Raw genomic sequence first — 288,358 nt, 5'->3', positions numbered from 1 at the left:
AACTGGATGGCTGCACCTCCATGCCTGATGGAGTTTCATGGTAGGCTTTGCAAAATGTGATTGTGGTTTGCTGTCTAGTTTGGACAGGTCAGTCCAGCCATTCTAAATCTATGGGGTGGTCTTCTTGTGAAGGCAGAGATTTAGGGATGGGAAATTTTTTTTTGAGAAAAGTAGAGGAATCTACCAGCCACGCAGGAGATCCGGATTTGATCCCTGGGTTGGGAAGATCCCCTGGAGAAGGAAATGGCAACCCACTCCAGTAGTCTTGCCTGGAGAACCCCATGGTCAAAGGAGTTACAGTCCATGGAGTCACAAAGAGTCAAACTTAACTGAGTGACTAACACTTTCACTTTCAGAGGAATCGAATACTGGGTCCCTTAGTACCTGCTTTGACCATGGGTGCTAATTGAGAAACTGAGATTTCCTAATCATGAGTAACCTATTCCTGAGAATAATAAGGGAGACCTGGGCCTCATTCCTAATCTCTCCAGAGAGGTGTAGCCCTGTATCTGTGATTGACTGAATTAAATGTTGGCGTGGAGGTCAAGTGCAACATAAACAAAATCAAAGGCTCAACCAAGTTCTCTTAGTGGCCTTCCTTGTCTGTGAGGCTCTCATTCCTGTAAGCCTCAAGTCCGTGAAATGATTCTTGCTGCCTCTCTTTTTCCAAATGGGCACCAAAATACTCAAATCACTGTCTAATTTTATGCTCTTAAGTCTCTCCTGGCTGCAGGAACCTTATTTTAGGCATTTCTTATACCCGTGGACCTCTAACATCCTCAGCTTCTTCTCAATTTATATCTAGAATTGCTTCCCCTACCTCAATTAGTGCTTAATCCCAGACGAATTTTGGACATTAGCTTCACATTTGTTAATTTGCCTTCTGGTTGTAGCACTGTCTTTCAGCCCTCAGTTTTAATACTGTTTTGGCACTGATCTCTGGTTTCATCTCTTGCTAAAATTCATTCTTGCTCCTCACACAGCCCTGCCCTTGGTTACTCTGGGAAGAGTTCCCTTTTTTGAGTCCCTCGGGCTCCCAGAACCTGGTCCTGGCTCAGACACTGTAGCCAGTGTTACAGGGAGCTTGGCTCTGTGCTGGGAAGGGAACTGGACTTTATTCCCCTCCACAGAGATGCCACCACCCCATGCATGCTTGTGTAAATTCCACCCTTCTTTTCAACCTGCTTCAAATCCCACCTGCTCCATTAAGCTTCTCAGTACTGCCAAACCACAGATTTTTTTCTCTTTTCAGAATACTTTCTAGAACACTTATGAGCTGTCATGTTCTCTTGATATTTACTGTTATTGTTTAGGATATGTCTAGGCACAAGGGTGATCAGTGGTAAAGAATCTGCCTGCAATGCAGGAGATGCAGGTTCGATCCCTGGGTCGAGAAGATCCCCTGGAGAAGGAAGTGGCAACCTACTCCAGTGTTCTTGCCTGGAGAAGACCATGGACAGAGGAGTCTGGTGGGCTGCGGTCCACGGGATCACAAGGGTTGGACACGACAGTCACGAAGCAACAAGGCACAAGGGTGAAGTGAAATTACTATTTATGTATATTCACCCCTTCCCCCAAATCTATAAGCATCTGAAGGACAGCAGTCACACTATGCATTTTATCACAGAGCTGGGCATTTAACAGACAGGTATCTCTAAACCCTTCTCAAAGCCAAGAGGTCATAGGAAGAAAGATAAACTGACCCTGAACACCAAGTTTTAAAATTCTTCCCTTCTCCCCCCACTTCGTCCCAGTACTGTATTCTATAAGCTAAAAGTCCACACTAGCTGATGAGCATGGCTCTAATCCATTCCATGAATTCAGTATCCTGAATCTGGTCCTCATATGAACTCTGCACAGGCTAAAAAGTGCAAATAATTTTTTTCACGAGTGCATCACATAAAGCAAGGCTTGAGCAGATTTTGATCTCTAAGGCAGAAAATCTTGCAGCTCATTTTCCCTGACTCAGGAATTTTTAGAAGTGAAATTTATACTCCTTACTTGCCAACTTGACCTAATAATTGATGTCTGCCATATATATTGCTCATTCCCAGTATATATCATATACATACATAAGTGTGTGGTATATATGTACATTTGAGTAAGCAGTTGTAGCTTCTATTTCAGGATTTGTCAGGATTCAGTCCTTAGGTGCTTTAAAAACTTTACCTATTCCTATGCACGCAGGGTTTCGTTTTGTTTTGTCCTCTTAGGAAAGTGGAGATTGGGGTGAAGTTACTTGTTTGGAGGATTAAATCCTTTTGAAGTGAAGAATAGGGGTGGGGAAAGTTGGGTTGCTGTCCGTGGTTCTGATTTATGTTGCTGCTAGAAAAGACAGATTTATTTGGCAAATGCACCGTGATTGTGGTTTACAAAGGGATGATGATAAAAGATAAAAAGAGAGAACTACTTTAAAACAATGCTAAAATTTTAAATATTGACCATGTTTCACATGTGTGTGAAAGAGTGAGTCCATGGAAGTTGTTCTTAAGTAGCATGTTTTGATCTTCAAGGATGAAAGGATAATATGCCTCAAGGATAATGTGCTGCCATTTATGTAGAAAAGGAGAACATAAGCACACATTTAACGCATACATATACATACATGTATGTAAACATATACACATACTTTTATTACATACTTTCAAATACATTTGGGTGTTTGAATGATATAACTTTATTACCTGTTAAACTGTTAATTTTTTAAAGTTTATACTTTCTATTTTTCATATTTCCTATTTTAAAAATTCTGCAAGAAACTAGAACTGTTTCAAAATAGAAATGAAAGACCTCTTACCTTGCCTTTACCCCATTGTGGTCTGGCAAACTCTCAAGAAGTTAGAATGAAGTTAGGTAGTCCTACAGATGACAAAAAGGGATGAAATGTGACATAGATATATGACAGCGTGGTGTCTGAATTTGTTATACCTAATGTAAGTAGGGAAGATAAATTGAATTCCAGTGTATTGGTATTCTTTAAAGACCCATTGAGAGTGAAGCACTGGAGAAATGATGCATTTTTTCTCTTATTATTATACAGTTCAAAAAAGAAAAATGGAAAATATATTAAGAAGAAATAGACATTGATTTCACATCTCAATTCATTCAAAGAAAGGAAGCCAGTTGATTAGCATCAACCAACATGTCATGGTCAGTTTTCTTCTGATGGTTTTCTAATAGGGTCCACTGGCTGCGATACAACTAGAGTTTGAAGAAGATAAAAGTAGAAATAGAGGGCCCTGGTGGCTTAGAGGGTAAAGCGTATGCCTGCAATGCAGGAGACCTGGGTTCGATCCCTGAGTCAGGAAGATCCCCTGGAGAAGGAAATGGCAGCCCACTCTAGTACTCTTGCCTGGAAAATCCCATGGAAGGAGGAGCCTGGTAGGCTGCAGTCCATGCGGTCGCAAAGAGTTGGACATGACTGAGCGACTTCATCTTCACCTTCAGAGGATAGAGGAGCAAAGTCCATGATATTGCAAACCTGAAGTGAAATTTCAAAACCAGTTCAGCTAATGCATCAAGCTTGGTGTGCAGAAATCAAATAATTATTTTTCCGTTTACCCATCCTCCCTCCAGCCTGGCCCTCCTGGTTGATCCCCTGTTTCTGGTAATAGTTGTTCTCCTGGCCATCCAAGCTCAAAAGCTTTAATTTCTTTCTAGCCTTTCTTTGTCTTCCAAGTGAACCCAGTAGTCAGTTTCCTGAAATCTTGTCTCCCATTATCTTTCTTATCTTCCCTATCTCTTTTTTTTTTCACATAAGCAAAAAAATTTTAAATGAAAATTATTTCTAGTTTTTTAACCTGTCATCACTTTTATTTATTTATTTCATTTATTTTTATTAGTTGGAGGCTAATTACTTCACAACATTGCAGTGGGTTTTGTCATACATTGACATAAATCAGCCATGGAGTTACATGTATTACCCATCCCGATCCCCCCTCCCACCTCCCTCTCCACCCAATTCCTCTGGGTCTTCCCAGTGCACCAGGCCCGAGCACTTGTCTCATGCATCCCACCTGGGCTGGTGATCTGTTTCACTATAGATAATATACATGCTGTTCTCTCAAAACATCCCACCCTCGCCTTCTCCCACAGAGTCCAAAAGTCTGTTCTGTACGTCTGTGTCTCTTTTTCTGTTTTGCATATAGGGTTATCATTACCATCTTTCTAAATTCCATATATATGTGTTAGTATGCTGTAATGTTCTTTATCTTTCTGGCTTACTTCACTCTGTATAATGGGCTCCAGTTTCATCCATCTCATTAGAACTGATTCAAATGAATTCTTTTTAATATCTGAGTAATATTCCATGGTGTATATGTACCACAGTTTCCTTATCCATTCGTCTGCTGATGGGCATCTAGGTTGCTTCCATGCTCAAAATGGATTAAAGATCTAAATGTAAGACCAGAAACTATAAAACTCCTAGAGGAGAACATAGGCAAAACACTCTCCGACATAAATCACAACAGGATCCTCTATGACCCACCTCCCAGAATATTGGAAATAAAACCAAAAATAAACAAATGGGACCTAATGAAACTTAAAAGCTTTTGCACAACAAAGGAAACTATAAGTAAGGTGAAAAGACAGCCCTCAGATTGGAAGAAAATAATAGCAAATGAAGCAACAGACAAAGGATTAATCTCAAAAATATACAAGCAACTCCTGAAGCTCAATTCCAGAAAAATAAATGACCCAATCAAAAAATGGGCCAAAGAACTAAACAGGCATTTCTCCAAAGAAGACATACAGATGGCTAACAAACACATGAAAAGATGCTCACCATCACTCATTATCAGAGAAATGCAAATCAAAACCACAATGAGGTACCATTACACGCCAGTCAGAATGGCTGCTATCCAAAAGTCTACAAGCAATAAATGCTGGAGAGGGTGTGGAGAAAAGGGAACCCTCTTACACTGTTGGTGGGAATGCAAACTAGTACAGCCACTATGGAGAACAGTGTGGAGATTCCTTAAAAACCTGGAAATAGAACTGCCATATGACCCAGCAATCCCACTGCTGGGCATACACACCGAGGAAACCAGATCTGAAAGAGACACGTGCACCCCAATCTTCCCTATCTCTTAATCTGCTGCACTCCCCATGGCTCTGACCCTTATTACCTCTTAGAGTCATGGGTAGCCTCTTACCCGGCTGCCACGCCAGGTAGTAGAGTGCAGGGGTTGCAATCAGATTCCTGGGTCTGTCTCTCCACCCCACTACTCAGTAAGATAGAGTCTTCTCTAGCTTCAGTGTCCTCAGCTCTTAAATAGACATAATAGTGGTAGTCACCTCACTTTTCCCCAGGTCTGTGCTTACATTCACCTCCTTAGAGAGGTTTTTCTTGACTTCCTTCTCTGAAATAGCATCCATATCACTCTGTCCTTTTACCTTGCTTTATTTTTCTTCAAAACATTTGTGACCACCTGACATTCTGTTAAATGGTTGGTTGGTTGTCTGTATTCCCCCCTCGAATGTGAGTTCTATAGACATAGGAACCTAGCCTGTGATTTTGTTCATGGGTATATCTCAGTGTTTAAAAATTCTGATTATGAGAGGATTATGAGATTGGCCAAAATGTTTGTTCTGGCTTTTTGCCCCATCTTCTAGAGAAACTCTAGACTTTTTGGTCAAACCAATAGTAGGTGCCCGATAAGTACATGCTGAATGAATGAATAGATGAACATACAGTCTCGTGAGGATTAAATGATATCTTGCACCCAAGTGCCTGCCCAGTGTGTGAGCTTTCGCAGTCACCATCACCATTTTCTCCTCTAGTTGATCCTAAGTCCGCACTGATAACTTGACCTTTCCAAAAACTGCTCTGCTTCAAGCCGAACACTGACTTCCTGTTGCCCCTCCCAGTTTGGGTGACAGGTTCTTAGCTCAGTGCCCGGCTCTCACTATGACAAAGACCCAGTTATGCTGTGAGATTCTGAGATTTTACTCTCCTTACCCCAGATTTCATGAGAGGGCTACTACCAAATCCTTGTCCTAGAGAGAGTTATTACATCTGTTACCTGGACCATGAGACAGATCTGGCCTCTACCTCATAAGAGACATCACCTGTATCGTCCAAGGCTATTTTGCCATACACACATCTTTGTAAAGACAGTTTAGGACTCACTCGGTCACAAGTAGAAACTTCATGGGGAATTGCTCCTTAATTCTGTCTTTCTACACTTATCTTCATGACTCTGGCATTTAACCTGTGTTACCCCAAACTGAAGCACATGTCAGTTGCGTCTGTATCATGTGCTTTCCTTGCTGTAGGCCTCATACATGCTTTTCCTTCTAAGCTCTCCCAGGTAAAACCTAATCTCATCTTTCAGATTCATCTTTTTCCGTTAGCTATCTGCAGAGTCTCCCATTGGCTTCCTTGAGGTCTGTGTACTTATTACTGAAACCTTTCTCTGATCTAAATAGAAGCCTGGCCCTGCCCAGGAATGCCAGTCCTTTGTCATTATCACTGTGACTTGTATGTACTGGTTTATGGTCTGTCTGCCCCTTCTAGTATCTAAGCTCCTTGCGAGTAAAGACTTTGAATGTTTGATATTCTGCTACAGCCTCAGCACCCCCAATCAGGATCTGCCACAAAGTATATGGTAAATAACTATCAGTTGATTTTGTGAGTTAATTTTGTATTAGAGAACAAGGCAGTAGGAGACCAAGCCCCCCCACCCCCAAAAGTCTGAGTACCTTCATGAAACGATTCTGTTAAGGAATAATTTTTATTAAAAAATTTAATATTATAAATTTACTTTATTTTTTAAGCTGTATTGGGTTATAATTGACAAAATTATATATATATGAAGGATTCCTCCCATCTAATGGACACATTTGTCATCTCAAATATTTTTCTTCTTTTCCTCCTTTTCAGTGAGAACATTTAAGTTCTGTTCTCTGTGAATTTCAATTATACTATATGGTGTTATCAATCATATAATACTGTGCTGTACATTATATATAATGACTATACAACTATAGTTGTATATAATGTATACAGTTGTAGTTGTCTATAATGACTATAGTTGTGACTATATAACTATGTAGTCACCGTGGTGTACATTCGAGCCTCAGATCTTATTTATCTCATATAATTATATTTACTTTAAGTCAGTTTATGAAGTATTTCTCTTACTCCGTGGCTCTTTCCAGGCTTCCCGGTCTTGCCATCTGCTGAACCTTAATTCTGCTTTTCTTGTCCTCCTCTGTGATGATGATCCTGTTCTGCCTTTTATTATAGATGTTTATTCCCCAGTAGACTGTGAGTTTGTAGAGGACAGAGCCTTCCTCTTACTCTCGGTAGCTTCTTACAGTCCCTTTAGTCTAGTGGACACTGAACGAAGGTGAGTGTATTTCAAGGTGAGTGAAGAGATCAAGTAGCTGGAATCTAGCACTCTGTTTGATAGGGGTTCACTTAGTTCTGCATTTTGGGTAATTGGAATGTACTCTTCGTTAGAATTTGGAGGAAGTAACTGGTGCCAATTGGTAGAAACTGAGAGAAAAGAGATTTTGGCTAAATGTAAGGGAAAACAAGGGCTTCCCAGGTGGCTCCATGGTACAGAACCCACCTATAATGCAGGAGATGCAGATTTGATCCCTGGGTCAGGAAGATCCCCTGGAGAAGGAAACGGCAACCCAGTCCAGTATTCTTGCCTGGAGAATCCCATGGACAGAGGAGCCTGGCAGGCTATAGTCCATGGAGTTGAAAAAGTCAGACACAACTGAGAGACTAACAGCAACAAGGGAAAACAAGTGGAATTTTACAAAGGCAATGACTGTCTCAAAGACAGTGCACACCCTATCTCTGAATAAACTCAGTCACAGTACTCAGGCTGGGTGATTACTTAGCAGAAGATTGGCAGCAGGTTCAAGTACACATAGGGTGTGGGGAGTATGGTGTGGTTTGACCAGGGGTTCAAGGAAGTCCCTTTCACAATATGGATTTTATGACTTTTTAAAATAAATATTTTTATTTATTTGGCTTCCCGGGTCTTAGTTGTGGCATGCAAACTCTTAGCTATGGCATGTGGAATCTTGTTCCTTGACCAGGGATCGATCCTAGGCCCTCTGCATTGGGCTCTCAGAGTCCTAGCCACTCAACCACCAGGGACGTCCCCTCTGACTTTGATGTGCGTGTAATCTACCCATCAATCACATAATGACATCGGGCAACATATCCTGAGCCTAAAGGTACAGTAGTTTCTTTTCCATCCATGAAGGTAGGGTGTCAGTTCTTTTGTCCTTTAAACCCCACAACATTTGGAAAATATCTCTTACACTTTTCTCCTTTTATTTCAGTATTGCTTTAAAATGCCTGTCTTTCTAGGAAACTGTGTACCCCTTAAGAATGGGAAGGGAGTCCAAAAGGAAGGAGATACACGTATGTGCACGGCTGATTCATTTTGCTGTGCGATAGAAACTAGTACAACATTGTAATGCAACTGTACTCCAGTAAAAATTAATTTAAAATTTTCTCTAGAGGCCATATCTTGTTTAGATTCCCATTCCCAGTACCTGACCTAGAGTCTTAGTTGACGTTCATTGGATTTTTGTAGAGTGAATGAATTACCAGCCTGAGGTTGATCTTTTCTGTATCATTGATAGTCAGCTTGTTTGACTCGTGTGTGTGTGTGTGTGTGCTGTCTGTGCCCTTCTGAGTGGCCCAGAAATATTGGCTTTCTTTCTCAATTGTTATCCCCACTACCTTGCCCCTTCTAAAACAAATGCATCCTTGAATCCCTGATAATGGTCTTCTGCTGCTGCTAATATCAATGCCTTTTGAGAGAAGGACAGTTCTGTTCTCAGAACAAGCAAGGACGTTCAAGAAAAAAGCATCTCAAAGTCTACGCATGGGGAGGGGTATTTTAAAAATTAAATAGCAGTTCACTCTGGCTCTCTCTAAAGTGATAGGAATGGAGCAGCAGGTGGAATTGTGTGTGTTTTTTTTTAATTTATTTTTAATTGCAGGATAATTGCTTTACAGTATCATGTAAAGCAACAAGGTAAACCAACATCACGTTGGTTTCTACCAAACATCAACATGCATCAGCCATAGGTTTACCCATGTCCCCGCCGACTTGAACATCCCTCCCGCCTCCCTCCCCACCCCACCCCTCTAGGTGGTTACCGAGCCCTAGGTTGAGCTCCCTGAGTCATGTAGCAATTTCCCATTGGCTATCTGTTTTATAAATGGTAATGTATGTTCCTATGTTACTCTCCGTTTATCCCACCCTCTCTCTCCTCCCCCCCAGCCATGTCCATAAGTCTGTTCTCAATATCTGTGTCTCCATTGCTGAAGACAATTTGAAACTCTGCAAATTAGTTCATCAGTGCTGTCTTTCTAGATTCCATATACATATATATATATATATATATATATATATATACACACACACACACATATATATATGCGTGAGTATACGATATTTGTTTCTCTCTTTCTGATTCATTCACTCTATATAATAGGCTCTGGGTTCATCCACTTCATTAGGACTGACTCAAATGTGGAATTGTATTTTAAACCACTGGGAGGCTCAGGTTTCCTGAGAGTGGCACCTTTGAATTTTGTGGAGGTAATGAAACTTTCATTAAAGGTCTTTTCCCTCTTCTGTAAGATGGAGCCTCTTTTGAACAGATTAATTCCCTTCTAAGGTTCGTTTTTTTTTTTTTAATTAATCAGTAAACATAGCTCTTAGATAGCTATCGCTATAATAAGAAAAGTATTGAAATTCAGAAAGCTGCTTTTGAGAAAAAAGAAGGCATTGTACTTTTAGTCTCAGGAAGCATGAAGGTGAACAGTACCTTAGTGTTGTTCATTCTCAACTTGATTTTTCACTTCTCTAAAGCAAGCTTACTTTTCTTCTGCTTAAATCTGAGCAATTTCAGAGGAAAAACCAGTGTTGTGAGCTTGGTTAAGATTTAGTGAATGAATGAATAGAATTAAAAGAACAGTGGATTTCAGGAAATTGTCATGATTATTAACAAGTTAGAGTGCACGTGGGTTTGGGGATGGAGATTAATAGACTCTACAAAGGCTTTTATGATCTAAACTGACAGGAATCAAGTGAGACAAATGTTGTTAAAAAGAACAAACTTTAATTCATCCATAAATGGAAATAATCCTTTGCCACTTGAAGATGTGAATACGGTTGAGCAATAAGGTGTTTCAAGGCTAGTAATTCAATTGGAATGATTGGTGAGTTTGGCAATTAAGGATTCATTGGTGCTTTTCTTTCTGGTGCGTTGAAGAACTGAGAATTCTCCAGAGATGTTGATAACCAAGACAAGCCCAAAATGAATCCACAAGATTATGCATACATGAGCTGGAAAGATTAGTGTAGAAGGAGAGGATATTACCTTCATTTTCTAAATTTCTTAAATAGCTATTGCTTTGTTTTGTAGTAAAGAATATGGAAGGAAATAGCTGGACTGTCCCATTATTTTATTTTAGAGTAAAGAATATGGAAGGAGATAGCTTGACTGTCCCATTATTTTATTTTAGAGTAAAGAATATGGAAGGAGATAGCTTGACTGTCCCATTAAGCACATTTAGCTTTGGGGTTGAGGGAAATGTGTTTGTGCTTCTAGAGCACCTTCCAGGCATCATGGTTGGAGATACCTTGTGAAGTGTTGCTGTACCAAGTCTGGAGTTTTAACTTCTTATTTTTTTACATGATCCTTCTCATTCTGATGGGCTCCTACCCAGTCCACTAGAGTTCCGGAGAGAAGGGTATCTGTTCCCGTCATCTTTGTATCTTCAGAGTCTGACATAGTTCCTGACAGGCAGAAGACAGTAAATGTGGAACTGAACTGAACTGGTGTAATCATAAGGGACAGTGGTCGAGATGGTGTGCCCCCATGCAAATCGCATAATTTGAAGGAAAAGGCAAACCTCATGCATAATGGAGGAAGGGATTAACTTAATCCTTGGAAGGAAAGGGAACATTCATTAAAAAAACAAATGAAATAATGGAGTCTAACCCTCACATGTCAAGACTGCCTGAATGGGTAGATTTCCTGGCAGATAACAGAAATGGTACTGGGATTCTTAAAGGCTGTGAGCAAAACTATTATTTTGTCATCTTCTGAGGTGGGTCAGTCAGTACTTGATGGGTTAGAAGCAGTATTAAAATTAAAATCAGTTTTTCTTGATTCTTACTCAAATTTAATTTCTGCTACATCATTGCTAGTATTTAAGTCCACCAATAATGTAATAAATCCATTGGTGGACATTAGACTTAAACACTACGCCTGTGTTGAGACTTCTGTTTTTGGATGTGCTTATTTTCCTTGTGTCTGCTCTCCAGCGGTTTTTTTTAATAAATCAAGATATTTAAGGTTGATTAAGAAATCCTATTTTTCTCTATTCCACAGACTTAATTATTTAGAAGAGATTAGTAAATGATCAACTATTAGTGGGCCAAAAGAATTTAATGATGACATGGGATATGTGGTAAATTTTATTGAATTATATAATGAAAGTTTAACAATGTATTAAACGAAGTAAGTACCAGTTATGTGCTGGAGCTGGCTTAAACCAGCTTGTTAGAGCTGACTGTTAAAATTTCAAGAGTTTTCTGAGCTAGTTGTTCAACAGATGGTAGCTTGAGGTTGGTCATAGATACCATGATGGTAATATTTACACCACAGACATCAGCGGTTGCTTCAAATCAAGACTTCCTCACAGTCCCCACCCTGAAAGCCAGTTGTTCAACGTTCCAGCTGTCCAGTGGCAGTAAGTCTTAGTTTTATTAAATGATTTTTAAGTCAAGTAAATACTTTAGGGGCCTGCCCAGGTGCCTTACTGCTAAAGAATCTGTCTGCGGTGCAGGGAGACATGGGTCGGGAAGATCCCCTGGAGAAGAAAGTGGCAACCCACTCTCGTATCCTTGCCTGGAGAATCCCATGGACAGAGGAGCCTGGCGGGCTGTAGTCCACGGGGTCTCAAAAGAGTTGGGCATGACTAAGTGACTCAACAACAAAAATAATACGCTCAGTCAGTTCAGTCGCTCAGTTGTGTCTGACTCTTTGTGACCCCATGGACAGGAGCACACCAGTGATGTCCAAAATAGTATGTTAGAGTGATTATTTTTCATTTTCGTCATGGCAGTTCTATGATTATTGCCACTTTTACTGTCTTTCCATAGGGTAAAGATCTATACTTTTTTTTTTTTGAAAAATACTTCTTAAAAACTGCAAATAAAATTAAATAAATTATATAATTGAATAATTTAGCAGATTTTCTTGCCATCTTTAATTTTAGATACAATTTTCATGAAAGAAATCTGTTACACACAAAAATAATGTAAAAGGTTGATAGATGATTAAGATAGGAAAAACAAGAATTTTCATTTAATCTTTAAAATAGTAGTTGGCACAGAGTTCTGGTAGGCCACATGGGATAGCCAGGGAGCTGTGTTAAAGGACTTGGAGCATTAAAAGGTAGCCTGGACAAAGAATTGGGAAGTTTATTTTAGAAAGTAATACTTTAATGGAAGGGCTCTAGCAACAGCCAGACTCTCACAGTACGTTCAGTGTCTCCTGAAAGTTTGCTGCAAGCTTTCAGATAACTATCTCCCCTGTCATGTCATTAGGGTTTGGAGATAGATTAGCAAATTTTCAGAAAATAATCAGAATACGCTCATGTTTCTTAGGAGACCATACTTGCCTGAAACGGTCAGGTGCAGTACCAAACAATGGAGAATAATACGCTCAGCCTCTTCAAACCAGCGTCTTGTAATCAGCCAGCCCAGACAATAATGGCCTTCTTTTTTTCTGCAGTGCTTTGTTACATTTTCTTGGGCTTGCCATTGTCTTTGGAAAGTGGTGTGCAGGAGGATAAGATCCAATGTGAATGGGAGTTATGAGATAGAGTTTAAAGGGAGAGGGAAGAAGCAGAATGGGGTGAGAGGAGATAAACAACTAGGGGTAGGAAATACAGGAAACTGCTCCCAGTCACCCTTGCTTCCAGCCCAACACTCCTACTGAGTAGATTTATGAAACCAGGGACATTTCCCCAGCGGAAGGAGGCAGAGAACTGAGTCTTGCCCACAGGTACTGTGACCCCTGGCTGATAAATACTAAAGAATGTTTCAGTCGTAAATTTGAATGCTGTGAAGGCTTTTGACCAGACAAGGAAAATGAGTTGATTTCCCCAAGAGCTCACAGTTGATTCTTAGTAAAGCTGAAACGAAATGATGAGATGTCTTTTATTTCCCGACTTAGTGCTACTTCTAGTGTCTAGTGCCTTGTGCTTGTAGGGCACTGAATTGAATGCATAACCTCATTTGTTTTACGTCTACAAATTCCCTCGGGATTGAGTTGAGTGAGACATTCTACCTTATGCCTCTAATGGGCTCAGAGCCCCACCCTTGTGAGGGAAACACAAGACTGAGAACATACCTACAGTCCTTATCATCAGGGGAATATTCTGAGATCAGATAGTTGAAACGTAATTTCTATTCCGTAAACATGCAGAAGGAAGTATGAGCAGAATTATTCCATGGAATTGACAGATACCTGCTACTTCGTGCGTGTGTTCTCGGTCGCTTCAGTCCCAATAAGATGAAAGTGTTAGTCGCTCAGTCATGTCCAACTCTTTGTGACCCCATGAACTGTAGCCCACCAGGCTCCTATGTCTATGGGGTTCTCCAGGCAAGAATGCTAAAGTGGTTTGCCTCCAGGGGATTTTCCCAATCCAGCGATCAAACCTGCATCTCTTAGGGCTCCTGCATTGGCAGGCAGGTTCTTTACCACTAACGCCACCTGGGAAGCCCCATCCAGAGCTATGTGGGTTTTCTTGGTGACTGAGATGGTACCTCAGTATAAAATAGATAACTAATAAGGACCTCCGTATCTCACAGGGAACTCAGCTCAATATTCTGTAATGGCCTATATGGGAAACACATCCAAAAAAGAGTGAATATATGTGTCACTGATTTCACTTTGCTATACACCTGAAACTAACATAATGTTGTAAATGAACTATAAGCCAGTCGAAATTTTCTTTTTAAAAAGTATTACTCCACATAAAGTAAAATATTGTCTTCAGGTACTTATAATAGTTGTTGACTCCCCAAACAATATAAAAAGAGTATTTTATAATTTTTTTTCAAGTGGTTTATTTCTTGGACCAAAATGTAAACTATTTTGGAGAACTTTAGCAGTAAAGGCTTCTTCCTTGGTTAATGGTTTCCAGTTTTAGCCATATCCAGTGCTGAATATATCAGTTGGCTCCGTGTTGGCTCCCATGGAATATTTAGCCAGAAAAAGCCATGATTTCAGCCATGGAACGTGGGGTTTAGCTGGCTTGCAGAAATGTCTGTGGTTCTGGCAGTCCCTTCTGTGGGCAGATGCAGCTGTCTTTTCATTCTGACAGCTGATTTTCATGCATGTGAGCTCTGATTTTGCTTTACTCACTAACCACCATTGCTGGCCTTTTGGTGCCGTATTTATGGGTTTGGAATTTCCAATTTAAATTTCATTCTGGTGGTCTGGTCTCATTAGTCCCAGTCCTTCTCCCTGAAGTTAGTTATTGCATATAATTCAAGTCAGGTGTTTCTAAAAATAGGCAGTGAAGAATCATTAACTTGAAAGGAATGGGGTCATCACACACGCCCCCGAGGGCCCCAAGTCTTGGATTTCTCTGTTAAGAAAATTTGATGCAGTCACTTTGTAGAAATGTCCCACTTAATTTTCTTTGCCATCACCTGTTTTTCACGTGCTCTATCCTGGCATGGCCATCCGATTTCAGAGCAGAGGGTTAATGAAGTTTCAAGCTGCCGATTTACTTTTTGGCTTCTTTGGGGATGTGATTTATGGATCTGGGCAGTGCCACAAAGTCATGGGAGTATTTTAAGGAATGTGCCAGATTTAGCATTGTCTGTTAAACCGCAGTCATAAAATTACCACTGTTCAGGCACTCTGGCTGGGTATATTATAATTTGCATTAATTTAGGTGCCATTGAATGATTAGAGAACCATAAAGTGCCATTAAAATTACTTACCAATTGATATTGTGACATTCAAGTTAGTCACATGTTTCTAGCTAAATGTTAGGCCACAGGAAAGTATGTGTTTGCTTCTGCAAGCTTACCAGGCAAGGAGGGGAAATCATTGGAAAAGAAAGTAAAGATTCATCCCAACCAGCTCTAATAACTTCTTTCATCAAACCAACCATTAGGATTTTGTAATGATATTTGAGGAATCTTATTTAATTATAAACTTAGGATTCATTTTTAAAAGACCACACTGAAAAATGGACACTAGTCATCTCTTTTGGAATTGGGCCGTAAGTTAACTTAAACCGTGCTAAAAAAGAAATTCCCGTTTATTTTAACATGCATTTACTAGGCTCCTTTTTTGAGCAAGGAACTTGTCTCTGAGGAACAATTATTTGATGAGATAAATTTTAAAACTGAAATGTGCAGAGTCAGATTTTGACTGAGATTTATGCTGTATTGAAATCTTTTAAACTTATATTTTAGCCATTAATTTGCTTGATTTTTATTTTATTTTTTTCTAAAAAAAATATATATCTACTAAAGTACTTGCACTGGTACCTGCAATCTACTTGGAAATGCCTCAAAAAAGAAGATGGATCTTGGGGAGATAGAGCAATGGCTAGGTAGATAGATCTTCATGAGACAAAGTATGGTGAAATGTCAGTGGCAGAATCTCAGTGTTGAGTATGTAGCTGTTCACTCTTTCTTTCAATTTGACTATGTATTTGAAGTTTTCCAAAATGAAATTTTGGAAAAAATAATACCCCCATTCAGTTTAGAAATAGAATACTATTTCTATCTCTGAAGCCAGTTCAATTTTAATGTAAGGAAGATACTTATTTGTAACAAAGTTATAGATATAGGTACTTAGGAATCAAATAGTAGTGTAAGATTTATTACAAAGCAGAGGGTTTGTCGATCCTACCTTTTTATGCAAGTCTTCTTCCCTAGGCTTTCATTTTTTAAAAGCTATTTACCTCCATAAACTTTAAAAATATACTGATTCTTCTGTTTCTTGACTTATCTTCCTTATCTTTCCCTTAATTTTCTCCCTCATCCTGAGACATCCTTATCACAAATGTTTATTAAGTCAGTAGTTAACATGTGAATTTTATTGCTGAGTCAAGTAGTACACTATCATTGTTTCATTTATTATACAATCTGCTGTTTTTGCTTAGTTATTAATTGTTGGATTTTTTTAAAAATGTTTTAGTTTTCTGTGTATATATCCAAATGTTTCTGAGATGTGTGAAACACTAATCAAATGATTTTCCATCAGAGTATCTACTAATTCTATTTCTTTTGGAAACCTTTCTTAGAAACCTCCATTCTCCTACTCATTAGATTGGGTTGAGCTCTTGTTGGCCTTCTACACAACTATCATTCCCTTCAGTTTCCTTGGGACCCTCCTTCTGACCTTGTAACTTCTCTATAGTAAAAATTGGATGCAAAACCAACTTAACTACTTAAATATTAAGTGTGGGATGCTATTCCATTTAATTTTTCTTGAAATTTTTGATCATCTTTGCGGCATGTGGGATCTTAGTTCTCAGACCAGGAAAAGAGCCCATGCCCTCTGCAGTGGAAGCTCAGAGTCATACCTCTGGACCATCAGGGAAGTCCTTCCATTTGATTTTTTTTTTTTTTAAATTTTTTATTTTTATTTTTTTTATTAGTTGGAGGCTAATTACTTTACATCATTACAGTAGTTTTTGTTATACATTGAAATGAATTAGCCATGGATTTACATGTATTCCCCATCCCAGTCCCCCCTCCCACCTCCCTCTCCACCCGATCCCTCTGGGTCTTCCCAGTGCACCAGGCCCGAGCACTTGTCTCATGTACCCAACCTGGGCTGGTTATCTGTTTCACCCTAGATAATATACATGTTTCAATGCTGTTCTCTTGAAACATCCCACCCTCGTCTTCTCCCAGAGTCCACAAGTCTGTTCTATACATCTAAGTCTCTTTTTCTGTTTTGCATATAGGGTTATCATTACCATATTTCTAAAGTCCATATATATGTGTTAGTATACTGTAATGGTCTTTATCTTTCTGGCTTACTTCAGTCTGTATAATGGGCTCCAGTTTCATCCATCTCATTAGAACTGATTCAAATGAATTCTCTTTAATGGCTGAGTAATATTCCATGGTGTATATGTACCACAGCTTCCTCATCCATTCGTCTGCTGATGGGCATCTGGGTTGTTTCCATGTCCTGGCTATTATAAACAGTGCTGCGATGAACATTGGGGTGCACGTGTCTCTTTCAGATCTGGTTTCCTTGGTGTGTATGCCCAGAAGATTTTTAAATTGATCACAATTTAATATGAGTTACCAAATAGTATGCTTGTTTGGAAGAAAGTAGCTCATCTTAGTAATTGAATATTAGATGTATGTTAAATGCATTTGAATGTCGTCTCACCAGAACTAATTTACCTCATTTACCAAAGAAGCTAATGAAAATGGAGTAGTATAAACAAAACATTTTTTCTTTTTACTTCATGCTTTGACTTCATTTAAAGTGAATGAATCTGAGTTCTATTATGATCTCCTTTGCTTCCTCAAGACACAGAATGCACCAGCACAACTCGTGTGAGAGGCTTCACGAGATGCCTCCTTGAGGCTGTCCCACAAGGGAATTCCTCGCTCTCTCACAAGGGAAGCCCCTGACTTGGCAGCGGCGTCCTTGACATTGAGTTGTGTTTTATGGGTTCCTGGCTGGTTATGCCCTTTGGGTAGCCATGTGCGCAGCCCTGTTATTTGAAGGTTCTCTCTCCTCAGTGATTGACACTCACTCTCGCTGTCAGTTCTTTTCGCAAGTCAAAGTTCATGCGCAGAAGAGCAATAGCTAGTGCTTGCATGGGACATAGAGACAGGTCACTGAGGCTGGGTAATTGTGATTTTCTAAGGCTAAGTGGTGGTTACCGACCTGGCCACTAGTTTCTTAACTGAGTTAATAGGCACATATCCTTTCTTTTTTTGGAGTGGTGGGGACTGGGGTGGGTGGGGGGGGGAACTTCCCTGATAGCTCAGTTGGTAAAGAATCTGCCTGCAGTGCAGGAGACCCTGGTTCGATTCCTGGGTCAGGAAGATCCCCTGGAGAAGGAAAAGGCTACCCACTCCAGCATTCTTGGGCTTCCCTTATAGCTCAGCTGGTAAAGAATCCACATGCAATGCGGGAGACCTGGGTTCGATCCCTGGGTTGGGAAGATCCCCTGGGGAAGGGAAAGGCTACCCACTCCAGTATTCTGGCCTGGAGAATTCCATGGACTATACAGTCCATGGGGTCGCAAAGAGTCGGACACAACTGAGCGACTTTCACTTTCACTTTGATTTCCTGATGGCTCAGACAGTAAAGAATCTGTCTGCAATGCAGGCAACCCAGGTTCAATCCCTGGGTTTGGAAGATCCCCTGGAGAAGGGAATGGCTACCCACTCCAGTGTTCTTGCCTGGAGAATTCCACGGACAGAGGAGCATGGATCACAAAGAGTCGGACACGACTGAGCGATTATTACTTTTATTATCCTTTCTTTAAATCAGGTTGCAATAAAAAGAAAGGAAATGTGAAAATTACTGTACCCTCACTTTATATTGTGAGACATAACACACGTTTCTGTTGCTATCCGGAAGTTGTTTTTGTTTAATCACTAAAGAGGGTTCAGATGAAACCTTCCATAAGCCAAAGCAGCAGTTACCTTGGAATGCGTGCTGCTCATGGGTGCACAGAGTAAATCCAACATAAGGCGCAAATGCTCACAGACACAGTTCAACACTACGGCGACTTGATGCTGAGACACCAAGTGTAGTTACCGGGGGGGAAGTTTGGCGGGGCCACTGTCTCACTGCTCAGGGTGTGCACTGCCTCTGGAAGAGCTCGCTGCAGAACGAATGCTGGGGACTTCCCTGGCAGTCCAGTGGCTAAGACCCTGTACTCCCAGTTCAGGGGTCCTGGGTTCGATCCCTGCTCAGGGAACTAGATTCCATGTGCCACAGTTAAGGGTTTGCATGTCGCAGTGAAGGCAACAAAAGATCCTGCATGCTGCAACTAAAAAAGGTCCCATGTGCCACAACTTGCAACTAAATCTGGCACAGCCAAATAAATAAATGCTAAATATCAACAACAGCAACAAACACTGAATACTACTTTAGCCTTTACGTTTTCTTCATGAAAGTGAAAATCTTCTCTGAATTTCTTTCACTTAGTGAAAACAGAAGCTAATGTAGTTCTTTTGTAAAAGCGAAGTGACATAAAGTGAACTTTGGAGAAAAGCAGGGCATACCTGTGGTGACTGCAGCCATGAAATTAAAAGACACTTGCTCCTTGGAAGAAAAGTTATGACTAACCTAGACAGCATATTAAAAAGCACAGACATTACTTTGCCAACAAAGGTCCATCAAGTCAAAGCTGTCATTTTTCCAGTAGTCATGTATGGATGTGAGAGTTGGACTATAAAGCTGAGCACTGCAGAATTGATGCTTTTGAATGGTGGTGTTGGAGAAGACTCTTGAGAGTCCCTTGGACTGCAAGGAGATCCAACCAGTCCATCCTAAAGGAAATCAGTCCTGAATATTCATTTGAAGGACTGATGCTGAAGCTGAAACTCCAATAGTTTGGCCACCTGAAGTGAAGAAGTGACTCATTTGAAAAGACCCTGATGCTGGGAAAGATTGAAGGCAGGAGGAGAAGGGGATGACAGAGGATGAGATGGCTGGATGGCATCACCAACTCAATAGACATGAGTTTGAGTAAACTCTGGGAGTTGGTGATGGACGGGGAGGCCTGCAGTTCATGGGGTCGCAAAGAGTCAGGCATGACTGAGCGACTGAACTGAACTGAACCTGTACAGACATCCGTGTTTGAGAAATTTTGACTATGCTTGGAACTAGCTTGTGACACAGTCACACGGTGACTATCTTCAGTAAGTATATACTGGTGGTAGTGGTGGTGGTGTTGGTGGTTTAGCCTCTAAGTCATGTCCGACTCTTTTGCAGCCCCACCGACTCTTTGGCAATCCCAGGGACTATAGCCTACCAGGCTCCACCAGGCTCCTCTGTGCATGGGGTTTCCCAGGCAAGAATATTGGGGTGGGTGGCCATTTTCCTCTCCAGAGGATCTTCCTGATGCAGGGATCGAACCCATGTCTCCTACATTGTGGGCGGATTCTTACCACTGAGCCACCAGGGAAGCTTCATCCACACCTGGAGAATGCCAAATGTCCCATCACGAGTGACTTATACTTGTTTCATATGTCACCAGCCCTTTAAGCACCGAAGATCTGAGCCACTGAAGCAGAGCTGAGACTTTACCCTTTGTTCACAGCCCCCATCTGTCCAGTCATTAATTTGAAGTGGAAGAAGCCGAGTAGCCAAGGCAATATTGCCCTTGCCTCTATTTTAGGAAGTAGGGAAAGAAGAGAGAAAATAATTAAAATCCTTATAGTTGCAATCATTTTTGAGTACATTTTATATTTATAGCCTTTCTAAAGCATAATGCTTAAAGCTACAGTTTATCCTGCTAGAAGTTAAACTATAAAATGTTTCCACAGGTGGATTTATAGAAACTTTCATTATAGGGGATGTATTTAAGTATATAGGTGTGTGGAGGGGGCGAGATAGGAGAAGCATGGTGGAAAAACTCAATGACCACAGAGACTAAATATAGTGTTCAAAATACTTGCGCATCTAGAATAAAATATGATTCTGTTTTAAATATTCTGGAATTTAGATTAAGATAAAGCAGCTTACTACATTTAATTTTCCTTTCTTTCTAAAGTGCAATGGATTGACAAAATGATCTAAGTCTATTACCCGTGAAACAACCTCCCTAATAGAGATGGGGGAACAGTGTTTCCCTAAGTGACTTACGAAATTAGTGGAGTCTGTGAGATTCAAGGCAGAGGAAACGGTCCATAAGCACTGGTTGTAGTTGATGAAGCTGTTTCCCATGGGCTAGAGGTCAACAGTTCTGATGCATCTACACATATATTCCAGAACTGAACAATTGGGCAAATGGATAGCCAATGATAGGAACCAGCTTTCTCACTGTTGGACTGGAATTTTACAGATTAAACAAGCAAAGAAGACAACCCACATGTTTATAAATTACAGTTGGAGACATCAGTATAACTCATGCTGAAATTAATATAGATGCTGTGTGTGTGTGTGAAGTCGCACAGTCATGTCCAACTCTTTGCAACCCCATGGACTGTAGCCTGCCAGGCTCCTCTGTCCATGGAATTTTCCAGGCAAGAATACTGGAGTGGGTTGCCATTTCTTTCTCCAATAGATGCAGATGGTTACATATATTTATAGATATGTGTATGTAGATGGGTTAGCACACGTATACATATTTCCTTGCTCTATCAGATGAGAAGGTTGGAAGCAACAGCAACCCAGTAGCAATGATGCCTCTAGTGCTCAGATCTTGTTTTTCCATTCTCTGATAAAAGGAAGTAGGGATCCTTGGAGAAATGGCTGATTTTAAGACTGGAGCAGGAAATATATATAATGAGTCTGGAACACACCTTGTATTGCCAGAAAGTAAGGAAGTGCTCCAAAAAAGACAACAAACCCACCCCCAATGATAGAGGTATGTCAGAGGAACATGGGGGCCCACGGAAAGAATTCCCAGTGGCCAAGTGACATCAATTTGAGCAACACATAAGTAAAGTGTCATTGGGTTATAATCAAAGGTAAAAGTGAATGAATCCTAGTGATATAAATAATTATTTGCAATAAATAAATGGGAGATAAAGGGCAAATTTTCCATGCAAAAGAATTCTGAAAAATTTGTGTAGATACTCTCACCAGTCCCAGGTTCTTTCATGTGGGCAGCACGTAGTGACTTCCTTCCACAGGGAACAGCATGGAAAGGAGAATAAAAGCTGAACTCTGTGGTTGAGAAGCTGAACAAACACCACCTCAGCCAGGTGACCCAGGTCAGCATCCACCGTGATGAATCACTTTGATAGCATACACTTGTGATACGATATGATGAGACTGGCACATTACCTCTGCAGTCTTCTTCACTCAAACCCAGAGCCCCAGTCTACTGAGAGAACCATCAGTTAATAAATACCTCGGCAGTACCCATCAAAAATGTCAAAGTCATCAAAAGCAAAGATTAAGTCTAAGGAACTACCATAGCCAAGAGAATCCTAAGGAGACAGAGACTAAATCTCATGTGATATCATAGATGAGATCTTGGAAGAGAAAAAGTAGCTAAAGTTAAGAAGAAGAAAAAAAAGAGACTCTGAATAAAGTGTGGACTTGAGTTAAAAATATTGGCTCAGTCATTGTTATATAATGCAGGGCCAAATAATGTAATAATAAGATATTAATAATAAGGCAAACTGGCAGTGGAATATATAGGAACTCTCTGTACTATTTTTGCATTGTTTTCTGCAAATTTAAAACTATTCTAAAAATGAAGTTTTGTTTTTTTTTAAGATAGGTGATTAGATATTCATAGCAAAAATCAAATAATCAAAATCAATAATAGATATACAGGTTTAGTTTACATCTGAGGCTTTTTCTCTCTCATTTAAAACTAGAAAAAAACTGTAAAAGAATATTGGGGAGTCCAGCTGCTTGCCACTCAAAAGCCAATAAAGAAGGCAGGTTGGTGGAAAGAAAAGAAAAAGAAAAAAAAGAATATTGCGGAAACCCCACCTAGAAAAATCCTGTAGATTCCAATAGGTAGGAATCCATTCTGGGTTTCTAACTGATAGGCTGAAAGTTTTTCGTGTTATATAAATGTCTGCTACTTGGTGGGACTATCTCAGTTTTAAATTTAGGGCAAGTAATGTATGCATTGTTAGACATTATTAGACACTGCGTTCAGAAGACATTGAGTGCATGTTCAGTTCGTGCAGCAGTGTATTTATGGCTCTTAGTCATGCCTTCCGGATCTTGTGGTAAAATTAGGTCTTTGTCTAATGGAATCAAAGAGTGTTTTTTGGCCCTGTAACTTGTTTTGAGGCTGGAAGGGCAGTGCGTTTGTGTGTGTACATATGTGTGTACACACATACATGCTAACCATTTCTATAAAACACTGTAAACAAAATATTTTACCAAGAAAATTGACAGACATTTTAAATTAAAAAGGAATTTTGAAAGACAGTGTTTGCCCTCCTGGTTGAGCTTTAGAAGAAAGCAGTGCTGGGGGGAAAAAAAAATCACCAATGTTCACACATTTTTGAAGAGTGTGAATTTTATTCACCAATTTGCTTTTTATACCAGAGGCCAGCTGCTGCCTTTGGACGGGTACAGCGTTTCCACCAGGATTGTCTACAGCTCAGTGTGGCTCTAATGCCAGAAGAAATCCAACCAGATTATGTCCTTTGCTTTTCACAGGTTTTCTTTGGAAGATCTGGCGATGGGTTGCATTTTCACACTTCAGAAATACACGGTTGGCCAGGAGTTATTTCTGGAGTTTTCTTTTAAAGCCTTATGTGTTTGTGAGATTCTCTGTGTTCCTAAATCAATTTCCTAGTCATTCTTTACCTGAAGTGAGAAGTTTATATATATATGTGTGTGTGTATATATATATATATATGTTTTTTTTTTAAACTAAGTCACTTTTAAAGTTGAAAACTGCATTTTCTAGAACATCTGAAAAAGTTCTCTCCTCTAGGCATCCTGACTAATGAATGCTAAGTCATGTAAACTACCTTTTTCCTTCATAGACTATGGTGCTGCCAATCATAAAATGCTGGAAATAAATTCTGCCCCCAGGGGGTTACTTCCTAAAACAGTCGACTGAGATTTTTCACTCTGGAGCCAGAGGCACTTTATTCAAGCCTCAGACCTGCCACCTCCTGGTTAGGTGAACTTGGGCATCTTTCCCTTGACTTCTCTTTGCCTCAGTTGCCTTATCTGCAGAGTGAAAGGGAAGAAGAGTGTCTAATGCACAGAGTTGTCTTTAGTCTTAAACAAGATAACTTTGTACCGTGTTTGTCATAGCACATAGTAAAAATGAAGTAAGTGTCATCTATGTTCATTATCATGACATTGACATCAATAGAAAGCATGCCAGGACCTCCCTGAATAGTGCCACCAAGTGTCTGACTTGGGAACGATCAACTGTGCATCAGCTGCTTACGAACACAGATGAGGAAAGCCTCTGACACTCTCTGTTTGATTAAAAGAAAAACCGTGTGTCCCAAGAAACGCCAGTGCTTCTTTGGATCTTGACGTACAAGAAAGCTGTGTCCCGTGAGCCCTCAGTGTTCCATTTCTTTCCTCCCTTCTCTGTCCAGAGCTGGGCTCTAGAACTCTTGTCACCGCACTTGGATCTTGGGGTTCTCTGCCTGCTTTCTTTACCCACTTAGCACACAGGATGGAAGGCTCGCCGTCCCACAGCCCCAGAGTCAGCCTCGGGAGCAGGGGTGAAGCCGCGGCACGCCGCCCGTCCCCTTGGCTCTGATCCCTCAGGGCGCAGAGCGCTCCGCCGCCTCTCTGAGCCACACCTGTCACGGAGGGCCACCAGCTCAGCAAGCAGGGTGACCTCGGTCAAGCTCTGAGCTGCTCTGGGACCAGGCTTCTCCTCTGTAAGATGACGAAGCTGCAAGGGAGGATGCGGTGATCTCTTCCCTCTCCATCCTCTCAGATTCAGTATATTATTGGACTTACATTAAATAAAAATAAATTAACATCAGCTACGTTCAGGAGGCTTTTTTTGTCCATGAGAACTTCCTCTCTCTGCTGCCTCGGACTACAGGTCACTCACTCTTATAGCTTAGTGTATCTGTGATCCACAATGTTGTACTTTCAGTTTCCATTTCAGTTCTCTAGTTGTTTCACGGATATAAGCCATAGTTCCTCAGCAACACTGGACCTTCTTTAAAAGTGGGGGTAATACTCTGTTTTTACTCCCCTAAGGAAACTTAAGATCCCCCCAGAGAAGGAAATGGCAACCCACTCCAGTATTCTTTCCTGGAGAATTCCATGAACAGAGGAGCTTGGAGGGCTACATTTCGTGGGGTTCCAAAGAGTTGGACATGACTGAGCGACTAACAGGTTTAAGGAAACTGAAATTATGTTCAAAATGAGCTTACTGTTCACTAAAATATTAACTCTGTATGTAATATTTAACATGCATGAAGCCTGGTAGCCTAACGTGTATATGTAATGTGGTTTTATACACACACACATACATACCCTTTTTGGTTCAAAAGCATATATAAAATATAAGGAGTAATTGTTATAATCTGCAGCAGATGGTGAGGTAATGTTATGGAGAAGATGAAGGTATTATTAGATTTATTCAAGAATTCCAACAAAAAGTATATCCATGGAAAATAGTATCTATTTTATAATCTTGATATCTTTATATATGCTAGCATGTGGCCAAGGAAAGAGAAGATCTATAACTTCCCTTTTTAAAAAATATTTGTTTATTTGTCTGTTCTGGGTTAGTTGTGGCATGTGGGAACTAGTTCCCTGATCAGGAATCAAGCCTGGGCCCCCTACTTTGAGAGTGTGGAGTCTTAGCCCCTAGACCATCAGAGAAGTCCCCGATCTATAGCTTTTCTATACCACTTTTATGTAGCACTTAAGTCAGATTTTCCTGAAATCCATATTGACTGTAACCAAACACTGCTTTTCTAGGAGTTAAAAGGATACATTAAAAAAAAAAAAAAGTCAGCGGCATAGCTACCGATTTCCTTTTGCAACCAGAATATAAAAGCACAGGTTGAATATTTGGTAAACAACTAGATTCAGTCTTTAAATTGCTCGGACCCCCGATACCACTTAATAGTCATATCAATGGAAAATGCTGTGAGGGAAAGAGCAGGAAAATTTAAAAGAAGCCAGTTACCAAGAGTTTCATGTATGCTTATGGTGAGCATAGTAAGATTGAAATTTCTAAGTTAAATTTTTGATCTTTGGAGGTCAATAGAGACCCGCAAAGATTATTCAGAATATGACTTTAAAAACAATGTCAACTAGATGTTATTAGAAGAGAAGGGAGGGACAGAGATCTGGGGGGATGTGGGTAGAAAGGAAGAGACAGAAGGAAAGCTAGGGAGAGAGACCGGCCTAGGGACAGAGACAGAGACTGAGAGAAAGAGAGGTAGAAAGGGAGATGAGAGTGCCAGAGGTGGGCAGAGAGAGAGAGAAAGGACAGATGGACGGGGAAAGAACACGAGAGGAGGAGGGAACTAGATTCATACAGTGAGAAACACAGTGAAGACAAAGAGGCAGAGATGTGGTGGGCAGACATGGTTGCAGGTGCCAGGGTTTTACGCTGCTCTGGGACATTTGGCTGATATTTTCATGGTCAAAAAGGGGAGTGGGCTTCAGCTAAAGATGAAGCTGCATGATGTTTATATTTTAAAGTAGAACTTAGAGTAATTGACTGCCAACTCTCACAGGCTCTTATGTATTTATCTTTCTAATACTTCACAGCAATCCCATATAGTAGGTGTTATTTACCTCCTCTCCCATTCCCTGAAGAGTTAAGTTACTTGCTCAGAGTTACTTCAGTAGTTAAGTGTAAGTGGTCTAAACTGTTTCATTGCAAAGCTTAAGTTCTTAAGCCTGCCATACATTATGTGATTTTGACCTTCTTGTTACCTTGGGAAGAATGCAAAGCAGGTATTATCACTGCTTTATGGGCTATGTTTTATAAAAGGCTTAGGGGGCACAAGTGACTTAAAATCTGACAGCTCGAAAGGTCTTCTGGCTTCATTTCCAGTGTTCCTCCCCAGATGACCACAGTTATAAGCGCAGTAACAAAATTAAAATGAGGTCATCATGTCTGACTTACTGTGAAACTTTAGTAGGACATTATTGAAAATTCATAACAGCTTCTTCTGAATTTAATACAAACTGTGTGTAAATGCTTTTAAGTGGTTCCTATTTCAAAAGCAAGAGCGTGGACTGAGAAAGAAAGCTTCAGTTGCTGTTTCCCTGCTTCAGTCATAATGGGCTCGGCACAGAAGGTGTTCTGTTCATCAGTCCTGTTGCTTCTGGGGAATACCCGGATCTCAGCCATCCACCCTTCCGTCCCTGGGCCCCGGACTCAGGGAAAAGGTGACATTTCATTTTTGTTTGTTCATTTGTTATTATTAGGAAATGATTCTTAATGACTTAAAAAGTATTTCATCTCAGTCAAGGAACTTTAGTTGCCCAAGTTGACACCTTGTATTTGCAATGAAAGGCAGCAAGAAAGTGGAAAAGGGAGAAAAATGCAGAAGACATCGAAAGGGCGTTTGCCGAGAGGGTGTCCATTGATATAGCTATGATCCTTGAATTTCCAGGATCTCTTGCCCCACTTTCCTTTCCTGGGGCACTTCAAGGGATCACTAGAAAGGGGGACTGTCCCTCCCCGGGAGTTTGCCAAGGCCAAGTTGGAGTCCAGTTGGCCTTTCCCCATTAAAACTGCCCAGAAAGGGTTTGGTTAGAACAACCATTTAGAGAGTCACAACTGAATGTCGTGGTATGAATCTTCAATTTTTTTTTTTCTCCTGATGATCAGAGTTGCAGTGAATGCTGGGGCTTAAAAGAAAAGCTGATTTTTAGAAACATAACACCTCATTTCCAGTTGACAACCCACTGTTGGCTTCTGAGCCACCCAGAGCAGCGGGAGGAAGTCTCATCAGTGGTGTGGAAGGGGCTGCCTCCCTCCTGGCCCCCGCAGACCTGTCCCCTGCCTTTTGTTTTCCGCATCTGCCTCTCCTGCTGGGCTGCAAGTGCAGCCTCCTGATCCAACCCTTCAAGTCTAACAGGTGGAGCGGGAGCCGAGGTTCGGTCCGCAGGGGAGCGCAGCCAGGCTAGGCAGAAGCAGCATGCGGTGACAGTCACAAATTCTAACCACAACAAAAGATTGCTCTGCAGTCTCACAGCACCCAGTTACTAGCACCTCCTCTTTAACTAGCATCTGTTTGTGTCACTGTAAATAATTTAAATGAGGCCATGGTGACAGTATTCATCTTTACAGCTTAACCAATGATATCCTTAAATTGTCTATTAAGAATAAGGAGCCTTTTTATATTATCAAATGTATTACCAAGAAATAATGAAGGGCTTAGTGGCAATTGAATCACAGGACTGATATTTTAAAAACAAATTTGATGACATATAGATAAAGTGCATATTCTGTATACATGTGATTCATAGATACGTGGGAAAGTGTTGGTCTCAGTCTTGTCTCAGCCTCTTTGTGACCCCATGGACGGCTGCAGCCCACCATGCTCCTCTGTCTGTGGCATTCTTCAGGGAGAAGGCTGGGGTGGGTAGCCATTCCCCTTCTCCAGGGAATCTTGCGGACCCAGGGATCGAATCCCGATCTCCCACATTGTAGGCAGATTCTTTACTGTCGAGCCACCGGGGAAGCCCCAATATATATGTGTGCACGCACATCAATCTAAGTGAGCCTGATCCCTTTGAAACCATCGCCACTGCAGAATTCAAGCTTCTTGCAGCCACATTGTAGAAAAGCAAAGCATTTTTGAAGCCCTTCCTTTTTTTGTGGTTGGCATTGGAGCCAGTCTATAAGCCTCATAAGAAAATTACTCTTGTATATTTTTATTCTTTTAGTCTTAATGGAATTATCCAGTTCAGTCAGACATATTATTTGCTAATCTGATTTTGGCTAGTTTCCAAAGTCAAACCCCGATTCAGAGAATGATAACTCGGCACTGTGCAGGGATTTAAGGAAATGATCCTGGACTGTGAAGGCCTAGGACTCCAGAGATGGGGTCTGAGCATTGGTGGTGGCCTTGGGGATAGTGTGGAGGTGAGGGTTTTGTATAGAAGATAGAATGTTCATGCTCAAAAGTTCTTTAGAAATAAGTTCTGTGGCTTTTGCAGAGCATAGAGTACCAGTTTTTCTTCTAGGTGCTAAGGGAACAGAACCTCCAAAGACACCGAGGTCTGAAATACCGAGGCACTTGTGGTGTTATAGGAAGTTTGGCGTAGTGATATCACATGAATGATGAATTGGTTGAGCTGATTAGCTGGTGAGGTCTGAGATCTGATTAGCCCTGAGATCTGCATCCTTCCACAAGCAGAAAATCTGAGAAAAGAGACATAAAGATGGTCACTCAGGATGGTAACTTTCTGTAAGTCTGATCTACAGCAGACTGGCTGCCTGGGCTGTTTACTGCAAAAAAGGGCTTGATTTCCTGGGCAGTTTGCTGCAGGTAGTGGGTCAGAGTTCAGTTTAGATATTCGGTTTGGCCATTGTTTGTGTATTCAGTCTTTCAGTGGAACTGTCTTACTTTTTCTCTTTTCTTTTCCAGTGTCTTGCCCTGAACCAGGCGATATTTGTTGAATTAATGTGTATATCTAATATTATCCCATTACCTTAAAAATTTTATCACTGTTATGCCAAGGTAAATGACATGCTGATTTAAGGTAAATGTTAGATTCTCCTAAAATAGAAACTGCACATGACTTTTATTTGAGAGATAGAATCCAAATTATCTCATAGGAAAAGTATAGGATAATCGCATTGAGAAGGAGCTGTTAGGAGGCCCTGGCTGTGTTTGGAGGCCATTATATTTTGGTTGTAAGTTTATTTCCATTGTTTAAACCAATGGAAGAACAAGAGTTGCTAGATGGAATTTGCATTTCAAATAGCATTTTAGACATTTACGTGTTTAGTAATAGCTCCATTATGTTTTCTTACTGGGGAAATATCACCTGAGTGCCTCCTCCATGCAGGCATCGTCGTGTTCGGACCCAAATCGTTAAATTTCTTCTTGTCCCCACAATAACCTGAGAGATGAAAATGATTAAGCTAGTTTTACAGATGTGATCCAGAAGGGTTCAGTAACTTGTTGAAGATAACACAGCTAGGGCTTTGTTGAACTATGGCATTGACCCAGATCTATAAATGCAGAGGCCAGAACTCTTTCATTGAGTTATAGGTACTTGAAAATGGAATACATTCAAAGGAGGCTTCACCCAATCAAAATCTTGCAAATGTTAACCAAAGCAAAGAGTTAAGTCCTACATTTTTCATTATTTAGCATCTTAATGCAGAACAATAGAATGTACTTGTCTGAACCATACTGTCTCACTCTGAGTTCACGTTGGAACATTTAAGAGTTATTAAGTAACCCACAGTCTTTTGCTTTGTTCCTGTTTCCCATTTTGTTCAAATGAACTGGATGGATAGTACTTAACTAATAGGGGGCCAGTCTGTTCGGTGGTTTACATTTAGGGAAAGTACCTCTTTGGCCCAGCAATCCCACTGCTGAGCATATACCCTGAGAAAATCATAATGCAAAAAGACACATATACTCCAATGCCCACTGCAGCAGTATTGATAATAGCCAGGACGTGGAGCCAGCATAAATGTCCACTGACAAGTGAATAAAGAAGATGTGGTTCATATATATATATGTGTGTGTGACATATAGATATAGATAGATAGATATGAATATTACTCAGCCATGTAAAGGAACAGAATTGGGTCATTTGTAGAGACATGGATGGACCTGGAGTCTGTCATACAGAGTGTAGTACATCAGAAAGAGAAAAATTATCATATATTATAACGGATATATGTGGAATCTAGAAAATTGGTAAAGATAAACCTATTTGCAGGGCAGGAATAGAGACACAGACATAGAGAATGGACATGTGGACATGGAGTAGGAAGAAGGGGAGGATGGGATGAATTGGGAGATGAGGACTGATACACACACACACACACACACACACACACATATGTATACTACCATGTGTAAAAGAGATAGCTAGTGGGGACCTGCTAAAAGCACAGGAAGCCCAGCTCAGTGCCCCGTGATGACCGAGGGTTGGGGTGGGGAGGGAGGGAGGCGCAAGAGGGGACATGCCCGCATCCAGCGGGTTCACTGCACTGCACAGCACAAGCTAATGCGACATTGTAAAGCACTTACGTTCCAATAGAAAAGTAAGTATCAAGCTCCAAAGTTTTCTCTTGTTTATCAGAGAAAAGCTTCCCTTTTTTAAAAATTATAAAACTGTCCCATTCCTCAGCCTGCCTGTAAGTTTCTGCCAAACCACAAACTCAGAATAAATCAGACTGGCTTTTCCCATTTGTTGGTCTTCTGGTTTCACGGCAGACTCTGCTGTCGTGGCACTGATGCTCTCTTGGGGAAAGCAGACACCCATGAAATAGTACAAATACATGCATAACTGTCTCTGTGATGGGTGTTATGAAGGTAATATACCTGGTGCTGTCAGAATGGGCAACAGAGTTTTGTGACCTGATGAGGGAGGTTGGGAAGCAATCCTTGAACTGGGGATTGAAGAAAGGCTAGGTGTCCCCTGAGTAAAGAGAAGGTGAGGGCTACCTCGGACAAGGGAGAAGCATGTCCCCAGGCAGGAGAAAGCCAGGCAAATGGAGGAAACAGTGAAGTACAGCGTGAGTGAAGTAGGATGAGCAGATGGCCCCCTTGGGAAACTGGCGAGATTGACAGAGATTGGACAGGGAAAGGCCCTGAGAAGGAGCAAAGGGAAACCATTGAGCATTTAGGCCCATGAGTGATGTGGTCATATCAGCATTTCAGAAGCCTTAAGTTGGAGTCTCCCCTAAGTCTGTTTGGAAAATCATAGTAGAGTATCTGTCTTGAACTTAGCCAAACGTTAAATAATCATTCTGCCATGCAGTTGAATTTGAATTACATGTGGTTTATCTATTACAAACAGCCACTGAGCTGCTATTTCTGTAGTCAGTAGGTAAGTCCACAAGAAATGTAAATTCCATCTTATAATAATTTAAGGAAACCTGGAGGACTGAAAGATGAGTCTTTAAAAGCATCAACTTAATTAACTTAAAAATCAAATATGAATCTGTATTACCACCCTTGTCAATAGGAAATAGGTCATTGATTGCTCTGGCTGTTGTACTAGGTAAAGAGATATTTTTCTTCACATATAGAAATGTATGGTACTCAAAATACTTATGCACCTGTTTTATCAATACATGGACCCCAGAACGCAGTCATCATCTTGGAGGGTCAGCAGGTGACACATTCTTTCCAAACAGGCACCTATTGAAGCTATAAAATTTACCCACTCATCCGAAACTCTGTAATATTTTCAAGGTCATGTCTTAGCAATACATGTCCCATTTCATTACATTTAATATTATCATGGAGAATAATGTTGCAGTGAAAATCTCACTATGTGAAAATAGTTTGAAGCCTTAGATATTAGCTGCTATTTAAAATTAGAAAGCCAATAAATATTTTTAATGCACCTTAAGTTTTTTAATAAGATTTTATATTGTTATCCCAAGAATAGATAAGTCTCTATATAAATATACCTTATTTATGGTCAGTGGAGCATGCTAGTATGTTTTCTATTATATTAATATATTAAAAGTAACATTATTTCTAACAATCAAATAAATTATCCTAGTTCATGATAATAATGCCTGCAAAGCTGTTGACTAAGGAGAGTCCTGCTCATTGAATTTTGAGGAGTTTTGTTTCCAAGGAAACTAGTTCATTGTCAGCAAAAGATGTATCTAAAGCAATGCAAATATTTCAAGTATTTGCTGAAAATAATCAGTAAATTATAAAATGTGATTTCATATGTCTCCCACAGCCATAAAGCAAGAATTAGAAGAGACTTACTTTTCCTGCAGAAATGACTCCATTTGATAAACTCATCATAAAATACATTTCAAACAAACATTGATGGGATACAAAGCAAATGATTCACCTTTAGGATGTCTCCACAGTTTTGCAGATTAACATCTGAGATGTGGTGTGGATTTGCTAATAAAGAATTGATTACACTTTTGCTTTCTCTACAGATAAATTTATAATTGTATGTCATGAAATTCATGGAATTGGATGTGAGTTGAGTTATCATTTATTTTTGTATAATCTATGAAGAAAGTCTGTTGATGCAAATTTCTTGACATATTTAAATACTTTTTTGCATGACTGGTATTCAATATTCGCTACTTTAGGCAAATTTTAAAAAGGTTAAAAAAGAGCTAACAAGTGTTGGGTTATTTCCATCTTGGACAGTGCAGAGCCAACACATTATTTCCTGATCAATGTTAAAGTCATCAAAGAAAGCTCAAAATACCTAGTTCACACACTCAGTTCAATAAGCTTCATATTTTATCTGTTATCATATCTATATTATGACATATGAATAGGTAGCATGATAGTTTCATTTTAAAATGTTTAAATATAGGTAAATTAACCAACCAAATAGAATTGGTGGGAGTTTTCAAAAAGAAGATGGCATATTCCAATTCATTTCTTTTACTCTCTCCTCTGGTGATACCCTAGCTCAGATCTGAATCATCTCTGACTTTTAAATTTTAACAATTTTTCTCCATTCTCCTCCATGTTGCTGCCAGAATAATATTTTGGAAACACAGATTAGCTCTCCTTAGCTTCTGACTTTTTACAAACATTTAAAATCTTTTTAATTCTTTAGAGTAACATAGACAATCCTTAATGATGGTGTTTAAAGCTTATCCCCACGTCTTTCCCATGCCACTCCCTTCATCATCCTTGGCATGTCCTGCTGTAGCTTTAACCTAGACCAAAGATGCCAAACATTTGCCTCTTCAGGGCATTTTCATATTGATGGAATCGTAACTATAAGTGGCCTTCTGGGTTCCTACACTTAACATATTTTCACTATTTTTTTCATGTTATATTCTCTATCTGTAGTTCATTCCTTTTTAAGATTGAATAATATTTCATTGAATAAATTACCTCATCTCTTTATCCATTACGGACTTGATGGACATTTGGGAATTCCACATTTTGTCTATTAGAATTATGCTCTTATGAACATTCATGTACACATTTTTGTAGGGCCATAGATTTTTCAATGGAAATATACCATCATTGGTATATACCATCTTTCTTTTGTATGTGGATATCCTGTTGTCCCAGAACCATTTGTTGAAAAGATTGTTTTTTACTCCATTGAATTGTCTCAGCAGCCATTTGAAGATCAACTGACCATAAATATATTTCCTTACTCTCAATTCTACTCCATTGATTTGTATATCTCTCCTATGCCTGTACTATACTATCCTGATTGATGCAGCTTTGTAGTAAGTTCTGAAATTGAGAAATTTCAGTCTCTACTTTTATTCTCATTTTCCAAGATTGTTTTGGTTCTTCTAGCTTCCTTGAATTTCCATAAGAATTTTAGAATTAGTTTGGAATTTCTCCAAAATGAAGATAGCTTTCTGGATATTACATTGAATCTGTAGATTGATTTGAGGGATCCTTCTAGGTTCCTTGAATTTCCATAAGAATTTTAGAATTAGTTTGGAATTTCTCCAAAATGAAGATAGCTTTCTGGATATTGCATTGAATCTGTAGATTGATTTGAGGGATCCCTGGGTTGGGAAGATCCCCTGGAGTAGGAAATGGCAACCCACTCCAGTATTCTTGACTGGAAAATTCCATAGACAGAGGAGCCTGGCATACTATAGTCCATGGGGTTGCAAAAAGTCAGACACGACTGATCACACAGTCATCCTAACAATATTAAGACTTCAAATCCATGAATACAAGATGTTGTTTCACTTACTGAAGTATCCTTTAATTTCTTTCCCTGATGTTTTGAAGTAGTTTTCATTGTACAAGTCTTGCACTTCTCTGTGAAGGTATTTTATTTTTTTCATGTTATTATAAATAAAATTATTTCCATAAATTCATTTCTTGATTGTCTGTTGCTAGTTTAGGGAAAGACAGTTGGTTTCTGATTTATAATTTTATGTAGAATATACAAATTCATGTCGTCTACAGATGGAGGTAGTTTCATTTCTTCCTTTCCAGTCTGGATGGCCATCATGTCCTTTTGTTGTCTAGTTGACTGCTTAGAACCTCTAGTCCAGCGCTGAATAGAAATGGCAGTAGCAGTTATCTTTGTTATGTTCCTGAGCTAAGTGAGAAGCCTTTCAGTCTTTCAGAAATAAGTACAGTGTTTCCAGGGGTTTCTTGTAGATGATTTTTTAGCAGGTTGTGAAAAAAAGTCTAATCCTACTATTTTTTCCCTAGTAGTCATAGGAGAGTGTTGAATTTTGTCGGATGCATTTTTTTCTACAGATACTTTGAGATGGTTATGTAGGTTTGTTTCCTTTATTCTCTTAATGTGGTATGTTACCATTTATGATATAATATGGTATTTATTGATATTTGGACAGCAAATCAATCTTGTATTCCTTGATGTAATCCCAGTGGGTCATGGTGTATAATCTTTTTTATATGTTGCTGGATTTAGTTTGCTAGTATTTTCGTGAGTAGTATTATATCTATATTCACAAAGGATATTAGCCTGTAGTTTTCTTTTCTTGTGATATCTGTGTCAGTTACACTTTTTCAGGCTTGGCATTTGAGACTATAAAGATATATTTCAGTAGAAAGATTCATGGCTTAAGATCTCAGTGGCTAAGACATTTGAAAATTGAGTTCTGTTTTCTAAATGGGTCTGAATGTTAACAATACAGAACAGTTTGTTTTTAATCATGGAAATCATCTTATTAGTTCCTATGATAGCTAAAAGAACACAATCGGAGAAGATATTAAGTTCTTGGAGAAAATGGCAGAAAGAAATTAATTCAGAGGATGTCTTTGACGTCAGTCATGGGAAAAATGCAGCTCATTTTGATGGAGTACTTAGAAAACACAAAATGAGAATAAATTTGCATACTAATTTGATAAGAAGATACTACATAGACCTAAAGATAAATCTAAAATCCAGAAATAAGCAATTGAGTCTGTAGTGTTCTATGATGTATCCATTTGTGTATATGCTATCTGAATTTTTACTGAAAGGAAATGTATTCAATCAAGGTCCATATGGAAAGTTCTGTAAACAGTTTTCTCATTACTAAACTGAACTTGGAGAAAATTGTTCAAGTTCACTTAGAATTTGGGTAATTTATTTGAAAGTAAACTACATAGGAACAAGAAAAAACATTTGGATTGGAAAAGAGTAAGACTTTAATTGTTTAATATTTTAATATTTTATAATTGTTGATAGCTTACTTTCTTCTTTAAAACATCATATTCTTCCATACATCATACCACATGGGAAAACTTTCACATATGGTCATAAGAAAATGTCTGTAGTAAATTAGCATGTTTGAAACCAAAATTGAAAACAACTGGTTGTGTATCAAAGGAAAATGTAAATTTTGATTCATGAAATTTTGTTCAGTTGTGCAAGTATCTAAAAAATAATTACAAACCTTTGACAGACTCCATTAGAGATGGCTAAAATGTAATTAATAATTTTTAAATAGTCTTAGGAAAATATTTTAAACTGATTTCTTCAGAATGCTTAAAATAATGATTAGAGTTATAGTCTCTACAAGAAAAGAATTATAAATTTTAGACCATAAATCAATTTTATTTCCTTAAGAGGGAAAGTTTTTATCTATATTTAATAATGTAGAATCAATAGAATAGTTACATACTGAAGGTGATTTCTGTGTAGGGGATGTGTATAAACTCAATTCTCGGGCATACATGACAAGTTAGTTGTAATTTTCTAGACATAATTATCTAGTGTAATCGCTGGACTGGAAGAAGTGCCCTAAAGCTTTGGAGTACTTGCTCAAATACAAGAGTTTCTCCTATTGAATAACAGAATTTCAAAACCTTTGAATAGCTGGAGACGTTGTTAAGTTTTCCTGGCAATGGCAGAACTGGTGACCAAAGGTGAACCATGCACTTCCATTATCAGTGGGAGAAAGAATAAAAGTTGCCCAAATCCTAGAGTCGACCTAGGAAACTTGGGAAACTGAATCTCCCAGTTGCTTGCTAATGACTCTCCCTAGTTAGAGATATCCCTAGCAATGGGTCCGTGTTTCAAATCTTTTCTTATGACAAAGGAGTGTGTGTGTGTATGTAGATATTACCCAAATAAATATATGAAAGCCATTCAGTGTCCTAGCTACTGAGTGATTTTCTGGTTAAATGAACATTCTGACTTCTAAACCCGTTTATACAGAGATTTTCAAAGCATGGTGGAATTTATATGGCTGAGGGACCATCTTCTAAACAATTGATATTTTTCATTTCTAGTCTGAATAAATACAATGAAGGCCTGACTAGGCAGTGAGGGAGATGGAAATAGCAGTTGCATAAAAAAAACACTTGGAAAGTAAAGTCACAGCCTTTGGGGATGAGTAACCAGGTGTGGATGAAGAGAGATGGTAGCATTGGCTAAAGGCTGTACCTTTTACAGAGCAAATGCTGCTTTAAGGCAAGTGGGATTAGAGAACGATTTGGGACAATCTCAGTGTTAGGAATGTTGAGATCATAACATCACAGAAGCTCTGAATTGGCAGAATACTTAAAACTCATTGAGTCCAATAATTTATGATCATACTGGTAGTTTACTATTATATTAAATCCCTTCTGTTTCCGGAGTTCTGTGCCAAGCACTGGAATCCACTGGGGGGGGAGAGTGGGGAATAAAATAAAAATGTCTCATTTGAAGGTTCTATTTATTCAAATGCTAGCTTACTGAGGTTTTATTGTACAACAACCTAGGATAGTCCCTCTTTTCTTCCTTCAGCACTAAGACTTGTCAGTAAGGAAGAAATCATACCCAGGGAGTCATTCGCCCTCCAGCTAAACAAGAAGCCTTCAGAAAACACAGGCTGCAAACACACTGCAGATAGAGGTGGCACTTCATATGTCTAAAGAGATTGGGAGGATGTTGGAGTAATTAATCTTCATTAATGTATTGAGTCACTGTTATATGCCAAGGACTGGGAGTGTATTGCTGAATGAAACAGACATCACTGGTCCACGGATCAGATACAGTCAAATAAAGAAGTGGGTATGTGTGGGTGGATGTGTGTGTGTGTGTGTGTGTGTGTGTGAGAGAGAGAGAGAGAGAGAGAGAGAGAGAGAGAGAATAGTTGGACATTAGAATGTGGTAGGAAGAGGCGATGTTTGAGCCGAGATCTGAAGGATGAGAAGCTGCTCACAGGTCTATGTGATAATCTGTGGGTTATTGAAAAGGGATAAAGTTGAAAACATGAATTTTACTTGAAAGAAGCATCCTGATGAGTCTGCAGTTTAAATTTAAACATCCACTTTAAAAAAATATTAAAATCTAAACATGCCATTATATTGAATAATTTGATTCTTTTCCTCAATAGTGTTCTTTCTGGAAGACTAAAATTTTTGCAGGGTAGTAAAATGATTGAGAATTACAATCAGTTTATACCCGACTTACCTGCTGCTTTTATTTTTTTTCTGACAGCTCTAAGAGGATTGCAAATGCTTTACCAACATTTCTCCTACAGATAAATTTTCTGGAAACCATTTTTCAGGACTGGGTTTTCATCTATATTAAATTTATTGTCATTCACAGATTGTTAAGTTACAGTCTTAGGTTACAAGTATTTCATGTGTGACAAAATAAGGTAAACGGCTTTTTAAAAATTATAAATGCAGCAAAATAGTTGCTTTCTGAAATATAGCTCTGAAGAATGCAAAATAAGCTTTATTTGAATTGTGAAGTCTTACAAATGGCAAAAATTAAATTTGTTCATTCTTTTAAGCATGCATTTTTGTTTATATGACTTTTAGCTCTCTATAAATGTTGGGGAGATAATTGATGTTAAAAATAGTGTCCTGTTATTAGTTAGTTGATTGGAATTGATCAAAACTGCAATTAAGTATAATCAGAAATATTTTAATTGTCAGAAGGAACCTAAATATATACATGGGTTTTCACAAAATAATGATTTTATTAATTACTCATGAAGGATCAATTCTACAGTATAGAAGATGCAACATTTATAAATGACACTCAAAATAATTATTTCTGATTTCTTAGAAGTCAACTGAAAGTGAAAGTTGTGTCCGACTCTTTGCGACTCCATGGACTATACAGTCCATGAAATTCTCTTGGCCAGAATACTGGAGCAGCTAGCCTTTCCCTTCTCCAGGGGATCTTCCCGACCCAGGAATCAAACCAGGATCTCCTGCATTGCAGGCAGATTCTTGCTACCAAGACAGACAAAAATACACAGACTATGACATAGCTAAGTATTTTATGGAGAAGGAAATGGCAACCCACTCCAGTACTCTTGCCTGAAGAACCCCTTGGACAGAGGAGCCTGGTGGGCTACAGTCCATGGGGTCGCAGAGTCAGACACGACTGAGCAACTGACACATACACACAAGTATTTTATTAAATTTTCTCTAATGTCCAAAGTGATTGGATACACATGCTGTTCAGAAAAAAGTCCATTTCATCAGTTATTTGAAGGTAGTAATTGCTTCTAGTTTTAAGTGTCAGTGAGTTTTGGTTGTTGTTGTTGCTTTTTCTCTCTTCAAGCATTTCTTTATCCATGAATAGTATGGATTTGGAGAATATTCTACAGGAAACCTTATTTTAGAGAGTGGAATATACTCAGTGCTCTTCCAATATAGAATATATTCTAGTTCCCTTTGGGTAGCTCACCTGCCTTCACTTGCTGCCAGTAAGACTATTTAAATACTTCAAGTATCAGTGTTCATCTCTATTCACAACCTCATCATGTTATGAAGATTCACAGGAGACATATGGTGGGATTTTGCTAGGAACATAGAAGACTTGAACAGAGATATTGCAAATACAAGGTTGGATGATTCTACCTTCAAATATGTGTTAATGCAGCCTGTAGCCCATGAATCATATTCTAGAATATAGAAATTACATCTGCTGGCTGAAGCTTCTGCCTGTGAAATAATAATAAGTCCCCATTAAGATTTAGTTATAAGAAGGCACTCTTGGCCTTTATGGATTTGATAGTCATGATTTCAGTGTTTGGGCCTGTTCGCAAAGGTTCGTGATATATGGTAATGTGAAATTTCTTTTGAGGCCCAATTGGAATGGTGGGTAGTCAATCTGTGCTTTTACAGGGCAGCCACATGCCACAGGGTTGAGAGAGGGCCCTTGCTGGATACCAGGCGTCACTGTTCTCTCCATTCTCAGGTGCCCTTACTTCCCCTAAGTGGTAAACATTTGATTTCTTTGTCTTAACTTTTCATCAAGTACAAAACTACTGTGAAAGTTGAAAACAGTTGTTATTAATCTAAGCATAGGGACTAGCAATTCAGACATTTCCATATTTACAAGTATTTAAATTTAAGAGGCACTGAAATATATTCTTTAAATATATACAATTTTATCTAATTCTCAAAGTATTATCATTATTCCACTTTACAGATGGAGAGACGTAGCTCAGAGGCTGTTGATGACTTGATGGGGTCAGCTAACTTTGTGCACCCAACCCGGGTCCCCTGGCTTTAAAACTTCTACTGTTGTATCTTCCTTTATGCTCCTGGATCCAGGTCACTTCAGACAGAACGTTCTTTGCCCAAGAGGTTGAAAGTCAGTTTCTCAGATGACAAAGTGAAGGAATTTTTTTCTCCTTGTTGGTTTCTGCTTTTGCGGCTCTGACCTTTCCTTTGCCCTCTCCTGGGAAGCCTTGCCTTCCTGGGCCTTTTTCTTCCCAGGAAGCTGCAAAATGGCTTTTGCACAGCAGGAAAAAAATGTGTTGAGGGCCACACATTGTTTAAAAAGTGAATGTAAGTATATATGCAAATCTGCTAATGTCAGATACAGTTGTCGTGTTTCCGGCTTTATTTGATGGAGTCTCACAAGTAGATGTGGCTCTTGTGGTCCTTCCTTGTTTCATTTCTCAGTTTAAAAGAGGTTCCCATAGGATTTCTCTAAACTGAGTTTTTATCAGTTTGGCCCCCTTATCACTCCCACCCCTACCTTTACTGTGCTTCCTATCCTTGTTACAGCTTCCTGGACAATGTGCTTGCCTTTGGGCATCCTTCCTCTTTCTTTGTTATTGTTCAGTTGCTAAATCCTGTGTGACTCTTTGCGACCCCATGGACTGCAGCGCACCAGGCTTCCCTGTCCTTCACTATCTCCCAGAGTTTTCTCAAACTCATGTCTATTGAATTGGTAATGCCGTCCAAACATCTCATCCTCTGCTGCCCCGTTCTCTTCTCACCCTCATCTTTCCCAGCATCAGGGTCTTTTCCAATGAGTTGGCTCTTTGCATCAGGTGGCCAAAGTATTGGAGCTTCAGCTTCAGCATCAGTCCTTCTGATGAATATTGAGGGTTGATTTCCTTTACGATTTACTGGTTGGATCTCCTTACAGTCCAGGGGACTCTCGAGAGTCTTCTCCAGCACCACAGTTCAGAAGCATCCATTCTTCAGCGCTCAGCCTTTGTGGTCCAGCTCTCACATCTGTATGTGACTGTTTCTTTAACCCATGATTTCTCTAAGCATTTCTGGATCATCCAAACCTCCTTCCCCTCCTGCAGCCACACAGGAGTGCTGCTATGTCGTGGGTCATTTCTGCTGTTTGTTATAACTTAGCCTGTAGCACTTAAACCTTTTGTAGTTGAATTGCATATTTTCTTGGATCCTTTTGTAACATTTCCAAAAGGTACTTAAACAAGTGATAGTGGATATCTTTATAAAACACCTTGCCATCTTTTTTTTTTTAATTGAGGCAACCTTGGTTTATGACATTATAGGTTTCATGTGTAAGCATTGCAATTCCATTTCTGTATACACTGCAGTGTGCTCAAATTCAGAGTTGAATTTCCATCCATCACCATGCGGTTGACCTAGCTTTACCCATTTGCCCCCACCCCTGAGCCTTCCCCTCTGGTAACCACTGCTCTGTTCTCAGTACCTGCCTGTTTGTTTAGCACTTTGACATCGTTTTAAAAAGAGGCTTTGATCTTTGACCTTTAAGAAGAAGTTAGTTTGACATATGCTTCTTGTGCTGCAAGGTTATGTATTGAGTTTTTTGTTTGTGCTTGTCATTGTGTCATTATCTCCTGGCCTCTTTGATAGCTGCCTTTGGGAATTCTTTTTACCCATTAATTTGTATATGTTATTCTTTACATTCAGAACAAATCTCCTTTAACACAATATTCATTTATCCTTTCACATACTTACTCTTTGCCAGTACTTTTAAATTATCATCTATTAAAATCAGCAAGCACTTAAAAAAAAAATCAGCAAGCACTCCAGCATCTTGCATGGGTTTTATGACACATATGAAAATTATTTTGTTTAGAGTTTCTAAATAAGTATAGATCTTGAAATATATATTCTGTTCTTCTGTTGGAAGGACCCTAAGTGATGGTATTTCACTTAAGTCCCGTTGGATTTAACAATCTCTTTGTATTAGTTTTATGCTAATTTTCAAAAATTCAGTGCCACAGTTCAGTTCAGTCCAGTCGCTCAGTCGTGTCCGACTCTTTGCGACCCAATCGCAGCAGTGCCACAGTTTTGTCTATAAGTATACTAATACTTAAAAGAGTTGTTGTAACCATTATATTAGATAAACCCAGTCCCTGGTATACAGAAGACAATAAATGACAGCGTTATTACTATTAGTATTTAAAATTTATGAACAGTTTTGTTCCTCTGTATTTTCTCTTTAAGAAAATAGGAAAATTTTTCGTATCTTACCTTCATCTTCTCTTTTTACTATCACCCCCTTTAGCCCTTCTTTTTTTTAAGCAAATATTTATTGAGCCCCTACTCTGTGGAAAGTCCTATTTTAGGATATGGAGGTTTGGCAGTGAATGATAAAGCCCCTACTTTCATAGAGCTGGTATTCTAGAACCAGTGTGTGTAATATTTTCATCTTTGTAGTTTCAAAAAGTTATTTGAATAATGTGCTAGAAGCTATATTGTTAAGTAGTTTGTGGAAGCCTAAAGACAATGGAAGACTTTTGTGACCATGTAAGAAGTATTAGAAACAGTTCAGAAAGTGGTCTTGCTTTTTAAAAGATCAGGTAATGCTGAATCTCTTGCAATAATCAAGGAAAGACACATTATTAAGGCAAAACATCAGGGTAATGTATTGTTTTGTTCTTGTCAGTTACATGATTTTTCCTAGTTAAATCCTGAATTTTTTTTTTTGCTTCTTTTCAGAACTAGTAGTATCATTTTTTAAAACTTTATTGAGGCATAATTGGGAACTATTGGTTTTTAGAGCATAAAAGCACTCTAATAAAGTTAACATAAAAACTTAAATTTGATTACTCACTACTTTCTAATGAGTAAACTTTAATTTTTAATTTCAAAAGCAATTGTGCTCTACTAGAAAAAAATTTAGAAGCTTTGGAAACTGCAGGTAGTTAAATCTTAAAAGTCATAACTACTTACATAAAATATGTTATATCCTTTCAAAGTTTTCAATGCATCTATATCTTATTTTTAAAAAAGAGTAGTGTTCACTTGGTTTTGTAACTTTTTCATTTATTAATGTATTATGCAAATTTTCATGCCAACAGTCAATATCCTTAGCATAATTTTTATAGGCTTTATATTTTTTATTTCAGTTCAGTTCAGTCGCTCAGCGTGTCTGACTCTTTGCAGCCCCATGTACTACAGCACATCAGGCTTCCCTGCCCATCTCCAACTCCTGGAGCTTGCTCAAACTCATGTCCATCGAGTCGGTGATGCCATCCATCTATTTTTTATATAGATCTAACTTAGTTTGTCAATACCCTATCGTTACCTCTTTATTTCCTGTTTTTCTTTCTTATAAGCGATCGTGCCATGAATTCTAGTCTCCTTGCAAATATTTTGTGGAGCTTCAGACACTTGCTTTTGACAAAATTATTAGAAGTTAAATGGATAAGCTTCTGTGGTTCTTGTTTTGTATCATAAAATTGCTCTCCATAGAGATTTAGAAAATCTGCATTTCTCCAGCAATATCTGAGAATATGTTTCTCCAAACCCTTAATAATTGGAGCAATGGCCAATACACGCACAGAAAACTGGAAATGCAGTTCTCATCATCCCCTTCCTAGTACCATCCTTTCTTCATGGCTGTCTGTGGCAGAGCAAAAGTCTTCAAGGTCGTTTTCTCCTCCCCTGGTCTCCAGGGTTTAGCTCCGGGAACATTCAGAGCTTGGAAAATTGAGCTCATAGTCACCAAAGTCACATGGGACTGATTGGAATCAGTTTGGCATTAGAAAGTTCATTCAAGAGTTTATACAAGTGGCTTTCCAACATCAGATGAGATCAGATTGTTTAGACAATCTGGGCAGATGGCTGAGAACACAGAGCTAGCCTGCCCAGCTCCCTGGACCACACCTACCTGCTTTGGTCACGCGGTCATGGGGTCACGGGGTCACCTGGCAAGGCAAGGCAAGGCTGAGTGAGCAGAGGCCAGAGCAGTTTGCAGGCGTCTGTCCTGATGACGTATCCTCTACCCCTGAGGATGAAGCTAAAGCTTTCCTTACACTTCGAGTTGCTCCTTTCTTGATTTCTTAAGAACTGTGAATCTTTTAGAATATATAATGTATCCAGTTCATCTTCCATAGGATTTAAAACAATGGATGGTGAAATCAGACAGTTAGTTGCTACAGGGATGTTGGATTGTTGATCAGTAAATCCTGGAAGAAAACATATGTGTGTGCACGCACATATGCACACAAACATACACATGCCTGCATATGTACACAGGCATTTGCAGATGAGCTAAAATACAGCATTTTCCTGCTGATCTCAGTATTTGTTTTGTAATTCTTGATTCTCCAGTGAAGGTTAATTTTCCTTGTGTGGCCCATAAAACTACACTCGAATTTTTAATTTCTGTTTATTACTTAAAATGCTTCATTGGAAGAACATAATTTTGTGTAGCTTTAGCTCTTGAATAACTTTTCAAATCTTGAAAAAAAATAATTTGTACTCTCATCTTTCAACAAGATGTTGTTGGTACTTTGAAGTATAAGCTTACCTCTACGATTATTTTAGAATGTGTTTAGAGTTCATTTTATTTTCTAGCACATATTATTCTAGCAAATATTTTTCTCTAGGTTTTACTAAAGAAATGCTTTGACTTACATTGGATGGTACCAAGTTGAAACTGGAAACTATTTAAAACATTTAAAAGTTGTCATCTCATTTGCTAAATAAAGGACAGATCTTGAAAAGGCCAAAAAGCCTATGTTTTTATATCTTGATTTTTGCCTAAATGAAGCTTTCTGCTGATCATTGCCAAGAATGAAAATTAGATTTTTTTCCCACACATTATACTTGGCCTTGTGAGTACCCCTGTTGTCTTCAAAGAGAGTTTTCCCCCACCCAACCTCATCATACTTCTTTCTAAAAGGGGATAAGGTAGATAATCAAAGCTAAACTGGTTCTTTGTACAACAAAAAGGCAAGAATGCATCCAACCTTCATCTAGCTGATCCTGAAAAGAAACGAAGCAAAGCTTCCAATTGGCTTGATTTATACAATGATGTGCTTTCTTTCCCAGTTAATTAAGAGGGATTCAATAAGATCCAGACCATGTGTTCTGACCTTTCGTCTTCTAAGAAAAAAAAGTAAAAATTACCCCACCAAATGAAAACAAACTAAAAGGAAAGCTTTGTTTAGAAATTTTCCAGGAGGTCGAGTCTTATATATATTTTTTCATCTTGTTTTTCTTAAAACAGTCCTTCTCTGTCTCATAACTTGGGCATTTGTAGAGTACACAGCCTTTTTCATGCCTCACATCTTTTCCATTAACCACCCCCCGCCCTGTTAATGAGATGTCCCCTGGCAAACAAGGGATGTTTGCTGCAGGAACCATACAATCTAGAATGTGAGGATGGAGAGAACCAGAAGGGTATACTGAGTCTTAGAGAAGTGACATGACCAGCACAAGACAGTTGGTACTGGAGCTTGATCTGATTCCTGTCACAGCTAGTTCTTTCCACTAAACTCTGTTGTTTTGATGTTGCTGGAAGAATTAATGTCCGTTCAAAAAGGTGGCACTCTGCTTTGCTATTGGATGTTTCTTTCAGATTGTGTGTTGTTCTGCTACTAAAGCATCACTTACATATGTCTATACTTTTATAGAATAAATGTGTAGGGTATATACATAGTTAATGCATTGAGAATACAGGTTTATGTGAATAAAATTTATATTCATTCAGTTAACTAACATATATTAAATGTCAGCTGTGTGCTAACAGCTGGTAACAATTAATCAAATAATGGATGATCCCTGCATTTATATATAAGAAAGGGCTTCCCAGGTGGAACCAGTGATGAAGAACCCACCTGCCAATGCAGGAGGCATAGGAGATGCGGGTTCAATCCCGGAAGTAGGGAATGGCAACCTGCTCCAGTATTCTCGCCTGGAAAATTTTATGAACATGGAGCCTGGGAGGCCCCAGTCTCTGGGGCCACAAAGAGTCAGACATGACTGAGTACACACACACACACACACACACACACACACACACACGAAAAAGATACTGAGGGCTTTTTGTTTTGTTTTCTATGGTAAAACATAATTTGATTAACAAGATGTGATTCTTTTAGATGGCTTCATTTTATTTATGACCTCTTAATTCCTCCATAATATATTTCAGATGACCTTTACAGACTTTGAAGTTAGAATGCTTCCAAATCTAATAATGTCAGTAATGGCATACAGTGGTGTGTAAATGGAGTATAATGCCAATTTACATAATATTTAAAGATGAATTCTTTTTAGACATCCAACTTGGGCGTCCTTGTCTTCATGCAGCTTTGCAAACCAGAGTTTTTACAAGCAGACGGCAGTGCTGCGGTGTTGGTAGCTACCGATGTCTGGCTTAGTCAGACCAAGCCAGAGCAGAAGCCTGGATTCCTTCATTCCCACCCCTAGGACCACCACCACCTGGGGCGTGCCAGAGTCTGGGCTAGGAGCTTGGGATCCAAAGAGAGCTGATTTGTTTTTTCTCTTAAGTTGTGAAGCTTTAGGATTCCCTGGCAAAAAGACAAGACAGTCTGTAGACAATCAGTCCAAGGAGGGCTCTCAGAGGAGGGCATCCTCTAGAATGAGGAGAGTGGGATCCTTAATTTGGCCCTTTGGGGTGTGTGTGGCTTAAGATTCACCTTGAGGGTTAAATGGAAGAACTGAGGCAGGCCAGACACTTCGAATAGAGGGATAGTAGTCAAGGTTAGGTGTTTCCCCGGTGGCTCAAGAGTAAAGAATCCACCTGCATTGCAGGTGATACAGGTTTGACCCCTGGGTTGGGAAGATCCACTGGAGGCAGAAATGGCAACGCATTTCTGGTATTCTTGCCTGGGAAATCCCACGGACAGAGGAACCTGATGGGCTGCGGTCCATGCGGTGGCAAAAGAGTCAGACACACCTTAGCAACTAGACACCAACTGCAACACCAGGTCAAGGTTAGGAGTGAAGTGGGAACAGACCTTGTTCCATGTGAGGTTAACAATTACCTAGTTTCCTTCCTTTCCCAGCCACTTCAGGTAATTCACTTCTCTTCCCGAGATCACTGTCTCAAAGGCAAAAGCTTTGCTCCCTGGAGTTTAAGGCATGTGGTAGATGGGGAGATTTCAGCAGTTAGTTGTTGTTATTTGTGTACAGTCAGTAGTCTGTAAACAGCAGTCTAGGACTAGCCGACCGGAGACCCCGGCTCCCCAAGCATCACTGTTCCAGGCCACCTGCCAAGCAGAGAGGTCTGCTTTCACCAGTTTTCTCAGAGAAGAGTTAAGTACCCGGGCATAATAACACACCAGGTGTCCGTCACAAGGAGAAAGGAATGCAGTTTATTTTCATACTACTGTTTTTATATTCCAGCCTCATATGGGGTCTCTGTTTATGATGAGAAAATCAATGCCGGCGAGAATGGAAGGCCAAGGCCTCAGGATAAAGGCTGCGTCTCCTTGGCAGTGGGCAGGATGCCCCGCTCGGGCTGGTGGAAAGAAGGCAGTTTCGTGCTGGGCCTGAGATGAAAGGGCATGTTTTTCTGTTTCAAAATGTCCTTGAAGGGAGAGACACAAAGGAAGAGAAGGGCAAAAGGCTGTGGCCACTGATATCCCGCCGACTTTCACCTTAAGAATCGGTGCTGACGATGTTTGGGAGCCGTGGGAGGCCCGGGTGCAGCTCCCGGGTCAGGCCCTGGTGGCTCCCTGGTGCCAGCTGTGGTCACGAGGGCCCTGGGTCATGCTCAGAGAATGTGGTGTCCTCCAACAGGGCTAGTGTTGGTAGCAGAGATCTAGTGGGGAGATTTAAAAATCATACCGAGAAATCAGAATCCTTTATCACCATTAAAATTAATAGATACCCACCTTGGGCGTCCTTAATGTCTCACCCCCATCTATTTTGGATTTGCTGCCTGCAAAGTTATAAATATTCAGTACATTTTAGTAGTAAAACCTTGGATGATGGCAGCTTCCTTGGGTGACTGCACTTCTTTCTATAAGACACATTTGTCTCTCATCTGGAAATAGTCTGAAAGATAAGGATACTTTTTCTTTTGAAGCATAATCGCAATACCATTATCTTATGAAAATACATAGTAATGTCTCAGTTTGGGCACTGCACTTTTAATAAAAATATTAATGATTAAAAAAAAGACTCTTATGAAAGATTTTCTTATAAAGCTAGCTTGGTGTAGTGTTTCATTCATTCTTTCATTCATTCAGATCCTGCTCTGTATGACTGGGTGCAGGTGGGGAGCCCCTCATGGTATAATCATTGAGTTGTGACAAAGCACATTGTAGTTCTTAAACCCTCTAGGATAGTATTCTATCACCATTTTTAATGTTCATAATTTGATGTATGCCCCACAGGATTTTTAATCCACATCCCCAACATACACTTATTGTCACTTTATTTCAGCAGATATTTACTGACTGTCTACCACATGCTTGGCTGGATTCTGTGGGGGAAACGGTAGCCTAAAGGGTAAAGAGAGAAAAGAACTGTCTGTGTCTATGGAAGAGAAGGGAGGATGAGGGGTGGTGAGATGTCTCTTCCTTGACCCCCCTCAAATTTTCAGGAAAATCTTGGATTATCACAGGATGCTGTTGAGAAGCCAGGCAAGGAGCAGACACATCCTCTGTAGGCACCGGGAATGCTGGGTAAGGTGTGGGAAGAAATGGGGGCACAAGAAATTGCGCTTGTCACATGTTAGGGCCCTGGACTCAGCCCTGGTGCAACTAGCTCCTCAGATGTGAAGCTCCCAGTTGATGAGAGTGAAGAAGAAGTGGTGTTGAGGAAGCAGATTTTCAGAGGTTGAGAGGTGGAGGTGGACAGGTGGAATGGACTTGTGTACTCCGCAGGTTTGGTGGAGAAATGGAAGGAGCCCGAGAGGCAGGGCAGGTTGAGAGTTCTTTCTTGAAGTAAGGGAGATGCGACCAGTTCAGTGTCCAAGGGAGAGAGAGAAGAGAAAGAGGACTCCTGATGGGAGACACCATGAATGAACATTGAAGCTTTTGCCTTTGGAAGGTGAAGGACAGGTGAAGCCGTTTTCCAAATTCAGAAAGAAGGAGAAAAGCAAGTCCAGGAAATAAACAACTCTAGGAAGTTCTAGAGGGAGAGGAGGTAAGCTTGTGAAGACTGTGCTGAATGTTTATAATGGTGTCGTAGGTAGGCAATAGCTGCTGAAAAGTGATTTGTTGTCGCCCAGTGATGAAGTCCATGGGGGCCCAGCTGACATGCAGTTTGGTTCCCAGATGTGCACAAGAAAGTGGATCCAGTTTTGGCTTCTTCCAGTAAAAATTTTTTTCCAACCAAAATTTTAAGATGATGCTGTTTACCTTTAACTAGAGATTATGAAAAATAGTAGGTGAGAGATTCTCTGGCTGCTATGGAAAATATGACAGAAATGGCCAGTCATGGGCCAAACAGAAAGTGTGATGAAGCCATGATAAGGATAGAGGACCAGTGAAGGTCAGGACTGAAGGAGGAGGAAATATAGAAGCCTGTGGACAGCGAGGATCTTGGAGTTCAGTATCTAATACGTGTGATGATTCTGAGTGATTGAAGTGGAGTGAAAGGAAGAGAGGTGGAATTAAGGAAGGTGGAGAACTAGCACCCAAGAGGTAGGAGGGCTCTCCGTGTGGGAGAGATGCTGCCCTGCAGTCATGCCAGTGATGAGTGGGGAGGAGGGCTGGCCCCTTCCAAAGGACCCTTTTATAGGATATTGTCAGTCATTCTATTAAAAAATGCTCTCATTTTAATGAATATTAAAGTTTTTAGTATTTTATCATGGTAGGAATATATTAGGTCTTATTTATCTACTTTATCTTAACATTTGTAGCTAACTTCTTTCCTGAGATTCCTACAATTTCATACAAATTTTAATTTTATTCAAATTTTATTTTTTTAACTTTAATTCGCTTAAATGCATACAAAATGTCAAAAGAGGATCAGTAACTAAAGTCACTAAGGAAGGTTCAGATGAGAGGACAGTACATCAAAAGAATTTTTTGAGTGATAACTTCCAGAACAATGGTCTGAAACCGTGATTGAAATAAGAGAAACTATAGACCGTACTCAGCAAGAAAACAGACTGGTTGTATTTTAGATACATTTTCAGTAATAAAGCTCTTGACACAAAAAATGGTTAACACTGGACCAGTGCGCCAAACTGATGAAAACACCTTTAACCCGTGCATTTGATTAGTCGAGGTGTTTCTGTATCCTGGAACAGAGTAACTTGTAGTAATTAGTTCAAAAGAAGCAAATTTTGTTTTTTGGTTTGTTTTGCCTCCTGAATTATAACCTTATTTGAAATTTTCTGGATGAGAAAGGATATTTTTACTCCAAACGATTCATTTTTAATTTAGTCAAAAAAACCTAATGAGGCCAACACCATCCCATGACCATTGGTATTAAAAACTACTGATAGATGTAAACATGTGATTGGCTGTTGCACTGTTTTCCTTTGTCAGAATGAAATCAACCCTTGAAATCAGATCCATGTGTGTTCCATTCCCCCTGGAAAAAGCCAGGACAGTGAAAAATGTCCTTTGGCCCCAAAGCAAGCTTTCAACCTTCTGCTCTGCTATAATTTCCCAGCACCTACCCACCTCTTACCTTTAAAAAGAGAGATGAAGGAAGATGTTAGAGGTGATCGTATCTGTCTAGGTTTTGGTCAGATTGGGGCCTATCATCATCAATAATATAGCTCATATTTCCTCATCATTAAAGGAACTTGATCCAGATAATATGTGTTCATATTCAGTGGAGAGGATCATGAAGTCATTGAAAATGGACTGTCCTTGGCTTTGCATTTGCATATGGATACATCTGATCTTGGAATTAATTTTGATTTACAAATTTTAAATTTAAAAGACCCCAGAGAGAGAAGCCACTCTGGAAACTGGCTGGCATTTTCCATCCCACCTTTTAATCAAAGTTCCACTAGACTCATTTCCTAGGGAGGAGGAGACCGTTTTCCCTTGTGCAAATGCAAAGAAGTGGTTACTGAGCTTTAAAGGACTTTAAATGCATGCAAAATATATGACACAGGAATAAGTGTTTCAAAAAAAAAAAAAGCTCAAAGTAAATACCTGTATACCTTTGTGGTCAAGAGATTAAATGGTTACTCTCAATATTAAATGTGTAAAAATAAAGTTCTGCTGTCCCTATTGATGAAAGCAAGATGTGGACAGAAGATGATGCAGAGTGGATAATAACCCTTCAGGTAATCAATGTGTTAGTCAGAGTTCCCCAGAGAACAGAACCCTTAGGATGGGTATGTATAAAGAGAAAGAGATTTATTTTAAGGAATTGACTCATGTGATTATGAAAGCTGGTAAATCCAACATCTTGAGGATGGACTAGCAGGTTGGAAGCCCAGGGAAGTACCAATGGTGCAGGTCAGGTGTAGAGGCCATCTGCTTGCAGAATTCTCTCTTGCTCGGTCTTTTGTTCTATTCAGACCTTCAACTGATTGGACGAGGCCCGCCTGCGTTATAGAGGGCAATCCGTTTTACTCTAAGTTACTGATCTAAATGTTAATTCACCCAAAACACCCTCACAGAAACATCCAGAAGAGTGTTTGACCATGTATCTGGCTACTGTGGCCCACCCAAGCTGACTCAGAAAATTAACCTTCGCAGGTAGGACTAGACGGCATTGCACAAGGTACTGTTTGCAATGCTGGCACAACGGAGTGAATGCTAAGGCAGGGACGTCTTCACCTGTTTCTTCTACTTAGAGCATTGATGACTTTCCTTAAAATCAAAGTAGATCAAAAATACTATTAGCCTTAAATTCAGGAAAGTCAATTTAGAAGACATTTTAGGCCATCTGTTTTAATCTGGTTGCTTGTGTTTGAAACATTTCTGCTAGGTTTGCATTTACAATACCAATGAGGAAACACAGATTTATGGAAAATATGTATGATCTCATATACCTGGATTAATTAGTATTTTTTCAGGTTGTCTATCATAGCTCACCAGTAAGAATAAGCAATCTTCTTCTATTATTTTCCCACCTGGGATTTAGTCAGAAACACTGATGTGTTCTATCTAATGATTTAGAAGGAGAAAAAGTTTTTGTTCTGAATGATAATTTCCTATTAATCATTGCTGACCTTGAAGAGCCTGCCAGACTGTTCTTCAAGGTTTGAATTGGTCTCAGTAAAAGTAAAGGAAGATAAAGGAACCTATAAAATTTACAAGGTTCTTATTCATTCTAGTTTTGCTGATAAAATTACCAGAATTGGTTTCTTCCTTATCTCTCCCTGAATTCTTTTCATTATCTTGTTATATTTTGGTATGTGTCTGTCTCATTAAAAAAGATTATTAGCAGAAATTAACACAACATTATAAACCAACTGTACTTCAATAAAAAAAGAGTGTCACATATTTAAAAATTAAAAATGTATAATATTAGATTTAGTATAAAATGAACTTAGTTCACTCAAACATTGAGTTATTTCCCCCACTGAATGCTTTTAGACACAGGAAGCTAGGTCTTGTCTTTCCAATATGATATTGGAAAAAAATGAGGGCATTTTGGCAAGTTACTGTGAAAAAGGCAATCCTTACAGTTGTAATTGAATGTAGAAGCTTTGTTTTCATGGTCTCATTCTTCTAGGGCAAAGGTTTAAGGAAGAAACCCTTTGACTACCAAGCTACCTCTGAAAACACTTGGGGAAGAAATTGTTCACAACATGCGCTGCTTGATAAAAAGTCACAAATTGCTCTTCATGCTTTCTGAATTTGTAGCATATCTGCCTTTTCAAACCGAATATGCTATAGCAGCTGTAACCTGTATGCTTTTGAATGGATCTTAAAGTCAGACTGTTTCTTCCTGCCGTCTTCTTTGTCTTTCTTTTTGCTAAATTATGTCACTTGCCTTTAGCTGCATTGTGATTTGGGGCTGTGGATGAGATAGCAGTGCCATCACATGCGGCTGCTTAATGAAGCAACTGCTTGAACAGTGTAAAGCCCATGATAGCTTCAGGTCAGGTTCAGAAGTTCATGTACAGTTCCAGGCATTTGAAGACTGAATCAGAGCCTGGGCTCTGCCAAAATAATGCCACACTTGTCCAGCTTGGACTTGGGCAGAAGCCGCTGGTTGCCTCTTATTCTTCCAAGCCAATCATTGATAACAAAGCTTGAAGAAATGTGAAATACTTTTTTCTAAAGAAACAGACAACTCCACCAGTTTGCTGCCTTCTTTTATTTTTAGTATAATTACCAGGGGCAAGCTGTCTTGCAAAATTGGTACCTTATATTAGCTGAGAGTCTGTATCCTTGTGAGCTGACACAGGGGTGTTTTATTAGTTAAGACTATGCGGCTTGAGGTCAGTTGAGCATTATTCTTTCAAGACTTTTCTTGTGGGCTGTAGTGCGATTGATGATTCCGCAGCATGGGAAGCTGACAGAGAGGCAGCTTCAGAAGAACCACTTTCCTGCTTTTACACTTGGAGTATATCTGACTAATACATGTGTCAACACACAGATTTCTGCTACATGGAAAGTTCTAGAACAGCTTGGTAGCTGAAATACCTCACCCAAGCATGAAGTTGAAATTGTAAAATGTGGTTCATTCCAAAATCACCATACCTTCCATCTACCCCAACTAAGTAGCTTAGTTTGGGGATTGGTTTTTTTTTTTTCTTTTTTTGGAGATGACTTGCTTTTGAACACCTCAGTCATTTTTCAAAGGGCTCATAATACTGGTTCCAGTATCTCAAAGAAATGTTTTGCAGATGAGAGAGAAGGACTTGCAAGTAGTCTAAAATGTTGTAAGAACTTAGACCCTTTAGCGGGTCCCTCCCCACCTCCCTGTTCTTCCTGTTTTTCATACTCAGTCAGCTGTTAAAAGACATCAGTATTGGAAGGGGGAAATGAAACATGGTGGCCTGAAGACCCACCCAGTGCCTGGATCCTGTTCGTGAGTATTCAGAGAAGGCAACTGAATTTGAGCCCTGTGACCCCTGCCCAGGTGCAGTCAGCCCAGGTCCTCTTGCTGAGTCAGAAGCATCATGTGATGTGTAGTTCTGACTAGACTGTGGCTAGACAGCGTTGTTATTGTTGCTGTTTTTGTTGTTCCGTTGCTAAGTCGTATCCAGATCTTTGGACAGCATGCCAGGCTTTCCTGTCCTTTGCTCTCTCCTGGAGTTTGCTCAAACGCATGTCTGTTGAGTCGGTGATGCCATGCAACCATCTCATCCTTTATCATCCCCTTCTCCTCCCACCTTCAGTCTTTCCCAGCATCAGGGTCTTTTCCAGTGAGTCAGCTCTTCGCATCAGGTGGCCAAAGTATTGGAGCTTCAGCTTCGCATCAGTCCTTCCAATGAATATTCAGGGTTGATTTCCTTTAGAAGTGACTGGTTAGTATTATCAATGTCAAAAGTGTTGATTAACTCCCTATGTTGTAGGACTTTGTAGTTTATAACAGATTCACATACCTGCTCCTCACAACAACCTGGTCATGAAGAAAAGGTGGGTGCTCTTATCATCATCAATCCCATTTTACAGATGTGGACACTAAGGATGGTAAGCTCACCTCCTTCCCTGAGCTTTCACAGTCAGCAAGTGATGAATCTGAGACAAGCTGTGCTAGGTCCCTACTTTTCCTATATTTCATGTTGCATCCTGCCTGCTATGAGCAGACTTCGGTGACTGTTGAGGACAGAGAGAATTCTAAGGTGAATGGAATTCTTGGTGAATGGACGGTCGCCTTGGAGAGACTGAGTAGAGACATGAAAATGATGGAGAAGACTGTCCGGTGGACCGTGAGAGGGGTAAATCACTGGCCAGAGGATGCCTGCAGTGGGGCCATCCTGTGAAAGTGGTGACTGCAGGAAAGCTCTAAGGAGGGAGTAGAACTTGAGCTGGGTCTTGAAAGAAGGGTAGGTCTTAGATAAGAGAATGCAGGGGTCTTCCCTGGTAGCTCAGCTGGTAAAGAATCCACCTGCAACGTGGGAGACTCTAGTTCGATTCCTGGGTTGGAAAGATCTCCTGGAGGAGGGCATGGCAACCCACTCCAGTATTCTTGCCTGGAGAATCCCCATGGACAGAGGAGCCTGGTGGGCTACAGTCCATGGGGCCGCAAAGAGTGGGACACGACTGAGCGACAAAGCACACACACAGGAGAAGGCAGGAGCTGCCTGGGCAAAGATCCCAAAACCAGGTGCGCAGGATGGGGCAAGCTGAATGAGCCGCTTTGTGGGACTGATGTCATGTGAGGAACTAATTGGCAACAAGGTTGACAGTACAACAGAAGGGCCAGAATGTGGAAGATCCTGAATTTGCACTTTAGCCATTAAATTACACAAGGACATTGAGAGTTTTAGAGCAGTAGATTCGTGTGTGTTAGTCATAAGAGACTGAAGATCACAGGAGGGCGCCTATCCTATCAGTGCAGTCGATAAAAATGGGGGAGTTGAGATGAGGGAGTGGATGACCAAGTACCACAAAGGAAAAAGCAACGCGATCTGGTGGTGGGGGTGAAAGCTGTCATTATATAATTTATTGTCTGGGCTTCTGGTGGCTCCTTGGTGAAGAACCCACCTGCAATGCATGAGATGCAGGATCAACCCCTGGGTCAGGAAGATCCCCTGGAGAAGGACATGGCAACCCACTCCAGTATTCTTGCCTGGGAAATCTCATGAACAGAGGAGCCTGGCGGGCTACGGTCTATGGGGTCGCAAGAATCAGACATGACTGAGCAACTAAACCACGGCTAACTTAGTATCCAATCAGGAGCTCTTCCCAGGACAGACACTAAACTGGTCAGAATGCTGAGAAATTGGGCACAAACTGGGACCATCCCAGGCCACACTGGACCTGTGATCATACTGGTCTAGAGAGAAGATGCTGAGGTTCTGAGACTAGGATGGCCGTGGTGTCGCTGGCAAGGGAAGGAAAGCCAGTAAGGAAACTTGACTTGGGGGATGGCTAATACTCTTGACTCTTAAACTTTGAGATAACAGTGGAACGTTGTTCCTCCTTGACCCCAGACTTAAGAGAGAATTTTCTCTTAAAGCAAGAGAAGTAAGAAATATGTCCTCTTCCTGGTGTTGCCGACTTGTTGCCCCCGGTAATCCCGAATATTTTAGAAACTTCATCCCAGATGGACTGTAAGGATCTCATCATCAGTGTGTCTTTGGCTTGCTGAATCACAGCTGTGTGCATTTTTCCTGCATCGAAAATGTGCAGGGGATTATTTGTCTCCTAAGTGGATTCAGCCTGCTTTGAGTTTCCAGAAAAACAGAATTGAATGTTGGCTATCACTGAGGCTTTTAGGAGAAAGAAGTATAAACTTCTTTCTGAGAAGTATAAACTTGGGAACCAAATGATTATCTGTGATTCCGCTGTGCATTAGAAAGAATTTGGCCATTTGTTATCGGTAGCCTTGAGATGTCTCAGAGTGACAATTAAACCAAAATGAATTCAAGCGAGTGAAATCCTAGCACAAAATTTTCATGATTAGAGATGTGATTTAGCTTTTTATCTGACATTTTAGGTGATCTTTGTGGCACTTTTGGGCATTTATAAAAGCTTTATCCGTGTTATGTTTAAGATCCTCTTAGCTTTCATTCCAAATAGATGAATAGCCTATTACATGAGCTTAGCATGGGGCAGGCAGTTTGAAGCTCACAGAAGGTTCTTGAACCAGACCTGGATTTTTTCAAGGAGAAGGTAGTCCTCTTATCCATTCCAGAACCTAGTTCATAAGGGAAACAGAGGTGATCACTGCCCTTCTCAGAAATTGAAAATGTCATACTGCATAGTCAGGTGTTTATTCTCCAGGCCTGCTTGGTAGACATGATGTCTAAGAGAAGCCATCAGATCCTAAATAATTTGATTGAGATGTTCAGAAATAGCTCTCTAAAAAATATTTCCCAGTGTTGGTTATCTGTTTAAAAACCAACAAAAACCACTAACATGTGAAGTCTTCACTTGGAATTCAAAACAAGCTTGGAAACCATCTGCCCTGACTTAATCAGGGGTGGTCTTTGAGTGTAGACAGCTCCACCCAGGAGCTGGGAGAAATCCAAAGTTTTTCTTTTTTTTTTTTTTTTAAAAAAAAGGAATCCTGGGTTTCCACACCCAGCCTAACGTAAAACACATTTGCTGCTGTTTAATTGCTAAGTTGTGTCCAACTCTTTGCAACCCCATGGACTGTAGCCGGCCAGGCTCCTCTGCCCATGGGATTTTGCAGGCAAGAATACTGGAGTGGGTTGCCATTTCCTTCTGTAGGGGATCTTCCCGACCCAGGGATCGAACCCATGTCTCCTACATTGACAGGCGGGTTCTTTATCACTAAGCCACCAGGGAATACATGTTTACCTGAGACTATAGATTTTGTGTCTAGGAACTGGCGGTGGGTGGGAGGGAGGTGTCTGTTACAGTGAGAGCCACTGTCTGGAGTGTGAGATTAAGTTCCAACAAGGGCAGAAATGTGTGGTGGGGAAGGGCCAGGAAGAGCCTGGGGTGGAGACAGAACCTGGGGGCCTTGTGGCTGGTGGACAGAGGGACCCCAAGAAGCTCTCCAGGCCGAGTGGCTTGCAGGGGCCAAGGAGCCAGATGCTGTTGATGTTCAAGGGCACCAGAGAGTGTCCTGTCTGTGGGAGGTGGTCTGTTCCCAAGTCCTAGGAAATACGGAGCCTTTCTGAGGATGTTGGCTGCCTTCCTGCCTGGGCCAGGTGTGAAAGGTACTGTCTGTCTCTGTAGGAAACAAGGTCCATTTCCTTTCCTACCTGTTGCCACGTGTTTTGGGTTTCTTTCAGTACTTTCAAAGGACGTTGCTGCAGTCTAAACCCCTTTCCTACCCAGAAATGGTCTCTAGCCTTGATTTATTGGCAAAACTGCTGAGCTCTGGAAAATCTTAGACTGCCTGTAAAAACCTGGCAGTCTTTAGTACTCTCCAGGGAAGAACGTGGAAAGAATGGTTCCACAATATAAAGAGTAGGGGCTATTGGGCTCTGATGTTTCAAAATATAGGTAGTAAACTGATACCTTAATATTCTAGTATCAGAAAGTATATTACACGCAGATATTAGCTCTTTAAAAGCTTGTATTTTAGTATTTAATATTAGTACAGATTGTATTTTGATATTAAGTCTGTTTTTATATTCTTGAGGACAGTTGAAACATGGATTTGAAAGAGAGACATTGTTGGGAACTAGGACCATAAATGTATTTTCTATGCTTATAACAGTCTCTTTACAAGAGTCCTGCCCTCGGATACAATTTCCGTATTTTTATTAGACATATGGAAAAGGACATAATTAAGATGGGCTACTCAAGAGTTGTGATTTCTTTAAAGAAAAAAAAAAGTAATTTCTGACTTAGACAATCCCTTTCCTACTGCAATTATTATATCTGGCGTCTATCAGTTCTCAGTTGCTCAAACAGTAACGCATCTGCCTGCAGTGCCGGACACTTGGGTTCGATCCATGGGTGGGAAGATCCCCTGGAGGAGGGCATGGCAGTCCACTCCAGTATTCTTGCCTGGAGAATCCCATGGATAGAGGAGCCTGGAGGGCTACCGTCCATGGGGTTGCAGGGAGTCGGACACGACTCAGTGACTAACTCATTATCATATATCAGTTGTTTATTTATTTGGCTGTACCCAGGTCCTAGTTGCAGCGTGTGGGATCTAGTTCCCTGACCAGGGATCAAAACCCGGGCCTCCCGCATTGGGAGCACAGAGTCTTAGCCACCGGACCACCAGGGAAATCCCTATCAGTTATTTCGTTAAGATTAAAGATTATTTTCTTCAAAGATGAAAAATGTGGAAAAAGTCCCTATAAGGGTCACATTTTCAAATTTCAAAACATGTTTCTTTTACAGAAATTAAACTCACAAACTTTTCCAGTATGCATGTACTGTAAGGGAGTCATCATTGTGAAGAGCAGGGGAAGTCAACTCAGAGAAGAACAGTACTTCGTGGGCTTTGGAGGGGGTGAAGATACTGTATCCCAGTATCCTCTAAATCAGTCATCCCCAACCTCCGGTTCATGGACTGTGAAACCGGTCCCTGGTGCCAAAAAGGTTGGGGACCGCTGCTCTTAAGTCATGGGATAATTTGTAAAGTTCCTAGCTTACGTTGAAAATCCAGATTTTCATTGTGGGAGACATGCTGGCCCCCAGGAGAGAGCCAGTACGGAATTTCCGACCACTCTTTAAGTCCCAGGGCTGGAGTCCCTCCCGGCTGGGCTCTGGTGATGCCCCGTGTGCTGTTCTGGGCGGCCGTGCTGATGCAGGCCTTCTGAAATGTTCTGGGCTGCAGCCATTTCCTCACTGCGGATGAATAATGAATGAGCTGTGGGTGAAAGCCGATGGCTCAGGATGCAATCAGAAGCTCACTGCAGCATGGGTAATGTTCCTTTGTCATCTCCATGGCAACTGCTACTTATCAAGACACGCCGGTACTTCAGAAGACAGTGAGGAGTAACCAGTTTCGGTAACTTCGGGTCAGCTGATGAAAAAAAAAATCCATGGATGGAGACAGAACAAGCAGAGAGAAGGCCCTCTGCGGGTGGTGGGGGGAACCCCGTTAGGCCATTCTTGGGGGTTTTCATTAATGGTAAAAGAAATGGGAAGCTGGGAGATGTAGGTCAAAAAATGAGTTAATAACCTTTTCCCCCCAAAACCTCTGACTTGGCATCTGGGAGGGTGGCGTGGGGATGCAGTGCTCAGGCATCTGCCAGGTGCCCTTCCTGGGATGCAGGAGCAGGGCTGGCATTGGGTACCAGGATGCTGAGAGCAGCTGGCTGCACAGCGCTGGTACCACACGGGCTCCCGGCCTCATGCATGAGCGACACGCCTCGCCTGCTGCCTGGGCACCTTGTCCCCACCGCGGGCGCGGATGTCAGCCTGCTGCTGTCACACTCAGAGGCCAGTTCTCTGCTGCCACTTAGGCAGCGCACTGGGCCAGCTGGTCTACCCAGGCCTGGAGGACAGTGGTGCCCCAGTCCCTGGTAGATAGAGGGAAAACACAGGGGCTGGCTGAGCTGGCAGGTGTGGGGAGAAAGGAGAAGTGATGAGGAAGGGCAGGGAGTCCCTAAAAAGTGGGGCCTGAAAGTCAGTCCCGCAGAGATTGGACCTCGAGGCACCAATACAGCCAGGCCCACCTGCCTGGGGACCCCCAAGTATGGGGGATACACTTGGCCCTAGTGGAAGAGAAGTGGGAAACAGTGAGGGGATCGTACCATAAAAGCTCTAGACATGTTGGAACATGGGAAATACATTAGAAAAGTAACTCCAGACAGTCAGCTTTTGGCCTTGGAAGCGTATGGTATTGGGTTACCTAAAATCTGCAGGAGAAGAAGCCAGTTTTATAGACTTGGATTCCCCACTTGGCTCCCCTGCATGTGGCTTCATCACTCAGAGCCAGTGAGGCGTCTCTCTTCAGCCTCTTTCCACTTCATCTCTTAAGTGCTGGGCAGCGATCCTCCTCAGGGTCATTTTTAATATGAAATGAGACGTGTAGAAGATGAAGCCCAGTGTCTAGCACCTCACCTCTGTGAGTAAAAACAGAAAGGCATTTCTCTTCACCGAGATTGTCTCATAAGTCTTACCTCCCCTGCCTCCCCAGAGAAAAGGGCCGAGAGATAGAACCTCAGCTTGCTGCAGGAGGCAGACAGACCAAACTGATCCTGCAGGAGCGTGCTTGGCAGAGGAAGGACGGTTTGGTCTGGTGCCTTGGCGCTGGCACAAGTGGGTTGCCCCTGGGCTCTGGGTGACCCGCCCAAGTCCTTCTGGGGACCTTGGCCCAGCCGCCAGAGGCGCCTGTCTTCTGTGATCAGGTGAGAGGCCACCGGTTGGCCCTCTGTGAGCACGTCCCTGCCCGATGGAGAAGTCACCATCAGTATTTTATCTCGAGCCGGCCTCGAGGTCTGACTCACCTCATTTTTCACCCCTTCCTCTGCTCAGTCAGTGAAAGCGCAGGGGTGGGGGCAAGTCACTTTGAGATCTTTCTTTGCAAAATATCATTAGGAAGATGGAGCTTTCGTAAAAACATTAAACCTTCCCCGTGCAAACATCAATGACTTAAAAAATTATTACCATCCAGACTTCCTTAAGGCAACAGAGCCTGCCTTCTTCCCATTTCCCTGTCTTCTGTAAGGGCCGCCTCCACATGCCCTGTGCCTGCACATGTCGAACTTGCCATCAATGGCTAGTTTTTGTTGTTGTTTAGTCGCTAAGTCGTGTCCTACTCTTTTGCGACCCCATGGACTGTAGCCCAGCAGGCTCCATCCTGGAAAACGAAGGGGTGGGTTACTTACCAGGGTGACCTGCTGCCTACAGAACGATCTTGGTCTGCCTCTTAAGATCAGGAAGGTCCCAGTGGTGTCTGCATTTTTCCTCCCACTCCCTCCCACATCATTTACTTCCAGAAAGGTGGTTGGCACAGGAAGCTGCTAGTGATTCACATAAGAAACCATCCCAAGAAGTGGTCTCTGATGAACAATGAAAACTGCAATTTTTTATGAGAGAGGTGATTGATTCTGCATCCATCCTCAGTTGTTGTTATTCAGTCACCCAGTCATGTCCGACTCTTTGTGACCCCGTGGACTGGCTGCAGCATGCCAGGCTTCCCTGTCCTTCATCATCTCCTGGAGCTTGTTCAAACTCAGGTCCATTGAGTTGGTGATGCCATCCAATCATCTTGTCCTCTGTCATTCCCTTCTGCTACCCTCAGTCTTTCCTGGCATCAGGGTCTTTTCCAATGAGTTGGCTCTTCACATCAGGTGGCCAAAGTATTGGAGCTTCAGCATTAGTCCTTCCATTGAACATTCAGGACTGGTTTCCTTTATGACCATTTGATTTTAGCTCACTATTCAGATCTGATTAAAAGAGTGTATGAAGACCGAGATATAGCAATGAATGCCCACCAGATAGCTCTAAGAAAGTGTGAGGGAAATAGACTACACTAGGACTTAAGGGGTCACTTGCTAGACTGAGTTCAGGACTAAATCCCCAACTTCTTGGCCCTCCCTCACTTCTTGTAAAATGAGGATAATGTACTTTATCTGTTTTCCAAGTGCAGCTATACCTTATGAACTCTTGACATCTTCTCTGATTATATTTGCATTTCTTCATGTCTTCTGAAGTCTGGAGATACACAGGCACAGTGATACTACTATGCTGAGGTTGTGAAGTTTCTGCACTGAAGTATCTATTTATTCCATGAGAACACATTTTTATTTGAGGCAAGTATATATTTTAGAAAATGAGCCTTTAATGTTCTGCTAGTTGGCGTTACCACCTGGCCAGAGGGGAGGAAGGTTCTGGAAAGGGAAGATTAGAGGCCCTGTAGGAGGCAGCATGGGCTTGGTGGCCCATCCCCAGCCTCTCCTCAGCCTGCAGGCCCCCGAGCCCCTCTCTCCCAGGGGCCAGGCTGCCAGCCGCCCTCTCCTGGGATAGGTGGGTGGGGCCTTAACTGGGAGAGATGCCAGGGAGGCCAGTAGCCAGTACTAGTGCCTGCCGAGCAGTCAGTTACCTTTTAGCCACGTCCCACTTCACTAATTGCAAACGAAGGGGACCTGCAGCTTTGCTGTCTCTCTCAGCTTCCTCTCCTTTCCTGGTATTTATATTTTAGCTCATTTTAAATGGCATTTCACTTAAGGGTTTCTAAATACTCCCTCTTCTCCCCTTTTGTATTTTAAGTGTCTTTTTTTTTAAGCAGAGTAGAGGGATCAGTGTCAGATTTTCTAAAAGGATTGCCAGTGCCACACCTGCTATTGTTGATCCTCAGAACATCAAAATCCCTAAGGGTGGCTAATCCCCCTTGCAGGAGCCATTGTTTCCAGGGAGAACTGGCTTATTGGCTTTCTGCACCTCGGTTAGGAATGCAGGTGGAGAAAGACAGGGTGAAAGGGAAGTCAGCTGGCAGCAGGGCTCCATGAATCGGTAATCAGAAAGGTTTCCAGATTTTCCTGATGCTGTTTTTATTTGCAGAACTTCTATTTTAAGCGCGCACACTCACACGTGGATTGACGGGCACTAGCCACAGTAATGGCTGTGTCTGTAGTGCCTGCAAACGCTCGTTGCCATGGTGATGGGAGGCTCTGCAGAGACAGGGTTATGGTGCTGCTGGGACCAGGGTGCTGGCACACAGGAGCCTTCTCTAGTGTGTCTGTGTGTGTGTGTGTGTGTGTCTGTGTGTGTGCGTGTCTGTGTGTGTTTGGGGTCTATCGACAGACACAGAAGGAAGAAGCCGGGAGGTAGGATAGGTGGCAAGGCATTAATTAGGAGAGATGCCTGGGGGAGACCAGAAGTGATACCTGAATCAGGGGAATTCTACAAAACCGAAGAGGAAAGAGAGTGCTGATGGGAAAAGGGAGGGGTGCGTGGAGAATTTGTCTCTTTCCCTTGAAAGGTTTATGGTGGCAGGATTATCCCACGTGGATGGGAAAGGGCGAAATCAAATTTAGCAAGCAGAGACAGAGGGTCCAGGTGGTTTGAGTGTCAGTGTTTCTGGAACTCTGGGGTCGAGGGTCTGCTGTCTTGCTTGAGACCTCCTTGACTGTGGGCAAATGGCGCAACCTCTTTGAGCCTCCACATCCTCAACTGTAACATGGGGTGGATGCAGATCTCTGTACCACTCTTGGCATACCAGTGGTGGCTCAGATGCTCAAAATCATCGATTTTTAACAACCAGAGGCTGACAGAATAGTCCCAGAAAGTTCCCTTTCAGTCGCTGACCCCAAGGGTGGGCATCTCAGAGCGTCAGGGAGAGGACCCGAGCTTCTCTGTCTCACCCTTGCAGGATGGGGTGTTCTGTGGAGCTATGACTTGGTCTCCCCAACACTGAGGGGGAAACAGCCCCTAAGTCTATGCGCACCCAGAGTGGCCTCATCCTGGTTACAGCGAAGGACATGAGGCAAAGGATGCTTCACGTGGGTCTCACAGGGGCACGACCCGCTGCCAGAGACCTTGAGAGGATGTCCAAAGAATCTAGAATATTAGCATCAGTTTTGTGGACACTGACTGAAGCCATCCCCTCAAATAAAATAGATGCCCCCCCTTGAGGTCAGCGACTGAAAAGGAACTTTCTGGGATTATTCTGTCAGTCTTTGGTTGTAAAAGTCAACGATTTTGAGCATTTGAGCAACAGCCGGTATGCCAGAAGTGGTGCAGAAATCTGTATCCATCCCATTTTACAGTTGCGAATGTGGAGGCTCAAAGAGGTTATGCCGTTTGCCCACAGTCTAGGAGATCAAGTCAAACCCAGATTTCTGGATTGCAGTTCACTGCACTGGCTCCTTCCACTTGCAGGCAAACTCTTAACTTCCTGATGGAAGGATTCAGGGCTAGGGAATCTCCACTGAACTTGGCTCCATTCCTGGGCTTAGTCATGGAGAGTCAAGGGTTAATGGAAGGACCAAGAGGTGATGACCAGGCCCAGCATGAGTTTGACCATGGTTGGCTCTTTGGCCGAAGTTAATCCAGAGATTAACTCTCAACCAGCTTTGTAAAAGAGGCTCTTGGAGAGAGATCTTCCTGGGTATCCCTCGGCATGTTGATGTTTGGCAGAAACCAACACAATTCTGTAAAGCAATGATCCCTCAATTAAAAAAAAAAAAAAAAGTTCTGGACCCTACAGGAAGCTTGGTAGGTAAAGCAGACAAAAAAGCCATTCACGCTAATGAATGGGTTTGGGAAACCAAACACTCCTAGGGTCATTTGTCTCTCCCCCCAAGAATGTGATTTAGCAGTCTGGTTTTAGACCTTGAAAAACCATGTTCCAGATCTGACTTACAGAAAAGCATTCAGTGTGGTATTTATAGTCATTTTTGGTTTGTTCTGTTGCTTTTCACATTGTAGTCTCATCGTGGGGCTGTTCTTGGTTTAGCAATTAGTGGAACTTTATGAATTCTGACTTCACTAAGCTTTACATTGGTTGTCCTCACATCGGTGGTCAGATTCCCGATTCCTTCTTTTCCTTGTGGAAAGAGCTGACCAGAGCATCCCCATCAGATGGATGCACTGTCAGTCTGAACCAGCCTCCTTCCAGAGGCCGGAGGTAGTAGGCGATTTCAATCTGGAGGAGAAAATTGCAACGCACTCCAGTGTTCTTGCCTGGAAAATCCCATGGAGGAGCCTGGTGGGCTCTAGTCCCTGGGGTTGCAGAGTCGGACACGACCGAGTGAGCACACACATTCATCATAGTGTGCATTTCTTTTTAAATATTTAATTCCTTATTTGGCAGTGCTGGGTCTTAGTCGTGGCACACAGGATCTTTCATTGTGGCGTGTGGACTCGAGTTGTGTCATGCAGGCGTAGTTCTTCTGCAGGATGTGGGATCTTAGTTCCCAAACCAGGGATTGAACCCACGTCTCCAGCACTGCAAGAACTACTGGACCCCCAGGGAAGTTCCCAAGATACATTTCTGTAACTATTCAATATTACCACAGTGCTTTATTAACGGGGGCTTTTTCATACAGATTCAACCTTGGAAAGAGGTTTAAAAGCTGCTCACAGCTGCTAGGATAGCTAATATTAAAAAAAAAAAGCCACACATACACAAAATTCAACAATGGAAAATAACAAGTGCTGGCGAGAATGTGGAGAAATTGGAACCCTTGTGCACCATTGGCGGGAATGTAAAATGGTGCAGCTGTTATGGAAAACAGTATGGTGATTACTCAAAAAATTAAAAATAGATTTACCATGTGAGTCAGCAATTACACTTCTGAATGTACACCCAAAAGAACTGAAAGCAGAGTCTCAAAGAAATATGTGCACAGCAGCATTATCTCACAATAGCCCAAAGGTGAGGGCCACCCATGCATGGATCAGAAGAATGAGTAAACAAACGGGGCATATGCATGCAACGGAATGTTCTTCAGCCTCCTAAAGGAAGGAAATTCTGACAGAGGCTGCACTAAGGGTGAACCTTGAAGGCTTTTTGTTAAGTGAACCTAGTTCAGTTCAGTCGCTCAGTTGTGTCCTACTCTTTGTGACCCCATGAACCGCAGCACGCCAGGCCTCCCTGTCTAAGCCAGTCACAAAAAGACAAAGATTCCCCCCACACACTTGAATGAAGTATCTAGAATATTCAAATTTTGCGAGACGGAGAATAAGATGATGGTTGCCAGGAGGAGCAGAGAACGGGGGAGTTAAGAGTCCAGGGTTTCAGTTTTTCATGACGAAAAGAGTTTTAGAGATGAATGCATACTAATATGAATGTATTTAACACAACCCAACTGCTTGAAAAAGGTTAAGAAGGTAAATTTTGTGTTACCATATTTTGCCAGAAAACGGGCTTCCCAGGTGACTGACTCAGTGGTAAAGAATCTACCTGCCAATTCGGGAGACGCAGGTTTGATCCTTAGGTTGGGAAGATCCCCTAGAGGAGGAAATGGCACCCCACTTCAGTATTCTTGCTTGAGAAATCCTGTGGACAGAGGAACTTGGCGGGCTATGACCCATGGGGTTGCAAAGAGTTGGACACAACTTAGCAACTAAACAACAAAATTTTTTTTACCAGAATTAAATAATACACTGAAAGGTTTCTCCTGATAGCCCCAAGCGTATGAAATCCCATTATATTTCCAATAGCAAGTTTTCAGTTGTGATGAGGTTGAGCCAGCATGACAAAAGGACCAGTGTGCTCCGATCCAGCTGACTTGATGCCAGAGTCGCTCAGAGTATCCTCCACGTCTGGGAGAAGGGGGCCCAGCCGCCCGCACACGGTGGCCTCTGCGGAGACAAAGGTCACTTTCAACGATCCAGCAGGGAAACGCATTGCAGACACCCTCTGCTCTCCAGCTGTTAAGACTCAATGAGGTAAATGGCCATGATCGGCCTTTCACCGCCAGGATTTGTTCCCGATGAATCATCATTTGACCAAGAAGCCAACTCAGCATCTTTTGAAAAGAAGAAGAAAAAAAATCTAGTCTGTTCCTTTTTAGCCCCAAAGGCTGTGAGTCAGAGCTTTGGCACTGTGAGTGGAAAGCAGAGAGAAACAGGCGGGCCCTTAGGGGTCTAACGGGAAAGGCCAGCTCTGAGAACAGTGTCACTTGTGGGCTGTCTCTGACGCATCAGCCAGGCAAGGGCAGGGCCTCTTTTCAGGCTCTCTGCCCCCTCACCCGTTGGCATGTTCTCCTTCTGGATGTCTCCACTCTGAGCCCCCGAGAGGATCAGCTGGCATCCTTTGTCTTCCCGGAAGCCTCAGTGATTAGACTCAGGTCTCCTGGTGCACGGGCTTCACTAGTGGCTCAGCCCGGTAAAGAATCTGCCCGCAGTGCGGGAGACCGGGGTTCGATCCCTGGGTCGGAAAGATCCCCTGGAGGAGAAAATGGCAACCCACTCCAGCATTGTTGCCTGGAGAATCCCATGAATGCAAGAGCCTGGTAGGCTAGAATCCGTAGGGTTGCAGAGTCGGACATGACTGAAGCGACAGCACACACGCTCCTGGTTCGTGGGCTGTATATTATGTGGCCTTTAATAGTCGCTGGACAGCTGTTTGACAGCTCACAGCCCTTGCACTACTGCCTTTTCATGGATGAAGCCCATCTCCCGCTGGACCTTAGTCCTCCAGAGACATGGCTACTACCCCCTGCACACCCACCCCCACACCCCCCACACACGCCCTTGGAGCCTCAGTGCTGAGTGGAGATTGGGCACTGTGACAGCTTGGGAAGTTACTGAATTCTGGAGGACTCAGATTCCTCATTTTAAAAGCAAACAGATATAACTACCATTCAAGTAAGCTAGTGCAATAAGGCTTAGATAAGACAATATGTGTAAAGCATTTAGCAGGGTATCTTGCATTCGGTAAATGCTGGTTAGTAGTTTATGCCATAGTTATATATGGTGTTTGGAAGTTAACTTGAGCTTATGACCCTTTTAGTAAACAATCCCATTAGTCTTATACTTCATGCTGTTCTCATTTTGTAATATGTTTGCATGAAATGGGGGCATTAAAAGGAAAAAAAAAGATGCAGTAGCCTGATGTAATCGCTCATGCTGAATGATTTTTTTCCTGAAGTTCTAGTGACACCGAGTGGACAAATTTGTTATTACAAATGTGGCTATTTTGTGTTTTTGCTGTCTACTGCATTGTTAACAATGGCAAATTATTCTGCTACGTATCATTTCCGAAGTTCTCCCCCTTAATTATAATCTTGTTTCAAGGAGTAAGGTTAAAGAATGGAAAACTGATTATAAAAGTAGTAGTGCGTGTCGACTTATTGAATCAAGGGTGTGCTGAATTGCACAGAGCAGAAGATCAATTCTTAAGTGGGCGAGTGTTTTCTTCATGTATTATTTATATCACATCAGTACAGTGATGCATTTGAAATTGACACCAGTTTATATTGAATCATTAGTAACAAGACACTGAGACTTCACTGAAGGCCAATGCCACCCTGTTTCACATTGCCTGCACCAGTCTGTCAGTGGGGCCAGCATTTGAACACAAACAGAATTGCTGGCCACGCAGAGTAGGCTCATTCTGTTCCCAAAATTGTTTCTGAACTTTCTTCCCACCTTGGCTTTCCTGAGAAAAGAAATGAATGCACCTCCACCATTTTCTGCACTACTGGGAGACCTCTGGGTGTGGTTAGTCCTTGGGGATGGATTGTACATGTGGCTTTATTATTACTTTATTTGAAAATATATATCTATTTGGCTGTGTTGGGTCTTAGTTGTGGCATGTGGGATCTTCACTGTGTCATGCAGGATCTTTTGTTGCTCTAGAGCCTGCAGGCTCAGTTGTTCTGAGGCATGTGGGATCTACATTCCCCAACCAGGGATCAAACCCATGTCCCCTGCATTGCAAGGCAGATTCTTAACCACTGGACCACCAGGGAAGTCCCTATTACTACTATTGCTGCTGAGGAGCAGGCCAGTATTGGTGAACCGGGATTGTCCGAACCCAGTCATTTGTTGTTCTCAGCCTCTTTCCTTGACATGGCAACAGCCATCTCTGGCTGTGTTCTGACCTCATAGGGATTTCCTCACTCTTGTTATCCCAGGTGTCCTGGGGCAATGCAACAGACACAGATCATCAGAACACACCAGGTGATCAGTATTAAATGCATGGATTTCTAGACTTTAATCAGCAACTATTTAAAAGTGGGACAATTTAGAAAAATATCCTCAAGTAATAAGTGCTTTGCAGCACTCATCCTCATGAGTTTTGGCAAACTCCAGGAAATGGTGATGGACAAGGAAGCCTGGCATGCTGCAGTACATGGGATCGCAAAGAGTCGGATATGACTTAGCAACTGAACAGCAACAAAAAGTTGAGAGTTGTGTTTTGTTCAGCAGAAATTTTTAGGTCTTAAGCCCAGGAAGTGGCATCTCAAGTAGCCCAGAGAGAACTGCTCTGAGGAGGCGAGGGGAGGAGCCAGGTTATATACAAGTCTTAGAACAGAAGGCTGCTGCTGCTGCTAAGTCACTTCAGTCGTGTCCGACTCTGTGTGACCCCATAGACAGCAGCCCACCAGGCTCCTCCGTCCCTGGGATTCTCCAGGCAAGAATACTGCAGTGGGTTGTCATTTCCTTCTCCACAATAGAGGGCAGATGGTCTCAACATCAAAAGATCATTGTTAATGAAAGAAAACCAGGTATTTCAAGTTAAGGAATTTAGCACTTTTCTATGTGTGGGAAAATGAAGGAGTCTGGGCTCGCTAAAATCATTCCTTTCCTGTGCATCTCAGCTATCTGAGTGTCCCGTGTTTTTCACATCCTAAGCTCCCTTGGGGCTCACCGTCAGGAATGGCTGCAGCCTCATGGCTGCTGACAGCAGGTATTCTTTCTGAGTGCCCTGGAGGGCTGGAATCTCAGATGACTGTGACATGCTTGTTTACTGATATGGCAGGAAGTACTCCAGTTCTCAATGCTGAGGATGGAGAGGCTTCTGAGGGCTTTCCCGCCCCAGTGCCCCCACCCGACTCTGCTCTGTTGGTCTGGCCAGGCCCTCTCACCCAGCCACGCCCCTCCTGTTGCCGCCACTGACCAGAACAGGTCAGGGCTGGGCTCTTCCCCCCTCCCCAGCCCCCAGTCACACCCCTGTGCTGCTCAGAAATGAACCTCTCCTGTGTCTCACCATCTCGTGACCTAGCCTAGAACCTTTAAGGAAACAGCTTAATTGGACAAGCATTTCATGCCCGGAATGCTTGGTGTCATTGACAAGATGCTGTCCCGGTGAAGCCAGAGGTGGTCCTCTGATGGGGACCCCAGGCTGGTGGACGTGTCCCCTCACATACTGCGGGAAGGTCTTTGCTTTGGGTTGGAGGCTGGTGGTCTACTGGGAAGTTTCCAAGTCACATTAAGGAAGTGGGTCCTGACTTTAAGAAAAGGCGGGGCTGCCTACCCTGGTGAGTTGGCACGAGAAGGGCTGAGAAAGATTGGTACAAATGACATTCAGTGTCAAGGTTGCACTGAGTCCTTGTAGGGAATCCTTAAAGTGACTTGGCGGTAAGTTAAGACCATGAAGAAATCAACAAAAACAAACAAAACGTAAGCAGATCTGTGTGATGCTTCAGATGAAGGTTTTGAAAAGTTAACTCATACTCTTATTAATCAGGGCCTCCAGGCCTCTGTGCATGTGTGTGCGTGTGTGTGTTTAAAATTTCAGAACCATTTTATAAAAAGTGACAGTGTCAGAATTCTTGGTAGAAAGTGGGGTTGGGGTGGTTGAAGGCAGCTCAGGGGGTGTCCTTGGCATCACGTTTGAGCTCCTGGAGAAGGAGGGCATCCTGAGCCCCTTCACTGACTGCCCAGGCTCGTCCAGAAACGGTTAGCAGCCTCTTGATGTCGTCTGCCTGCAACCCTGTGTTTCTGGCATGGCAGGCTGGTGCCATGCCCCAGGGGACAGCCCAACAAGCGGGGCCTCCAGCCCCAGGCCGGTCAGAGCCCCTGCCTCTGTCTTCTCAGTCACCTCTGGCTCTCCGCTGTGGCTCCCGCGTTCCTCCCCGCATACCCTGAGCACGTTCACCTTTGTCCTCTGCCGGGTCCACGCTGCAAGCCTGCCTGCCTTCTCTGCTTACCCCTGGCAGCTCGATGATGTCAGAGAAACCGTCACTCGTGGGGACAGTGCCATTCAGAGCTGTGGTTTTCCGTCATGATGGGATTGAGATAAGCCCTTACCCAGTCTCCAGCCATGAAGTGCGTTGGATTTTTGGCCTCTGGAGTCAGCTTGATGGGCTCATAGGCAGGCGCTGTGTCCTTGGAGACATCACTTGCTCACTGCAGACTAAGGACGGCCATGGCAGCCGCCTCCAGGGGCTGTTGATTCCAATGAGATCATCGCACTCAAGTCCTTAGTACCTTGGGCTCCCCTTGTGGCTCAGCTGGTTAAGAATCTGCCTGCAATGTGGGAGACCTGGGTTCGATTGCTGGGCTGGAAAGAGCCCCTGGGGAAGGGAAAGGCTGCCCACTCCAGTATTCTGGCCTGGAGAATTCCGTGGACAGTACAGTCCATAGGGTCGCAAAGAGTCGGACACCACTGACTTGGTGAACGACTTTCACTTTTTTAGTACCTTGCTTGTATTAGTGAGCTTGGGCAGCTGTAACAGTCCCAGAGGCTTGGAGGCTTAAACAGCAGAGACTGTTTTTTGGTCTCATAAGTCAGGAGGGGAAATGTTCTAGATCCAGGTGCTGGCACAGAGTTCTATTGGTTTTATCCTCCAGCCGTCTTTGGAATCTGCCTTCCTGTGTCCATCGTCACTGTATTATTCATCATTACAGTCCACTCTCCATCTCCGTGGGTTCTGTGTCCACGGTTGGTTGGAAGCTTGGATGCTGCGGAACCCACGGACAGGGAGGACCAACCGCACTTCCTTCCCCGTCTGTGATGCTGAAGGCGTCCCCCAGCCCCTGCCACCTCCCTAAAACGCCACCTGCTCTGATCTCTGCTGTTTGTCATCCCGCGGTGAGTCCACAGTCCACACCACACCAAGGCAGAATGCCTCTGCTGGGCTGGCAAGAACCCTCGTCATCTGGCCCCATCCTCATGATGTGTTTGTCAATTCATTTGGGAATGTGTATCGAGCACGATGTGTGTGGCTCTAAGGATGAGGAGTTTGTCTTCCCCACTCCGTGTCTCACGGCACGTACGTGGGCTGAGCACATAGGAAGCACGTGGTTAATAGACGGGCGTGTTGAGAATCTGCATGGGTGAGAGGTGTGCTGCTGCCTCAGTGGAGGGCAGAGGCCGTAGAAATAACATTTGGGAAGACGACAGGCGTCCAGGCCTGCAGTCAGCGAGCTGTGGGTGAGAACTTTAATTCTGTGGTTGGAAAAGGAGATGCTCTTGGAAAAGGAGATGCTCTTGAGAGTGTCGTCAGTGGAGGTCTGGAAAGGTTCAGTCTGACTTTAGAAGGGCAGTCCATTGGGTGGCGATTATCAGCTGTTAGAAGGTAGGAGGCATGTGCCTCTGTCCTTGTCCTGGTGCCAAATGAGAACAAAGGGCACGAATGGACCCTCCTCCCAGAGTCGTCTCAGTGGCTCCCGAGCCCAGCGTCTGCCCCCGGGAGCCTGCCTCTGGCACAGACTCTGCCCAAGGATGGTCTCCTGCCTCAGCTTCCAGGGAGCTGCGACAGCTCCAAGCCTCTGCTCCAGCTTCGTGGCTGCCCCTCGGGCTCTCTGTGGCTCACTGCCAAGAAACAGTCAGGAAATAATGGGACCTAGAGATGATCCCACTGAGTGAAATCAGTCAGAAAGAGGAAGACAAATACTATGTGACATCACTTACATGTGAATCTAAAATAGGGCACACATGAACATACCTATGAAACAGAAACAGAATCACAGACACAGAGAACAGCCTTGTGGTTGCCGAGTGGGTGGGGGGCTTAGTGGCAGGGGGTCTGGTGTTAGCAGATGGAGGCTAGTGTGGATAGGATGGATAAACAACAAGGTCTTACTGCAGGACATAGGAAACTATATCAATACCCTAAACTATATTCAATTCCAAGGTAGACAAACTATAATGGAAATGAATATGAAAAATAATATATATGTGTCTACAAATAAATATGTATATTTGTAGACAAGAATACTGGAGTGGGTAGCCATTCCCTTTTCCAGATCTTTCCAACCCAGGGATCAAACCCAGGTCTCCTGCATTGCATTGCATGCAGTTTCTTTTTCTTCTGAGCCACCAGGAAAGCCATATAACTGAATCACTTTCCTGTACAGGATGAATTAACAAAACACTATAAGTCAACTATACTTCAGTAAATTTTTTTAAAGCTGATGAGCTGCGGATGCCTAATGGGCTGAGCAGGAATGGAAATCTTGTAGCTTCAGTTGGTCCTTTGAGCCTCATGATGCTGACAACTGGATTTGATACTTTTTTGTTGTTGTTAAAGGGAGCTGAGTATGTTCCTGGGGTGTTTGTTCTTCTTTATCAAGGACGTGACCTTCATAAGAAGGCAACTTGTTGCTCTGTTCCTCTGACAGTCCTTTCCTGGGGGGATCATTCCCTTGGCCTCAGAGGTCCCTGTGTTGTCCCGTCTCAGTTCTGTTCTGTTCTGACGTCTGACAGTGACCCTGAAATGAGGCTATTCTTCCTGCTTTCCTGATCTGCTCATTCTCCCCCTGAATATCCAGGAAATTAACTGGTTTTTTTTTTTTTTTTTTTTTGGCAAAATATTAGAAGCAAGATTGTCTAGGAAAATCCTACCTTTCGAAAAAAATGTAAATACCATTAAAGGCCTGATTCACCAAAGCAGATGGTGTCAAATGAGGGAGCTGTGGGTTATTCTCATCTGATGTTATTCTCAACAACTAATTTCTGGCTGGGGCCATGGGTGAAATTTTTTAATGCCTAGGGAGAAACTCTTTTAGGGGCCTCAGGGGCCTCCATTCCCTGTTGGACCCTTGGACTCCTACTCTATCAAATTTTGCCTGATGGCTTAGAAGAAAGAGTGGTTTCAGTTTTGAGATTTAAATGACAGTTTTCCTTAGCTTCATGTCTTCAAGGTTCATCCATGTAGCCTGGGTCAGAATTTCCTTCCTTAAGACCGAATAATATTCCATGTGTCTAGACCACATTGATTCCATCATTCCTTCTTTGATTGACACTTGGGTGGAGTCCACCTTTTGGCTATTGTGAATAATGCTGCTGTGAACATGGGTATACAAATACCCTTTCAAATCTTTGCTCTTGCTTCTTTTGAATATATACCCCAAAGTGAAATCGCTGGATTATATGGTAACTCTGTGTTTAATTTTTTGAGGAACCACCAATATTGTTTTCCACAATGACTGTACTATTTCATATTCTGCTAGTGTTGCAGGCTTCCAACTTCCCTACATCTTCACCAACACGTGTTATTTTCTGTTGGTGTTTCTTCAAAAAATAGCCACCCTAGTGAGTTTGAACCAATTTCAGGTTTGTAATGAATTGTATTTTCAGAAAGTTGTTATATTCATGTTTAAATTGTCCCCTCACTTTGAGCTCTGTCTTTCTCACATCTGTGTTGAAAAAACAACAAAGTTTTCTTCAATTCTATGATATTATTTCCAACATCTATAAATTTGCCCTGTGGTCCTTTCTGTTTGAAATGAGAAATTCAAATCATTTACAGTTTCCTGTTGTCCTTGTTTTTTTTTTTTCATCTTTTGGTCATTCTTACTTTTATATGGCCCTGAATAATCTTTTTAAGGTCAGCTCAGACTGAAAAAATATGTGCAACATAAAAGTTGAGAATTCGTTTTATTCTGTGCACTTTCTGAAGACTTAAGCCGGGAAGACAGCCTCGTGGATAGTTCTGAAGAGGTAAGGAAGGACCTAGAATATATAGGAGTTTTTTCAACAAAACCCAGGTATCCTGAACATTAAACATGGAAAGATTACTGTCAAAGAAAATCTAGAGAACTCAAGTCAGTGAATTTAACACTTTTCTATGTGTGGGAGGATGCGAGAGTCTGGGCTTATTGAAATCATTCCTTTGATGTGCACCTCAGCTGTCTGGAACCCACTCCAGTGCTCTTGCCTGGAAAATCCCATGGATGGAAGAGCCTGGTAGTCTACAGTTCATGGGGTCGCAAAGAGTCGGACACGACTGAGCGACTTCACTTTCACTTTCAGCTGTCTGGGGCCAGTGTCCTGTTTTTCTCCATCCTGAATCCCTTCTGGGTGCACAGCCGGGGTGGCTGCAAGGGGCTGATGGGTTGATGCCCCCAAGATCCTCTGCTTACTGATACAGCAGGTGCATCCTTCATCCGTGTCAGTCACTGTGCAGAAGACAGTTTTAACAAGAGAGAGACAGAAAGAAAAAGTAAGCTCCTTCCCGACCCCCTGCCTGCAGATGGGGCCATGAAAACAGAGGGACCAAGTGTGGGTTGATTCTCAGTGGCGTCCAGTCAGTCTTGGAAAAAGAGAGAGAGCAGATGGTCCTGAACTAGCCCTTAGCTGATCCCAAATAAACTTTCCTTCATGGGAGGACGTATCTAAGTTTCACTGGATATGATTTTTTTCTCTCTTTTTTCTGTGCTTTTACAGCAGGGGGTAAACTGAGATCCCTTAAAAAAAGTAAATATTTTTAAACGTGGAAGCATCACTTACTCAAACGAGTAAAATTTGGCTGAAAAAGAGCGTGTCAGTGTCAGATGGAATGAAGGCCGTGTGTACGCAGAACAGACACTCCTGACGCTCGTGTGAATTCAGCTCAGTTGGAGTCAGAACAGAGAAAGGGTGGAGATGGGCGTTTGCATAGACTGGTCATATGGATCCAGATGGTCATTGCCCGCCTCGACTGGACCATTGGTCTGAACAGAGGACCGAGCTGTCCGCATGTATAGGAAGATTTCTATAATGCTTGCAGAGGAACAGTTGTGTGTATTTATTGTTTTAAAAAATTAGCATCACTAATGACACGTTTGTGAAGTACCTGCCTGTTGTCACAGGACTGTAGGCTTTGAAGAGTTAAACTGCCCTGGTGACCTAGAAACAGTGTCTTCTAGTGTGTTGATTTCGTGTCAGAGCAACTCACGTTAGGACTTAAATCAGAGACCAGCAAGCTTTAACTGAAAAGGGCCAGAGAGAAAATGTGTTAGGCGTTGTCATACATACTGTCCCTGCCATTGAAGTGCTAAAGCCACCGTGTGTGTGCGTGTGTGTGTGTGTGTCCGTGTGTGTGCGTGTGTGTGTGCACTCAGTCGCTCAGTCCTGTCTGACCCTTTGTGACCCCATGGACTATAGCCCGCCAGGCTTCTCTGTCCATCGGATTCTCCAGGCAAGAACACTGGAGCTGGTGGTTGCCATTTCCTTCTTTAGGGGCTCTTTCCGACCCAGTAATCAGACCCATGTCTCTTGCATCTCCTGCATTGGCAGGCAGATTCTTTATCACTGAGCCACCTGGGAATCCCCAAAAGCCACCATAGACCATCCCAAAATATGTGATCCCTGTTTCAATAAATCTTTATTCATGGACACTGAAATATGAATTTCATATCAGTTTCATTTGACACCAAATGTTATTCTTCTTCTGGTTTTTCTCCAGTGAGTTTTCAAATGTGAAAGCCATTCTTAGCTCACAGGCTGTGCAGAAACAGGCAACAGGGTCAGGTTTGGCCTGTGAGTCTCAGTTTATGAGCCCTATAGAAGTCAGAGCTTCCAGGAATGTTTATTTTGCTGCTGAGATTTTCATATGTGTAGAAAAACTCAGATGCAGGCAAATTTAAAAATATGTTCTTTCAAGTTACCCGTGAAGATTTGAAAGTAAGTATTTCTTGCCGCCTTCCCCAATGTAATCTGGCTGGCAGTATTTGATGGCTTCAAGAAGGCAAAGATTTAGGGAACAAAGGGAGCCTGCCAAATAGGAAAGGGCAGTGAAGGGCTTTGTCTGTGAATTTTTAAATTGTTCATTCAGACAATTGACACGTTCTTTTCCTCTTTCATGAAATGTTTGCTCCTGGAATTTTTTTTTTTTTTAGCGTTATTCTGAGTGAAAATTTTTTCCTTTTTTTCCTGCTCACAACCCTATGTTACAAATTCTCAAAACCTGGCACTTCATGGCACATCCCTTTTGAATACCTTTACTTCTGCACATACCTCCCTATCTTCTGGATTTAATTCATTTCCTGAAGTTCTGCACAGGATTTCCCTGGCAGTCCAGTGGTTAAGACTCTGCGCTTCCAATGCAAGGGGCACAGGTTCAAGGCCTGGTCAGGGAAATAAGATCCCACACGCTGCATGGTGTTGCAAAGAAAAATTTAAAAAGTTTTGCACAGAAAATAAGCCCTACTAATTCACAGTTATTCCCAATTATCTTGTTATCATTTAATACAAGACAATTTTACTACATTTTAAGGAGTACTTTTAATTGCAAAACATTGTTTTTCCCAAGTTTCAGTTGGTAATACAACAGTGATCATTGTGTCCTGGCTCTAGAAGTATTTTTTTGTCTAAACTAAATGTTTTTGTTCCCAACTTGCTATAGTGGTACAGCAATAATTGAACTGTTTCGTGGTTCTACAAACAGTCTAGAGCACTGAAGTTTTAACATTATCATTGACTAGAACATACCAAAAATTTAGTAATAACCTTTTAACATTTCAGCTTAAAATCAATTCTTGACCATCTCAGTCTTCCCATTGACAAAACATGGGAAAAACGTGGTTTTCAGTCTACCAAAACATCCAGTAAGGGCACCTAATAATTTGTACAGTTAATTGTATCTGTCCCCCACTATCCTAACAGTGAAAGTCAAGATGCCTTTTACGTTAGGACCTCAGACTTAGGAGGCTTGCTGGAAACATTTGCCTCCTTAGCTTGCCTGTGTCCCTTTGTAAATCATGAAACAAAGGAGCCAGAAGAGGCACTGCTTTGGCTCATTTAGTATAATCACTCATTTTAGAGTGGATAAAACTGGCTCTCAGAGGCATTAAGATCCCACTGAGAGCAATTTACAGCCAAGATTAAAAGAATCATTGCAATACTATTTACAATAGCCAGGACTCGGAAGCAACCTGAATGTCTCTGATCAGAGGAATGGCTAAAGATGTGGTACATATATATAATGGAATATTACTTGGCCATAAAAAGGGACACATTTGAGTCAGTTCTAATGAGGTGGATGAACCTATTATACAGAGTGAAGTAAGTCAGAGAAAAAACCCAAATATTGTAGAGTAATGCATATATATGTGGAATTTATTCATAGATGAACCTATTTGCGGGGCAGCAGTGGAGTCGCAGACATAGAGAAAAGACTAGTGGACACAGTGGGGGAAGGAGAGAGTGGGGCAGGTTGAGAGAATAGCATGGAAACATATACTTTACTGTATCTAAAATAGACAGGCAGTGGGAATTTGCTGTATGATGCAGGGAGCTCAGGCCGGCGCTCTGTGACAACCTAGAGGGGTCGGATGGGGTGGGAGGTGGAAGGGAGGTTTCAGAGAGAGGGGATGTATGCATACCTATGACTGATTCATGTTGATGCCTGGCAGAAACCAACACCATGTTGTTAAAGCAGTTATCCTTCAAGTAAAATAAATTAAATGCAAAAAAAAAAGAAAAAAACCTCTAGGTTTAATAGTAATCTGGTATGTCTCACACCTTTCTTCTTATCCTTTTAGTTAAAGTGAAATGATTGTGTTCTGTGGAAAATGTGTATGTTATTCTGTATTTTTGCGTGCATGAGAGATACACACCTGTATTGGTTTGCCAGGGCCATCATAACAAAATGTGGTGAACTGAGGGCTTAAACAACAGAAAGGTATTGTCTCATGATTCTGGAGGCCTGAGTCTGAGATGAAGGTGTCACCAGGGGCGGTTGCTTCTGAGGGCTGTGACGGAGACTCTGTCCCCTCCCTCTCCCCTAGCTTCTGGTCACCTGCCTGAGACATCGCCATTCCTCATCTTATAGAAGCATCACTCTGATCTTTGCCTTCATCTTCACATGCCGTCCTTCCTGTGTGGATGTGTGTGTCCATATTCCCCCTTTTAGAGGGCCAACAGTCACCTTGGATTAGAAGCCCATTCTCCTCTAAATGACCTTATCTTAGCTAATTGCATCTGCAGTCACCCTATTTCCTAACAGGGTCATTCATACTCTCAGCTACTGGGATTTGGATTTCAATGTGTGAATTGGGGTTGGGGGGAGCGGTGGAAGGGTGCAGGGTTCAAATCATAACAACACCCTTCATGGAGATACTGCAAAAAAATAAGATGACTGGTGATTCCCTGGTGGCAGAGTAGTAAGGAATCCGCCTGCCAGTGCAGGAGACATGGGTTCCATCCCTGATTATGGAAGATGCCACAGAGCCACTGATCCCATGAGCCACAACTATTGTGCCAGCGTCCTGGAGCCTGGAAGCCACACCTACTGGAGCCTGAGTGCCCTGGAGCCCGTGCTCCACAACGGCAGAAGCCACTGCAATGAGAAGCCCACACATCACGGCTCGAGAGTAGTGTCCGCTCCCCACGACTCGAGAAAAGCCTTCGCAGCAACAAAGACCCCGCACAGCCCAGAACTAGATGAATAAAATTATTTGAAAAAGTAAGATAACTAATCTATTCACTGTACAGGTTCACAGACATTTCTCAAGTTCAGAATTTTTTGATAGTTTCAGATATTTCTTTTTAAATTAATTTTTATTAGAGTATAGTTGTCTTATGGGCTTCCCTGGTGGCCCAGCGGTAAGCAATCTGCCTGCAGTGCAGGAGACCACTTGCAATACAGAGGACGCGGGTTCGATCCCTGGGTCAGGAATGTCCTCTGGAGGAGGCAATGTGTTAGTTATGACTGTACGGCAGAGTGAATCAGCTTTGAATAACAGTTCTTGTGTTTGAACACGGAAGGGCAGTATAGCACTACATATAATGCAAGAAGTCTGTGGCTCCGTGACTAGAAATTGAATTATAGCGATGGTTTTGTTTAAATTCATTTTATAAGCATAGCTGTCGCATCTCGTCATTTTAACCTCATTTATATCTGATGATACCAAATATTAGAGGCAGATTTGAAACTTTAGGTTGTTTAAATGACAGACAGGGAGAGAACCTCAATGTGGAGGTTTACAGTGAGTGGCTTTACCTTTTTTATGTTTCTGAGAACTGCTCATTGTGGCAGTTTATGCTTCAATTTCATTTCCTGTAACATCAAGGAAGTTTTGATTGATGTGGACAAATGTTTTGGCATAGGGAAAATGTTCACTCGTCTACTCGTAAGGTGTTTCAAAAGAACGTGATTTTTAGGGGCTGTGAGGAGATAGCTTGTATAGTTACTGCACTGTATTCTTCACGTGTGAAAGAAAACTGGATGATAAACAGATGGAAAGTAAATGTTATTTTCATGTACTTGAGTTAGTGTTGATTGCAGTTCTAATGCCTTGCAGTTGCCTGAAGTCTGACAGCCATTAGGTGGAATAATTTTCAGTGTGAAAATAGTACAAGGGATAGACAGATTGGAAACTTATGATGTATCTCGCCTTCTCTGCCTTGATCGTTGGCAATTCTAAGCATAATCTTTGAAGTTTATGCTTCACCAGCATTAACTTAAGGGATGCATACAGTCATTTGCCTTTTGCTAAACACTTGTTCGGCCTGACACATGTCCATACATTATTTTTATCAAATTATTTCCACCATTCTTAGAGATGGATGCAATAGTATTTTCATTCTATGAAGAAAAGGAGATATCTAAATGTTGAGTAATCGACCCAGGTCACCCAGCTAGTAATTAATGGAATCGAGTTTTAAAACTGATGTTCTCTGACTCCAGACCTGCTCTTCAAACTTTTCATAATCCATCTAAAGCTACTGTTATATGATGTTTTGTACCGGTGTTTTGTGAAATGAAAATGAGACCATAAACGTGTAAATAAAACCACGTCCTATCCAAACATTGAAAGCGTCCTCAGTGCATCATGTAAACCGGTCCTTGGTAGATGTTCCCTGGGAACATAAAGGGACCCATCCTTTCTGTGATATTAGGGACATTCAGAGAGAATCATGGGCTTCCTTGGTGTCTCAGTGGTAGAGAAGACACCTGCCTATGTAGGAGACGTGGTTTCGACCCCTGAGTTGGGAAGATCCCTTGGAGGAGGAAATGGCCAGTCACTCCAGTATTCTTGCCTGGAGAATTCCATGGACAGAGGAGCCTGGCAGGCTACAGTCCATGGGGTCGCAAAGAGTTGGACATGACTGGCAACTAAACGACATAAGCTAATCATGACCTTGTGAGCAAAGATCATACCATAAGACTAGTTTCTGAAAGAAAGAAGAATCGTGTCAACTTACTCCTCACTTGTGAAATGTCCAATAAATAAAAAAGCAGCCATTTCAAATGACTTGTGAAAAGCTTTGATTTTTATCCTCTCACTTTGATGTCTTAGACCCCAAATCTATTTCCCCCGATGACTGAGTTTTATTTACTCTGCTTCCTTCCAGTGAGAGCTAACATTTCTAGTAGTTTTTAATCGCCTTGGTTATTTTCACATTTGGGCAGAGCAGATGTGACCAAAAAAAAAAAAGAAATCACTGCCTATGATTGATTCTGAGTTTTAAGAGAGACCTTTCCCTCGGAAGGTGAAGCCGGCAGCTTTTCAAACCATGATCAGCCCTTGTAACCAGGGGAACACTAAAGGAGCTGGAGAGTGAGGCAGTATGCTTCTGGTCTTTATCGAAGGGATTTCTGTTCCATCTCTACTGAGCTCATAACGTTTGCTCTGTAATTTCCTGTTATCGATTCTCTGCATCATCTATTTCTCTCCTCTTCTCTCTCAGGAAGGGGGAAAAGAAAGTCATGATCAAGGATGGGGATGAGAGGAAGGACTCAAAAAACAATCTCAGTTGGGAAATCCACCATTTTCGCAGCACACCAGAGTGATAAGCACATGAAGATACACCCACGCACACAAGCGCACACAAGATTGATCATATTGGGTTTTTCATGGGCTCTAAGTTCTAGAAGTGGTGGGTCTTGAGTGCAGGCTACCCTGTCTTTGGAAATTGCGGGAGTTGGAGTGTGGCAGGAAGCCTGGTGGCCTCCCTGGACCTTCGGCAGAGCCGCAGGGACTGGCCCTGTGCACGTGGGCCGCAGCGAATGGCCTCTGGGTGTGGCATTCTCTCCCAGAGACTGAAAACTGTCTGCCTGTGGGTTGAGTCCAGGACACAGGCGTGTTTTATGTGAGATGTATGGTGTTTTTTAATTAAAAAATGAATTTATTGCCGACGTTTTAAAATGGGGGACTTTCAGATAAAACCCTGATTTCACTTTCTCTTAGGAAATCAGTTTAGCCACAACTGGGGGAACCTTCCTACGGGACAAGTGTTAGCAGGCGTCCCCTTTAGGGGTGGAGGAGGTTACGGTTTATTACAGTTGTATTTATTATAACTTCCTGTTGACTACCTGTGTTAACTGCCGTGTTTCACGCCATCTGTACTGGGGTTTAGTGGTGCTTGGCCCACGTCACTGTTTGTTACCTTCCGGGCGTCTATAGGCATTTGAAATCGCTCACATGTTGTGGGGAAATGGCAGCCAGTTCCATGTTATCCACTCAACTCTGTACGTAGATCAAAAAGAATTATAAAAGCTCTAATATACATAGTATAGGATGAAGACAAAGAAGAAATTTTGGCGAAGAGTGTTTTGGTCTCTGTGTCTAAATTTTTTAACAGCCCCTGAATATGGAACATTTCCAAGTATGTGTTCATAGTTGTATACTTATATCAGCATTTATTTATAAAAACATAATGTTTTGAGACCAAGCTTTCATTTTGGACTATAAAGTTCTTTATCTTACTCTTACCATCTTTTTCAGCCTTTTGTCCATTTTACTTAGATTGCAATACAGTTATGCAAAACAGTATTATTATTCAAATAATTCCAGAGTTTTTTTTCATTAAATATTTTAAAAAATCAGTTATCAAATATATTTTTGGAAGAATATTTTTTCTCCAATAATAAAAAAAATTTTTTTAATGTGGACCATTTTTAAAGTCTCTCTATTGAGTTTGTTACAGGGTTGTTTCTGGTTTATGTTTATTTTTTGGCTGTGGGATCTTAGCTCTTCTACCAGGGATCCACCCTGCACACCCTGCACTGGAAGGCAAGGTCCTAACCACTGGACTGCCAGGGAAATCCCTCCTATTGGAGAGACTTTATGTTTTTGATATAAATATTTATCTTAGCTGCATTTGAGTTGGGGTACAATGAAAATAATTTGTATAATGATTTTAGAATGTAATTTTCAGTTGCATTTGGATTAAATATTACTAGAATCATTATACTAATTAGAAGTGGTTAAGCATCCACCAGAGCCTTTGCCTGTCTGGATTACAATAAACTGTGTAAAATTCTGAAAGAGATGGAAATACCAGACGACCTGACCTGCCTCTTGAGAAACCTGTATGCAGGTCAGGAAGCAACAGTTAGAACTGGACATGGAACAATAGACTGGTTCCAAATAGGAAAAGGAGTACTTCAAGGCTGTATATTGTCACCCTGCTTATTTAACTTATATGCAGAGTACATCATGAGAAACCCGGAGCTGGAGGAAGCACAAGCTGGAATCAAGATTGCCAGGAGAAATATCGATAACCTCAGATATGCAGATGACACCACCCTTATGGCAGAAAAGTGAAGAAGAACTAAAGAGCTTCTTGATGAAAGAGGAGAGTGAAAAAGTTGGCTTAAAGCTCAACATTCAGAAAACTAAGATCATGGCATCCAATCCCATCACTTCATGGCAAATAGATGGGGAAACAGTGGAAACAGTGTCAGACTTTATTTTTCTGGGCTCCAAAATCACTGCAGGTGGTGATTGCAGCCATGAAATTAAAAGATGCTAACTCCTTGGAAGGAAAGTTATGACGAACCTAGACAGCATATTAAAAAGCAGAGACATTACTTTGTCAACAAAGGTCCATCTAGTCAAGGCTATGGTTTTTCTAGTGGTCATTTATGGATGTGAGAGTTGGACTATAAAGAAAGCTGAGCACAAAAGAATTGATGCTTTTGAACTGTGGTGTTGGAGAAGACTCTTGCAAGTCCCTTGGACTACAAAGAGATCCAGCCAGTTCATCCTGAAGGAGATCAGTCCTGGTTGTTCACTGGAAGGACTGATGCTGAAGCTGAAAGTCCAATACTTTGGCCACCTGATGGGAAGAGCTGACTCATTTGAAAAGACCCTGATACTGGAAAAGATTGAGGGCAGGAGGAGAAGGGGACAACAGAGGATGAGATGGTTGGATGGCATCACCGACTTGATGGACATGGATTTGGGTGGACTCCGGGAGTTGGTGATGGACAGGGAGGCCTGGCGTGCTGTGGTTCATGGGGTCACAAAGAGTCAGACACGACTGAGCGACTGAGCTGAACTGAAGTGAAGCATCCACCATGTAGAATACTGACCACCGTCAAGAGACAAATTATAAAATTTTGTGATATTTTAGGGGCACTCCCACTGTGGAAGTGGTGATGGTGGTACCATTGGTGATGATGACCATGGTGTTAATGGTCATGGGGCAGATGATGGTGGTGGTGATAGTAACAGTCATTTTAGATCTCAGATTTATGGGACTGTCATCATTTGGGGAAAAATTGTTTACTTGAGACTAATTTGAAACGTATATAAAAAAATCTCTTTTAATGTCAATCTATAAATGTAGACAAGTAGATTAGAACTAGAAATAGATTGAAAGCAACCAACTCTATAGTTTAATGTCAAGCAATTTACAAATTTTCTTGGCAAAGTGTGCTTCCATGAGTTTGGGAATATCGTTTTTTTGCCTGCAACCCCAAGTGACAAGCCAGTGCACAAGAGTGTAAAAGGAGGAGTCTGTTTTAACCCTCAAAAAGGTACTAGTTCTTTGGATTGTGATTTTCTTGTATACCTTTTAAAAAAAAATCAGGTTTTACCAAAGGGCACTTTTGGGGACTCGATGTAATGATGTTAGTTACGACTCTCTTCGGGGCCTGGTGCATCTCAGCTTTGCACTGATTTTGGGCTCCTTCTGCACGGTCGAGAGTCACAGCACCAATTCATTGGCTATGTGCACACTGAGTTAAAAGAGTCAATAAAATTGCAAGAGAGCAGCTAGGTGCTTTAAGTACATTTTAAACTCCTGACCCAGAGAAGCTACATCTGAGGGTGCTGCCGAGCACAGGTTTTGTGGACTGGGTTTGGTCCTCTGGATTTGAAGCCCGACCTTTGCAATCTTAAGCTTCTTAATTTACCTGCTCACCAGGAATTACTCCACAAAACATATTAAGCTACCTTTTTAGAGACACCTTTCCTTTGTCCTTAGTTTCATTTACCTAGACGCACCCTATTTGTGGTATTTCCCAGGCTTCTGAACATTCAGTGGAAGCATCTCAGAACATCACTTCTTTGGCCTTCATCTGGATGTTCGCAAACGGTGACCATGCTGGACCACAGACACAAGTGCATTGAATAAACATGGATGAAGGAGCACACTTTCGTAAATCTTTTTTCAAGGTGTAATTATTGTCAAGGAGCTTTATGTGGATGTTTCTAGAGCAAAAGTTGTGTGGACTGAATCCAACCCAGAGGAGCCTTTTATTGGTTTATGTGGTGTTAACAAACTTTTTTTTAATTGAAAGTGTTAGTCGCTAAGTCCTCTCTGACACTTTGAACTGTAGCCCACCAGGCTTCTCTGTCCATGGGATTCTCCAGGAAAGAATGCTGGAGCAGATTGCCATGCCCTTCTCCCGGGGATCTTCCTGACCCACCTATCGAACCTGTGTCTCCTGCATGGCAAGCGGATTCTTTACCACTGAGCCACGAGGGAAGCGGTGCCCTCATCTGTGTTCCCTACCAAAGCCAGGCTGGACCTGTGTTGTGACTCTCACCAAGGGCAACCGGAGCCCCTCTCAGCCTTGACAGTGAGAGCTTGAAGTGTTTTTCCGACTGGTTTGAAGCTCCCGTTATGCCTAGCACCTCTGTTCAGACGTTAAGCAGATGACTAAGTATTAACTGTTGCAGCCACATTTTCCTCTTGGGGATTGTTATTCCTCATCTGCTTTGAAGATCTCTGCATTCATTGGCTTCGTGTATCACATAATGATTTTATTTATTTTTCCAATGATCATAGTCAATGTTTCTGCCTAATTAGAAACCGAGTCACAGTCTCCACTGCCTATTTACATGAATCTTTTAGAAGATCCTCTGAGTGACAGCGTAATAAGTTGAACCCTTTTGCTTGCCCTGAAAAGAATGACTTGAATAATAAGGCTGGTCCTATAAGCCAATCTTGGGGCATGGCAGCCCTCAGCTTGAACATCCATTGTCTTAGCCCATTAGGGCTGCTGTAACAAGATACTGCAGTTGGGGTGGGTCATAAACAATAGAAATTTTACTTCTTACAGTCCTAGAGGCTGAGGAATCCAGGGTCGAGAGTCTGGTGAGAGCCTGGATGGCCGTCTTTTTGCTGTAACCTCACCCAGTAGAAGGGGCAAAGGAACCTTCTCAGGCTTCCTTTATAAGGACCTTAATCCATGACATCATCACATCCCAGGGCCCTGCTCCCCAATACCATCACCTTTGGGTTAGGATTTCAGCATATAGATCTGGGTGGACATAGACAGGAGCAGCCATCTGGGGTTGGGTGATACGTTTGCTTCTGAGCTCAGATCAGAGATTATCTGTACCCTCTTTAAAGAGAGAACTGTGTGACATTTCCACTTTTCTTGGACTGTGCTTCCACTCCTTAAGTGGAGTGGCAAGTGCCTGCGTGCGTGCTCGGTCACTTCAGTCGTGTCTCTCTGTGACCCTCTGGACCGTAGCCCTCCAGGCTCGTCTGTCCGTGGCATCCTCCAGGCAAGAGTACTGGAGTGGGTTGTCATTTCCTCTTCCAGGAAATCTTCACAACTCAGGGATCAAACCCGTGTCTCTTTATGTCTCCTGCATCGGCAGGCAAGTTCTTTACCACTAGCACCACCTGGGAAGCTGGTGGCAAGTACAGTAAGCTATTAATCTTTTTTTTTCCAGTTAATATATTTTTGGCCGCGCTGAGTCTTCATTGCTGCATGGGATTTCTCTAGTTGCAGCGAGTGGGGGCTGCTAGAGAACTAGCAACTAGGGAACTAGCAACTAGTGCTGCTCCCTAGTTGTGCCGCATGGGCTTCTCCTTGCGGCGGCTTCTTTTTGCAGAGGGAGGGCTCCGGGCAGGCACAGGCTTCGGCAGTTGCTGCACGTGGGCTCAGTAGTTGCAGCTTCTAAACTCTAGAGCACGGGATCAGTAGTTGTGGCCCACAGGCGGAGTTGCTTCACAGCATGTGGGATCTTCCCCAAACAGGGATCGAACCCATGTCTCTTGCATTGGTAGGTGGATTCTTTACCCCTGAGCCAAGACACCCCCAGAGTAAGCTATTATAAAGATGTGGTAGTCAACAGGAGCGATGTCTCACGGGAGAAAGCAGACAGAGCAATGGGATTGAGGTTGCATTAACTTGTCAAGAGGGCAGAATTGAAAGCTCCAGGGTCAGCGCTGTTTTCCACGCCTCTCTCTCTCCCAGCTGTTCAAAGGTTCCAGTATTCTGTTCTTAAGAGACATCCCCAGATTCCTCAGCAGGACGCCTGCTCAGAGACCTCCTCTGTCTCACCATTGCCAGCACTGACAGGAGCAGCTACTCAGCCCTTGTGCACTCCCGTGGGCCAGGCATGGTGCCCAGTGCTGACAGCCCCATTTTACAGATGAAGAAACTGAGGCTTGAGGATATTCAGTAGCTGCCCAAGGCCACACATCTATTAGGTGGCAGAGCCAGTGCACCTAGTCATCCCTGGGTTCTTGTCGTTGTTCGGTCTGACTCTTTGTGACCCCATGAACAACAGCATACCAGGCTCCCCTGACCTCCACTATCTCCCGGAGTTTGCTCAAATTCATGTCCACTGAGTCGGGGTTGCTATCTAACCATCTCTTCCTCTGCTACCTCATTCTCCTTTTGTCTTTAATCCTTCCAAGCATCAGGGTCTTTTCCAATGAGTCAGCTCTTTGCATCAGGTGGCCAGAGTATTAGAGCTTCAGCATCAGTCCTTCCAGTGAATATTCAGGGTTGATTTCCTTTAAGATGGACTGATTTGATCTCCTTGCAGTCCACGGAGGTATTAGATGGTCATTTTATAACTAAAAAAGAGAAGAAGAAGAAGAGATGTTAATATTAAACAAAGCAAAACAGGATAAGTAATGAGAGATGGATCATTTAGGTGGTGACCACGGATGAAGAATGCCCTCCTCCCTCAGAGAGGCTCCTCTGTCCATCACAAGATGTCCCTGTGAGCCAAAGTCTGAGAACACACTCAAGGAATACATTCACTTTCCATTCCTTAACTCTTGGGATTTTTTTCTGGTTGACCCAGCAAATTAAATTGCTTACATTTCAAAAGAGAATGCGTTTCCCCCCCTCCATTTCTTTAAGCTTGTAGAAAGTAGTTTGAGGATCTTTCCTTATCTCTGTTTGATATTATCTTACTCTTATTAGAGTAATTTATTGCTTTTCTTATTGACTGTATTTTTTTCTAGGGAAGAATCAGACTTTCTTGAAAATATTTTTCTTTTTTAGAAATTTCTAGCAAGAGGAGCAATTGTAAAATAAATTGCCATTTGCATTAAGTTTCTCATCAAAGAAATGAGAAGATGATAAAGGGACGATACCTAACATATTCTTAATAGCTGGAGATAAACTAATTGTAGACATATTTTAGAACCATACATTTATGGTTCTAAATTGCATGATTTAAAGAACAGGGAAATTCACAAAGGTTGACTTACAACGCATGTGGTGTAACAATACTAAGTCATGAGGAAAGAAGCCAAGTATGGAATGAAATTGGAAGAGAAACATCCTCAAAGTTAAGTTTTGGCAGGAGGAGGGGGCCTTTGTGTGCCATATTTTCACTGAGAGCTAATTATATTGGTCACACTGTGAATTGTGTAGAAAGGAGGTTGTTGCTTCTGGTACCTTAGATACAGGTGACTGAACTTTTTTTTTTCTTAAGTATAAGCATTCCTTTTGGTAAAGATTACCTCATCAGAGCGTAGTCAACAGAACCTTTAAAGCTATGCTCTTTAACTGGTATCAAGAGGAATGAGGAATTATAAATATTTTTATGGGAAAATAATATTAAAACAGAAAGGATAGGCCATAATCAGTAATGCCAATAAACGGACTGAATTTCTTGGCTTTTACTTTTGTGGTTGTTTGTAATTTCACTTAAAATATACTAAATAGGTGGCGGTGAAATATTTTAGTGTGTCTAACACAAGCTGGTGTGGCTTCAAACAAGGAAGACCATGCTGCAGAGATATCCCTTATTTTGTTGCTAGAGGGTGCTCTTGTTAAGAAAATCTCATCACACAAGCGCTGCTGAGAATCTTGCCCAACCTGGTGATGTCAGCGTCACCATGGAGATCTCATTCCAGTGAGGGGAAGTGGATTCCACAGTCCTGCTTTGGAAATGTGTGACTAGCAGATGCTTTTATTGCCTTTGTTTGAATCCTCGCCCTTGCAGAGCAATTCAAACCGGAAGCTCAGAGGAGAGGAAGTCCGTATTTCCTTCAGTGTTTTTTTCTCCTCCACAAGCAGCTTGGTCCCCTGTGATGAGAGTGCATGATGGCAAGTTAATGGGAAAGATATGATTTCAGATTTCAAATAAGGAATGTCAGAAAACTGAATATGTTTTCCTTGAGTCAAAGAAATAATTCCAACTTGCTTTAATAATTTTATTAGGTAACTTTTCATTATACACTACAGGATAACTAAGTGGTTTTATCAGCTGTAATTGATAATACATGAATGCAAGGGTATATGTTTCTATGCATTTGAATAGTCTTATTTTCCTGAAACTTGGCAGGTAAAAGCCTGCCTTTGAATTCTGACTGACCTAGTTTCAAATTCCTATTGATCTTCTTTTTAATTTGGCTAAGTTTTTCTAAATGTGTAAGGTATGGATACTGTGTGTGTGTGTGTGTGTGTGTGTGTGTGTGTGTGTGTGCGCGCGCACGCGCGTGTGGTCAGCTGCTCTTTCTTGTCCAACTCTGCGGTCCCATGGACTGTAGCCTGCCAGGCTCCTCTGTTCAGGGGATTTTCCAAGCAAGAATACTGGAGTGAGTTGCCGTTTCTTTCTCCAAATAGCATCTAACTATTGTCTCATAGTCTGTCTCCATAGCAGAGGGGCTTAAATGTAATAATGTATATTGAATATTAAGTGTAATAATGTATATAGAAAGGTTCTTGTTGCTCTGTCACACACACACTTCTTTTCTTTATATCTTCATCACATATCTACTATGGTAAAACATAGAACCATTAGAGAAACTGATAAGCAAGAGAAGTTAGGTAAGTGGTCTAAGTCTATACAACTACCTCAAATCTGTGCCCAGAATCTACATATCATGACCACCATTCAAAGGCTTTTTTCCAGCATATCTGGCAATTACAATCATCCATGTTTTTTGAGATGTGGATATGATATTATGCTAATCATCCCCAGGGATAAACTTAGATGCAATATTTGGAATTGGATTTTCCACTGATGCGAGCCAACTATGGGGTCAGACTCTGATGCTGGGAAAGATTGAGGGCAGGAGGAGAAGGAAGGGGGCAACAGAGGATGAGATGGTTGGATGTTACCACCGACTCAGTGGACATGGACGATTTTTTTTTTCTCTCTTTTTTTTTTCATTTATTTTTATTAGTTGGAGGCTAATTACTTTACAGTATTGTAGTGGGTTTTGTCATACATTGACAGGAATCAGCCATGGATTTACATGTATTCCCCATCCCGATCCCCCCTCCCACCTCCCTCTCCACCCCATCCCTCTGGGTCTTCCCAGTGCACCAGGCCCGAGCACTTGTCTCATGCATCCAACCTGGGCTGGTGATCTGTTTCACTATAGATAATATACATGTTTCGATGCTGTTCTCTCGAAACATTCCACCCTCGCCTTCTCCTACAGAGTCCAAAAGTCTGTTTTGTACATCTGTGTCTCTTTTTCTGTTTTGCATATAGGGTTATCGTTACCATCTTTCTAAATTCCATATATATGTGTTAGTATGCTGTAATGTTCTTTATCTTTCTGGCTTACTTCACTCTCTATAATGGGCTCCAGTTTCATCCATCTCATTAGAACTGATTCAAATGAATTCTTTTTCATGGCTGAGTAATATTCCATGGTGTATATGTACCACAGCTTCCTTATCCATTCGTCTGCTGATGGACATCTAGGTTGCTTCCATGTCCTGGCTATTATAAACAGTGCTGTGATGAACATTGGGGTGCACGGGACATGGCCGATTTTGAATGAACTCCAGGAGACAGAGAAGGACAGGGAACCCTGGCATGCTGGTCCATGGGGTCTCAAAGGGTCGGGTGCAACTTAGCAACTGAACAACAACATATACTCTTACAATAACCAAAGCATTAGGTAAGAACTGAAAATTGATTGATGGCACCTTGTGCCATAAACTGATTTCCTCCTTTATGAATTGCATACAATATGCATATAATATGTCTTCTAGTGTAGGGACATTTTGACAGAGGAGGCTTTTCTCAGAGGACTACACATCTCCGGCTCCCACAAAACTAAAATTTGGCCCCAAGAGTCCCTGATTAAGACAGTGGTTCATAGAACTATATATCCGCGTGGTCGCAGGTGAACGTACTTGCAGGTGACTTTCACACATCATTTCAGTGGAAACCTGGGGCATGAACCCAACTTGTTGTCAGCAACTGCAGCCAGCTTCCTATCAGCTCCCTGATGCTAATTCAAAGTGTACTTCGGGGACTTCCCTGACAGTCCGGTGGCTAAGACTGCGGGCTCCCAATGCGGGGAGCCCAGCTTTGATCCCCGGTCAGGAACTAGATCCCACCTGGCCCAACTGAAAAGATCCCACGTGCCACAACTACAGATCCCATGTGTCACAATGAAGACCTTAAGTAAATATATATTTTTAAAAGTGTGCTTTGCCCCAAAACGATTGACCCCTAGGACCCCCTAGACCCAAAGTGAGATGGGGCACCCATATGCTACCTTTGACCCAAATCTACTTTTACAATAGAAGTCTGTTGTGCCTGGGAGCTATCTGCTGCATTTTTAAAATTTATTTATTTGTTTATATTAGCTATGCATTTGATTTGTGCTTATTTGGAAGGAAAACTGTATTTGGGCTAATGAAAATAGCTAAAATGTATTGAGGGTTTATCCTCTTCTGAGTCACAGTGGAATTCTTAAAACAACCAAAACAATAAACGGAGGCATGAAGAGATGAACGTCTGAGGGGCGGAGCTGGGTTAACGCGGAACCTGGGCTTTGACGACTGGGCTGTGCCCTTGGAGAATTGTCCCAGAGTGGACGTCCCTGTTGGGCCACAGAATCGCACTCAGGGAGGAACCATCTCTGCCCGGAGTTTAGGATCTTTAGAAACAGGGGTTTCCTGACTCGCTCGGGTCAGTGCTCATGGCAGAGCAGGAGCCGCACCCCAGCCACCTGCCTCCAGACGCACAACAAACTGCTGGAAGGCGCTGCAGGTTCCTCTGTGCTGAATTTCTGATTCACCGCAGTGTGTTAGGAGTTCCTTGGAGTGCCAGTCTGTGCCTCTAGGTGCTGGAAATGAAGAGGTGAAGGCTGAAGTCCTATCCTCAAGGCCTCGCACAGTGGTGTCCAGAGAACACTTATGGAGTGATGACTAGGGGTTCAGAGCAGGGGTGAGTCACTTTGGGTTGGAGTGTAGAGAGAAGGTAAGGCTTAGATCTTCAATGGAGCCAAAAGCCATAGAAAGGATTTGAGTAGTCAAAGAGTTAGTAGGAGGGGATACCTAATGGGAAAAAAATTTGTTCCAAAGCCACACACACATAAGATAGAAGAAGTCCTTTCCAAGGAGACTAAGTAAAGCAGATAAATTGTAACATGTTTCCTGTTAGAGCATAGTACTTAAATTAATCCATCCATTTATCCATCCAACCATTCATCTATCCATCCATCCAACCATCATCCATCCATCCATCCATCCATCCAACCATCCATCCAACCATCCATCCATCCATCCATCCATCCATCCATCCATCTATATCAACGCTTATTGAGTATCAGGCAGCATCTCATGGCTAAAGTTACCATGGACTTGAAAGCTAGATTCAGAGCAGATTTTGAGGATCCTGGAATGCCACACTCAAAGATGAACTTCAATGTGATGATAAGTCATAGGTGTTTGTGTGAGCCACGGAGAGAGAGACTGAAAGTTTGCTAAGAAGAAGGAGATTAAGAGAATTAAGTAGGATCAGTGGGAGAGAAAGGAGGTGGGAGTGAGAAAAACCGTGGTCCACAGGTAGGAGGCTAAGCTGTGGACTGAGGTGGTGATGGGGTTGCTGAGGAGGGGCAGGGAAGGCCTGGGTCTGGGAGACGGTGCTGGGGCAGCATCTGTGGCCATGGAGACCACAGAGGTAGATGGGCATTGACTGTACCACCTCTTCTGGAGGCAGGAGTGATGGTGAACAGGGACAGGCTGGACTTTCTTTTCTCAAACGTCATCTTTCTGCCTTTGCATCTTTCTTGGACCCAGTCTTGATGGATGCTTCCAATACCTGATACCTGTTGACCAGAGATTTCACAGAAGAGAAGGTCAACTGCTACTATCTCTTTGTAGCAAGGAATGTTGTTGTTGTTTTAATCCATAAATGGAACTTGTTTCTCAAAAATGGTTACCACACTGACTTTTGAGAACCTCAGACTTAAGAAGGAACAGCATTGCATAGATGTATCAGATTATTACACACAATATTAGTTTTACATTTCTCTATCTTTTCTAATCCTTTGATGTCAGAAAATACTATAATGCCTAAAGGAAAAATCTCCAAGTATATTGGCCTAGAGAAAAAGGTTATAAATCTTCCTCTGTTATGCTCTATTGTTAGATGGGATAGAATACATTTGTAGCTGCCTCCAGCTCAATGATCAAGAGTGAGAACACAGACAAAGTGCATAGATTATCCTAAATCCATCTTTATTGTAACCTTGTGTTTAAGCCTCCTTTGCTATCAACTCTTTTACCAAGGCTTCTAACAGGGAGCAGTTTTCTAAATTTGAACTTGATCTACTGACCCTACCCACCTTCTCTGGGTGGGAATTTTGTAAGCAGGGAAATGGATAAATGATGCCAGAGCAGAGAGCATAGAAAACATCACAGTTCCTGACAGTTGAACAAATTCTTTGATTTCACTCACTGAAGATTGAGAGGTAAATGGATACATGTTGCTTGGCATCAAAAGGACTTCTTCTCCCTGTCTTCTTTTTTTGTGTGTGCTGAGTGATGACAGTTACTTTTCCAAAGCCATCACTGTGTTCCTTTTATGTTCTTGGAGTCCTGGAGTTGGAAACAGCATCAAAAGTTCATCATGTTTCACTTCCCACTTGGAACACAGTTCTACTTAAACCATCCAGTTTGTATCACTGTTGCTCTATCCTCTGAGTCTCGGGCTGGGAGGATGGTCATCAGAATATGATGGATGGGAGTTGGCTGGCAACCTGCTCATAACACATTATAGTTTTGATAGTTATTTGTTCCCTTAGCAGTGGCATAAAGTAGCCACTGGTAGATAGAGGTGATCTGGTTGGCCAACTGACATTCTGAAATGCAAATGATGGGAATATGTGGAAAGAAAGGGCATTTTTTTTCTTTTGGAAAACAGTATTTTTCATCCAACAGAGCTTTGTCATCATAATGTTTGGCATAGAGCCTGGCACAGAGTAGGTCCAGCTTAAATGTTTGAATGAATTTAAAATTCTCTTCACTTAACAGCTGTCAGCGTAGTACCAAAGGGAACCTATCCAATAAGAGAGCATACCATGCTGGTGAGGAGAGTTCCAGAATCAAGTAAGTCTGGGAAACACTGTATTTTTACATCTCCTCTTTGGAGTTGCAGTGTACTTAGAACTTTAAGGGTCTTGAGAAGATCAGAAAGAAACAAACCCAGGTGGCGCTAGTGGTAACTCACCTGCCAGTGCAGGACATGGGTTTGATCCTTGGGTCGAGAAGACACCCTGGAGAAGGGAATGGCAACCCACTCCAGTGTTCTTGCCTGGAGAATCCCATAGACAGAGGACCTTGGCAGGCTATAGTCCATAGAGTCGCAAAGAGTCAAACAGGACTGAAATGACACAGCACGAAATAAAGAAATCTGTTTATATTGAAGAAATATTTTCCCAATCCATTTGGCCATAGGACCCTTTGGGGCACAAATTCTATTAATCATTCTCACTTTAGGAAACACTGCTTTTTAGGGTTAATTGTTCACATTTTTGCCTGAATAAGACGTGGTTTCCCATTTTTACTCTTTTATATGCCTGTGTGCTATATGCTAACGGACAGATAGTCGGCACAGTATGGACTCATGTGACTAAAATAACGGCGGCCTGGGCAGGGTTGGTTGTGATGACTCCCACGATGATCAGGAAAGCTGGGGTCACAGTGCTGGGGTGCTGTGTCATGAAGATACAAATGAAGAGAGTCATGGTTGGAATCTGACAGAAGGAGAGGATTGAAACAGAGAGCGGGTTCTCAATTCAAAAGGCCTGTTACTAACCCAAGTAGACGATCAAAGCTTCTGAGTGTTGAAGACCTCCGGTTCATCTTCCTGGATGATTTCAGTGTCCCTCTTAAGTCACCTGTGTTTTCAAGCTTTTAGAGACAGAATAAGCACTGACCACCACGAATGTCCCTCGCTCACACTTAATGCTCACTGTCAAACTGTGAGAGAAGTATCGTTCTGAAGACCTCAGCCAAGTGGTGATTCGTGGGGATTTTGTTGTTGTTGGTTTTGACGTTTATAGGAGTTCAGCTGCTTTACCATGTGTGTTAGTTTCTGCTGTCCAGCAGAGTGAGTCAGCTGTGTGTGTGTGTGCGCCTAGTTGCGTCTCTTTGCGACCCCCATGGACCGTAGCCCTCCAGGCTCCTCTGTCCAAGGAGCTTTCCAGGCCAGAGTCCTGGAGTGAGCTGCCATTTCCCTCTCCAGAATCAGCTGTCTGTGTGTCTGTTTCCCCCCTTTTTCAGACTCCCGTTCCATTTGGGTCGCAGAGCGCTGAGTCGAGCGCCCTGTGCTGTACATTAGTTATCTGTTTTACACGTAGTAACAATGGTGTATATGTGTCCATCTCAATCTGCTAATCCACCTCCCTTCCCCACTTGGCATCCGTGTGTTTGTTCTTTACATCTGTATCTCTGTTTCTGCTGTGCAAATAGGTTCGTCTGCACCATTTTTCTAGACCCCACGTGTATGTGTTATATGTGGCATTTGTTTTTCTCTTTCTGACTTCACTCTGTCCAAGTAGTTGTTTGGGAATGAGGGAGTATTGGAGAAAAACTATCTGATGCCTCCGCAGCATTGCATCTGGGGCTCTGAACGATGCTATCCTTTCCCACCTTACTTCTGCAAGTGCTCCAGCATCTTTGACTTGTCAGGGACACGTTACGGGTTGAGCTGACAAGGAGCAGAACCCCAGAACCCCAGCAGTACCCTGCGGATGAAGTACCAGTACATAAGGGAGGGGTTCACAGGAAGCACAGACCAAAAACATCTCACACATCAGACACAGCAAGGCTTGTCTCTGATCCTCAAATATCCAAGGGAAAATGCAATAAATAAATACGAAAGTCTATTTCACGCAGGTCTGAATGGTGCCTTCACATGACCGCTTTACAATCTGCTCCAAGTGGTCAAAGAAAATTGAAAATAGATAGAAATCAGAATCGTTTCCGGTGCCTTCTACTAGCATTATACATACTGTGAACAACAAGAGCAAAAATATTATACTGCACATCCACATCTTCAGAGACAGAGCAGTTAGCTCGGAATTATCCATCTGGACTACATTTACTTGAAAAGCGGCATTTAGCTTTCAAAGTTCATGTTGGAGAAGTTGAATAAAATATCAAAAGGTTGTTTTAAAACTTTCCCTTTGTGTGACCACAAGCTAGGGAATCATGCGAGTGTTAAAGTTCAGCTTAGCTTGAGATGAGGGATACAGTTGCTTCGTCTCTGTAGGTAAATCTCCGAAATAACTGACATTTTCTATTATTACTTTTGTGAAGGGTACCATTTTTGTTTTAGATAGAGGTAGAAGCGATTTTGGGCTTCCCAGGTGGCTCAATGATAAAAGAAGTCTCCTGCCAATGCAGAAGATGCGGATTTGATCCCTGGGTCGGAATGATCCCCTGGAGGAGGAAATGACAATCCAGCCCAGTATTCTTGCCTGGAGAACCCCATGGACGGAGCCTGGCGGGCTACAGTCCGTGGGGTCCCAAAGAGTCGGGCACGACTTAGCACAGCACAGACAGGGTCTAAAGGAGATTGTTCTATTCCTGTTAGGGTACAAATATTTTTCTCTAGTCGTTGCCCCAGTGACCATCATCATGTAACTATGGCATCAGTTACGAGAAAACACATTTGTTGCTAAAATCAGGCGCTGACTTTTACTGCTCTCCAGGACGGTTGCAACCAGAGGAGTGAATGAGCACTCCTTTTCTACAAGTTGCTGTGTCCAGTCTCTTGTGAAAATAAAGGGCTCTTAACTCCTAGCCTATTGATATATCAAGTCATAAATGTGACAGTTACCGGTTCTATGTACCTTATCCCGCCTTCCTGCACCACTGAAACAGAACATGTTTCTTACTAGTAACAGATGCTGAGAAACCTCCCTTTGAAATTCCTTGGGAGGAGCGGCCCTGTTGATTCCATTAGGTGGGAAGGGGCTGGATGCAGATGTCCACTGGCGGGGATGCTTTGCCGTAATTGCTGTTCTGCTGACCCCTTGCTGAGTGCCATGCTTTTCTCTTGTAGGTGATGTGCCTTCAGGACTTTTTTGGTGACGATGACATTTTTATTGCATGTGGACCGGAGAAGTTCCGTTACCAGGATGATTTCTTGCTAGATGAAAGTGGTAAGGAAACAAAAAAAAAAAAGTTCAAAACCAGGGGAAATTTGAGGCAGCTTTCCAAAATGAGCTGCACTCGGGCCAAGATTATGTCAACTCAAAAGCTACCAAATCAGTTTCAGATCCTCAGCCAACGTGGCTTTTCCATATCTCGAATTTCTTTGATTTTTTTTAATATAGAAAACAGATGAAATGATCACTGGAAAGGTTAAATCATTTAGAAGAGTAAATTACCAGTGGCTCATTTATAACCATTTTGTTAACTACATTGGTGTTCTATAAAAAAATCATGGTGTCGATGTCTACGGTTTTAATTACATATTTTTATCAAAACTCATAGTTGAAAGGTATGTTGTCGTACAGTTATTGAGCATGTGTCTAGACTCAGCTTTCACATGGCCTCCTTTCTCCTGTAGGTCCTGAGAAAGATGGTCTTGTGTCCCTTTCCTTTAAATACGTCAGAATTTGTGTGTCATTTGGATCTGTGAAGGGTCAGAAAAGAGCATCCTTCAATTAAAAATGAAATGTGATTTTTTTTTTCCAATTGATAGAGAAGGAACCGTTGATAAAGAGGGAACGATACATCTTAGGAAATGGATGTGAAAGGTTGTAACTTCAAGAAGGATGTTTTCTGATACCATAAATCATCTCATAATCTTAACAGCATCACAGGAAAGACGATTGCCCTGAACAGAGAGACCTTTCCTAAGCCATATGACTTCTGATTTAATTAGGGACATAGTACATATTTATTGTTAATTCAGATTGTTGCTACTTGGAAATACTTTTTGAAGTGATAATGAATTTCTTGCTTAGATAAATGCAGATAAATTAATGAGCTTTTGACCAAGTGGGTGGGAAATACTGGAGCTCCAAATATGGCTGATGTACATTCACATAGACTGTCTATATTATATGCACATATGTATAACAGGTACATGCATTTAAACACATTAGTTATTTCATCATTTTAAAATGACTTCAGGTGTATAGGGAGGGATAAGAATAAGAGAGGTTGCCCATTTATCATTAAAACTTTAAATGCCTAATAAAAGATTTTGTAGCTCTATTACTTGAAGAGATTTAAGTTATTGATGTTTTGGTTGAGAAGGCTGGAAGAGTGGTTTGGTACCTCTTTCCCTCTAATTAAGTTTTCTCTAAATACTTTGCATCTTTATCTCTGATAGACTCTCCTTGGAGACAAAGATTGATGCAAATCTGTCACTCATGTAATGTCCAGGGGCGGGCTCCCCAGCCCACCCCTTTTTTGGATGAGACAACTTAGCTGTTGTGCAAAAGAAGTGAAGGTTAGAAGTCAGGCAGAAGAGCCGACAGCACAGTTTTGAGAAGAATAAACCTCCTTATTTCCAATTTGAAGAAAATAGCTGTTTCTGATGGGACGGACGGAGAGACCAGATGCTTTCTGAAATGAAAGTTTGAGTCTGCTGCTTTGATAACAGCAAAAAGCAGCCTGTCAGACTTGAACTGGAATCCGGCTCGGTTTCAGATCAGCAGAGCTGGCCTGGGCTTCTGTCGCCCTCCATGTGCCCCCAGCCCCCAGGGAGACTCGGAGCTTCTCCCCCACCTTGCCTCTCTTGGGGTGGGCTTGGGGTGGGCTTTCGCCCTTGACAGTGTTCTCTCAACCCAGGCGGCTGCAGCCTCCTCGTGTTCATCTGCTGTGATGGGCAGGCTGGCTTTCTGAAACATAGAACAGCAAAATCCCTGTGATTTCCCTGTAGAAACCTTTCTCATGAATAAGAATGCATATATATATATATATACACACACACACACACACTCATGCACATGCATGCATGCACACACAGGAGTCAGGGGATGTTGCCCATGATGTGTGGCTTGGCCCCGTGAAGGACTGCCTCAGACTGAAACTTTAATGACAAAGGGAGAACCGCACATCCTTTCCTGGGATGAATATACCCCGAGCGTTTCTTGGTGTGAAGTACATCTGCTGAGTAATCGTGTACTCCCCCACATCCTCCGGGAAGCACGTGGCTTGGGGGTAGGGGTAGAGACAAAGTCTAAATTGAGATTTTTTTTTTTACTTCCTGGCATGAACCTACCCCAAGACTAAATTCACACGTTGACAACTGCAGTTTCCCTGTCGCTTGTACAGCATGTTCTGGCGCTAATGTATTAACATTTGAATCTTTTTTTTTTTAAGTGCTCTGAGCATGATTTGCTACAGCTTATCTGTACTTGCTAAATGATATTTGCAGGTCAAGGCTTCCTTTGGCATCTTCCATAGGGGCTTCCTGAAAGGAGGAGCAATGGGGAGAGGGGGGCCAGCAATGACTGAATTAATATTGGCGCAGAAGCTTTGCTTGATTTAATGGCACCAAGAAGTGGGCTTTTGTCACAAGGCAGCACTTTTATTTTGTCTCTTGAAATTAAGCCAGCTCGCAGAGAGTTCAGGATTAGCAACGATACCTCCCCTAATGACTGCTGGGAAAGCTCCTGGAGACGGCTCTTAAGGTCTTTTCCAATGAGACATGGTGACTTTATAGATGTTTATTTCACGGGACTACAGTGGAACCAGATCAATATTAGAAACCGTGAGGGGGCTTTCTTCCTCCCCCGTTTTCATGGAAAAAAAATACCTTCCTTCTTCCAGCTCCAAATGTAACCATTTTAGCAATATCGTCATCAATCACTGGATTCTTAGCACCTTCTACTGTGGTGGATGAAGGACTATATATAGAGACACAGGCCAGTGGATCCTTCCTCAGTCGTGGCTTGTGGTCTCATTTAGAAATGATGAAACATAGTCAATGGAAATGCCAAATTGGAGACAGGAAGCTTCACACGGTTTTGCTTATATGTTGATTATAAACTGACGAATTTATGATTTGTTGCCCTTAAAAAGTGAGAGGATTTTGTTGAGAAATGCCTACCTCTACCCAGGAGGGTAAAGCAACTCCTTGGTGAGGAGCCTGTCACAGGATGTCACCTTCTGTCCACCCCTCAAAGCCAACACACCCCCCCCCACCAAAGTCGCTTGGCCAGTTTCCTCACCTGCTTACTTCACCCCTGCCAGGTCTGACACCTGCTCAGGAGTTTAAATCTCACTCATCCTTTTTTTAAAAAATTAAATTTAATATTTTTATTGAAATGAGTTGATTTACAATGTTGTGTTAATTTCTGCTGTATAGCAAACTGATTTGGTGTTACACACACACACATTCCTTTTTATATTCTTTTCCATTATGGTTTATTTCAGGATTCAGGATACTGAATACATATTGCTGTGCTATGCCGTGGGCCCTTGCTGTTTGTCCATTCTACATATACTAGTTTGCATCTGCTAACCCCAAACTCCCAGTCCATCCCTCCCCTTCTCCCCGCTCCTCTTGGCAACCACAGGCCTGTTTTCTGTCTGTGAGTCTGTTTTGTAGATAAGTGCATCTGTGTCCTATTTTAAATTCCACGTATAAGTGGTGTCATATGGTATTTGCCTTTCTCTTTCTCCTCATCCTCTCTGTTTACCAGCTCCCCTGTGCCCTTGATTCCTTAATGTTACTAGGCATTAATATTAATTCCTTAGTGTTAATAGGCATGACTTCAGACTTACATATTTTTGTTTGGGTGTTGTCTATCTGTCTCCTAAGGTTGCTGTAACAAAGAGTCCTGTCTCTGGGGAATTCGGGTCCAGGTTTCTCCTGCAGTAGACAGACCCATCTGGAGTATAGAGTTCTTCCTGGGTGTGTGATTCGAAAAGGGATGTTTCCTCAGCTTTCTCTTGTAGACCCTATGGAATCAGGTACCCAGGACCATCCTGACCTTGGAAACAAGGACTCAGGTCCTGAATGAGAGGCAGCAGAAGCTACACCAGGCACCACAGGGTCCTCATTGCTTTCCCCAACTCTGGGTGATGAGAAAGTAGGGTTAGAACCCAGCATAGTGGAAGCAGTACTGGGACAGGGTTAGGAGACGAAGGTCTGGCCCAAGCCCGGTGTCCTGCTTGCTGTGTGGTCTCTACATCTCCAAGCCTGCTTTCCATTCTGTAAAACACCTTCCCCCCCCTCCCTGGGTTGTAATGGACCTCAAATGAGATAATAAATGTCAAAGCACGTTCAAAACTGTGTTCCTTATTACTTTAGTGAATGATGTTAGTGAATGACACCTCAGCTGAAATATACCTCCTGGTGGACTGCAGCTGGACTCAGCCACAAAGCTGCATTGGAAGGGCTTAATTGGAGGCAGATGTCACTAAGATTTGCTGCTGGGGCACTTTAGAACAAAAAAGTGATTATCTATTGCTTTTTTCCCACTCTCAACTTTTATTCCTGTGGTGGAGGTGAGAGGAGATGCAGTGACCTTTGAAGATACCCACCCTTTTCTGGAAGGCATCTCTGGAAGAGTTAAACCAAATGACATTTAGACCCAGTCGGATTTCTAAAACTGACGATGTTCGGAAGTCCCAGCCCTTAGGTCCACGATGATTTGGGTTAGAGGGATTTTAATGGATCTGCTGCTCTGTCCTGGAGCTGGTGATGCCGAGAAACAACAGGGTCACTGGGGCCACCAGAAAGACGCTTAGTGTCTGGGTTGGCCAGACCTCCTCACAAAGTGGCTTTTGAGCTACTGCCAGCAAAAGTCATTCATTCTTTCATGAGGAGCCCACCAAGCTCCTCTATCCATGGGGATTCTCCAGGCAGGAATACTGGAGTGGGTTGTCACGTTGTCCTCCAGGGGACCTTCCCAACTAGGGATGGCCTGCTTTGCAGGCAGATTCTTTACCATCTGAGCCACCAGGGAAGCCCATTCTTTCATACATCCATTCATTTATTCAGTAAGCTAAGCTAACTTACCATGTGCCAGGCAGTGCACTAGACACAAATAATTGTAGACAGTAACACTTCCATGAAATAGGACCCTCCTATGACTTTTAATATTGCTTATGTCTGAAGCTGTCAGAGTATCTTGGCTGCTGAACTTTGACTCAGAATATTAATTTTTGCTTGTATATTTTATCTCTTTGGAGTAATATTGTGGTAAAATATCTGACGGGTCACAACAGACTGACAATTCTTTATAGGTTTAAATTTTAATTGGATGATGTGGCCCGTTTAAATGGAATCTGTGAGCAGATTTATTTCAGATGTGTGGTACCTGATGCTGGAATACTTGATAGGTTCAATAGATTTTGATGTAAGAAATGTACAGTTCTTATTTCAAAAAAAATTTTAACTGTAGTGGTGAATAATTACCAAGTTTCTGTGACCTTTTCTTTTTGAATAGAAAATCTGGTATGCATTTTTATGAATTCTAAGCAGAAAGCCCATTGGCTTACATGCTTTGCTCTTGTCAGTAACTTCCCAATTGCATCTTAGCTGTAGAAAAATTAAAGGGGTTCTGGAGACTTCTCCTCCATGGCTCCATTTCAGCTCATGCGTAATTATAAAGTTCCCCAGAACATAGTGATATTTTCTAATTTAATTCACTGCCAAGCTTGGAGACCTATAGATACTTTGGAGACATGTAGAGACACATTATAATTTGGAGACAGAATCTAACTCAAGTACCAGCTAGTTCCTTTTCTATGAAAAGATGATTTTCTCCTTAGGAAAGAAAGACATTGTATTACTATACATGCCATTATTAATTAACACATGCCATCTTTTCTTTATGTTTTCTCTTCCAGTCCTCATGGGGCTGCTTTTTCTTACATTCAGTAGCAGTGACACCTGAATTATTGACATGAAAAAACCTATAAACTGTAACACTGAGAATGAATCATATACATGAGGCGTCTTGGAAACCATGAGTTTACAGTCCCTCCTGACAGCACTGCAACAGTTGTTCATCTGTCCCCAACTAAAGCACTCTGTTTTGGCAACTTACACCTTTATAAGACGGCCAGTTCCACTTTCCACTAATGCTGCTTTTAAATAAGTTTTTTCTTATATTGACCCTAAATAAATCTCTCTCTGACCTGTTCACAGTGGTCCTATTTCTGCCCTCCAGAGTAGTAAAACCCACCCACTGCCTTCATTCTTAGATGAACTTTCCTCGTAGACCACAAGGATGATCAAAGCCAATTCACAGTAAACTATTTTATTTAATTGTCCTTCTAGACCCAAAATGTCCCTGAACATTCACCCATTTTCTCCCTTCCTCCCATATTTCAAAGGAAGAAGAGTCTTTCTTTGGCAATGATAATCTTCTTGACTTTGTCTTCTCTCTTATTTGTGACCTTGCCTTTTCAGCATTCCCTTCCTCTTGTTCCTGAACATTTGTTGTTTTACCTCGGTTTTATAATCTCTTTCTTCTCTACTCATGATCATGCTTGAATTTCTCCTATCCTAAAGGAGCTGTCAATCATTTCATGAAACCACAATGCCTTTCTGTCTCTGCCAAACAGCTTTAAAAATACTGTCCTTGAAACCTCCATTGCTTCATCCTGACTCACATTTTATACCTTTGGGTAAATGGTATGCTGAAAACACAAAAGTTTTTCTTGTTTTTTTAATTTACAAAATTGGCCTCCACTATTTCTTCCAGTGCAGGGGATGCTGGTTTGATCCCTGGTCAGAGAGTTGAAATCCCACATGCCTTGCAGTGAAAAAACCAAAACATAAAGGAGAAGGAATGTTATAACAAATTCAATTAAGACTTTAAAAATGATCCAGTCAAAAGAAAAAAAATCTTAAAAAAAAAAGACTTTTCTTTCCTAAAATAGTAAAAAATGTTATGAACTCTTCTAGCCACAAACCATCATCTCAATTCAGAAGTGGAAACATGTAGTCCTATGTAGTAGTCACTCCAAATTGGAATGGTTTTTCCTTATGGATCCAGGGCCCAATGTAGTGAGTTCTTTCTCTGCAGGAAAAAAAAAAGTGGGGTTGATACCTTCTCTCCTCTTTACTCGCCCCCTCTGTGCTATTGATCCTTCCAGGGTCGGAGTAGGGAACGGGGCAGTGGGGCTGGGTGATGAGGAGAGGGTGGTGGGTCCTCCTGACTGTGCTGCGGTGCCTCACCCTCTCTGGGCATGAGAGCAGGTGCTCAGCGAAGTCTCTTGTGAGTGTTTGCATCGGTTCCTCGGGGACTCTCACTGGGAACATTCAACTCTTCTTCGATGTGGTGAGTTCAGTTTCTTCCAGTTTTGACTACTTCTCCCTCAGTCCTGGTGTTCCCAAGCTCTGCTTGTTGGCCTCAGATGATCCTCTCGAGAAGAATGTAAATGATCTTCATGCCAGCTCACTCCCTCAGATCTGTCACTACACTCATATGTTTTTTGCCCCAACCACAGGCCACTCAGTGCCAGCAAATCTCCTTTACTCTGCTGCCAGGGGTTCTCGGAAGAAAAACCAGACACTCAAACACCAGTCTGTTATCTCCCTCCGTCCATGGATGACACTGACTGAGCTCTTCAGATCTCCCAGGGGAGCCCCAGCTGGGATAAGAGGGAGCATCTTCCCTCCTTTGGGGTTCGGGGGCTCATAGCGCAGCTCTTTCTAAAGAGATCCATCTCAGAAGTCCCCTTTCTCTCTAATGAATTAAGCCTCTTATACCTTTGAAAGTGAGTAAGAAGACTTAAGGCCTGCAATCGTTTCTTTGCATCTACATGGACCTTTCTAGAAGTTTATCCGTCTTACAATTCACTCTGTGTATCTGATATATACCCCTTTGCAGTTTGGATGAAATTCTCATTTCCCCTTACATAATAGTTTCACTGAACAAGGGTGATCATCACATCACTATATCCTGTGTTCTCCATGTTTTTCCTTCCTGACTCCTTGGAAGTATTTGTTTTGTCTTTATTTTTTTTATTGGAGTAAATTGCTTTGCAATTTTGTGTTGGTCTCTGCTGTAAGACAAAGTGAATCAGCAGTGCCTCCACATGTGTTCCCTCCCCCCTGGGCTACCCCCACCCTCCCCACCCGTCTAGGTCATCACAGAGCAGTTCCCTGTGTTACACAACAGATCCCCGCGAGCTATTTACATTACCCATGGTAGGTAGTGTATTTATGTCAAACCCAACCTCTTAATTCATTCCACCCTTCCCTTCCCCACCCCCCAGCCCAGCTCCTGTATCCATGCATCCATTCTCTACATCTGTGTCTCTACAAAGCAGTAGAGATGAACATAGTTCCAGGGCAGGAATAGAGACACATTGGATGCTTTTGCTGATGCCCCTTGTCCTTCGTGGTCTGTCCTGATCTTCTGCCCACTTCCTTGACTCTTCCTAAGCTTCTTTCAAGTTTATTCTTCTGTCATATATCCCCTCATAGTTGTTCCCTAAGATTCATTCCTCAACTCTTTTTTTTTTCCTACTTAATTGCTCTCTGTTCCTAGCCAAATTCATCTACCTTAATGGTTTCAGCAGTGATGGTTATGGTAGACAGTGACGGTGACAAATGGCAACCAGATGGTATGCAATAAGCAGAGCCTTTGAAGTATGTATAATTTTCCCAATTTTACAATTAAGGAAATTAAGGCTTTGATGATAAGCAATTTGTCCAAGGCCACACAGCTAGTTAGTGTGGAAGGCAGAGTTCAAACCCAAGTTCGTTTATGTTTGACAACGCATGCTTCATCTTTAAGTGTACCTCCTCTCAAACCTACATCTCTAACCCTGACTCCTCTCATGAGCCCCTGAACCATATTTCCAACTTTCTCTCATGAACTGCTTTCCAGTTTTTCCATAGCCACCTGAAATCCAACACAGTCCACAGCTGAATGTATCATCTTCTTGGTCAACTTTATTCTGCTTCTGTGTTTCCCATTCTAGTGCATGGCTTCAGCCTTCTCCTTAACCCCAAGGTTGTCACCGTGGAGTTGTCTTCTGTTGTCTGCTCACCTTCACTCCTCCTATCCATCAGTTTTATTCTCCTGATTTCCATTGTCACCGCCTTTGTCTTGGGTTCCTTTCTCATAATCTCTTGCTTAGACTTACAAAGATTCTTCACTTTGCTTTCCTGACTCCAGCCTTGTTTGCACACAGATTGATTCTCCTAAATTCCCTTGATGAGCCTTGCACTGCCCGGGTCCTCCTTGGCATGCAGTTCTAGCCCTCCCGTGCAGTAAGTCAGCTTCGTTGTGTCTTTGTAGAGTGTTCTCATCACTTTCCTCTTCCCGTGTCCTCCAGCCACAGCACTGATCTCTGGTCTCCCCAAAAACTCCTTTATTTTTTGCATCTCTGCCTTTGCTCATACTGTCCCATCCACTGGAAATGTTCTTCTGCCCTTTCTCCTGTGTCACCCAAAACCCAACTCCCTTCTGTCCTTTGAGGTTTCATTCAAAGTGGCCTTTGGTATGTGGAACTCAGCTCAATGTTGTGTGGCAGCCTGAATGGGAGGGTGGTTTGGGGGAGGATGGATGCATGTGTATGTACGGCTGAGTCCCTTTACTATTCACCTGAAGCCACCACAACATCGTGAATTGGCCATTTGTTGTTGTAGTTTAGTTGCTAAATCGTGTCCAACTCTTTGCGACCTCATGGCCTGCAGCACATGAGGCTTCCCTGTCCATCACTATCTCCTGTAGTTTGCTCAAACTCATGTTCATTGAGGTGGTGATGACTATACCCCAATACAAAATAAAAAGTTCAGTGTTAAAAAAGAGTGGCCTTTGTGGTGAAACTTTCCCCGTCTACTCAGTTTCAATCAGTTACTAATTTCTCATTCTTTTATTCATCTTTATCTCATTTCATTCTCAGAAAAATTCTTGCCATGTGGCCCTACAGTGTCATTAATAGCAGATAAGAAACTGTTCAAAATCATATACTTACTAGGTAATAGAACTGGAATAAAAGACGGGGGTCCCAGACTCCTCATTTCATCTTAACTACAAGTGCCTTCAGGCTGGTCCTGTGTGTCATTAATCTCTATAACACAGCACCTATTACAGTGCCCTGAATATGGTAAGTGCCCAAGAAATGTTAGTCACTCAGTCGTGTCCAAGTCCCGTGTGACACCGGGTATTGTAGCCTGCTAGGCTCCTCTGTCCATGGGGATTCTCCAGGCAAGACTACTGGAGTGGGTAGCTCTTCCCTTCTCCAGGGATGGTTGAATTCGTGTAGGAATCTGCTCCACCTGTCAATGCTTCAGATATTTGAGGACTGAGGCCCATTACTTCCCCCAAATTTTTATCCAGGTTTATTAGGCAGAGCTTTCTTAAGACCACCCTGCTATCCCGGTGACATTTCTCTGGGTACCTTGTGGTCAGCAATATCCTCCTTAAAATAAACCCAGCGTTGAATTCTGTATTCCTTGGGGGCTTCGAACAGTTTAAGGGAATATGAACTTACTTAATAAAGGCATCCAACTTGTTCACATGCAGCCTCAGAGTGATGCTGGCCTCTTTAAACTGTTGCCCAACAACGCGAGTTCATGCTCAGCTTGTGGCCTGCTGAATTCCCTGGGGCTTCCGATAGTGATGTCAAGTCAGGTTCTCCTTTAAGTGCATATCTGAACCTCCATCCAGGACTTTCATTGTTTCCATGCCAGCCAACATCTTAATAACCTTAGCCATTACTTCTGGCTATTTAAGAGCTTTCAACATCTGAGTTCTGCCTGTGGATACGTAATGACAGAGAATGGAGTTGAAATGAGGTCTGCGTGGCTTGCTGGCCCCTTCTCCTGCCAACTGAGTTCTGCTGCTAGGGGCCTGTCTAGCTGAAGACCGGCAGTAGCATAGCTGCCTGCAAGCTCTCAGACAAAAAGAAAAAGGCATAAAAGGCTACAATAAACTTCATATGTTTCCTCGGGGGTGACAGTGGCAGTGTCCAGCTTTGGTTGGGTCATTCTCTTCCTCCATCTGGGTAACAGTCCTGTAGGGGAGGACAGCATGTTCTTTTGTCCCCCGCCCTGGACCCACACATGTCCCTAGTACAGAGGGGTACAGTTCGAGCTTTCTTCTTGATGTAGGTCCACAGGGCATATGCACTCAGCCTTTTGTTCCTGTGAAATCTACCGATCCAGTTCCCACAGCAAGAGTGTGTTAAGAGACTTCTGTATGTCAAGGATTCTTGGAGTTTCAATAAAGTTCTGGGAAGTTAATGTCTACTTCCTGGAAAGCAGATGAAGCGGATTACTAAGGAAAAATACTTGGTGTGAAGGTGATTCTAAAGTCAAGTTTCAAAGTTGGGTAATTGATACAAGTGTGGATATAGGTTGTCTTTACAGGTTTTCACTCCTGTAAGTATTCGGAATAACTGAAATATAATAAGATCCTGATATTATATGAATCTTTGCTCCTTACAGCTAGATTTTTTCTCTCAATGGATCTGGAAAATAAGCAAATGGATAAAACTCTTAGTAAAAAATAAAAAAATGATTGTAGGAATGACTTATCTTGATGTATCGATAAGCAAGGTCATTGTGAAATCAGGAGTCTTCACTTTTTTTGGAGACCTAAACAAATCTGGGGCTTCCCTGGTGGCTCAGTGTTTAAAAAAAAAAAATAAACTGCCTGTCAATGCAGGAGGCATAGGTTTGAGCCCTGATTCCAGAAGATCCCACATACTGTGGAGAAACTAAGCCCGTGTCCCGCAACTATTGAGCCTGCGCCCCAAAGCCCATGCTCCGCAACAAGGGAAGCGACCACGGTGAGAGGCCCATGTGCAACAACTAGAGAAAATCCCTCTAGCACCGAAGACCCAGCACAGCCAATAAATGAATAAAATTATTTTTAAAAAATATAACAGCTCTGCAGGAGTTTCTCTAAATTCATACGAATCTTATCAGATCATCAGAACAAAGTCCAAAAAACTCAGCAATCCTGTCAAGAAGTGCCAGCAGTAGAAATAAAAGACCCTGCATCTCTGGATGCAAAGGAGGGGATGAGTGAAGGAAAACTGTGGTCCAGTGGTCAGAGGGAGAGCTAGCATCCTTTTTCTCTTAAGACAACATCAATCTCTACCTTTACTTTAGTGATCAATCTCTACCTTTAGTACACCAGAGCCTATGGCTCAGTAATTATCTTTTGATCACTTGTAGGGTGTCCCACCGATATGACAGCTGGGACATTTCTCTGGTAGAACCATAAAGCTCACTACTCAACTATTGAGAACTGAGGTTGTATATCTTTCGAGTTGATGCTCACTGGAAAAAAGATCTCTCCTTTTGTATGGTTGCACCTGAATTTTAGGGACAGTTTAGCTAAACCTGTTGCTATTGTTGTTCAGCCACTAAGTCAGGTCCAACTCTTTGCAACCCCATGGACTGCAGCATGTCAGGCTTCCTGTCCTTCAGGATTTCCCAGAGTTTGCTCAAACTCATGTCCATTGAGCCGGTGATGCCATTCAACCATCTCATCCTCTGTCATCTCTTCCTCCTCCTGCCTTCAATCTTTGCCAGCATCAGGGTCTTTTCCAGTAACTCAGTTATTTGCATCAGGTGACCAAAGTGTTGGCGCTTCCGCTTCAGCATCAGTCTTTTCAGTGAGTATTCTGTTTTAATAATTTTTCGGTTGTTCATTTCACAATTGATTATCTTTCAACAGAATTATTCTGAGAATGCCATTTAAAGTCAGAAGATTAGGTGACATTAGGATTAGCTTTAAAAACCTATGGGAAAAAAGGAGTACTGTTGTTTCTTCTTCCTCAAATAAGATATTAAATGTTACCATATACAATGGATTTCACAAATATGAAAAGTAGGATCAATGAATATACTTTGGAGGGTTTAGAGGCAGTACAAATTCAACTTATTATGTCAAGGATTCTGGTCTTATGTATGTGTATACATATAGATATAAATGCTACTGAATTTGACTACTATTTAGTGAATGTCTATGTGCCAGATCCCATACTGAGCAGCAAGTATTTAACAGTAAACTAAAGTGAGAAAAAAACTTTTGCCTACATCTAGCTTATATTCTGGGAGAGGAGGGTATTTAATAAGCAAACTCGTAAGTGAATTGCATAAACATCAGAAGATAAGTGCCATGAAGAAGGAAGTAGGGAGGGAAGGGAGAGTGTTTGGGGTGGGGTGCATGGGAGGGTGTGGATGGGGATGCAGTTGTAAATAACGTACAACTGACTCGAGCAACGTGGGACCTAGAGGCACTTAGCAGCCTGGTTGAAAATATTATGTACTGCTCTCTCTGCCTCAGAAACAAAGACACCAAAGTCTGACTCACCCAAGGGCAGGACCCCAAAGCAGTCTGGATAGAATCAGGGCTCAAACCCTAATTCTTTTGATTCCGTCCATTTGAGATCTCTAATCGAAATGGGCCACCGACACTCAGCAATGTGATTTTCACGCACATCATCTCATTTCATTTGACTCTGTAGTTCTCTCTCCTTGCCTCACACACCTGGCTTCACATGCAAACTGCAGGTTTATATAAGGCGTAGTGTCCTTGAGGTTTCAAGTATGGGAGACACTAATGTAGAATATTTCTGCATAAACTTGAGGTTCAGTGTGGTCGTGTTTATATGGCGTCTGCTTGCTTTGTTCTCAGTGCTTGTATTCAGATCTGTATACATAACCTGATCTGCCAGCAAACAGATCAGAATGATGAGAGCTGTCCAAAACAACCACCAAAATACACAGAAAAGATTCTTGACTTAAAGATAATACAGTTGATATAAAGAATGCTTTGAAAAGGGAAGTATGCAACTTAGACCACATTCAAATGGAGTAAGACTTTTTCTTAATCCGAGGCCCAAGAAAAGTTTTCTGTCAAGCTGATTGATAGTATTATTTTGGAAATACCCTTTAGGATGTTTCTCTTTATTTGGACCAATCTTACAGACTAGTTAATAGATGGCATCATTTCTGCAGCTTGGCCTGAAAGTGGTGATAGTATTACCATCTTTTATACAGCCCCTTAAATGCGCTGCAGCTAATTATATAATTTCTCATCTTTGGTTTGTAGCCAGCAGCAGGACTCTGAATTATTTAGAGTGATGATAATTCTCTTGCTTAACTGTCTCTTTGCTAGCAGTTTGTAAAGGAAGCTTGGCAGCGTCCTCTTGGAAGAGTTCTCACTTGTCTCTTTTGGTCACTCCTCTGTCCAGCAGACTTCTAAGGAGGAGGATGAAGGGTGTCTGGGGTCCATCAAGTAATCTATGAACTTGCCAGTTAGGGCAGGAAACTGATTCAAAGATTATATGCTCACCTTTGGATTTGAATGGTGAATTATTCGCAAGTAACCATTCACGTGCAGTGAATGATTCTAAAAAAATATTGTCTAGGGACTTCCATGGCATTCGAGTGGTTAGGACTGTGTTCTTCCAGTGCAGGGGACATGGGTTCAAGCCCTGGTCGGGGAACTAGGATCCCACATGCTGGGAGGTGTGGCCAAAAATTAAAGATACAGTCTAAATTGGGGGTTAGCATCTTTTTCCGCAGAGTCTGACAGTAAATATCTTAGGCTTAACAAACCATGTCGTCTTTGCTGCTACCCCTTAGCTCTGCTGTTGCCGAATGAAGGCAGCCTCAGACAATACAGAAGAACGCAAGCAGTCTGTGTCTTAGTAAAACTTTTTTATCTGGCTGGGGCCCAGTTTGGCTTGCAGGCTTCAATTTGATGAGCCACGGTCTAAATCACTGATTTTTTAATCTCCTGGGGAATAGGCTCCTTCATGAAGACTTAATGAGAGGTATGGACCCTACTCCAGAAAAATAAACGTTTCCATGCACAGCCATGAGTACACACACATACATGCATGTGCACACACACAAGCGCCTTCACTTCCAAGTAGTTACATATCCTCAAAGCTAGGATCCAGATTAAGAGCTCTTGGTCTGATGGATACAGGTTGAGAATTCTTGGTTTGGGTGGCGCTTTCCTGACAGACTTTATAGTGACGTGCTGGATACCCTGGGACAGCCATCCTTTTAGAAAGAAAAGAAAAAGATGGATTGTTCCTACACGTCAGAAACTGCAAGACTCTGAGCAGACCCTGCAGTTCATGTGGAAATACAGAAGGCTTGCACTAGAGGGGCAGCTCGGGGCTTCATAGGGAAGCAGCCTGGACGCATTGTCCAGATAGAGAAGTGGGCATTTCCCTGCCGATCCAGTGGTTAAGGCTTCTAATGCAGGGGGTGAGGGTTCAATCCCTGGTTGGGGAAACTAGGATCTTACGTGCCTCACAGCCAAAAAAGCGAAATGGAAAACAAAAATGATATTGTAACAAATTCAATAAAGGCTTTAAAAATGGTCCACGTCAAGGAAAAAAATAAAAGAATTATTAAAACAAAGAGAAGTAGACTTTGGGAAGAGACTGGTGTCAGTGGCTGTTTGCTTGTGACGCTTAAGTGAATAGCGGGTGACCTGGGTCCAGGCCTATAATTTGGAACGCGGCTGCAATGCTGCCTCCTTCCGACCCCTCTTGGACTGTCCCAGTCCCCAGCACCCTCTGTTTTTGCTAGAATGGGGTCTACTCTCACATCTACATGTGTTTGGCCTTCTATTTTTCTCTCATTGTCTCATGGACATTAGGTCCAGAGCCCCTGAGAACTTAATTATTCTTTGTTCTTTAATGTTTATTTATTTTGGGGTGCACTGGGTCTTCGTTGCTGCACTTGGGCTTTTCTCCAATTGCAGAGAGTGGGGGCTGCCCTCTCGTCACAGTACATGGGCTTCTCATTGTGGTGTCTTCTCTTGTTGCAGAGCATGGGCTTTAGGCACTCTGGCCTCTGTGGTCCATGAACTCTATAGTTGTGGCTCCCGGACCCTAGAGCACAGGCTCAGTAGTTGTGGCACATGGGCTTAGTTGTTCTGAGGCATTTGGGATCTTCCCAGGTCAGGGATTGAACCTGTGTCTCCTGCATTGGCAGGAGGATTCTTTACCACTGAGCCACCAGGGGAGCCCTAGTATGATACCCTTGAAGTCAGCGGTTAGCATTTTATACACTCTCCCAGAGCTCCGGTGCCCAGCACTCCTATCTTTTTTTTTTTAACACCTAAAATAATTCCTTTACTGCTCCAGGTATTTTATTTATTTTTTTTAGGATCATTGTTTTTTTTTTTAATGGACGTATAGCCCATTTACAATGTTGTGTTAGTTTCTGGAGTACAACAAATTGATTCACTTACTGTTGCTGTTTACTCCCTAAGTTGTGTCTGACTCTTCTGCAGCCTCATGGACTGTAGCCCACCAGGCTCCTCTGTCCCTGGGATCTCCCAGGCAAGAATACTGGAGTGGGTTGCCATTTCCATCTCCAGAGGGTCTTCCCAATCCAGGAATCAAACCCATATCTCCTGCAGTGGCAGGCAGATTCTTTACTGCTGAACCACCAAGGAAGTTATATATAAAACTGTTTTCCTGGTTTATTTCAGGATAGTGAATGTAGTTTCCTGTGCTATACAGTAGGACCTTGCTTACCTAGTTTTATATATACATATATATGTGTGTATATATGTACATATATATGTAATGTATATATGCTATATTCCTTCTCCAGGGACCCCAGTATACAGTCCACTTCAGTATTCTTGCCTGGAGAATCCCATGGACATAGGAGCCTGGTGGGCTACAGTCTGTGGGGTCTCAAAGAGTTGTACACGACTCAGCGACTTTAGCACATATATGTTGTTGGTGTTCAGTCGCTCAGTTGTGTCTGACTCTTTGCAGCTCCAGGGATTGCAGCACGCCAGGCCTCCCTGTCCATCAGCAGCTCCCAGAGTTTACTCAAACTCATGTCCATCGAGTCGGTGATGCATCCATCTCATCCTCTGTTTTTCCCTTTTTGTGCCTTTGATTTTTCCCAGCATCAGGGTCTTTTCTCATGGGTGCATGCAGTGAGGCCGTGTGACCCTGTTGAACAGGTGTCAGGGGCAAGTCTCAGGGGGTCCTGTGTCCTGGTCACCTGGTGATGCCGTCCTCTGTAAGTCAGAGCAGTGCAGCTCCTGTCCCAGGAGGTGACATCCGGGAGTCGGAATCCCGCACAGCACCGCCGTGGGCCGTGATGGTGCACGTGTCCTCTGGCACATGGTCCAAGTACTGGTGGGCGGAGGACAGTCAGCTCTGCTGGGTCTCCTGCCTGAATCTGCCTGACCTCAAAATGGAAAGCAGCGTGGATGCTGTTCTAGCGTCCAGATGACCTGACTGCCCCCAGGATTGGATGGACACAGCCTCCTGGGAGCTTATCTTTGCCTTGAGGTCATCTCTTGTCAGAGCTCTCGGTAATTGAAAAATTGGCCCAGATATGCATTGCGTGACTTTTAATTAATGTAAAAGTTCGGCTTCTATTTAGTGATCATTGGCAGTGGTGGCTCTTTTTGCTTCTGATGATAAAACAGCAATCTTCTGCGAGTATACCTCCCCGGCCTTTTCCAGAACACAGTCTGAGGCTGTGCTTCCTGTTCGCAGACTCTGACTCACTGGTGAATCAGGGGTGCTGAGCCAGCCCCCATCCTTTGTTCAGTGCCGCCAGCTTTGTTATTTGTCTTGTAGCCTCTGCCCGCCCTGCTCCCTCATAAGCCTCCCAGCACCCACTCAGTCTACTCTCTCCTCCCTTGCCGTGTTTCTCAGGCCCAGGGCAGCCCACCGAGGCCTGGCCGTCTTCCCAGTGACTCACATACACTTTACACAGCTCAGGAGGAAGGGGGGAAGATGGTCAGGGGGCGTCTGCAGCACATCCCCCGAACCAGGGCGGAGTCTCATTTCCTTCCTGAGTCAGACTAGAGTGTGACCTCAAACAGGTGATGGAGGGCCTCCCCCAGGAGCCCTGCACCCTGGATTCTAAGGTGCTCCTTGACTGTCCTTATTTCTCCCTTATCCCCCCTAATTCTTTGGCCACACCACATGGCACTTGGGGATCTTAGTTCCCTGACCAGGGATTGAACCCTCCCCTGCCACTGCAGAAGCTCGGAATCTTAACTCCAGTCCCTCCTTTCTTCCTTATCTTAGCAGAGAAAGAATTTGGGGAGATCTTTCAAGCCGCCCCCCTTCCTTAGGCTCTTTTTCCTTCTTTCACTGGTTAATTTACTGGTGGATCAACCTCTCTTCGTGTTCCTTAAGATCCTAGTTGACAGCAGTTACTCCAGTTCTTTAGGATGGCAGTGGGGAAGCCCAGTCATTTTCTGGAACAAAGGAAAGAGCAGCGGGCTTTCCATTTTGAGAGGCATGGTTTTTCAAACCCTGCTTCCATATGTTGGTCCCAGGCGGCAGCTCTCTGGGCCTCTGCTTCCCCCGGTCCTGACCAGAGCTTCGCGGGGCCCAGGGGGAACAGCAGTGGGCTTGGAGGTCAGATACCTGCTTTGGCACCAGTTGGGCCACTTGGAGCTGTGTGACTTTGGGAGAGTGTCTCCCAGCTCAGGCTTCCCCAGGTAGCAACCCGCCTACCAATGCAAGAGACTTAAGAGACGCGGGTTCGATCCTTGGGGAAGATCCCCTGGAGGAGGGCATGGCAGTTCACTCCAGTATTCTTGCCTGGAGAATCCCCACGGACCGCGGAGCCTGGTGGGCTGCAGTCGTGGGGTCGCAAAGAGTCAGACCGACTGAGTGCCTAAGCAAAGCATGGTAGATGGTAGAGTTGGAATCAAGCCATTCAAAATTGAGTCTAGTTTTTTTTTTTTTTTAATCCTCCTCTCCCAAAAATGTGACCAGAATCCATGGGAAATCACCATTGCAAGGAGGTATAAGTACAACACTGGAAATCAAATCGACTTTTTGGGTTTCATCTAACAATTCAGTGTTTGGAGTGCTCTCTTCTGTTTCATAAGCTTGAAGACTGCCCCCCCCCCCCCCCCCCTGCCAGCCCACCCAGAGTTCTTCACTTCAAATCCAGGTTAGAACCTGCACCATCTCCTTGACAACAGTTCTGCCAGGTGTTAGCTATCATTGTGACCACCTCTGACAGTCATATGCTCCTTTTATTATAAACCTTGATGCAAATTACAAACCAAGCTGTTATCGTGATGACTCCAAATCTGTTATTCAATGCCTTTGAGAAAGACAAGTCAAGATGTTTAGAGTCGGTATGAGTTACATGAGGCTATAGAATGGATTTATTCGTTTCTGCTTGTCACTCAAAATGATCACTTCTTCGTATGCCCATTAAGAATAAGCGTAGTGTGTGTAAGAATGTTTAGGGAAGATGGTTGTAAAGATCACGGGCAGGGTTTTGGCCATGGTCTGTGTTTGTTTTCTCAACCATCTGGCTTTCAGGGGTGCGAGCTGGTGGGGTCCCTGCCCTGGCCAGGGTTGCCTCACCCTCTGGAAGTCCTTCGAATTCTGAAATGTGTGTGAAGCCAGTTGTGCGGTCTCCAGCCAGCTGGAGGACACCTCCCAGCTGGCGGCTCCCCACGGGAAATGCTGTGCTAATCTCTGCTGAAAATATTCTCAGGATAACTGATGACTTTAAAGATGCCGCGTTACCATGGTGCTTGAAACATGTAGGTGGAGGGTCATGCTGTTGGGATTCGGACTGAGTCTCCGGGTTATAAGCTTCCATTTTCTTTTCAGTGTGTTTAATTTGAAACAACGAGAAAACAATACTCCCAGGCCCAGCTGGCTTCCTTTTTTTGCTTTTCTTCATCTTTGCACCATTTCCTTCCACCTCCTAAATTCTTGCTGGTGTTTTGTTTAGAGTTTGGACCGGATTGTTTGAAAACCTCCACGTGAGTTGTGGGCCCTTGAACTGGAAACCAAGGGCCACAACCATGACAGAGAACCCCAACACAAACTTTGCTTCATCCAGCTGTTTAGTTATATGCAGTCCAATGGTCAGTCATGTTTTAAAGGTCAGGGGTAGATAGATATTTGCCATCATGCAGTTGACCCTTGAAGACCATGGGTTCAAATGCCCAGGTCCACCTATACACAAATACATTGGAAACAGTTTTTGGAGATTTTCAACAATTTGAAAAAACTCACAGACAAACCACAGAACCTAGAAATATTGACATATGAGAAACAACTGTGTCATGAATGCATTAAACATATAGTAGCTATGCCTGTAACATACAAAATATGTGTTAATTGACAATGTTCTCAGTAAGGCTTCCGGTCGACAGTAGACTATTGTCATCAAGTTTTGGGGAGTGGAAGTTGTACATGGATTCTCTATGGGGGTCGGTGCATGTGGGTCAGGGGCCACCTGTACATTTACAGTAAGCCCCCTACATACGAACCTTTGAGTTTCAAACTTTCAAAGACACAACCGTGCGTCTGGTTCCAACAAGGAACCAGAACCTGTGCCGTCAGGCATGAGTGAAACTGCAGCTTGCCCTCCCTCTCCTGCTGCTCAGGATCCCTCAGCTGCACCGTCGCCCACCTCCCCTCCTTCCTTGTCAGTAACTCTTCTTGCCTGTTCACTTGATGCCAACTCCTGCATGCCAGCTGTTGTTCTTTTGTAGTATACTTTTCAAGGTACTGTAAGATTAAAAATGTTTATTTTTTGTGTGTTTGTTTTCTATGTATTATTTGCGTGCAAAGTGTTAAAAACCTATTACAGTACAGTGCTGTATAGCCGATTGTGTTAGTTGGATACTGAGGCTAACTTTGTTGGATTTTCAAACAAAGTGAATTTAGGAATGCGCTCTTGGAACAGAACTCTTTTCTTTGTAGGGGATTTGCTGTGATTTAATTTTAGTTTTAAATTTTGACCAGTTAGGGAAAGGATGTCTAGAGGGACAAAGTAAGAGAAAGAGGGAGGCATTACTGAAGAAGAGGTGAAAGAATTAAAAGAGAAAGGAGAAGAGGGGCAGCATGAGAGGATGAACGAGGAAGTTTAAGGGGCATCTGCTCTGTCTCCTTGTTAAAGGTGAGGCTAAGCATCTTACAGAGCGGGGGAGGAAGCCAGGACTAGGGAGATAAATCGGACCAGTCTGGAGAAGGGGGGATGTGAGAGGGGCAGAGAGCTGCCTGGAGAAGCCGAGGTCATTCCTGGAATTTCCAAGTGCTGAAATCCGCTCTTTATATCTGCTGTGTGTCGGGACTCTAGATTTCACAAGAGCCCTCTGAAATGCTCCTTGGCTCTTTCTCTGCTGGGAAGAAGCTGACCTGTTTCTGTGTTCAAATGCAGAGGTTCAAATGCGAGTGATTGTTATGAATGTTCTGTTTTTCTTTTGTTTTTCTTGGGTCCTGGCTCCCTGGTATCCTGGAAATTTAGTGTGGGCTTCCCTCTCAGCGTCAGTTAACTTATAAACTGAGAACCCCAAGTCTTTTTGGCCAGCGATGAGCACTTCATCGCCCAGAGCCTTGAGGATAGATTTAGAGTAAAAAGTCCATTGACCTGCAACTCCCGGTGACTTCTGTCTTTAAATCAAATCGCCTTGATTTGCTTGCTTGGTGACTTGTTTTAAAACACTTATTCTTCCTTGCAGTGTGTATATACACATATGCCAGAGGGCTTGAGTTAGCTTTAAATAAAGGCAGCCCTCAGCGTTTATTTGGTTGTAGCCTCCATAGGTTAGTGATAAATCAAAACGTAAATAAGATAATAACATTTCCATGAATGCATAGCTTACTTTCCTTTATGTTGCTCTTTTGCCTTTTTTATAACACAGATTGAACTTTCAGAATTTAGCTTTGAAAATGCTAACCCCAGGGGTCAAAAACAGGGGATGTTGATCGGGGACCTGAAGCCTTTGTGGTTGATAATCATAAGGATGCTATGGTCAAAGGAACCTGGGTGGAATAGCACTTACAAGCTATTTACTTCAGCATGGTTTTATTGTTGACCTCGAACTATTGAATCTCTGTGACTTTGCAAAAAAAATAGAACCTTGTTTCTTCAGTCTGCAAAACAATGATGTGTTCCAAGGATTAAGAAATGAATTGCTTTAAATGCTTAATATGATACGATTATACTTAGGCTTAACTTATTTTTATGTTTTCTCATTCACTGAATAGAGCACTTAACTTCCTCATGGGAAATTTGAGGGGATAATTAGTAGAGATTCCAAAGCATAATGCAACAATAAATGTTTCTTTTCAATATTTATTTGCTACTTAGAGCCTCATAAAACCATTCCTAAAATCACTGGCTCTCTCCAGTTATCTTCTTCTCATTTTTCAAGTGATCTCCTTTCTGTTTATTTGATTGAATTAAGAGATTTTACTAGTTGCCAGGCACGAAACTAGAAGCTGGGGATTCAATGATGAGTAAGCTATGACCCTTGCTGTCATAGAATTTGTTTTTTTTAGTGAGAGAGAACTCATAATCAACTCAGAATCTGGCAGCCTCAGAAATGCTAGGCTAAGACTTTCATTAACAATCATTTTGGTAATGCACCTTTTTAGTCTCTCAGTATTCCTTCCTCTTTCCTATACTGATAACACCAACTTGGAATAAAAGTAATCTAGCCTGGAAATGAAGGAAAATTAATCATCTTCTCTGGTCAGTGCCATGATCAGCTGTGTAGTGTCTGGTCACCTGCCAACTGCGAGTTTAGTTCAATGCTATGAAGTTCTTGCCAATAATATATTCTTATATTGTGCTTTCTGTGACTATTTTCCTAGATGCATGCTGCTGCTGCTGCTGCTAAGTTGCTTCAGTCGTGTCTGACTCTGTGCGATGCACGAGCGTAACTTTTTCATATTCCCAGAATTTCTCAAACATCCAGTATGTATTATAGTTTTAGCTAGGTAAAACCACTTAGCAACAATTTATAACTAGAATTATATTTATTCTATTTCTGTTTCGTATTGTAAAGAGAGTCCAGGCTACCAGAGTTTGAAGAGAAGAAACAAAAAGTGACTTAGTGGGCAACTTAAAACAATAATAGCCAAGAGGCTATGCATCTAACGTTTTTCTGTGTATCTTCATTAAAAATGGCCTTCCTTGGTGTCTCAGGTGGTAAAGAATCCACCTGTAGTGCAGGAAACCTGGGTTCAATCCCTGGGTTCAGAAGCTCCCCTGGAGAAGGGAACAGCTACCCACTCCAGTATTCTGGCCTGGAGAAGTCCATGGACTGTATAGTCCATGGGGTCACAAAGAGCTGTGACTGAGCCACTTTCACTTTCTTTCCATTAAAAATAATTCATTTGAGAGATGGGTAGGGAGAGAAAGCAAAACAAACATTTTAAAATTCTTTATGGAAAAAAAATAAAATTCTTTATGGAGCAAAGGAACATACTAGATGTGCCATGTGCTGAAGTGCTAGAGCATCTGTGGATGGACACAGTTCCATGAACATACTCATGATGATATGAAGTCAAGAGGAAATGTAGCACACGAATACTGCATCCCAAGGGGAAAATAGATTTTATAGAGACTCTGGTGAAAGAATATGCAGTTGTTAACGGAAGAAAAATACACAGCCTAAAAGTTGTGATTTATCTTTTATTCGGAGACCTTACTGAGGACTATGGTCTAGGAGACAGCCTCTCAGAGAGTTCTGAGGAACTGCTCCAAAGAGGTAGGGGAGAAGTCAGGATATATGCGAGTCATCTGCTGGAAAAAAAACAAACATGTAGTTGAACATCAAAAGATTACTGCTGATCACAAAAGCAGATATCTCTTGGGCTTCTCAGGTGGCACAAGTGGTAAAGAATCCGCCTGCCAATGCAGGAGACACAAGAGATACAGGTTTGATCCCTGGGTCAGGAAGATCCCCCCAGAGAAGGAAATGGCAACCCACTCCAGTATCGTTGCCTGGAGAATGCCATGGACGAGAAAGCTGTAGGTATTTAAAGAGGCCCACTCATGTTCATGAGTACATGGCCCCGAAACACTGTCCAGGAGGCCAGGCTGGGAGTGAGAGCCAGAGAGGGCCGGGCGGAGGAGCCGCCAGCAGCTGTGTTCTCCATCCCACTGCTCACTTCTTTTTCCGCAGCATAAAATAGCCGCTTCTGTGTGATGTGGAGGCTGTGTGCGCGTGTGCTACCTGCCACAATAGGAACATTCCCACGGCGAGTGCTCACAGCGGCTCAGGAGCCTGTCTGGGCTTATGGAGTTGCACAGACTTCTGGGAACAGGTTTTCTAATTCCCCAGGGCTGTGTAGAAGTGTTTGTTTTGGGGGTTTTTTTGCAAATGTTTTATGGTTTCTTGTGCGAGGAAATCTGTGCATCTGAATACTATATCTTAGCACAAAATTGTAAGGAAAAGAAGTGTCTTTTTGTGTTTGCTCAGTCAACAATAGGAGTTGATTACGTGCATCCTTGCCCCCACAAGGATGTTCACCCCAACAGAAAGGGTGAACTGAGGAGCCTCCTGGACCACAACTGCCGTCTCCTGGACCACAGTCCTCAGTAAGGTCTCCGAATAAAAGATAAATCACAACTTTTAGGCTGTGTATTTTTCTTCCATTAACAACTGCATATTCTTTCACCAGAGTCTATATAAAATATATTTTCCCCTTGGGATGCAGTATTCGTGTGCTACATTTCCTCTTGACTTCATATCGTCATGAGTATGTTCATGGAACTGTGTCCAACCGTGGATGCTCTAGCACTTCAGCACATGGCACATCTAGTATGTACCTTTGCTCCATAAAGAATTTCAAAATATTTGTTTTGCTTTCTCTCCCTACCCATCTTCTCAAATGAATTATTTTTTAATGGAAAATAAGTTGTTTAACCTGGTTTAGTATTAGCATAATCCATCCTCTGGTTCTTGTGAACCCAGCATTTTCTCCTACTTGATTTGAATAACAAAATGGCCCATCCTGTTTGAGTAATAAGAAATTTCTCATCTTCTGTGGAGAAATAATAGTTAGTATTGATTGAAATTTCCTAATCCCTGTGCCTTATTCATAATGTCTTAGATCTTCTATACTAATACCTATAAAAACATTTTATTTCCTTCCATAATTTATCTGTTCTATGTTACCCATCTTTGATTAATTCAAAACTCATCAGGAAAAAGAGAAACAAAGCTTACTCCAACCGTTATTCCTTCCTGATTTGTATTATAATGTCAGCACAGTCCTATTTTAAGATCCTAAGCTCAAAACCTCATTTGTAAGGGTGTGAATCTGTCTAGACTAAAATCTCAAAGCAGTCCTGGAATATAGAGGAAAAAAAATTAATGTTCTTAGAGATGTTATCTTTAAACTTAGAAATAATTTATATAACATACCAACTTTAATTACAAGAGCTCCAACAGTTTTGATTTTAGGCTGTTCTTTTGGGAGAAAAACTGTTTTTCCATAAAAATGTCAGGAGAGGTGATGGTTAGGGCCCTAGGCTCACAGAACACTGTTTAACCAGCACTGAGCCTGAGTCCCCACCGCCTCTGAGCCCTGGCTTGGTTTGGGGTGGGAGTAGCAGGGAGTCAGACGCCTGGCTGGTGTCCACAAAACCGCCACCATTCCTAGTTTCAGTTGCTGTGACGTCTCCCTTTACCATTCCTCAGGCCACCACCAAATGCTGCATCCTTCAGTCTTTCTTCCCACCCCGCCCTGGTTCTGTCACTGTGTTGCTTGAAAATCTTCACTGAGTTTCCAGAGACAGCTGAATTGAGAGCGAGATTCTGAGTCCTACACAGCCTGCTCCCAGCTCACTTTTCTTGACTTCCATCAGTAGTTTCCTCCTTGCATTCATACCCACCTGGCCCAGCACAGTTCATCAGGTGTAACCCAGGGTTGCATTCTTGCCCTTCATCTCTCTTGTCTATCCTCAGAGTCCAGCACAAATACAACCTCTGTGAAGTCTTTGCAGACCTTCAAGTCAGAGGTCATCATTCTCTCCTCAGAAGCCTCATCAACCTTTAAATATATCTCCTGTGCATCATTTTCATTCAGACTTGTACTTTTTCAACTAAGAGCACAAGACTTTGCTGTAGTTCTTTTGTTCCTTGATTTCAAAAAGCGGGATATTTGACCAACTAATAAAGTGAAAACTAGGGACTTCCTAGGTGGTCCAGTGGCTAAGAGTCTGCATTCCGAACGCAGGGGGTCCCGGGTTCCATCCCTGGTCAGGATACTAGATCTCACATGCTGTGACTAGACCCAGCACAGCCAAATAAATATTTATTGAAAAAAATTGAAAATTGGAAAACACCTACTTCCTAAACTCATTACAGTGATTGACTTTGTTTTCTGCAAATCCCACTTATAAAGATGAAGAAAGCAGGATGAATCTGTGTGGTTGCTGGCTGTGTTTCCCTCTCTGGATTATTAGGTAAGAACACTGAAGCACATCTGTGTCTGTTTGCATTTTTAAGTGAAAATACTCTTGGGGAGGGTTAAACCTAATTCATATTGGGCTTTTCCCCAGTTAATGAAATAATACCTTGCCGGGACTTATCTTGGGAAATGAGACTTCTGGGAGGGAACGTTAGCAGTAAGGGAGTCCCACCTTGGGTGGTCTTCAAAGCCAGAGTCTGAATGAGTCCAGCAAAGTGGAGAATCCAGCGGAGACCCTGAAGTGGATTTGACCAGAGGTTAGGAAGGTCCCAAGGATGTGGCTTCCTTTCTTTGAAAAGCTCTTGAACTTGTTGTCCTGTGTGTGCCAGCCTTTACCTCATGGGGGCAAGATGGCTGCCAGAGGCTCCCAGGGCTCCGTGTTTGCCTGCTCCTGTGGAGGGAAGGGGAGGCGGGAACTGCCTCTTTCCCCAGCCATTTAAATTTTACCAAATTATATCACATATCTCTTCTCTCCGATTGCACCAAATGGTATCATATGCCCACCTCTACACTGTGCCAGGAAAAAGCTATGACTGGCCTCATCCCATCAGGTCCGGCCTCTGGCAATGGGGATGGTATTGATCCCACCCAAACAACACAGACGTTGGTGGGGCCAACAGTGGCCACTGCGGGCTGGGAGGGTGGGTAGGACTGATGGTCACTGTCCTTGTAAGTTGGGGAAAAGAGGTAGGGAGCGGGCAAGGAATTTGTCTGTCTCTCGGCAGCCTCTTATCGAATACTGCTGTGTGCCAGGCATTAGTCCAAGTGCCAGGTTGCAGGGTGAATGACACAGACCAGGTCCCTTCCCTCATGAAATGTAAAGTCAGTTGAGAAAGGAAATGATAAGCAAACAAAAAAATTTAAGTGAACGGGATAATTTCAGATTATGACAAGTGCTGGGAAGGAAATGGTGCTGACTCACAGAAATGGAAGGAGAGTATTTGAGAAAAGATGACAAGATTTCAGAAAGAAAAAGAGGGCAAAAAACCAAACTTTGCCCTTTTGCAGTTTTACTGGGAGCATTGGCTGACTTGCCCCCAGAGAAGGTTGTCAGTGCCTGAGCTGAGGTGGCCAGACCCATCTGGAAAGTCACAAAGGGAGCTTCCCCCACTTCACTGGGTCTTTGAAGTCTGGCTAACCCAGATCAGCCTTTCTGCCTCCTCTTTAAAGTGTCTCCCCTTCTTGGTCCAGCCCTTCTTTTGGAAGCACAGAAAAGAAGGAAGAAGAAATAGAAGAAAAGCTGAAAAACCATAATCCCCAGTCCAACCGGCACCTCCTCACCCCCCTTTTTTCTTATCAAAGGAGCAAGTGCAGTGTTCAGTAGAGACTCCTGCTGAACAGAACTTTCAGATTTCCCTACTAAAGGTTTTGCTTATTGAAATTTCCTTATTCCTGGAAATGTTCTATGATATTTTGAGCTGTTTGAAAGGCTGTTTTAATAGTGTTTGGTTGAGAATATCCGTAGCTTTATGATACATTCTATACCCTCAGCATATATACACATAACTATAAGCTTGTCAGAAATTCGTGTGATTGAGATCCTTTTCGTGGATTTATACCTAGCAATAAAATATATAAGACCCTGTTTGACCTTTGCTTTACTAGAAATGAAACTAACCTTATGAAGAAATCTTAAGATTTCTAAGACCTAAATATTCTTCCATATATATGTAATTCACTAATAATGCAGAGAAAAATTGATATCGATGAACTTGAGGGATGTTTTGTTGTTTTTGTTTTTGGCAAAGGAAATGCTGGTGACTATGCTTTTGAATAGAAATTCTGTTGTCTGTGGTGTTAGTAGTCTGTTCCAAGAGCATATTTGAAGTGTTGGTATTATTTTGTTGGGCTATTAATTAAAGTTTGGCTTGGGAAGACAGTTCTCAGACATGTGTATGTGTGTATAGATAGCCTGCAATATTTTTTACATTGAAATTAGTTCTGAGAGCATTAACTACAATATCCTGTTGCTTAGAAAATATTAAAGACTCTTTGGCTGACATTAGCCATATGGTGCCAAATAGGATCATTGTAGCTTGATTTTATAACTTAACCAAGACACTCATAAAGTGGTTGGCAGTGAAAGGGGAAGAAACTAGCTAAAGATTAAAAAAGAAAGGCCAAGATGAAACATTAAATGCTAAATAATAGAAAACACATCTGTTTTGAGGTTAGGAAATGGTTCAACAAGTTGCCTATCAAGGTTTCCATAAGCTGTATTCCTGCCTCTTAGTTATAACCAGACATTTTCCATGGTGTTCTGTTTAATTTGCCAAGTGTGTCTGACATAATAAAATTTAAGGCACATCGTTGGACTGATAGAAAGCCTTGCATTGTTAATCTTATGCTGAAGGACAAATGATGGAAGCAGTTCATCCAGACTCCCATTAAGTAAAAACATCTTGTCATGATTAAGCACGTAAAGGTTTAACAATTTAGTTTGTGAAGTTTTACAGAACATCTTTCATCATTCTCAGTGAGAATCAGAAGTTGTTAAAGAGCCATTTTCTTTTCACTGCTTCCCTCCTCCTATTTAAATGGAACCTGGCACATAGGAAATCAGATTTTTTTTTTATTATTTGGTGATTATTTGAATTATAGAAGAATTTTTCTCCCCTTGTGAAATGATTCACAGCAATGTCCTTTGAATCAAGACTTTGGAATGTCCTTATTGCATCTCTCCTAAAAGTGTTTGGCTAGTATCTTTTGGACATGTACCTTTAGGATCCACAGTTCCCATTGTTTGTGAGGCTGAGATCACCAGACCCATTAGGAGGCCCTGCCTTTTTTTCCTCTGAACAGCCTCCTCCAGCTTTGCCTGTGACGGCCTCCTTTCTCACTGTGAATGCAACACATCTAAAATCACGTTCACACACTACAGTTCTGCAGCTGCTCCTTCTGTTAACAGTGCCATCATCCCCCTGGTCACCCAGGTTTTAGCTCCTTAATTTTCTTTTTTTTTTTTCTTCACTTTTTAAGATTTATTTGGCTGGGTTGAGTCTTCGTTGTGGCCCACAGGATCCTTGTCGCATCATGCGAAATCTTCTGTTGCGGTGCATGGGCTCAGTAGTTGGAGCTTGTGGGCTTAGTTGCCCGCCAACATTTGGGGTCCTAGTTCCCACCCCCGCCCCCACCCCGAGATCAAATCGGTGCCCCCTGCACTGCAAGGCAGATTCTTAACCATTGGACCACAAAGGAAGCCCTTCCTTAGTCTTTCATAATGTACTTATATCCTTCCCTCCTACTGGATTCACTCGCACGGCTGTGCTGGGCTGCTCAGGCATGTCTGACTCCTTATGACCCCATGGACTGTAGTGCCCCAGGCTCCACGTTCATGTGATTCTCAAGGCAAAAATACTGGAGTGGGTTGCCATTCCCTCCTCCAGGGGATCTTCCCGACTCAGGGATAGAACCCGGGTCTCCCGCATTGCAGGCAGATTCTTTACCATCTGAACTACCCAGGAAGCCCACTCCCATAGCTACCAAATGATAATGGTTCTGCCATCAGGGCATCTCTACCCTATCTTCTTCCTTTCTCTTGGGTAGTTAGCACAGTGCACTGCAGGACACAGAAAAGTTGATTCAGGGTAGCCCCCTGGAGCCCTATTTTCAAAAGGATCCTGAGGCCATATCTAAGCTCTTGGTAGGAAATTGATTAGCAATGTCTGCAGTGGTAACACAATGGAGAGAATGACACATGGGCCACAAATTTGTTACAACTAATGGAGTGGATTTTGGATTTTGGAATTAAGGAGACTTCAGTTTCATCCTTGGTGCCAAAACTTACCACTGGATCATAGGCAAGTCACTTGTCTTCACTGGGCTTTAGTTTCTTTTGACTGAAATAGATATGACAGGTTAACTTGAAGTGAATCAAATTAAACCGAACTAGTATTGTGTTTCCTGTGCATGAAGCAAATCTAAATGTGCTGTTGATGGTTATAAGGATAAAAAACAGGTATTGCAAAATGTAAGCAAGCACTGTTATGTTCAATTCTTCTGCCTATGCCCTAACATAGGTCCTCATTACCTTTCTCTTGAAGTTAACTTCCTGGCTGTTCTCCACACAAATGCTGCCTCACTGAAAAAAGACAGTTCTGTGTGATAAAGCTGGGTGTTGATCCTGGCATTTCGCTGGTTCCCAGCCTTTTGTGTATCATTGCTGCTGTCCTGGTAGTGATTCTGCCCTGCTCTCTAGTCTCCATCCCAACCTCCTCCGCCGGCATATGGTCCAACCCCGGGAGGAGGATGTTGGCAGTCTGGGTTGAAGCATGCTGAGCTCGGGTTTGAGAGGAAAGAGACTTGAGAGGAAGCCGAGAGGGAGGGCCAGGAGGAGCTCCTCCTGCAACTCCTGCTTGGCCTGCCTCTCTTCCTTCTCAAAGTTTCACCCCATTTCCACCCCCACTGCCACCCTGCCTTTGCCATCTTATACATCCTGACTTTTCATACTTATGTCTCCTCTGTCTGATCTTTCAGTTTTCATCTCCCTGTTTCAACTATAATACAGAACTGAAGTATATTTTTTATAATCTGCTGTGTTTACTGAACTAATTTTATGTCCTCTGTTCTTAATTTTTACAAGTCAGAGAGAACATTTCCTTATTTCTTGTTTTTTTCTCACCCTCTCAACATCTCCCTTAAAAAAATTAAATAAAACACACTTTGCTGAATTCTTTTTCCTTTGCTGAGTTAATTTTTTGATGTGGCTTGATAGTCTCATCAAAGAAAAAGTTTCCTATTCTCCTTTAAAATAGGGAACTTGGCTAAAGCATTTCAATTATGACTACCTTAACAGAAATTTTATTTTTTTTTTGTTTCTTTTTTTTTTTCCCATTTATTTTTATTAGTTGGAGGCTAATTACTTTACATCATTACAGTAGTTTTTGTCATACATTGAAATGAATTAGCCATGGATTTACATGTATTCCCCATCCCGGTCCCCCCTCCCACCTCCCTCTCCACCCGATCCCTCTGGGTCTTCCCAGTGCACCAGGCCCGAGCACTTGTCTCATGCACCCAACCTGGGCTGGTGATCTGTTTCACCCTAGATAATATACATGTTTCGATGCTGTTCTCTTGAAACATCCCACCCTCGCCTTCTCCCAGAGTCCACAAGTCTGTTCTATACATCTGAGTCTCTTTTTCTGTTTTGCATATAGGGTTATCGTTACCATCTTTCTAAAGTCCATATATATGTGTTAGTATACTGTAATGGTCTTTATCTTTCTGGCTTACTTCGCTCTGTATAATGGGCTCCAGTTTCATCCATCTCATTAGAACTGATTCAAATGAATTCTTTTTAATGGCTGAGTAATATTCCATGGTGTATATGTACCACAACTTCCTCATCCATTCGTCTGCTGATGGGCATCTGGGTTGCTTCCATGTCCTGGCTATTATAAACAGTGCTGCGATGAACATTGGGGTGCACGTGTCTCTTTCAGATCTGGTTTCCTTGGTGTGTATGCCCAGAAGTGGGATTGCTGGGTCATATGGCAGTTCTATTTCCAGCTTTTTAAGAAATCTCCACACTTAACAGAACTTTTAATTTCTGCACCTCTTCCCACCTTTATAAAGCAGTAGTTCCCATTGGGGGTCAGTTTTCTGTGTGCGCGCATGCACACACACACACACACACACACAGGGACATTTGGCAATATGTGGAGATGTTTTTGCTTGTCACTATTAGGAGTGGGAGGTAACACTGCTGGTATCTAGTAGATAGAAGCTAAGGATGCTACTAAACATCCTACAAGGCACAGGGCAGCCCTCAGGATAAAGACCTATCTGGCCCAAAATATCAATATTGCCAAGGTTAAGAAACCCTTCTACAGGGGCTCCTGTGGTGGCTCAGTGGCGAAGAATCCTCCTGCTGATGCAGGAGACTCAGGTCCCATCACTGATCCTGGAAGATTCCACATGCCACAGAGCAGCTAAGCGCCCGCACCACAGCTATTGGGCCTGTGCTCTGGAGCCCAGGAGCTGCAACTGCTGAGCTCACAGGCCACAAGTACCGAAGCCCACGCGGCCTAGAACCTGTGCTTCGCAACAGGAAAAGCCACTGCAGTGAGAAGCCTGCACACAGCTAGAGCGTGGCCCTGCTCCCTGCAACCAAGAGAAGCCCACGCAGCAGCGAAGGCCCAGCACAGCCATAAATAAATAAATTTAAAAAAAGAAGAGAAACCCTGCTATAAATTAGGGTAATTCTGTACAGTGCTCATACAGGAAAATTGGTGAATAATTTCTGCTAAATGTTTTTTAGTTGAACCTGAAGTCTCTTAAAGCTAAAGGAATTGGCTGATGCTGTCCCCCACATTGATTTAGCCATATTATATTACCCAAGTTTTCTAGATACTTCCATCGGTAGTATTCAGTGAGCCTTTCTTATTTATATTAATATTACTTTGTTTTTAATTCTTGTTAAGTATTTTTTCCACAATGTTGTATTCTAATTAATGAAGAAAAATGCTTAGTAAATGTATTTATTACTATTTATAATAGAATAGGTATCTTATTTTTAGAGAAAGCATGAGGGTATTTTTCAGTGGCTTTTGAATTTATATTTTAAAAAATACCTGTCATATTTTTTTAGGAATTTGACTATAAAATTTTCTCGATCATTATTCCAGTGCTTCCACTTTCCCCAGACTGTCAATACATCTAAAATAAATTTCATGTAGAAATAACCTGTGATACGGAACAGTGAGTGTATCTTTTACCAATAGCCCCCTTCTTGTTCTTATTTATAGATGCAATTTTTTTTCAAAATTATTATCACTTTAAATATTCATTTGATTCCTTCTTCATTATGTCACTTCATATAAGCTTCCACAATTTTAAGTTAGGAACTGATGACTATCTTGCTGCTGCTGCTAAGTCACTTCAGTTGTGTCCGACTCTGTGCGACCCCGTCCCTGGGATTCTCCAGGCAGGAACGCTGGAGTGGGTTGCCATTTCCTCCTCCAATGCATGAAAGTGAAAAGTGAAAGTGAGGTCGCTCAGTCATGTCCGACTCTTTGCGACCCCAGGGCCTGCAGCCTACCAGGCTCCTCCGTCCATGGGATTTTCCAGGCAAGAGTACTGGAGTGGGGTGCCATTGCCTTCTCCGGATGACCATCTTAGAAGAGGATAAATTATGACGAGATTATGAAGTTTGATTATACATTAACAAAGTTCAGCGTTGTTAAAATGAGTACAAGTTAAATCAGATATGTAGTTAACAATTTAGGTATTCATCACTGTGCTGCCTGGTAATTAGCACATGTGGTACACAGTTCAGAGAAATTACTGTAATTAGTATTTTTTCTACAGAGCCAAACCACGTTTTTATCAGGTTGCTTGTTTTTTTTTTTCTATTTGCTTAGTTTGCCAGTGTCTGTAATCACTGGTTGGTTGACATTTCTCTCTCTTAGTACTGTGTACACTTAAATTATTTTTTCTCTCATACACACACACACACCTCTTTTTCTCATTCACACATAATTACAGGAAACACTAGCATGCTTAAGCTGCTCCGTCTCTTGTATTGTTATCCAGGGGGTTGGGCACATTAGGAATAAGGGAATGATTGGGAGATGATACCAATCTTTTTTTTATCATTATTTTGATAATATAGTTGAACTCATCATTCTTATTTGGGAAAAAGGAGGGTGTGGACTGGAACCCAAGGTGTACCGTAGTGTCAATCATGGTATATGTGTGTCCCCTCATAGTCATTTTTTGCTTATAATTTAGAAAATAAACCATCATGTTCTAAAGCTTAAGAACAGTAGCTGTAGCTAGGCTGTGGCACACAAACAGAATGGCGCCAAGGGTCATACCAACTAAGGACTGCCTTGGGCTTATTTTACCCATTGGACATGTTTTAAAGCTATAATTCACAATTTCTTTTAGGCCAACCAAGCTGTATGATCTTTTTTTCTTCACTGTTGTTACAAATATAATAATAAGACTATGGCTAATTTTGATTCTCTATTTACAAATGAAAGTTTTGTAGTATGGGAAATGTTTCCTGCTACTGTTTCCTCTTACTCATTGGTAAGAGCCAAGATTTCCAGACGTTTTTGTGTATCAGTCAGTTCAGTTCAGTTCAGTCGCTCGGTCATGTCCGACTCTTTGTGACCCCATGAATTGCAGACGCCAGGCCTCCCTGTCCATCACAAACTCCCGGAGTTGACTCAACTCATGCCCATCGAGTCGGTGATGCCATCCAGCCATCTCATCCTCTGTCGTCCCCTCCTCCTCCTGCCCCCAATCCCTCCCAGCATCAGGGTCTTTTCCAGTGAGTCAACTCTTCGCATGAGGTGGCCAAAGTACTGGAGTTTCAGCTTCAGCATACCTATGCTCAAAAGACTTCTCAAGAGCTTAGTAAACCAGTACCTAGTAAACCAGTTCTCTAGGTACTTGAACATCAAATACAGTTTTAACTGTTAACACTCTCCTTTGTCAGGTGTATGTGTTTTTATAGTATTTCCTAAATCAACTTGATTGTTATTCTCTGTTTTATTTTTAAGAGGGTGATTTGGAATGCTTATGTTTCAGTTACATGGGAGGGAAAGACTTGGCCCACTGCTCACCATCACCACTAATAAAATTCCCCAAGTAAATAATGATAAAAGTCAGATGACATACTACTTTATTTTTTAATATTTGTTTTAATTAATGTGTTTATAATGTATGTATTTGGCTGTGCCAGGTCAGCCTTGGATAGGAAAGGAAGTTTTCCTACAATATGCATCATTGTGACTGCCTGCCACAGCCCAAACAGTGATGCCCAAGTATTCAGCCAGCACATGGGTTCATTCATCTATTCCGTATTCTTTGCCCTTATTCATACTCAGTCGCTCAGCCATGCCCAACTCTTTGCATTGTTGTTGTTAATGTTGAGTTGCTAAGTCGTGTGTGACTCTTTTGAGACCTCGTGGACTGTGGCCCACCAGGCTCCTCTGCCCATGGGATGCTCCAGGCAGGGATACTGGAGTGGGTTGCCGTTATTCTTTGAGTACCTGAAAAGTCATCTTCACTCTTCCTCATCCACTGTCTGATTCTGGCCAGTTTGAGTCACACTGGGTCCCTGCTGTCCATTCTTTTTTCTGTGGCTGGGTGAGGGTACTCCATATTTCTCATCCCCTGGCCGGTTTCTTGTTTCCAGCCTTGCACTCCTCAATGCTAGCCTTCACATTGCATCTTAATGTTCTCCCTACAATGCAGATCTGATCAAGTCAACCTCATTCTTTAAGGCATTTCAGTACCTCCTTAACTGCCCCTTTCCTATCCCCTGAGGGTAAAGTCTGTGCTCCTTCTAATGGTCCCAAAGTCCCTGCATCCTCTGGCCCTTAGCTGCTTAGTAGTCTCCAGACTACTCTTCCTTCGTTTTGCGGTAGTAACTGATGACTCAGTAGTAAGTGGTTTTAGTTTTCCACTTCATACACTCTGTGCTGCCTTAAGACCTCCTGGCCCTTGACCATGAGTTCTGGAGCCTGGGGCGTCTTGTCTTGACCTGGTTTATGTCTGCAGGTTCTTCAAATTTTACTTCAATGAGCCTTCCATCCACAAGCAGATGGAGTGTGTTCCTTTTCTGAGCATCCAAGTCCTACACACAAGTCCCTGTCTTCTGTCCCAGCACACCTGCCACTGATGGTGAAATGATCTGGGTCCAAACTTGTCTTTCCCTCTAGTGGGAAATTACCCTAAACTAAGGACTACTGCAAACCAGTCCATCCTAAAGGAAATCAGTCCTGAATATTCTTTAGAAGGACTGATGCTGAAGCTCCAATACTTTGGCCACTTGATGAGAAGAGCTGACTCATTGGAAAAGACCCTGATGCTGGGCAAGATTGAAGGCAGGAGAAGAGGACAACAGAGGATGAGATGGTTGGATGGCATCACTGACTTGGTGGACATGAGTTTGAGCAAACTTTGGGAGATGTTGATGGACAGGGAAGCCTGGCGTGCTGCAGTCCATGGGGTTGCAAAAAGTCAGACATGACTGCGTGACTGAACTGAACTGAATGATCATACCCCCTTTGTCTCAATGCTAGCGCTGAGCTCATGAGAGATGAAAGAGAATTTCTCTGTGGAGATTTATTGGATCCTTTGGTGAGAAGAGGATTGCTGTGTTCCAAATTCTTTCAAACAAAACAGACCATTGTCACTTGTTTTTTCTCTGTGTATTGGGTTCTAATAACATATTTCTATATATGTATTGTTTCATTTATCTTACTTTTCTTTATTGTTGCTGTATCCAGTTTAATCAAAATCTCTCAGAAACTTGAATATTTGAGAATCAATTTTCTACCCTGTTTCAAAATAAACCTTTTAAGTATTCCTTTCCCTTTGGGGCAGATGTATGTTTAACCTCTCTTCCCTGAGGTTTCTCTGAACTATGATGTCAGGAGTAACACACCATATTTCTGTTCTCAGGATGACTGGAAGCAACAGAACATCATTAATGAAGTTATGGAGGAGGTAGAGCAGGTTTTTTTAACAGAAGTTTAAGTTTATGGGAACTAGAAAAAAAATATTCATGAGAAGCTCAAGCAACCACTGACAGTGACCTACAATTTTGATAGTGCTTTGGAATGAAGTGTCTTTCTTTTGGGTATTTGTAGAATTATTTTTAAAAATTTGAGTAGTAGATTAATAGTCTATTTTTCATTAAAAATAATTTATCCTACTTTATCTGAAACCATATTCATTATTCTCAAAGTGAGTTTATCCTCAAGTTTATATAGTGTAGGCAACCCCTGATTTTTTTTTTTTTTTTGTCTGCACTGTATAGATTTTTGTTGTTGTTCAGTCACTAAGTCATGTCTGACTCTGAGACTCCATGAACTACAACACTCCAGGTTCCCTGTTCATCACTATCTCCTGGAGTTCGCTCAAATTCATGTCCATTGAGTCAGTGTTGCTGTCTAACCATCTCATCTCTGCCACCCTCTTCTCCTTTTGCCCTCAGTCTTTCCCAGCATCAGTGTCTTTTCCAGGGAGTCAGTTATTCACATCAGGTGGCCAAAGTATTGGAGTTTCAGCTTCAACATCAGTCCTTCCAATGAATATTCTGGGTTGATTTCCATCTCCTTGCTGTCCAAGGCACTCTCAAGAGTCTTCTCCAACACCACAGTTCAAAAGCATCAATTCTTCAGCTCTGAGCTTTCTTTCTGGTCCAGCGCTTACATCCGTACATGACTACTAGAAACCATAGATTTGACTGTACAGACCTTTGTCAGAAAAGTGATGTCTTTGCTTTATAATATGCTGTCTAGCTTTGTCATGGCTTGTCATCCAAGGATCAAGCATCTTTTAATTTCATGGCTACAGTCTCCATTTGCAGTGATTTTGGAGTCCAAGAAAAGAAAAATCTGTCACTGCTTCTACTTTTTCCCCTTCTATTAGCCATGAAATGATGGGACCGGATGCCATGATCTTAGCTCTTTGAATGTTTAGTTTTAAGCCAGCTTTTTCACTCTCCTCTTTCACCCTCATCAAGAGGCTCTTTAGTTCCTCTTCACTTTCTGCCACTAGAGTGGTATCATCTGCATATCTGAGGTTGTTGATGTTTCTTCCAGCAATCTTAATTCCAGCTGGGCATTTTGCATGGTGTACTCTGCATATAAGACTGTATCTGGGACCATATATGGGGCTTTCAGAATACTTGATAAAATTTATATAATTGCCTGGCCTCTTCTGATCAACATTTTCCTTAGTCTGAGGCACAAAAAAAACTCACCAATATGTTAGTACATGGATGGAAAAACTTGACAGTGTTTCCAAATTATGTGTGTTAAAAATGATTCCAAGGAATTAAATTAGTTTTAGAGATTTTTGCTCATCACTGACTCATTGCAGATCTGTGCAAGAGAGAAAGACCATTTACCTTGATTTTTGACTCATACTCTGGGGGTTAAAAATTCAATGATGAAGGTAACAGTCATTCAAAACTGCTGGAAATAATGTACTAATACCTGTAGTTTTGTTCTCTGTATTATATCTTAATGAAAGGTCTTCAAAAATAAAAAGCAAAAAATGTCTACCACTGAATAATCATTGTAGGTATTTTAGGAGACAGGCGGAAGAGATTCTGTAAGAAATAGTGATTGTATAACTAATTGTTTAATGTGTTGGGTCACACTCCCTTCAGTAAGATGAGAGCTCGTGAGAGCATGAAAGTGCCTTAGGATGTGCCCCAGCTGGTACCAGCCAGGCTAAATTTCCTTGAATCATCCAGGACTGTTTAACCTCTGCTAACCCATATTGTGGCAGGTCAAGTTCTAGAGCATTGATTGACTACACTGAGGAAGTATGATAACCCCAGTGGTTAGAGGAATAACAAAAACATAGGAGAGGAGTTGAGAAAATGCCCCTGCATCTGCTCTGGCTTCTGTCCCAGTCGTGAGAATTTGAAAAGAGGACAGATCAGGGAAGGAATCTCTGAAGATTAAAGCCCACTGAAAACCCATTTCCTAATGAAACTGTGTCCTAGCTGGTACAGAAGATGCTGTGGGCAGTGAGCCGACAAACCACAGTAATTTATTTTGCACACAGCTCCACTCAAAACTCACCAAATTTAATATTTCTTAGCGTTATTGAGACAGGACTCACACACCACTCAGTTAACCCACTTAGTTCAGTTCAGTTCAGTCGCTCAGTCGTGTCCGACTCTTTGCGACCCCATGAATTGCAGCACGCCAGGCCTCCCTGTCCATCACAAACTCCCGGAGTTTACTCAAACTCATGCCCATCGAGTCAATGATGCCATCCAGCCATCTCATCCTCTGTCATTCCCTTCTCCTCCTGCCCCCAATCCCTCCCAGCATCAGGGTCTTTTCCAACGAGTCAACTCTTCGCATGAGGTGGCCAAAGTATTGGAGTTTCAGCTTTAGCATCAGTCGTTCCAATGAACACCCAGGACTGATCTCCTTTAGAATGGACTGGTTGGATCTCCTTGCAGTCCAAGGGACTCTCAAGAGTCTTCTCTAACACCATAGTTCAAAAGCATCAATTTTTCGACGCTCAAAAAAGTGTACAATTCAATGGCTTTTGGGGTGTTTACAGAATTGTGCAAACCTTGACCATGATCACGGTTAGAACATTTTTGTCTCTCTAGAAATAAACCCCCTAACCCTTAGCAGTCCCACAGTTCATTTTTATTCAAACAGAAAGAGAAAAATCTTATATGTATAAACCTAGATTTATAATATAGTTCTTTTGTTGTGCAAAAGTAATGTTAAAATTGAGGGTAAGGCAACTATGATTGTTAAACATTTTTGTTATTAGTTTTCTTTTTAATTGTAAATTTCAACATTTTTGCTACTTTCTTGAGACAGAACTCCAACATACAGCCCACCTAAGTTATGTGCATTTTTGGTCGTTTCCAGAACCTATAATGTCACCCACCTAATGAAAATATTCTTTGAAAATACTTTATGACCTTTTGTTTAAATTTCATATTGGATGGGTTTACAATAAATAATTCCTAGAACCTATCAAAGAAAAGTTTCTCTAACTAGAATGCAAAACAATTAATTTTGTGAGGCAAAACACTATAAAAATTTAAAGTCAGGAGACAAATTAAAAATAGTTTGTTTGTTAAACATAACCTATGAAGGACTAAATTTTGTAACAGAGAGAGTATTTATCAAGCAGTAAAGAAAAGGACAAACAACAAAAAATAGTTGGAAGGATATGGACATGCAGTTTACAAGCAAGAAAATTCAAATGATTTATAAATAAGGAGAAGGAAATGGCAACCTCTGCCAGTACTCTTGCCTGGAGAATTCCATGGACAGAGGAGCAGGACAGCCTACAGTCCATGTAATCACAAAGAGTCAGACATGACTGTGTGATTTTTTTTTTCTTCAAGCTTTCAGTTCATTAAGTGTAATGAACTGAAAATGAACACAACGGTGAAATCCCATTTTTACTTAAAAGGTAAAGAAAGTGTTGTGAAAGTATGAAGGAAGACTGTCTTATGCAAAGTTGATAAGAGATCGGTGAATGCCAGACAGTACCAATTTGTAAAAATTTTAAAGGCATATCTGTCTTTGATCATTGATCTGGCAACTGGGTCTCTAGAAAATTTTGTGCACAGGTGCACAGAAATATATGTATAGAGGTTATTGCAGTTTGTTTGTAATAACAAAAGTCTAGAGAAAAAGTGAAAGCTATCAGCCTAGCCAGATAAGTAAATGAGCATACTATGCTGTCCCTAATAAGCATTAGGTCAACCCAGATAGGCCAATATTATAACTTGTCCAATATATATTGCTAAGTAGGAAAAAAAAAATCAAAGTATCAATATTTTTTGTTATATTCTACTTTAATACAAAAGAACATATACATACTCATTTGTACACATATACATATTGATGTGTGCTTGTATTTTATGCTTGAATTTTATGATAGGCTTCCCTGGTGGCTCAGATGGTAAAGCATCTGCCTGCAGTGGGGGAGACCTGGGTTCAATTCCTATGTCAAGAAGATCCTCTGGAGAAGGAAATGGCAACCCACTCCAGTATTCTTGCCTAGAAAATCCCAGGTACAGAGGAGCCTGGTAGGCTACAGTCCATGGGGTCACAAGGAGTCGGGACATGACTGAGTGACTTTCACTTTCACCAAGAAATTGTTATCAGCACCCCTGGGTGGGTGCTGAACTAAGATAGGAAGTGGGAGGAAATAATTTTTTTATTCCCTGCCCTTCTTTACTATTTAGATCCATGCTTAATATTTGAATTTTGTAAAATTTCAGAACATTTTCACATTTAAAGAGCGACAGTATGTCATACAGAAAGTTGGACATGCAGAAAAGCATAAAGAAAAAGTTGAAAGCAATTCCTTGACCTAAGGTTTGGAAAAATCATTGTTAAAACTATTCAGAAATATTTTTAAAATATTTATTTGCATACATGTGCCCTGGAGGAGGGCATGGCAACCCACTCCAGTGTTCTTGTCTAGAGAATCCCGTGGGCAGAGGAGCCTGGCAGACCACAGTCCATGCGGTGGTGAAGAGTCGGACACGGCTGAACCGCTGAGCACACATGCATGCTTGCACACTATACTCTCTTTTTTTCACTCATAAACATCCCTTATTAAATAGTCCTAACAGTACTTTTAAAATAAATATATCATTATTAATTATATGGCCATGATAGGTTGGTAGTGCATTTTCTCTTCATAAATTGAAAGAAAAAATATTTGAGAGAGATTAGTAATCAGGTGGTAAGAGGTCTGTAAAAATAAAAATGCTATAGATGAGGACTGGATGGTGAGTCAGAATCAAAAGCCAAATTCCTTCTTAAAAAATAGTATATATTATACAATCTTAAAAACAAAAAAAAAAGGATGAGTGAATGATTCAAAATTATAGAATGTTTTCTGCTGTATTCCTAATAAAATTGTCAAAATTTAATTTAAATAATTAAGAGGAAAATGTTAAAAATCAATAGATCATCAATCACATTCCAATAAAGAAAGAAGAACAAATCTGGCTCATCAACTTTAAGAAGTGATTACCAAGGAAAGACAAAGCAGATTCTAGTGTGGCAGAGTGTGGCACAGCTCCAAACTCCTGTTAGGAATGATTTACTGCTTTCTTTTAACTTTTTTGCACTTTTTGAATTTTTATAATGGTTATAGGTCCTCTTTATAAAAATAATAGATCCATTATAAAACATTTTTGGTAGATTATTTTCAAAGAAAAATTATGAAATTATGCATTAAATGTTGAAATTTCTATGTATAACCATGTTTTCTCCATTAAGTGGGGCCCAGTAGACCTCTCTAGAATCCTATGGTTGCTAAGAGACCATCAAGTTAGATATCTTCTCTTCTAGCCTACAAGATGCTTTAAGTTTCTTTAAAAATAAAAATTATCAGGTACATGATGTGCCAGGAAGGATGGGAAGAACAAGCTCACTCGTCTGTTTTCTAACTCGAACAGATTTTTAAAAATTATTTAAACACATTTCTGCTAATATTTTTGGAAAGGAAAAAAAAAAATCCTCTCTATGTGAAACTGAATGTCTTTAAACATGGCTTGACACTTTCCTCTCTGTTTTGGAAATAAAGAGTCAAATTCGCCACAAAAATGCAAGTTTACCTTAGCTCAGCATTGCAGTTTACTGGGTAAATATTTGAAGATGATAAATCTAGCCACAAAAAGCAAGTTATCTACTGAAGTGATTTAGTGAACTCCTGGGCCAGAGATAACTACCTTGTGGACTGCAGTAATGACTTATTTGTTTGATGGCTAAGGGCCAAATGCAAAAAAATTATCATCTGATTTCAGGCAGCTTTCCAGCAAGTCTACCCTAATGTCTTCCTTCTAACCAGATCCTTTTCCTTGAAAGACCACAATCCCTCTAAAATCCTATATACTGTCATATTAGAAGGCTGCCTTCATGTGACTACAATATTTATTAGCTTTGAAATACTATAACCCAGGGACTTACATAAGTACTGCACAGGGAATTCATTTCAAGCCGCATTTGACCCCTTGTTTTAAAGGTGATCTTCAAATAGGTTTAAGGGGAATAAATCAATATTTCAACCCAGAGTCTGCCTTCTCCTAAAAAAAAAAAAAAAGAGGCTTTAAATGTTTCTAACCTTTTTCTTCTTTTCTTCACTTTGGAATAGAAGATTAATCACATCTACCCAGAGATGTAATTTAATGTCTGTCATTTGGAATAGAAGGGAAAATAGATAAATGGCTCGTGAAGGAGGTGCTTTCAAATTAAACTATACAACCAAGGGTTTTATTAGGAGGTTGATGCGAAGGATACTTCTCATTAAAAGGAAAATCAAGTAACAAGGAAACATGAGAAATGAGGTAATAAATATGACACTTTTGGGCAAAAGTGAGGAAAGGAAATCTTAAGTTTTCAGAGCAGGCTACAGAGAATTACCCCTAAGAATTAGCTCACTCTTAAAGTGTCTCCCTCATGTTGCATGAATGTGAAAGAATTTAGAAAGAAGAAATGGCTTAGAAATGTGTTTGATCGAGGAAAAGTCTGCCATTCATAACTTTACATTCTTTGTGTATGTGTGGCTGAAAATTCATCCCTTTCCTATTTGTACGGATGTCAGTTCAGTTCAGTCACTCAGTCATGGCCCCTCTTTGCATCCCCATGGACTGCATCATACCAGGCTTCCCTGTCCATCACCAACTCCTGGAGCTTTCTCAAACTCATGTCCAGCGAGTCAGTGATGCCATCCAACCATCTCATCCTCTCTTGTCCCCTTCTCCTGCCTTCAATCTTTCCCAGCATCAGGGTCTTTTCCAGAGAGTCAGTTCTTCACATCAGGTGACCAAAGGATTGGAGTTTCAGCTTCAGCATCAGTCCTTCCATTGAATATTCAGGGTTGATTTCCTTTAGGATGGACTGGGTGGATCTTCTTGCAGTCCAAGGGACTCTCAAGAGTCTCCTCCAGCACCACAGTTTAAAAGCATCCATTCTTTGGCACTCAGCTTTCTTTATGGTCCAACTCTTACATCCAAACACAACTACTGGAAAAACCATAGCTTAGACTAGACGAACCTTTGTCGGCCAAGTAATGTCTCTGCTGTTTAATATGCTGACTAGGTTGGTCATAGCTTTTCTTCCAAGGAGCAACTGTCTTTTAATTTCATGGCTGCAGTCACCATCTTCAGTGATTTCGGAGCCCAAGAAAATAAAGTCTGTCACTGTTTCCATTGATTCCCCATATATTTGCCATGAAGTGATGGGACCGGATGCCATGATCTTGGTTTTTTTGAATGTTGAGTTTTAAGCCAGTTTTTTTACTCTCCTCTTTCACTTTCATCAAGAAGCTCTTTAGTTCTTGTAACTCTGTTCTAAACAAATGTCTGAGCTGTAAGACGTCAGGGATTAAGCTATGCATACCGAGATGAGCTCCTAGATAATAGTTTTCCTCAGGTCTGCATAGTTAGAAACTGGCAATCTTGGTTGAAAACTGATATTAATGGCTCCCTCTTCCCAGATCCCCTCCCATTTCCTTATCATTCTCCCCATACCACTTCTTCCTCCTGGACACCGACTCACATGAAACAAGGTGAAAGGGAAGGTTTGAGAAGCAAATACAGCATCCTTTGTGATCTGTGAGCAACCCAGATCATGCAGCCAGAAATCCAGTAGGTCACAAAAAGTATGGCAAATATCTTGTCTGGTTGTCCTCTTGTTTTAACGGTTCCATCCTAAATTCAAAGACCCATGTGAGCTGCTTAGAAGTGCAGGGCTAGCAACAGCGGAGAAATTCACCAGGAATGCCCATGTCATGTTGGTTCCACCATTTTCGGGTGTTTGCCCCACCTCCTTGCTCATTCAAACAGTGTGGCACTTGGAAAACCTGGAATCATCCCCCAGGCCTTTAACATGTAGCCTTCTTAGCTGTATTTGACAAGCGTGTCCCTTATGTGATTGCTAACTGTAGAAGAGCAGAGTTTATCTACTGAGACAGGCTCTTCACTTTGTCAAAAACAGAAGCAACAGAACATTCTTCTCTGCAGCCGCATTGCAAGCTAAGTGGTAGGGGAGTTGCCGTTCAGCTGAAGACACAGATTGCAGGGGTGAAGGGGGTTGGCCTCAGAGAAGCTTAGACTATATTAATGACCCTAGAAAGTGGAGCACCTAGAAACATATCTCTTATTTCGATTAAATCTGTGAAACTTTGAGCTTTAAGTCGTTTTTATCCTATTTAATCTCTCAGTGAAATAACCAGACTTGCTATTTTCCCTGAAGCCGTGGAACAGTCAAAAAGCTATTGACAGACTATAAAAGTTGCCCTGTTGTGGGCAGTGTCTATTTTCTGTACTGATTATGAAAAGATGGAAAGAATGTATTTCATCCCAGTTTCCTGGGGTCTCTCATGCTGCTGATCTTCAAAGAGTACCCTGGACACCCATAGGCATAACTGATTCCCAGAAAATGAATTTCTCTGCAGCACTTGATTTAATTTCTCCAGTGAGTCTCCCTGATGGCACTCTTAGAACACTCTTAGCAGAGAAGTGTTGCTTCTGTGGTACCGATGGGGAACTTTTACTAAGAGCTTATGTTTCTTCGGGGTGGGTACTTCCGTGATACCCCCAAGAAGTCATTCATTCTAAAGCCTGCTGATGGTTAGTTAGAACAATATCTAACCCATTGTGGGAAAACCATTGGCTGCCGTGCTTCTAAGTATTTCCTTGGAAGGAAATACGAGCTTTCTGAAGAACCTAGTCAACTTTTATCATCCTGGAGAAGGAAATGGCAACCCACTCCAGTATTCTTGCCTGGAGAATTTCATGGACAGAGGAGCCTGGTGGGCTGTGATCCATGGGGTTGCAAAGAGTTGGACACAACTGAGCATGCACACATGCGTGTATATGACTTTGCGGAAGTTTCTTTGGTACATGAGCCCTTCCCCCCACCAGGAGCCTAGTTCTTCTGCTTTAAGCGACAGGTGATGAGCAGCCAGGACAGGCTCGCCTCACACGGTGCCCTTCTCAATTGTACCATGGACATTTCCATGAGCAGTGCACCTAAATCTCTTTAAGTGCCACCCAGGGTACTAATTAGAAATAGAAACTCCCAGATCCTCATCCAGAGTTACTGCATCAAAACATCTGGGGAGGGGGTGTGGGAGGTTGTGTGTTCAACAATGACCCCCAAGTGATACAGTACAATGCTGCCCCCTCAGGAAGATGCTGGACTATATCTGTTACTTAATTCCTTTCTCCAGTTACTAATTATTATTTATTACCGTCTATGGCCTGTTTCTTAGGTTACCCTTTGAGTGTCAGAGTCATAATCATCTGAGGTGCTTGTTCAAGATGCAGATGCCTGGCCTTTGAGATCAGAATCTCTAGGGACTGGATCCAGGGACCCTGTTGTTGTTTGCTTGTTTGTTTTCACATGCTCCCTTTGATCAGAATAGGGCATCTCTTTATAGTTCTAGAGTGGTTCTTCTCAAGCTTTAATGTGAGTCCAGATTACTAGGAACACTGGGAAAAACGCACCTTCTGAGTCAGTAGGCCTGGAGTGGGACCTGAGATTCTACAACCTCTCAGGCGATGTTGAGGCTGCTGGCCGTGGACCACATCAGCACAAGATGCTAGAGAACGTCCCTAAACAAGGTGGCCTAAACTGTCGGACAGCACAGAGCCTGTGACTGTTTTGATGGGAGGAGAGTAGACCCCATCTAAGCTGTGACTAGTCCTGATCTCATTAAGGCGGCAAAGGACAGTTCTACACCTTCCCCTTTCTCAGGGAGCCCCATCGAGACTTCCCAGTTGGGCCTGGGCTGGAGCCACTAGACCAAAGATGTACACTTATTTCTGCAGGAGTGGGATAAAGTCAGGCATAAAAGGAGCCTTACTCTACAGGACAGAGCTATGAAATTTTATTTCAATTCTCACTTCCATGCTTTTTTTGTTTGTTTTTCTCTAGGAGAAATTTATAACTTGCTTTTTTCTTCCTTTTGGTCCTTAGGTGATTTATCTGTTTCTTACCTATCTTTCAGATTATTTCCATCTTGTAACTAATGATAACCAGGTGGTTATGAGTTGTTAATAAACGTGAACTGCGATTCTTCTTCCAAAGTCTGCTTTTGGCTGAGCCTCGGGGCGGCAGTTTGTTGTTTTTGAAAATTTGAGTTGGGACCAGATCTAAGTAGGATGGATATTTTTTGTTTTTTCAAGGCTGATTTATCCTGCTGATCTCTCTCCTCAGTCTGTTAGTTTAGTCCTTTATTCCAAATGCCACATTGCACAATTACTTCAAATGCTGAGCCTCTGGATTTATTTATTTATTTATTTATTTATTATTTTTATTTTTTTTTAGTGATTTTCTTATCTGTGGACCAGAGAGTGGCAGAAAGTTTCTGGTCTGTGGACTGATACTATTGGGATCACCTGGTTTTTTTTTTCTTTTTAATGCTTTAGGTTCCATCTCCAGTGATTCTAATTCAGTTGGTCAAAAGAAGGACAAGGGTTCTCCATTTTTAGAGTGGGAAAGTCTGTCCTTTATCCTGAAGGGGGACCATGGGCCTTGGTAAACTCCGGTCTCTCTTGGCTTCAGCACATGAAGCCACTCCATTGTGCAGACCAGTCAGCAGGTCTCAGAAGTACACCTGCCAAAGATCGTGTAAGCGGGGGTTGTCCTGCCCACTCCCCCCACCAGCCCCACCCAGACCTCCCTTAAGCCTTGTGGACTGGACCGCCGCACTGTATGTGAAGTCCTTCTCTTCCATCCATTCTGTTACCTGTGTCCAGTCCAAGCCACCACCCTTCCTCACCTAGATTAGCCCCAAGGTGATGGCAGGAGGAGAAGGGGACGACAGAGGTTGAGATGGTTGGATGGCATCACCGACTCAATGGGCGTGAGTCTGAGCAAGCTCCGGGAGTTGGTGATGGACAGGGAGGCCTGGCGTCCATGGGGTCGCAAAGAGTCGGACACGACTGAGCGACTGAACTGATCTTTTAGACTTGCAGACCTGAACATTTCAACGCTTTTGTTTAAACTCCTTCTGCAACTTCCCATCTTGCTTCAGTAAAATCCAAATGCCTCATTTAATCTTCCCAATCCTGACTCACTCTGGCCCCTATCTCTCTCTTTCCTGTAATCTACCCATGGCTGGTTCCTTCCTGTGTTCAGAGCTCACCTTCAGTGTCCTCTACTCCCAGAGACCTTCTCTGGCCACCCCTGTAGAGAAACCGCTCACCCAGCCACTCACTGTCACTGACAGCATCTTTCTTTCCTTGACAGAGCGGTTAGAAAATCTGCTCTTGTTCTTTTTGTGTGTTTTAAGGCCCATTTCATCTTCTACAGTATAAACTCCCGTCAGAGCAGGTACCCTGTCTCCTGATTTACTGCTGCATCCTGGCACCTAAACAGCAGGAACTTGGTAAATATTTGCAAAACATATGAATTTAAGCTGAACAGGGAAGGATGAGCGGAAATGAGACAGCACAAGGATGGAATTGTTCCTCCTGCAGGGAAATTAGTGTTCTCTAAAGGCCAGAGGCAGGAAGATACTTAGTGTTTGTCAGAAACTGCAATAGTGTGTGCAGAGGGAGGAGAGAGGAGCTGAGGTGGGCAGGGACCTTACAGGCTGTGCTCAGCATGTTCTCAAAGAGCAGCAATGAGCCCTAGAAGGGCTTTAGGCGGGGAAGTAACAGCAGAATCCTGACAACAATTTTTAAGAAAGGTTTGTCCTAAAATTGCGATACACTGCAGTAGGTTGAATGACCACCCAATAATGTCAACTAGTAAACGTTCCCTTTCTTTACGGTCCCTTGTAAACGGGCCATAAAGAGAGCTGAGCACCGAAGAACTGATGCTTTGAACTGTGGTGCTGGAGAAGACTCGTGAGAGTCCCTTGGACTGCAAGGAGATCCAACCAGTCAATTCTAAAGGAAATGAGTCCTGAATATTCATTGGAAGGACTGATGCTAAAGCTGAAACTCCAATACTTTGGCCACCTGATGCAAAGAACTGACTCTTTGGAAAAGACCCTGATGCTGGGAAAGATTGAAGGCAGGAGAAGGGGACGAGAGAGGATGAGATGGTTGGATGGTATCACTGACTCGATGGACATGAGTTTGAGCAAGCTCGGGGAGTTGGTGATGGACAGGGAAGCCTGGCGTGCTACAGTCCATGGGGTTGCAAAGAGTCAGACACGACTGAGCAACTGAACTGACTGACTGAAATGTTCCCTAACTTAGAAAAAGCTTCTCTGCAGATATGATTAAGTGAAGGATCTTGAGATGAGATTATCTTGGATCTTCCAGGAAAACCTGAAATGCTGTCACAAATACCAGCCTAAGAAGGAGGCAAAAGGTTTTGACACAGATACACTGAGGGAAAGTCCATGTGAAGATGTGGGCAGAGGTCTCCATGATGTGAGCTAGGGAACGCCTGGAGCCACCAGAAAGAGGAGGAGGCAAGGCCAGGGTTCTTTTCTAGAACCTTCGAAGGGACTGTGGTGGCTCTGTAGCACCTTGATTTCAGAGTTCTTCCATTTTCCAAACTCTCAACTAAGAAGCCAAGAGTGTTTCAGGGTCCCATGTTACCATGTTCTCAGAGACGGCAAAGCAGTGCATGCTGATCTGATTTTAGCAGGCAACTGGAAGACTTACAACATTGCCAGTCACATTATCTTCTCTGCAGCGGATCCACAGATACCTGAAGCTATGGATCCATGTTGGCCAAATCTACTGAAAGAATGTGCAGAATGCATTGTTTTGGGGCTTCCCAGGTGGCACTAGTGGTAAAGAACCCACCCGCCTGCCAATGCAGGAGACATAAGAGACTCAGGTTTGATCCCTATGTGGAGAAGATCCCCTCAAGGAGGACATGGTCATGTTGGCCCAATCTATGGAAAGAATGTGCAAAGTGCATTGTTTAGGCCCCCGGGCAGGTGGTTGGTGATGGCTTCGTTAATGCCCTCAAGGAAGAATTGAAGAATCTATTGAAGGCTGTTGGGAACATCGCTAGTGGAAAGATCCAGAAGTGGTTCTCAGCCAGGGGCTGTGGCAGCGTGTGGAGACATGTTCTGGTCGTCACAGCTAGAGACGCTGCCGGAATCTAGTGGGTAGAAAGCGGAGTCCACTAGTGCCTGGCGCTGAACAATACAGCTGATGTGGCAAAAAGGAAAGACCCAGATTCGCATCAGGAAGGAAAGATCTGGTGCAGCAAGGCACACGGCAGCCTTTCCTGTTTTGTGTTCGGAAGCCTTCCTCTTTTTCTCTTTTCCCCAGGGCTGAAACTTGAAGATGGTATGAGGAGCGGGCTGGGACTCCGTGGAGAAGAACACTCGGGGTGACAGACGAGACAGCAGGAACCTGGGCTACCAGGCCGTCTCTAGGCACCAGATGACACTCAGCTGTTATGCAGGGAAAATTACTTCTTACTTGACTCTCAGGAGAAAGAAAAAGTATTTGGGGAAGAGACTCGCTCACACAGTTAAAACAGTAGATCTGAGTGGTGACTCCCGAGATGTCAGGACAGAGCATGCCAGCGCCAGAAAGCCTCCTCCGGATGTCATGGAAGGGTCAGCACCCAGCTAGCAAGTGCTCCAGAGCTGATTCCTGTTAGTTTCACAGCCAGCAGCCACGCAGCATCACGCAGGAACACGTGTGTGCCACCTGCCATTCTGAGCTGGGGGTTCTGAGGGTTGTGGTGGGCCAGGCTAGGTGCTGGGTTTAGACACACAGAGATATATTTTTAGAAGGCACTTTTAAAAAAATCTCAGTTTCTGGGACTTTATTCTCCAGTGAAGCCACTCCAGCTGACACCTTTGCTTCCAGTCCAATCTGCTACAGATTTTATTTTTTAGAAAAACTATGGTTTAGGGTGTTTCTGTCTCCACTGCTTTTATGCCAAGACCTGCTGCATTTGGAGCTTTGGAACGCTGGTTCCAAACCCTGCCGTCAGTAGGAATGGGAGTTCTCACTGCGGTGTGAGAACTGACTGAACCTAAATGGTGCAGAAAAAAGAGAATGCCTCAGTTCTCAGAGCCTTCATCCCCCCCGGGGAAATGCAGCAGATCAGCCCTTCCTGCTGGAGCCCGCTTTTGTGGAATCTTTTGCTTGTTTTCTTTTGCCTTGCCTCGAGGCTTTCAGGATCTTAGTTCCCCTTCCAGGGACTGAATGTAAACCCTGCGAAGTCATAACCACTGGACCACCAGGGAGTTCCTAGGAGCCAACATTTGTGGCTCAGACGGTAAACCGTCTGCCTACAAGGCGGGAGACCCAGGTTCGATCCCTGGGTCGGGAAGATCCCCTGGAGAAGGAAATGGCAACCAGTATTCTTGCCTGGAAAATCCCATGGACGGAGGAGCCTGGTGCAGGCTACTGTTCATGGAATCTCAAAGAGTTGGATATGACTGAGCCATTTCACTTCAAAAGACTGCCCTAAAGTGTGAAAATCATTATGTTTCTATAGGAAGTAAACTTGAGCCGTCAGTCACACCAGGAATGGTCTTCCAGCTCATCCACACTGAAAGCTGGAGGCTAAGCAGGATGGTCAGAGCTTCAACAGCCAGAAGGCTGAGCCAGAAGGTGGTGAATACCCCAGGCCCTGGAGGTGCACCAGAAAGACTCTGGCCAGCCCCTCACCAAGACAGAAGGGGAGGATATTCATGAATTGAGGACAGCTTTGAATGGGTAACCATTTATAACCGTGGTATTCTCAGATGGGTCATTCCAACCCAGAGCATCTGAACACGTAAGAGGTACTTTTGTTGGACAGTTAGACAGCCAGAATTGCAGGTTTTCTCTGTTGGTCACTGAACTTGTGCCATATTTGTTAAAAGTCTCTAGAACTAAATGGGCTCCCTGACTCTCTGGCATGTAGCCACGGAGAGGAAGTAAAAGAAAGTGAAAGTCACTCAGTCCTGTCCGACTCTTTATGACCCCATGGACTGTATAGAGTACTGGAGTGGGTAGCCATTCCCTTCTCCAGGGGATCTTCCTGACCCAGGAATCGAAGCAGGGTCTCCTGCATTGCAGGTGGATTCTTTACCAGCTGAGCTATACTGTTCCATTTGGAAGCTTTGTACCTTTGCCAAGTTAGCAGGGAGCCTGTCTTTGTTACCAGGATGGGCAAGAAAGCACAGAGCATCTACTGCTGGTAACAGATGCTTCCAGATGAACGTGCCCATCTCATGAGTAGCTCAGGACAACTGAATTTAGAGTAGTGATCACTGAGAGGTCTCCGCCTGACAGAGATTTTAATCTGCTGGCTTTACAAAGAGCTTAGAGGAGTAAAGAAATCTCTTGTTTAGAGGATATTCTCTAGCCAGTTTGCAGCATGTCAGTAAGGCTGCCTAGGCATTGAGGGGACATCACCTTGTCCTTCAAGGTTCTCCAAAAGATACTATCAGGCTCTGTTGAATGCATGAGCGTCTCGGCTATGTGAGCTCAGGTCAGCTGCTGATGCCAGTGATGGAGTTCTGGAATTGTTCCTGTTCTCTAGCACCCTTCGTTACACATCAGCCTACACTTCCCAACTATTTCTGAGTTGGGGGAGAATCTGCTCTGCGGGTGGGAGGGGGGGTGGTTCTCATGCCACTGGGAACGGGGCCAAAGGGTGTGTTCCTTCTCCAGTTTCCTCCCTCTGCATTCACATCCTGGCCATCACAGAGCACCTGTTTCATGAGTTGGGGTCCCGGGTGAAGGTGGGAAATGTCCTAACCTCTCTTACCAATTATGAGAACATCTGTAAAGCTAACATTAGTACAGACCATATGGAGAATGGTACTCTCCCCCTCACAGAGCTATGATTATAGGGACTTTCTGAAGCAGAGATTTAATCAGACTTTGCTTGCTTACTTGCTTGCTATGGGAGGTCCAGTCACAGAGACCCAGTTAATGTATTTCATCTGATTTTCTGTACTTGGGTAAGATGTGACCATCAGTGGCAAGAGAAATTACTGTCCTGAAGCTTCTTTCAAGTGGCTTACCTAAAGCCCTTCAATCTCATCCTCCTCAAGAAGTGTCCCCACAGCCAAAGGAAATGCATCCCTCTTAATAGGAAGATGCCAAAAATATCAGAATGAAGTGATTGACCCTAAAGGCAATGACCCCAGCAGAGAGGGGAGGGTGCTATTTGCTTCCATGCCAGACACTGTGAAAATGGCCTTCGTGAGAACAAATAAGGTTTTGTACTTTACTGGCCATTTAGATCGTATTATTCACAAGCTTTCTAAATTGTGCTTTTAAGCTGACAGAGATTTTGGCATTCTCTCTATAGTAATGAAGCATTTGTCCTTCTCCATGACATCTTTCACCATCGTAAAATACCACTTCCATTTAAAGTAATTAAAATCTAAACTGTAATGGGAAAGATGATTGCAGTCCTTTGTATTTTTTTTTTTCTCTAATTTATGGTGGTGCTGCAAATGTCTTCAGTTGGTTTTATTTTGACCCTGGGTGGGGGTGGGGGCCGGGGGGAGGATGCAGTTACTATCCTTGTTGTGTGTCTGCTTTCTGTTATTCAGCCCTAGCCTTTCAGGATTATGCTAATCTCCCTGTATGACTCAGGAAGCTTCACTCTTATCCTGAAGGCAAGTGGCATGAGATTTGTAATGATCTTTCAGACTCCATGATCTCCCAAACGATTATTTCCTATAATTCCATTTTTGAAAGAGAGTTCCTTATTTCTTTTTTGTTTTTTTCTGGTGCAGTAAGCATCTTGACAGACTCCCAGCTTTAGTAATTAAATTTTAATTTAATGTTGATATGAGAATGGGTTGCTTGCCTTCCTTCCCATTATCCACCACCACCCTCTTGTCCATCTGCCCTGTCCATGGTCACTGTTAATTTTCCAACCTTTACTTACAATGGAACAGGCCACTGCACCAGATCCTGGGATTGTGAGGATCCGGGAGACTGGGATTCCATTGCAGACCATTTAGACCCTCAGAGCCTCACTTGCCTTATCTGTAAAATGAGAGGTTCGATCATTCTAGCGAATAATAGTTAAGAGTTCACACAGGCGGTAACAAGATGAGTAACAACATGGGCCAGTATTTATTGAGCAGCTATTATGTGCTTTTAAATATGTCAGGACTAGTTGGTACCCCTGGTAGCTCAGTCAGTAAAGAATCTGCCTGCAGTGCAAGAGACCCGGGTTCGATCCCTGGGTCTGGAAGATCCCCTGGAGAAGGAAATGGCAACCCACCCTAGTATTCTTGCCTGGAGAATCCCATGGACGGAGGAGCCTGGTGGGCTACAGTCCATGGGGTCGCAAGAGTCAGATATAACTTAGCGACTAAACCACCACCAAGGGAGTAGGGGATGGGGAGGCAAATGAATAAATGAGCCCTTTTGATAGATTAATAATATGGTGAAAAATGAGTTCAAGAGAAGCCATAGAAGCTATAGAAGCATGGCATGAGTCCGCAAGGTTTTTTCAGTACTCCGAAAATCAAACAGAACGCCTACATTAGCTCTGGTAAGACTGAGCCGCCTGACAAAAATACCCACTTTCTTTCTGGTGGCTGGAAACATGTCAACTTAGTGTGGTAACAGTGGTTCTATTATGCTGCTCCAGAACCCTAGCTGGTAGGTGGAGCCCAGAACTAGCAATTTCTGGCACCTGTGGCAAACAGCATGCGACAGACCCCAAAATCAACTTTTTAATTCACTTTGCGGCTCACAGATGGGTGTTATTACCAGTGTGCACCATCTGGTAGCTTTCTATTTTAACCATTCATCCCTGCTAACTAGACGCCGGGCTTTTTTAAATTATTATTTTAAATTCATGTGACCTCTAAATGTTCACAACCTAGGAAAAAAAGATCCTGGTCATCTTGCCCTCCTTGTAGTCCTGGTTTTGATTTACAGTGAGAAATGTATTATTATTTTGTGCAGTTTGTTTCATAAGCCAACATTTTTCAAATATGAGGCCCACAGAAGAAAAACTAGCCCTCTCGGGTTAAAAGATTATGGTGCACTACCAGGGGGTCGGCGTTTCTGGTTCCAGAGTCACGTGTGTTCTCCTCCAGGCCGGAAGAGCTCACCGCCTGGCATGGAGTGAACACTTGGTAACAATGTCACTGGAAGCATACCAGTCTACAGGCAGCATTAGATCTGTCCAATCTAGTTCCTAATGTACTTCTGAGAGGCCGGGCCAGTGTCTATAGGCTGGGACAGACTCCAGGAGGTGTTGGCCGTGGTGTGGACAGACCCTTGAGCCAAGTGGATGTTCTTGTCACATGGTGCAAAGATCTGTTTTGTGAATTACATGACTTTCCCTGGTGGCTCAGACAGTAAAGAATCTGCCCGCAGTGGATAACCAGGTTCGATTCCTGAGTCGGGAAGGTCCCCTGGGCCACTGAACTGTGAGGGAAGTCCCATTTTGTGAATTAAAACCTTGAGACACGCTCTCAGACGTTATTCATATGGTGGTTCTGGTCATGTCTTCTGATATTGTTTCTTGCTTGTGGCTCCTTTGAATTTGTGCTGGTATGTTCATATGCACTCTTGTCTGTCTTTGTTTAAGAAGTGGGAATCTCCTGCAGGGCCACTTGGCCAGGCCAGAGCAACCGCTGGTGGTGGTGGTTCAGGGCGGGTGGTTCTGGAACCAAATCTCCGTGAGTACAGAGGGACAGCTGCATTTAGCTCGATGTCTGAGACGTCCAGGTGCCCTTTTTGGTCATCGTCTTGGTTCTGTTGTCATGGACATGTGCTGGACTGGCAGGAAGCACGTGTGACTGAGGAAGGCTGTATATTTCTAAGTTTCTTGTACATTTGGAACGGTATGCGCCATGCCCCTCTACTGACGTGCGGCCTTTCTTCTTTCCCCAGAATGTCGCGTGGTGAAGTCCACTTCCTACACCAAAATAGCTTCGTCGTCCCGCAGGAGCACCACCAAGAGCCCAGGGCCTTCCCGGCGCAGCAAATCTCCAGCCTCCACCAGCTCAGGTAAGGCCGCGGAGGAGCCCCGAGGAGCCCGGGGCGACTGCTTTGTTTCTGACGCATGCTGAGCGGGGGGTGTGTGAAAGCCCAGAGCGTGAGGTTTCAACGGAGCGCAGATTCCGGTTTGTAATTTTAGAACAGGGTAAGCTGGGGGAACAGATTTGCCAGAGTCTAGCATGTTGGCTGTAAGAAAAAACATCGGGTTCAGGAAAACTTAATGAAAGATTCGGAAAACCCAGAGTTGCCCACAAATAGGAGTACGCTCCTGACTTGCATCATTTCTGCTCAAAAAAAGAAAAGAAATATTTTTTTAGGCTCAGGGCCCCCGACTCCAGAAACCTCCATTAAAGCTTCTGTTCCACTTGTGAATGGCTGGCTCCGTTTGTGTTCGCTGATTCTCGACCAGCGCACTTTCGCTGTGGCCCCAGCGCAGCCCTGGGGCCGGGGTAACGGCAGTGACTCTGGGCCTGGCTCCTGTTTTCTGTCTGGGGCTCTCGTGCTGGTGTTGGGGCAGGATGTGGACTCATAGGATGAGTGCCTCAGCTCTGCCCTGTCCTTCTGGGGCCTTAAACTGATGTGAATTAGCTTGTCTGTCTGCGTCTTAGGTAGAAGATTTATTTCATGATGGTAGGTAATTATTTACTAAGTGCTCTAAACTGTTGAATGTGAATTATTAAATGATACATACATCAGAGTGATCGTCATCTGATTTCACAAACGCAGGTGGGGAAGCTCTAATAGAGACCAAGAGCTTTAGGGTCTACACTAAGGCCTTCTTCCACTCAGTGGTGTGGTCCCAGAGGGATGGGAAAAGATCTCTAGGACCTTCCTCAGGCACGACTGCCTAGTGTGAGTTACAGCCTCCCTTTTAAAAGTGGAGATGCTGTCATCTTTTTTTTTCCTAATTAAAACTGAAACTTCTGAAATGAGTCTTAGAAGAAGGGACTCTTAGTTGGCTGGAGAGCTAGACCATGTGGTCCACCTTGGTTCTCTAAGAGGTGCTTTTCCCTGGGGGCTTTGCTGCATGCCACAGTCCATAGCGTTGCAAAGAGTCGGATATGACTGAAGCGACTTCTCATGCACGCACACACACTCTTCCCCTGCAGATCCTCCAAGACCTTCTTTTCACTTTATCCCCTCCCCACAGCATGGCTACAGCATCTCACAACACAGCTGGTCCTTGAGGTGGGGCAAATGTGCTTCACCTATTTTCCGATGGACTCAGAGATCCTCCCTTATTGTGTCATAAGCTCACCTAGACTGGACGGAACACTGATGTAAGACTTTGCTAAAAAGTAAGGTGATGAGACTCAAAAGTTTAAAGTTCATGAGAGTCATCTGGGAACTTGGTATCGAGTTTGCCATTCTTACCCCCAAACTGTCTAGATTCTGACAAGGACAAAAGCCTGTTTTAACCAATATTCCAGGCAGTTCTGATCAGGTGATCCTGGTCCCAGATTTAGGAGGACAGACAGGTAAGGAAGTGGTTTCCAAAGTGTGGTCCCTAGGCCAGCAGCATCACCATTCCCTGAACTGGGGCCCAGCAGTCTGGGTTCTCACAAGCCTTCCAGGTTATGTTGATGTTCACCTAAGTTTAAGAACCCCTGGGTTGTAGGTAACAAAAGGAGAGATAAATATGGGAAGTCACTGACTCTGGATTGTCAAGGGTGGAAGAGGAGGCCTGCTCATCTGCATCTGTTGGCATAACAAAGATGACTTCCTTTCTGGCTCCCTGCTTGCCTCCCAGGTTAACCCTGTAACCCTGGGCACCGTGAAGTGTAGCAGTGAGCAGAGGAGAGTGTCAGCTGCCAGTCTCCTTTTCTGCATCCTCATGATGACCTGCTTTCAGAGAACCAGGCCCCTGGGAGAAGAGAAAATTTGTATCTGAAGATCACCTCTTCTCTGGAAATTGATACTGGAGAAAGGCTCTCCCTTCTAGGGAGATGTCACCTCCCTGCAGATGTAGACTCCAAGAATGGTAGGGCGATGACAGAAAAGCTGCTGGTTAAAGCTCCCCTCGGGGGCAGTAGCTTGTTATTAATCAATCACAGGTTACAGTGGAGCCCTTTGGAGGATGATCAGTCTTGACCAAAGAGCAGTCCTCATTTTTTCCAATCAGACCAACCTGGGCTGTAGGATGAAGTTCCACAGAGCAGGAAGGGAAGGAAGAGGAGGTGATGGGCCTAGCCAGCCTGTTTTCCCTAAAATCGTGGCTATTTAGTACAATCGTGAAAAGCTGTGAGGGAGAAACAGGCCTCACATTAGTTGGAATGTTATCAATACCACTAAAAAAAAGCCTATATTAAAAAACAATATTTGTGCCCTATCCAACCCACTTTGATGCTGCACAATTTTACTTAATATTTCCTCTCTCCTTCCTCTTAGTACACACCATGGGGTATGGGACTTCCCTGGTAGTTCAGTGATTAAGACTCTGTGCCTCTATTGCAGGAGTCTTGGGTTCGATCCCTGGTTAGTGAACTAAGATCCCACATGTAGTGAGGCGAGACCAAAAAATCAAAAATTCAAAAAGTACTTAAAAAATTTTTATCAGGTGTGGTTGAGGGGGAAGTATCTAATAATGAGAATGGGCGATTAGCCGAAATCTTACGTCTCTTAATATCATAGATATTTTAAGGGAATCAGTATGCACTTATTGTTATTAACTTTTTGTTATTACCTTTGGGGGTGGTGTTTTTAGGAGCTGTAGGCAGTTAGAAGCTTTTAGGCTTGGGCAAGAATTTCTTTTCTCTCTGCTTCTTGTCTCCGTAGGTCACAGAAGGTTGTGGGCAGGTCAGATTCTTCAGGTCAGATTCTTGTGTGCGTGTCCAAGGACTGGCTCCTGAGATCAGGAGCAGTTATTGTCTGCAGCTCAGGTTTCCACTACAGATGCAGAAGTGTCTTCATGCTTCTGTCTGTCTCATCATGGCAGCCAGGACTGAACAGGGGCCTCCCATGGGTAATATAGGGCCAAAAGAAAAAAAAAGGAGGAGAGAATTTTTGCAACTCAGAAAAAAATAAGCTTGTAAATAATGAAGAGCCTATTTTATTTCAAAAAAGGAATCTAAAATTTCAGTTAAGAAAAAAAAGAAGAACCATCACTCTAATCTTAAAAAGATAATTATGAATACAGGAAATTGTTTCACTTTGGAATTAACTGGTCACAGAGTCACTATTCAGCATCTCTTAAGATTATATAAATCTTATAAATGTATTTAATTATCATCTTATAAATAAAGATGACTATGTCATTTACCAAGAGTAATTCTGGAAACTCAAAAATGGAGATAGGCAAATGTATTAGATGTATTTGAATTTGTCACTGCCAACGTTTGGAACCATTCTCTTTAGAAGTTTAAAATGCATAGGATATATTACCTCAAAATCGATAGGTTGCTTCGAACAAGCATTTCTATTTTCTGCTGTTTCTCTGAATCCCTTTTCCACCAGTTAAAACCTGGCTGATTTGACCAGAAATCACCTGGAATATATGATAGGTACACCATGCCAGGGAATTACCATTTTTATTCAGAAAGCATAATCCAATCCATCCTAAAATCAATGTATTCTTGAAAAATTAACACTTCATTCAAGGTATCTTTAAACTTCTAGGTCAAAAGTAATTAAAAAGCACTCATCACATTTTAATATAAGCCTTTTATGCATATAGTTTTCAACTCCCTGCTTTATGATTTACAAGATATGCCATACAATCATTTCCTGGTTATGTAAGAGCTTATAATATGTGGTGACTGTCTCTTGATTCTGACTTGCTACCAAATCTTCCCACCTTCCTCTGGATGATTCTTATTTGAGAGGGTTTATAGAGCAGCAACACTCAGTCGCAAATGCATGGATTGCCTCAAGGATCCCTTTTCCCAGGATCTAAGCCCAGGGTTTAGAAAGTTCAGTGGTGTCTCCATGTCTTCTGAAGGCAAGTGTTCTTGCTGGATGTCAGGGGATCAGCTGCCTTGGTCCCCTCCACTGAACCAGCCTAAGACTCCTGCCTCTACTCAAGTTTGTCTCTTGAAAACGTGGAAGGGAGCAGTGAATTATCTTTGTATTGACTGCCTCTGAACTTTCTTAAAATAGCCTGTATGGTGTTTTTCATAAATTATAGGACTGGAATGTGAATAACTTCCCTTTCATACTCCTGGAACATTGATGTCCCCCACAGTCCCCTTCCACCCTGAACCTGACTTTGTAACATTGAGGAATTTTTGTTTTTCCTCCTTACACATTCACCTAAAGTTTGAACTGGTTTCTCCTTCAGTTTTAAAATTTCTGCTTCCTGTATTCATCTTCCTGCCTGATACAGAGATTGGAGCATTGCATGAAGTTGAGATTTGTAGGTCCCCATGCTATCTGTGATTGTTTTGTTGACTTTGCATTTATTTTTAAAAAGTTTTTTAATGATCTCTTTAACACTTTTAGAAGTATTTATTCATCTATAGCTGCACTGGGTCTTTGTTGCTGTGTGAGGGTTTTCTCTAGTTGTGGGGGGTAGGGGGGCCTTCTCTCTGCTGCGTTGTGCAGGCTTCTCATTGTGGTGACTTCTTGTTGCAGAAGAGGGATTCTAGGTGTACAGGCTTCAATAGTTGCAGTTCACTGGCTTAGCGGCTATACCGCACGTGGGATCTTTCTGGATCAGGGATCAAACTCATGTCTCCTGCATTGGTAGGCAGATTCTTAACCACAGGACCACCAAGGACGCCCTGGGCTTTACATTTAAATGAAACATCAGAGTTAACATAGAACTTTAATCTCTTTATTTTCCTCTCCCAACAACAAGCAAGACAAGACATTATTCTTTGTTATATAATATATACTCTATTTTTTAAATGAGGAAGCAGTGTCAGGGATGGGGGAACTGCTTGGCCCAGAGTCACAGGGCTAATATGTCTGCTCAGAACAGGCAACTGGGGCTTCCAGTGCTCTGGACACAGCAGGCTGGCCATTCTTGATACCTGTTTCTTCACCTCTGCTTATTAAAATTTTGATCTTCAGGAAATAACTGATGGAGTACCTAGTTTAAAATTGAGATTTAAAACATCATAACCCTTTGCAGTAGAAACCTAAGTGTTAGTCCCAGGCAGGGGCATTCCAGGGGGTGAAATGATTCACTCCAGCTTCATGCTGTTTGCCAGTAGTAGAGAGAAACTCCTCAGTAAATCTTTTCTTTGTTCCTTACTCATTCCTCTTCTTGAGACTAGGAGAAGTTAGAGGTGATTTATTAAGGTAAGGTGTTCATTTACACATTCAGAAATATCAAGTTCAATCCTGCTAGTGTCAGGCGCTTGCTAGACACTAATAATGCAGATGAAAGAAGTAGCCCCTCCGGTCAAGAAGCACACAGGTTAAGCCCCCTAAATAATTTACACCTAGCGTAATTCACAGAGCTGTTGAATTATTAGTAGTCTCCATAACAGAAAGGGTCCAAAGAAGGCAAATTGGAGCTGGAGAAAAAGGAACCAGAAGCCTAAACACAACAAGAAGAAGGAGTCCCGAGACAATTGTGTGCTGAAACACTGAATGAGGTATCATTAAGAAATGGGGAAAACTTCTCCAGTGCTCCAGTGGTGAAGAATCTGCCTGCCAATGCAGGGGATGTGGGTTCAATCCCTGGTCCAGAAAGTCCCCACGTGCTTCGGGGAAACTAAACCCATGCGCTCCAGCTACTGAGCCCTATAGTTGTGCTCAATATCCCGATGGGTCTGTGCACTCTAGACCCTGTGCTCCACAACAAGAAAAGCCACCGCAGGGAGAAGCCCGCATACCGCAGTGAAAAACCCTAGCACCGCAGCCAGAGTAGCCCCTACCTGCCCCGACTAGAGAAAGTCCTTGTGCAGCAATGAAGACCTGGCGCAGCCAAACATTAATTAATTAAAAAAAGAAATGGAGAAAACTGGTTTTAGTTACTTCTTAAAGAAACAGGAATATGTAAGAGCATCATAAAGAGGGTTTCGTGTGGATTGAAGTTTTATTCATGTGTCTCTTTGGAACATAGACATCTCACAACATGTATACTTTTAAAGGTGAATTTCTCATCAATAAATTTCTTTATCTGCACAGGGAAATCATAACAAAGTCTCTCTCCAAATAAGAGTATTTTATACATTCATTCAATTTCAGTAAGCATGGATAAGATTCCGTTTTGCTTTATTTTATTTTCTTAATGTTAAAAGTAGAAGAAAGCTATGTTTACCTATCTTGAATCATCATTGCTGCAGTCCTCCTTAAAAACTTGGAGATTTCAAAATTTTGGCCTCTTAGATCCCTTATAAGAACTTTGAGAATTTTGTTTGTTTTAGAGTTTTATTCCCAGTTAGGTGGATGGCCATTTTTCTTCTTATATAGTGACTGCCTCTGTTTAGAAGCCATAACAAACATAACTGAGTCCCCGGTGGATGCTTATGCTCATCAATTCAAGCATAAACTGATGCACTTTCTTGCCCTCCAGAAGGTTATAGTCTAAGACATTCATTCATTCAATATGCATTGAAACCCGCCAGGGACCAGTGATGTGAGAGATGCAGGAGTGAACATTTAAAAGAAGAAAAAGCTAGGTGCCTTAGTTGATGAGCTTCTACCATGATGGAAGCATTATCTTATATTTCTCAGGCTTAAAACTTACTTTAATGTGACTTTGGAAATCCTCAAGTCTTTTTTATTTATGCTAGTCAAATTTTACTTTTTTATAGTTATATAAAATATTTTATGCAACATATGCAGATAAGGATCAAAGCTGGGGAAGCAAAGAGAATTTTAATCAGCATACTGGTCCAATTTGTCAATTTTTAAAACTTATAGCAAGTACCATCAAAGGCAGATGGCTAGCTATTAATTTTTAGCTGTCTTTTTCCTTTAGTGCAGAGATTTCAGACATATACATTCTATAGAGGATCTTTTCTGCTTTGGCATTCCAAGAGAATTGTTGAAAACAAAATGCAGCAAGCACATCCAGAGGGCTGATGACTCATTCCTTGTGTTTTTAGAATTTTCTATTGCCTATAGAGCTGAATCCCCATTCCATTCTCCTTCCCTGCACTCATCAACTGCTCCCCCCGCCCCCGCCCCCAACCCTGCCCAGCAGGTGAGTATTTCCAAAGATACTCTTTGAAACTTTGAACCGTTATCTTGACACACTATCTGTGGGGGCAGCACCCTATGGCAACTGCTTTAATAAATCCTCACCACTACTGCTTTATGTTAATTAAATATATCCAGGACATCAACTGTGTTCCAGGCATGTATTAGGTTGTAGGGATACAAATGTGATTAAACTGCAATTCTTATCTTCAAGTTGGGAGACAAATATATATGTTACTTACTATAATACGCTGGGCTGGAAGAAGCACAAGCTGGAATCAAGATTGCTAGGAGAAATATCAATAACCTCAGAAATGCAGATGATACCACCCTTATGGCAGAAAGTGAAGAGGAACTAAAAAGCCTCTTGATGAAAGTGAAGGAGGAGAGTGAAAAAGTTGGCTTAAAGCTCAACATTCAGAAAACTAAGATCATGGCATCTGTTCCCATCACTTCATGGCAAATAGATGGGGAAATAGTGGAAACAGTGTCAGACTTTATTTTTTTGAGCTCCAAAATCACTGCGAATTGCAGTGATTGCAGCCATGAAATTAAAAGACGCTTACTCCTTGGAAGGAAAGTTATGACCAACCTAGATAGCATATTAAAAAGCAGAGACATTACTTTGCCAACAAAGGTCCATCTGGTCAAGGCTATGGTTTTTCCAGTGGTCATGTATGGATGTGAGAGTTGGACTGTGAAGAAAGCTGAGTGCCAAAGAATTGATGCTTTTGAACTGTGGTGTTGGAGAAGACTCTTGAGAGTCCCTGGGACTGCAAGGAGGTCCAACCAGTCCATCCTAAAGGAGATCAGTCCTGGGTGTTCATTGGAAGGACTGATGCTGAGGCTGAAACTCCAGTACTTTGGTCACCTCATGTGAAGAGTTGACTCATTGGAAAAGACCGTGATGTTGGGAGGGATTGGGGGCAGGAGGAGAAGGGGACGACAGAGGATGAGATGGCTGGATGGCATCACCAACTCAATGGACATGGGTTTGGGTAGACTCCGGGAGTTTGTGATGGACAGGGAGGCCTAGCGTGCTGCGGTTCATGGGGTCTCAAAGAGTCAGACATGACTGAGCGACTGAACTGAACTGATAATAGTGTAGTAAGTGCCGTAGCGCTACATCTCATTAATAGGGTCAGAGAAAAAGACTTATAAATTGGGACTTGAAGGATCTTGCCAGGATAAGAAGGGCCCAGAGGGCATCATCACCTGAGAAAACAGTGAGAGTTAAGGCACAAAAGCATGGAAACATATGGCACATTTTAGGAGCAGTTGCTAGGCCTGTAGAAATGGATGATAAAATTCTAGGAGAGGGAGAAGATGGTGGTAGCCCAGTTGGTTATGCTGAGATTGCACCATGCATTATGCCACGAGAACAATGTTGTATGTATCAGGGGGTAAAAGGTGACTTTTAGTAAGGCCATGATTAGTTATTTACCTAAATTTATATACAATGGCACAGGGGAGAAAGGATGGCTACACAGAAGGGACCAAGGGCCAGGAAGGCTCTGTGAAGCCACCTGGGAAAAAACTGTTAGGACAGAGTTTAAGCAGTTTTTAATTAAAATGGGGGACAGGACCTCCCTGGTGGTCCAGTGGTTAGGACTTTGCCTTCCAATGTTCAAGGGGTGCAGGTTCGGTCCCTGGTTGGGGAGCTGAGATCCCACATGCCTTGTGGTCACAAAGCAAAACAAAACAGAAGCAATATTGTAACAAATTCAATAAAAGACTTTAAGAATGGTTTACATTAAAAAAATCTTTAATATAATAAAATATGGGAAACTTCAAAAGGGGAATGAAACTAAGAATTTCACCAGATGTGAGGCCAGACAAAGAGAAGGGGATCAGAGATGATTTGCCCAATCATGAGGGATGGGTCCCATTGTAGCCACGTCCATGTGAGCTGCTCCAGAAACATCAGTAGGCAGGTAGGAAGGAATGGTGTGGAAGTCAGATTTGAGCTGTCTGTGTATGTACTGGAGAGACACTGGCATATAGTAGTGATTTAAATAATAGAAGTGTAAAATGCACCTCCCCTCAACCCAAGGAGAGACTGGAACTGCAGGAACGTGTGCAGGTTATAAGGGTACATCAGAGGACATGAGTGAAGTAAGTCAGAAAGAGAAAAGCAAGTACCTTGTATTAATGCATAGAACGCATATATGTGGAATCTAGAAAAATGGTACAGATGAACCTATTTCCAGGGCAGGAGCAGAGACGCAGACTTAGAGAACAGACTCGTGGGCACCAGGCTCGGGGGAGAAGGGAGGGTGGGATGAATTGAGAAAATAGCGTTGACATATATACACTCACACGTGTGAAATAGCTCGCTGTGGGAAGCAGAGGGCGCTCAGCTCGGTGCTCTGTGATGACCTGGGGGGTGGGCGGGGGCGGGAGGGAGGCCTAGAGGGAGGGGATGTATGCACACACAGCTGATGCACGCTGCTACACTGCAGGAACTAACGCAATACTCTAAACCAGTTATCCTTCCATTTAAAAAAAAGGCGAGGGCACAGTGAGTGTGCAGGAATGGAAGTCTAAGGGGGCAGAAAGCTTCAGGATAGAGGAGAGGCCAGAAATGTTAATGTGAGGGCAAACAGAGTTGAGAACTGGAGGGAACTCAGGATTTGGCAGTAAGGACACCACTGGTGACCTGTGGAAAGTCCCTTTCAGCGGCACTGTGTCCCGGGGGTCATTCCGGCACTGCCCCCCGGGGCGGACTCCTGGGCTTTACTCCAAGGGGAGGCCGCCCTGCAGTACCTGGTAGGGTGGAGTCTAAGCACCCAGAGACCCTCACCACACTACTCCTTGGCGGTGCCTTTAATCACCTAGTTCCTTCAGAATGACCAGCCTCTTCTGCGATCCCCACTGACACGTTTTCTTCATTTTAAACCAGCATTCCAGATGATGCTGTCTTATTGTTAAATTCAAGATCTCCTTCCTCTTTCCTTGAAAGCGTCTTTGACTCCTTTTCTCCTCCTCGTCCACCTTCCCTTTGTCACCGGTGTTCTTGGCCCCTGCTTTGCTGTCCTAGGACACCGATTTCTCACAGCTGCAGGAGCAGCTCGCTGGCCCCCTCCCTGCCTCTGACCTCTGCTCCTCACCTCTGTCCTGGCCGCTGATGTAGACGGGTTACGGTTACGTGTGTGTGTGTGTGTGTGTGTGTGTGTGTGTGTGAAGTCGCTTCAGTCGTGTCTGACTCTTTGCAACCCCATGGACTGCAGCCTGCCAGGCTCCTCTGTCCATGGGATTCTCCAGGCAAGAATTCTGGAGTGGGTGCCATGCCCTCTTCCAGGGGATCTTCCTGACCCAGGGATCAAACCTCCACTTGTTATGTCTTCTGCAGAGACGGCTTGGCAGACGGGTTCCTTACCACTGGCACCGCCTGGGAAGCCCGTTGCCATTGCTTACTGTCTGCTAAATCAATTCTGAACTCTTTATTCTAGGATGAAGAACTGTCTTGGGTTGGCCACAGTCTTCCTGTCCAGCTGTACCTCTCACATCTCCTCTGGACTTGCGCTCTAGCCTGGAAACCAATTTAAATTTCCACCAGGAACCCCTGGGGCTCTTCCACCTTTGCCCCTGTCACTTTCTAGAAGCCTTTCCTCTATCACTTCTGGTCAAAAGCACACATGCCCAGTTAGGTCCAGCTGACCTCTCTGAGGGTCTGTCCCTCCTCCCCCATCTTGTGACAGCTGATTTGGCTCTCAGGCTACAGGTGACAGGCTGTGTCACCTGACCAAGTCAGGGCTTCTGAGGGAGGAGTTCTTTAATGCATCCTACAGTGCCTTCAAGTTCATGGTCACTACTGAGTAAATGCTGACTGGATGAGTGAGTTGAGGAACAATGGGATCTTTTCAAGTTGCCTAGATCTCCTGAGGTTCAAGGCCCTATTTGTAAATATTAAAAAATTAATTCACAGAGCCATGTTCCTCTCTCCAACCCCCGTTTCTGTTGACCTCCTGCCTTGCCATTGTCCACAGCAGATAAGACAGTCCTTTTGTCTTTTGGGGGGGGCATGCCCCATGATATGTGGAATCTTAGCCCCCAGTCATGTGGGGTCTTAGTTCCCTGACCAGAGATAGAACCCATGCCCCCTCCAGTGGAAGTGCAGAGTCTTAACCACTGGACCGTCCCAATAAGGTAAAAGTGTTAGTCGCTCAGTCATGTCCAACTCTTTGTGACCTCACAGTCTGTAGCCCACCAGGCTCCTCTGTCCATGGGATTCTCCAGGAAAGAATACTGGAGTGGGTTACCATTCCCTCCTCCAGGGGATCTTCCTAACCCAATAAGATAGTCCCTCTGAATTGGACCTACTGTTCCTGTTTAAGAAAATGCAGACAAATGGAGAAAATCAGGGTTCCAATTCATCTATGAAGTCAGCACCTATGAAGATGAAACGAGGAAAAGCATTTTTCTCAAGAGTTCTCTCACCCATCAGACACTTGTCTGTTTTGTCTTTGCCTAGGTTGACTCCATCTGCTTTTTCCTTTTTTTTTCTTTCTCGATAATGTGGCAGGCAATGGACAAGGGCTGGGAAAACATATTTTAGAGTATCTACAGCCTCCTCCATGATCAGGGAGTGAGGGAAAGTCTAAGGCAAGCAGCCAGATTTCCCGGGAAACCTGCCTGAATCACCACCCCCTGAACACGCAGACAGATAGATGGACTCACAGGCATGCAAACACTTTCCCTCCTCCTGTGCCTGCAAGGGCAGTGGCATAAATATTAACAAATGAGCCACCTTAGTTCAAAAAGAAGATAGAGAAACAGCAAGATAGCTTTTCAGGTCCAAAAGGTTAGTCACCTCGTAATGAGATGGTCTTGCGTGGAAATTGTTCTAACTTTCAGACCAGTTTGAGACATTCAAGCATTTGGTTTTCACTTGCTGTCTGAGCCTTTTACTAATGAAACTGTAAAGGGAAAGAATCATTTAAGTTTACAGAGGGTTTGCTAAACTCAAACACACGAGTTTAAAGTCATTTAAAAGGAGCAATGAATTTGAACAAGTAAGCCAAGTATTTCCTGATTCTGGATTTTTTTTTTTTTTTTTGGTAACTTTTACATTCAATTGTAAGTTTTGGGAGAAGAGGGACCATTAGACAGAGTCAGGCATGTGTAAGTGAACGCTGCATGTACTGAATGGTGGATTACAGAATCCTGAATTCATGGCTCCAATGAGGGAGAGTAGGATCATCGATCTTTGATAATGGAGAGGTGAGGTCGGATCTTTCATGAGGAGTCATGGTCTGTGTCCAGTTCAGGCTGCTGTGTCCTTGTTAGGCTTGGGTGCCCCCAAGAGGGGATGGACTGGAGATGGTAGAAGTCAGCCCCATAGATTTCTTCTACAGCTCTTTGATGGTTAGTTATGAAATTGATCATCGCAGAATATGAGAATAATCCAACCTTGAGTTAAGCACTTCTCATTCAGGAGGTAAAAATCAGAACAAAGCATATAGCATTTAAAATGTGCCCAGACAGATGTGAGCAAAGGGACCCAGAGCTGGATCTAAGGCAGAGGATCTGATGGGTCCTTTAGTAATTCAGATATTCAGTTCAGTTCAGTCGCTCAGTCGTGTCCGACTCTTTGTGACCCATGAATCGCAGCACACCAGGCCTCCCTGTCCATCACCAACTTCCCGAGTTTACTCAAAACTCTTGCCATCGGGTCGGTGATGCCATCCAGCCATCTCATCCTCTGTCGTCCCCTTCTCCTCCTGCCCCCAATCCCTCCCAGCATCAGGGTCTTTTCCAACGAGTCAACTCTTCACATGAGGTGGCCAAAGTATTGGAGTTTCAGCATCAGCATCAGTCCTTCCAATGAACACCCAGGACTGATCTCCTTTAGGAATGGACTGGTTGGATCTCCTTGCAGTCCAAGGGACTCTCAAGAGTCTTCTCCAACACCACAGTTCAAAAGCATCAATTCTTTGGTACTCAGCTTTCCTCACAGTCCAACTCTCACATCCATACATGACCACTGGAAAAACCATAGCCTTGACTAGACGGACCTTTGTTGACAAAGTAATGTCTCTGCTTTTTAATATGCTATCTAGGTTAGTGACTTCCAACTGAGATAACTGATTGTTGGCCCTGCTTGGCCATTTAGAAACAATCATATGAAGTTGGATTTTTCCTATTCGAAATAATGAATGGTTTAATAAAGGCCTCTGTAATACCATTTGTTAGTTGAATTTTAATGAGTTCTGTTAAATAAATGAAAAAACCCTTTTTTTTTATTGGCACTCAGGGATTTCTGGTAGTACAGGATTAAAAAACAATAGGTCTCAATACATGTGTCAACTTTACTTATGAGACAAAATTACTTATCCTAGCAGGATGAGGAGTATGATGTTTTCTGGAGGTCAAGAACCAATTTAAGAAGTTGATGGTGCTTTTTAAGTGGCCAAGAGGAAGAATCTCTACAGAACTCTGACCTTAACAGTACAGGTCGATCCCAACTTACAAGCAGATTGTGTTCCAAAAATGTTTCACTGTCAATGACTTGTTTGGCACTTGAACTTCATTTCTCCTGAGAGATGGCAAGATAAGTAGAAGCTGTGAGTCCAGTGGCTATAAATAAAGGAGGCAGATTCGAGTGCCCCAGTGAGAGAGAAGTCTATACATTCTCAGCTCCGCAGACAGGAAGCAATAGACCTGGACGTGTTCTGATGAGCTGGCCACTCATGGGAAAAGTATGCAGTTCTTTGAGTAGAACATGAATGAGACTCATTTCTAGCTCTCCCACCTTTCATCTACTTGTCTTTCCACAGGTTACCTCTCTGAACCTCAGTTTCCTCATATCACACTGCAAAAATGACACCAATTTGCAATACAAATTTTTTTCTTTTTTTATGCCAGCCATGTATATCAAGATACATACAATGATGCTTGTCCTTCACTATCTCCCGAAGTTTGCTCAAATTCATGTACATTGAGTTGGTGATGCTATCTAACCATCTCATCCTCTGCCACTGCCTTCTCCTCCTGCCCTCAACCTTTCCCAGCATCAGGGTCTTTTCTGGTGAGTCAGCTCTTCGCATCAGGTGGCCAAAGTATTGGAGCTTCAGCTTCAGCCTCAGTCCCTCCAGTGAATGTTCAGGGCTGATTTCCTTTAGGATGAACTGGTTTGATCTTCTTGCTGTCCAAGGGACTCTCAAGAGTCTTCTCCAGCCCCACAGTTCAAAAACATCAATTCTTTGGCACTCAGCCTTCTTTCTGGTCCAGCTCTCACATCTGTACATGACTACTGGAAAAACAAATAGCTTTGACTAATATGGACCTTTGTCAGCAAAGTGATGTCTCTGCTTTTTAATATGCTGGCTAGGTTTGTCATAGCTTTTCTTCCAAGGAGCGTCTTTTAATTTCATGACTGCAGTCGCTATCGGCAGTGATTTGGAAGCCCAAGAAAATAAAATCTGTCACTGCTTCCACTTGTTCCCTTTCTATTTGCCGCGAAGTGATGGATCAGATACCTTGATCTTTGTTTTTTTTTCATGTTGAGTCTTAAGTCTCTTCCCTGGTGGCTCAGAAAATAAAAAATCCGCCTGCAGACTGGAGACCTGGGTTCGATGCCTGAGTTGGGAAGATCCCCTGGAGACGTGAATGGCTACCCACTCCAGGAAACTTGCCTGGAGAATTCCATGGACAGAGGAGCCTGGCGGGCTAAGTCCATGGGGTCACAAAGAGTTGGACATGACTGAGGGACTTTCACTTTAATCTTCTAGCCTTAATCCTTTTCACCAATTGATTACCATGTCCTATAGTTTTTACTTTTTAAATCTCTCTAAAATGTTTCTATTTCCCTCCACCTCCACTGCACTACCCAAGATAGAGCCACCCCATCTCTTTGACCACAAGACCCTTAAATGTGCCCCAGTCTCTCCCACTTGGAACTTTTGACTAAGGGATGTCCTGTTCCTGTTCCTGTTCTCCTCTCATCCATTCTTGACAGCTTAAGAGCTCTTCAGAACTTTTTAAAATGCAGGTCTGATCCCCTGGGTTCCAGCTTAAAATCATTCAATAGCTTCTCATGGTGCTTTGGATAAAAACCAGACTCCTTAACTTGAATTTCGAAACCCTGCATTATGTGACCCCTGCCGCCTCCTCCATCCTCATTCATAAGCACTTGCTGCTATGCTCACCTGTTGGGGTCCCTTCAAGTGCCACGCTTGCTCCCTCCTCCATGTCCAGCCATGAAACAGGTGGTCCTCTTGCCTTGGAGCGCTTACCTTACTTACCTGGCCAACTGCTACTAATACTTAGGATCTGACTTCACTACATGCTACCCTGTCTGTATAGGGTGTAGGCTAGTGTTGACCCCATAGGTGATTGGGGGTCAAGAGCAACCCCCAGTGCTCCCCCTCTCAGAATGCTTGGTTGTGATTTCGAGTTGAGTTGTGTAGTTTTCCTTCAGATTAGAAGGCTGGTGTTGTAGGGAAGGTGGGGGTAAAGAGTACACAGATTTCAGCTCCACCCTGTATTCACTGGTCACGTTATCATCTTTATGCTGCTTGCCTCACAGAGTTACCCTGAGAGTTCAGTGAGATAACACTGTGTGTGTGTGCACACACGCGCAAATAGACAGTAGGTGCATGCATGCTCAGCTGCTCAGCGATGTCCAGCTCCTTGTGACCGCATGGACTATAGCCGGGTGGGCTCCTCCATCCCTGAGATTTCCCAGGCAAGAATATTGGAATGGGTTGCTGTGCCCTCCTCCAGGGGATCTTCCTGACCCAGAGATGGAATCCGGGTCTCCTACATTGGCAGGTGGATTCTTGACCACTGAGCCACCTGGGAAGCCCTGTATATACATATATGTGTATATATATAAAAGGTTTAAGTGTATTAACTAGTCCATGGAAAATAAGTCTTCGATAAGCTGAGATGCATGCATAGTGAGTATTTAGTAGATGCAGACTTTTTGTTGTTGTTTTGTTTTGCTGTTTTAAGCTGACTATTCCTAAATCAGTTTTACTGGGCATGCACTTTATCTTTTTTTTTTTTTTTTTTTTAATGTTCCACTGGCTAAGATTAGAGTCCCAAAAGTAAAAAATGTGAGTACTGTGTTTGCTTTCCCATTTGCTCATTTTTTCCCCAATCTGCGTAGGGGTGATGTAAAGATGTAAAGTGATGTAGAATGTGGGCAAAGATGATATTCCCAGAGCCTGTTTGCCAGTCAACCCTAGGGGATCTCCTGCCTTATTAGCTGTACATTCTGCCTCTGCCCAGAGTTCCCGAGTCCTTGCCTGTTTCAGACCCCTTCCTGTTAGAGTCACTGGCTGGGCAGGGCCGTGCCGGGAGGCCTAGGCAGCAGGCCCATTCAACAAAGACAGGACCAGAGAAGGCACGCAAATCAAAGCATTCTCAGGGCTTCCTACTTCAATCTGTTTAAAAAAAAAAATGTGTGTGGTTGCGTGTGTTTTCGATGGAGTCACCAAATAAATTTCAAAGGCAAAACAGAAATTAGTACCGCATGAGCTCTGTGACATTTGTTAAAGGTCTTTGGAGAAGATGACAAAACAGGGAACTTCCCACATCCATGGGCCCTGAGGTTTGGTGCAAACATTGTGTGTGAAAAATCAATAAACATGTACCTCGCCACTGAATTTTCTGAGAGTGGACTTATTACCCCTGTTCCCGGAGAGTCACCAGGCTTCGGAAGAGGTCTTGTCATTTTGATTTTCATATGAATCACTGGGTCTCTTGCCCCCAGAGGCACTTGGCTGTGATTCAGTGTGGAACACGCTGAAAGGACTCGGCTTCTGGGAGTCCGTGGTGTGGTGGGGGTTGTGGTGGTTCCGCGTTGGCATGAGGCTTAATCGACACCTTTGATGTAGCCTAAGACAGAACCCGCACCACCCACTGCTGCCTGGAAGACGTCAGCCTTACGCAGGAAAGGCATCTGCTGATGAATCCTGCATCTCATTCAGCCTGCTCTGGGAGCAGCCTTAGCCATCCTTAACTAATCCAGCCGCTTCCCTCCTCCTCCCTCCGCGGTGCTGGGTTTAGTGCTGAGAAGGGATTTCGCCTCTTGCTCTGGTCAGGTTAGACACTGAGACTGTGTCCATGTTAGAACTCATAGAAGGTAAGTTAAATGCATGATCGCTCTCTCCCTCATGGAAAAATGTTTATGTTGAACCCTGGAGAATATGTGTGTCTCACTGCTAACCCTACTTCCTTGGCTGTGGATGTAAAACATCTAACAAAAGAAAAGTTGACATTTTTACAGGCAGAATAGTGGCGACTCGATACATCTTTGTAGACTCAGGTCTTTAAGTGTTTTATCAGTTCTTAGAGGGACTGTTACAAAGAGAAAAGGATGACTTACTTGAGTTCTGTGACTTTGATTCAGTCTAGGGATAATGTGTAGCAGTCTTGAGAGACAGGTTGATTCTGGTGATTTAAACCTATTTAAAAGAAAAAAAAACAGTTTTATCTTCAACAGCAGGACAAACTAACTGTGAGGAGTTTCTGAGTCTTTGTGCCAATTACTTCGTCCTGCTGGAGGCAAGTCCTTCCAAGTTAGGCTGAGGGATGTACAGGGCACAAGTGGATGCAGGAACTTAACTAGACTTGAGTGCTTAACTCTTAAAAAGACAGCATTCTGCTTTCACATGTCACTGGGAATATCGCTTATGAGCTGTGCTAATACTTACTCCCACTGGCTTGTACTAGGAAGCTAAACTAAAGAATTAAGCATGAATTCCATTGAAAAATGTCTCAGAACCACATGCCTAAGATCTCTGTGGGCACAGTTAAAAGCATCATTAATAAATCATCAGAAAAGCTGTGCAAAGTACATTTTTTTTCCTATGTAACCTGCTGCTATATTTAACACAGAATTCACAAAACAAGTGAATTTCTGAAGAAGGTTTCTCCCTGAAGCTAGTGTTCAGGACTGTAGATAAAAAGGTGTCTGGAATTTTAGCAAATGTCCCTCTTTAATTGTTTGTTGCTCTGTGAAGCTGAGTTGTCAGGAGAATTCTTTAATAAGCCTTTTTTTTTTTTTCTCTCTGTGATTCTCTGTGCTTCCAGTTAATGGAACCCCGGGTAGTCAGCTCTCTACTCCGCGCTCGGGCAAGTCTCCTAGCCCATCACCCACCAGCCCCGGAAGCCTGCGGAAGCAGAGGGTAAGAGAATAAGCGAACTCCTTGTTTAAGACCTGTCCATGTCTTGGTGCAGATGGCATGGTGCCAGCAAACAGCCCTCTCGAGTTGGGGCTGCTTATCACTAAGGAAGAACCAGGTGAGGGCAGGAGGTGACCGACAGTGGGTCACTGGTTTTGGCTCTGGTTTCTCTTAGCTAGGACTTGGGACCTTAAGTTTCCTGGTAAAACTTGTCCTGATCTTCATTCCAAGAAGAATAGACAGTTGCTGCTTCACTTTTAAACACCTTTCTCTTTTTGTCTAGAATGCACAAAGATTTTAATGGCACTGGTTTGTAAACTTCCTGGACTATCAGGATTTTCACTGGAGGCCTCATCGCTGGTCACCAGCCTTCCTTAAGAAGGGAAAGTGCCTGGTTGGGAGAGGTGGGCGGGCCCTGGAGGGACTTGCTTTATGGCAGAGGATGGTGATCCAGAGTCGCTGAGGGTCTGTGCTGTATGTGTGATGGGTACGTGTGACCTGTGTTTTTGTGAATGAAACCCACACCAAGCACCTTATCTTTCATCACGACCTGCACGTTTCTTGTAGCTTCTTGTGTCATAATGGAGATGTTGATTGAGTTTGGAGATCAGAGTCAAAAGCTACCAGAAATGGTGTTAGTTTCTCCATTGCTAAGGGAGAGGCTAGGGGTTAGCTCTTCTTTCTGGATGGGAGAGCTGCTATTTGGATCCGCTCACAACCTGATTTATCCTTTCCAGTAGGATCGAGGCAAGAATAAAAGTAGTGGGATGGGGAGGAGGCAGATGGTACAGTGGAGGCAACAGGGGACCTTTCAGAGTCCTGATTTTACAGGCAAGGTGGGGAGGGATGTGTGCTCGTAGAAACTCTGAGGATGCTGTTCCCTGAATATTTTAATAGGTGAGGCTCCTTGACAACTTTTGAACTCAAACCTGGATTCTTGAATTTGATCTCTTGTCGTGTGTGCTTTAAAATGAGACTTCTATGTTCCATACATTTACACCGCCTCCAAGAGGGAAGGACCCCTTTGCAAGCCTCCTGCTAAGGTTGTGTTCACACACCCTCTAAAGTGGCAGGCAGGGGACTTGAGTCAACCCCTAATCCATTTGGAGCCTGGCCCGCCAACACAGCAGGTTGTATCATCCTGCTCCACTGAACCTCCGAATAGCAGGTCGAGCTTGTTTAGATGATCCAGTGAGGCCTGGAGCTGGGCACCAGTTCCTCTACTAAATGGCTGTGTTATCATAGGTAAGTCTGCGGTCCTCTCCAGGCCCCAGTCAAAAAACAAAAGACTCTTTCCAGATAGAAAACACTATCATTCTACTCTACTTCAGTCTGAGTGCTATACCTGTGCTTTCTTCTTGGTCACAATATAATTTGGCATTTTAAAGTATAGAAATCATTAGTGACCTGCTAGAAGAAGAAAGTCCAGATTCATTTAATCTCTCAGATGTCTATGGTTGAGTGGAGGAAGGGGTAATGAGTGGTTCTTTTCTCATAAATGTTACCCAGCGAGGCCCCCATCTATAGGGGCAGGCCTTTAGAAATAGGACAGGGACTTACTTCCCTGGTGGTGCAGTGGTTAAGACTCCATGCACCCAATGCAGGGAGCATGGGTTCGATGCCTGGCTGGGGAACTAAGATCCTGTATGCCCCACAGCAAGGCCAAAAAATAAAACAAAAGTAAACTTCTAATTTAGAAAACAATAGGTCAGCTGGGGCCCTCTTGCATAGGACAGTTTCTCATTTGAAGTGCATACCCTGGAGAGTACACCTGGCATTGAAATCTCTCGTCATCTTCTGGATTAATTACATTAGATTCAGGATTCAGCTCATGCTTAGTTGTCGAGGTTAGTGTGTTCGATTAGAGTGTTTGAGACTCCCTGCCAGCAACCTGAGCGTCTCTCCTGCTGGCTATATGGAGGAGACTTCCATCTTGGGGACATAAAACGCTTGGCACAGCTGTCCATTTGTTGGCAAATGAGGTTAGAATGTGCTGCTTCTTCTCTCTGTATTCCCTACTTCGCTATGACTCTGTCCAACTGAGGCAGAAAATTTCCATCCAACTCCTAGCAGCTGTGTGGCCAGTGGCTTATGTAATTAACACTGCCAGCGCTTGGGAAGTAATTATAAGGGATGGTCCTCTTAGAGAGTCTTAATTTTGTCATTTAAGCTACCAGTGCCAGCCCCATACTTGAGAGGGAAAAAACAGTCCTGCCTGTTTTAAGGAGACAAAGGTTTATCATCCTCTGAAAACAGTTATTAAACACATGTTGTGAGCAGAGCATGAGATAGTTTAGAGATGGTTCAGTTTCCAGGCTTTTGAATTTAGGCCATAAATGAACATCCTCCATCCATGTACCATGTCAACGAGTGGAAACATTCCCAGCTGCTTTAGTGAGAGGAGCTTTCATCTTGGTGTGGCGGCAACTACATCAAATAATCCCTCCCAGTTAAAATGAGCCTAGAATATCCCTAAAAACTGATCCTGTTTCAAATTTGGTTAATATTCTTCTCAAATGGTTGGCTGTACTCCTATGCAGGAAATACTGAAATAAGTGAAAGATGGCAAGTGCTAAAAGAAGACACTTCAAAGAATAAATATAACTCTTTTTATTGCAAATTGGAAAACAGTAGCTACTTTTATTTTTCCTTCTGTGTTGCCTAGCAACATGGCCAGGAAAATGAGTTGGCTGCTTCTCTCCCCAACACACACACACACACACACACTCTCACACACACACACACACACACACACACACACACACACACTCACACACTTACATTCACACACACTCACACTTCCTACCTCATTTTGAAACACAGGAATGTAAGTTGCTTTTTTTTTTTAAGGATTATTGAGACATTTGACTGCTTTTTCACAAATAAAATCTATATTTTTATTTATATCATTTATGATGGTTTAATCAGCTTTTTTCCCTTCATTTAAAATTATATTTTGTTACCTCCTTCCATACTTTAGAATAGTCCTATACAATAGGAATATGCACACCAGATACTTTTCTTCATGAAAACCCCAGTAGCCGTGTACCAAGTAACTGTCCTATTTTTCCTAAACACTGTCATTTAAATTGCTGTCTAGAAGCGTTTGGTCACAGAAGCAGATCCTGGAGAATCTCTTCTATCCATGAACTTTTCTGGGGTCTCATTCCTTAATATATCAGGAAGAAACGTGTTGCATTGTGTGGGTCGAATGAAGCTCCCCATTATACTCCCACATGGCTGACTTTTGTAGATTATCTGATCCGTCAGATGATGTGAGGAGTGGGTGGTTCAAATTAGAAAGGAAGCCAGGATTCTAGACACTCTCTGCAGATCTGAGCTGGTTGCCTGGCGACCAGCAGAAGGATCTTGCAGCAGGAGGAGGCAGAGGGAAGAAGAGGGGAGGTGATGGGTGAGCCTTTAGGTAACCAGGGAGAACTTGAGAAGGGAGCGAGGAGGTCAGGTTCGCATTCTTTCTGTCTTCCAAACATATTGTTTTGGAAACGCAGTGTTTATTGGGTGTATGCGGTACACAAATGCAACCCTTGGGTTGCTGCTGTGGGACCGGAATTTGCTGAATGCCCGCTGGGGCACCTAATAAATTACTGTGTGAGGTAAGCGTGTTCCTCTTCTTCCCAGAATGGGATGGAAGTGTTTGAGGAAGAACTGCCTTGACACACAGTAGCAGGTTGGCACTCAGGTGCTGTAGAACTCGACACAGAGGAAGGCGAAAGCTCACGAGCAGCTCCAGCCAAGAAGGCAAAATAGCATCCTTTTCATCTGTCTAGATGGCTTCTCAGTTATGATCTTTCCTCTTAGCCAAACGTGGTGACTTTAGAAGGTCTAACGACATTAGAAACCAAGGATGCCCATTTGGTGTTGCTCCACTCCTAAGAGAACCACAGGGCACCTAAGAAACCCAAGTAAACAAGTCTGTACCGCCCTTCGTCTTACAGGACCTGTATCGCCCCCTCTCTTCGGATGATTTGGATTCAGTAGGAGACTCAGTGTAAAAGAGACCATGGAGCAGTGTGTATGGTTTGTGGTTGGGTGAAGGTTTCACGTTTCCTAAGCAAAAGTCTAACAGCGAAATACACAAAAGAGTTTTGCATACCATGAAGTGATAAACCCCAAATCATATAAAAGGAAATATCCAGGCATTTCATATTAATCCTTGAAGGGGATTATTTTTTTTTCCTATTGAGGAGATTTGATTAATTTGATTGAGGAGATTGAACACAAATGGTCTCAATTGGTGAGGTTTTTGTGCCAGACCTGGCTCTAGATGAATTTCATATATGGGCCTGACCTTAGTGTCAGAACACACTAATGGTGTAGCAAGACAGAGTCATAATTTCTGTAGATGGGGTTTTCTTTTTAATCAGAAGTAGACATGTAGATACAATTTTTCTGTACCTTTCTGGTGCAGGTTTTCTAGTCAAGTAGATTAAAATGGCACTAAGCAGACATTTTCTCCTGAAGTTACATAGTCTTCTTAAAATTTGGATTGCTGATTTTTAAAGTACTTTTATTGCAAATTAATGAAAGTATTCAATTAGAGTTCTTTTTCTTCCTAGACAATATTCAGAGCTACTTATCATACTCCCCATATGTGAATTAACATATGAGGAAAAACAGTCATGTGAAATATACAACTCATGAAGACTTACATGAAGCACTAGGAACTTAATTTTTGTTGTTAAAAGTAAATTTTACTCTTTATACTTATCTTTCATTGAAGACAGCATAAGCATAGATTAAACATGAAGAACTTGTTTAATGGCATTACTGTAAATTATATAATTCCTCCTTAAAATCATGTATGCAATTTTTCACACGTATAAAGGCTGAAGTTAGGAAACTTTTTTTTTTTTAAACATACAGACCTAAAAAAAAAATGTGTTTGGACTTCTTCCAAAAAACCAATTTGAAAAGCAAAAATTCTTTTAAACAGTACTATATAAATCAGGTCTCAAATAGCCAGATCTCTATTCTGATACATTCTGGATCTTACTGGTGTTTTGGAAATTTTCATATGCAAAACTCCTTTGTGTTAAACTAAGTCTGTGATTATAACCCATTGTTAAGCATTAACCTACTAATTCTGCTTTCCTAGTCCTCTATTTAAAAATTATAGTCAGCTTTGCTTAAACATAAAACAATTATTTTTAAAGCTGAATGTTAAGAATGAATTTAATGTGTATGGTCTGTTGTATTTAAGCCATGCCCTAGTGATCATTTAGTTTTACTAGTTCAGACACTAACGATTTAAGACTTGTGTAGCATGGTTTTGCTATTTCACAGGCTTGACATATCTCAGTAGGTGATAAATTCACAATGAATGATGCCATTTGGAGGTTTGTACTTGTTTTTTTCCCCAAAATTTTACTTGAAAATTGAATTTAAAAACAAAATGTTTGATTCAAGATGGAGAGAAATTCAGTTGTCATATAATGCTTTAAATGTTATCAATTTATCTCCTTGATAAATTGCTCAACTATCAAATTTTACCATCTGGTTTATAGTTACATATGCTACCATCTGACTTTCCAAGTGAATAATATATTCCAACCATAAGAAGGATAATATTTTTTAAAAAGTCCAGGCAACCTAACAGCATTTGAAAATTTAGCCATATAATAATTAGTGCCTTATTATCCTGTCTGTTGGAGAGAAAGACACTTCTCTGGCAGGTTATTTGAGAACCACAAGCTGAACCATTCCATCTTGAAAGAGCAGTTCATAATAATACCTGTTCCAGACTTCAGGTTTTAAAACTGTTTCCAATAGAAATTGTGAACAGAGACTCCTGCTGAGATCAAAAGACTGCTTTGTTTTAGCTGAAACAGTAAACATCTGTGAGGTTGCCTGGGCTGGTGTCTGTTCTAGTTATGTCTTCGTAAAATGCATTAGTTAATACAGTTGAGTCCATAAAAGATTAGTATGTATTTGACTGAACTGTCAAAAATGCAAAGAAAGCAGTGGAACAGTTACCTTAAATCTGGTGGGGGTCAGATAGTCCAGAACAAAAATAAATTCTAGTAATTTTAACTTCCCTGAACTGTCAATCTTTTGGACAGCTACTGCTTAGAAAGGTCCAATAAACGCTATTTGTTCTGGGTAAGTGGCAGATATCGCCAACTGATATGAAGCCCAGAGCTTTGTTTAGACACGGCAAAAAGGAACTGGACTTGTGCTAATTGCCGATAGATATCATGGCCAACTTTCCATTCAAGCGGTTCTGAGGGAAATGCTATTCCATAGCATTTAATCTTTTGAACATATGACTTTTATTAAAGGACTGTTCAGAGGCAATATATATCATTTACTTTTTGAAACTAAAATCCCTCAGAGATTGAAACAGCACACCATTTATAGACTTTGAGATCTCTTTCTATCCAGAGCATAATTCCATTATACTAAAGCAAAAATATATATATATTAAAAAAATCCTTAGCATCAAGCTAGAAGTTTTTGTTTTTTTTTTTGGTGGAACTGAATTGATGATTTATAGGCACTTAAGATTTACTTACTTACAGAATTCTTTTTAGAATATTAGACACTGAATTTTTAAATTGTTCTCCTGGGCAGAAGAGACCTCCAGAAAAAGCAATGCATTTTTGTCCTTAGGGTAAACCAGAAATGTTCTGTGAGGACACTGCACTCTAGGTAACAGTTTGATACTTTTCTTCATTTGCACTTGTTTTTTTCCCTTTAGTCATCATAGAGAACAATGTAATAAATATACTCCTGCTTTTAGCATTTTAGAAAGGCAAATCCTAATCATTTATCAAGTATAAACTTCATTGTGAACTCAAAAGGCTGGTTCTAAAAGCCACATGGTTTGTTTCTTCTTTGTCTTGTTTTATTAATTAGGTGGGGGTAGGATGGGGCAGAAATTCCCATGTTTTCATACTGTCATAGACTTTTAAGAAGTATCAGGTCCACCCATTTACACACACCCCTGTGTTCTTAAATTGGCTCATCTAAATATTCTAAAAAATCAAGTATCTTCTAAAAATATTTTGAACCAGCATTCAATTGCCATATGGGTTCCCTGTGTTAACCAGCAGAGGTTTTGGTTACATCCAATGTAAATCTATACATGATTTTTTTTTTCATTTAAAAGCAATGAAATCTAAAAACCACATTTCTTAAAACAAATAAGTAGAATAATATCCTTGAAAAATAATTCCATACGTTTTAGCTATTGAACTACTAAATTTTTCATATGTGGCATATATCTACCTAGGTGTGTAGGCATTCGTATAAATTTGCAAGGGTCCGTGTGTATATGGGTGTGCTTATGTAAGTATTGTGTATATTTATAGACCATGAATAGTAAAGTATGGTATTTGTGACACAGCCTTGTAAGTTACTGGCTCTTGTGGAATTGTATGTAAAACCTTTGTGTCATAAGTCATTACACATGACATATTAATTGGGGCATGTTTAAGTTCAAAGGTAGTTTGCTAAACTAGTATGGCAGAATGGTTCCAAATAATAGGGCAGATTTATTGATTTAAACAATTTGGAAACCAGATAAACAAATAAAAAATTTCAAATTCAGACAAATTCAGTGTTTTATTAACTATTAAATATAAGCATTCATTAATGCTTATATTGTTATGACTTGATAGTCAACTATTAAAGTGATTATATATACTATCACTAATGTTTCTCTAATGTGTATGATATGTGGCAATTGTCAATCAATATTCATTAAAAAAGCTGATTTATAGGGTTGTAAGTAACTGGGTATTGTACTAAAACATGAATAGAAGAAAATCCAAACTATATTTGATTTTAACTAAGTTTCATAACAAAGCCAGATAACCTATAAGGCAGTTCTGTATGTTCTTTCAAATATGATTCAAAACTGTTGATGTATTTTCAGTAGTAACCTTACTATACTTGCCATGTGTGTATATATCTACATAAATATATACACACTTGAAACTGTTAACTGAGTGAATATACTATATATGCATACATTGTCTATTTATGCATATTTGCATTAGCCTGATTAGCATCTCTAATTGTGCATGTCAGTAACAACAGTATCCCACAGAAGTGTAGTGTGAAAATTAGAGATATATTGAATTCAATATACCAGTTGCCTGATGCAGTTTGTTATACTGTCAGCTGAAAAATACTTGTAATTTTGTACCTGTAACGCATGTGGAAAAGATAGGAAATCTGAGGCCCTAGCTATAATTTTTCAGGGTGCATGATATATAGTGTCTTTAAAATGTGGTTCGTTTTAGTAAAGATGATGGATAAATTCCAAGATAGTATAAATGATGCATGTAATACATGGGTGTTTATATTATATATGGCCACAAAATGGTTTTGAAGCTAGGGTAGAAGGTATCTGAAAGGTCACAGACAAAGAACTATGAAATTTAATTTTCTTGTGATTTTTCTTTGAGCTTATAGTCATCAACAAGCAAGGAATTGAGTTTATTCTCAGGACATTTAACTTCAAAATACACTACGAATGTTGCAAATTTGGATAAAATTTTTATAAAGAGGTTGATATATTTCCTGCTTACAGTTTGAGTTGCCTGGATGTGTATTCTCTTAAAAAAGAACATTTGGTGTTAAAATGTTTTAAACAGCAACAGGTTTTAAAAATTCGTCAGTTGAGGCCATCAGCAGGGTTTTATAGAGTGAAATGATGAAATGTTTCATTGAACCCGATTTTGAACGTTCCATCACTTTGTGCTGTGGTTTCATTGTAAAATGTTGTACTTTGTGTTTGACACTGGACCATGTTATTTCTCTCAAAGTTAATGTTGTTACGCTTACCCCTTAGAATAACTATATAATAAACAGGAAAAACTGCCTATGTTGTTCAGTGACTTTCTTTCAGAAAACTTGGTAAGTAGACACTGAAAATGAAATGACCGTGTGGAGTAAGGTTTACCTTCATTATCATATTTATGGTGTTTTGTGACATGATTGGCATCAGTAGGTGAGACTTAAGATACTGCAGAATGACATTACATGACATCCAAAGTATCAAATACTGACAGTAACAGTGAAATAAGACTATCTGGCGAAGAACTCTGTTTTACTTGGTTATAGTAAAATCATTAACACACTTTCCTCTCAGGTTTGCCTTAAGAGTGAATATATCAGACAAATTGGCAACTGTTTTTTTTTTTTTTTTAAGAAATTTTAAATATACTTTCTCCTAGGCAGGAAGGCATTTTTCCCAAAGTTGCCTAATTTGCAGGGGGAAAAATTTGCGTGTATATATAGGTACCTGTGTGTGTGAAAGTTATTTCAAAATCATCAAATGATATTATATATTTATTATAAATAAATATATAATGTTTTATTATATATTTACATAAAAGTAACTATAATAAATATAAAATACTTGATTACCCAACTTTAATATAGAACTAAAACCCATAATCTATTTCATTCATAATATGGTATTCTACTGGCCTAGTTGGAAAAAATAATTTACATTAAAATTATTAAAGAAGTCTGAAATTCTGTATAAATTTTAAATCTAACACTTTTACCAGGCTCATTTTAACTTTGAAATTATAATTTGCTTTAACTGTTTCTCTTTATTATTTCCATGGACACCAGATATAGTCAATGCTGAAAGCAGTAATTGGTACAACTGGAAGGAATGTTTGAAAGTGAAAGTTAAGTCGCTCAGTCATGTCCAACTCTTTGTGACCCCATAGACTGTAGCCCACCAGGCTCCTTCGTCCATGGGATTTTCCAGGCAAGAGTACTGGAGTGGGTTGCCATTTCCTTCTCCAGAGGATCTTCCCGACCCAGGGATCGAACTCTGGTCTCCCGCATTGTAGGCAGACGCTTTACCGACTGAACCACCAGGGAAGTCCCACTTTCACTTTACAAATGTATAAAATTCCAAATTGTGCTTTACTTTCTGAATATAGAGTTTAAAATAAAATGGAGCACATGCCTGAAAAACTACTGACTAGCTTCCTTCTTTACAGGCTGGGACTCCAAACCGAGGAGTAAATCATGGAGGGAACTATTTTATTGAGAGGATATAAACTAGATGGCTTCTTGGTCCCCCTTCAGACGCTTCTCTCACAGAGCGCACCTTCTAAGAGGAGACCTGGTGCCAAGACGAATGGTTGAGATTCGGAGCATGTAGATCCTGGCTTTAAGTGAGCATGATGACTGGCAGACAGTACAGGCAAAGCAGGCTGCCTGGCAGAGGCATAACTAAATACATTTATTTTTGATATCTTGGCTCCCGTGGTTTCGCTATCATGGATTTAATGCCAATATTCTCATTTTATTTTTCTCTTCCTCTAAGTAAACCAGTTTCATGAATAGCAGTTCTATAGTCTTTTAAAAACTTTGTTTATGATAACCTTTTATATGTTTCACTGTGCATTCTGATTTATGCACATGGTTGCCTGTGCCATAAACGTTAGGTTTAAACATACTATGGAGAATGCAGACAAAGGAATTTCGGGAAAGGAATTTCTTTTGTGCCTTGTTTCAAGTAATAGAGCCTTGTTAATTATTGCATATTGATGTCATCAGCTTGTTGTTCTTTACCCACTTGCAAAGTAAATGTATGATTTTTCTGTATGCGCACAGAGTCCCTTGGGTCTCAAGCTCTCTACACCAAGATTATGAATTAATTTTGCTACATGAAGTCATCTTTAGAGATTCTACAGACCTCAAGTTAGGATCACCAAGACACTTATGAGTTTGTTAACTATTTGTTGGTTGTGTTTCCTTTATAAAATTGATCCAGTTGATGTTTAAACTCTTATATTGCCATTCCCCCCCCAAAAAAAATTACCAAAGTAATAACTATACGCCAGGACAAAATATGAAATGGAAATAATACAATTATCAAGAAAGGGCTAAAGTTATCTTGTGAAATTTTTCTCCCTTGCTTACATCAGTTGGATCGATCGGATATTCCTGTAATCCTTATTTGGTGTGGATCCCAGCTGAGTAACACCAATAATATGAATACAAATGGCAGGAGTAACATACCGTTTATATTTGAAGTGAACTTTTTTATCACATAGTCATCAGATACATCTTGGTAAAATGTGGTTAGAACTGTTATGTCAGCTTTCTCACTTCAAAAAGTGTGATATGTTCTCCATCTGTTATATGAGCCCAAGCTAAATAGCTACACTTAGGATGTGTTCTTACTTAGGGCAGCGCTTTTATGAAGGTGTGCCATAAAAGCATCCAGGTGCCAGCAACCTGTCCACCTGGTTCCCATTAAATCTGCTCTGAGGTGATGACATTTCAAATGTCACAGTATCTCTTAGAGCAGCCAATTGCATTAAATTCTAAAATAACTATGTTTTTCACTGTACACTATATGCCTTAGAATTAGCAAACTGACTGAAGCAAACCCAAAATCTTATGATCATGTATACTATGAAATGGTTTATGTTCTGTGAAAAAAATTAGTAAATTGATTTCATTTATAAGCATGGCACAATATAAGCAGACTCTTCAGCTCTATGTAGGTCATAAATAAAGACTGATTCATCTCATTGGGTTAATTCTAAGGAACATGAACTACACATTTCCCCTTTATTAGGTTCAAAATCCTTCAATCAGACTTAGGGAAATAATCAAAATGTTCATAGTCTGTCTAAGGTAGTATATTTAGGAGTAGTAACAAGGGTACATAGAGGGCCATGATGATTACGGAATGGCTTCAACTGAGAGAGAGCAATACGTTGGGTAATAAAATAAGAATCGAGGAAATAACAAGCTGGAAGGATATGAATGTAATAAATTTGATATTAACATGAATAATTGAGAAGTCTTAGACTCGACCCAAAATACTAACCTCTCAAATACAGAATATGGAGATCTGACACGGTATAGGCTTAAAAGTTATGTTGTTACCTATAAGCCAATATGATCTTAAAATGCATTGGTATTCTATTCACAAAGAAGACGACACTACCCTTCTCTGTTCTGTGTTGGTCAGGGCACAGCTAGAATATTTCATTTGCTTTGAGCACCAGCATTAACCAGAGATATTGACGAATGGAGGATCAAGGGGGTCATGGGGTCCTGTCTTACGACAAATAACCAGAGAGACTAGGATGATCAAAATTGAAAAAGAGAAGACACTATTGTAAAGTAATTAGCCTCCAACTAATAAAATAATTGGGGGAAGAAAAAAAGAGAAGACACAAAAGGGGTTCAGTGGCTCTCTGCAAATTTTGGAAGCCTTGTCCTATCGGGACATGCGCTGTACTGAGCGGCTCCAGAGGTGAGCGATTAGAGTGACAAGTGGAAAAAGTAAAAGGACATCACTTGAACATAACTTGCCTTATTAACAGTCAGCGGGCTGCCTCAGGAAATACGGATTCAGTACTGCAGCTGTCTGCACAGACGCCATTTGACCACGTGGCCGGGATTTTTATAGTGGGCATTTGGTCTCTCAATGGAAGTAGGGTAGAAGAGGTAATATTTAAGGTCCATTTCAGTCCCTGAAATTCTTTGAATCCGTGAATGGCCATTGTCTTGGAAAGGTGTATAACGTTTAACCACCTTACTTCTTTGGGGAAAAGCAGAAGTAACGAGAAATTGAATACATTTATTTTACTGTATTTGAGCATAGTGAATGAAATGAGAACTTTCCATTTTTAGAGTACCATATTTGTAATTAAATGTTCTCTTACATTGTTTGTTACCTTCAGGTAGCGTGAAATTTGAAATGACCTGGAGTACATTTTGAAAACTAAAGTTGAAAATAAGCAGTTTTAAGCATAAGCAGACTTGTGTTGACCCTACTTTTTTTTTTTAAACCAGAGCCTAAAACCTTGAGGGGTTTTGTTCATAAGGCAGAGAAAAACCCAGCTGGCAACGTAGCAATTGTTCAGGGCATCAGACAACTGGTGGCACTATTGAAAATGTAATTCATTCATTGATAAGGCAGTTTAGTGAACAATATCCAGCAAGTTTATTAAACATTACAGTTTAAAAGAATGTTTTCATATTATTTGGGTGAGTGTTCTGTGTTGAGTGTCTGGTGTTCTTATTAAAAGAACAAGATTTTGGAATTGAGTCCTTAAGTTGTAGGCATCTTTGCTAGGAAATACGCTACTAATCTATTAATTTGAATGCCTGATTCTGAAAGAATGTGTCTTTGTATTCTAAAATACCATATGACGGAACAGCACCTGCCACCCCAAACCGCAATGTGTCTGCATTATTAAACACCATTTGTGATGCTGCTGGAAGAAATTCAAGGATTGAAAGGCTCAGAAGAGAAAGTCTACATTGTAAATATTTCTTTACTGTTTTTCTGCTTGGAACAGGATTATGTCTACAGCAAAAGCAGTGACCCCGGGGATAAAAGATCTCCCTGTTCTGGAAAACACACACCTTCCCCTCAAATGCGGTAGCGCTAATGTTTCTTTTCTCCAGACCTTGACCTTGTAAATCTGCCTTGTTTCAACCTCCTATTCCAATACTATAAATACAAGGTTTTCACAAACAGACATTCATAAAAGAGCATGCTCAGAGGCTCATACATTCACAGTGCCTTCGACAGAGTTGGCTGTGGCTACAGTTAGCATCACAGCCATCTGACAGGGTCACAATCTGAATCCCTCTTTCTGACCTGACATAGGGCAAATGGGTGCTGCTGGCCACAAGGGGAGGTTGAGTGGCAGAGGATGGAAACAGCTCAAGTCACCAGGCTAGGCTAATGGATGGGGGATTCTTAAAATACTGGAAAATAAAGGGCACACAACACAGACTACCACCAAACTTCTAGAATAATCACAAAACTTCTAGACTACCCACCAAACATCTAGAGTAACCACCAAACTTCCAGAAAGCCTTAGGAGGAAGCAGATGTGTCACAGCTGTGAGTTTCACTTTTGCCCCCATTATGGCAGCTGTCAGCTTTGATGAACTTGTCCCACGGAACGTGGTCGTCTTAACACACCCCGGGGAACGCTGTGCAGTTGACCCAAATGGCCCGGCAGTGACTGAAGTAGCATCTGCCCAGTTACATTCATCCTTTGGGTAAAAACTGAAGTCTGAATTTCCTATGCAAGGTGCTGTTGGGCACAATGACTGTATGTAAAGCTCTTCTGACTTTGTGCATACTTAAGGCTGGATGGCATGGGGAGGAGGTTGAAGGGAGACAGGTAAGCAGAGGAAAAGTAGGTCAACATTGCTTCTCGCCACTTCTTCATTATTAATTCAACTACAGATTCTCTCTCCCTTCTCTCTGCTCCACAGACAACCGGCACCCTGAGCCAATGCCGCCCCCTCACCGCCTCCTGCCTCCCATCAGGCCAACCAAGTGGATAAACCCAGGGAAACAGAAGGAGGATCTTTTAGGACAAGCTGTGTTCATTATTTAGAAACAGCATCGATATGTGCAAATTGTTTTCTCAAGGAATAGATGCAGAGATGGAAAGATTCATTGTTAAAATACTGCCTCATGGCTGATCCCAGTATTAAATATTTGGTATTGTTTTGTCCTCAGAGCTTTATACCCTGTAAGAGGGCATAGCAACCCACTCCAGTATTCTTGCCTGGAGAATCCCATGGACAGAGGAGCCTGGTGGGCTACAGTCCATGGGGTCGCAAAGAGTCACACATGACTAAAGTGACTTATCACACACTCTGAGCTTTATAATACAGTTGTTACCCTGTTTGCTGTCAATCTTGAGTCCAAATACACCCAAAATTTGAATCGCAAGGCTTAGGCTTTTAGTTTCACCTTTGCCTCAGGAAGAAAAGTAATTATAATAAGTAAACGTTTCTTGTTACATAACATTTAACATATCAATAACTTGCTTAGTGCTTATGTCTTTATCACAAAGTGGAATTAAACCTACTCTTTAATCTTTCCCCAAGGATGTGGCAAAGCTGAATATTTTTTAAAAGGATATTCCATAAAAATCAAACTGAAGAAAAAATTTTTCTATGGTAAGAATTAAACAAAAAAAAAAGAGATCAGAGTGACCACTTGTAAGAAGCCTGTTTGCAGATAGACTATGGAAGAGTGAGGTGAGACACCTCAAATCTGCCAAACCTAAACAGTGAGCAAAAGGCTGCTAATTTTGAGAAAATGAATGAAGGTCATGGAACGTCCAAATCGACAAGGATGAGCCTGGCACGGTTAATGGCACCCGTCGTTGGTTAAGAAGCTGGCGGGGAGCGGTAGTCCCAGTTGAGTGGTCCGAGCACCTCCCTTTCTGGGCGTGGAGACCGGTCCCCTCCGTGGCAGCGGGCGCAGTTGCTGCCCGAGCTTCTGGGCTGGGCACAGCACCTGGAGACATGGGGCAGGATGGACAGTTTTTATCCTCTATTTCCTTTTTCCTCCAGAGCTCTCAGCATGGCGGCTCCTCCACTTCCCTCGCATCCACCAAAGTCTGCAGCTCAATGGACGAGAACGACGGACCCGGAGAAGGTGGTAAGCTTGGGACGTGGTGTCTGAGGAGAAGGCGTAGCCTGTACCCCGACGGAGAATGGGTTGGCTAAATTTAGTCCAGAAAGCTGACATTTCTCCAGCAGAATGACCCTGAAGCAGCTCGGGGTCATCGCAAGGGGGTGGGACTGAACGTGGCTCTCACCAGGGGTGGTATCTACTCTCCGGGGGCTGGGAAGAAGGAGTCAGCCAAATGTGGAGACCTTTCCCACCCTCCAAAGGTGTAAGCGTTCTCAGAAGGCCAGCTCTTGCCCTCCTTGCAGATAAAAGGGGCTAACTGTTGCCTTTGTTTTCCAAATTCGGTTCACTCCTGCAACGAGAGAGACCTGTTTACTCTCTCTGGCTGAGAGCGCCCTGCAGAGGCACTCAGACTTCAGTCAAGTCAAAATGCGAACATCTGTCTTTACAAAAAGACTGAATTGATGGCAAATGGCAAAAATATTCTTTGGACCTCCAGCGAATTCACTTTAGACAGTGGTCATGTGACTCGGGTTGTGGAATGGGTGTTTCCTGCTAACTCCTGGATTGTTTTGGATGAGCCTTTCCTGCCCTACGCATCTTAGTTTTTCTTCTATGAAATGGAGATTGTATCCTCATACATGCCTGCTTCCTCCCTGGAGGTAATTATCAGGCTGAAATCAATTATGGGAAAGTATTTAGGAACTCAGGTATAAAACTGATACAATCAAGCCACTGTTAGCGATCCAGCACCCCTTATTTGTTTGAAGGGATAGGATTTAATTTTCCAGTAAAGTCCCACTTGGGGGAAGCACTTCATTATGTTACATGAGATACATGACTGACCCAAGGATTATTTCCTGACTACCGTGCAATATCAGACTTTTTTGGTATTTCCAGAAGGATGAAATGCAGCCATCCAGAAGTCTTCTTTTGTTCCAATGTGTTTTATTTATAATGAAACAAAAGGGTCCTTGACTAAGCCAGTGGCTAAGTCTTCTTAATCAGAGGCCTAAAAGATACCTTTTTACATAGTCAGGGGTAAAGAAACCAAGCCATGTGCTCCAGATGGGTGTTCCCTTCATGAAAACATAGAAGCATCTCCTTCCATTTCCCATCTGAAACCAGACTTGCCTCCAACAGACAAGGATGGTTACTTTTATTATCCGTGCAGGAAAGAGCCTTAAGACCGTGTCATCCGAGAGATGTTTTGTAAATTCGGGTGCTTTACAGTGGCTTTGAAACTTCTCCAACCATCTCCTGTAATAATCATAGGCCAGACAAAAATCCCTAGTCTGCATCTTTCAGACAGAGGCAAAATGATGGCTTCTTTGGGGTGAGATGGAGCGGGGAGTGGAGGGAAGGCTCCAACTCTCACTTTCTTTGGACACCTTTGAGATGCCTTCTAGTGGGTTAAAAGTAAAATGTCACCTTTAAAGAGGTGAAGAGGTTGCAAAAACGCCAAGGACAAAAGCAGCAGCAGCAAATGTCCTACATTTGTACAATACTTTTCAGAAATCCCATCCATTCTAGTATCCAGAGTGATGCAGGGTGGAGATGATCGCAAAAACAGAGTAAGTAAAGGTCCTATAGCAGATGCCTGCTGGTTGTGAGCTTCTATTGTCCGTTCTCCAGCCCTGCAGACTAAACTCAATGAGAACACGAAAATCGCCCAGAAAGCCCTTTTGCCACCTAAGGTTTTAATTTTATTTTGAGAAGAAATGTTTAGTCTCGGTTTGTGATTAAAGGTCAGAAAAGGAGCACATTTAGAAAGCGCACTAGGCTTCCACCACATTTTGTATCCAGGTTGCCTGAGGGAGAAGCCAGGATTTATAACTTTAAAGCATGTAAATTTTAGAGCCCAGCTATAAAAGCTTTTTATACCCCTAAGATGTTAAAGGTTATCCACTATATTTATGCGACCTAAGTGTGGCTTATTTAGTTTTATGACCTTAGATATTTAAAGCATTATTAGGCATTTGTAAAATGTTTCAAAATGCATTTTAAGGGGGAAAATGCGTTGTGTTAGTGGCACTAACATAATTGAAACTACAAAACTGTTCTGTTCGCAGACATAATAGATACTGCAATTTAACTCAACATCTGCCACGCAGGTTGCTGGTGAAAACATTTGTCCAAAATCTGCTCATTGATACTGGGGAGGGGTGGTGATCAGTGCTTAGTTCTAACATAAGGAATTTTACGGAGATCTCTATTTCAGGATGTAGTAAAGCTAAGTGTCCAAACAGCAGGCATTTTTCATGCTTGTATGGTGTCAAGCGGTCCAGAGTCCCTTACAAACTGCATTTTCCTCCCTACATAGGAATGTCATCTCTCTGAACACCATGGGTATTCATAAATGCTATTGATCAAATTGGCATGAAATGAAAAGCAAAACTTCCTCCTCAGACAACCCGCTTCAGCAGAAAGCATTAGCTGGTCTTACATAGGTGGGAGTGGACCCCATAGATTTTACATTTCCTTTAGTTGATCATTTGTCTTAGTAGAAACAGTTGATTATACAATGTCAGAGAGGGGCTAGGGGTGGGAGACTAGCCTGCCTGTCCAGAAAATGACATATTGATTCTGAATCAGTGCCAGTCTATTAGATGATACTTCTAAACGTCTTCTATGCACAACATCTGTATTCCCTTTTCTACTAATAAAAACATACTAATGATTCTTTCAGAAGTGTCGGAGGAAGGCTTCCAGATTCCGGCCACAATAACAGAACGATATAAAGTCGGAAGGACAATAGGAGATGGAAATTTTGCTGTTGTCAAGGAATGTGTAGAAAGGTGAGAAAGATATCATTTGCATTGAGCTTTAAAGGAAACACTTGGGGTTATGTTTTCCGAGATTGTGTCTTTATTTGCGGTCTGAGGCACATATGGAATAGGTTAATGTCTCAACTCCAGATGTTAAAAAAAATGTAAAAGAAAGAACAGCTCATCTAACAACAGATTTGAAAAATGTAGTGATTTCTGGGGACAATCTATAAATTAAGAGCTTTGATTTTTCTCTTTAATGTACTCAGCAAAATGTTGCCAGCTCTTTCAGGTAAGTCCTTTTATTTTGTTTTAAAAAAAAAAAGCTTAATAGTTTTTTCTACATTTTGGGGAGACATTTTGTAAATGTCAGAGCATTCTTAGGTATATTGATATATTTTTCATATGTATATGTTGTAAAATTAAATATAAGAACTTCGAAAAGCTTCACAATGCAACTGTACTGATCCCCACAAAAAATGGCATTTAATACATGAAAATGTTTTAAAATGAATGAGCCAGGCGCTCTTGTGGGCCAAAGGGGAGGGCTTAGAGTGAAAGGTTTATCCCTAGGATCTCGGTACCTAATTAAGGACAGTAGCAGGGGCTACTAGTTGGAGAAGTGACAAGTAATAGTTATAGCCCAGATTAAGGCCACCTCAAACCCTGAGCCCAGCGTTAGAGGTGGAATTTGTTATTTAAGGAGGACCCAATTGGCCAGCAGCTTCTTCTCAGGGCTGGTGAGCAGGGTATTGGAGAGCTGGGGGCACCTGCCTCATTCCTTATGGGAGCGTGTCTGCTGGCTTCCAGGGGCCTCCAGGGTGGACATCTCCCCCAATGCTCTTCTCGACCCACCCGCCCGAGTTCTCAACACGAAGGCTCTAAGCTCTGCCTCCATTTGAAGCAGATGCCTCAGACTAAAAGTTCTAACCTGCAGGATCCAGAACTTATTTTTCTGCAAGGCCTTTGACTTCGAAACAAAGATTCAAGTCATCTTTGAGCTGGACGTCTGCCTGGGCCTCAGACACGAGGGTCCTGAGTTTGGCCAGTGTCCACTGAATTGCTTCCCTTCACCCTCTGCCCAACTAAGGCAGTGGAGCCCCCGCTAGGCTCCCCTGGAGCAGTGGGTCTCACACTGTGCCACTCCCTGCATACCAGCTGGGCCAAGCCATTCCCGCGGACATGGTCGCAGCCCCCTAGAGCAGCCACTCTTTGGTGGGGAGAGGTATGAGTGATGGGCAGCTTGAGAAACGCCTTAGCTGACCCTGCCAGGCCTTCTTCCCCCTCCTTCTCTCTGTCCCCCACTCCCACCACAAAGCTGGACAGTTTGCTGTGTGACTGACCAACATAGAAAATGTCCCATTACTTTTCTGGACCTCACACCTCCCCAAACAGGAGCAACCACTGTTGACTGAATGTAAACTATATACCGGGTCCTTAACTTAGGATATTTTATTGATGTATCATCATAATACCGTGGCGTTGGAACTATTTCCATTTTATATAAAGAATGCCTGAAGAAGCTAAATGCCCAGGTCAGTAAGTGCTCAGATGGTTAAGTATTTCTATTTGGCAAGGCATGGACGCTAGTTCAGCTCCAAACCCCACACCACTGGACCACTCAGCTTTGCTGCCTCCTGCCTCCAACCAGAGCTTTGCTGCCTCCTGCCTCCAACCAGGGCCAAAATCACACACATCACATTTGTCCCTGTACAGAGAAGACAGAAGTGAAATCGGGAAAGCCATCCTCAAAGTAATGGGTGGAAGTGTGTGTGTATATAGTTTTGTTTCCCATTTGTGCTTTTACTGATAGGAAACCCAACCCCTTTAAACATAATGTGTGCTGCAGCAGAAAATCCCATGTCCAGCATCGCGGTGCTCTTCCCCCACGGGGGCCTGGTTCCCTGCCAGGGGCATCATCTGTTGAGTCTGGCGTGTGCCTGTCCTCAGATCCTGCTGGCATCTTAGTCCTGCGGTCCTGGTCTTCCCAGATAGAAATTTCTCATTTCTTCATCCCAGATTAATTTCTTTCTTTCTGGTTTAGATTGTGTTCGTTTTGCAGGAGTTCGCATCTCGGGTCTCCTTGTCCGAGCCTTCAGAGGCTAAGCACCAGGCTGCTCCCCGAAGTGTTAGTATTCATCTCCCGCTGAACCAGGACATATGGCAGCTGCCCCCTGTCCTCAGAAGTATCCCATAACAATCTTTTAATCTTTTCCAGAGGTCCAGGAAAGTAAAAGGGGGCTAAGAATGTTTTGAGTGCACACACTGCTTGTGTGGAGACATTCTGCCACATTTGGAAGGATAGATGTGGATGAACAAGAGCATGTCCTCCCCTCCTGTTAACAGTGCCCCGTCACAGGGGAGGGTTTCCTCAACAATGGATGCAGTGACATTGCATCCCTCCCGATTCTGTGTCAGCACATCCCATCCTAGGACCTGCCAGGTCCATTTCGGTTTCCGCCTGTCTCCCCGCAGCACCGTCCCCAGTGGCCTCGGGAGCCCTTAGGATGTGCTGAAGAATGCTGATGAACTTTAGAAGCTGTTTTGTGGAGCCTTTAGAGGCCTCAAAGAAAACTCATAAAGCTGAAATGCGCTAAGATGAGGTTTGAGGATGGATAGAGGGCTTGAGATGAGGTGCTCTTCATCCCTGGCTTCCTGGCTCTGTGTGGATTAATTACCAGTCAAGCCACGGGTACCAGTGACGCGGTTGTGAGCAGGCATAGTGTCTCGGGTGGCTCCCGGCCCTTCTTCCCACCTGACTGCTTGCATGTTTTGGCAGCACGGGATTCAACTCAGTTAAAACTGTAGCCACTCATGATTCCGTCTCTCCCTGCTCCACCTGGAGACGCAAAGAACTACACATCGAGGGCTTCCCCAGTGGTCCAGTGGTTAGGGGTCTGCCCGGCAGTGCAGGGGATGCCAGTTCAATCCCTGGTCTGGGAGGGTTCCACATGCCACGGAGTGGCTAGGCCCGTGCACCCCAACTACTAAGCCAGTGCTTTGGAGCCCGCGAGCCACAACTACGGAAGCCCATGTGCCCAAAGCCCATGCTCTGCAACAAGAGAAACCACCACAATGAGAAGACCGCACACCGCAACGAGGGGTAGCCCCTGCTCACTGCAACTAGAGAAGGCCTTTGAGTAGCAACGAAGACCCAGCACAGTCAAAAAAAAAAAAAAAAATTAATAGGATAAAATAAAAGAACCACACGTTGAAAGCTTTGGCTCCGGCAATGGTGTGAGACAGGCCCAAACCCACAAGAACGAGCTGAGACTGCAGTATCAGTGACATGGTGCGTCCACCTAGAAAGGCCTCAGATGTTTGAAGAACCGTATAGCTATAATTGGAGGCATTTGCTTCTGAAGTGGGATTTGGAGGGTGACTCAGTGGGAAAGATTTTAAGTGTCTCTCAGCTGACAGTGTTCTTTTCTCCCTAAGGATGCTCTGGCCCCTGATAGCCACAGAGCCCAAGTTCAAGTTCAAAATACAGCTCCACTCCGGAATTGTCTGACAAGACACTTCTAGGGTGCCTCCATTCTCTGCTCACAGGGGAGGCTGAGATTTAGCTTTGATTACTGGGTCAACAAAGGGTGCTGTGGACTCACTCCTCAAGGAGACAGGGTCTCCCTGTGATGTCCTAAGCGCCACCAGCCTCTGGAGTTCTCCCAGCTCCACCGATGTGTTTGGAGGCCCTGCCAGTTCAGGCTTCTGCTGGGCATTCCCGAGGCACAAAGAGAGTCAGGACACCGCCGCTCTGCTTGAGGACCTCACCCGTAAGCAGAGGATCGCCATGACAGTCAGTAAGGGCTGTGGCAGAGGAATGCCTGGGGGACTGTGTTTCCTCTTCCACATAATCTTCATAAACATCTTCAAAACAGAGCAAATGACAAAAGTCCCTTTGGTCCAGAGTGCCCTTTTCATTAGCATTCTGCAGCCCTCCAGGGCTGAGGGAAGAAGGGGTGAGAAGACTGTCCTGGGGCCCGGAATCATTGTGCTAAACAGGATGGCGTTCTCCAAACCATTGTCAGTACAACCCTGAAAGGCTAGATTTAGTTCCAGTTTGTAAAGATCAGACATTTCTCCCTAGCAGTTGGAGCTCTGGCCTGAGGTCTGACTGAATAGGAACGTAACCTGACAAACAACCCCTCTGGACAAGGAGGAAGACACAGCTCATCTCACTGCTGCCGCTTTGGCTGTGGCCTTTGAGGGTTCCGTGACTGCGTGAAAGGTCAAGGCTATAATTTCAGGAACATACATGCGAATGGCCTGGATGTTCCCCAGCAATCCAGGTGTCTTCTCTGCATCACACACCGAACTGCAGAGTCCTTGAGGTCAAAGGCCAGGTCTCTTATCACCCGTGTAGCCGACAAAGAACCACGCTCTTGCTTACTGGATGCTGACACGGGCACAGCGGTCCTCAGTGTTTAGAGTATGGAGGAAGGCAGATACTTGTTTGGGGTTTTATTTCATGCCAAATGTTTTCTTTTTACCAACTGAAAGCAAGTTATGAACTGTTTATTCTTATGGTGGACATTTAGTCCTAACACCTGTTTTTAGTCTTATATTCCAGATTCATCCTCTTTCCTTATAAACATGCATTTCTAGCAATTAAGGATTTTATTATGACTTTATAGTTCTATTCTCAAAGAATCCAGAAAAAAAAAATTGCAGTATTAATTTTGGTGGTTCCTCCACAGGGCTCTTTGTCTGATAAAAAATGTGGGTAAATCTGAGTGAGTGTTGACTCCTATTTGTAAGATTCTGGGTAGTCAGCCCACAAGATCCTCTTCCTAGGAAGCTATGGGCCGCTGTAGCCGAGGTTTGCTTGCATTTACCCCTCAGCTGTAGGCTCAGCATACAACCTGGTTGTCTGGTGTCCTGGAAGCCAACACACTCACTTATTTGCTGGGGATTCTGCTGCGTGTGTGTCTGTCTGCAGAGGAGGAGTCAGCCTGCTGGGGTCCCACTCCAGCTTTCTGTTCTGAGTACAGCACAGCTTTAATGTTGCTCATTCCAGGGAAATGGAGGGTCAAGTGGTAACCGTAGGGAAGACACAGCCGAGAAATTCCTGCTCTTCTCCCCAGCACCTTCCCATCCTGTGTGGAGGCGCTGAACAGAAGCGTCAGCGCCGTCCTGGCTCTCTTGCCCTGCCCGGTACTGCTGGCTCTTGTCAAAGCTTTCAGTCCTGGAGTCCACATTCCCTGCAATCAGATGAAACATCCCAGACTAGATTGGAAACCGCTCATATGTTCCTGTCTCAGATTTGCTTCATTATAATTTTGTGTGTGATTTGTGAAATGCAGAACCCAGAAACACTTCAGCTTTTAGTTTTCCTCTTGATTAAATATTTTCATGTTTGCAGATGAAACTCTTCAGAAGCCTCTTAAAAAGAGCCGCTTAGAGAGTCCTTGCGATCCTTCTGTGATGTGAGTCTCCTGCATTGGCAGACGGGTTTTTCACCCCTGCTCCACCTGGGAAGCCTCTAGATTTTCTCATTGGATACAATTATAACAGTTTGGTCAATGTTTAATTTATTCTGCAAGCTAGTACCATGAAGGGTCCTGTAAGTGCAGTGGAAGAAGGAGTTTTAGAAGTAAATGACAGGAGGATTTCCCTGGTGGTCCAGTGGCTGAGACTCTAAGCTCCCAACGCAAGCATCTGGGTTCGATCCCAGATGCCACAACTAAAGACCCCACATGCCACAACTAAGGCTGGCACAGCCAAGTAAATAAATAAATAAATAAATATTTTAAAAAGAGAAGCATACAACATGAATGGTTTCTAAAATGCTTGAAACACATTGTTACTATCTGGTCTCTTAGTTTATAGGCACATCACTCTCTTGCTCTTACCATAACATACAACTAGGAAATTCCCCTTTGATTCTCCAAAGTGAAAATTTTAAAACCCTATTTTGAAGTTTTGTTCTTAATCAACTTCACTACCTTAGTATTCATTTGTATCCCTAAAATTGGCCTTTATCTATAGGTAAGAAGCTAGACTCTCTTGGTTTCCCAACTAGATCTGAAGTAGAAATGATTGTGAAGTAGTGGTTCCTGATCATTGTTAAGGATGCATTGTGTCCTCTGACAGTAGACCGTCACTATTGGCACTACAGTATCTTATAAATGTTCACACAAGTTAGGAAGCTATTTAAAGGTTCAGTATGACTAAGCCGTCCCTCCCACACCCACAATGGAGGACGGGCAGTGTTGGCTGGGCTATATGTGGAGCAGAGACCCCAAGAACTCAAGTTCTGATTTTAGCAATGCCAGGTGGCTTTGGGAATGTGAGCTGTTTATAATTGTCACCTCCATTTCATTTCTATCGAATGAGAGGGCCTATGGCTAGGACTCCACACTGGGTTTGATGTGGATGCAGTGGGGCCTGGGTTTGATCCCTGGTCAGGGAACTAGATCCCACATGCCGCAACTAAGAGTTTGCAAGCTACAGCTAAAGAACCTGGATGCCACAACGAAGATCGAAGACCCCTCGTGCCACAGCAAAGACCCTGCACAGCTAAATAAATAAATATTTTTTTGAAAGGCTCAAGAGGTCACAGGATGCTCAGATAACGACTGTATCCCTTGCTATACTCCTGGAACACCTCATTCATGATTTCTCCACTGGAACACATAGAGCTGCACACAGCCCAAGTCTAAAGAGGGTGGACTGTGTCTCGAACGTTATCAGTGTGACCATGAGAACCATTCAGAAAACTGTCACTTCGGGGATAACCTCAAGAGAAATGGAGAAGAAGGGCAGAAACTCACCCCTATTTCATGTCCACTTTAGAAGGAGGAACAGGACACAGCCACCTGCAAGGGGGAGTTACCCGTGGAGTCGCAGTAGCAGTAACTTTATTACAATTATGGCAGCCTTAACAGCTTGTGACATTTCTGAGCTATCATGTTTCTTTTGCCCTTACACTTGGTCAACCCCTTAAAATTCACATACTTCTTTTAAAAACGGAAAAGAGAATTTTTTACAAAAACTTACACCATGATGCCAGATCAGTGGGGTACGAGTGAATCCTTAACAAGATGATTCAACACATCTGAAATTACATTTATTAAAAGACAAAACTTTTTCTTTGCAGGTCGACTGCTAGAGAGTATGCTCTGAAAATTATCAAGAAAAGCAAGTGTCGAGGCAAAGTATGTATAGGGTTTTATTCTTTTGAAAATATATTATGTTGGAGGTAGAAAAAGTAAAACACAAGATGAGCCCCCAAATAAACATAGGTTCACCCTAGGAGTTGTGTTTTGGTAGAGTAGAATGTTATATACTTATTAGGGTATAATTTTATTCTATAAATATTCCTGGTATCAAAATCAATTAAAATGATGGGATATCATTTCAGTTCCTTCTCTCTGTTCTTGTATTTACTTCTTCTCTTACTTTTGTGATCTAAGTTTCATTTCATCCTTCTATATGCAGTTATAGTTAACCATGGTAGGCTCTGAAATTACAAGCATCTTCTAAGGACCTTCAATATCTTTTGCCAATTCTAGGCTATATGAATATCAGAATTTAAGATAGACTTATTATATTTTACCAAAATATATCTCCCTTGATCTTTAAATAGTATAAGTTAAGTGTTAGTTGCTCAGTTGTGTCCAGCTCTTTGCAACCCCATGGACTGTACCCACCCAAGCTCGTTGGTCCATGGGATTTTCCAGGCAAGAATACTGGAGTGGGTTGCCATGCCCTTCTACAGGGAAACTGACCCAGGGATCGAACCCAGGTATCCCACATTGCAGACAGACTTTTTACCATCTGAGCCACCAAGGAAACTCTTAAATAGTATGGCTTTCTTGATTTGAGTTAGCCCTTTGTTGTTTTGCTGTGTGTCTTGATGGAGATGATTTTCTCTTGAACAGGAGCACATGATCCAGAACGAGGTGTCTATCTTGAGAAGAGTGAAGCACCCCAATATTGTTCTTCTGATCGAAGAGATGGATGTGCCAACGGAGCTGTATCTTGTCATGGAATTAGTAAAGGTGTGTGTTTTGGTAAAAGAGGTAAACCTATATAAGGCACCTCACTCTCCTGTATGATAGCGCTCTCTCCTTTGTTTCGTCTCAGCAGTATTCAATCTCATTGCTGTGCACTGGCTTAATGGCTTAAGAGTCTTAATACTAGAATTATATCCCCATAGTTCAAGTCTCAGCCCGGACTGAAATAGTCCCTGACCTTGGATCTACCACTCTGTACCTCGGGCCCCTCCTATGTGAAATGCGATATTGCTAGGAGTGTTATTCTGAAGGTAAAAGAGATCTCTTTCACCAGCTTCTGTGACAGAGTATTAGATGCCAGTAAGATTGTTGTTACTCCAGCAGAAACTGCTCACTTTTCCAGGAACTACTCCAAAAGTATCATTCATTATTATAAAAACAAGCTCTGAACTTTTAGATTCCAGGGTAATAGAAAAACAGCACCCTGTTAATAATAATGTGAATACTGCCTCTCAGTGATGGGTACAATCTCATCCTGCCACAATTACGTTTTTATTCTATTCAATCATATAACCTAGGAATGGCCAGATGTTGATGATGGTTGAATCTATGTGAAAGGTAACCTACCTATTTCCTCTACTTCCATAGGTGAAATTTTCTTAATTAGAAGTTTTTAAAAATTGAATGTTTTATTTTCATAAAGCTGTACTTTGCTCAAGGCTTTTCTATTATGTTAATCTGACCAAAGGCATGAGTAATTTCTACTTTAGTTGTAAATTAGTCAGGTCATTTTCTCTATCAGGGGTGCCAGTGAACACCTAGGGTTCCAGGAATTCTACTTAGAATCGGTCAGCTGGGCTGGTGGCAGCTGGAATGTGGGGTTTCCTTCTGTAAAGAGTTAAGGCCAACAAAGCATTTAATTAACCAATCACTTACTGTATCAAAAAATGTCCATTCTAGGGACTTTAAACTTTCATTCTTCACACTTCCTTTGTTTTAGATCTATTGGCCTTCTTTTAACTTAGTGATTAATCTATATTTATAGATAAAGTCTGGTTTTTTTTCCTACTTGAAGTTCAGACTTTTTTCTCTGAGGGCGAAGGATTTTTAGTTTGTACTAACACCAAGTTATGGTCATGGTTGAGATTGAGGGAGATAAAAATGTTAATCGCTTATTCCAATCAAGAAAGGTCAATTTCATTATTCAGAAAATTTTCATATTGGCGCTTTATTACCAAATAAAGTTTGGTAATTCCAACATTGTAAATTATACTTTATCTAGGACCAAGAATAGTAATTTTACAATGACTTTAATTTTTAAAGAAACAGCTTCAAATCATTCCTGCTGCCCCTCTGGGTGCCATTAAAAACTAATTAGCAACCCCCTGTTATTGGCTGGGTCTTGGAGAGCTAAGACAAAATTAAATTTGAAGATAATATATAAAAGAGGAAAAGGCTTAATAGTTCAGAACACAAGTTTGTGGGAAAGCTTAATCTGATTGTCAGTAATATGCTTAGTCAGGTGACTGTAGCGAAGTACCACTTAGCCTTCGTGGATTCTCTCCGGGTGACCAGTCTAACAAGCCTGGACTGTGCCTGCAAAACTCAGCACTGGGACTCAACTGAGCCACTGGATGTGTGTGTGTGTGAGTCGCTCAGTCGTGTCTGATACTTTGCGACCCCATGGACTGTAGCCCACCAAGCTCCTCTGTCATGGAATTCTCCAAGCAAGAATACTGGGGTGGGTCACTTCCCTTCTCCACCACCATATCGTACCCCTGCATTTAGTCTGACTGAGAATGGCTGTGAGACCAGGTCTGGAAGCATCTCAGAAGGCCAGCCCCACATTTGACCTGAAAAGCTCCCATGACATGCCCCTGAGGAATTTAGCTTGTCAAACCCTGAGAGTCTATCAGGGGGCCAGGGACGGCCTGACGCCATTGGATAAATAAGGTTTGTGTTCCAGAAAACAGTGAAGTGGGTGAACAGTAAAACCATTCTTAAGGGTGAAATTCGACTTCTAGCTGCAGAAGTGAACGCGTGCGCACTGCCTGTGTGTCCAGAGGAAGGCAGGCCTTGTGTCAGGGCAGCACTTGGGCCGGCACTGAGAAATCAGCGGAAGCGAGAAAGACAAAGGGCGTGGAGGAGACTGGGATGGGCTTGGAGTGCGGAGTTGGGGGAGGGTTTGGTCTGTCTGGGTGACCAGGGAAGACACACGCTACGTGGAGCATAAAGGCAGCTGCTTCAGGTGAGACAGGAGATGAGGTTAAGCAAGTTGGAGTGAAGGCTGGGGCAGAGCGGGGAGAGCCATGGGAACAGATGCTGATTTCATGAGTGAAAGATAGGAAACATTGGCCTGCAGCGTGGGAGGTGATGATCGTACACAGGGTCTTTGGAGTAAGAGCCTGAGAGAGCCCAGAAGGCTGTGTCAGAGGCAGGTCTTAGAGCAGGACCAAGAGTCTCTGTTGACAGCTTTGTTGAAGGCGAAGAAGAAGGAATGAGATTACAGGCTGTCTTGAGTTTAGACAACGAGGACAGTGGTGGAGTCTTGGCAGGGTCACTCCTACGGCCCTACACACGGTCGGGGTGCTGTTCATGTGGACCGCAGTGCAAACCCCAGCTCCCCAGGTGGCACGGAAGCAACCTGCAAAGCTGCACAACCTTGCCTTTGAGAGACAGACACTGAGAGAGACAGTGTTCATTTTGGGGAAAAAAAAAATGTATCTGCTTAGTTCGGGAACTGCTGAGGTTGAGGGTCAGTGGAAGATACCCCGTTCCCCCCGAGCAGGGATTGTATAGGGGTCGCAGAGGGCCAGGTTAGGGAGTGGGATTTGAAAATGGTCAGCCTACAGGTGCTCTAGTTTGTGTTTGCTGTTTAAAAAAAAAAATTAAATCTCTTAGCCCTTTAGGTAACAGATGAACACAGTCAGCCTCTGCCGGGGTGGGGGGGAGGGTGGGGGAGTGAGGGGGGTGGGGTGGGGTTTGGCTCTTTGGGGCCTCGTGTGCAAAAAGGATGCACACGTTTTCAGTAAATCAGACCCAACTTCTCTGAAAGGGCTTCAAATAAATGGATCTAAAATTGGAGCCTGAAATCTTTGCTTCACCAAATAACAATAAATTAGCACAGAACAGTGGAAACAAAAGTTTGGATGAGTAATGGACCTAGAAAACTTTCTTTGAAATGTCTCCATCCTCCTCCCTCTCTTTCTCTTTCATCTCTGGAGTGACAGTTTCTGATCCTTTTCTCTGTTCCTTACAAGGAGGCACATTATTGAAAAAGAAGACATGACGCCCACTCCAAGAGACCTAAATCTAGAGAGTGATGAGAATTGTGTGTGTGTCTGTGTGACGTTCCCAGGGCAGCAGAACGTTTTGTTCAGGGTGTAGTCTGTGGTATGTTTCTCATTTCAGGAGATTGGGGATTATGAATTTGAACTCCAGTGGGCAGTTGGTGTAGCACATGCCACCAGGATACCCAGTGCCCCGAGGTCTCTGCCTTGGAGACCCAGCTCCGCTTCCCCACCCCTAGTTGGGAGTTTAATGGCAGAGAATCCTCTCCTCCTTCCTTTGAGCTCTGGAGGAAATGTCACTGGCTCTCGTATTGGGGGCAGGAATCACCATAGGGTTCCTGGGCCTTTGAGAGGGAGGTGACAGGGAAAACTCTTGGAACCCAGAAACCCCGCGTACATCCTTCAGTCCATTTATAGCGTGTCGGGCGCCTCTCCAGGCTGGGCCCCACCGGACCATCTGTTAATGTACTTCTGCTGTTCTCTCTCAGGGAGGAGACCTCTTCGATGCCATCACCTCCACTAACAAATACACTGAGCGAGATGCCAGTGGGATGCTGTACAACCTGGCCAGCGCCATCAAATACCTGCACAGCCTCAACATCGTCCACCGTGACATCAAACCAGAGAATCTGCTGGTAAGAAGGGTTCCAACTTCAGGGTGTCCTGAGCCCCAAGCACTCATGCATGAGTGAATATGAACACTTCTCTTCCTTCTTTTTCGTTTTCTTAAAAAACAACAAAAAACCCTTAAAGGCTTGTTTCCAGCTGGCCTTCAGTAACTAGCTGGAAACTGGTCTTTTAAGTTGATCTGTCAGGGTTAATGTACCATTAGGAGCACTTAACTTATTAGCAAATAAAACCCCGAGGGAGGGACAGGAAAAGAACTCAGGAAATCTAGAGCTGTGGTTAAGACCGAGAACCAGGCCAGCACAGTCACGAGGAGCATTTACACTTGCATGACTTATCGATAGCACTTTGGTGTTAGAAAGCTTTTACTCGGAGGAAAAAAAAAGCAAATGGAAGGCCTTTTAGACTTAGTCTCCCAATTTACATCCCAATAATCCGATCTAAAAGCTAAAAGGATAAATTTCATTGTGAGATTTCAAGACCCCAGCCCCTCAGCATAAAAATGATCATGACAAAGTCTGATTTTACAGATCAGAGACATTCTTACCACCACCCCCACCATGCTCTCTCAGTCCCATTGTTAAGGGGACGGTATTGAAAGAATTAGGGGACAGAGACTGGGCATGAGGGAGCTGTCACTAGTGAATATGGGAGTAATATAAATTTTGTTGGCTATTCAGGGTGGAATTTTAATGAAATATATTCAATTCCTCCCTGCCTCCAGATGCTAATTGTTCTTTTACTTTCATTATCCAGCCCAAAGAGTCATGTATTACTTGACTATTAGTATGTCCATCTTTTGAAATCTGGGAAATGAGGATTCTTTTTCTAAAGCAGTGTTTCTCCAAGGGTGGTCCAGAGACGCCCTGCATCAGGATTACTCCCAGATGCTGGTTAAAAATGTAAATTTCTAAGCTTCCCTGCAGCCCCACCAAAGCAGAATCTGGTGCCTGGTGACAGGCTGCAGGTCTGCATTGCCACCAGCTCCCGCACGTGATCTCAGTGAACTTTCAAGTTTAAAAGCAGATGAACAGGAACTTCCCTGCAGTCCAGTGGCTAAGACTCCAAGCTCCCAATGGGTAGGGCCCAGGTTCAATCCCTGATTAGGGAACTGGATCCCGCATGCCACAAAGACCCAGTGCAGCCAAATAAGTAAATATTTTTTTAAAAATACAATAAAAGCAGATGAACAACGCAACTCCCATTCCCAGTAATGACTGCTAAGATCTGCTGCTGTGGAGAATCACCCCTGTGCTCACCCCGTGCTCAGTTTACACTCAGTATCTCGTTTCGTCTTCACAACAGCCATGTGGGGTAAAGTCTATTACGGTCCCATTTTACAGGTGAGCAAACTGGGTGTCTAGAAGTTGAAAGACCCACTCAAGGCCATCATCACTCTTAAGTGGAGGAGTCAAGGTCACAACCTAGCTTGGCTCCTCTCTAAACCTCAGACTTCAACCACCAGATTACGTAAAGTGTGAACTGGGGAGAGAGGTTTACCGCTTGCTTGCCCTATGCCAAGGACTGTGCCAGGGAAAAGGAAGATGTATGCCTCCGTGGAGGGACATTCAAGCAGGAAAAATAGGTGTTTCAAAAATACATACACAGGGACTTCCCTGTGGTCCAGTGGCGAGGGCTCAGCTCCCAGTGCAGGTGGCCTCGGTTCAACCTGGTCAAGGGACTAGATCCCACATGCTGTAGCTAAGACCCGGCACAGCCAAATAAAAGTAAGTATTGGAAAGAAAGAAATGCATATACAAGCAGTTAATTGCAATTAGGTTTGTAATCTTGGAGCTGCTGGCAAATGAAGGTGGCGGAGGTCAGATGATGGAGTTCTGATTTAATTGGCCCTCAAATTCCACATCTCCACAGTAGCCTAAACATTCTCTTCTGCATAGTTGCCTCCATGAATGGCAGCAATTTCCCCTCGTCTGCACTCATTCTTCCTGTGTCCTGACTTATGTAGGATTGTCTCACGGGAACGGACTTACAACTGAGCCTTTGTTTAAAAATTTCTCTAAGCTCCGAAAATTCAGTGATGGAAAATTAAAGTCTCATTTTCCTTTCCGCTTTTGCAGTTCAGTTTTGTGCACCCATTGTTCACCTGCTTCTCACCAGAGCACTGTTTCTATAAATGACATCAATGGTTACAGAGCACTGTGCTTTTACTAAAATGACAATTTGCAGGATACTTTGAAAGTACTGTGCTCGTTTGAACATATTTTACTTTAAATTACCCAAAAAATAAAAATAAAACTTCTCTCCTTTTTTCCTTTCTAATTTAAGAATGAGAAAAATATATATATGAAATGAGAAAAAAGTATATATATAAACACACACCATTGCAGTCATTCATAATTCAGGTTTAAAATATATATATATATGAAAAACTAAAGTAATTGTGCTTCTCCAGTATCGCCATTTCTTTCTATAGGAGAGTAGTAAGGATTGGTGAGCTTTGCAGGGATAAAGCTTTTATGGGATAAACTAGGTAGAAGAATAGAATAATTTTAACAGAATTAGGATGACATTACTAATTGCCCTTGAGACTTCTATTAATTTCACATTCTGTTGACCTTTATGTGGAAATAAGAATCATCATGGGAGGCACAAAATCACATACTCAGGATTTATAGTCAGATGGACAAAAGTTCAAAACCAAGGGCTTTACTCTTACACTGGCTAATCCTCTGACCTTGAACAAGATACTTAAGTCCTTTGGGTCTCCTTTAAGGGGACTTTATGAAGATAAAGAGATACCATGTGACTATTCCCTTCTTTTTTATTCCCCTTTTATTTGTAATAAAAATTAAATTATCCCTAAAAATGAAACTGTTTAAAACTATAAGTTGTAACAATCATCTTTCATCATTTTTGACATTGCTTTTAAAGTGTCACTATTTACCCAGACATGAATTTACCATCTAATGGAAAAATGTAGAGCCAGAGACTATTTTTGGAAAAATGCTGTAATAAATTTAATGCAGAGAGTTACAGTCCATTTCTAACTACCGGAAACTTAAATAAAAAAGGCTCCGCTGCACACTTTGCATTACTATTTTACGAAGAGATCTCCAAAAAAAAAAAAAAAACCCTAAATTGTTAGACTGCTGATAAATTTTTGCTTCATAAGTGTTTAGTGTTTGTAATAAGTAGCAAAGAATTATGTATTACATTTGTAGGCATTTCAGTTATAGATTTCATTTTATATAGTATCATTGTATAAGCAAAACCTTTGAGAACTTTTATTTTTAATTCTTAAAGAGCAATATAAAAATATTGTAGTTTGGCCTTCAGGATCTATATTGATCCTATGAATGATTTACTCAAGTCTGAGTACTTAAAGATCAAGGCATTTTAATGAAAAAAAAAAAAAAAACACATATACAGTGATGATTCCAATCATATTTTAGGTGAAAACTGGGAGCTGACCTAATAGAAATAGCTCTTATAATTTTATTATCACATTGCTACTAAGTCCTTATTTTATTAATTAGTATATTGTGTCAGTGATTTTATGTGATTCTTTTGCTTTATCGGGCCTGGTCCGTAGATGCTATGGGTGAGTGGCAGGTGGATGAGAGGGTGGATTAGATAAGAGAGTGAGTGAGTGGCGGCTCCACACTTCCAGTGCAGGGGCCTGGGGTTCTATCCCTGGTCAGGGAACTAAATCCCACTTGCCACAACTAAAGATTCCACATACCGCAACTAAGACACAATGCAACCACACAAATATGCCAAGCCCTAGTCATTTCTCAATTCATCTGTTACATTAAGGACCCATGTTGGCTGTAGACTAAACCTTTCTGAAGGGAGGGGAGTAAGTACAGAGTTTCCCCAGCTGCCTTTATACATGAACCATTATGTGCATCGCATGTGATGTGATAGTTTATAACAAAAAGGAACCTTTTGCTTTAAAACAAAACAGAAATGGCCTAAGATCAACCATTTACATGAGTCGCCACTAGATGGCAAGCTTGTACCCTTGGCAGCAAAAAACATCAGTAGCAGCCTGTCCTTGCAGTGAGCTGGGACCATCTTTTTTAAATGTATACGCAGATGCCTTCTCCTTAGGAAAATTAAAGTCTTACTGGCAAAAATATAACTGACATCACTAGTTTTTTATTAGATTCAAGAAATAAACACAGTAATTTTCTTGAAATATAAAAAAAATTTCTGTTCAAAAATCTTTTTGCTTCCTAAATACTGTTAAATACTGTTAAAAACTCCTAAATACTGTTTGGGAAAAAGCAGTTTCTCAGGGAAACTGCTTCTTTAGGTCAGAAGATTCCTTTTAGAAACTCTGTCGAGGTGTTTGTGCCTGTTCCTAGCTGCCCATCAAAGTAGCATGTGCAGCTAATGACCTGCATTTTCATAAAATGGGTTGAATCTAGGAATAAATTATCTTATTTTCCCCTAGTGATAACCAGAGGTTGCATTCCTGCTCTTCTTAGTTTCCAGTTCAAGTCAACACTGAGTTTACCAAATAATGGATTTCCTTCTGTCTTAATCCTCAAGTAAACTCATTTTGTGGTCAGATAGCTCACTCCACTGGTGGATGAGGCCAGTGCCACAGATGGGAGTAGAGTTCATAAACAGAGACCGCTGAATAGATCTGCAAGACGGACTTGAGCCCCCAGAGTGTGGATGAACGGACTGGGGAGCACCCTAAGGAAGGGAGCCGTGGATCTCACAGGAGTCTGTCACTGGCCCTGCCCTTATCACCGTTACCAGTGAGTCGAGATGAAGTTGTATTCTATATAGTAAATAACAGAACTGAGATCTGCAACTATCTTTGGCTCCATAAAGGTCCCCAACCAGTAAGATGGAATTTAACGAGAGTTAAAACATAAGTCCCTATGGACTAGGTCCATTTTGGTGTAGTTGTTTTAATTACCATTGTGGAAAAACAGTAATGGGAAAATTTGGGCTAGTTTAAAGGCTGTTCGTTGACCATAACAAGTTCATTACGAGCGTCAGTGTGACATGACTGCTAAAAATAGCAACGTGCCCTTAGACTCTTTCACTGAAAGAGCATCGCTCTCACGAGAGTCCTCTGTCCTGCTCATGCCACGTGGCCTCAGTGGGGAGGGGCCCAGACACATGGAGAGAGCGCAGCAGAGTGGTCCAGCAGAAGCTGCCGGATGGAAGATGGGAGACCTTTTCTGTGCTGCATATGAGACACTGAACTCAAACTAACAAGAAGACGTTAATGACAGATTTGAGGTTGACGTAAGGAAAAACTTTCTAACAATTACACCTGTTTGAAAAGCCAGTAGCTTTTAATCACTGAAATTCCCCAGCAGAAATGGAATGCTTGTTTTTCCAGGTGGCACTAGTGGTAAATGTGCCTGCCAATACAGGAGATGCCAGAGATGTGAGTATGATCCCTGGAGCAGGAAATGGCAACCCACTCCAGTATTCTTGCCTGGAACATTCAGTGGACAGAGGAGCCTGGCAGGCTACAGTCCATAGGGCCGCAAAGAGTCAGACACGACTGAGTGACTGAAAATGTTAGGAAAGAAAAAAAGGCCTTCTATCTGCATTTGAATAAAAGTTGAGGGAAAACAGAAGAAAAAGAACATTTTCTCCAAACATGATTGACTACAGTAATATGCCCGTTATTGTACTAAGCATCTATTGAAGGCCCTTCTCCAAGGGAAAGTCTACCCAGTCCAGTATTCTGGCCTAGAGAATTCCAGAGACTGCATAGTCTGTGATATTGCAAAGAGTCGGACACTACTGAGCCACTTTCACTCTAACTTCTCCAAGGACCTGTGATTCTAACAGGAGGAAGAAGACAGGAAGTAAAATACAGTGTCTCCGGGCGGGTCAGCATGGGTCTGTTCCACCACCGCTTCCTCTGTCACTGTGGTGGAGAATAACATCATTCACTTCATCTTAAGGGGCTTCCCTGCTGGCTCAGTGGTAAAGAAACCGCCTGCCAACGCAGACGCAGGTTCGATCCCACATGCCACAGAGTAACTAAGCCCATGCACCGCAGCCGTTGAGCCTGCGCTCTAGACCCCGAGAGCCTCAGTTTCTAAACCCTCTTGCCTCAGCTACCGAAGCCCGTGTGCCCTAGAGCCTGTGCTCCACAAGAGAAGCCGCTGCGATGAGAAGCCCGCATACCACAACGAGAGAGGAAGCCCTTGCTCGCCACAACTAGAGAAAAGTCCACGCAGCAACCAAGACCCAACACAGCTATAAATAAATAAGTAAATAAAATTATGTTTTAAATGGCATGGCCTAGCAAAGATTAATAATAAATAATAATAATATGCAGGGTTGGCAAACTTACGAGGATACCGGTCATCTCATATGACTCAGTACAAGATTAACTTGATGGAACTCTTCTGAGAAGTAGTTTGGTAATACGTAACTACAGCCTTAAATAATATGAACTCTGTGGTCAAATAATTCTACTTTTAGAAGTGTGACCTAAAGAAAAAAAGTATCAGATATGTAATACATACATAGGGATGGTCATCTCAGTGTTTTTTAGCATGGAAAGGAAAAATGTATATATAGAAATAACTTAGGTCAGGGCACTGATTTTAAATATTGGCTTAATGGGGAGGCAGGAGGACATACTGGTTAGAATCATGGACTTGAACATGCCTGAGCTTAAGTTCTGGCTCTGCCATTTATTAGCTGTGTAACATTCAGCAAGTTACTTAACATCTCTGAGCCTCAATATTTTTCATCTGCAAAAATATCAGTGATGGTACTTAACAGAGTTGTTGTGAACGTTAAGTTGGATGTTAAGCATGAAATCCTTGACATGAGGCCTGGCAGGGGCTCAGTAAATGGCAGCGGGCAGTGGTCTGGCGGGTTAGTATTTTGGTGCATCCATACAATGGACTATCCAGCAGGCACTGAAAATCATGATACACATGTGTGCTTATTCACTGGGGCACACGCTCAGGGTATGCTGTCCAATGAGAAAAAGAACAGGAAAGAGAGAGAAAGCAAGCTTTGGAAGTTCATACGCCCAAATGTTTAACAGTGGTTATTTCTAGGTGTCAAGATCGTGGGTGAGTTAATTCTTCTCTGTCTGTAATATTATCTGTCCTTTCCAGTTTTCCTACAATGACATATTGGATATTACTTGTGTGACGGAAATGTAACAGTTTCTAAAACCTGCAGTGACACTGAATTCCCAGTTATTACCGAATTCTGGGATGTACAGTCGCTACAGAGTCAGGAATGTGCATGCTTGTTGAATCTCAGCTGCAGCTGCATAGAACTCCTTTCTAGATAGTTTCATGACCATTTTAAAGAAGGGATGAGAGTCAGGTTTCCTGGAATTTCCATTCACTTCTCGATCTTCACAGACATCTCTAGGGTAACACTTTGAAAAGCTATTTTATTTTTTCTTCTTATGTTGCCGCACCTCTTCTGACTTCTGTACACCTTTTTTTATTTTTATTATTTCACGTAATTTTTGTTTCATAAAGATTTTACATGTGGGTATAAAATGAATTTTTTTTTAAGAATTTAGTTTTTTTTAGGAGGCTTAATTCTAAACTATGTGGAGCATAAAACACATTTTGCTAAGTAATTCCCTACATAAATGTTGTTATACTTCACTTCTTAAAGGTTTAAATTTAATCCACTGTTTTTAGAAAGTGTCATAAAGGCCATATTCCATGGCTAGAAGAAAAATCAATGTCTTTTTTAAAGGATACCATATTTGTTAAAAAGTAAATTCACTTTTTTGTCACGGCTTTGTCAATTTCATGCCAGTTTTGTTAAATTCTATCTGGTGAAGTAATTTTTAGTACCTATTGAGCTCCTCTGTGTAGAAATTTCAGTGGTTCCTGGCAATTCATTAGCCAATATTTCAACAGGGTTATCCTTGAATTCATATTATCATTGAAAATCATGTTTGTTCCAACACATCTGTTATATTAGTCAGCTTTTATTTCTCTGTTATGGGAATCTCAGAAACCATTTGACTGGGTTCAGGTTATCTGTGAATTTTCATATTATTTTATGGCCACCGGCTGCATTTTATGACTCTGTATTAAATCGTTTAGTTTTTCAAATAACTTTTTCAAATGGTCTCAATTTCTCATCCAGGGGAGATCAGGCGTATGCCCCAAATCTACTGTTCAGCAAGTTACAGCTACTGCGAAGCCCCAAATAAATGAAAAAGAAACAAAAATGAAACTCTCCCTTAAAAAAGAAAATCCTGTGTAAAATAGCAGAATACCAAAAACCTACGTACCTGACCTTTCACTCGGTCTGTTCTTGGTAGGACATGCCTTCAGCTTTTAATTGGAACCTTTTTCATAATTGTTGCCATTTAACACATTTAGTCTGTCAAATCATGGGATGTCTTTATAGCCATATAATAAACCCTGGAGAACAACTTTTCTGACTGTAGCCATCTGCAATGATCACAGGCGTAGCTTACAAAATACTGACAGTCTTTCTGGTAATAGGATACATATGGCAGCCCACAATTACGTGTAGCCGCATTCAATTAGTGTGTTGCAGTTACACAGTTTTATTGCTTAGTTAAAACAGTGAAAGCACTACATACTGGGTAATTTGCACTAATCCCCATCTCTTTAATAGCCCCTCGGTGTTTAAAATGTGGGGGAACATCTATAGTATTTAAAGGGCCTGGGTGAACATTAAATTATATCTCATGTTGTGAATACTCTTTCATTGACAATTAATGTACCCCCACCTCATGTGTGGGGCATGTTTTATGGAGACTTTAAAATACAGTTACAGCAAGAAGTTCTTAAACCAGAACCCCACTTGCTGGGTCAGGCTGCCCAAACTTATACTTGCAGGCTGTTAAGGTTCTTTCTGAAAGATCAGGATGAGGAGACAAGCTAAGTAAGTCGATTCCGAGAGTGGGAGACGCCATGGACGCCACGTTTTCAATGTGAACATGTTAGAAGCTTTTCCGACTCCTAACATTTAATTAAAAACTTAGTTCAAAGTGAATCTATAGCTGCCATTTGGTAAAATACTTTCTGGAGATGGTTTTGTAAAGATTGTGTGTGCGCTCACACACACACACATTTGAAACACATGCATTTCACAATCTGTGATTTTTCACAAAAGTTTTGACTGCGTTTTCAAAGGGCCTCGTTCCTGCCCTGCTGTAAGCGGCTGGGGGAGAGGCGAGGAGGGTACAGCTCAGCTGGCTGCAGGAGCCCTCGGGAGCCCAGTTGTGAGAGGCCCCTTGTGACGGGCTGGCCAAAAAGTTCGTTCGGGTTTGCTGCTGCTCTTAACAGAAAAACACGATTTTTTTTGCCAATCCAATAGCACTTAGGGAAGTCGCTCTCCCACGGGAGGAAGGGAAACACGACAATATATTCTTCTATATCCTTCTCCCCAAGTGTTGACAGAGAAAAACCCAAAGCAACCTTGTTTCCTGCCCTGCCTGATGGTAAGTAAGTTAAACAGAATTCCAAACGAGAGGCCTGGACATTTATTCACCTGCAAAAGCATTTTGCTGAAGCATTTCAAATGTACTTGGGTCTAGAAATGTTTTCAGTTACGTGGATTAGGCCTTTGTCTCTTAGCTCTTATTGCCTCTCCTAAACATCACTTTAATCTCTTTATATGTTCATGAAAATTCTGCTATATGGTTTTCAAAGTTAAAAAAAGAGAGAGAGCAGCATAATAATGATTAAAGAGAGATGAAAACATTAAAATGATAGATTCTATGTATTTCATTTAAACGATGCTGGTTTACTTTTATTTTTATCATTAAATAATCTTCATTTTCTTTATTTTAGGTAAGTCTTTAGTGGTTTTTCTTAGTTGTTGAAGCTTTGAACTTTACTGCTTAGCTATATTAAGTATAATTGGCATATGGCTATATGTAAGATGGAATTCCTATTAAAATGTAGATGCTTAAAAAACCCTTTGGTACATGGAGGAGAATTACATGGTCATATTCAGAACTAAACTGTTACTTATGACTGAATCTGCCAACCTCTGCCTTTGTCCAACTTTTGAATAGAGTTGGGTGATTATGGGTAGTATGTTTAGAAACAAGCCACAACATCTCTGTGTAAATGGAGTTGTGTAATTTGAAATCTGCACAACCTCACAAAACAGGCACCATGAATGTTTGGACCTAACAGAACATCAAAGCAAGAGGTTATTTTGCATTTCGAAGAGATTGTTGGTAACAAAATGGAATTAGGGAAGTAAACAGTTCTGCTCTGTCTGGGAATTAAACTAGATGATCTACTAGGTGTTTCCAGCTCAGATTTCTTTTCATGAAAAACATTTGCTTGTCATTTCGACGACCTGAATGGCTGACATGCTAAGACTGCAATTTAGGGATTTCTTTTGCCTGAGCGCGTTTAAGTCAGGGAGGATATTATGTTTTGCATCTCTGATACCTCAGAGTCCGTGATTCAAACTTGCTGATGCCGACCAGGGCTGGACGGCTGCTTCATTAAAGTAGGGACGACAGTGTCCATCTCAGAGGACCACTGGGCAAAGCCACATCCTTGGGGAACATACAGCTCTCCTTGCCCTAACAGCCCAAGTGCAGGTGGCCCCCCAAGCCTCTGGATACCTGCCTAAGGGCAGCCCACGCTTGATTGTGGCTGAGCCCTCAGGGAGAGGACTCTGTGTTCCAAGTATGGAGAAAATGTGAACAAACATTTTCTGCCCAGAAAAGACAGTCTCTCCAGAGAGGAGGCTCTGGCTGCCTTTTTTTCTGCCAAAACAGATCCAAATGATCATTGCTGATACTGCAGCTTAGCTGGCCAAACATCTGCACTTGATGCTGCAGTGAAATGAGAAGTGAATCTACTTTTTCCAAAGGAGGGCAGATGCGGTGTGTGAACGGTAGCCATGCTCCTGATGTGTGGAGATGCGCCTTGCTGTGCGCCAGGTTCAGACTGCTCTAGCAAGTACAGATGATCATAGAGCAATAACAGGGCCACATGCAGGCCTCGATGGGCTGGAAGAATTATTTTGATGTACCTGGAGAACTTCACCGTTTCCTTGAGGCATCTCCTGGCGACTGCCTTCACTGGGAATACTAGCCTTTTACTGTGGCTCTCTTTTCTGTATCTTATTGATTCCAGTGGAGAGCTCTGAATTAGAATTCTGAAAGCCCTTTGATACTTTCTTTAAAATAACAGATGTTGTTTGGGATACTGTTTAGAACAGATCCATTTTGTTTGATTGTGGGCTAGAATTAAAGCAGTGTAAATACTTGCCTGAGGTCACATGCATCCTTTTCTTGATTTGTTGGGTGAAAGATTAGAAAAAGACTATAATAAGGTGAAAGACTTATTACTGCCTTAATAAGGAAAACTGGACAGAATGCTTACTCTGCACCTGATAAATCTTTCCAAATTGCCACAGGTAAAATGAAATGTTAATGCCCCTTTCAATTATTAATAAAAAATATAAATAGATCTTGTTGGAAATATAGGGCACTGAAAATAAAGTGTTTTAATAGATGTGTAGATTTTTTTGTTCCATTTACTAAAGAACTGCATCTTTAAAGCTTCTGATACATTAAAATGAAGACATAATTATTTTCATAAACTGAATATTTTGCACTAAACACAAAATCTATACTTTTTTGTTTTTTAGCACAAAATCTATATTTCTGTATTTCATTGTGTTCTGCAGATCAATTTGAATTGCAGCAAACGTCAAAGACAGATAATCAAAAGAAAAAAAAAAATCTCCTATAATCTTACCACTCAGAGACAGACACACCAATATAGTGTCCTTCCAGACATTTTTCTTAGTACATGTTTTTTCTTTAATAGACATTATATGCAACCAGTCAGAAGTCTGTCCTCACTTCCCAAATCTAACTCATTTCAATAAATGTAAACTCACATCACCATTCTAACTGTCCTGTAGCCTCCCATTGTATGAACGTACTGTAATTTAATGAACTTTCATTTCCTGGGTGTTTGCCATGTTCTTAATTCTGCAGTAATATAAAAATGTTCTTGTATGTATACCCCTGCATAGTTGTCTGAGTTTTTATTTTATGAAAAATAAATTTTAAAAATTGATAAACTGAAATCGGAGTTATTAACAGTCAGCGGACCAGAAGGGGGCGCTCTCATGTCCTGTGACCATAACTGAGCCCAACAGGAAGAAGAGAGACTCCTCTTCTTTCCTGGCAGGGACTCAGCCAATGAAAAGCCATGGACTCTTTGTTTCTATAGTCCTCCCACTTCCTGTTCCTCTCTGTAAATGTATTTCCTTCCCTTGCCATGTGGGGACTTGGAGGTAACTTGCCGTGGGTACAGACTTCAAATTGCAATTCTCTGCTGATCCTGAATAAATCCATGTTTGCTCGAGAAATATCTGGCAGTCTGTTTGTTTTAGGTCAACATATATTTACACCACAATGTCCTTTTTTTTTTTTAAGGCAGTTTCACTTTTAATTTTTGTTTTAGGTGTATGAACACCAAGATGGCAGCAAATCTCTGAAGCTGGGTGACTTTGGACTGGCTACCATTGTAGATGGCCCCCTGTACACCGTGTGCGGTACCCCAACATACGTAGCTCCCGAAATCATTGCAGAGACTGGGTAAATGCTTTTCATGTGTTTATTTCAGTGATGTGCTTGCAACATAGTCTGCTTTGAGAATAAATGAAATAGTTCTCTGTTCCATCCAGACAGAACTAGCTGTCAGCTATTTTTCACTTTTTTTTTTTTTTAGCTTGAGAAGTTGAAGCCATTTTTTCTGTTTCCCCAATCAAGTTGCCAATTACTGCAGTCTTGCATAAGCCTTCCTTTTGGCCTTTGTTAAAGGTAGAACAGCCATTATTAACCCCTTAGTAAAAAATATTCAAATTAACAGAAAAACAGAGTGATGGTAATTAACTCGCTTTGGGAGACAAGAGCAGCAGACGTTGCTGTGTGGGGTGAGTTACTTCTGTGGTTCCTGTGGTTCCTTCTCCTAAGCTCTCCTTATTCTCTAGTTCCAGTCCCACTTTGGTCCACTTAGCAGCTCATGACCATCTGTGCAGTGCAGACACCCCCAGGCGTCAGGGCCACTGGGAGTTGGCTTGTTTCTTAGCGCAGCCAACACAGATGAAAGAAAATCTCTAGAATCAGGGGAGATTGTAGGCCTAAGCTTACTAACGACCTAGTACCATATGCCAGGTGCTAAACTCCTTTATTTAATTCTTACTCTTCCGGTAGATGATATAATCCCCATTTTGCATGTAGAGAAACTCAGTCTCTGATGACTGATATAAGCTCATGACAGTAGCTGAGTCAGCATTTGAACTCCAGGTCTAGGTGGGCAAATGGCTCTTTCAGTAAGCCCCATTTCTTGCCAAGGATTACTGGCAGGGTTCTGAACACTGTCCTTAAACAGAAGGATGGGGGAAGGGTGGGAGAGCAAGAAGAGACAGCCCTGCCGTTTCTTCCTGTGAGTGGCGCCAACCCCCACCTAGCACTCTAGATAGTATCTTCCCCTGTGACGGCTGGAGGTGGTTTTTCTCCTTGTACTATGGATGCATAGACTGGAAAGGCAGAAATACAGGACAGATGAGAAGAGAAATCCCCAACGCAGGGTAATGAGGACTTTCATATTCATCAGATTTGATTGGGAGCCACATCTGTGGCCACGCCTGACGTCCTCCGAGGTACCACCTCAGGCGATGCTCCGGTGGGTGCTCTGATGGCCTGCTGGGGAGGAGTGGTGTGGGGCAGAAGAACTTGGTTGGGTCCTGAAGACGTCAGTTGGAACTCAGCTGTGCCACTGATTGTGTGATCTTGAGCCAAACTATTTACCCTCTGAACTTAGGTTTTCCTTCTTATAAAACAGGCAATAATACTTGTCCTGTACAAGTTACAGAGTTGTTGGGAAAACAAAATCAGATAATGTATGCCAGTGCTTTATAGATTAGAGAATGTCTTATGTGTAATTATTGTTTCTAAAATTTGGGAGCTAAATTGTCTCCTCAAGGGTCTTTGTCTTAAATCTGATATAACTAGACATAGAGAATGGATTTACAGACCCAAGGGGAGAAGGGGAGGGGGAGATGAAATGGGAGATTTGAATTGACATATTAATGTATACACTATGTGTAAAACGGGTAATTTACACCATGTGTAAAACAGGTAGCTAGTGGGGAGCTGCTGTATAGCGCAGGGAGCTCGGATCAGTGCTCTGCGATGACCCAGATGTGGGATGGAGGCAAGGTGCGAGAGAGGTCCAAGAGAGGGAATACATGTATACACACAACCAACTCACTTCATTGTATAGCAGAGACTAAGGCAACATTGTAAAGCAATTATACTCTTCATAAAAAATAATTAAAGAAAACAAACTTGATATGACTGTAATAAACATTGTTACTGAAACTGTTCACTTACTGATATTTAGATATGACCCTAGCGTTACTTTGATTTTTAATCATGTGCCTTAAATTGTCTCTTTTTTAATTATTACTCTTTTCTTGAATTTTGTTTAGCCAGTGGGTTGTAGTTTAGTGTTAGTTGTGGATTTTTTTTTAATTTTTGCTTGGTTTGGTGTTTGGTTTATGATAGCAGAATCATCCATCTGACCATGCTCCGTAATTTGTCCTGGCCCGACTTTGCTAATGGCGATGTCACTTACCTTTTCAGATATGGCCTCAAAGTGGACATCTGGGCGGCTGGTGTCATTACTTACATCCTGCTGTGTGGTTTCCCTCCATTCCGTGGGTATGGGCAGTGATCCTTTATTCAGCACTCACAAAGCATTTGTCCATTCCCTGAATGATCCATTCAGCCTCTGTGCATAAAGGAGCCTGTAGCAGGAAAAGAATGGAATGCTGTGTTAAAGAACATAACTTTACTACCTTTTGCTTAATAAGGACTTGTTATTTTTTCCATGTTGTGCATGCTAGTTTACATGCCTTCCATAAATCTTTCTCACATAATCTGAAAACTCATTCTTTCCTAATTTGCCAAAACAGTTCCATACTGACATTTTGAATTGCTTAAAAACACACGTTTTACACATTACGGGGGAAGGAAGGCCTCCAATGCACAAGGATGAAAAGACATACCGTGAGTTGGCATTTTCTTGTGTTTATTCCTTGTTATTGTCTTGTGTCTAAACAGAAGCGGTGACGACCAGGAGGTACTTTTTGATCAGATTTTGATGGGGCAAGTGGACTTCCCTTCTCCATACTGGGATAATGTTTCCGATTCTGCAAAGGTGGGTTTCGGCTTCCAGTGCCTTCCACTTCTTATAGCCTGTGTCTCTGTGGAGTTATTGATTCTGAATCATCCTGTGCAAAGAAACAAATGATATGGTAAATATGCTTTCTGTATGCATTTTAGTCGTAATTACTAGCCCTCCCAGGCGTTCACAGTCTTCAAGTCACCCGCCTCGTCCGGTGCCTCTGCTTCCCTGGCTCGTCACTCACTGTGGTCGCTGCAGTTACGCTGCTGTAGCCTTTAGCTATGCTCCGCCCGCACCAGGCTTGGGCCCAGCTCAGATTTCCATATAGGTTATTGTTTCACCTCTTTCAAATCTTGGCTTGATGTCATCTTCTCAGTGAAGCTTTCCCAGAACATCTTGTTTCCATTTGCAGCTCTGAACCCCTACCTGGCTGACGTTATTGTCGTTTGCTTCATATTCCTCTGTAACACTTCCACTGTTACATCCATCTGGTCTAACTACCTGTCTGTCTGTCTGCCTACCTAGATATCTACCCACTCCAGTATTCTTGGGCTTCCCCTGTGGCTCAGCTGGTAGAGAATCCACCTGTAATGCAGGAGACCTGGGTTCAATCCCTGGGCTGGGAAGATTCCCCCAGAGAATGGAAAGGCTACTCATTCCAGTATTCTGGCCTGGAGAATTCCATGGACTGTATAGTCCATGGGGTCGCAAGGAGTCAGAAACAGCTGAGTGACTTTCACTTTCACTACCTAGATATAGAATTGTGGATATATCCCATTTATGGAGTTCATATTCTAACTCTCCTCACTGGAATATAAATTCCATCAAGACAAGGATTTTTGTCTATTGTATTCGTTACTATACCTCAGTGCCTAAATAGTGACATAACTGATACTCAACGTATACTGAATGAATGGATAAAAGAATGAGTGAATTAAATGATCTGTCAGGCAGTCAAAGTGAAGATGCTCAACGTGAGTTAAAATGACCAAGAAAGACACGGTGGGGAAGCTATGGTGTAACTTGGACCTTGGAAGACAGCCAGGATTTAGAGGCAGCGCTGAACAAAGCATATTGTTTTTGTCATTAAAAGAGCAGCCTCTAAGAAAACTATGAAAATCTTACACAGAGACATTAGTAGACCCTGAGATTAAAAAAAGAAAACCTGTGCTCGCTTCGGCAGCACATATACTAAAATTGGAACGATACAGAGAAGATTAGCATGGCCCCTGTGCAAGGATGACACACAAATTCATGAAGCGTTCCATATTTTTATTCATGTCAATGTATGGTAAAAACCACTACAATATTGTAAAGTAATTAGCCTCCAACTAATAAAAATAAATGGAAAAAAAAATTAAAAAAAGAAAACTTTTTAGTTGACTCCTTAAGTTTATGTTTCCAAGCATTGACTTAAATTTTTGCAAAACTGATGTTGGCAACTAATTATCTTCTGATTATTCAGTGTATCTGTTTTTCTTCTTTGACTGTATCCTGAGTATAAGTTCAATTTTAAATCTGACTCTTTAGGCCTGACCACTTTCCATAGAAAATGGTGCACACCGGGCCCAAATCTCTCATTTTCTTCAACTATCCAGGAATCTACCTCTGGACATAGGAAAATGTGTGGAGTTGAGAGAAGTGTCCAAGAAGAACCACAGAGGTGAAAGGAGATGGGGTGATAACGGCTGCAGAGGTGGGGGTGGAGAAGTTTTCACCTGTGAGCAGGTTCTTTAGGAACGTGCCCAAGGCCCAGTGCCGGCCCTCCACACCTGGAGGGCAGAGGGCATCTCCTGCAACCCCTCAGCACCCTGCAAGGAGCATCACACACACAGCAGTCGCGTTAGTTAAGTCCTGGCCCAAGTTAGTACAGGTCAAATCTGTACATCTTTGGGAATAAATGATTCCCGCTGTGGAGCGGTGCTTAGAGCCTGTGCAGGTGAGGGACCAGGTAATACGTTATCTAGCCATTTTGTTACATGGGAGTTTCTAATCCAGAGGAGACAAACGTCTGACAGACTTCATCAGTAAACCCCAAGCTGTGCTCTTCTGGGGCAAATAAATTTGAGCTCATAGCAGAGATGCATTCATTTCAGAACCATTTAATAATTTGTTTCTTAATGGTTCTATTTTACTTTTATTGATTGTTCTGGAAATTTGTGAATCATTTTTAACATATTTCTTCTGAATTCTTTGGCTGCTAAAGAACAGTTTCTATTTTACCAACTAGCTGTTGGCAATTCCATATGTCTTTCCTCATTCCTTTCTTTCAAACCCAAATATGCTCTTGCAGTTAGGAGGGGAAAAAAATCCATTTTTTCTTTCAGCTGGCAAAGTGAAAATTTTGTTAAGGGGTTTTAAAAATGTGATTTCTATGTTAAAGTAATTTAGGACTCTGTCTTTAAAGTGCAAAATGCTAGACAAAGAAAGGAATATTAATTCTTTCACCTGTGTACTTTCCTTCTACTAAAAGCATTTTTATGAAATTGATTTTAAATCTTTCACTCTATGTTTTTCCCTCAACTACAAGGTGTATATTTTTAATTCCAAATATTCACCTTTCCTTTAAAAGGTAAGTTGAGTTGATGTATTTAAGGTTAGAGCTTTTACAAATGCTTTTCCAAGATAAAAGAGAACCTCTGCATTTGAAAACGCCAGTTTTTACTTTCAGTGTTAGACACAAACAACATCAGATGTTTCTATTGACAGGAGCTCATCACTATGATGCTGTTGGTGGATGTCGATCAGCGGTTTTCGGCCGTGCAGGTCCTTGAACATCCCTGGGTTAATGTAAGTAACTCCCTCCCTTCCCTGAATTTACTCCTAAAGCTCCCTTTCTCAAATCACAACTTTCCTAATGATGTTGCCTCCTGTTTCAAGTGTGTTTGTGTCTGTTCCTCCCCCTCAAACATGCCAGAACAGTTCCAGGATCTCAGCCTTGTTCCACGAGGGCCTCTGATGTATCTGTGCTGACATGTGTTCTCACGGTCCCTTGCACAAAGCATTTCATTTGATTCAGATGGGACTGCCTTCCATGGGGGTGGGGGGTGGGATTGCACTTGGTCGCCACCCCGCACCCTGCAACCTACATTGTCTGATCCAGATTAGGACTAAATCCATCAATAAGACAGAGCAGATTTTCTGAGTCAGTGCTGCTTTTGCACCATTTTCTAACCACAAATACCAGTGACCCAAGGGTCTCTGCCCGAGCCCTGGAGTTCTCCAGTGCAGCACTTCTCAAACATGCCTGTGCTCACAAGTCACCTGGGGGTCTTATTAAAATGCAGATGGTAATGTCGGAGATGTGACACTTTAGATTTCTAAAAGCTCCCAGATGCTGCTGCTGCTATTTGAGTACAAGGATCTGATGATGTTTCTTTAGCTGCGAAAGAAGTCTCCAGAGCAGAGTCATTATTTTTTGATCCTCTCTAACTGATTGATATGGTTTGTTTTGAATTATCATAATAATAAATACAGAGTGTTTGGCTTATAGTGTCTGCCTAGGACTATTTTAAGCATCTCACAAAGATTAATTTATAACCCCATGTGCATGCTCAATCAGTCATGTCCGACTCTTTTCGACCCTGGACTAGAGCCCACCAGGCTCCTCTGCCCATGGAATTTTCCAGGCAAGAACACTGAAGTGGGGTACCATTTCCTATTCCAGTGGATCTTCCCAACCCAGGGATCGAACCTGCACCTCTTAACACCTCCTGAATTGGCAGGCAGATTCTTCACCACTAGCACCATCTAACCCAGGGGCTGTTACAGCCCTTACTGACTGGACTGTGGAAGTCCATTCTTGGGTCTAACGATTTTTGCGGTCAGAACAGCAGACAGATGTAGATTTGGATACAGATGCAGACACAGGCAAGCGTGACATCATCAGTTCTCGTTGACATGAACTTCGCCAGCGCTTTGAGGGGTCTGGCTGTAAAATGAAGGCAACAAAATGTTCCATTTCTCTGGATTACCACTTTGGTGAGTGGTTGGGTGTGTTTTCCCAAGGTAACTTAATGACTGAGGATGAGGTTATGATTGAAAGTGCAGTGTTGAGACAGATTCTACCTGAGGTGACAGGAGCTTGGGAGCTTGTTCATTTTTGCCTCTTGATGGCCATGGGCCTAGGTTCAGCACTTGACACATCTGAACCTGGTTCCTCCCACCCCACAGGGAGGGGGTTTTTTTTTGGTTTTTGGCTGAGCTGAGCTGAGCTTTCCTTGCTGCACATGAGCTTTCTCTAGTTGCAGAAAGTGGAGGCTATGCTCTCTAGTGAATGGTACACAGGCTTCTCATTGCAGTGGCTTCTCTTGTGGTGCACGGGCTTAGTTGCCTGGCAGCATGTGGAATCGTCCTGGACCAGGGATCAAACCCGTGTTCCCTGCATCAGCAGGTGGATTCTTAACCACACCACCAGGGAAGTCCTAGGAGGTTTTATATTTATGTGACCGGAGAATGTATAGGAATGTGAGCATATGGGTATACGGCTAAGGTTTGTTAACTGTTTGGACACAGCAGAGCTCCCCAACTGGTGTACAGATGTGTAAAGATGCATCCTTGCAGCCGTTGGGGAGGGGACAGTCAGGCAGAGTCCAGGAGCCGTCATCTCCAGCTTTACAACCTTAGCATTTACCCCCACGGTGCTGAGCAAAAAGTTCTCCTTTTCTTTGAAGCTGGAAAGGTTAGGAAGCATCTCTTACAAATCTAATAAGGAGCCTACAAGATAGGCAGGGTAGGTATTATTATGCCCATTTTACAAATGAAAAGACAGAGGCTATGAGGGATGACCTTTCCAAAGTAGCTGGGCTTGTGACTGAAACACAATTCGCAACCAGGCACCCTCACTCCAAGTCCTGCTCCACACTGCGTCTGCCCCCCTCTCTCATATACAAGAAAGCACTGTGAATGCTGCACAAGAGTGCGTGCTGTGACAGTTGGTCACGCAAGGTCGCAGTCTTTCCAGAGTGGGTCACGGTGCCTCTCCCTAGCCGTCCAGGGTGGGAGAGGCACAGGCCAGCTGCAGCCTCCCCTGGTGGCAGCAGTTGTTTGGGACTGATCTGTGTGCTAATTAAAAGCCCACGGTCCTCAAACTGTCACCCTGCATGTTAGCACTGGAAACATTCAGAGTGTGACCACACAGAATACAGTGGAAAATCTGAATTTGAAACACCGCCTTGGAAGGCTCACAGAGAGCCGTGGAGGAAAGAGGTTCATAGGTTACAAACAGCCATTTTAGATCCAAAATACATTTTCATCAGAGGACCACCGCCTGCCAGGCCTGCCCTCCAGGAGCTCAATCTGATAAAGCTTGGCAGTGGGAGAAGGGCCACCCTCGCCGGGCTCTGTGGGGAGGTTGGATGGAAGGCTTCCCGGAGCACAAGGAGTCAGACTTTCTTCCTGGAGGAGGCTGGGAAGAGAAGTCAGGCGGCGCCAGCTGAGGCAGGATAGGATGTTTGCTCTAAGAGAGCTTTGTGAATGGGAGCAAATTTGTCTTTGTGAGTGGGAGGCACATGTGAGGTGCCTGGGTTGATACTGGAAACAAAATAATCCCTCACCCTGATTGCAAAGCAAATGACCCTACATCAATATATTCCAACTCAGTTGGGTAGAGAAATGAAATTAGGACTTGGTAAAGAATCTGCCTGCTAGTGCGGGGGACACAGGTTCCATCCCTGATCCAGGAGGATCCCACACCTTGGAGCAACTAAGCCCGTGTACCACAATTACTGGGCCTGTGCTCCGGAGCGTGGGAGCTGCGGGCCTAGAGCGGGCCCTAGAGCCCGCGCTCCCCAACAAGAGGGGCCGCTGTGATGAGAAGCCCACACACAACTAGAGAGTAGCCCCCGCTTGCCGCAAGTAAAGAAAAGCCCGGCGGCAATGAATAATAATGAAAAATAAACATACAAATAAATTATTTAAAATAAAAGGAAGGATAACATTTAAGGCATTATCTGGGAGATTTAAAAATTTTAAATACCTTTTAATATAATTCTAACATTTTAAATTCTAACAGAAAATAGCAATTTTAGCAAAAAAAAAATGTGTAAAGGGACTGCTTAAGTTTTGAAATTATGTAGTAACTAGTCAAAAAACTGATTATTTTCTTTGTCTCAAAATAACAGATGAAAAAAATATGTATCCAAGTGTTCACAGCCAGCCTTTAGTGTTTGTTGGGGCCTCTGAGTACGATAAATGAACAGTACCGATCAAAATAAATAAATTAGGAATGTAAAAGGAAGCCCAGCGAGCAAGACATTTTGCATTTGGCGATGGAATTGTATCTGATCACTGCAGCAAAGGCCACCTAAGCCGGGGGCAGGGAGGGGCGGAGAACGTAGTAATAATCTGTGAGGAAGGAAGCCCTGAGGAAGTCGTCAGGAAGCTCTTCCCACACCCCCATTTGTCCTAATTTTCTCTATTGCTTTCTGATGCCCTTTTCACCTAGCACACTTGGAACTGGAAAGGCAGTCTCTTATGAAACGGAGAGCATGAGGGCAAGAGAACTGAAAGAAAATCTAGTCACCAGGAGTCACTTGTTTTAACGCTGCTCAAGGTGCTTCCCCTAGGCGCCCGTCATTCTTTATACTCTCTGGGTGCTCCTTGGTGTCTGGACCTCTGCTCTGCTGTCGGGAGAGTCGTGAACGAGGCCTCTCAGCGGATGGTTCCCAGGAGCCAGAGGGATGAAGGCAGCATCAGTGTGCAGCCAGGAGTCTGGGAGAGGGCTGCAGACCCCTGGAAAGAGCGCTGGCTGACCGTGGGTTACCTGGGGACAATCATTACCGTCCCCATAGCTCAGATGGTAAGGAATCTGCCTGCAATGCAGGAGACCCTGGTTCAATTCCTGGGTCGGGAAGATCCCCTGGAGAAGGGATAGGCTACCCACTCCAGGATTCTTGGGTTTCCCTTTTGGCTCAGCTGGTAAAGAGTCAGCCTGCAGTGTGGGAGACCTGGGTTCAATCCCTGGGTTGGGAGATCCCCTGGAGAAGGGAAAGGCTACCCACTTAAGTATTCTGGCCTGGAGAATTCCATGGACTATATAGTCCATGGGACTGCAAAGAGTCAGACATGGCTGAGCAACTTTCACTTTCACTTTTTTCACCATATATGAAGGGCCTGAGCAGACAGTCTTAGGTGCTTGTACTCTGTAGGTACTTGGTAAATGTTTGAGACTCTGAGTGAGAAGCAGGCAGTGAGTCCATCATCTGTGGCTATGTACCGATGAAATGCAAACTGTGATCAACACCGGCGTATGAGAAACTGGACTAAGGACGAAAGCCTTCATCCAAAACAACCATCCTGTCTGTGTGCTCTGAACTCCACATGGATCCTGTGATTATCAGCATGTTGTGTTCTCCAGTGTCACAGCCTTCTCTTAACGTAGCTGCAGAATATCACCGCTTACTGCCCTGGCGAAGAGTATTTACCTTATTCCTCATCTAGTGGGCAACCATACGATTTAGGCACATATGAGAGTGGAATAGCCAATAGTATATCTGGACCATTCCAGGGACTAGGAATAAGGTTGAGTCACTTTTTCTCCAAATGACAGTTTGTTGGTAGAAAAATGCAGGTTAGTGATTAAGTTCATAAGCTTAAATGACAGTTCCAAAGTGCTTTCTTGTTTGTAATTATGATTAAATTATCAGCATTATATTTCAAATAGATTGTTGTTACTAGATTTAAAAAAAAATCTTTATTGAATTTGTTAGAGTATTTCCCCTGTATTTTATGGCCAGGAGGCATGTGAGATCTTAGCTCTCTAACCAGGGATCAAACCCACACCCCCTGCGTGAGAAAGAGGGTGAACTCTTAACCACTGGACTGCCAGGGAGATCCCCTATTAGCGGATTTTTATTTTCAAAGTTTTGATATCTTACCTCATGTTATTCTCCTCATACCATCGGTGAAGGTCCACCTCAGTGCTATAAATCTACAAATCTGTGTTCCACTTTCAACTATTTTCCTGATGATGAAACTGAGGCTCAAAGAAATCTTTAGCAGAAAGCTTAGTAGGGCGATAGGATGTGGTCTGATGCCTGGGTTTTGCCTCTAGAGAGTCTGATACTGATCCTCTGGCCTGGACATCAGGAATTTTAAAGGCTGCTAGGTTACTATAATGTGGGGCTTCCCTGGTGGTTCAGTGGTAGAGAATCCACCTGCAGAGCAGGAGATGAAGGTTCCATCCCTGCATGGGGAAGATGCCTGGAGAAGGAAATGGCAACCCACTCCAGTATTCTTGCCTAGGAAATTCCAAGGACAGAGAAGCCTGGCAAGCTACAGTCCATGGGGTTGCAAAAGAGTTGGACACAACTTAGTGATTAAACAACAACAAAAAATTATAATGTGAATCCAAGACAGAGAACCTCTGGTCTAGAGGAAAGGGCAGGTTTAAATAAGTCAAGGATAGTTACCTAGTCGAGGCAAGACTTCCTATCACCCTCCTGGCCTTTAAATTTTTACCTCTTTTTTCTCACCTACCTATTCTTTTGAAAAGATACTACCTTGCCAAGATATTCAAAAAGAAAAAAAAAAAAAAAAGAGGAAAGAAAAAAAAAACAAGAACCTAGATAATATGTTTTTTCTTCTGTGCTCATAAAATTCAGTACTACCCAAACAAAGATAAATAGGCATTCATCTAATTGTTGCTAGAAATTAAGAGAATCCCCAATGATACTCTAATAATAAATAAAACCACCTGTCTGTATTTGTAAGTTGTAAATGAGAACATGGAATTCCACTTTCTATTTGGGCAGCTTACCCTCTCCTTCCTCCAAGATAGGTATTAATTTACTTCACATTTCCCCCCAAGAGCAGTGTGAACTGTGGACGCTACAGAGTGCTGAGACCAGGGAGTCAGAATCCAGAGATGTCGTCCAGCTGGGAATGGTTAAGAGTTGAGGGCTGTGAGATGGACCCAGTACTGGAGAGTGCGCTAATGGACTTGGGATTGTTTAAAACCAAGTCAGGATATTCTGGTAGTGAACCATTCCAGACCGCCACGCTTCTCATAAATTTACAGGTATTATTAATAATAGAGTCTGGCAGTGAGTAGACCGAGAACCAGATCCGTGATTCAAAAACAAAACTCCATAAAGGAAGGAAGGTTTCTAAAGCACGACCCCTGGAATGGTTTCCCTCGGAGAGAGAGGAATTCACTTCACTGAATGGCTTCATGACTGAGCCCCACACCTCTTCAGACAGCCTCCCCAACATCCGCTTGAGGAATGGAGACCAGGAGGCTAGGTCTCCTGCATACAGCTGGGAGAGTTCATTTTCCATTTTGCAAACTAATTTTGTTCATGTCAGTTGCAATGCTCTGCCAAGTAGTGAACGGGAATTTCTAAATCAAAAACCACTAACCTCAAACCACAACCAGCCCATGTCAAACTTCAGAAACCACTCCTGGAGACTACATACCAGAACGTATGGTAATAGTACTGTAACTATTCGTAGCATACTGCCAGGTTTGTCACGTTTGGGAAAATTCATAGCACATTTTTGGCACATCCATCTATTCAGGATAATGGCGATGAAGATATATATATTTTAAAAAATAGATGTTTTTAATGGCCCTATTTATTCTACTGAGGCAAGATAGTAAGTTAGCTAAATCTCCATCATCAATCTGGATGCCTCAGGTACAGATTTAGGGCTCTGCAAAGCCAGTTGCTTGTCTTTTAATCCAATTATGCTCAAAGACTTCAAAATTGATATAGAGACTGCAGATTTTTAGTTGTGTGTGTGTGCACTCGTGTGTGTGTCTTACCGTCTCTAGCGGAGACACCTTATTTCATTGGGGGAAAAAAAAAACACAACCCTGAAATGTTTTAAGATTTATGAAGTCAGAAGCATCCCTGACAGCTTGCATGGTTGTTTGACTACTTTCATTGCTTCAGCATGAACTTGTAACCCAAGGGAAGCTGAAACCTTCAGCAGAATTTAAAGCTGGAGGCCTGAACCCCCAGGCCCCAGCATCTGAAAGAGTTGCTAGGAGTCTGACAGGGGATTAGGACCCGGACAGAGCCGGGAAATGATAACGAAGTCCACTGTGTGCGTGGTGAGAGAGTCAACTCTTAGCTGGAAAACTGGCAGGTTAAAAGAAGAAGAAGCCAGGTAAAGAGAAGTTTCTGGCACAGATGGCAGTGCTGGGGAAGTGAGGAGATGAGACTGCAGTAAGGCTGATCCTTCCTCTGGAAGTTAAGTAGCGGCTGCTCCCGTGAGTCCCTTCTAGTTGTTGCCTTCACGTTTGCACGCACCTGTCACAGGCCCACACTGCGACCCGGGGCACCTTCCTGTCACCCAGGATCAGCTAGGCCTTCCACCACTGCCTGCTCCACAGATGTTTCGAGAGCTCAAGGGATCACCTCCCCACATCCCAGATGAGTGGATGCCCAGGGTCACTAGATACAGAATTTTCAAGTTTCTAACTACGTTCCTCTGGGCCCCCAGAAGTGCTCAGCATCCTGTTTACTGACCTCCATACAAATTTTTCTCAACCTCCACTGAGCCCTGTCCACATGTCCTCTGGTGTCTTCAGCCCCTGATTCAATCCTCCTTACTTTCATACTACTTTGATCATGGAAAAGCTGACTCACTGAGTCCTTCCATTTAACAGTGCAGGACCTCTGTCTGTAGCTAACACCCTGGATGCCCTTGAATACCCTTGACAATGCAACAAAGTGTGGTGGCAAGACAACAGAGTTCCAACCTGGTTCAGGCTTGAGTCAGCCAGTTTCTAGCCCTGTGACCTTTAGCAAACTTTTAACCTTGCAGAGCCTCAGTTTGCTCATCTTCAGAATGGGACTAACAGTGCACAGTGTAGAAGGTCATCTGGGGACTAAGGAGATCCTAGATGTGAAGAGTTAGCACGGGGTCACGTAATGGTTATCTCTTGTCATCTTTCTGCCTTTCTCTTTTAACTGTGCTCCCCTCCTTACCCCTTTCTCTCCTTACTGTTTTATAATCTAGTGCTGTGCTTAGTCGCTCTGTCGTGTCCCACTCTTTGCAACCCCATGGACTGTAGCCCACCAGGCTCCTCTGTCCATGGGGATTCTCCAGGCAAGAATACTGGAGTGGGTTGCCATGCCCTCCTCCAGGGGATCTTCCCAACTCAAGGATCGAACCCAGGTCTCCCACACTGCAGGCAGATCCTTTACCATCTGAGCCACAAGGGAAGCCCAAGAATACTGGAGTGGGTAGCCTATCCCTTCTCCAGGGGATCTTCCCAACCTCAGCTTCAAATTGGGGTTTCCTGCATTGCAGGATTCCTTACCAGCTGAGCTACCAGGGAAGCTCATTTTATAATCTGAAGCTCATACAAATGGCTTTGGTTTACATAGCCTGGAGCTCTATTAAGAGATGACTGTAGGGACTTCCCTGGTGGTCCAGTGGTTAAGACGTCACCTTCCTATGCAGGGGTTGTGGGTTCAACCCCTGGTGGGGGAGCTAAGATCTCACATGCCTTGGGCCAAAAACCCAAAACATAAAACAGAGGCAATACTGTAACCAAATTCAATAAAGATTTTTTAAATGATCCACATTAAAAAAAAATCTTTAAAAAACAGATGACTAGAAGTACCCATATAATTTGGAAGGTGTCACCCAATGAGACGCCACTCTATCTTGTTTCCTCTTTTCCTTCAGGCAGAACCTCAGATTACACCAGAGATAAGACACTTGTAAGGCTTTCAATAAAGACACATCATTTCATCTTGTCAAATGTTTAAATCCTCCTCAAATTCTAACTTAGATTCCAAGGCTATTGTTTCATTAACCAAAAAAGAAAAATTGTTTTCCATGCATCACTGAGTTTGCTCTTGTGTTTAAAACTCTAGACCCTCTAATCCTAATTCTCTGGGATTGTCCTCCCACTTCTCTTTGACTTGTCTAGTTGGGAAGTGAATCAAGGGAGGGTGGTCCTTCACGCGTCCGGCACTTGCACCCCTCTTAAAGAGCACTGCTTTACTCCTCGTTGAGACCAAGGCTTCCAGCTCCAGATCTTCTGGGCCTTGTCCTCCCCTGCTCTTTCAACTTTCTCGCTGTCACTCTCCCACGGAAACTCTTAACTAGAGGGGGAATGGTTGACCATGGCAAACATGCCTTGCAGCTGCCCACTCAGGCCCACCTATGCCCCAGCACCGCCCCACCACCCGCACCTGTCAGTACACTCCTACCGTCGGGACCTAGTGGGATCCTGGATTCCTTGTGGAGTCGGTGCTCACTAAAACTCATCCTCTCTCCCCCGAACTCCTCTGGTGTTTCTCGCTGAGCCATGTGGCTACACTGCCTGCTAGTAGCTCTTTTCCACCTTATTGGCCTGTGTACTCTTTGACGTGGTGTGTGACCTCTGTCTCCCAGTTAGCCCGGGAGGGTCTGGCGGATGGCAGCGCTATCTTTTCCCCGCCTGACCGTCCCCAGCACAGCCCGGCACAGAGCAGGTACTGCAGACGGCGCTTTCCATCCAGGTGTCACCCCAGCTTTACTCCAGTCGGCCTTCACTTTATATTTCTTTCCACAATGCAGAATTTTTTAAAAAAATTTGAATTCACTCTGCATCATTGGAAAGCCCCCTTCATCTAGATGTGGTTTCAGATGTGACTTAATAAGCAAGATAAGTGTTCCTTCTCCTAGCCGTTAATAAAGCAGCACAAGAAGAGCATAAATTGAGCATCCACTGTGTGCAGGGCACGGAGCCAAGACTTGCGTTAAAGATTACAGAAAACATGAAAGATGTGGTACAACAGGGCAAAGATTCAGTTAGATATAAACTTATCTGTGTGTGTATACACACACACACACAGACACACAAACAAGGTCACCTAGCACCAAAAAGAATATAAATAGTGCAGATATATATAATGAAAAAGCATTAGGAGTTTATGGAAGAACTATTGTAACGAATGGTGCTTAACAGAGGAGAAATGTTTTGGAACAGGTGATTAGGACCCAAGTTTTGAAGAAAGAGAGGGACCACAGGGTCCATAAGAGCAAAGACCATACCTGTTTTTGGTCACTATTATTTCTCCATCACTTACTGTAGTGCCTGGCCCATTGCAGGCATGCAGTTACTATTAGCTTAATAAACAAATAGCTGAATGCTGAAAAAAGGAGTAAATCCCATGTGGAAGGACCTGGGAGCAAGCTTGCTGTGCTTGGAAAGCAGCAAACATATTTTCCTGGGTAGAGCCAAGAAATTCCATGCAAAATTATGGAGAGGAAGTAGGGAAGGAAATGATGAATGACACTGAAGTCTTGCCAGGAATTTTGGTTTAAATAGATAGCAACAATTATATATTCATTCATTTATCCCACAAATATTTACTAAGCATCTACTAGGAGCCAAAGTACATGCTAAGACCTGGGGATTCTATAGTCACAGCACACACTTCCTGTCTTCTAGGATCCTGCAGTGTCTTCGGCACACACTCGTAAATGGTGGCACATGACCCTGGCTCTTCTTATTCTCACAGTAGTGAGCAAAGGAGAGAAATCAGGCCAGTCTTGCTTGTAAATGGCTCCAGCAGAGAGCAGAGGCCTCAGCTCATGTGAGCCCCAGGGTGGAGTATGTCATGACAGCAGATGAGTTGAGGGCCGCGAGAAGGATTAAAAAGTTATGGGAGGGGGTGGCCCAGTGGTAAAGAATCCGCCTGCCAGTGCAGGAGACGCAAGTTCAGTCCCTGATCTGGGAAGACCCCACGTGCCGTGGAACAACAAAGCGCGATCATCCTAGAGCCGGTGCTCTGCATCAGGAGAAGCTGTCACAGTGGGAGCCTGTGAACCAGTGAGAGCAGGCCCCAGTCACCGCAATGGGGGGGGGGGGGGGGGGGGGGGGAGGCTGAGCAACAAGGAAGCCCAGCACAGCCAAAACTAACACACATAAATAGTTATAAAACTTAAGCAAGAACCTGCCCCCTGCAAAGCTGCCTGGGATTATAGAGAGGCTGATCGAGTGGCTGTGGAACCAGACTGAGTTTATTTAGGGGTTCCTGCCTGAGCCCGGGTCCATCAGTTTCCCTTGGCTTCGGGACAGAATTATGGACTATGAGGGTAAAACTCTTGTGTTAGTGGGGGGGAAAAATGTTTTTTAGATTTTTTTTTTTGGTTGCCCAGATAAACTTGCTTTTTGACATGTGTCTCTAGAGTGATGACTGGAATCAATTTTACTAATAACAAAATACAGAAAATTTTTATTTAGGGACAAAGTAAGAGGGTGAAATGACACAGCAAATTAATTTCAGAGCAGTACTTCCAACAACAGCGTTTAATGAGGGGACACTGGTCAGTTTCTTCCTGAAATGTTATGAATTTTAAGATCACTGCCTGTTACTGGAATATCTTGGCCTCATTTCCCATTTATTTCATTTTTTTTCTTCTCCTTTTTTTTTTTTATTTCTTTATTTTTTTTTCCCCTCCAGGATGACGGCCTCCCAGAAAATGAACATCAGCTGTCAGTAGCGGGAAAGATAAAGAAGCATTTCAACACAGGTCCCAAACCGAATAGCACAGCAGCTGGAGTTTCTGTCATAGCAGTAAGCATCTGAAATATCCACCTATAACTTTTTCAAAGCAATCCACCTAAGAGACAGGCATTACTCAGGAGATTCCACCCAGAGACAGCAGAATGGGTCATTTCTTTAGACAGCTCGACCACGGAAAGCACTGGGAGAAGTCTGGGGCTTATATATAAGATGTGTTTTTACTGATCATTTCCGTGGGAGTTGCATCATTATCCAACACCTCCAGGGTGCCTTGCAGTATATATTAATTTCATGATTTATTTTTTTAAAGCGGAAAACCCCTCCCACACTGGACTCTGTGCCAGTGCAAACTTCTGGGCTCTGAGAAAAAAAGTTCCTCGTGTCCTTTTGCCAGGACCTGGGAGGGAAGGGTTGCTGAGACACGGCAGAGGGAGGTTGGAGCACTATAGATCTTTGTACAAGACTTAAACGAAAGCCAAAAACATGGCAGGACGCTTACCCACTGAGATTTTCAGTGAAACTGAATTGCTGTGAACACCCAAAGAAATCACGATTTCTTGCTCCTTAGAAATGTCTGTTTTCAAAGTGGAGAGTCTTTTAATATTTACCATTTTGTTGATGCGGCTGCACAAGCCTTTTTTTTTTTCTTTTCCTCTGTTCCATACATGCAGATATACACTACATGCAATTTGATAGCAGCTCTAGGCAAAGATTAAATTGGGCAGAGAAATAATGAAACCTCATACTTCCTGGTGTCATATTCCAGAGTAAATATATTCAAGTCCCAGATTACTTGAGTTTTTAATAATTTCCTCTTTTTTCCCCTAAGTGTATACATTTTAAAGCGTATTCATTGTGAAATCACTTGAGCTGTTTTTCTTTTCCAAACAAACAACTTAGGCACTATGTCACATTTTTAAAAGTATTTATGCTACTAAGTACACATCATTCTTGTCAGCAATACTGAATATTTAACTACGTCTACTGGTGTTTTTCTTTCTCTTTTCTGTTTTTGGTTGTTTCAGAACTCCAGAAAAGAGACAAAGATAAATGAATGACCTATTAGATACAACCAGTCTCAGATCTGGGTTACTGAATATTTGATAGGAGCTTCCAGAATTTGCAGGTGGCACGCGTGCATGCATACACTTCCCTGGACTGTTCGCATATCATGATTTTTGATTGAACCCTTTCAGCAGGGAGTTACATGAATATAAGTCACTGGCTCACGAGCATCCTGACAACACTAAGTAGAATGCATACTCTTTCCTGGTTCTCCTCTGCGCTGCTGGGGATGTAATATACAAGTTGTTGTTCTGGCCCTCTCTCTCTGTTCTTTCTAAGGAAATTCAATGTAGAAGCACACGGTCCTTCATGTCTTCATCAGTGGTCTTGTTATCAGCTAACATTCAGTCCGTAATTTTTGAAAGTAACAATCTCATGGTGCTTCACAGGGAAACCAGACATTCTCTCCTCTGCTTTCATCATTCATTCAAGACATAAGTCTATTCCAAAATGTTTGCTTCCACAGTTTCCTTTTGGAATGGACTGCCAGCACGCTTGTCCATGAAAAGAACTGCTTTTCTGCTCCTGCTGAGGGTTTACAATTGCTAGAGAGGGTGCTTTTCCCACCTGTCATTTTGGGGTTTGTTTTCGTTTTTCCTGGCCTTTTATTTGAATTAGTCTTTGGTTAAGTTTGCCTTGGTTGCTCAAGAATGCTTTGTTCACAATCTTCTGGGAATCTTACGGGAATCTTATAATGACTGAGAGCAGGAACTTTAGGGCAATTCTTCAGTGGACAGACAACACAGATGGGAGGGGGAATCCTGCTTTAATCAAACATGGATAAATTTTGAAACCTATTCCGTATGAGTTTGTTAAAACTTCATCTAAGTAGATCGCCCTCAAAACCGTCAGTTAGTATTTGAAGATTAAAAGTCCACTGATTTCTTTCTAAATATCATGACTGGACCATTTTGAATGCAATTTAGTATCAGTTTCTCAGTTCATCACCAACATGTTTCCATGGAGACTGTACCAACTGATAATAAACTTATTGTAGAATGGGCTGTGTGATGCTGAGTGGTGCATTAGTTGCAAGCTGATTTAATCTCCTTATCCACTACAAAGTTGTGAAAAAAAACACCCACTTAACTCAGGCTCAAAATAATTGACTTTTTGGAGAAATAACTGAAAAAGTGCCTTGTCAAATTCTAAAGCACAATTCACATGTTGACTACTATGATTAATATTTCAAATGAAAGAGAATATGGCTGTAAATTTCAGGGAGTATTTCAGGAGGAGCTCACGGACCATAATAGATGCATTTATGCATCTTCTCCAGAAAGCTTCTCCCTCAGATAAATGTCCACACCCTCCATAAAAACCTGGGGTAGGTCACCAGGTACAGGATGGGAGTTAGAAACCAGCCAGTTTGACTGCCTTTGTGCTTAGCTTTCAAAATGGCACTGGATAAGTTAATGTATACTCCATACCCCTGTTCCCATTCTTAAAGTGCAAAGATTAGACTCAGGGGACTATCGCCTGATGAAGGAGCCCTGGCATTAAAAATATCCCAACTCAAACTAAAGTTTAATTGCAAAGGAACGACATTCTGCTGTGAGGCAGAATATAAGTGAGAGGTAGAAGGAATGCCTTTCATAAATGATGGTTCTAGAAAGATCATTTGACAATTTAATAATGGAATATAATTATTGATTCACCCACATGATAGAAATTTATGTAATTATTACACTGTAATGAATTCTATTTGATGGGTATAGGGGAAAAAGAAACTGATTTTAGCATAGATTTCATTGAGACAGAATTTTTTTCTCATGGGCATGTATGCTTTTGCCAGAGGCTATCAAATGATGTTTTTTATTTTAAACTGCCACGATTATAAGACTGGTTTTTGGAAATTATACACACCCTTTAAAATTCAAAAATATATATACTGTCTAGAATGGAGTATCAATTGGCTTATTGGTTTTTTTTTTTTTCTTCAGAAAATCAGCAATTAAATTGTTGGTCTTTAACTGGTAATTCTCTTCCCTTAGTTAGAAACCTCACTGTTAGAAACCTCACTATCTGCTCATAAAGGGATTCATGACACTTTTTCTTTCTCAGAGTGACAAAGGGAAAAAGAGCATACTGTCATAACAAACAGACTCTAGTCACAGGTATAATTTATGACATGAGGGTAGTTTAACATGCATTCATGGTTCTGAACCTTAATGTTTTCTGTTCGTGTTGTCATTTTTTTTCTTCTCTACCTCCCACCCCCTACATGATTAAGACCAAAGAGAGGACAAATGATAACTTTATATTAAGGTCCTCGAGTTGGCTGGGAGGGTAATTACCCACTGGAGGCTCACGGAGATCGTAGGGCCCTTCTCAGAGGAGGAAAGGTGCCTGGCATTTAGGTCAGATGACGTGATTAGGTGGGAGCCCGCTGCTGTCCTTATAACTGCAACACCCTGTCTCCATTGTCGCCTACTGCCTCACTACCTTTCCCAGTAGTTGGGGGATTAAAACAAAACTAAACCAAAGAAACCCAGAGCAGAACAGAGAAAGGGAAACAAAAGGTTATTAAAATGCAATTTATAGACATAAAATGGAATTAGAGATGACATTTTAACGGTGGACTTCTTGAGAGCCGAGGGAGGGGAGGGAGGCGTTATTAGATTTGCTCAGCTTGATGAAGAACCGATGACTCAGATGTCAGTTCCAATTTATTTTTCCTCATTTAATGCTGTTTATTATTTTAACCGGTAATTTTCCTAATGCTTTCAAGTTCTTCTTTTGCATTTTGCTCATGCAAATAGAGAATTTCAGTCTAATTGAACAAATCCATACTAATCAGTGTACTAATAATTGTGATAGTGGCCAGCTTCCTTCTGAAGCGGGGGACCCCTGCACTAGAGCCATTTCCGAATGCGGTGTTATGGGCCGCCTTGCCTGTAGGTGGCAATAGAGAGCCAGTTACTGAGTTTCCCCGGGCTGAAACAGAAATGCAGGCCTTCATCTTCTAACAGCAAGTGTACATCGATTTTTTTTTCCTAAATAAGGCAAACTGTAAATTTTTTTTTTTAAGATTAAAATCTCACAATGCTGTTCTGTGAATACTGGGATAGCCTAATTTGTCATCAGAATACCAAATCTTCTGAGCAGTTTCTAGTTTAAACGACCGGTGCCCTGGCATGTTTCTGAAATGCCTTTGTGAATTTTGTAGTAGAAACTGTCCTCAGCATCATGGCAGTACCACACTTGAAAGCACTCATGAGCCTCTCCAGAAAGAAAAGTGGTCAGCTTGCTTCCTCTCATGGGCAGAACGGGGAGTCGGGCATAAGGCATGATTATTGTTTCTCAAATTTTGGGGATTGAATCTTTTCTTCCTTGGGAAGCCAAAAGCTAACATCTTACTCCAGGAGGAACAACTTTGAGAACTTATCCTGTCTTCTATTTATTGTACCTTTTGTCATAAGCACTTACCTGTACATTTTTAATATACAGTGAAAACTTTCATTTTATTTTCTATAACTTCTTAGAGAAAATTTACTGTTTTATACTATATCTAGTTTAAAAATTAATTTCTTTAAGAGTAGCTTTGTTTTTGAAGATTAACTGTGAAAGAAATCCAAAGTGCTGTGATTCAAAACTCGATTCTTTGCATCTTTTATTTTTTTATGAAGGCCTCAAATTTGAGCTTGATATGGGGTAAGATTTTTTTGGCGGGGGGGTTTCCAATCTGCTTTCTCTTAGGTGGCTAAAGCTGATTTCAACACTTTATGGTAAAGCATTTAACACTGCTCTAGAATATGAAGAGGTGTTTATGTCTTTTGAAATTGAGAGGATATTATTAAATGTGCATTCAAAACTTGTTTGAAGGATTAGATCTTTTCTAACAAATTGGCCTCTGAGATAGTCATGAGGGATTAGTGTCTTTTCTTGCCTTTTTATTTTCAATGTATAGATTTAGGATATTAGCTAGTCACCCTGCACAAGAAGCATCGTTATTTCTATATACATATATAGTCAATGAAGAACAGCTTGGTCTGGAGTCTTAATCCTTTAGCACAATGTCGATCCACTGAGTTGCCCCCATTTCTCTCTGCTCAGCTGGACCACGGGTTTACCATCAAGAGATCAGGGTCTTTGGACTACTACCAACAACCAGGAATGTATTGGATAAGGTATGAGATGGTGCAGCTCAAGTCAGTGTTTCCATGGCAACGTGCTGGCAGTCTCCATTAACCAGTTCCTTCAGTGGATAAACATGCTTTTGATTTGTTATCCAGTCCATATGCTGCTTTATCAGTTTCATTTTAATCTTGATTGAGATGCCACACCCCCTCATTCCTTTTTTTCACCCATTCTTCACACTGACATTTGCCAGCTTTCCTTCCATTGCACATGCTCAGTATCAGTCTTCCTTACAGTTAAAAGGACAGTATATTTAGTGTTAATGTCAAAGCATTTTCCTGATGTTGCTAATTAAATCAATGATTTCTAGTGTTCTTCTGTCCCTTAACAAATGGAAGAAAAAATAGTACCTTAGTATATATTCTATAGAAGTATATACTGTCATTTTAAAATCATCAAGCCCGACCTTGACCTTAGTAGATGGATGAAGCAATGCATTTACACCTTAGTCATAGAAGCTCCTCTAAACAGTGAGCTATAGAATGCATTGTGTGTGTTGGTAAGCTTGTGTTTCAAATTCTCCACCTTTTTGTTTCATTTTGTTTCTGTTTTATTGTTACCTCTCTCCCCTTGGAAATCCTTTTATGTACTAGCTATTGCATGAATTTATTTTTCGATATTTTGTAACTGTCAGATTACTTAGCTGGCTTATCTGCTCAAGCAAAAGGGACTATGGGAAGTATCGATTTTTTTTAACTGGGTTTAGAATTCTATCCAATCGCTTTCTATTCAGGTCAACTGCCCTGGCATTTCCTTCAGAGGGCATTGTTTGTGTCTCTTTAAGTTATCCACAGGCAGGATGAGTTTTGATGATTTGAGAAATGAACTCTGAGAAGTCCTAGGCAACTTTTCTCCTCCATCTTAATGTTTCTGAAATGATCTCCAGGTAAAGCTCCACATTTTAGCGTTTGCTGAGAAAAATTCTACTGGGTTTGGCCTTTCCCCTCAAATGACAGTGCCTTATACTGTTTCCAGAAATAGACTAACTCATTTAAAAAAATAAGAATAATAAGTATAATAATATATAATTTTAACCCCCAATGATTACTTTTAATTTTTTCTGTAATTAGACAATAGGATCAAACCCCTCAGAGAAGCAGACAAAGCTAACCTTTGACAAACTACCCAACTATCCAAGATTGTGACCGTTTCTAAGCCTGCTAAAAACAAGAAGATAGTCAAATTTCAAGAAGCATCTTAAAGTCAGTTTTACACAGAAGGTATTTGTATCTTCTGGACAGATGTACATGCAGGAGTTGCACTCCTCCTTTTTTATTTACCCAAGTAAATAGCTTTATAGATACAGAAAGAACTTTGTTTTATGTTTTTTTAACCTTTTTTTTTTTTTGATGGGGGGATGACTCAGTCATGATTTGTGCAGACTGTTTTTACATGGAAAATGATCCGTCCAGTTTTTTACTTTTTCCTGAAGTGTAATATACATTCTGAAAAGTGCACACGAGTGCACATCTCGGTGCATTTTTACAAACAGTAGGCGGCACCGAGATGAGGCCCAGAGCATCTCTAGCACCCCCAGAGGACCCCCTCCCCCAGGGCTCTTCCAGGAGAGTCAGGCAGCCCTGAGTGTAAACTCTGACCTGGAGTCTGTCCGCATTAATTAGTTTTGCCCGGTTTTGTTCTTTATATAAATCGAATCATGCGCCACCTTTTTTTTTAGTTGTGTGTCTCCTAATCTCAGGGATATTAACCAAACAATATGAATATAAAGATATACAATTAAAGATAGGCATCAAATATGTCTAATTACAGTTGTGCCTATTTGTATAACACAAATGACAATATATATCCATTAATTCCAAAAAAATCTCCAGATAATTATATTACTAAATTTGTGGGCTTGAGGGTGGGTGCAAAACCCCAAATAAACACAATAATTAATAGATGTAGCCAAGGATAGAAAAGGCCATTTAACTGAAATCCTAGCAGTGGTTCCCATCAGCAGACAAAATGACACATCCCTGAATAATGGGCAGGAGCAGATGGGAGATAATCTCTTTTTCCTTCCACACATAAACTGCTCTGTTTTCCAGCTGGGGGCAGTAACAACAATGTTTATAGTTGATGCTGTACTAAACAGCACACCCAGTATGTAAAGCTAAATTGGAGAAATGATGCTAAAAACTCATCCGCGTATATGCTTAATTAGGAAGTTTTATAATGCCATTTAGCCCCAGAACGAACACACTCCCCTCACTGATTGCAAATGCTTGCCTTTTATCTCCCCGGAAGTGGGAGCATTTGTCTAACCACGGTGGCAGCCAACTCGCTACATAAACAATCATTGCGGGCGGAATGTCCCCGCTCCCAATTGTTGTCTTTACAAGTGCTTGTGGCTGTTTTCACTGCTCTGAGCAGAACACTCGAGAGACGGGGGCTTGCATTTGGTAAAGCAGATCACATCAGGGCAGAGGCTGAGCGAGCATCGCTTCAGGGCACCCAGCATTGGCATTGTCCCTCTTAGGAGGCTTATTGCTGATGGTGGAGAAATGGGGGAGGGGGGTTTGTTCCTCCTCCTCTCATTCGGTCACCTGCCTTGAACACAGAGATGCTTCCAGGCTGTGGCCAAGGGAGCCACATCCTGCATGGCTTCTTTTTCCAGGAGACCTTACACCTGTCCCCCAGAGCCTTGGGGTGACCCTCTCCCAGGAATGGACTGCCTGGGCCATTCCACCTTCTCATGGAGGGACTCCAAAGGCCCTGGAAAACATTGACATTCTGTTCCATTTTTCCTGCCTGAAAATGCAACCTTATCCAAAGGGGAAGCAGTCATCCCCATCCCTGCTTCTCAAGGGAAGCTGCCCCTGGCAGGAGCTGTGCCCAGCAGCACATGAAGAAGAATTCCTGCGTCTTCTGCACGCAGAATGGGGCAAGAGCCAGAAACCAACTGAAAGAAGCAAGTAGCAAAGCAAGATGCACGCTAAGAACGCCACATAAGATAAAACGCGGGGGTGAGCTAGGACAACAGGGGGCTGGGGTTCCCAGCCCTGACCTGACTCACGTGCACCCTGGATTCCAGCACCGTCCTAAAACAGTGAGTAATGAGGCAGAGCTGGGGCAGCCACGCAGCCCTTGTAAGGCTATTCAATGCTGCCGCAGCTCTGCTGCTAAAAGGAATGGGGCAGTTAAAGGCATCTTGCTATGTTTGAAACATCGGTTCCCATGAAAGCCAGAGAGGAACTCCTCACGGGGTGAGGAGGGTTCCAAAGTCACATGCGAAGTTGCAGTAGGTTGCGAAAGTTGCCTTGGCCTTGCTCTGCCCTTGAGAAAAGTACCCCAACCCCCAAAGAGTGTCAGAAGTGCTGTAGGAGAGAAGGGCAGGGGTCTTAGTTCTAGCAAGGGATTAACCACCCTCCTCGACCCTGGCCTGGGCCTCCCTCGGTAACAAAGCTTAGCACATAGAAAAGGCACAGATTTAAGTTTCGAAACCACCCAGACTGTGATTACAGAGAAAAGTATAGAGAAAGTATGAGGTCTGGTTTTACAGATGTCCCATGATACTAAAAAGTGAGTTATTAGGCTCAAAAGCTGAGCAACAGGTACTTTGTCTTCTTCTGATAGTTCCACAAATGGTCACTGAGGGAAACACAGAGCTAGTGAGACATTTGTATTATTTCCCCAAGTCAAACAGGTTGCTCACTATCTGAGATTTTATTTTGTTTCATTTTATTTTCAGAGCCCCTTTAAGAGAGGATCCCTATATATATATAATCTTTTTAAAACTTAATGTATTTTATATTAGAAGAGAGAAATTTGCATGGCATTCCAAGACTTACTGATTGGTTATAAACTGAAGTGAAATTTTATATGTTTTCCTGAGAGTCTTGGTAATTTGGTATTAATGGGAAATTTTGTGGTATTGTACTTATTTTAATCTTGCCTCAGAACTTCTTTCCCTCTTTATGATTTAAAAAGACATCTACATTCTTTTCTATGTAGTTGTTCCTGCATATTTTGACTCCACGTGTTCCCCAGTGATTTTCACTGATAGAATGTAGGTTTTATGGGGTATAAACATGTAGGAAAGAATGATCATAAATAACTTAATTGAAAGTATTGACACACTGTTATTTTATTAAGAAAGAATGCAAAATATCCATGTGCTGGTCAGACAATTCTCAAATACATGTCAAACACATGACCCTTCTAGAAACTAAAAAGCCTTGAAAATCGAGATGAATCAAGCTTGATTAAAGATTGCAGCTCTGTGCATGGAGAGCTTGTGGCCTTGGTGTTGAGAAGCCCTGTTTTGGATCCAGCCAAACCTCAGGCAAGGCATGTGTTCCTTCTCTGATTTTCAGTTTACCCACCTATGAAAATGAGATGGGTATTATCAACCTTCCAAATCTGTGGCAAGAATTAAATGAGCTGCCTGTACAAAAGTGCCTTCAGAGACTCAGCCCAAAAGAAGAGTCCAGAAAAGACTGCTCCAAGAGAAAACCATCCATTCCACACGAGAGAGAGATTTTCCTGAGAAAACTCATCTCTCTCCAGAGCAAAGCAGTTATTATTAAAGTAGAACCATGACCTTTTTTGATGCTGTGATTGGGATAAACTCTTGAATGAGCTATATGTTAGATTATTCATGAATTAGGGGGGCATTAAATTTTATTTAAGGAGTCTATAGCCCCAAATCCTGATGAAGTATATGTTTAATTAAAAAGTTATCCTCTAAGGCAGAGATTGCCATGTTATAGCCAATGGGCTGAATCTAGTGCACTGCCTATTTTTGTAAATAAAGTTCTATTGGAACACAGCCACATCCATTCACTTATAATCAACCTATGGCCACTTCCACTCTACGAGGGCAGAATACAGTAGTTGTATCAAAGAACTATATAGCCTGCAAAACCTGAAGTATTAATTATTCACCCTTTCCAGAAAGAAATTTTCATCTCCTATTCTAGTAGAAAAAGGTACCACCTGGTGGGCTTGTTAAAAACTGTATAACCACCACCTAGTGGAATAGAATGCCTGGCATAGAGTAGGTGCCTCAATAAATATTTGTTAATAAATAAATGATTAAATTTTCCAAGGAGGGGACCATTAATAGAGAAACCTTGATTTTTGAGGATAAATGTGTTTTTGAAGAGTTTGGGGTATCTGAGAGCCTAAACAATCAAATCACATATGAAATGCTCCACAGTTGCATCCCACAATAGTGACCCGGTAGTAAGTTTTCAGCACAGCTAAAACAAACAATTCTAATAAAAGGAGTCACCCCTTAACCCACTTGCTTAGTAAGTTCTAAATTTTCATAGATTTTCTTAAGATAAACTGTGCCTACAGTTGTCCTTTAGTTTATTAGCCCGATGAAAGAAAAAGCAGCATGGCAGCTCAGCTTAGCTTCTGCTGTGAAACAGTCAGGGGTCATAGAGCGGAGGAAGCACGTGACTTTCACCCTCTAGAAGCCTGAGCTCAGCAAGTAGCTATCATTTTAACCCTCTGATCGGAGGCCACTAGAAACCCTCTGCAGAGCTGGACAAGATTCTGTTAAGAACCAGATCAGTGGGAGGAGCCTACGTTTATGAAGTGGTAGAGAAACCTGGGGCAGCCCTACCCCGGGACATGAGAATCACATTTAAGAGACTGGTGCCTAGGAAGGAGCTTCAAAGGCCGAAAGTTTCATTCCATGAAGTCCCCTTTTGTCACCTTCACTTTAGGGAAATACCATGTCTTAGTCCAGATACTGTGCAATTCCTGGCAAGACCCCAAAGGGATATTAAAACAAAACAAAACAAAACCGTAATAAGTATGGCCATGAACCAAAAAAAAAAAAAAAAAAGAAATGAGTAGGGTGATATATCAATTGAGGTGTCAGTTTAATTTTACTAGCAAGCAAAACATTTCCAAAGTGGCAAGCGAATTGTAACTCAGTCCCCACAGAGTAAGGGCGAGCGAAGGAGAGGGTTCCTGAGATTAATGCCCCAACAGCTGCATCCCCGGCTCACTCTCCTAGGTGGTATGAATAATGGATGGGCTCAAAGGCAACATGCACGATAATGTTCTTTTATTAATGAAATGAAGACTGTTTGTGATGGCTAGCAATAAATTTAGAAACGTAAAAAAGGAGAAACAGTCACTGCTTGCCTCTGAAAAATGGAGTTGCTTAAATTCAATAATTACTGCCACATCAGAAAGCATCGCCTCCAAACTTAAATGAGGTGTATCTCTTGCAGGTCCTGCATGACAAATATTTTTGATCCACAGACGGAAGGCCTGTCGTTTACTGAGAGAAAAACAGAACCTGTTCTAGTAGATTGATGGTGATATTAAGCATATTCATGGTATTTCATAGGTGGAAGTTTCCCTGGGGGTGAGGCACTGTAGTACCTCACTGCATTCCCTGGACTGCGAAATAGCTCGACCAACGTGGTGGTTAGGAAACGTGCCCGGGGTCACATAATCAGCTGAGGCAGGACAGAAGGCCAGCTCTCCCCGCTTCCCCCTGCTGCTGCTACCAAGGGGCTTAGGCTACAGCTACCAGACAAGGCAAGCATTGCGCAGATGTGGGTGACTCAGACTGGCAGAAACAAAGTCACGCCCTGTTTCATGTTCTCGCTTCATTTCTGACCTTCCGCCCCCCGTGCTATATTTTTCCCATAACATTGGCCAGGTGGGTACAGCCTAGGTGTTCATGCTGATTTCCAAATTCAAGGTCAGAAAGAAGGATTTCAAAAATCTGAGTGCTGTCTAGAGTGGTTTTACTGTAACAGAAGCCACCACTGGCCGAACTCATTCGGTGAATCTGTTGTTGGAATACATTTCCTTGGTCTTATTCAAGCGCTGTCTCTCATCTGTGCATGCCTGATGTTACGGCAGGTGCCAAAACATGGTCAATCTGAATTTCTTTAAGAGCTCCAACTGCTGTGTGTGTCTGCCCATGAGCTGCTGAGGTAACCGGCATGATTTTACCATTCCTCGGTTTTCACATTTCATCTAGCAGCTCCTCAGGACACCCTAATCAGCAAGGGCTTGCAGTCTGAGGTAGGAGCATGTAGAGTCTCTTCTGTGTAGAACACGAGTGTATTTGTTACTCCACATCATTTCCTTCCGTCCGTTGCTGGTTCTGTTGATCAGGATCCCCCAGTCTGCTGTTGGTCGGCTGTAGCCCCATGCACACAGCTGTCATTGTTGGGTACATGTGTAAAATAACTAGATCAGAGCTTCCTATGTGGTTACTACTGGTCAACTCCAGCATCTCGAGAGATTGCTTGCTCACCTCTAACCTGTAATAATTAGCACCAAAATGTGATAATGCAGGCTTCAGATTTTCTTACGAGCGCTTAATGAAGTGATAACTTACTGAGGAAACACTTGGGAATTCCACAGCAAGTCCATTCATGTCTATTGCACAGCGCTGCAAACTGTGAGCAAAATAAACTCATGAAATAATAAATCCATTAGAAAGTCTTAAGTTTTAATGGAACATCAGGCTAGGGACAACCTTACCTTATAAAGATAGGTGTTAGGGAGGAGAGACCCTATTTGCTTGATATCTGGGAAATATTTGTGACTGAGAAAGAGGAAAGCAGGCTTTCAGAAATGGTTGAAAGAGCCCAGAATTTAAATCTATGAGGCAGCACTTCAAATTGCCAATTGGATAATAAATATTTTTGTAGCGTTATTCTTAAAAATTATGTATTGGCATATTATTCTTATTCTTTGCAGAATTCATCTGTCCTTAACTACCTGTAGGGGCTATAGAACTTAGCTGAACTTGAGCAACACAGATTTTAGAGGAAAGTTAATTTTACAATTAAATTTATAATTATAAAATTCCAAAGAGATCATATATGACTGAGCTTATTATGATAAGAAATTGGACCATGATCCAAGGTTATTTAGTAGATAAATAGGAGTATAAGAGATTAACTTTATCTGATGTAAGCATTTGGTCATATCTAAAACATAAACTACATTCTTAAATATTAAGACTCACAATATCTTTAACTTCTTACTGTTTTATATTAGAGTTGCTTGGGGTTCTGTTTTGTTATTCAGAAAGGACATGATCATCTAAAATAATTTAATTATATATTAGCTACAAGATATTTAATATACCCTTCTATATGTGCCACAATTGGCTAGGCAGTCTGGAAAATGCAAAGGAGGAGCTTGCATAGGATTTGGAAACGATGCACAGAAAAGACCTGGCTGTAGTCAATGTCAAAAGTCTGGTCAAGACAATTCCTGCCTGAGGAATTTAGAAAGAAAAAGTGTGATGCAGAAGGTGAGATTTGATCAAATCTTAGAAAGCAGAAATGGGAGTGGGCAGGAAGCGAGAGAGGGTGATGTCAGGCTGGTGAACACCTTAAGCCACGATGCAGAGGCGAGCGTGATTGACGCACCTGCAGAGAGCTACCAGTTAGCACTGCTGGGGTCTCACGTGAAGAAATCCCACACCCAGCTGGCTTTCAGCAGAAAGGAGACGTATGATTTTATACAGCCTGAGCGGTTCAGAGGCTGGCTGTGGCTTCAGTCATGGGGGGACTCAGTTGTCAGGAGGCTGGTGGTCTTTCCACGCCTCCTGTTTGCCTCCCTGTAGTGGCTTCAGTCTGGAGCTTCACACGGTACCCCCTCCAGCCTGGCCACCCTCTCACCTGGAGTCACTGTGAGTCCAAATCACTGTGTAGTCTCCTCTGGCCCAGGAACTGAGTGGGGTGCCCATCCTGAACCAACCACAAGGCCTAGGGGATGCAGTCAGCACAGGCTTGCTTCTGGGTCACAGGCCAACCCTGCCCCACCCTCTGAGATGGAGGTAGGGTGCCCTTCACTGGAACCACAGATTGCAGGAGCCGGGGGCGTCCGAAGGGAAACAGGCATGGTTAATTATAAGCAGAGCAAGCGGGTGCTGTGTCTGCTAATGGAGACATTGAGTCTCCTGATGTCACAGGATTATTTTGAGTAATAATAGGAATAATTGGACGCTGGAAAATTTTATTGTAAGCACATTGCGACTGCTAGGACAAGGAGTTCGACTTGATGAGGAACTGTAAATCAGTCTTGGGCATACCGACCTCTCAGCTGGGTGAGGGATGGCCCGGGGGTCGGGTGTGCAGGAGGAGGGAGGTCCCAGGACCTCTGTTGTGCTTGCCCACCGTTCAGAAGGTGCACATCTGAGACTATCTCCTTTGTGCTGTGAACTGTGGAGACACAGACAGGATGCCCAGACCTGATCCTGCCCTCCATAGCGTCCACAGCATGGCAGGGAAGGCAGCACCGCCGAGTCGGTCACGGTGCGGGCAGAGCAGAGTGACAGCTGTGCTGGGCTTCATGGGAACGCGGAGAAGTTCTTAAAGTGAAGCTCAGTCCCTCGAGGCGGAAGCAGAGTGAGCAGGAGCCCAGGGAGCAGAGGCCTGGGGGCAGTGACGTCCTCTGGATCGTCTCTGAGAGCAAGTGTGTTGGGAGCCCTAAACCTTGCTATTGGAGCCTTTGAGAATATTGAGCAGATCTGGGTGGTTGGATCCCAGCAGATCCCGCCTGTCATCGTGCCCAGGTGTCCCTCGAAGTTCACAGGCCCAGGATGGGACTGTACACGCGGGGAACCCTGGCCCGCTGTCCCTGAGAGAGTCCTTGGGTCTCTGGCACGGGAAAGCCTTGGACACTGCCTGTGGTCTGTGTCTCCTCCCCAGCTCACTGTGTCTGGGGACTGGAGAAGGCAACCCTGGAGTGCAGTGGCTCCTTCAAGTCCTGTTTCAATAGACTTTAGAATCGGTGGGAAGAAGCTACCTGAGCCGGGAGGAGAACTGAGTTCTGTTCCTCCTCAGTGACGGGCAGGTCTCTCCTCATGCCTGGGCCCCAGTTTCCTTGCCTGCAAGGGCAAGGCCCCGGGCAAAGAATGCTTTACAAATGCTTTATCAATATGGAGTCTGTACATCCAGCAGAAACAACCATCACACCCTTTTCCGTGACCTGTGATCATGACATGCTATGTTTTCAACAATAGAAAGTGAAAGTTAAGTTGCTCAGTCGTGTCTGACTCTTTGCGACCCCATGGACTGTAGCCTACCGGGATTCTCCAGACAAGAGTACTGGAGTGGGTTGCCATGTCCTTCTCCAGGGGATCTTCACGCCCCAGGGATCAAACCCGGGTCTCCCGCATTGTAGGCAGACGCTTCACCCTCTGAGAGCTTCCCTGGTGGCTCAGAGGGTAAAGCGTCTGCCTGCAATGCGGGAGACCCGGGTTCGATCCCTGGGTCAGGAAGATCTCCTGGAGAAGGACATGGCAACCCACTCCAGTATTTCTGTCTGGAGAATCCCAGGGACGGAGGAGCCTGGTAGGCTACAGTCCATGGGGTCACAAAGTGTCGGACACGACTGACTTCACTTCACTTCACTTTAGCCTCTGAACCACCGGGGAAGCCCAATAGCTGCTGTCAAGTTCCTCTTGACTCAGCACAACTGAAAGCCCAGCAGCATCTGAGCACCGGGGCCCAGCAACAAAGGCCAGCGTTTAAAAGCTGCTCACTAGAGAAGGTGGCAGGAAGGGCCAGAACTGACCACTTAAATGGGACAGAGCAAAGGGCTGGCCAGGCAGAGGGACAAGGAAGGAAGAGCATATGACTTGCTCCTGAGAGCACCTGGAGGCGTGAACGTGAACGTAGCGGGGTGGTGCCATGCAAGCTGTGAGCGCGCAGACGGGGCATTGCGGTGGCAAAAGCGCCTGTGTCCGTGGCTGCCACCAAGAGCGCGACTTGGAGTAGTTGAGTCTGTGATGGGGAGATGAGGTTGACGTGGAGAAGGTGCTAGTGAGGGTGGGAGGGAAAGGACGCACTCTAGGTTCTAATGTGAGCTGGGTTCTGCATCGCTTTCCTCTGACCTGCAGCTCCTTCATTTTAAAACAACATCTTACATTGTAGAGAACGAACCAACAAACCACCACCTTACATTTCTGGGAGTCTTTGCCATTTCGAGAGAATGTGCACTTCTGTTTTTACCTTTTAACAACTCAGGAGGGTGGCAGGGGGCGGAGTTATCCTTGCTCCTTATTTACCTGAGAACTGAGTAAATGGTTCCCACAACCAGCAGTGGACGGACCCGGACTCCAAATTTCTGACTTGAAACCCAACATGCAATTTTCTTGGCAACACCAGGGAACCTCAGTCTGCTAGTCAATATTCAGTTTGATGCCAAGTGATTTTTCCTTTCTCAAGAAGGTAGAAATTGAAATATTTTTTATTACCAAGAGAAGAGTTTATATTACTCTTGAATTAACTGCAGAGTGGTGTTTATGTACGTCAGACTAGATAGACTCCTGCTTTTTTATGTTCAGCTTTACACAAACAGAACATTTTCAGTTTGCTTTGAAAGCAAAATACCATGTGTTGTAACTTTACAATGTTTTAAATAAAGTTAGGAATTTCGGTTTATGATGCTGAAAAATATCACAAAATCGGCGGGTATAAGACCAAGAGCTATGTACATGAAGGCCTTTAAAAGTTCGACGGTTGGTGAATCAAAGGTAGACATTTCGACACACCAGTTGTTGAATTATTGTATTAACAATCCAGTGAAACAAGAAGTGAATTATTAAAGTTTATCTTCCTCACTGATTTGTATCACTGTTACTCAAGTGTGGGTAGTTTTTAAAGTGGAGCAGTTCAGCCTAACGAAGCCATTTACTGTACTGGTTCTACACACTGCCTCTCTTTCTGTCTTTATTACTTCATTTTGTAACTTTGATTGCCCCATTTTAGATCTAAGATTGCTCTAATGCTACACTGCAATTGTATGAGGGGCTTAGTTTTCACTTTGTTCTCAGAATCCGGCTGGCTATAAATTTATCTCTGTTCTTTGAAGAAGCTAACAGTAAATTTCCAAGAGGAAAAATGGTGGTATATATCCCTGTAGAGGAAAAGTAATCTCTTAAAAGCAGAATAACCTCCAGGCTACATCCTTTTAAAGAGGGACTTTCAAACAAGGATGCCTTCCAACTTTTATGTGTGCTCTGTATTTTTCTTCAGGCTTTGTACCTGCTCTCCTGCTCTCTGTGTAAGGTTTCTCTGTAATGAGCCATCCTGCTCACACCCATTAAATCTGTAATGAAGCCATGCCTTTCCCAATCCTGATGTCATAATAACTTCCAGAGCACAGCCTGGAGATGATCCGAGGTTTCCTCAGGAAAAGGGGGCAGAGGGCCCAGGGCCCCGGAGTTGGAATCCCTATGACGCTGAACCTCAGTTCCGTAGATTCCCATGAACTACAGTGAAAACGAACTTTGTGGAGGGGAATCCATGGGAAGGTTTCCATCAGGTTTAATTGCATTCAGGGCAGTTTTCAAAGTCAGGCGCTGGTTCATTCAAATTAAACCCACCCTTCCCACACTCCCTCATCAAGAGATAATAAGGTCATTTAGAAGGAGGAGGTGCTAAAATAACGGGATGAGCTTGTGGCTCTGTTTCCAATGTCTGACAGCTTCATCACCTCTCATCTCTTATTATGCAGCTGCCTGGAGCTGCATGTTGATGAACGAGGCACTGCCGGTGTCCTCTCGTGTCAGACGCACAAGCCTGGGCTCCCGTTTACCACTGGGGCTGGGGGAAGCAGGGATCTCTGGATAGGCTGGGAGCAACCAAGGGTCATCGATGTGGAGCTCAGGGAGGTCTGGGGAGGGCGGGAGAGAGGCTGAACCCCCACATCATCCATCCTGCCTGTGCCTGCGATGTCACGACAAGGGGCTCTCAGAGCTGCATCTGGGGGAGCAGAGGTCACCCCAGCAGTGGTGACTGTGGGCACCTTAAGCGAGCCATTGTGGATGGTTAACTTTAGCCAGCATATTTTTCTGACCTCAGAAAGTTCCAGAAAGTGTCATGTGTGTGTGTGCATGTGTGTGTGTGTGTTTGCCATTTCCTTCGGCCTAATTGTCCTCTTTCTCATTTTATGCCCCTGCTAGACCACCGCTCTTGATAAGGAGAGGCAGGTTTTCCGACGAAGACGCAACCCGGATGTGAGGAGCCGGTACAAGGCCCAGCCAGCTCCACCGGAACTCAACTCGGAGTCGGAAGACTACTCGCCGAGCTCCTCCGAGACTGTTCGCTCCCCAAACTCGCCCTTTTAATAAGACCCTTTTACTCGAAGTCCTAGCTTAACCCTTTGATACTCTGAGGTTTGTTACCCCCCCCCCCCCAAATTTATGTCAGACAGTTTCCTCTGATCTACCTAGCACTCAGTGCTTGAATGGCCGAGCAGAACAGTGTGTTTTTCTGGTACCCTTGTAGCGATTTCCCTTTTGCTGAATGAGACTGTGACATGTTATTGGTGAAGATGACAACTTGCTGCTAATTGGGTCCTCAAAGGGTTAAGGCTATTTTGCGACTTTTAAAATGTAGAAGCAATGAATGTTTTCATCAGTGGAGCTAGGCTCTGCAGTATGTAACATAGCACGTGTTAACCCTCTGAGTGCATGGGATTTTATGGAGAATGCTTGAGGGAATCTTTCAGGCCTCTGGATTTATATGCACATGTTTCTTGATTTTGCTGCAGATTAAGGGGTTATTAGATGCTGAGATGTCCAGACAGGAAGAGCGTCTAGCATGCTGTCTTGCTTGTCCTTTTTTTGTGGGTTTAGAACATGGCAGGTTTATAACTTAAGCATCAGCATCCCTTTCCTCTTCACAATCCTATTAAGAAAGGGACTTTTTTAAAAGAAAGAGGTCTCACTGCCAGCTGCCCTGAGTCCTACATCCCACGTAGAGGGACCTGGATCTATGGCCAACAGCCTGACCCAGGATATAGATGGTGGCCCCCCTCCCCCAAATCACCTCCATTTGAAGACGTGCTGATGACGCCCCAGAAATGCTGCTTCCACTTCAGCTGCTACTACTGCCAGTGCGGACCCTCAGGAAGTCACCAGAGCTTGCCCTGTACTTGGTGATTCAGGGTCTGCCTGCTCAGTATGAAACATCTACAGGAAAAAATAAACAAACTGGTGGAAAAGAGCAATAAATTGCCAGGTGCTCTACAGGGCTGGAATGTCAAACAGGAAGAGGCAACAAGACCCGGTTCTTTGTCTCATCTGCTTTTTTCACACAGTTCAGTCTAAAGTGTGAGATCCACACAGTGTATGAAGTCCATACACAGAATATGAAGTCCATACACAGAATATGAAGCCCATACACAGGAGGAGCGCCCAGGACTGGGCGCCCAGAGCCGAGTGCTTTGCAAGATGGCCAAGGAGAAAGCAGAGTGGACCAGCAGTCCATAGTCTCAAAACGCTTTTTAATGAAATAAACCATCGGTGAGATGATTCCATGTGCACCTTTAGGATACTTACATATAGTCTCAGGGAGAACAGGATGGGAGACATAGAGGGTATCACTGAGGATAAAACTTCCGCTCCCTAGGATGACCTTTATATAGCACTGTCTTTAGCTGTCCAGAGAGAGATGCTATTTTCTTTCTTTGGCCCAAGTCCTGTCCAACAGCTGTATTTTACTCCTGTTTCCAAATCTTTCTCCCTAGCCCTGTGTCTCCCCTGGAGTGTGTTACGCTTGGAATGGGGGCCTGCAGCAGCCTGTGGTCACTGCTTAGGTGCAGGGAAGAGGCTGGCTGGGGTGTTTGGCAAGGTGGGGTTTGTCCCAACTCCGATGTCCTCCTAAGGTTTGCTTCGCTCCCTGGCCCGGAAGACAACCATGATGGCTCATGAAATTTGCATCTAGATGGCTAGACAGCGCTCATGGTCTCTGCTCTGAGGTATACTTCGACACCTGAAAGTCTTGAAATGTGTGTGCAGCTCTTCCACAGTCAATTCTTGACTTTCAGACACAGGTCGGTCTTCAGTGACCACCTTTTACTCTTCAACTGATAAACATATGGTCTCTATTACTATCAATGTAAAAATCACAGCATGCCGTGACTGCACCATGGTCCCCCCGCAACTCCCGCCGCTCCCCGAGTTTTTGACTCTTTCACGTTTAGGTTCATCTCTTCTGTGTTGTCTTGCCATGTAAATATTAGGTCATTTACTGAGAGCACCCCCACCTTTTTTTTGAGAGTCCTGAAACCTAACATACAACATCACAAGGTAGCACAATCAGGTGGGTTTTCTGGCGAAGATGGGGAGGGCAGGACACCAGGAAGGTATGGTGTGTAGGTAGATTCCATACAGTAAAGTATCCAAAACTGGTCAGAAATTACTGCTTTCTCTAGAACTCAAAAGCAAAGCACTATTCACAGTAAGACGAAGGAGCAGGTTCCTGGATTGGCCTCAATTATAAATGTGTGAATATGAAGAAATCCTGTGTGTGGAGACCTCCCTGCAGTAAGATTGTGGTTTTCCTTGGGCCCCCCTGGTAGCCCAGTTGGTAAAGAATCCGCCTGCAATGCAGGAGACCCTGGTTCTATCTGGGTCGGGAAGATCCCCTGGAGAAGGGATAGGCTACCCACTCCAGTATTCTTGGGCTTCCATTGTGGCTCAGCTGGGAAAGAATCCGCCTGCAATGCGGGAGACCTGGGTTTGATCCCTGGGTTGGGAAGATCCGCTGGAGAAGGGAAAGGCTACCCACTCCAGTATTCTGGCCTGGAGAATTCCATGAACTGTATAGTCCATGGGGTCACAAAGAGTTGGACACAACTGAGCAACTTTCACTTCACTTTCTTTCTCTGAATTACTGCTTTTCCCGTGGGCATTGTGTCTATGATGCCAGCATCTTGCGTACATACCCTACAGCGCATGGCTCAGGCCTTTTTCACCCAAGTCTTGAAGGACTGTGGACCATGTAAAGCTGTGGCGTGTTTCCCGTAACACTGCAGAAGGGCCACTCGGAAGAATGCAGGGCCATTCCGCATGGGGATCCCAGCACACCACTGCAGAATTTGAGTGATCTATGCTGAATAAATAGTGGAATGTGACCTGTCAAGTAGAAATATTGAGTAATCAGATGGAATGCAATCTTTTCAGCACTAAGCTATCGAGATCCTGAATGTCAGAGATGTACTCAGAGGGTTAACAGACAAGCACAAGGCATGCTGATTACGTGGGTGTACCCAGACTGCTTTTGCTTTTTAGCCAGTGCTAATTTTTTTCACAACATTCTTGGGATAGTTCAAGTTTGAAATAATTAAGTGGTGGTGTTAAGGAATTTCTATAACCAAATTGATCTTATTTTTTATTTCACTTTATTAGAGAATAAATATGTACCATTATGACAGTGTATCTCTGTACTTATCAATTTAATCATTGCCACAAGTGTCCCCATATTTTTCTTTTCTACGTATATAATATAGCTTTTATGGTGGTGGCCTGGTGATGGGGACTGTCTTTCCTCTATTGATACATGACCAACCATATGGTATTTTCAAGGGGAATTTTAAGATTCATTTTGTTTCAGTTTTGGTAGTAGACTAGTTAAGGAAAAACTCTTTCATTACTTGCATCATGTAAACCATCTCTGTAGATGAGAACCATTCATATTGATGACACATTTTTTTTCCTCAGCACTGTAGCAGAAACCATTTATTCTCATAATCAATGCATATGTAATTTGCTCCATATCATTAGAAGGAAAAGTAAGATTTTGGACATTGAAAATGTTTTTTCTGTAGCCCTCATCTGATTTTACACGTGGTGCATACTAAAATAAGCCAAGAAAAAAAATGCAAATAAACTACTGAAAATGCTTGGTGTTCTGTATTCAGTGAGACCTTCCTACAACCTGCTCAGCACCCCCATGGGTGGTGTTTAACAGGCCCATCAGATACTGTTGAAAGAAAGCAATATATCCATAAATGAAGGCTAAAATTGCAATCCTTTACCCTTTGAGGCGTATTTCAGTTGGAAAAAAGAAAAGAAAAATTGGCTTAGCTGAGAGGGTCACGGGGCTGCCGTGTGGCCAAGGCTTACGCACATTAAATCATGGTTGTCTGCTGGCCAGTGGCGCCATGACACAGCCCCGTCCCTGTGCTGAAGGGCAATCGTGCTTGAGGGAGAGCTTTCTTCATATTATTGTGTTGCCCGATAGCCCTTCTCTGGGTCAGGATCTGTCAGCATTTCCATGATAAACTTCTGATTTCAAAGGTTTTTAATTTGATCATAAAAAGGTGCCCCAGGCTGAAGTTTGCTATAGAGCGCCTGTTCCGAAGAATGAAGGTTCACTGCCTTCTTTTCTCTGCCCAATTCTGCCGAGAAAAGAATAACCAAAAAGAAAAAAAGAAAATCTGGTATGTCTCCCCTCTTTACTTGTAATTTCAGAATTGTGGAAAGCACCAAGATCCAAGATGGTAGTTTAATTTAATTATTCATTTGGGTGTGGGTTAAAAAAAATTAATGAGTCACCTGGCATATATTGTAGATAACATATCTTTTCTATAATTTGTAAATCATTAATTTTTTTAACTGCTACATGATTTGGGAGGGGTGGGAGTGGGAATCCAATCAAAGATTTTTTTTAAAACTTGAAGTTGGTCAGTTCAAGGGTTAGCCTTTCCTGTGTGTTGTCTGCCATTTCCATTAGGAGTTTGGGGAAAAAATACTCTCAGACAGACCCTTATTTTGCATGCAGTGATAGAGGGTCAGATATGTGCTTCTTTGGGAGATACGGATTTCTTTATTTAATCAAGTTTCATGAAGCCATTCTAGTCTGTTGGGGAAAATAGTGATTAAAAGCACTTCCAAAACTAACATTTTTGTCAATTTAGATAAGATAAGGAGTGCATCAACGAACACACTTCACACATTTTTTGGTTTAAAGACAAAAAAAAAAAAAAAAACACGAAACTTGAGAACACATTTGATCACTGCAAATGTGCTTTAAAAATTGGCTCAATGGTGCTTATACATGAAACAGTAACAAATGGGGTCCCTAGGACTGTCAGAAGGAATCTTTCATTTGTATGTAATTACATACTTGAGGAGGAGGTGCTTTTAAGGCAGTCTTTCATTTTTTAATCATCTCAAATATGCAACCATCCATCCAGTAACATTAAGGGTCATAAACTGGTGGGAAACAGGAAATTCAGTGTAGAAGCTTAGGATGCCTCTGGGTGAGGTGGTCTTTATTTCCCTCTTTGGTTTTTTTGTGTGTGTTGCTGTTGTCGTCATTCATGGGCTTCAATGCTGAAGCTGGGCGATCATTTTTCAGTGAGTGAGCTTCTAACTGGCAGGTGTTTTGATCACGGGGTTTGCAGTCTCTTGCCCTTGGAGACGAGTGAGGGCTCTAGTTTCATTCTTTTTCATAAAGAAAGTGCAATCTCTGTAATTAAACCCCACCTGTAAATTTCCTCGACATTCTTTTTTGGTCCACTGACATGAGACCCTTAATGTTGCTTCAGTGTAAAATTGTATATTTTTGTCTGTGATATACTTTATTAACTTAAAGTAAATAATAGTTCTAAAAGCCTTCACTGTTGGTATTAAGAGAAAGTAGGGTTTTAAAAGTGATGATAAAGATGCTATAATGTCAATTCATTCCAGTCCAATTGAATGTGGTAAGAAAAAGACCTTGAATAGTTCTCTAGGGACAATTTCTCACTGGCCATTGACATTAATCTTTGATGTATTCTTAGAAAAAAATAAAAAGAAATTGAAACTGGTCCAAGGTTAGAGTCATATCCTCGATAACTATTTTTTTTAATTTTATTAGGAAATTAATAATAGTCTTTTTCATTCTGGGTGAAAGAAAATTGTTAAAGGACTAGTTGAGTGTGAAATTAAATAGTATTTTGCTCATGCATACTGAAAAGGTGGGCTTGAAACTTGATGCATTTAAACAAGTTTCTGAAAGGTTTTAATTCGGTGCAAGAAAAAAAATTCAATGTTTCCTTTGAAAATACTGAATTTATCAATTGCTGCATGGATCAGATGGCACAGGTTAACCTTTGATTTTTCAGAATCTTAATGAAGTAACTATCAAACGATTTGTATCCATGATTAAAGCTGGAATGAGATCTGATTTTTTTTCCTAATCTCTCAGTTTAAGCTAATAAATGTAGGTTAATGTGGATGAAATCATCTGTGATATATTATGTTCATTTATCAACTGAGCTTTTTTGATGTTGCCTGTTTTTATGTAAAACATGTTCTTAAAGGTTAATAAAAGAATAGTACTTGGTGTATGAACTACTACGTAATACCCTACCTCCAATGTCCACTCCTCAGTTCGCTCTGCCATAATGGAGTAAAATTTCATTTTAGTTCAGTTCATAATTGACACATTCAGTCCACGAAGGAATAACCCAGCTGTGTTCTTGGGGGGAATTCTCTCTATGCAAGGCTTTAAAAATTAGTCATGCGGTCAGAGTGTAGCTTTCCCACATGTCCTTCGTAGCAGAGTGTCTATTTCATGAGCATAATTCAAAAACAACTATTCCAAAAATGTCCCTTTTCATATATTACCTTCCCGCCTGGGCCAGTGACTCAGATAAACACAAAGAAATCAAATACTATTCAGCCCAATTTTATCCTTCCACCTATCTGCCCCAGCTCTCCAGAGAAGAGTGTTGTTTTATCAGCCACGCTGTAATTAGCTGCTGTTTTTTTTTTTTATAGTGATGTCCCATTAGGCAACCCATGTGTGATATTGACCAGAGAGAAAATTGCAAAAATGTACAGCGGAATCAAGTTCTTTCCTATGTGAGTTGTTCAGAGCTAGGAGACTGAAAAGTCGGCCAGCAAAAGTGACTGCAGGTCCCCTGGTGTCCTATGAAGGTGTTGGAGGATCTCAGAGCACTTGTAAAATTAGCGATCCCCGTCCCAGCCATCTACACGCGGCCACTGCTGCTGCGGCTGTTGTTTGGTCTTTTGCTCCTCCGCAGTGAAATTGCTGGGTCCTTTCTAGACTTTCAGGGCAACTGCTGTGAAACAATAGCTAAAGTGATTGTTTCCTAAGGACCATTACCTTGTTTTATGAGGCTGGCACTTTTCCCAAAAACCTACCGTCAGAAAAAAAACAAAAAATGTGCCCTAACACAGAAACATCAAACACTACTGGCAACTCTGGGACTGAGGAGGATAACACTGCCGTGTCAGGGAAACTGGGAGAAGGGCGTTCCAGCAGGGCGGGACTAACATCCAGTTAAGGAAGTTTTGCACGTGGAGGTAAACAGGTAACTGGGAAAGAGGCATCCCAGGGAATTCCTTACACAGGAGAGAGGCTCTCCTCTGTCTTCGAAGGTAGCCAGCTTCCCCAGCTCCAGAAGGGGCACCGAGGGAAGACAGGGAGCCCCTCCCAGCCAGCTGGACCAGCCAAACCCACGCTGGCCGCCAGTTCTGCGACAGATGTCCTTGCCAGCTTGCCTGCACATCCAAATCATTCATTCAAATGTTTCTTGAGTAAGTGCCAACACCGCGGAGGGCACCTCACTGGGGTTTAGAAAAGAAAAGGGAAACTCTGTTGTCATTTTCATTTTTACTATGATCAGAAGATGTTAAAGACAAGGATGGGGTCTCCAGAAGAAAGCTTCACTATTTGTTCTGAGACTCCTGGTCCGGGGTTCAGGCAACCCGGACATCACATCCCATCAGACCCTGTGGTTGTGGCAACTTGGATTCTCTCACTTGAGGATGTGTTTGCCATCTGCCTGTTCGGTGGTGCCCACACCCTGTGATACCCTTGGCTCTGCTCCTGGCCTCTGAGGTAGAAGGCCTCCCAGAGTCCTCTCCGCTGTTGTAATTTGCACGCGATTTACAGCTGTCCTAAAATAGCACATGTATTCAGCAAGCATCGTCCAGGACCTATGGTGAGTGACGTGCCGTGGAGGCGGAGATGAACAAGACAATTCTTCTTCTTGAGAGTCTCAGAGCTGGTGAGAACTCTTCTCTGGATGCCCACGAGTTGGGGCACCTGATTTATCACTCACAGATGGCCAAACTCCAGTTTGTCGGGGGCCAAGGCACCCCTACCAGCCCGAGACTGGCCCTCTCCGCCTGCTGAGTCTGCAGGCCAAGCTTCAGTCACGCGCACACGCATCTGTGGCTTGCTTTCTTACAACTCAGAGATCTGTGTGTCGCCCTCAGAAAGCCCCTGGAAGGAGGCAAAGAAGGGGAGGAAAGCGGGGAGCAAGTGGGGGAGTTCCGGAAGGAAGGACAGCTGCCAAGACTGAAGCTGCCCCAGGTCTTAAGACCGAGTGTGTCAGTTGAGGGTAAGAATACTAATGTCTCACAGAAAAGTGAAAGTGAAGTCGCTCAGTTGTGTCCAACTCTTTGCAACCCCATGGACCTACCAGGCTCCTCCGTCCATGGAATTTTCCAGGCAAGAGTACTGGAGTGGGTTGCCATTTCCTTCTCCAGGGCATCTTCCTGACCCAGGGATCGAACCCGGGTCTCCCGCATTATAGGCAGACGCTTTACCCTCTGAGCCCGCAGGGAAGTCTCGCAGTCTGCTCCTCAAACCCAGTCCGAGGATGTGCTCTGCGAGAATCACAGGGCATACCTCACTGCAGGTTTAACATGGCTTTGGTCTCTTCACCCAGGTGAGTGGTCCCCCCTTCCCCGAGACAGGATGAGCAATAAGATCCCACCATGGCACCATCACTGCATCTCTTTAGGAAGCAGAAGGTGGGGTGTTTCCCAAGAATGGTTGAATTCTCACACCTCACTGTCCATTCTCTCCTTGACTTCCGAGAACTCCCCAGAGGACCTGCAACCAGTAACGGGAACTTCAGCCTGGGGGACCCTCTCCGCCATCTGCCCTCAGGGCACATCCTCTAGTCCCATTTCCAGCAAGCCCCTCTCCGGTGCCAGCCCCTCCGCTGGATCACGGGCGCCATCCTGCGCTCACGAGATAGAAGGTCTAACCGCTGGGGCCCCGTGTGGGAAAGCAGCGAACAGAGGGCCGTCACCCAGCACGGCCAGGGCTGTGAGGAGAGCCCGGGGTACCCCGTGAGCACTCTGGAAATTCACCCTACTGAGATACAGGGGTGGGGGGACTCAGAGGAGGCTTCCTGGACCAGGTACCCCTGAGGGAGGGTCTGAAGGAGAAGCAGGAACCAGCCAAGAGAAGGAGAAACGTGTATCAAGCCATGGGAACAGAGAGAGCACAGTGGAGCTCGGGGTGGGTAAGATGGAGGCTCACGGCCAGGCCCGAGGAGGCCGGGGTCCTGCCCGGGCAGTGGGCCCCCCCGGACCCTCAGCTGTCACGCAGAAGAGGCGTCGGCCCGGCCCACGTGGTCCAGTAAACATGTGGTGGTAGAAACGAAACAGCCCGGATGCTGGGTCCCCAGGGCTGGTTAAAGGAGGAAGGGAAGCCGGGCGAGCAGCACCCGAAGGGGCAGTAGAAACCCTTCCCTTTCTGAAATAACAGGAACCCTGACGGATCCCTCACGGCAGTGACAAGAGGGCAGCCTCCGTGTGCAGACAGAGGGCTGGTCATGTGTTAATCCCTTCCTACAAGGAGTAGAGTCTCCAGATCACAAAGCTGCTCGGATCACAGGGGGGAAAAGGAATCACATCTTTCCCTCCTGTGTTGCTTCACTGCTGGAAAAAAAAAAGGAAAAGAGAAATCCACTGACCCTGAAAATAGCTCTCTCTCTCCTCCCTCCGGGACAAATCCACATTATCACCTTTCCCTACAGAGGGGTGGTAATTAATGTTCCACCCAGAGAGGTTTCGTTATTCCATCAGAATTACCTATTAATTTTCTGGATTCTTCTGACGAAGCGGTGAACTTGTCATGAAGGGCACGTTGTTCAGAATGTGAAATATCCTTTCATTTTCAACAGGTAAATCAAGGCCAATCAACCTAGACATGTTTAATTTCCTCTCTCGACATGGTTCCCTCTGTTCTCCCGGCTGTGGATGTTTCTTTTTTTCAAGAACATTTTCTCAGTTCTCTGCTCTCGTGCTGGGCAAATCGTTTGGGCTTCATCAATAGCTTCTATTGTTTCCTAGCTTCTCAGTAGAGGGAGGTTCACGCTGTTTTCTTAAACTGGAAAACTGAACATTTCCTGCTCAGGATGGGAGAGAGACCTCATTCCAACACTTGCATCCACTGATTCTCTCAAGGGACTTCTCCTGCCCAGTGGTTTTGTGGGTTCTCCCAATTTGCCCACACCTCGGTGTGCTTTCCTGCAAAAATGTTGTCGATGGGTGTGTATATCTTAATGCCTCTGCCTCTCACAACAGGGCTTCCCTCTCTCAACACGTCTGTACCAGAAAAGTCTGAGGAAAACACACCAAGGGCAGCCCAGCTGGAGAAAGAAAGTGAAAGTCGCTCAGTCTGTCCAACTCTTTGCAACCTCATGGACTATACAGTCCATTGAATTCTCCAGGCCAGAACACTGAGTGGGTAGCCCCCTTCTCCAGGGAATCTTCCCAACCCAGGGATTGACCACACTGCAGGTGGATTCTTTCCCAGCTGAGCCACCAGGGCAGCCCAAGAATACTGGAGTGGGTAGCCTATCCCTTCTCCAGCAGATCTTCCCGACCCAGGAAAAGAACTGGGGTCTCCTGCACTGCAGGTGGATTCTTTACCAGCTGAGTTACAAGGGAAGCCCAGAAGGCAGGTAGATGTCCTCTGAGTAATCAGGTCTCTGGAATAAAAGAGCTTGAAGCCCTGCCAGCCTGGAGTTCTGCTCACTACTGAGCCTCAACCTCTTTAGTGTCAGCCGATCAGAGCCTCCATGAGTCCCTCCCTCAGTAGCAAAGGTGTCCTCAGACTTAGAGGAACACTCCTGTCCATCACAATCAAGATTATCCAACTCAGCTCTGTCTCCCACTTGCCAGCAGAGAAGAACGTTCTAGGTGAGGGAGAAGCAAGGGTCTGTTGGGCCCAGTCAGGCCTCCTTCCACAGGCTCTTGCCTCCTCCGAATGCTCGGCTCCACTCATCAGCGTTCTGGCAAAAACAGCCCCATGAACCCCTCCACAGCCACATTCATTCATCCCAAGCTATCACCTGCGCCCCTCCTCAGAGGCCCATCTGTTGCCTGAAAACCAGGCAGTCGCTCCACTATAAATGCCCAAGGCTTCGCTTCTCCTTAATGTGGCCCTATATCCAGACAGGGCAAAATTGACCTCCATCATAAGCCAGGGGCCTGCTAGAGCTGGAGCTTCTCCATTCTAACATCTGCTGCATCAACATTTAGCTTTAAGAGCTCAGACCCATAACCACCGCGGCTTCTGCGCTGCTGTAGTTAGCAGGCCCCTTCCCCCACTCCACAGCGTCCAGGGTGGGGGCCAGTACTGGAGTTCCTAGTGGCATCACTACAAAGTTATCCTGAAAGTGTGTATGTGTGAATGGTATGTGCAGTGTATGTATCTATATGTATGGTGTGAACAGGTAGTGTGTGTGGGTACGTGGGTGTGTGTGTGTAGGAGTGTATATGTGTATGTATGTGGCATGTGTGGTGTGTGTGTGTATATGGTATGTATGTATGCATGTATCTGTGTGTATGGTATGAATACGTGGTATGTATGAAGCATGTATGTATGCATGAGTGTGCAGTGTGTATATGTGTATGTGGGTGGAAACGTGCTATGTATGTGTATATGTGCATATGGGGGTGTGGTGATTAAAACACGAGCCCACATCACGGAGCACAGCCAGCTCCCTGCTGCAGGCAGCTTAAGTGTCCCGAGCGTTTGCCTTTGTGTCACCCCCGTAAAGATGATCCCGACTCCCACAGCGTCAGGCTTCACAGTCTGCTGTGACATGGGCCCAGCTCCTGGCCAGAGCCGGCCTCTATTTACTCTCCTTCACTGTCATCCACTTCATCCTTTGCTCCCAGCGCAGGAGGCTGCTGCAGTAACTTTAGATTTGAGCAGTCAGCTTCAAAAGTCTGGCCGTAAATCAGGGAGGCGCAACCTGGCACTTGGAAAATGAGACACCCTTTCCTCCAGTCTGAGCTCCTGTATTTTCAGCTTCAGGTGGGAGTATCCTGTCTGCCCACCTTCCCCCAACTCCGCCGCTCTTCACAGATATCTGATGTGAAAGGCTGCCTGCTGGCTATTGGCATCCTAAAAATGTTTACGTGTGAAATCACCAGACCATTATCTTTCCTCCACCCGAGCCCAGCTCTAACAATCAGCCGTTGCCCTCCAATATTGACTTTCTTTCTTTCTGTTACTTTGGCTGACAGTAGGATGCCTGCTGGGACCCTGGCCGTGTCTCTGGAGAGTCAGGGGGAGCCCACTGTCCCCTTCCCCTCATCTGGTGATGGGGTCACAGGAGGGGAAGGGCCACATTTGTAAGTATAAGCAAGGACTCATTCTGTGCAGCAGATGAAAACTTCTGAGGGTGAGAGTTTGAAACGCCCCTGCTCCTGGGAAAGCATCTATTTCCTCTGTTTGGTTCTGGCCATACCTAAAAGCCAAGTAGAAACCAGGGCGTCCAAGAAAGAGAATTCTCAAGTTCACGAACCACAGCTAATTGAATCCAACATGGCCCTCAGGCTGGCGGCTTTCTGAGCAGAGATCTCTTCACAGGCCTCAAACTACTTGCTGTGAACGTCCTCTCAGGACTCCAAGCTAAGACCATAGGTCACCAATGAGGAGGGCATCATCAGAGCTTTCCCTTCTCCTGGAACACACATCACTGCACAGTCTCAGGGGCCTCAACACTGTGACATGTCTACTTAGGACATGAAGTTCCGTTTCCTTTCTTGGCAGGAAATGTGGCTGGTGAGTCGTCATGGGGACCGACACGCCTCATGAAACAGTCACGAGGCAGTGAAGGGTTTAGGGTAGGGCGCGGCATACTGAGATGTACGCTTATAAAAGACAGGTAGAGGCTTGTGTGAAAGGGGACAAGCTTGGCAGCTGAAAAATCATTAAAGGACTGGCAATATTTTAGGAAGACATAGTGAAGTCCTGACGTGGGCGGTGGTGATAGGGCTGAAGAAGAGGCAGTAAGGACGTGTTCAGGAGGCCAAATCAACCAGTGGAATCTACTTATTTCTCTGGGGTGATTTGGTGAGTGTGGCGTGACTAACAGTGGGGAAGAGGACAGGGCGAGTGTGCTGGGGTGAGACCAGCTTGCTTTGGGATATATATATTGAGTTTAGTGGACTGTGGTGCATGTGGAAGGAGACAGAACAAGTCTGGGCTGCTCACAGGGGTGAGGGGGTGGACCGGCAGTGGTATTTAAAACCTTAAAGAGCAGATGCCGCTGCTGAGCAGAGTTAAGAATGTTAAGTAGAGAAGAGGGCTGAGGAAGGAGCCCTCAGGTGGGGAAGAAAATAGGGAAACTTGTGGTTATGAATCAAGTCCTGGTCATCTGGGGCTGGTTGTTATAGAAGTTATGGCCTAACTTCCTGAACTGTCCCCGGGGATGGCGATCTGAAGCTTCCAACTAGTCTGACGGATAACAGGCTGGCTTCCTGGGGTTGCTCATTGTACATAAAGGATTGGTTTCCTGGGCTTGTTACTGAAGGTTGCGGGTCAAAGTTATATTTTTATATATGGTCTGGCATTGTCCATCTGTATATTCAGTCTCCAGGGGTGCAGATTTAGCTTCTGGGAGCCTTACTGAAAGCAGTTTCAGAAATGCCAAGAGAGCAGAGAGTGCAGGGGCAAATAGGAGGTAAACACATGTAGGCAGACCATGCGTCTCTGCCCTTTCTGGAATATTCTGTTAAGAGCAGGAGTAATGAAAGGGTGATAAGGCTCCAAGAGCGCTCAACTTTTAAAAGAATGAACTTGGACCTTGTTAACAGGATGAGAAGACGCCACCATGAAGGGGGTTGAAAATATCAGACAGCCTGGTAGATATCTCATAGCTCATGCAAGGCTCACATGGACCTCTAATTTCATCAGATCCAAAACTGAAATCACTTTCTCTCTTGCTGCAAACAAGTTTCATGTCCTATACACCCTGGATGAGTGGGCACTCCCCTCCAACCAGGCGTCCATGTCACTGAATCATTAAGTTCTATTGATTCTACCTTCTAAGCACCATCATGCCCACCTCCTGCTCTTCAATCCCACGGCACTTCTTTGGTTTACGATCTCATTAATTTTCAGTTGTCCTATTGTGACAGGTTTCAAACTGGTCCTTTAAACCCCTGTCTGTCCTATCTTAAAACTGCTGAGTTTTCTTTTTAAAATTCCAGTCACCTTATTTTTCTGCTTGCATTTTTTCAATGATGCCCACAGGATAAATAGCCAGCTTCTTAGGATGGCACTCATTCATTCTCTCCACAAACAGTTCATAAGCATCTATGATGCACCAGCCATTGTGTTGGGTACTAAGTAATAATAGGAAACCAAATAAATCAACCCCTTGGTTCTTGTGAAGTTCACAGTCTAGTGGTGGATAAACATTAATCAAATAATTGCACAAGTAGCATTTCAGCTGTGATGAGTATTACATAGGGGTACAATGAGAGAATCTGAGAGGGAAATCTGATGGAAACAGGAGGTCAGAGAAGGTGTCCTGAGGTGAGATTAGAAGGCTGGGTAAGAGTTAAGTAGCAAAGAAGAGGGTAAAGAGCGTTTTGAGAGGAGTTTATGCAAAGCCTCAGTGGTGGAAGTGAGCATGCTAACCCAAGGGACAGTGTGGAGGAAGAAAGGTGCAGACACCTGAGAGCCAGCCTGGGTGGGTCTTGTAGGGAGAATGGTGGTGTATCTTTATCCTCAGAGAAACTGATGGGTTTTAAGTAAGAGGTGGAGGTGGTGATGGGATCAAATGTTCATTTCAAAGAGATTACTCTGGCAGCAGTACAAGCTTTAAGAGGGCGGGGCAGAGAAGACAGGCAGAAAGCAGTACAGATAAATGATGAGAGTAAATACACTCTGGTAGTGAGATTGGAGATGGGGAATTGGATATTTAGGAGCTAATCTTAACAGGACTTGACCATGAGGGGTTTAAGCAAGAGTTGTTAGGGGTAATTTCCACTTTCTCACTTACAGAAGGGATAATGGTCCCTCTGATTCCCTGCGTTAGGAAACTCTGGAAAAGAGCCAACTTGAAGGCATGGCGGTAGATGCTGAACCTAGTTGTAGACATGTTCTTTTTGAGGTGACTCTGACATGTCCAAAAGACCTCGAGCATGCAGTAGGATATACTAGCCTGGAGCCCAGAGGAGACATAAATCTTCAGGCATCCCTACATGGGAACCCGCTGATGGATGAGAATGCCTGAGACAAGTGTGGAGTAGGAGGGAAGGGTCCAGGACTGAGCCCTTAAGAACTTCAACCTATAGTGGTTGGATGGAGGAGAAAATGTACCAGAGAAGACACAGAGAAACAGCTGGAGAAGTAGGCCAGACCCAGGAGAGGGCTGTATTGTGAAAGCCAAGGGTAAAGAGTAAATTAAAGATTTTATTTTTAATGTTGGTAGAATTTAGCAATGCAGAGGTTATCAGCGATCCTTAGCAGCATTTTTCAACCTTCTGTCATGGCAGAATGGGAAAGGATCCCTGCATGATACCAAGGGTGGCCAAGAAAGGCCAGCAATTCCACTCCTAGGTGTATATGGTCAAGTTACTATGGAACCTAGCAATTCCACTCCTAGGTATACATCGAAGAGAATCTGCTTTTCAATGCAGGGGACTCAGGTCCGATCACCAGTTAGGGAACTAAGACTCCACATGCCGTGGAGAACTAGCCCTTGCAACACAACTAGACAGTCCGTGAGCCACAACAGAAGGTCCGGCGTGATGCAACAGAGAGACCGTGTGCTGCAACTCAGCCCCGACACAGCCACATAAAATAAGTGAACATTAAGAAGAAGGAGTAAATTCTATGACATGTGAAGTGAGACAGATCCTGCTAAGTGAGGGGGCTTTTGCACAGCTGATAACTAACTGGTCCTCCAAGTCCATGGCACCTGGGCCGCCTGGTCAGGCAAGGGACACCAAAATGCCAGTGCTCTCAGCTAAAACAACCGTATCTTGGTAATGCTGTTATTTTTTTAAATTAAGACTTTTTATGATCCTTTTCTCTTCTGCCTCACCTGCTGCCTGTGACCCTCCCCTTCCTTGACACCTTCTCCTCCATTTCTGCTCATCCCATAAGACACCATGAGTACATCTCAGTCTTGGTGAAGATGGTGCCAACCTCACTCACCTCCACCCCAGTGACTAAACTGGGTCACCTCTGCTTTGGGCACCATTGTATATTTACTACTACTTATCATTACTGCTCATCTCACAAGAGGACGGTTATATGTTTGCAGGCCTGTCTTGCCACACTGGAGCTTCTTGGGAGAAGCTCTCACCCATGATTTTTTTTTTTTATCACTTAGCACTGTGCCTAAAAAGAAGAGATACTTAACAGATATTTTAGGGCTAAAGGATGGACTGACAGAGAGGAAGAATGCCTTAGAAAGCAATTGGGGTGTCAGTGAAGAAGAGAAAGCTTTCAGATTGTTATAAAGTACTCTAGTTTTCTACATTAAAAGAAAGAAACAACAATTACTGTGTCTATACATTGGCTGAAAGTTTGCCAATGATGAGCATTCATCAGTAATGAATAAATAGACAGTGGGAGTGTTACCCTACAAACTTCTTCCACTTAAGGGGTTGTATCTTTAGTTAGCATAAATCTGACTTTTAATAAGGTTTGTAGAAAGGATGCTCAGCAAGCAAATTTTACCATGAGTACAGGGAAGTCAACACAGGCAGTGTCTTGATTCTCTAACATTTTGATGCTATTTTGATGTACTAATAGCTTCAGATAAGAACCGTACTGATCAGGTAAGGAGAGGTGTTAACTAAATTTTAGCATATCTGGAACTGAAATAGTCGATTAGGATAATCTTTGGATAACAATTTCAAAAGACTCAAGCCCTAAATGAGGACTTATTCAGGGTTGATATTTTTCTCTTGGCAGTTAAAACGGATGTATTATTAGCACTATTTTTCTTGCTGTTGTTTGGTATGTGTGTTCAGTCATGTTCAACTCTTTGCGACTATGGACTGCAGCCCGCCAGGCTCTTCTGTCCATGGATTTTTCAGGCAAGAATCCTGGAGGGGGTTGCCATTTCCTCCTCCAGAGGATCTCCCTGATCCAGGGATTGAACTCCTGTGTCTCCTGCATTGCAGGTGGATTATTTACCTGTGAGCCACCAGGGAAGCCCATTATTAACACTAGAAACCCCAGAAGCCACAAACATAAAAATAAGACCCCACCAAGCCAGTGAGGAGGTATCACCCCTAAGGGTAGTGGCTAGTTGAGTTACAATTTTATTGCTGCAAAGATTAAGTATTAATACATTAAAAATGATTTTTAAATAAAAGGAAGGCTTGTTTATTGCTGAATTTTGGACATCATAAGCAAAGCAAAATGGGGAAAAATTCCACCCCAGTGAAGACCTCAACATGCGTCCTCTAGTCTTTCACATAAACAGGATTATCCTGCACTTACCTACATGTAAGACATTCAGCTAATATTTGTTGAGCCCTTTAGGCAGAGGAGATGGTCACATAATTAAAATGAAGGGGTGGAAAAGCCCTATCTCCTGAAACTTGTATTTTACTTAGAGGGAAATATACATATAAGTATAAACATAATAAGAAAATCATTCATTGTTTTTCACTGACTCTCAGACACCAGCAGAATCAATCACCTCTGTTTGCATAATAAAACACATCAAAGGAAAGGCCATTCTTTAGGTCACTATTCTGGAGATCAATAATTTTGTCTGGATTCAACTGATGACTTCTGAGATGACTCCTGCATCCACAGTCAGCTGCCTATTAGCGAGGGAGCTCTCCTGGCTGTCAGGTGGGGCAGGAGAGGCAATTGGGCCAATTGTTTCTCATCATCCAGATTCCAGCTTACAGGGCCAGAGTCAGCATTCCAAAGGAGAGACGGGATATACACCAGACCTCCACAGAACCAAGCTCAGAACTGGTCCCTCATTTCTGCAACAATGTGTTAATCAAAGCAGTCCACAGGACTGGGTAACTTTTAGGGAGTAGGAAAATAGAGGAGCTATAAAGTCACATCAAAAGGCATGGATACTAGGAAATAACCAATAGCTATCATTTTTTGCAAGCAATTCATCACGCTGTTGATTGTAAGGTCCACCATCATCTCATTCACAACTATGAAAGATAACAGCTGTCAACTCATTGGAAGACATATGTGATTGTCAGTTGTATCTCAATATAGATGCTTAACTGTAGAAAAAATATGCATCACAACTCAAGGAAAGATGATAGAAAGTCATAAGACAGTGGGAAGAATATAAAACTAGTAAAGGTGATGAAGCATGCCGGCAGTAGGGAACACATGATGGAATGTTAAATAAAGCAGTCAAGGGAGACTTTGCTGAGGTTTGAGCAAAAACTGGAAGTAGAAGGAGGAGATATGCAGGTATATCTGTAAACATCCAGCAGAAGAGCCCTGAAGTAAGAGTTCGCCTGATATGCTCAAGAAATGGGAAGTGTGGTTGGGGTGGGGAGAATAAGGGGCAAAGGAGTAAGAGACGCGATCCAAAAGCTAATGGAGAGGGTGTGGAGGGCTGTGCAGGCCATTTCCTGTGTCTCTGACTGAGTGAGACAGCAAGCAGTGAGCAGAGGCACTCCGTGAAGAGTCTTAATACCTTGACAGGTTCCCTCCACTGCTGTGTCGAAAATAACCTGTGAGGTGTAATAACAAGATGAGTGAGAAGGTGTTGCACTAATTCATCTGAGAGATGATAGTGGCTTGCACTAGGATGATAACAAAGACTCTTGTGAGGCTGCGATTCTGGGTAGATCTTAAAAGTAGTAGAGGGTCAGAGGACATCATGTTAACTTAGACTGGCTGTGACAATAAAAAAATGACACTGAAGTTTTGTCCTGAGCGACTGGAAGGACAGAGCTTCTGTTTGCTGTGGCAGTGGCTACCGGTAGAACATATTCGGCAAGTGGGTAGAGACAGACTTTCCACTTTTTAAATTGACAGGATTGATTTTTTTAAACTATTAAATATCCAAGTGTGTTTTAACCTTGATTTCTCAGTTAAAATGTCATGCAGGGACTTCCCTGGTGGCACAGTGGATAAGAATTCACCTGCCAATGCAGGGGAAATGAGTTTGATCCCTGGCCTGGGAAGATCTCACATGCTGCTAAGCCCAAGCACCACAATCTTGGGCCTGAGCTCCAGAGTCCACGAGTCGCAACTATTGAGCTCACGAGCTGCAGCTACTGAAGCCCACACGCCCTGGAGCCCATGCTTTGCAACAAGAGAAGCCACTGCAATGAGAAGTCCGAGCACCGAAACTAGAGAGTAGCCCCCACTTGCCACAACTAGAGAGAGCCCGCACAAAGCAATGAAGACCCAGCATAGCCAAAAATAAACAAACAATTTTTTAAAAAAATGTCATGCATATTGTGCTTGTCATTCAGTATTCTTCTGCAACACCTTTTAAAAACAGCTGTATACTATTCCTTTTATGGATATACTATAATCTTTTTAATCATCTCCTACTGATGAACAGAGGATGAGATGGCTGGATGGCATCACTGACTCAATGGACATGAGTTTGAGTAAATTCTGGGAGTTGGTGATAAACAGGGAAGCCTGGCATGCTGTGATTCGTGGGGTCGCAAAGAGTTGGACACAACTGAGTGACTGAACTGAACTGATGAACATTTAGATATTTTCAATAATTTATGAATACAAACATGGCTTCAAGTGAATAGTAAAATCTTTGGGTAGATCAACTATTTCCTTAGTATAAATACCTCCAATTGGAATTGCTGGGACAGAGAGCTTATCTATTTTTAATATACATGTGGTCAAATCACTCTCCAGAAAAGTTGTATCAATTTATGTTCCCACCACAATGAATGACTGTTTTCTTAATCCCTTAAATGGGTCTTTATAGTCAGAGATTCAGATTAAATATTTCCTGAGATGAAAATAATTTTACTCTAAATCCAACAAATCCTTATGGAATACCTACTATCCCCCTGGATGTGTGTTCTATATGTCTTGCCCTAGGCACAACTTTATTGAATTCTCAAAACTGCCAAACAATTATTAAGAACTGAGCCAAGAATCCAAAGTCAGGAAGTGACCATGTCAGGATGTGAACCCTAGTCCAATGCTTCTGGACTGAAGAGCAGTGATAACCTTGATGCATTTGGGCCCACTGAGAGTCACAGGGCACCTGTGCGGGCCGACAAGCACAGAGATTAAAGAAACAAACATGCAAATCTCCAAAAAGAGCCCCATTATTCCTGACAGTGGGGACCAACCAACATGCAAAACATCAGAGTGTGAATAGTAAAGACAGAATCAAGACAGAAGAGAACGGCTCACCCTGCGAGCACTGATATGCAAGTGCTGTTGAAAGAAATCGGCGGTTCAGGAAGCTGAGACGAGAGCCTGAACATTCCCACAAAGAAAAGAAACAAGAGCTTGAAGTCATGTCATTCCATCGTCGTCCCACAATTGTACAGAAGAGGAGAGACAAGACAGTTGGCCAGAAAATATACACTATGCGGTGAAAGGAAATTATGATGTAACCAAGGCCATGGAAACCAAGCCAAGAAGCCTGGGTGATTAAATTACTAAGGTTGAACCCCCAGCTGGGAGGAATCCAAGAGGAAGAAGGAGGTGTGTCCATATGTGTGAAAATAAGGCATTACACTCACAGACATTTTCAGGAGGCCCTCAAAGGGCAAATGGCAACCACAGCATGGGAAGACCAATGTTACGCTGCACACTGCCGGGCATTTCAGATGTAGGAAACGTTACAGATTAGGCGGAGGGGTGACGAGGAAAGAGTGGAAATACGCTATTATATGGTAAAAGTAAAATTAAGAGTAACTGAGGAGGCAGACAGCCATAGCAAAGAAAGCTATGGAATCCCATTCACCTCGTCAGACGTGTCAGTGAGACGCACAGGTCAGGGTCCTGCTGGGCTGAGAATGTGGTTCTGGGTCTAAACGCTTGCTCACATCTCTGGCTTCCACCTCTCCTGTGGGTTCTCACAGGAAACGTGACCCTGCTGCCTTGATTCGAGGTTATTCTCAGACCTTGAATCTCAGGTATGGAAGTGCATCTTAGTCCAGCAAGAGGCCCAAGTGACAATCAGCTTTTTTTTTTTTTGATTGAAGTGACATTCACATAAAAATTAACCACTCTCAAAAAAAAAATTTAACCACTTTCAAGTATATAATTCTGTGGCATTAAGTACCTTCACAATGTCCTACAACCACCACCCTTGTCCAATTCCAAAGGGCAATTAGCTTTTGCTTAGTTTAGCAGCTGTAAGAACTATTTGCCATCTTGAACTTTCACTGCGTGCATCAGATGAGCTCATATATTAATGTGTGTTAACTTAATACAAGTGTCCCCTGTCTGTGCTTAGAACGTGAGCCAGATACTCGGCTCTGTTAAAACACACTTGGCGTCTGTTGCTATTATTTCCCAGAGGTTTAAACTATGAGGCGTGCTCTATAAATGAGGTAGGGAACGGCAGGAGAACAAGCCATCGCTGTATTTCGGTCTTTTTTCGAGTTCAAAATAGAAAGGAAGACCACTTACTTGAATGTTTTCCAGTGTATTCGAAACTGTTGAAAGTAGGGACCCTCTCACTGTCTTTGTATTCCCTATACCCAGCAGACCGTGCTCATTCTGTGAGTTAAACAGAATGAACCATTCTGAACCATTCTGCACACCCATATGCACGTATTTCCTTCATAATTCAGGAAAGCTCTATTCTGTGGTTGGTTTTGGGTTTGTTGTTGGTTTTTTTATCCGTAAAAAATTATATATCTTATAAACATGAATAAGAAGAAGAAACAGTGTCTGTGAAAAGCTGGGTTTAGATCTGGAAAGGACCTGAGAGAAGATTTTATACCCTTAACTGACACATAGTCTATAGAGAACTAAAATCATGCCGCCCCGGACAAGAGAAGCCATCTTCTCAGGTTTTCAGAACTCGCGTGGAAAGTCAAGATCCACGTCTCCCCTCTCACTGAGCAGAGTCAAAGAGGAATTAAGTTCCCGAGGAAGAAAGCCTCATCCCAAAGGGCCCCCCCACCTTGGGAGTCTCACTTGTTTGGCGGTTACGTTGGCAACCTTGCAAACACTGTTTCACCTACAAGGAAACTGAGGCTGAAGCAGGTCGGGAAGGAGAAGTGAAAGCCTCAGCCTGCTCTGTGCCCCACCCTCCTGCCGGCCTTGTTTCTCAGAGGGGATTCCTCTGCAGTTCCATGGACTGGGGAACTTTGCTGCTGTTGCTGGTCATTCGCTAAGTCATGTCTCATTCTTTGTGACCCCATGGACTGCAGCACACCAGGCTTCCCTGTCCTTCACAGAGTTCCTCAGGGTGCCCCAGGGATGCTCTGAAAATCCAGTTCCCTGCCTCTGGGCTCCCACTCTTGGCCTGGCCCTTCTCAGAAGTTCCCTCAGTCCAGTTCAGTTCAGTTGTTCAGTTGTGTCTGACTCTTTGTAACCCCATGGACTGCAGCACGCCAGACCTCCCTGTCCATCACCAACTCCTGGAGCTTGCTCGAACTCATGTCCATCGAGCTGGTGATGCCATCCAACCATCTCATCCTCTGTCATCCCCTTCCGTCCCACCTTCAATCTTTCTCAGCATCAGGGTCTTTTCCAATGAGTTGGCTCTTCATATCAGGTGGCCAAAGTATTGGAGCTTCAACTTCAGCATCAGTCCTTCAGATGAATATTCAGGGTTGATTTCCTGTAGGATTGACTGGTTTGATCTCCTTGCTATTCAAGGAACACTCAACAGTCTTCTCCAGCACCACAGTTCAAAGGCCATCAATTTTTTGGCACTCAGTCTTACAGTTTTCCCAGGAGGCAGGTAGAGTGGTCCGATATTCCCATCTCCTTAAGAATATTCCACAGTTTGTTGTGATCCACACAGTCAAAGGGGGAGCTTTACAACAGAAACTTATTGTTTTCAAAATAAAAATAAATACATTTATTTTTCAGACACGTATTTTCTTGGACTTTCTGGAAAGTCCAAGATTAGGTTGTCAGCCCCAGGGTGGTCAAGAAGCAACCATTAGAAACAGACATGGAGCAACAGACTGGCCCAAAATGGGAAAAGGAGTATGTAAAGGCTGTATATTGTCACCCTGCTTATTTAACTTCTATGCAGAATATATCATACAAAATGCCAGACTGGATGAAGCACAATCCTGGAGTCAAGATTTCCAGGAGAAATATCAACAACCTTAGATACGCGGATGACACCACTCTAATGGCCAAAAGTAAAAACGAGAAAAACAGCCTCTTAATGAGGGTGAAAGAGGAAAGAGACAAAGCTGGTTTAAAACTCAACATTGCAAAAATTAAGATCACAGTATCCAGTCCCATTGCTTCATGACAAATAGATGGGGGCAAAGTGGAAACAGTGGCAGATTTTATTTTCTTGGGCTCCAAAATCACTGCAGATGGTGACTGCAGCCATGAAATTAAAAGACGCTTGCTCCTTGGAAGAAAAGCTATGACAAACCTAGGCAATGTATTAAAAAGCAGAAATATCACTTTGCCAACAAATGGTTCATATAGTCAAAGCTATGGTTTTTGCAGTAGTCATGTACAGATGTGAGAGTTGGACCATAAATAAGGCTGAGTACCTAAGAAGTGATGCTTTCAAATCATGGTGCTGGAGAAGACACTTGAGAGCCCCTTGGACAGCAAGGAGATCAAGCTAGTCCATCTTAAAGAAAACCAATTCTGAATATTAATTGGAAGGACTGATGCTGAAGCTGAAACTCCAATATTCTGGCCACCTGATGTGAAGAACTGACTCAGTGGAAAAGACCCTGATGCTGGGAAAGATTGAAGGCAGGAGGAGAAGGGGACGACAGAGGATGAGATGGTTGGATGGCATCACTCATCAATGGACATGAGTTTGAGCAAGCTCTGGGAGATAGTGAAGGATGGGAGCCTGGTGTGCTGCAGTCCGTGGGGTCACAGAGAATCGGACATGACTTAGCAACTGAACAACAGCAAGGGTTGATGTCTGCTGAGGGCTTTCCCCTTGGGTTGCACATGGCTACCCCCTGCGTGCTCACTCGACCGCGACTGTTCCCCAGCGCACGTGCATGTACATGGAGAGAGAGAGCTCAAGAGCAGTGTGGTGTCTCTTGTTATAAGGACACTAATTCTAATGGCTCAAGGCCCCACTCTATGACCTCACTGAATCCAGTTACTTCCTTAGAAGTCTCGTCTCCAAACTCAGCCACACTGAGGTTAAGCTTTCATTTACATTTTGAAGGAAAGGCACACATTCAGTCCATGAGGCAGGCATGCAGAACTTGTATGACTCAGAGCAAGGGCTGTTTAGAAAAACAAACAAGAATCTGCATTCTAGACCACAAGAGGGATGGTTTCCAGTGCAGCCACAATCCTGCAGTTTTGGTTTACCCAGGCAGTAGTGTAACAAGCTGGGTTTTGCTCAAATTTGGGTTTGAGTTTTTTGTTGTTGCTGCTGTTTTGGTTTTTTTTTTTTTTTTTTGCTTTTGCGCTTTTTTTTTTTTTTTAACCACAGCAAACATGTATGAGGTGGGCCCAGGGCCTTCTGCACTGCCATGCTAGAGGCAGAGAATCAACATCTTCTCCAGGCCTTTCCACCAAATTTGAAGCCAAATGCTAAGTCTTTAGACACCAGGTCCAGGCCTGGAAAATCTCAGTGAAACAGATTCTTCCAGTCCTGCTAAGTGCAGCTGCCAATTTCAGTGAAGGGATTTCTTCACAGCTGGTAACTGTGTCTCCAGGTCAGTGACACCCAGGCCCCAGTGGTCAGGCCCAGGAAAGGCCAGAGACAATGGACACTGTGATGCCACTGCACTCAGCTAAAGCCACTGGGCAGAGGGCTGGTGACAGGCTTCCAGGTCACCCAGAGACAACCCTGACCTGACCCTTGGCCCCGTCCTCCCATTGCAGTGGGGACTCCAGATACCAGTACAGGAAGCTAGGTGGTTCCACTTACTTTGGTAAATAAAAACCTGGAAGGAAAAGATGAAGAGAACTGTGTTTACTCTAACATGTATGTGAAAAATGAAACATTCCCATCTCCCCACTGAGCATTTTTTGCCAGGTCACCCTCCCACAACCAGAAGTATCTGGAATCACTTTCCTAGCTGTCCTCTGAGTCTCTGCTATTAAATAGAGAACACGCACTTTGGAGGGGAGGATCGTTCCTTTGTATTTACAAAAGTTCCCTTTGGAGTAATACTGAGTTCCTTCCTGGGAGTACTGGGTGCCTTTCCCACACAGTTCTTCATAAGCTCTTTCCAAGAGCTGTTTCCACCTCTGGACACACACTGAGATTTTGCTCCCAGATCTGATGATGGTTTTCAAATGCCACATGTATTACTGAACTTAGTCCTCACTTCCTTCATAGTCTCCTCAGCCTTAAAATGAAAGCAAATCCTTTTCTTAGCCATTTCTAACAATGGTAATGTCTTTTGCACGATCTTAAAGATGGTTCTCATACAGAATACATTATTGCAATCAAATATGAAAAATGCACAATGATGTCAAGCCACTGACTCAAAGACTAGAAATATGAAAGAGGAAGCATTTTTACAAAGGACTTTCATTTAGGGAAGCTAATAGAAATCCACAGACGTTGAACACATGAGATTGGGTTGAATACATGTTTTAAGACTATGGACTTTAGAGTCATATAGACCAGAGTTTGAGCTTGAGCTCTGCTATTTACCAGCTTTGCGAACTTGGGCAAATTACTTAAATTCCCAACTTTAGATTTCTCTTGGGTAAAAGTGAGATAGTAATTCCACCCTGCAAGGCTGTTAAGAATTCAATGAGGTGATATTGTGGGTTTCCTTAAGCCACAGTGCATAGAACAATCAGCTGGGAGCTGTTTAAAATATAAATGTTTAGGCTCCTGTAGTGGACTGAGTAATGCCCCTCCAAAATTTATGTCCACTTAGGAGCTCAGAAAGTGAACCTGTTTGGAGAAGGGTCTCTGCAGATGTAATGATGGTAAGGATCAAGATGAGATCATCCCAGAATAGAGGAGACCCCGAGTCCTTATGAGAGACAGAAAAGGACCCGGAGAGACACAGAAGACAGAAGCAAAGATTGTACTCATGGGTCTACAAGTCAAGAAATCCCAAGGAGCTGGGAAAAGGCTGGGAGAAAGGCATGGGAGGGTTATCCCTGTGAGCCTCTGAAAGGCTCCAACCCCATGGACAACTTGATCTTGAACTTCTAGCCTCCAGAACCAGGAGAGGATATGTTTCTATTGTTTTAAGCCACCAAATTTCTGGTGATTGGTTACTGCAGTCCTAGGAAACACAGAGACTCTGATTTAACTGTACTTCTTAATTCTGTGCAGACACCTGCCATGTACCAGCAAGTGTTCTAGGTCTGTTGAGGGCTACAATGCAGCCACACATGGCCACTGAGCACTTGACATGTGGCCGGTGTGAACTGAGATGAGCTATGAGTATAAAATGTCATGGATTTCAAAGACTGAGTGCAAAAAGTAAAGGTCTTATTAATAATTTTTATATTGATCACACGCTAAAATAATATTTGGGGTATATTGGATTAACAGCAACAGATAAACCTGCTTATATAAACCAGTCCATCCTAAAGGAAATCAGTCCTGAATATTCATTGGAAGGACTGATGCTAAAGCTGAAGCTCCAATACTTTGGCCACCTGATGCAAAGAACTGACATATTTGGAAAGAACCTGATGTTGGGAAAGATTGAAGTGGGGAGGAAAAGGGGATGACAGAGGATGAGATGGTTGGATGTCATCACCGACTCAATGGACATGAGTTTGAGTAAACTCAAAGAGTTGGAAATGGACAGGGAGGCCTGGTGTGCTGCAGTCCATGGGATGGCAAAGAGCTGGACCCGACTGAGTGACTGAACTGAACTGATTAATTAGGCTAATTCCACTTGCTTCTCTATACTTGTAAAATGTAGCTACTAGGATATTTTAAGTTACATGCATGACTCAAGTTGTATTCCTCTTGGACAGTGCTGTTCCAGGCCCTGGGAATACTGTGACGAGCAAACAAGTCCTTGTCCTCAGGGGCCTCACATTCTAGCACTCTCCCCGAGGCCAGGACAGTGGGGAGTGGTCGTGAACGGGCTTCCCCTTGGGGTGTGTGGTGTACCTGACGGGACCTCGATTGTGGAAGTTTCTCAGCACGGCTTGAGGTTCCACGTCCCCAGCCTCAGAAAGCCCAGGGGACACCCCTCAGTAGGGACCCTCACTTCATTAAGGGCTCCATTCCCCACTAACAGCACTCAGATGAAACCTGGGCAAGATGTCAGTAACTGGTCCACACTCCCTTCCTGTTTTCTGCTGGTTTGCTGGGTGCCAGGAAGCAGGGCAGACACACCTGGGGTCACCTCACAAACTCTGTAAGGCCTACCTCCATCTCAGTAAAAACTGAGGACAAAATGGTTTGCCCACTTGATTTACTTACTAGTTACATGGGAAAAAAAAAAGGACAGAGAGTCCCTATGGTTTAGGGGTTGTGCCAATTCCACTCTAGAATTTATCTGAAAGAATTATTAATTTAAAGTTAACCGGAATTCATGGGAATGTTCTAAGGCAATCATATTATCTGCAAATTAGATAATTTTAGTTCTTCCTTTCCATTCTGGGTGCGTCTTAGTTAATTTTCCTGTCTCATTTCCCCAGCTAGAACTTCCAGTACCTATTGAACACTTCCTCATGGGAGGCATCGTGCTTGTTTAATGTACAATATGTCATTAACGTCTCTAAACACAATAGGTGTCATTACCAACCATATTTTATCGACATGTTAACTTGGCCTGAGAAGGGTTAAATGGCCTACCAAGAGTACCCAGGTAGTCAGTGACTAGTCAGCTAGTAAGGATTTGAAATTGTATCAGTCTGATGCCATAGTCCACAGTCTCAAGCTATCCTCGCCAGGCTGCCAAAGCTAAGCGTCCTCTCAGCCAAAGAGGAGCTCCTCCAACCCTCCAGATGCAGACAGGGCTGCAGGGCTCCAAGTGCCTTTCCAGCTGAACCTGAGACCCAAACAGAGGGGCCGCCACGGAGACGGTACTGCAAGTCTGACTACTGCGCTGCGTGTACCCAACAAGAGCCCTCTGCAAGCTGGGGCAGGGTCTTCCGAAGGACAAAGAAGGCCAGGGAGAAGAGCAAGGAAAACCCTGGAGAGAAGGAGCCTGGCTCCCCGACATGTCTGAGGCGGTAAGAGTGAGGAATGAGGACATACAAAGTGACGATTCTCTCTCCTGCGGTACTGACTCTGAGTTCACTATGGCCCAAGACTGTCTTGATGCGTTTTGTCCGTAAGACTTACCGAGACTGTAACGCATGTCCACATAGCTAAATCTAACGAATCGTTATTTCTGTCGGAGGAAAGGAAACTGATAAGCCCTGAGCAGCCACTTTCAACATCTCCTGGTGCCTGTTGGAGTCACATGATCCCTCTAGCAGCCCTGTGGAAGCAGCAGCTCCTGTGCATTCGCTGTGAAGAAGATGGGCTGCGAGTCAGAGAGGTTCCTTCCTTACCAAAGTCACACAGCTAACAAGCGGCGGGGCCAGAGCCTGCGACATCTCCACTCTCACCTGGGACCCTAAGGTTTTAGATGGCTTCCCTGATTCCGCCCCCCAGAAAAGGAAAGGACAGTCCACAGAGCGCCACTGAAGCCAGTCATCTTCAAACTGAAGCACAGGGCCCAGTCTGACCCTCTACCACGGTCTTTCCTTCTGCTACCTGCACGTGGGTAATTTCAAGGAAATCAATTTCTGAGTCCTCAACTTCCATGAGTTCTCTCCTGAAAACGGACTGACCTGAGGACAAGTCTTTGCTTTTGTCCTTTGTCATCTCCACTGCCACAATATGCCTTCCTCTATTTTATAAAATAAAAATAAAATGAAAAACAATCCACAACCCCCAAAACTTACTATGCTGTATTTCCCCAGGTGTAAAAACCTCCAGGGCACCAAACAAAGAAACAATGAAAGACATATAAATGCCCTCCCATCCTATTAATACTTAAATTCAGTAAACTTTTAGAGCTTTATGCTTATAATTATTTTTCAAAATTTGTAAAATCTTTATATTGCTGTGCATGTGTGGTCAGTTGCATCTGACTCTTTGTGACCCCACGGACTAGAGTCCACCAGACTCCTCTGTCCTTGGGATTTTCCAGGCAAGAATACTGAAGAGGGTTGCCATTTCCTCCTCCAGGAGATCTTCCCAACCCAGGGATTGAACCTGAGTCTCCTTTGGCTCCTGCATTGGCAGGCGAATTCTTTACCACTGAGCAACCTAGGAAGCCCCATATTGTTGTGGTTAATTATTTAACAATTATAATAATACCTCAATTCAGAAGAAAATGTTGAAACCTACAAACTTAAAAATATACATATATGCACACATATATATTTATCACAGAAATATGTGAAAGAGCTGTCATAAAACACAAGCACAAAAATGTAATTAACTTGGATAGTTCTTAAAGAGAAGTACAATGAAAATGCAAAGTTGAAGAGAAGTGTCAATAACTTGTATTTTATTCATTTTTTTTGATAACTTGTATTTTAAAATGAATGCTGGTGGATATTAAATCATTCAGTTGGACACTTTCAAGAGAGTTACTAAGAGCTATATTTTGAATTGTCAAGTTGTACAATATGCCAGAAGTTACATCCTTTGCAATTACTTTGCAATTACTTATGAAAAACTCATGATGGAGGACTCAGAGGTCAACTGCATAATATGGGTGGGGTTACAAAGTTTTTCAAAATTATTTTAAAAGGAATGTAAGCCAAAAAGTTCACGGATCATTGCTTTAGGATATTCTCATTCTCTGAAAACCGGTCCTCTATTTAAAAAAAAAAAGGAAAAATCTGTCAACCACACCCACCTACCCTTAGTTACTCTGCAACCAATGAGCATAGAGGGAAACCAGGAGACCTCAGGGAAAATGCCCCACCCACCGGCCAAAAGAGCACCCAGGCTGTGAAGGTGGTGGGGGTGGGGGGGGCTGCCAGGCATGCGTTGTTCTCTTCCCAGGTGGCTTTGGAGCCTAATCCCTCCCAGGGCGGGAATGCAACCATTGTGTTGGAGCTTTCTCACCATTGTCAGGACCAGCTCCACTCCACAGAGCAGCCGGCGCAAACGATGCCTCACAGGTGTCCCGTACCATGGAGCCCCTTACCATTTGCAAAGATCTTTGAAGGGCCTGATACTCTCTGAATGCAGAGCGCTCTCTTTGTTATTCTACCCCATTAGGTGTGTTTTCTTTTGTCCCCGACAAGCACAGGGCTTTAACTTCTGAGATATTGAATTTCACTTGCTTCTGTCTCCTCCTTCCCCAGGCTACTGAAGCGGGGTGGTGGTCCTCTGGTTCCCCACCCCTACTCGCCCTCCCCAGTTCTTATCCTGGTCACGGTGAATTTGGATCTGTGAAAGCCTGGTATCAGCCTCGATTATTTTTTAATATAAGATAATATTGGTCTTGGCACCCAGGCTTGTCAGGAATGCTCCCCTCAGTTTCTCTCAGTGAACTAGTTGCTCCTAATCACAGACGTCTCTTCTGTGGCTTTTTCAGCCTGAGTTCAGTCTGGTGTGAACAGCTTTTCCTTGGCCTTCAGGTGCATGTTCTGGGCACAATTCAGGATGATCACATGCTTTGTCACTCTTCCTTATCAAATTCTGACAATACCCTGGAAATCTGTGCTTTGGTAAATATTTCGAGGCCAGTTCTTCGTTAGTCTAGATTAGAGCAGGGTTTCCAGGTGGCTGATCACCTGAGGTTTTCCCAGAGAAAAACTGACTTTTCCCTGGACTGACTTATGTGCTAGTTCTGTTTTTGGTGCAGGAGGGGCCTTGAATTATTGAAATGATGCATTATGATAGGATCACAAGCCTGTGTTTGGATCCTGGCTTCTTCATACATCAACTGTATGATTTGGGGCCTCTCTGAACCTCAACTTTTCTATTTGGAAAATGGCAATAATAGTCCTACTTCACGTGGATCGACCAAGATAATGCTTGGAAGCACCCACTTCAGTGCCTGATATCTAGTAAGTATCCAATCAACGGTGGCTGTCACTGAGGGGGTGTGTCCAACAGAAGAGTCGAGATTTAAAAGGGTTGCTATTCCATTTAGAGAAAAATGTTAGGGCTTCCCTGGTGGCTCAGCGGTAAAGAATCCACCTGCCAATGCAGGAGACATGAGGTCAATCCCTGATCCAGGAGGATCCCACATGTTGCACAACACCACGTGCACCGCAACTATTGAGCCTGTGCTCTGGATCCTGGGAGCCACTACTGATGCCACTACTGATGGCACGCGCTGCAGCTCCTAAAGCTCGGGTGCCCCAGTAGCACTCGCTTTGCAACAAGAGAAGCCTCCGCAATGAGAAGCCCGCACACCACAACAGAAGAGAAGACCCGCTGGCTGCAATGAAGACTTAGCACGGTCAAAAACAATTAATTAAAAATTAAAATATTAATGTAAGTCTTATCCTCGGCCAGATGCTGTGTGCTACTATTTTACTAATATTATCTTTTCATGATAGTTAAAATTCTTGACTGACGTATTTTCTATCCTTTTTTCTCTGTTGCATATTGAATTTTGTAGAATCCCCAAATTAAAGTAACATAAGCTTTCTTTTAACTGTTCTAAGCAAAATCATTTGTGTTGTTTCTGGAACTTAAGTCTCTGTTTCAAGAGCTAGAGTTTGTGGGCTTCCCCCCAGGGTTCTGGGAGTCCCCAGCTTGTAGAAATCCCAGGATGCACTGGTCAGCGTGTGCATATTCAGTTTTCAGAAAGCATCTGAAAAAGTTCCGCGTCAGAGATTGATGGTTCTCAGCTTTCAGCTTCAGTTTCTCTCAGTCCGAGGACAATTTGGATGCGGGCCTAAGAACATAGTCACACAATGTCAGAGTATTAAGTAGGCGATGCCCCTCTTCCTGCCTCTCGGCCTCATTTAGAAGAACACGAGAAAATAAATCTAATCTTCTCACGGTTCCCTTGGGCCACACCACAGCAGGAATATTATATGATTCTGAGTTACTTATTAGAAATATCCCTATGGGTATCATGTTGAGGATTACTTTTCTAAGGTTATTATGGTGCCTGTGTCATTAGGAAAACAAAGTGTAATTCTACCTGCTATCGCGTTCTGAAGGCGTCTTCTACGTCTGGACAAAAACCAATGTCTAAGTCAGGGAGTGGGACTCTTATCTTCTGTTTCACTCTCACTTTCTGCCACATTTTGGAGGACAAGAGGAGGGCGGGGGGAAAATCACTTTCTCAAACCATTTGCTTCTAATAATAGAGAAGAGGCTTATCTATTCTTTCAAAGGAGATGATGTGAACCCAGAGGGAGCTGAGCGTTTGAGAAGGCCAGCGCCCAGAATGGAATTATTAAGTTTTGCACTCATATCTGAGCAGAAAATTAGAAAAAATGCCTATGAGACTAATTCAAGGCAATGCCGTGTCCATATTGATGATCAGAGGACCGTAGTCACGGAGTCGCTTTATGGAACAAATCTGGAGAACGGAATGCCTTAGTGACCTTGAGTAAGTCACTTCACTTCTCTACATCAAAATATCCTTCTCCTTTGACTCTCTGTGTATTTGTTGTGTGTATGTATCAATTATCTGCATTTTGGTTTACCTGAGGCAAATCTTTCAAATCCATTGACGGCACTTAGCATTTAATTATTTTCCAAGTTGACAGCTCCCCCTTTCAGCAAGAAACACTAACATTTCAATTCCTTACTTTACTGACATGTCGATCCCTTCTAGTTTTCACTTACTTTTTCTGCAGCATCCATGCTGGCTGGAAAGCCCCTTGCAACATTAATCGTGTTGCCATTTTTGCTCCAGGGACATTTGAAAGGGCAGTCTGACTTCTTCTGAAACATTTCAGGGCCAGCAAGAAAGCTCTGCCTCTCTCCACCCCAAACCCCAGGTTTTATTGAGGTATAAACAAGAGATGATATGGGAAAAGAAATCTCTTTCTAGCTCCTTCTAAATCAGGCTTCAAAGCAAGATTCCTTGCTTTACTGGATGTGAAATGTCCACAACACTTTCAAGCACTGGATCTGATTAAGAGCACAAACCCATTTCCAATCCAAGCACCAGTGAGTTTTGAATTGCTTTCTCTTGGTGCAGAAAACTAAGGGTGGACTTCATTTGCATCCACACATTTCTGGTCTTTGAATTTGAAAGCCATGCTTCCTCTCTGCCTATGCAAACATGGCTGATGCTGACCTGTCCAAAAATGATAAATCACTCCTTGAAAAGCTTTTGGAGAACCTGAAGAGGTCAACAACATTTCTCTACTCCCATGACTACGCCTTCTCAGCTACAACGAAGTAAGAATATTGTGCAATTATTTAGAGGAAATTCGGGGCCTTTGGGACAGTCGATCATATAATTCAGGCAAAAGTGGATTTGGGGCCCTGACATTTGCAGATAATTGTGCAACCCTCAGCTGTGTGAGCCGGTCCTAGGAGAGCTCCCACCTTCCACTCACCCTCTTTCTCTCGGCTTCACTTTCTGCCTCTTGATTAGTAATAAAATGAATAAATCAAACAGACCCTGGCTTGGCTCTTGTGAGCTATGCTAAAAGAAACGAATATGAAAACTGTAAAATACCAAAGTAAAGGTGTCTCCTCAACCTCATTTCTCATTAAAAAAGAAAAGACTCATTCTGCAAACATGAGCTTCGAAGCTAAGGCTCAGCCCAGATGTTATTAAGTATAAATATTTATAAGACCCATAAAGATCCTGGCTAAGCTCAATTGTGCCTTAATGCAGTGAATGTTTCAAATTCAGCTCTTTCACTGTTTGAAGCCTTTAGAAGGCAGGATACAGTAGAAGACGCATTGCTGTTGGGGAAAGGAGGGGAGTTTCTCTTTTATGTTTTATGGCCAGTTTTTCATTGAGGGGTATTGCTTTTCTCAGAAATCACTTCTTGAGGCCTGCCTTTTCCAAGAAGCCAGAAAAAAGGATGTTTGCTGCAGCCCTGACTTCAAGGGCCCTGGGTAAGGCACACGTGGTGAAACGTTCATCTTCTACATGAACGGATGGAGGAAAGCCAGGTTCTCTTTGTTCTAACCCCATTTCATGAATCTTCCAGCAAGATCCTCAACATAATCATCCATTAAATGGGTGTGTGACTATGATAATAAATGGAGCACATTTAGCTCATGTTTTAAAATCTTTGATTTGGTTAACAAGAATGTGCTTTTCCAAAAAGCAAAACTCTTAGCTACACTGTAAAAACAACCCCGTTGGTAACTTTTAGAGGCATAAGCAAAAGAACTGTGGAAGTACAAGCTGTAATTTTGAGATGAAACAGTTCAAACTACATGAGCATTTGGGTTCTGGACTAAGAGTGTGGTCCTCCAGGTTCTTGAACAGAGCTCGAGGTATGAAGCCCTTAGTTTTAAAATCCATTTGTTTTATGATAAGAAAAATCTTCCCACATGTCTTGTCTACCTATGGACCGTGAAATGCCTTTGCTTTCTAAAACCCCTTTGGTTAAACTCATCACCTTAACACTTCACTACCTGGTGCATGAACTGTAAAAAGATTTAGAACTTAACAGGATGATTCATCTATGTATGGGAATGAAAAGAACCTCAGGTTCCCCCTTAGGACGGATCCTAATCTGTGAAACAATCCCTGTGTCTTTGGGAAAGTCCTGAAGCTCTTTCAGAGCCAGTTGGCAGCTGCCTGGTCTGGAGCCCATCCCCCCTCTGCTGCGGTGGGGGTCTTCCTGCTGCTGAGAGCTCAGGAGTGGAGACCCTGGCTCTTTCCAGGCATCTGGCTTTGATGGCTTCTCCATAAGTTCTCCAGGCAAGTCCACACCTCACTCCCCTCCCCATTCTCACTGCTCAGCCTGTTTTAGCTACCAAACCTGACAATTAATGTTGACCCTGGGAACACTGACCTCCTCAGTGGAGGCCTTCATCTATTGGGCGCATCTGGCAAGCGTTCAGTGGTGCTTACCTGGATTCCCTGATTAATGTAGATGTAAAGATTTTATCAAGGCTCCTGGCGGCCGGGCTTCAAGATGTAATCACAAAATCAATCCACATAGACTAACCGGGCATAGGCTCACTAAGAAGACATCCCTCGATGTCAGGCACTTAATTAAGGCACCGCGGCTCCCCGCCCCCGATTGATTCTTTCCTTTTCCTAACAGGTGATGCTGTTCCTCTGGGTGTGGACGCACCATTCACTGGAGACGACCCTGCTTTCAGAGTCTTGCGGTTTGTAGGAAGACCACCAGGGGGCACCTGCGCATCACCCCATTCCCCAGGGATTGGCCCAGGGACCCGCAAGATCCAGGCTCCCTGCAAGCTTCAAGAGGTAGCATCTGTTCTGCTGCAGTCTGCTGGGCCCCATGGTTGTCTCTCCGCCTCAGGCATCCCTGGAGGACAATTATGAGATCCTCACCTCCCCTCTCTTTTCCTTCCCACTTAAGGCATCGTAGTGCTTGGTAGAGGAGAGGGACTGCAAAGAGCCTGCTGCTCTGGCCTGAGCATCTGGGAATGCCATCCAGGTCTAGTCCACTTGACAAAGATGTTTCCTACTGAAAATTCAAAGACTTCCGCAATGGAGGTTACTGGCAGTGCAAGCACCTTGTGAAAAGGAGCACAGTTCTGAGATGATCAATTCACTACCACTTGATGATGCTAAGCTCAGGCTGCCTGGCCTTGATGGGCAGGGCTCATCTGGCCTGATCTTAGCATGTTATCATTTAATTCCTCAAACATTTGCCAGGCACTGTGCTGGGGATACAATTGCCATACTTTAGTGATTACAGATTAGTGAGGGAAGAATGTCCATAGGCCTATAAAAAGGGTGCCTGGGCAAGAGCTGGGGGAGAAAGGCCTTCAGAATAGGGCACCATCTCATCTGCCTCAGTCCTGGGGGATGAGTCATTGGACAGTCCCCTAGGATCCAGGCTAGAACCATCCGCAGCATCTCTGTGCCTGAGGGCCTGGCTGCAGAAGGGCAATTCTATTCCCCTGGAGCGACCAGGGGCAGGCAGAAACTCCAGAGAAGCTCCAACATTCATCCAGTCATTAACATGGACAGAGCACCTGCTCCATGCCAGCCAACAAAGCGAGTCCCAGGAAACCAGGCTGGGGCGGCATGCTTCACCACACAGCGAGGCTCCTCCCCCTCTGGTGCCCGCGATGGACACCAGGATGATGACTCCAGTTAGTCAAGCAGAATCCACCTGGTTCTGGGTGCGAGACAGCAACCCTGGAAGACCTCTTAGCTGAACTCATGTCTTTTATTAAGTTGCTGAGGTTTGCTTGAAACAACTGATCCGTGTTCTGGAATGGGAAGCAAAGACAGTACATCATTTACTAGAGTTTTTTCCATGTCCCCATCTCTCATCACAAAGGAGCCTCAGCAAGTGTGATCAGAATGACTCTGTTTTCAGCAGAGATGTCTTTCCTTTGCTCAATTCTCCCATTCGTCCTCTCTGGGTCCAGCCACTGGCTGTCCTAGAGGACACTCTGCTGGGCTGGCATCATTTAAAAAAAAAATACTTATTTTTATTTATTTGACTGTGCTGGGTCTTTGGTGCAGCATGTGGCATTGCAACTTTTTTTTTTTAGTTGTGGCATGTGAGATCTTTAATTGTGGCATGAGAGATCTTTAGTTGCACGTGGGATCTAGTTCCCTGACCAGAGATCAAACCCAAGCCCTGTGCACTGGGAGCCCAGAATTTCAACCACTGGACCACAAGGGAAGCTCCCAGGCTGGCAATCTTTGACATGGGTCTGGGCTACTGTCACCAGACAGTCTCATCCACAAATACAGCGGTCTAAAAAATATAAATATTTTTTCTATAACTTTAATTTCCACCTGATGGTCAGAAACACATTTTCCATTTATTCTGATTCCTCTCCCCTTATTTCCAGGGTGGTGTTGAAACTCCACTAGTTGAATCTGACTAGTGTTGAGGGAGGTGGGAGGAAACTCAGTCCTTGGGTCATGAGTCAATGAAGGTCCCCTCTGAGGTATATACTCAGTCTGTCCACACAGCCCCTCGGGTTCAAGGCTGTCTTTGCCGAGCAGAGACACAGCAGTGCGTTCCCTCAGCTGCAGCCCAGCCCAGCCTGCAGACCCTCTCCAGGGTCTCGACTTCTAGGGCTGACTCTGTCCAGGAAAATGGTCAGGGCAGCCATCCCAGGGCTCTACTTCCAGTCCTGGGGAATATTTTTTAAAGACACTAGAGAGGGAAAACCATTTTCACCCTTGAGGATTTTTCCTTCGAGGAATTCTTTGTACCTTCAGGTCAGCTTTGGAGGCACATAATGAGATGGTTGGATGACATCACCGACTTGACGGACATGAGTTTGAGCAAGCTCCAGGAGTTGGTGATGGACAGGGAAGCCCGGCGTGCTGCAGTCCATGGGGTGGCGAAGAGCTGGACATGACCGACTGAACTGAGTATTTTCTTAGTGGGCTCAGGGTTTGGGAAACTGAGATGGAGGCAGCTCTTCCTTCTGCCTTCCACACTCTTTTTTTTTTTTTTTTAAAGAAAGTGTTCATTTTCATCAACCTTATTTCCATTTTTTTTTGTTTAAGAGTCTGAGGAAGAGCAGCTAAGGCCCATCTGTGGTGGTTCCCCCCATTCAGCGGTCTGAGCGGCGGAGTTGCGGTCCCACCTTCACCGGCCGGCTGATCGCTCGGGTCCTCGCTGGGGAACCACCGAGCCGGCATAAGAGGCTCTGAGCCTGTGGACCCGTCTGTGACCTGAGACCGAGCGGCAGTAAGGTCGGGAGCTGGAGCAGATTCCGTTCGCTCTGATACCCTCCTCGGTCACAGCCCTTCCAGCAGTGAACTGTTCTGCATTTTCAGTCTCCTCGGGAGCTCAGCAGAAGCAGAGGTGAGCATGACCTCCACAGGTGTTCACACGGGCAGTGTTCACCATGTCAGACGTGCGGAGGGTGCTCCCTTGAGTTGGCACGGAAGGCAGTGTCCATGTGGCCCAGAGGCGAGGCTGCGTTTTGCGGGATGATGGGCCTGGTTAATGGAAGAGCCCCTGGGAGAGGCCGCGGGGCAGTCCCTAGGATCAGGAACCCACCAGAAGCCGTGGCTCCCAGAAGCCTGCTGGGATCAGATCAGCTCGCTGGCCGGTTTTCCTGGAGCCCGTGACGCTGACATCAGCCAGGTCTGCAGCGGCAACAGTGGCTCAAGCTGCCAGCAGAAGCTTCTCCCAGGTTCTCTTCTCTCCCAGATTCACTATGTATTAATAGAAACCGTTGCTTCTCTGTAGATGCACCCTTCCATTCAGAAGTCAAGGTCGGTGCCACTTGGGTGGGTTCCTGCTGTGAGGAATTTGAGGACATCTTTCTCCTTCATTCGCAGGGCATCAAGGTCTCCTGACATCATGAAAGTTTCTCTTTAAGTTACCATGGGAACCCAGGACTATGTTGTGTGGCTTCCTCTCTGGGTACGAAGGTAAGATGTCTTCTACATTTTTACATTTTTCCAGGCTGCCACCCGCACCCCAGGCAGCGCAGAGTGAGGGAAGACAAGGTCGGAGAAGGATTACCAGGAGAGAGATGAGTTAGTATCTCAAAAATGTTACTCTACCACATGGATGAGCTTCCCAGGTGGCGCCAGTGGTAAAGAACCCGCCTGCCAATGCAGGAGACGTAAGAGACGCAGGTTTGATCCCTGGGTCAGGAAGATCCCCTGGAGGAGAGCATGGCAACCCACTCCAGTGTTCTCGCCTGGAGGATTCCCTGGACAGAGGAGCCTGGCAGGCTGTGGTCCATGGGGCCGCACAGAGTCGGACACGACGGAAGCGACTGAGCATGCCATGCGCTACTTCAAGGTGTTCTTAGTTTTTCTCCCTAAACAAAGTTCCACGTTCACTTTAAGACCTGTCTTTTATCTTCTGGTTTCATTTACTGCCCTTGTGTGG

General features: G+C 42.9%; 1 protein-coding gene and 1 non-coding gene across 4 annotated transcripts; both read left to right on the top strand.

Annotated features, from left to right (window-relative positions):
- Positions 1 to 97,984: 97,984 nt before the first annotated feature.
- On the top strand, positions 97,985 to 255,651 carry DCLK1 (doublecortin like kinase 1). Of its 3 annotated transcripts, XM_070471800.1 has the most exons (15): positions 97,985 to 98,084; positions 153,356 to 153,472; positions 171,599 to 171,693; positions 187,039 to 187,126; positions 189,789 to 189,897; positions 196,967 to 197,024; positions 197,751 to 197,870; positions 201,604 to 201,750; positions 214,165 to 214,298; positions 216,351 to 216,428; positions 216,831 to 216,927; positions 219,604 to 219,684; positions 231,309 to 231,422; positions 236,493 to 236,566; positions 249,490 to 249,721. In XM_070471800.1, the coding sequence occupies exons 1-15, from the start codon at positions 97,988 to 97,990 to the stop codon at positions 249,545 to 249,547; spliced, it is 1,467 nt and encodes a 488-aa protein (XP_070327901.1). In that variant the 5' UTR covers positions 97,985 to 97,987; the 3' UTR covers positions 249,548 to 249,721. The 3 variants fall into 3 exon arrangements, with proteins under 3 accessions (XP_070327901.1, XP_020749051.1, XP_020749067.1); XM_020893392.2 differs by lacking the exon at positions 236,493 to 236,566 and having other exon boundaries at positions 249,490 to 255,651; XM_020893408.2 differs by lacking the exons at positions 97,985 to 98,084; positions 153,356 to 153,472; positions 236,493 to 236,566 and adding an exon at positions 170,405 to 170,648 and having other exon boundaries at positions 249,490 to 255,651.
- On the top strand, positions 218,062 to 218,168 carry LOC139036396 (U6 spliceosomal RNA). Its single transcript, XR_011489188.1, has one exon. It is a non-coding gene; the product is annotated as a U6 spliceosomal RNA (small nuclear RNA).
- Positions 255,652 to 288,358: the final 32,707 nt, after the last annotated feature.

Source organism: Odocoileus virginianus, chromosome 8, assembly GCF_023699985.2.
Source record: "Odocoileus virginianus isolate 20LAN1187 ecotype Illinois chromosome 8, Ovbor_1.2, whole genome shotgun sequence".
Classification (NCBI taxonomy): domain Eukaryota; kingdom Metazoa; phylum Chordata; class Mammalia; order Artiodactyla; family Cervidae; genus Odocoileus; species Odocoileus virginianus.
This window is presented reverse-complemented; position numbering and strand designations above follow the sequence as displayed.

Bases quoted from the DNA above. Each gene is read 5' to 3' on its own strand.
- DCLK1 (XM_020893392.2), top strand. From the start codon at position 97,988: ATGTGCCTTCAGGACTTTTTTGGTGACGATGACATTTTTATTGCATGT. The intron at 214,299-216,350 runs GTAAATGCTTTT...TTACCTTTTCAG, and splicing joins GAAATCATTGCAGAGACTGG to ATATGGCCTCAAAGTGGACA. The intron at 216,928-219,603 runs GTGGGTTTCGGC...TTCTATTGACAG, and splicing joins ATGTTTCCGATTCTGCAAAG to GAGCTCATCACTATGATGCT.